Here is a 288,358-nt window from a genome sequence, read left to right on the forward strand (position 1 = left end):
TTTTTTTAACATTTAATCCCAAATCACCAATCAAATTCTCCATCACGAATGGAAATGCTTGTTTTGATATCAACATTCGGGTGATATGATAATCGAGCCACGGTTTCCATCTCTAACACTACACACATCTTCCAATATGACCAACTCATTCTTTGCAATGGATTTGCATACCAGCATCTCCCTTTGTCAACTTATCTGAACAGGATCCGATGACCCCAAATTGGTCTGAGCCCAATCGCTCTTCAAACAGGTGACTGTTTCCCCAAATTACAAATTGGCATTACATCTTTTTACCTTCGATGTCTCATTGACCGCTCCAGTATCTTTATCTCAAGGTCATGTCACTAAGCCATGCTTGCAGTTATAGAGCCTAAACCCACACATAATCGATTTGGGTGATATTTGAATCTTGGCATTTTGATAATGCCAAGAAGGGATACTTCAGGTGAGGTTCTCAATTTTCTGGATGCATCAACCCCTTTAGGAATGAAAAATGGTGAATGATTAACACTGATCTGAAGCTAGAGAGCTTCAGGTTCGGTGTTTAGTCAATCAACCATAGCGAGCGGTATGGATCAGAATGCACAATTAACCATATTTCTAATTCATCGTCTATATTCAAAATTCCAGATGATGCAAAGCAAATGGGAATGATACAATCACACGATTAAAAGGAATGTCGGGCGAACAAATAACATTAGTGGAGGAATTAACGGGGGCACCAAATGCTAACACTAATCAACTATGTATAATGCAAAGCATGAGACAAAACAGAGAATCAAAACATCAATCGATAGTCAGAATGAGCATGTGATTTCAGAAATAGAAACAGGAAATTGTAGATAACAATCAGTTAAAGTAAAGACTGAAAATCAAATGTAAGCAGATGCTCAAGAACTTGCAAAAGTTAAAGGGATTTAGCAAAAGGGGAGAAGAAAAAGATGTTGGAATCGTTGCATTCCATTACTGTAGCAGCAGGTGGATCGATCCTGCTACATGCAGGTCGACTCCACCGTGGGTGCCTTAAGAGAAAAAAAAAATACAGATAAACGAGAAGGATGTGATCAAAATGAAGGGATTAAGCAAAGCAGGAGAGGAAAACTTCACAGGGGATTAAAAGAAGAAGGAGAGGGTTACTTACCTGCTCGCAGGGGTTTTGGATGAAAGGGGAATCCGATTGAGGAATTCTTCTCAGAACCAGTAGAGAATGGGAAGGTTGGTGGGGAGGTAGGAGACGAGCGTGAAGGAGAAGAGGGGTGCTGGGGTGATAACGGATCCGTGAATGAGAAGAAGGTGGAGGGGTCATCCAACGGGAGAGAGGCGATGGAGGGTGCGAACGGGAGTGGTCGTTTGTAAACCTACAGGGGTCTCCTTTTCAGGTTTTTCTAAAAAAATGGTTTTTATTTTCAAAAAGAGGTTTAAAGAGAGGTTTTTGGCAAAAATTCAATTTTTCAAGTTTTTAAAACCTTTTGCTTTTCCCAATTTTTTCGATTTTTGCATCATTTTCCATTTTTTGTAGTTTTGTAGTAGAAAACTGAGATTTTAAAAGAAAACTAAGTTTTAAACACTAATTTTTTTGTATTTTTCTGAGAAATTATTTACAAAAGTATTTTTCGGAGAATTTCCGACCATTTCGGGGAAATTTCTTCAGAAAGTGGGTTTGGATCCAAGTTTTTGAGAAAATGTTCGAGTTTTGGAACTCGAATCTAGAAATACAACATGATGGATCCAAACAGATGTCGGAGGGACTGTCTGAGTTATTTAAAAACTATTTTTGGTATTTTCTATAATTTTAATTTAAAATTTGGACAATGAGACTCAGATTTGGATCTGGACAATGGGTCCGGATCCGAAATCAAGTCAGACATATAAAATGAATTTAATTTCAGTAAGACTTGAGAAATGAACTCGAATTTAGATTTAAAAGTGACTCAATTGCTTATGAAATGATATCAGGGGCAAAAAGGGAATTTTTTGAAAGATTTTGAAAAATTTGGGGTGTTCACAGTATGAAAGGTGTATTGAACAAGAAAATACAACCAAACAATAATTTCATGAATAATAATCCGAGATACTTAAGGTTCCATGCCATTTGCCTACTTTATTTTTGTTTCGATCTTGAATCTGTCATGGCTAACACCCACACCAAAAATATATGCATTTTCCTACATAGATTCGAACTGTAGGTTTTGATATGAGTACTACATATCACCAGGCATACACATAGGAACAAAATGCCCTTACAAAGAACACCACAGTGCCCCAACGTTGGCCAAGGGTGTGAACCATTGGCTGAACCACTACATATTAACCTATTGGCGAGTAGGTGTTTCAGCTCATACCACCTAGGTCTCGAGGCCCTAAACATACCTACATATAGGTGGTGCTTGTCGCGTAAACTCCATGATATTGCAACATAGATGTGCAACAAGGCATCAACCACTTACATACAAATAGCATTGCTCCTTACCTCTTTGGAGTCTCACGACGGCAAGGCTGCAACCCCTTCTCTTTGTTAGAGCGGCACCCCACGTCGATAATGGATGTTCATGCGTTCAGCAAGGGAGGTCCACACCGTCCAACAATGGAGGTCGACCACCACCGTGAGAGAGAGAGAGAGGGAGAGAGAAAGATATGTCTAATGTAACTCCTTACCAAAAATCTCTCATTTAACTCCTCTATTTAGGGGGAAGTTACCAAATTTTCAAAGCATTAAATCTTCACCCAAATCTCACATTTTTTGTGGGTGATGTCTATTTCCAACAATGCCCCCTCCTCTCTTTGGCATGATTTCCTCTAACTTCCCTCACTATTTGCTTTATGGGTATCCCTCATCCATGTCACATGGGATTCTCCTCAATCCTTGGTAGAGCTAGATGAAAAAGCCAAAAATTTAGGCTTAACTTAATCTCACGTTTTTACCCTTTTCACCAAGGTAGAAATCATCACTTTCTTGTAAAAAAATTTAATTTGTGCATAGGGGGTTTTGAACTGAGGTTGCAACTCTACAACACTGTGTGTCCTACCATAACTCCACTTCACCACTTGTTGTTTACTTTTGCGAAAATATTCTTTTTATGTCATATTGGGACGTTTTTCCTTGTTGATGGATTTCTCCCATTTTCAAGTGGATTTTTCACCCGTTGGTTTTAAACTTGCACTCGCTTACTTTAAATGTGCTTCGGATCTAACGCTATCATCCCGAAACCATCAGGTTTCCTTACTTGGACTTGTGAACCGAGTCGGATCATCGGATCTCGCCAAGATCCAGATCCAAAACCACTTGTGAGAGTTTGTTATCGGTTTCGTTCTAGAAACCACAAGTCATAAAAATTGTACTGCCTAACTTAAAATCTTACTATTTCACATAACGGATCCCTTTTATTCATTTAGAATTTCATAAATTTCACGGGTTTTACAGTCAAAGTACAAATTCCTGCTAAGATGAAGCGTGTGATCAGATAGTAACAATATTCAGACAAAGGAAACTCTACATCATGCTTCAATGCAAAAAAAAAAAAAAAATTAAGGGCTGCAAGGTAGAGCCTCTTCTGTGTCTCAAAAGAACCTTCACGAAGGTTTTTCATGGCCAGACTACATGCTATACTTGAAGGTTGTACTCTACATGGCTTGAAATGTGATAGTATCCATGACTCACCTTCCCAGCGATTCCTCTGAGCGTGTAGACATACCTCACGATATCTCCTTCTTCAGCTTTAGGGCTTTTAAGACGAGCTGGAAGCACCCTTTTCATCTAATTGGTAAACCCGATTCAGTGTTCTCTGATAAACTTGCTCAAATCTATTCCATTCTTCTTCTGTGGCATAGGTTGGCACACGATGCTGCCGGGAGCTATCGATGACTAAGTTGTTGTGGATAACCCCAATGAAAATTTTAGGTGTCGCAGGTCTCCCAGAATCAATACATACCATGTTTTTGTCATCATCCCCAGATTCCATTATCAGAATTATAATCGAACATTTATTAGGTTCATTACCTTTAGAAATTCCTTGGCTTCTATATGTAAATGTGCGTTATGTAGCAATGAAACCAGGGATATCATGAATCAAGAAATGCCAAAGCAGTACTGTGGTTAAGGTGAATAAACAATTACAGATGATGGTATGATACAGTAAAGAAAAAAAAAAAGCATGAACAAGACATGAATATCTAATTGAAATAGAAAATGTCATGAACATAGGAAATCAAATGTTATATTGGAGACCAAAAATACGATTAACAACTAGAAAAGAAGTTATACTAACAACAGGGAAATCGAAAATCAAAAGGGAACTTGCCAAAAAAAAAAAGGAACAATGTAGGAATTCAAGGAATTCCATCACTATTGCACAGGGATGTGTTGGGATTGCTATGGGCAACCTAACACATCCATAGTGCGTGACAGGGCAAAAAGAAAAAAAAAAGAAATCAAAGCAACGATAGAGAGGAGAAAAAGGGGCTTACTGCATTTTGCAGAGGGCTTGAAAGCTGGGGAGATCGACCTTCTGATTCCCCTTTTACTGCTAGGAGTGTTGGTCTTCTTCGCCCGATCAGAGGGGAGAGATTGAAATGAAAAACCGATATGAGAGGCAAAGAGTGGATGTTGCTTGATGATGATCGATCCTCCAGAAGCAAAGCAAGTGGAGTTAAAATGGATGGCGATAGTGGATTTGCAGAGAAGCTCCGATAAGGATGGGTTTAATGGATGCTTCAGAGAAATTTGATGATGGAGGGTGGTAATGGATATTGACAATCCTTGATAAGAAGTAGTAGAGGAAGCTTGAAGGAGGAATCACTGCGTGAAGATGGATGATCGGCACCAGAGAAAAAAAAATTGATGATCCTCCACAGAGGATCGATGTCTCTTCTTAAAGAGATCATCGAGGCTTCGAGAGAGGAAAATGGTTGAAGATTAAGGGTGGAGAGCGAAGAAGGTCGTTGCAGATTGGACGATGGAAAGAGGACAGGGAATGCGCGGGAGGAGTTCGTTAGGAATTCTCCCTTTTTCCAAAAAGAGGTTTCCTTTTTTAGGGAATTTTTGAAAAATGGTCAAGAGTGAGGTTTTTTTGGAAAAAGGGTTTCAAAAAGCTTAAAGAAATCCTTCATTTTTCTTGCAATTTTTCCCATTTTTTTTGGTTTTTTATGTTATTTTTCAATTTTTTTGTATTTTTGAAATAAAATCCTAAATTTTGTGAGAAAACAAGGATTGAAACTAAATTTTTTTTGGTGTTTTTTGTAAAATATTTACAAAAGGGAGTTTTTTTGAGAATAAAAAGCTATTTTTGAGGAAATTTCTTCAGAAAGTGGATTTATGTCTGAATTTTTGAGAAATATTCGAGGTTTACAACCTCGAATTGAGAAATATAGGGCCGAGGATCCAACAGAGTGTCGAATGAGCCGCCCGAGCCTTTCAAAATCATTTTTTGGTATTTTTGTGATTTTATTTTGAAAATCGGACAACGGGGCTCAGATTTGGATTTAAAATACTGAGTTCAGACCCGGAGTTGAATTTGAATATATAAATGTGGAATTTAATCCAGAAATCTGAAGAAAGACTATAATTTAGCTTTGAAATCACTTTGATTTTCTCAAAAAATAGAGTCAGGGGCAAAAGGGTCATTTTTACAAAACTTTGAAAAAATTGGGGTGTTCACAGATGCCCCTCTTTGCTAATAAGTTGGTTGAAAGCCGAGCTTAGTGGCAAAGATAACACTCCAAATTTTGAAAAATGCCCCAGTCAGCAGATCTGAACTGGGTGTGGAAGAATTATTTTGGAAATATGGCTCTTCAGGCTTAAGAGCTTATCCTGAATGGTTTTGGAGAAACGAAATCCTCGAGAATGATATGATTGAGTAGAGAATGAGGAAATCGTGATGGGACTTTGGATAAAAATCCCAAAAATGATGGAAAATCAGAATTTTGATCCGGTCTCATGGGTGAGACGAGATACTCTTTTGGAATGATTCAGGTTTAGCCCTTAACCTGGATGGGACGAAGATATATCAACAAATGAATTGAATGAGGAAAGGAATACATGAGATCCTTGATGGGATATTTTTGAAAAATGCCTCGTGAAATGATGCTCAAGTGGAATCCTTTCTTGGATGGATATACAAGCATGGATTCCTCAATGAGAAGAGCCATGACGGGACTGAAAGAAATTATCTTGTTAAAACGAGGAATTTTGTAGGAACAAGACTCAGGTTTAACCCAAACCTGCAAGGAAGATACCTCGCCAAGCGAGGTTCCGGGTTAACTTTTAACCTGGATAGGAAATCTACCATACGGATTTCTCAAATGGAGAAACCATAATGGGACCTTCAGAACTTGGATGAACAAAATCCGAAAGGGATTTTACGAGAGGAAGAAAATATAGGATTCCCTAAAGCTTTGAAAAAGGGAAAGAAATCGGGTGCCTCATTGTTGAGACTGAAAATAGCTTTTAAAGTAAATGACCTCTCGCAGATGGTTCAGGTTTGACCCTTATCCTGAGTGGGGGAAATCTACCATACATGTTTTCTCAAAAATGGAGAAAGCATGATGGGACCTTCGGAATTTGGACGAATAAATTCGAAAGGGGTTTTTGCGAAAGGAGAAAATATAGGGTTCCTTAAAGCTTTGAAAAGGGGAAGAAATGGGGCGTCTCATTGCTGAGACTGAAATAGCATTTGAAATTAAATGATCTTTCACAGAGGGTTCAGGTTTGACCCTTATCCTGAGTGGGTTACACCATACGGAATTCTTGACCGAAGAAACCGCGATGGGACAGGAAGAGATACTTCAACTAAATGAGGCAACTCTTCTGGAAGATATAAACAACGCTAGGTTGCATCAAGATGGATATTGAATGTTTATTTCATTTTTGGAATAGCTAGAAATTTCTGCCAATAAGATAAAATTATAGTTGATTCAAATGCTTGAAAGTGTGCACGTGTGTGCAAAAGATATTCCCTCTTTTACCTAGAGTATTTCCTTCAATGAGGTTAACTCCTCAGATCTAAGAGTCAGATTCAAATTTTTAGCGCTGATGATTTTCTTCGAGGAAGCTATCCATTTCCTTGATATGAGAAGAGAATAAATATTCTTAATTTCATAAAAGCAAGTAATGAAAAGATATTGATGAAAGAATTTTACATGAGAAAAGATGACTTCTGACAACTTTGGCAGTTTGATATCTGGGTGTTTTCCCACGATGATCTTTTTGCACTCTTTTTTTGAGTCATTGGGCTTTCTGGGGTTTTTCACATCATCCTTCATTTGGATGTCCTGACTTATCTCTCTTTTTCAGAAAAGGGTACGTCGCAAACTCCTTCATCTCGGAGATGCTCCGATCCCTTTTTTTATCTCAGGGATTCTATTGATCTTACTAGCTCGAAAGGTCTTTAGATGATAGATGGAATCAAATATCTTTTAGGGTTTGTCGGTAGGTTCATCGCACTCGCCTTCATCTCGACAGTGATCTGAACTTTCCCTAGAAGGATTCTTTACAAACTCCTTCATCTCGGAGATGATCCAAATCTTCTTTGGCCCCGGGGTTCTGCTCGCCTATTCATCTTCATCTTGACGACAATTGAGAGATCCCTTTTGCGGATATTTGATTGCAACTTTTTAAACGAAAATGGGAAGATATGGGTTGAGTGGATTCTTTTTATAGCTCAAGATATTTCCACTGCCTGATTGCCAGAAAGTTATTTAAAACATGCGCCATAGCCAAGATCAATATCAATTTGCTTCTGGCTTTTCAACATCATTGAAAATTTCTTTTATTGATCATATCGAGGGCGTTTCTTACATCCTTTTGGTTGATCAATCAGGAAAAGATTTGAATTTTACCTCTTTTCACAGAAAGTTTTACTTTTTTGAAAAGAAATACTAGAGGTAATATGAGAAAATTCTTTTTGTGTAATCAGACTTTTAGAATCAACTAATGCATTTAGCAAATTGGCAAATTTTTCACGAATTTCTTGTGAAATAATCACTCAATATATATTTTGATGAGACATTTAGCTGTAATTTAAAGAAATGGTGTAAGAATCAGACTTTAGAAAACTGGACTGAAAATACATTAGGTTTTGGAAATCCCGACCAGTTTATGAGAAACTGGATTTTTGATAATCCCGACCAGTAAAAAAAATACTGGATTTTGAATCCCGACCAGTTATGAAAACTGGATTTTGAATCCCGACCAGTTACAAAAACTGGATTTGAAAATCCCGATTAGTTATAAAAACTGGATTTGAAAATCCTGACCAGTTATAGAAACTGGATTTGAAAATCCTGATCAGTTACAAAAACTGGATTTGAAAATCCCGACCAGTTATAAAAACTGGATTTGAAAATCCCGACTAGTTATAAAAACTGGATTTGAAAATCCCGACCAGTTATAAAAACTGGATTTGAAAATCCCGACCAGTTATAAAAACTGGACTTGAAAATCCCGACCAGTTATAAAAACTAGATTTGAAAATCCCGACCAGTTATAAAAACTAGATTTGAAAATCCCGACCAGTTATAAAAACTGGATTTGAAAATCCCGACCAGTTATAAAAACTGGATTTGAAAATCCCGACCAGTTATAAAAACTGGATTTGAAAATCCCGACCAGTTATAAAAACTGGTTTTGAAAATCCCGACCAGTTATAAAAACTGGATTTGTAAAATGAAGGATTTAATTTGATGGTTTGAAAGTGATTGAATTTGGGAGGTTATAACCCAAGGTTTGAGAAAATGATGAGATTTTGAAGATATTGCAACTAAAGGTTGAGAGACTGATAGAATTTGAAAGATTGAAGATCTTGGAAATGATAGAATTAAGGAGTCGCACCCTAAGGGTTTGATCTTTTGGAATAGACGACCAGTGGGAGCTGGATCTTTTAGAATATAGGAACAATAAGATGCTGGATTCTTTGGAAATACATGACCAGCGAGATGCTGGATCTTTTGGAAATACATGGCCAGCGAGATGCTGGGTCCTTTGGAAATACATGACCAACGAGTGTTGGATCCTTTTGGAAATACATGACCAGCGAGATGCTGATCCTTTGGAAATACATGACTGGCAAAAGCTGGATCTTTTGAAAATACATGAAGTTTTGGGAGATTTAAGTCAGAACTTGAATTTAGAAGGAGAAAGGTCTTTGGTCAGAAGACTGATTTTAGAAGGTTACCAGTGTGAGAACCGGATTTTCCAAATGAGCTCAATTTTGAGAAATAACCAGTGCGAGAACTGGGTTTTGAAGATGAGCTAGATTTTCAAAATGAGTTTTTAGAAGATAATTCAGGATTTATCCCCTTATCCTGAACGGGGGAAAATAATAAAAAGAATACCACATTGAAAGGAGGCATCAGGTTTATCCCTTAACCTGAAGGGGTACATTTTAAAGATAAAGGTAGATGAAATTTGAAAAATTTGTTAAAACTTGACAGAGATGAGCAGTAGCTTGAAGAAAATTTGCTCCAACCAAAAAGTGAATTAGCTGAAATGAAAGTAAAGATCACAAGATCAATTGAGAATTAACAAAATTTGAGGAAAAGAGCTTTCGTCTAATCCTGCCTGCATATGATGAAGAAGATGATTATGGATTAAAATAAAAATGCCCCAGTATCATGGAGAAGAATGTAAGAATTGATAGAAGATTATTGTTTTTATTGAAATGGCTCTTTGAATATTACAAAAGGCTTTAGAATGAAAATTCTATGTATAAAATTTCTTTAAATGCAGAGCATTGATGGGATCTGGCATCTCCATTCCATCTGCGCTGATTAAACGATATGAATTGCAAGGAAGCACTTCCTTAACCACATAATGGCCTTCCCAATTGGGTGACCATTTGCCTCGTGGTCAATGCTTAAGATGAGCTGTCGATCTGAGTACCAAATCGTTAACTCAAAATTTTCTCTCAATGACGGACTTGGCATAGTGTCGAGCTATCCTCTATCGATAAGCTTGAGCATGCTCTGCTGCCTTGAGCCTTTTCTCATCTAGCAAGTCCAGCTGTACCAATCTCTGTGGCTGATACTGATCGAGTGACAATTCTATAAGGGAAGCAAATTTGAGAGCGGGCTTCTGGACATGGAGAGGCAACACCACTTCAGTTCCGTAAATAAGTTCTGAAGGAATGACATTAGTCGGAGTCCGAATGGTGGTCCGGTATGCCCAAAGTGCATCATGAATCTTCTCATGCCAATCTCGGTCTGTTTTCATAGTCCATTCTAAAATACGAATCAAAATCTTATTGGTGGCTTCTGCTTGGCCATTCCCTTGAGGATAATAAGGAGCTGAGAAATGATGGGAAATTCTGAATTTAGAACAGAAGGTTTTCATCCTCTTATTTTTAAAGTGGGTTCCATTGTCTGAGACAATATCATGTGGTATGCCGAAGCGGCAAAGGATGCTCTTATAAATGAAAGAAACCACATGGCGGCCTTCTACTGTGCGTAGAGTAACAACTTCAACCCATTTCGTGAAATACTCTGTCGTAGCCAGAAAGTATTTGTGGTCATTGGAAGCACAAAGAGTGATTGGGCCCACGACGTCAAAAGCCCACATAGAAAACGACCAAGGAGAAACAACTGATTGTAAATATGTGGCCGGAGCATGAATGTAAGGCGGGTGTAATTGGCACTTGACGCACTTCTTTACAAATCTATGACAGTCCTGCTGCATGGTATTCCAATAGTACCCTGCTCGAACGATCTGCTTGACGAGAGTCTGATAGCCGACATGGCCACCACAAATCCCTTCATGTGCCTCTTGGATAACTTCCATAGCCTCTTCTTTGTCTAAGCACCTTGAATACTCAGAACTGAACCCACGGCGGTAAAGGACATTGGCAAGAATGAAATATCTGGTAGACATGCGTTGAATCGCACGTTGTTCCCTTTTTGGCATTTCTGGCGGAAATTCACCAGTCTCAATGAAATTTTTGATGTTTTGGTACCAAGGCTTCTCCTTCTGATCGACCTGATTTACTTGCATAACTGAAGCAAAAGCAGGTTGCTCAAGTCTGCCAACTTCAAAAGAACGACATGATTCACTGCTTTTGAAAGATAAAATGGAGCCCAGGCTGGCCAAACCATCGGCTATCTGATTATTCTCCTGTGAACACCCCAAATTTTTCAAAGTTTTGTAAAAATGACGCTTTTGCCCCTAACCCCGTTTTCTGAGAAAATCAAGTCATTTCTTCAGATTCTCTGAATTAAAATCCATATCGATATATTCAAAATCAACTCCGGATCCGAATCCAGCACTTTAAATCCATAATTCCTCAAAATCCGGATCAAAACCCATTTCTAAAGAAATTTTCTCAAAATAGCTCGTAAATTCTCAGAAAAATTCCCTTTTGTAAATATTTTTGCAAAAACACCAAAAAAAAATTAGTTTTAACCTTTGTCTTCTCACAAACTTTAGGATTTTATTCTAAAAATACAAAAAATTGAAAAATAACACCAAAAACCAAAAAAATGAAAAAATTATTTTTTAAAAAAATGAATTAGTTTAAACTTTAAAAGTCAAATTTTTGCTAAAAAGCCCTGAGAGCCTGTTTTTGTAAAAACTCAAAAATTAGAGGGGGTCTTATGCGAAATACTCTTTTAGGGTTTTTGAAAACCCTTCGTGAATAAGAAAAGGAGCCGCCTCCCTCACTCGAGGATCTCCCCTCTCTCTCCACCGAAACCCTAAAAGCCCTCTTCATCACCCTTCTCTTTCTCTCTCCTCCATGGTCGGTCGCCCGGACCCCGCTCTCCATCACCATCCATCTCTAACAACCTTCTTCCCGAACCTCCTCTTCCCCTATAAAGAAATCGCATAGGAGAACCCTAAAGGTATCCGCCCTCACCCCCGCATTTCCCTTTCTTCTGCTTCTTTCAACCCTCTTCCTCTCTACATCCATTATCAGCATCTTATCCCATCGAGCTTCCATCCTTCCTCCGTTTTTTTTACTCTTCACGTTTCATCGGATTTCTCCCAACCAGTTGAAAGAAGCTGGACCTTCCTGCAGCAATAGAAGAAGCAACGCCATCTGAGGTTCCCCCTTCCCTGCAAGAACAAGGAGAAGAACCTCTCCACAAGGCATCTTCCCTGCAGTCGCCTGTAAGAAGGTTAATCCTCAGCATCTCTGGTAAGGCCGATACCCTCCTTCTTCCTAATTTCTTCTTAGTTAACCTCCCTCTCTTCCATTTTCTTTTTGTATAAATCCCATTTAAGTTCTACTTTTGACTCGCTTTGCCCCATTTGATGCACCGTGGGTGTTGTCTGAGTTGCCTTTAGCAACCCCGACATATCTCTGTGCAACAAAGATGGGATATAAGTATCCCAACATCAACTTAGATTTCCTTTTCATTCTTTTTTTTTTTTTTAGTTTTGATTATAATACATATTGCTTCCCTGTCTACTGATCTATCGATGACCAGTCACACATCATTCCACCATTAAATGGAGGATCAACTCAGGCCAAGTAATATGTTGGAAAGAATCAGATCCAGATTTTATGAATTGCATCGAATTCTTACTGAATGTTTAAAGGTTTATCTGTCAAATTAATAGAATGATCAAGAATCTTAAAGATGAAATCCAAGTTTTAGAGCACCTGCAAGCCTGTTTGCTCTTAATTTTTGAATGTTGGAAAATCTGATAAGGGGAAGTTTAAACGTACAAGACATGAATAAAATTCATGGCCAGTCATGAAAATCCTGAGAAATCACTAAGAGTTATGGCCAATCTCGACCATTATTGAATATCGCTGACATCAAAAATCAATCCACAGGATCGATATTAACGATGTCTTTCATTGGTTTCTTTCTGTGATTTTTTGTTTACAGGTGATTTCTGTTTGCATTGCATATTTTATTGCCAACTTTGCATTCATGTCCTTCCCCCCTGTCTCTAGTTTCTCCATCTTCATTATGCTGTGGCGTGCCCGTGTGATGTTCAGAGAATTTCTATAATCGGCTAATGTTCATCAGATTTTATATTCTCATATATGTCATTTGGTGCCTCTTGCTTTTTACCCCTTCAACGTTTCCAGATATTGCTCTTATATTTTCTTGCATGTACAGATCGTAGCTAGCAAGTAGTATGATTGTGTCAATCATAGTTAAACCATAGCTTTCAATTGCTCATTCTGGAGGTTCAACTTAATCCATGTTCACTGAGAGTGTTCATTTCACCATAGATCTCATATGTTACCATCTTTTGTTCAATTGCCTATCCTCATCAGGCCCAAGTTATCTCTGACAATCTCGCTATAATCTCCTGAAAATTGTGTACCACGTCAATGATAAGATTTTGATTGTAAAGACCAATTTGCAGCAGCCTCCTAAACAAGCATGGATTATCAGAAGTTCTTTGATTTGTTTACTTGTATAATAGACAATTCCCAATCCTTCAAGGTTGGAAAGTGTAATCAGGCCCTGAGGAAATGAATGTGATGTAACTTGGGTTTGGGATTTTTGCAAAATCATGCTCGGAGTCTACGATCTCTTTTGTTCCAGTTCATTGTTTAAAACATATCATCGGTAAGTACATTCGTACTTTTGTCAAATTCATTTACGTGCTGAAACTTCATCTCCTGAATATTTTAAGTTTCCAGGTAATATCTTCAGCACTGATCCAGATTAATACCCTGTCATATCACGGTAATGGTATGTATTCTATGAGATTTGTTTAAGAGGTAGGCCTGGAATATATTGCTTCGTATTGTTATTTCGTCGGATTTTATTTCCTTTCAAGCAGTTGAGTTTTGTTACTTTCAGTTCGGAATTGCTGCTTTTCTTTCAAGAATATCTTCTCACACATCCTGGCAATTATGGGTAATAAACCCTTAATGCAGGTACACTTAACTCCAGTCAAAATATTGGGTGATTCATGTGGCAATTCTATGTATGATGCAGATAAATATTATCTGCAAAATAAGGGAAAACTTTTGTGGAGAAAATAATTATGGGAAACCTTTGCCAACTGCAAATGGAGACAATTGGGTAGAACTCACTAACATTGCTAAAAACAAAAATTTAAATCCTTAGGGTGTTGATATAACAGCAGTTGTAACTATCATTCCCACTTTGGAGAATCCCCCTCAATCATTTGCAAAATTTAGCAGAGGACAATACTATTAACATCAGTTCTGGAGAGTTTCATACGGATGTAGGAAAACAAAACTCTGCTTACAGAAATTTCAATATTTTACAGGAGAATACAGTTATAAGACGGTCCCCTTACTTGAAGGATTTATCCTTTTATTCCAATAAATATGTATCTTATGACTTTTTTTTTCTTTTTTTTTTCTATGTTCGTGGATCCCTTCCAAAAATCTGAAGGTGTTGAAGAACCATCATGTTATGTCATGCATCAACCACTTGAGTAGTCCTTCTGCAGGAAATAAACTGCTAATCGGGCACAAGTTGTTTTCCCTCTCTCTGTTTACTATATGTCGTGTAAAAAAATCTGTATTCACCACCAGTTTTTCCTCTGTGCATCAGTCGGCTGTGCAATTTTGACAATCACCATATTCGATCCTCTTCAGGTTCATTGTTCTAGTACACTTCTATTCTTAATTATAGGAATCAGGGAATTATGCAGTGACATGAGGGACAACAATTTGACTCGGGGTCGATACCAATAATTTTGGATTTTCTGCTGGGCTGCTCCTTTTAGTGGCAATGATGGAGTTAAGATTACTCCTCACAATGATATAAAGTATGCTGGAGAAGTTTTTTTTTTTTTTTCTTTCTACCTACAAAATTTTGTAAGGAATGCTACAATTCCAGATTTAGGGAGTTTTAAGTGCTTTAGCTGCAAGGTCTTTCACATGTAAGTATATATATATATATATATATATATATATATATATATATATATATATATATATATATATATATATATATATATATATATATATATATATATATATATATATATATATAGGCATATTAGCATCCTTCTTCTTTTCATCATAAACATCTTTGTATATTGAGCCTTCCTACCATTGATATTCATATGTATAACTTTTATTTTTACGCTAACCAAGTTGTTTTGCAGGAAATATGTAGATAAAGTCACTATTTGAAGTTGTAAATTTGATTGTAATAACTAGATTTGAATGAGAATTTATATTTCCTGTCATAGATAGAATGAATGAGCATTATGAATATCATGAAATTGTTTGTTTTCATGCATTTTTACCTTTATTTCTCAAAATTCTAACAATGGTGATACATGAATGGCACGTGCACCATTTTGTAAGAGGTAATTAATACTAAGTTGATGATCCACATCAATGGCCATAGTCAGGGTGTGGACAAAATTTAGCATTTTTATCTTTTACAAAATAACATTGGATCCACACTGGATCCATTTTCAAAATTCATCATATTTTCCTTAAATATTTTCTCCTTTTATTAGAATTTAACTTAAAATTAACTCAAAATATATACCAATGGCCATAGTCAAGGTATATTGAGGGTTAATTTCATTTTAAATTCTATAAAAGCACTAAAAATGTATTTTATTGTTCTTTTGAATTTAAATATAGATTATCATATAATACATTCAATGACCATAGTCAAGGATGTATTATATTTTTAATCTTATTTTAATTCATTTAAAGAATGAAATAGCTTTTCAAATTCCAAATTTCAAACTTATTCAAATTCATTCATCATATAGGGCAGAATTGCATCATATTTTCAAAACTTCTTTTCAAAATCCCAAGTGTTTCTTCTTCTTCATCAGATCTTATTCAAATCCAATTCTATCTCACTTCAAGATTCAAGAATTCAATTTCAAAGACCAACTTGACTTTGAAATTTCAAAATCATTTCATATTCAAACTCCAAAATTCCAACCCAAATTCAAAATTCAATTTCAAAATTCAATTTCAAAATTCAAATTAAACTTTGAAGCTTCTGATTCATCTTCTGGTTCAAAATCAAGTTTTCTTCAAGTTTTAAATCAAAATTGAGATTGACTCTGAATCTCAAAATCCAAACCTTCCTAAGTTCAATCTGGGTTTTCAAAACCCAGACCCATCTTTAAAAGTCCTATTTGGACTTTTCATAACCCAAATCCAAAGTTAAATCCTAGTTTCAACTTGGATCCTGATTTCCAAGTATCAACTCAATTCCCCTTTTAGGATCTCAGATTACAGATCCAAATTCCAATTCTTAGGATCCAGAATCCAACCCTACATTGGATCTCAGATTCATATCCAAATTCCAATTCTTAGGATCTAGAAACCAATTCTACATTGGATCTCAGACTTTAGATCCAAATCCATTCTAGGATCCAGAACCCAAGTCCATCTTGGATTCCAAATCTCGGATCCCATTCTGTATAGTATCCGGAATCCAATTCCAATTCTAGATTTCAATTCCATTTTCGGATCTAATCTGAATCTCTTAAATCCATTTCTATTCTTAAATACCATTTGATTATCTCAGATCCATTCCAAACTTAAAAATCCAAATTCAATTTCATCTCAAGTATTCATTTCCTTTCTTAAATTCAAAATCAAATTCAAGGTCGATTTTGACTTTGAAACTTTATTTCCTTTCATTTCGAAGCTTTAAATCATTCTTTCTCCAAAATCGAGATTTATTCTTCCAACTCTGATTTACTTCAAAAACTTAGAACTTCTCTGATCTATCTCAAGTTCTAAAGTTAAGATTCAAACATTTCTTCATTCCAATTATCAAACTCATCTCAGAATACTTGGAAATCTCCAAAAACATCTTTTCAAAAGAAGCATACATCTTTGCATCGCACAAGCATGATTCTTTGTGCACTTAGAGTTAGAATAAATTCTTAGATAAATTCTTTGCAAAGCAAAAGGCATAAAATTCGACCCTTGGTTCGATTACCCCTGGTAAAGGCGCCAGGAACGGTCGAACCTCGTACCGACGAGCGGATCCCGTCTCCCAGTTTTTCCCGCAAATATTTCAAAAACGGAGGCGAGTTATTTCAAATATTTTTAAAATTAAGGTTAAGTGAGACCCGCAAAAGAGTTCCTCTTCTCTTCTCTTCTTTCTTTTCTCTTCTCTCTTTCTTTCCGTTCTTTTATCTTTTCTCCCTTCAAAAAGGAGGAAAATAAGAGGTTGGAAAGGAAAAGAGAAGGAAGAGAGAGAACATTACGAGAGGAAAAATTTTGCGATGATCACAGGTTTGGCGACCGTGATGGGATTCGTCTCCGTCCGGTCGAATTATGCCTTTTCTTTTGCCTTGATATTATCTAAAGTCTTTATTCTACATATGTCAGCTTCATTTCCATGCAAACCTTAGGGGCCTAGATTTTGTCCTAAGCTGACATCATTGCATATAGGATCTAAGTATGGTTTGGTAGGACCATATTGAGGAGATTATTCCATACTCACATTAGACTTAGGTCTTAAATACAACTCTCCTCAATTCTAGGGATTGAATGCCAAAACAATATATGCAAGTGTATGCTTCTCTTCATTTTTATCTATCTCTTTAGGACTTGCATTAGGGCCATCTGATTTCTTGCATGTTGAGCATATTTTGAAAACCTCCTTACCTATTTTGTCCCGGTCTTCACGTTGCTGGGCTGTCTCATTGAACCATAGTTCGGGAGAGAGCCTCACAACTGGACCACTTATTTGGGTTCGCGCCCCCCTACCACGTACCTAAGGGCCATAGTCCGAGGTATATCGGTAGGTGCTCAAGGATGTTGGGAAGTCATTACCTTAGAACCGAAGGAATATTTTTATGCCACGTACTTCGAGCTTCGGCTTAGGTATATCGGCGTATCTTGATTGGAATCAGATGATGTGAACCCTAGAGTTAGGATTAAGGTCCTACAAGCCATTTCAAAATATTGCATTTAGAGTCTGCCTCTAAGGAGTGTTGTTTGTGTATCCTTGTTTGTATATCTATGATTGTATGATATTTGATATTCCCTATATTTTTCAAAACCCTAGGTATATATTATTCAAAATTTCCTCTTTATTTTAAGAACCCAGGCGTATTTTCCTTTTCTTCTCTTAAATTTCTTCTAAAATCCTGCCTGCAATTCATCAAAAATTTTGAAATCCTTTTATATATTCTATTTCTTATCCTCATCTACAATAAAACATCTTTTGTGAGGAGATGTCCTTTTCGAAATTAATCTTTTTGTTCATATTTTACTTTTTTCAGAAAAACAATGCGATTGTCGCAAAATTTGGGTGACAACCCGATCCCTCGTAATGGGATGTTTTCATTTTGTGATTTCTTCCTTTATTAAAATTTCTTCCTAGATCTTTTCTAAAAAATCTTCCATTTATTCATCAGTGAAAACGTCAACGGTTCATCATGGTTCAAACGAGAGCGAGAAGAAGGGCAGCTCAGCAGCACAATGACAGCGAAGTGGAAGAAATAAACTCTTCCAGATTGTCTCGAAAGCATAATTCAGAGAAAGATGATGTTGACCCGGCAATGTATAAGATCTTTCAAAAAATGATGGCAAAAATGATGTCCGAGCAAGCTGGGGCAAGTTCAAAGAAGACATCCTCTAAGAGCAAGACCAAGAGAAAGCCAGGGAAGAAGCATGTCAGGATCAACAAGAAGAGGGTCCAGCAGAACAGCACCTCAGAGGGTTCAGAGTCAGGAGAAGAGGATTCCGAAGAAGAACAGTTTGTATTTGTCCCGAAACATCTGCGACAAGTCGAGAAGGTGGCAGAGGAACCTGAATCAATCAACAAGCCTAAAGATGGAGTCCCGGCAGAAGACTCAGTTCAAATATTGACGAAGATGGTCAAAGACCTATATACTCGAGATAAGGGAAAGAGAGTATATACCAGACAGGACTTCTACCTTGGTTTAGATGGGGACAACAGCTTGGAAGATCTCCCCCAGAAGTTTATCAAATTCGATGGGTCCGGCAACCCAAAGGCCCATCTCGCAATGTTCTTTGCCGAATGTGCCAGGTTCAGTGAAGACAATCGAGCCCTCTTCTTGTGTTTTCCTTGCATTTTGGAGGGTGTAGCAGCTAAGTGGTATGCAGAACACATCAACCCCATCGAGCTGCGTGATTTTGATAAAGTTGTTAATCTGTTTGTAGAAAGATTCATGTTCAATACTGAGGCACCGCCAACCCTCAATCACTTATGCAATTTGAGGCAGGATGACAACGAAAAGGCCATAGATTTTATCCGTAGGTGGAGAGATACTTGCAACAAGATGAGAACCCCCGTCTCAGAAGAACATGCCCTTCAACTCATCCTCAATAAACTTCTCTCAACCCGTGAAAAGCCTCATTTTTCCATACCCTTCCAAGTCATTTATTGAGTTGACTGAGCGAGCTGAATGGCTCGAGATGGGAAAAGATAATGGATTCTATGACGGTACCACCTTGGCAAGGGGCAATCAAGATCCAAAGAAGAAAACCCATTTTACTCTTTCCCCTGGTCCCTCATCCGACAACAAGGGTAACAAGGAGGATCATGTTAGCAATTCAGAAGGATTCAGGGGTCAAAAAGGAAGGTCTTCCAACAATAATAAGCCTTCCCAACCTAATTCTCAGCAGCGGGAAAAGAATCAGGAAAAACCAAAGCGTAAGGACTGGGGTCCTGATCGCGAATTCACCCCTTTGGAGCAGACACTCGATGAGGTTCTGGAATATATGCTCACAAAGATTATGATTCGTCTGCCAAAAGCTGACGATCCTTCAGTAGTCTTGGGCAGCTTCAAGGAACAGTTCTGCAAGTATTATCGAGCAATGGGACACGACACAGAGCACTGCTTCGTTCTGAAAAATATCGTCCAGGACTGCATCGATAAACACCTTCTGATAGAGGAGAAAACTGAAGAGCAGCCCGCCGCCCTGACTTAACCTTTTTCAGAAGGCCGATGACACTAGAGTCTTTTCTGTTATCCTCCATTTTCTTTCCTGTAAGGGCAAGTCAGCCCGAGTCTTTTTACGACCTTTCGTTCAAAGAATGCTTGTAAATATTTCAGTCTTTACTATCAATTTTGCTTATAAGTACAATGACAATTTCCTTCCTATCTTTGAAGTTCAATTCTTATTTCTTTTTGCTATATTGGGGCATTAAAATTTCTTTTTCAAAAATTCGGGACAATCCTGACATCATTCATGGGAGAAATGATATTACCTATGAGGGTCTTTCAAAAATCATGAAAATTTTAGTTCAAATATTTTATTACAACCTTTTTCAAAGATCAACCCTTGCGTTGATCATATTTTTCCACAAATTGATTTTGAATCATTGCATTTCATAGATCAACCCTTGTGTTGATCATATTAAAATTCAAATTACTGCATTTCAAAGATCGACCTTTGAGATGATCATATCTTCCAAAAATGGTCTTTCAAGCCATTACATTTCATAGATCAACCCTTGCGTTGATCATATTTTCTAAAAAAAATGGTTTTCAAATCATTACATTCAAAGATCAACCCTTGTGTTGATCATATTTTCAAAAAATTGACTTTGAATCATTACATTCAAAGATCAACCTTTGTGTTGATCATATTTTCTAAAAAATTAGTTTTTGAACCATTACATTCAACACATAAACCCTTGTGTTGATGTCATTTTCCAAAAAAATTGATTTCATTGCATTCAAAACATCAACCCTTGTGTTGATGTCATTTTCCAAAAAATTGATTTCATCTGCATTCAAACATCAACTCTTGTGTTGATCATATTTTCTAAAAGATTGATTTCGAATCATTGCATTCAAAGGTCAATCATGGTGTTGATTATGTTTTCTAAAAATTGATTTCAAATCATTGAATTCAAAGATAAACCCTTGCGTTGATCATATTTTCTAAAAAATTGATTTTGAATAATTGCATTCAAATATCAACCCTCGTGTTGATCATATTTTCTACAAAATGATTTTCAAATCATTGCTTCAAAAATTAACCCTCATGATGATCCCTCATGAATGATCCCCTTTCAAAAGATCAGCTCTCGCAGAAAATCTTTCTTTCCAAAAATGATTTTCTCGTATTCTTCTCTCATTTTGAAGATCCCACATGCAGGCAGGATCAAATCTTTTTTCAAACTTTTATCAAAATTTTCATTTATCAAATTTTCTTTTCAGTCTTATCAGTTTTATTCATCTTTATCAAATTTTATTTTATTCATTCATTTTATTAATTCTTTTGTCAAATTCTTATTTCAAAAATTGCCCTTTCAGGTTAAGGGATAAACCTGATGCCTCTTTCACATGAGGTATTTCTTTTTCCTTCTTTTCTTTTTCCCCCTTTCAGGTTAAGGGATAAACCTGAAACCTCATCCTACGAGGTCTTCATTTCTTCAAAACAAGGGATAGTCTTGAATGTCTTTCCTCTTCTTTTAGAGCTTCATTAATCTCTGCCAAATCTTTTTCTTTATCAAATTTTCAAGCTTCGTTGATTCCTTTATCATACCTTTTATCAATTCTTGCTAAAATTTTATTTCTGCCCCGTTCAGGATAAGGGGTTAATCCTGAAAACCAGACCACATACAGCTTAACTATGATGGTCTATTTCAATCCACAAGTTGAATCCTTTCTTCTTAAATTGAGATATTTAGTTTGAAATCCCATAAAATCAAAAGCCCGTAGGTTGAACCCCTGTCAAACCAATATGACTCGTAAGGTTACATCCTTTCGCAAACCAAAATTCTTTATTAACCCGTCGATCTTTAGGCTGAACCCCTACTGATCAGCGAGCTTTAGGTTGAACACCTACTGCTTCGCAGTCCTTAGGTTGAAATCCTTTAGGACCATTTCTTCCGATCTTTAGGCTGAACTCCTACTGATCAGCAAACTTTAGGTTGAAGACCTACTGATTCGCAGTCCTTAGGTTGAAATCGTTTAGGACCATTTCCTTCGATCTTTAGGCTGAACCCCTACTGATCAGTGAACTTTAGGTTGAAGACCTACTGATTCGCAGTCCTTAGGTTGAAATCCTTTAGGACCATTTCCTTCGATCTTTAGGCTGAACCCCTACTGATCAGCGAACTTTAGGTTGAAGACCTACTGATTCGCAGTCCTTAGGTTGAAATCCTTTAGGACCATTTCTTCCGATCTTTAGGCTGAACTCCTACTGATCAGCGAACTTTAGGTTGAAGACCTAATGATTCGCAGTCCTTAGGTTGAAATCCTTTAGGACCATTTCCTTCGATCTTTAGGCTGAACTCCTACTGATCAGCGAACTTTAGGTTGAAGACCTACTGATTCGCAGTCCTTAGGTTGAAATCCTTTAGGACCATTTCTTCCGATCTTTAGGCTGAACTCCTACTGATCAGCAAACTTTAGGTTGAAGACCTACTGATTCGCAGTCCTTAGGTTGAAATCCTTTAGGACCATTTCTTTCGATCTTTAGGCTGAACCCCTATTGATCAGTGAACTTTAGGTTGAAGACCTACTGATTCGCAGTCCTTAGGTTGAAATCCTTTAGGACCATTTCTTCCGATCTTTAGGCTGAACTCCTACTGATCAACGAACTTTAGGTTGAAGACCTATTGATTCGCAGTCCTTAGGTTGAAATCCTTTAGGACCATTTCCTTCGATCTTTAGGCTGAACCCCTACTGATCAGCGAGCTTTAGGTTGAAGTCCTACTACTTCGCAGTCCTTAGGTTGAAATCCTTTAGGACCATTCCTTCCCTCGATCTTTAGGCTGAACCCCTACTGATCAGCAAGCTTTAGGTTGAGCACCTACTGCTTCGCAGTCCTTAGGTTGAAATCCTTTAGGACCATTCCTTCCCTCGATCTTTAGGCTGAACTCCTACTGATCCGCGATCTTTAGGTTGAACACCTACTGCTTCGCAGTCCTTAGGTCGAAATCCTTTAGGACCATTCCATCCCTCGATCTTTAGGCTGAACTCCTACTGATTTGTGATCTTTAGGTTGAACACCTACTGCTTTGCAGTCCTTAGGTTGAAATCCTTTAGGACCATTCCATCCCTCGATCTTTAGGCTGAACTCTTACTGATCCGCAATCTTTAGGTTGAACACCTACTGCTTCGCAGTCCTTAGGTTGAAATCCTTTAGGACCATTCCATCCCTCAATCTTTAGGCTAAACCCCTATTGATCAGTGAGCTTCAGGTCAAACACCTACTGCTTCGCAGTCCTTAGGTTGAAATCCTTCAGGACCTTTTCTTTCTGTCTTTAGGCTAAACTCCTACTGATCCGCGATCTTTGAGTCGAACTCCTAACTAATTCGCAGTTCTCATTCTAATCCCCTTCAGATCATTCATAGGCCAACCTGTAGGTTGAATTCCTACTAATCTCTATTCTTCCGCAGTTCTTGGGTCGAATTCCTATTGAGCCAAATTCATCCTTTAAAAAGTAAATCTGTAGGTTGAAATCCTACTGATCCATATTTTTGGCAGGATCTTAGGTCAAATCCCTACTGAACCAAAATTCATTTCTATCCAAAATTTCAATCTGTAGGATGAATTCCTACCAATCCATATTCTTTTGCAGTTCTTAGGTTGAATTCCTATTGAACAAAATTCATTTTTTATAGGTTGAATCTCTACTGATCTATATCCTTTTGTTGAAATCCTATTAAACCAAGATTCATTTTTTTCAAAAATCTAATCTGTAGTTTGAATTCCTACTGATCCATATTTCTTTGTTGTTCCTAGGTTAAAACCCTATTGAACCATATTCATTCTTTCGAAAATGCAGTCTATAGATAAATTCTTATTAGTCACAAATTCTTTTACAAAATTCTTGTGTTGAAATTCCTATTAAATTAAAAATTCATTTTTTTTCAAAATTTCAATCTGTAGGATGAATCCCTACGGATCCAATATTCTTTGCGACTCTTAGGTTGAGTCCCTGTTGAGCCAATGTTGTGTGATAAAACCAGTATTTTCATGTTATTTCCTCCAAAATTTCAGCTAAAGGATGCATCAAAATCTATATTGAGTGATTATTTTACAAAAGGAATTCTGGAACATTATGCCAATTTGCTAAAAACAGTTGTTGACTCCAATATTCTTGCTACACAAAAAGAATTTCCTTAGATTACCTCCTGTATTTTCTTCCAAGAAGGTGAAACTTTTTGCGAAAAAGAGGTAAAATTCAAATATTTTCCTATTGATCAACCAAAAGGATGTAAGAAATATCCTCGATATGATCAATAAAAGAAATCTTCAATGATGTTGAAAAGCCAGAAGCGAATTGATATTGATCTTGGCTATGACGCATGTTTTAAAATGACTTTCTGGCAATCAGGCAATGGAAATATCTTGAGATATAAAAGAATCCACTCAACCCATCCCTTCTCATTTTCATTTAAAAGTTGCAATCAAATATCCGCAAAATGGATCTCTTAATTGTCGTCAAGATGAAGACGAATTAAGCGAGTAGACCCCCGGGGCCAAAGAAGATTTGAAACATCTCTAAGATGACAGAGTTTGCGACGGATCCTTCCATGGAAAGTTCAGATCACCGTCAAGATGAAGGCGAGTGTGATGAACCTACTGACAAACCCTAAAAGATATGTGATTCCAGCTATCATCTAAGAGACCTTTTGAGCCAATATCATATACAATCCCTGAGAGAAAGAAGGATCAGAGCATCTCCAAGATGAAGGAGTTTGTGACGTACCCTTCCCTGAAAGAGAGAAGAAAAGTCAGGACATCCCAATGAAGGATGATGTGAAAAATCGAGAAAACCGAGAAAGTCCAATGACTCGAAAAGAGTGCAAAAAGATCATCGTGGGAAAACACCCAGATATCAAACTGCCAAGGTTGCCAAAGGTCATCTTTTCTCATGCAAAATTCTTTTATCAATATCTCTTCATCTCCTGCTTTTATGAAATTAAGAATATTTCTTCTTTTTTTCTCATATCAAGGAAATGGATAACTTCCTTGAAGAAAATCACCAGCGTTAAAATTTTGAATTTGACTCTTAGAACCGAGAAGTTAATCTCATTTGGAGGAAATACTCTAGGTAAAAGAGGGAATCTCTTTGCACAGACGTGCACATTTTCAAGCATTTGAATCAACTATAATTTTTATCTTATTGGCAAAAATTTCTAGTTATTCCAAGAATGAAATGAACATTCAATATTCATTCTGATGCAACCTAGCGTTGTTTATATCTCCCAGAAGAGTTGCCTCACTCGGTTGAAGTATCTCTTCCAGTCCCATCACGATTTCCTTATTTCTATTATTTGATCACATCATCTTCGAGGATTTCGTCTCCTCAAAACCATTCAGGACAAGATTCTAAGCCTGAGAAGCCATATTTTCAAAATAATTCTTCCACACCCAGTTCAGATCTACTGACTGGGGCATTTTCAAAATTTGGAGTGTTGTCTTTGCCACTAAGCTCGGCTCTCAACCGGCTTAGTAGCAAAGAGGGGCATCTGTGAACACCCCAAATTTTTCAAAGTTTTGTAAAAATGACCCTTTTGCCCCTAACCCCGTTTTCTGAGAAAATCAAGTCATTTTTTCAGATTCTCTGAATTAAAATTCATATCAATATATTCAAAATCAACTCCGGATCCGAATCCAGCACTTTAAATCCATAATTCCTCAAAATCCGGATCAAAACCCATTTCTGAAGAAATTTTCTCAAAATAGCTCTTAAATTCTCAGAAAAATTCCCTTTTGTAAATATTTTTGCAAAAACAACAAAAAAACATAGTTTTAACCTTTGTCTTCTCACAAACTTTAGGATTTTATTCTAAAAATACAAAAAATTGAAAAATAACACCAAAAACCAAAAAAATGGAAAAATTATGAGAAAAAAAATGAATTAGTTTAAACTTTAAAAGTCAATTTTTTGCTAAAAAGCCCTGAGAGCCTGTTTTTGTAAAAAATCAAAAATTAGAGGGGGTCTTATGCGAAATACTCTTTTAGGGTTTTTGAAAACCCTTCGTGAATAAGAAAAGGAGCCGCCTCCCTCACTCGGGGATCTCCCCTCTCTCTCCACCGAAACCCTAAAAGCCCTCTTCATCACCATTCTCTTTCTCTCTCCTCCATGGTCGGTCGCTCGGACGCCGCTCTCCATCACCATCCATCTCTAACAACCTTCTTCCCGAACCTCCTCTTCCCCTATAAAGAAATCGCATAGGAGAACCCTAAAGGTATCCGCCCTCACCCCCGCATTTCCCTTTCTTCTGCTTCTTTCGACCCTCTTCCTCTCTACATCCATTATCAACATCTTATCCCATCGAGCTTCCATCCTTCCTCCGTTTTTTTTACTCTTCACGTTTCATCAGATTTCTCCCAACCAGTTGAAAGAAGCTGGACCTTCCTGCAGCAATAGAAGAAGCAACGCCATCGATCATCTCTCGATCTTCGGAGAACCGCCATATTTCTTCCATCTGAGGTTCCCCCTCCCCTGCAAGAACAAGGAGAAGAACCTCTCCACAAGGCATCTTCCCTGCAGTCGCCTGTAAGAAGGTTAATCCTCAGCATCTCTGGTAAGGCCGATACCCTCCTTCTTCCTAATTTCTTCTTAGTTAACCTCCCTCTCTTCCATTTTCTTTTTGTATAAATCCCATTTAAGTTCTACTTTTCACTCGCTTTGCCCCATTTGATGCACCGTGGGTGTTGTCTGAGTTGCCTTTAGCAACCCCGACATATCTCTGTGCAACAAAGATGGGATATAAGTATCCCAACATCAACTTAGATTTCCTTTTCATTCTTTTTTTTTTAGTTTTGATTATAATACATATTGCTTCCCTGTCTACTGATCTATCGATGACCAGTCACACATCATTCCACCATTAAATGGAGGATCAACTCAGGCCAAGTAATATGTTGGAAAGAATCAGATCCAGATTTTATGAATTGCATCGAATTCTTACTGAATGTTTAAAGGTTTATCTGTCAAATTAATAGAATGATCAAGAATCTTAAAGATGAAATCCAAGTTTTAGAGCAACTGCAAGCCTGTTTGCTCTTAATTTTTGAATGTTGGAAAATCTGATAAGGGGAAGTTTAAACGTACAAGACATGAATAAAATTCATGGTCAGTCATGAAAATCCTGAGAAATCACTAAGAGTAATGGCCAATCTCGACCATTATTGAATATCGCTGACATCAAAAATCAATCCACAGGATCGATATTAACGATGTCTTTCATTGGTTTCTTTCTGTGATTTTTTGTTTACAGGTGATTTCTGTTTGCATTGCATATTTTATTTCCAACTTTGCATTCATGTCCTTCCCCCTTGTCTCTAGTTTCTCCATCTTCATTATGCTGTGGCGTGCCCGTGTGATGTTCAGAGAATTTCTATAATCGGCTAATGTTCATCAGATTTTATATTCTCATATATGTCATTTGGTGCCTCTTGCTTTTTACCCCTTCAACGTTTCTAGATATTGCTCTTATATTTTCTTGCATGTACTAGCTAGCAAGTAGTATGATTGTGTCAATCATAGTTAAACCATAGCTTTCAATTGCTCATTCTGGAGGTTCAACTTAATCCATGTTCACTGAGAGTGTTCATTTCACCATAGATCTCATATGTTACCATCTTTTGTTCAATTGCCTATCCTCATCAGGCCCAAGTTATCTCTGACAATCTCGCTATAATCTCCTGAAAATTGTGTACCACGTCAATGATAAGATTTTGATTGTAAAGACCAATTTGCAGCAGCCTCCTAAACAAGCATGGATTATCAGAAGTTCTTTGATTTGTTTACTTGTATAATAGACAATTCCCAATCCTTCAAGGTTGGAAAGTGTAATCAGGCCCTGAGGAAATGAATGTGATGTAACTTGGGTTTGGGATTTTTGCAAAATCATGCTCGGAGTCTACGATCTCTTTTGTTCCAGTTCATTGTTTAAAACATATCATCGGTAAGTACATTCGTACTTTTGTCAAATTCATTTACGTGCTGAAACTTCATCTCCTGAATATTTTAAGTTTCCAGGTAATATCTTCAGCACTGATCCAGATTAATACCCTGTCATATCACGGTAATGGTATGTATTCTATGAGATTTGTTTAAGAGGTAGGCCTGGAATATATTGCTTCGTATTGTTATTTCGTTGGATTTTATTTCCTTTCAAGCAGTTGGGTTTTGTTACTTTCAGTTCGGAATTGCTGCTTTTCTTTCAAGAATATCTTCTCACACATCCTGGCAATTATGGGTAATAAACCCTTAATGCAGGTACACTTAACTCCAGTCAAAATATTGGGTGATTCATGTGGAAATTCTATGTATGATGCAGATAAATATTATCTGCAAAATAAGGGATAACTTTTGTGGAGAAAATAATTATGGGAAACCTTTGCCAACTGCAAATGGAGACAATTGGGTAGAACTCACTAACATTGCTAAAAACAAAAATTTAAATCCTTAGGGTGTTGATATAACAGCAGTTGTAACTATCATTCCCACTTTGGAGAATCCCCCTCAATCATTTGCAAAATTTAGCAGAGGACAATACTATTAACATCAGTTCTGGAGAGTTTCATACGGATGTAGGAAAACAAAACTCTGCTTACAGAAATTTCAATATTTTACAGGAGAATACAGTTATAAGACGGTCCCCTTACTTGAAGGATTTATCCTTTTATTCCAATAAATATGTATCTTATGACTTTTTTTTTCTTTTTTTTTTCTATGTTCGTGGATCCCTTCCAAAAATCTGAAGGTGTTGAAGAACCATCATGTTATGTCATGCATCAGCCACTTGAGTAGTCCTTTTGCAGGAAATAAACTGCTAATTGGACACAAGTTGTTTTCCCTCTCTCTGTTTACTATATGTCGTATAAAAAAATCTGTATTCACCACCAGTTTTTCCTCTGTGCATCAGTCGGCTGTGCAATTTTGACAATCACCATATTCGATCCTCTTCAGGTTCATTGTTCTAGTACACTTCTATTCTTAATTATAGGAATCAGGGAATTATGCAGTGACATGAGGGACAACAATTTGACTGGGGGTCGATACCAATAATTTTGGATTTTCTGCTGGGCTGCTCCTTTTAGTGGCAATGATGGAGTTAAGATTACTCCACACAATGATGTAAAGTATGCTGGAGAAGTTTTTTTTTTTTTTTTCTTTCTACCTACAAAATTTTGTAAGGAATGCTACAATTCCAGATTTAGGGAGTTTTAAGTGCTTTAGCTGCAAGGTCTTTCACATGTAAGTATATATATATATATTGGCATATTAGCATCCTTCTTCTTTTCATCATAAACATCTTTGTATATTGAGCCTTCCTACCATTGATATTCATATGTATAACTTTTATTTTTACGCTAACCATGTTGTTTTGCAGGAAATATGTAGATAAAGTCACTATTTGAAGTTGTAAATTTGATTGTAATAACTAGATTTGAATGAGAATTTATATTTCCTGTCATAGATAGAATGAATGAGCATTGTGAATATCATGAAATTGTTTGTTTTCATGCATTTTTACCTTTATTTCTCAAAATTCTAACAATGGTGAAACATGAATGGCACGTGCACCATTTTGTAAGAGGCAATTAATACTAAGTTGATGATCCACATCAATGGCCATAGTCAGGGTGTGGACAAAATTTAGCATTTTTATCTTTTACAAAATAACATTGGATCCACACTGGATCCATTTTCAAAATTCATCATATTTTTCTTAAATATTTTCTCCTTTTATTAGAATTTAACTTAAAATTAACTCAAAATATATACCAATGGCCATAGTCAAGGTATATTGAGGGTTAATTTCATTTTAAATTCTATAAAAGCACTAAAAATGTATTTTATTGTTCTTTTGAATTTAAATATAGATTATCATATAATACATTCAATGACCATAGTCAAGGATGTATTATATTTTTAATCTTATTTTAATTCATTTAAAGAATGAAATAGCTTTTCAAATTCCAAATTTCAAACTTATTCAAATTCATTCATCATATAGGGCAGAATTGCATCATATTTTCAAAACTTCTTTTCAAAATCCCAAGTGTTTCTTCTTCTTCATCAGATCTTATTCAAATCCAATTCTATCTCACTTCAAGATTCAAGAATTCAATTTCAAAGACCAACTTGACTTTGAAATTTCAAAATCATTTAATATTCAAACTCCAAAATTCCAACCCAAATTCAAAATTCAATTTCAAAATTCAAATTAAACTTTGAAGCTTCTGATTCATCTTCTGGTTCAAAATCAAGTTTTCTTCAAGTTTTAAATCAAAATTGAGATTGACTCTGAATCTCAAAATCCAAACCTTCCTAAGTTCAATCTGGGTTTTCAAAACCCAGACCCATCTTTAAAAGTCCTATTTGGACTTTTCATAACCCAAATCCAAAGTTAAATCCTAGTTTCAACTTGGATCCTGATTTCCAAGTATCAACTCAATTCCCCTTTTAGGATCTCAGATTACAGATCCAAATTCCAATTCTTAGGATCCAGAATCCAACCCTACATTGGATCTCAGATTCATATCCAAATTCCAATTCTTAGGATCTAGAAACCAATTCTACATTGGATCTCAGACTTTAGATCCAAATCCATTCTAGGATCCAGAACCCAAGTCCATCTTGGATTCCAAATCTCGGATCCCATTCTGTATAGTATCCAGAATCCAATTCCAATTCTAGATTTCAATTCCATTTTCGGATCTAATCTGAATCTCTTAAATCCATTTCTATTCTTAAATACCATTTGATTATCTCAGATCCATTCCAAACTTAAAAATCCAAATTCAATTTCATCTCAAATATTCATTTCCTTTCTTAAATTCAAAATCAAATTCAAGGTCGATTTTGACTTTGAAACTTTATTTCCTTTCATTTCGAAGCTTTAAATCATTCTTTCTCCAAAATCGAGATTTATTCTTCCAACTCTGATTTACTTCAAAAACTTAGAACTTCTCTGATCTATCTCAAGTTCTAAAGTTAAGATTCAAACATTTCTTCATTCCAATTATCAAACTCATCTCAGAATACTTGGAAATCTCCAAAAACATCTTTTCAAAAGAAGCATACATATTTGCATCGCACAAGCATGATTCTTTGTGCACTTAGAGTTAGAATAAATTCTTAGATAAATTCTTTGCAAAGCAAAAGGCATAAAATTCGACCCTTGGTTCGATTACCCCTGGTAAAGGCGCCAGGAACGGTCAAACCTCGTACCGATGAGCGGATCCCGTCTCTCAGTTTTTCCCGCAAATATTTCAAAAACGGAGGCGAGTTATTTCAAATATTTTTAAAATTAAGGTCAAGTGAGACCCGCAAAAGAGTTCCTCTTCTCTTCTCTTCTTTCTTTTCTCTTCTCTCTTTCTTTTCGTTCTTTTATCTTTTCTCCCTTCAAAAAGGAGGAAAATAAGAGGTTGGAAAGGAAAAGAGAAGGAAGAGAGAGAACATTACGAGAGGAAAAATTTTGCGATGATCACAGCTCCCTTCTGATATGATTGAGTTGAAATTCTTCAAAGTTGTCCACAAGAGCTAGGACGATCTTCTGATACGGGATCAATTTGGAATCTTTCACTTGCCATTTAGTGTTAACTTGACTGACAACAAGTAGTGAATCACCAAAGGCATGCACCCTTTTAACATTGAAACTTTGCAGAATTTTGAGGCCTTGTATTAAAGCTTCATACTCGGCCATATTATGAGTGCATTGGAAACCAAGTTTGAGAGAATAAGGGATCATTTCCTTTTCTGGAGTGATCAGCAAGACTCCAATTCCTATGCCAGACATGTTTTTAGAGCCATCGAAGAAAAGGTTCCAAATTGGAGGCTGTTGGATATTGTAGATGTGCTCATCGGGAAAATCATCCTCTGCTTTAATCTCTTTTGTTAAAGGAAAATCCGCCAACTGATCTGCGATCGCTTGGCCTTTGATCGACTTCTGAGAAACATACTCTAAGTCATATTGCATCAGAAGGACTTGCCACTTCGCAATCCGTCCAGTGAGAAATGGTTGTTCCAAAATATATCTGAGAGGATTAAGCTTCGATAGAAATTTGATTTCAGAAGCCAACAAGTAATGTCTTAACTTCTGGCACATCCAAACCAGAGCTAGACAAGTTTTCTCCATCTGAGAGTACTTCTTCTCATAATCAATGAAAGTTTTGCTCACATAGTAGATGGCGTGCTCTATGAGACTACCCTCTTCATACTGCGCGAGGAATCCACCACAGGCATTCTGATTGACAGAAATGTATAGTAGGAGAGGCTTTCCCAGCTTAGGCGGCTTCAAAACTGGTGGGTTAAGGAGATACTGCTTGATACACTCAAATGAGAGCTGGCATTCTGATCCCCATTCGAATTTAACTCCCTTTCTTAGCAAATGGTTGAAAGGCCCGCATCTCATGGCCAAATTAGAGATGAATCTGCGAATAGACTGAATACGTCCTTGAAGACTTCGCAGTTCTCTAAGATTAGTTGGAGGCGGCATATCAATAATGGCTTTTGCCTTGGCCGGATCCACCTCGATTCCTTTCTTGCTGATAATGAAGCTGAGTAATTTGCCAGACTCAACTCCAAAAACACATTTTTGAGGGTTAAGTCTCAATTTATAGAGAATAAGTCTTTCAAAAACTTGACCAAGAGCATCAAGGTGATCCTCTTCTTCTTTAGACTTAACCAGAATGTCATCCACATATGCATCCATATTCTTGTGCATTTGATCGTGGAAAATGACGATCATCGCCCTTTGATAGGTTGCCCCGACATTTTTTAGCCCAAATGGCATCACAGTATGGCAAAAGGTTCCCCATGGGGTAGTAAATGAAGTCTTCGACTGATCACAAACAACCAGCTTGATCCGATTAGAACCTGAATATCCATCCATGAAAGAAAACATGGCATGACCTGCTGTGCTATCGATCAACAGGTCAATACTAGGAAGCAGATAATCATCTTTTGGGGTGGCCTTGTTGAGATCCCTGAAATCAATGCAAATCCGAACTTTTCTGTTCTTTTTAGGGACTGCCACGATATTTGCTAACCAATCTAGATAATCAATGGCCCGGATGAAGCCTGCTTTTAATAAATCTTCAAGTCCTTCCTTGACTTGCTGCTCAATTCGAGGGTCTAATTTTCTCAATTTCTGCTAGATTGGTCTGGCTTCTGGTTTCAACTTGAGTCGATGCTCAACCAGCTTGATATCCAATCCTGGCATATCTTCATAAGTCCAAGCAAATACTTCCTGATGCTTTTCGAGGAATTGGATGAGTCTAGCTTTTTCAACTTCGCTTAGACTTGACCCGATTTTGAGAATTTTTGGATCATCTTCTGACCCAATATTGATATCCTCAGTTGAATCTTGAACTAAAGATGATGGTTTATCCTGCTTCTGAATGTGAGCAAATTCTGGCAATTCTTGAATGGTGGAATCAAATTCAGCTGGCTCTTCAGTCTGCTCCGCTGTCTGACTGACCTCTGCTCTGTCTTTCATCTCAGGAAACCTTGCCAATTTTAGGTATTTGGGATTGATAACGAATTTCTTCATCGATTCAGGAGTTAATGGTCCTGAAAATGTAAGAAAGGTTTTATTTAAGAGAAAGTACGAGCCAAATCAAATTTTTGTATAAAGTAAAGAACAATGACATAGACAAAATATAAGAAGGAATGATAGATGCCCGAATATGAGGAAAAAGATTGATCTTTCATTGATTGAAACAAAGTATTTACAAGATTCTGACAAAAGATGGGACCGTGTTGTCCCTACAATTTTTAAACAAAGAAATGAGAATAGAAAAGCAGGAAAACTGAGGCATCATCTTTTTATTGGCTTCCTCTGACAAAAATGGTCTCTTTGTTGGAATCCTGGCCGGTGAACTCCAACCCTGAGCTGTCTGCATGCTGAACTGGAATGATGGGCTCTATCATGCCGTCTTTATTTTTCCCTATGCCTTGGAATGGTTGATATCCATGTTTTATCAGCAGATCAAATCCCTTTCTTGCTTTGGAAAACTGAGGAAACAAGGGATGGTCTTTGAGGGAGGCGTAATTGATGCGTCCTCCTAGTTTGAAGAAACAAGGTCCCTGCCATTGGACCGTGGCTGCAACGTTTTCCTCTTCCATGACATTTTTTAATTTGAGCATCTCTAGGCTGTCGCTAAGATTGATTTCTTCTGCCTCCCGGATGTTGGGAATATCTGCTGTAAATGTTGGACGGGGAATCATAGGCTGTGACAGCCTTTCTTCAGGGTCTTCGCCCAAGACAGTGGTAATCATTCTGCCCTTGGACCACTTGATGCACTGGTGGAGAGTTGATGGAATGACATTGGCATTGTGGATCCAGGTTCGTCCCAACAGAAGATTGTAAGTTGGCGGCACATTGACAATATGGAATAATACCGTGTGTACTGAGTAGTTGATGAAAATCTCTAAAAAGACTTTGCCTTTTGCAGTCTGCCCGTGATTATCAAAGCCGTAAATGGTAATGGGGTTAGGCACATATTCTTCTTCTTTCAGTCCTAGTGCTTTCGCCGTCATTTCTGGGCAAATGTTCAAACTGCTGCCTCCATCAACCAATACGTGCGGGACAGTCATGCCCTGAGTCCTTACCACAATATATAATGCGTTATTGTGGAATGAATGAGGCTTTGGCAGGTCCTTATCTGAAAAGGTGATAGGCGCATTTGTCATTGCCTGATTTACTATTTGTGCCAAATCTTCGGGTGTGGTGCCTGGTTTCACCTTGATCTTCCTCAGTAAGTCATCTAACTTTTCTTAATGCTTAGGAGAATCATGAGTTAATTAAAAAATGGAGATGTTGGAGAGCATTGTAATAGGCTTTTGAAGGCTTTTGGCCCGCTCTACTGCTGCCTCGGAGGTTTCTGCTTCCTCTGTGCAGGCTTCCTTTTTCAGAAATCTTTTTGAAAAAACTTGGGTTTTTCCGCTTTCGACTGACATATTTCTTATATTTAAAAATGAGAGGATATCCCCTCTCTGAAATGCAGGTTGATCCTGATATAGAACCATCACCTGATGCTGCAAACTTATCTCTTCGCTGGAACATGGATGTATGTGACTTTGTGGCAGGAAGGAATGTTCAGAAATGGTTGATGCTGAATGCTTTGGAAATGGGGCGGACAGGATGTCCATTTTGCCTTCTTTTTCATCCTCGATGAGGATGCTTTTATCAATGTAGTCCTGGATCAGATGCTTTAGAACGAAGCAGTATTCAGTGTCATGGCCCATTGCCCTGTGGAACTTGCAATACTGTTCCTTGAATCTTCCCATGATTACTGGCGGATCTGCAATTTTAGGAAGTTTTACCATTCCGTGAGACCACAAGTATTCCAGAATTTTTTCTAGAGGCTGGTCAAGGAGAGTGAATTTCTGATCCCTGCTCCAGTTTATATGCTTAGGTTTGTCTTGAAGGTCCCCTTTTGTTGAGGACCGGTCGGGAGAGGCTTGTCACTGTTATTGAAGAACTTCCCTTTTCTTCCTCTGTTCTGATCATGCTTCGTGCACCGCCGCTGCCCTGCTTGCTGCTACTGCCCTGATTATCCCCTGGAACCTCGGCGGAGTAAGTGAAGTGTGCCTTCTTCTTTGGGTCTTGTACATTTTTGGCCAGAGCGACACCTTCATACATTCCGTTCTCTACCCCCATCTCGAGCCATTCTGCTCGCTCTGTCAGTTCAATAAATGACTTGGAAGGATATGGGAAAAAGAGGCTTTTTAGGGGCTGGGAGAAGTTATTGAGGATGACTTGGAGGGCATGTTCCTCAGAAATAGGGTTTCTCATTTTGTTGCAAAGGTTTCTCCACTTGTGGATGAAATCTCTGGCCTTTTCATTGGGCTCTTGTTTCAGGTTGCATAAATGGTTCAGAGTAGGTAGGGCTTCCATGTTGAACAGGAAGCATTCAATAAACATGTTGACAACTTTGTCAAAATCCCTCAATTCGATGGGATTGACATGCTCAGCATACCATTTGACAGCTATCCCCTCCAGACTGCGGGGAAAACAGAGAAATAGGGCACGGTTGTCTTCGCTGAACCGGGCACATTCTGCAAAGAACATGGCAAGATGGGCCTTAGGATCCCCGGATCCATCAAACTTAATGAACTTTCTGGAGAGGTTCTCCAAATTGATGTCTCCTTCCAAGTCAAGGTAGAAGTCTTGTCTGGTGTATGACCTTTTCCCTTTATCCCGAACTTGCAGGTCTTTAACAATTTTGGTCAGTGCTTGGATTGAATCCTCTGCGGGGGCCCCATACTTGTGCTTGTTTACTGACATTGGTTCTTCTACTGGCCTCTTGGATTGCCGCAGATGTTTCGGGATGTAGATCAGCTGTTCTTCTTCCTCAGAGACTTCTTCTGTTGACCCGGAATCCTCAGAGGTGCTATCACGCTGTACTTTCTGCTTGCTAATTTTGACTGGCTTCTTTATGGGCTTCTTCTTAGCTTTGGTCTTGGAAGCTGCCTTCTTGGGAACCGCCTTAGCTTGCTCGGCCATCATTTTAGTCATCATCTTTTGAAAAACCCGGTACATGGCCGGATCAACATCGCTCTCATCCCCTGAGTCATGCTTTTTGGATAATCGGGGAGAGTTCATTTTCTCTGGTTCGCTGTCACTGTGCTGTTGAGCAGCCTGCTTACTAGCCCTTGTCTGAACCATTTTCAAATGCCAAAGCTTTCCTGCAGAATATGGGAATGGTTAGAGTATGGAGAAGCTTTTTGAAAATTATAGCTTTTTTTTTTAGAAAGAATGAAGGATTTCGGCAGACAATTTCAAGAGATTATCCCATTACCCGGGATTGGGTCATCACACGATTTATGATAATTGTGTTACCATTTGATGATAATAGAGAAATGTGCCTTGTTACCTAGGCGAGGTCGTCAACCATGATAATATATTGAAGATCAATATGAGAGGAATGTCCCCTTTTACCCGGAATGAGGTCGTCACCAAGATTGTGACTATTTGTGCCATAAACAAAATACAAGAAATAAAATTTTGGCCAAAAGTAATTTTTATTGATATTAACATTCAAAGACAAAGAGAGGGTGGGCAGACAGTTTGCCACCACTCTCGATATTTAGATGATACATTTGGTCCAGGAAATACAGACAGAGAAATAAAGGAGTTCCAGGTATATTTAGCGACATGATATGCCCCAGACCACTGATCCGACTGCAGGTTGAATTCTGGCATGTTGCCTGTTGGGAAGCGGGTGTTGGCACAAACCTGCCGCTGCGAAAACTGCCTCAGACATCGTTCCGGATGATAATCAACACAAAAGAAAGGGCCCATCAACTTGTAGCGCTTGTCGCGGGCATAGGTGTATCGAGGAACGATCTCCCTTCTGTCAAAGAAGTCCCAAGTAATCTCCTTCTGATGCAATTTCTCGATTAGAGCTCGACACTGAATGGCTGTCTTCGGCTGCTTGTTGTTGAACCTAAAAGAACTGGCCTTCGAGGGAACGTGTCGCAGGAACCACGACTGCAGGGTGTAAGTGCACCCTTCTACCAGAATGGTCCTCCGAGGGCAAATCGAGCTAAGCCTCTGTAAAGAAAGGCTAATGCGGCCATGGAGACTGAGAGCTGACGGGTCTGCTTACTTCCCCATCTTGGAAAGAGCTGGGCGACTCTGATATCTATGAAATTCTGACCATCTTGGAAGAAAGCTAACCCCACTGTGCACAGGATCATGGCATGCTGAATTCTGTCCTTTGCTGCTCGAGACAAAGTGTCAACCTCCTCGTAGGCCCCATATTTGCGATAGAGTTCAAACAAGTCCATGAACTGATTCCCACCAATCTCAATAAGAGGCCAGGATCTGCTTCCTGTTGCTTTGGCCAAGGCTTCTCGAACATCCACCCCTTTGATGTTGATAAAAAACTGCTGCTCGACAGGATCATCTGGCTGACCAGCTGGTTCGGGCAATCCCATGATATCATTGAACTCATCCATAAGTAGAGTCATCTCTCCCCATGGAAACCAGAATGTGCAGGTACATGGATTCCACCGTTCTGCCATGGCCTGAATTAAAGCTCCATTGATGGTTCACTTGCCTACTGCTGATGCCATCTCCATCCCACAGTCATCCAGGTGGTCTGGGAACATACGTGAGAAGGTGGCGAACCAAGAATAATACCACCGAGGGAAGAAAGGACAAGACTGGATGACCCGTTGATCTGAGGATCCATCCTGAATCTGATAGAAGACATGATCTCAGGAAAAGACCGCATTGAGAGAATCAGACGCCATTGGAATGATACTGGGAAAAAAGAAGAGTGAGGGAATTTAGATAGAATGCAGGACTTACGGATAGACTCTTTAAAGAATCAAACCTGGAATTTTTGAAAAGGTTGATGAAATTTTTAAAGGAATTTCCCAGGGTTTTGAAGAAAATTTGATCTAAAAGAGAAAAGAAATGTAGGTAGAGAGAAATATACACCTGAGGTTTTTGAAAATAAGGGTAAGTTTTGATTAATACACCCAGGGTTTTGAAAAAGGGTTTGATACATATATATGAGAGAATAAGAGAATTATCATACAACTAAAGCTGCACAAACAAGGATGCACATACAGCACTCCCTAAAGGCTGACTCTAAATGCAATATTTGAAATGGCTTGTAGGACCTTAATCCTAACTCTAGGATTTAGATCATCTGATTCCAATCAAGATACGCTGATATACCCGAGCCGAAGCTTGAAGTACGTGGCATAGAAATATGTGAACACCCCAAATTTTTCAAAGTCTTGTAAAAATGACCTTTTTTGCCCCTGACTCTATTTTTCTGAGAAGATCAAAGTGATTTAAAAGCTAAATTTCAGTCTTTCTTCAGATTTCTGGATTAAATTCCACATTAATATATTCAAATTCAGCTCCAGATCTGAACTCAGTATTTTAAATCCAAACCTGAGCCCCGTTGTCAGGTTTCCAAAATAAAAATCGCAAAAATATCAAAAAAATGATTGGATCCTCGGTCCTATATTTTTCAGTTCGAGGTTGTGAACCTCGAATATTTTTCAAAAGTTCAGACACAAATCCATTTTCTTTTGAAGAAATTCTCTCAAAATAGCTCAGAAAATTCCTTTTTGTAAATATTTTACAAAAACACAAAAAATTAGTTTTAAATCTTCGATTTCTCGTAAAGCTTTAAGATTTTATTCTAAAAATACAAAAAAAAAATAAAAAATTAACATAAAAATCAAAAAAATCAAGAAAAACTATAAAGAAAACGGATGATTTTTAAGTTTTCGAAGCCATCTTTACCAAAAACCTCATTCCTTAACCATTTTTTAGAAAACTCTTAAAAGGGGAACCACCTTTTTGAAATAGGGAAAATTTCCAACGAACCCCTTTCCACGCCTCTTTCCTTCTCTTTCCATCGTTCGATCTGCAACCGCACACCCTCATCTCCACCTTCAATCCCCAACGGGCTTTCCTCTCTCGAAGTTTCCATTTCCTCTTTAAAAAGGGGCCAGCTCCTATCTTCTGGCCATCGGTTTTTTTTACATCCATCTTGCAACCCATCTCCTTCACTTCATCTCTCTCCAGCAACTCTCAAGGAGGAAAAGAAAGGCGAGAATCAATACCTACCATTGTTGATCACCCAGTTTCTTTTAGTATCCATTATCTTCCTTGAAATCGTCTCATCCTTCCTTCATATCCATCTTTTGACCATCCACCAACTTCATCTACGATTCACGCATCCATCGCTTCTGGGTCTCTTCTCCGATTCCCCTCATCCCAGGATTCTGCTAGCAAAAGGAACGATTCTCCTCAAAGCCATTGAAGAAGTCTCCTCCTCCCTCCTTCAGAATTCTCGTAAAGAGAGGAAGCCAGCCCCTACAACAGGACTACAGAGCCATACTTTTCTTCTCTCAATCTAAGCTTGACCGTGGTAAGAAGACCCCTTTCCTCCTCTCTTTTTTTTTCGTTTGATTTCTCTTCCCTAGTTTCTTTTGTTCTTGTTTCAGTAAAGCGCCAACTGATAGTATCGATTTGCGCATGGCAATACCGATCTATCGATGTGCAAGATAAAGAGGACAATCATGTTCCAACAGCCCTTATCGGTTTTTCTTTTCTTTTTTTTTTCTTTCTCTTTTTTTTTCTCTCTTTCTTTTTCATTTATATTTTTCACTCTGTAAAGACATAAAAAAAATATATATGCTATGCATCTTGACGATTGGCACCTTTGAATGACGCTTCTGCGAGTTGTGAATTAAAGGGGTTATTCAACTGAGTGACTGGCAATTGTGGAGAAAACATCTCCACGATCAATTGTTAATACATATCCTTCATCCAGTTTTCGCCTCATCCAGGTTAGGTCTTCCCTCACCCCCTATATTGCCAGTAACCTATTTCATTCTTTTTTTTCTTTTTTTTTGACTTCTGGGTTATATTTACTCTACGATCCCTTCATCACTGGAGGGAGTGTTTCTCTCGAGTGTAAGGGGTACCTTCGACTAATATGGATATGGCCTTGATATAGCAGCTTCCATCCCCTTTCACCTTTTTAGTTTCTTTTGTATCTCTTTATTATTAGTTATTTTTCATGCTTTCCTTCCAAATATGATTCACGGTGTCAACATTGCACCTGTATGTCATGATGTTAGCTTGTTCCTTTTCCCTCATTGTTTATATTCAGCACGCCATATGCATCTGTAGCATAACGTTACCTCATTTCAGTGTGTTTCTTCCACATTGTTCTAACTTTCTTTTTCGCCTTCTCTTGATTATGGAAGACATAAGAGGTGGCACCGGTCTACCTATAGGCAGTACCGACCCACACACAGTAACAGGGTACAGACTTCATTTTTTTTTTGTTTGTCTGCAATTGTTATCGAATTGTGTATGCTTCAGGATGTTGGTCTTTTGCAATTCATTATTCCATTATCACCATAAAAAACAATTTGATTATTTTTGTTTTCCATTAACACTTACCATGCTAAATCCACTTTATATATATATATATATATATTTTTTTAAGATCTGTATTCTACTTATGTTCGCACCAAGGTTGAAATTATAGCATCAATTGTTGGTGGATTTACATCATTTCCCTTGTTGTGTTATTTCCTCGTCTGTTTACTTTTTTTTTTCTCTTTCTTTTTCTCTTTTCATATTTAATCATATATATACCTCATCACCCATTCATCTCATATGTTTATCTTTCTCACCTCGCATTTCGTCACCATGTCTTTCACTCCATCCCAATTGTTTTGGATATGCTGCGCTCAAAGATTGCCCTGTGTCTCTGCTTCATCCCTTGTATCACTGATCCACTCCCAGACTATTTTCCAAACCTGCTAAACAGCCTGGCAAGTAAGGTTACACATTCTTTCAGTATCAAATATGACCTACGAGGGATATCACCAAGGCCCCTGGGCTCGCTTCTCTAAATAAAACTCCTTCAACAGTTCGGTATACAGAGGTGTCAGAAATAATAGATTATTTTATCAAATTTGGAATCCTGGAAGTTATTCATTGCTAGTTTGGGAAGTAACAACCATTAAAATACTTCCCCTACAATCGATTGTCTGTCCTTATTCAGATCATTGCCCGTAACTCAGTGTAAGCTCTAGAATTAGAGAAATACCAAGCATTGTTAAGCAAGGTCTGTCAACATCCTCTTCAGATGGAAGTAGAAACATCTGTGTATGCCAATCTATGTCTGGAAATAATTTCGATCCTTTCTGTCTTAAAATCTAGTCATAGAGTCCATCATTTGTTGGTTTAATGATTTAAACTCATTGTCATGCATAACAACCCAAGCTCGTGGGCTATAATTAGCTCAACTCCCACCAGATTTTTTATACAACTCTATATGGATGCATTTTGTGTGATCTAAAGGGGTTAGTAGCTCACGCAGGCAAAAAAAAAAAGAGTCATCCAGAGAGTCAGACTCTGCTGCTGGATGCATGTTAAGAGCTAACCCAGTCTAATCAAGAGAATATTTAAGCAGTCACTGTTGTCCCTTGGAGTGGATATCAATTGGTAGAGATGATGTTGCCAACAGGTTGTTTGCGGCATATTCACCCTTTCCGGGATCTCAAAATTTCAGTTATTTGTCTTTTGGAATCCCTGTGTAAATTTCCTGATGTTACTTGCTGATATATTTTCAGTTCATCTGTACTACATCAGTCTTCCATATACATCACCATCTCATTTTTTTTTTCTTTCATATCACATTTTCGTGTTCTTGTATCCTGTCATTGCCTATCTCATAAATTAAATGGGTGTTCATATAGTGTCACATTTGATTTTACACTGCATCATGTCATTGAGAGGTCATGAAATTTCTCGACAGTATTTCGGTCCTTAGAGTATGTCACTAGATTTCTCTTTATCAGCATCCTACGGTAGACCACCAGATTTTCCCCCCAATATGTCATTAGCATATCACCAAACACCTGCTTATCACAGCCGTTTACCCGCCACCACTTGCTGCAGTCCCCTGCTACACCTGTTGTAGCCCCTGTTGTCACTACTTAGCACACCTATCACTCACATTTTCCATCTGCACTCATGTCGCTAGCATCATAACAACACTACTGCATCTTACCACATATAGTATGCCCATTTTCTGTGTTTTCCCTGCGAATTCACACTACATTTACTGTCATCAGCTACCCACCATTACACAACAGCTATTCGTTGCATGACCACATCCTGCTGCACCTACTGTGGCAGATCAACACTACAATCTCTCAACCACCATTACCTACACCCTGCCGCTAGCTCCGCACCTCCGCCAACATCAGCTGCATGACATCTTCTTTAGCCATTCGTGTTGTCTATTGCACATCACCTCCATTACCTACACAATATTTGTGCCTACTTCCAACCCCAATTCTCATATGGATTATGTTGTATATGTACAATATACGTGTACATATATATATAGATATGCATATGCATATATCATTTCCCATATATCTTGACATTTTTAATATCCATGTGATATATGTTATTCTCCTCCTTTTTTTCAATACTAACTTGGTTGTTTTGCAGGAAGGTGTATGAAAAGTGTCATTTTTTTTAGAAATTGTAATTTCAATTCAAACTCCAAGTTGTAATAGCTAGATTTGAATGAAAATTTACATTTCCCGCTTTAGGTAGAATGAATGAGCATTGTAGAATATCATGAATTGTTTGTTTTCATACGTTTTTCTTTATTTTCTCAAAAATTCTCACAATGGTGAAACACGAATGGCACATGCACCTTTTCATAAGAGGTAAGTTAATTTTAAGTTGATGATTTACACCAACGGCCATAGTCGGGGTGTAAACAAGACTTAGTATTTTTATCTCTTATGAAATAACACTGGATCCACACTGGATCCACTTTCAAAATCCATCATATTTTCTCAAAATATTTTTTTCTTTTATCAGAATTTAACTTAGGATTAACTCAAAATATATACCAATGGCCATAGTCAGGGTATATTGAGGGTTGATTCCATTTTAAATTCTATAAAAGCACTAAAAAAATGTATTTTATTCTTCTTTTGAATTTAAATATAGATTATCATATAATACATTCAATGACCATAGTCAAGGATGTATTATATTTTCAATCTTATTTTAATTCATTTAAAGAATGAAATAGCTTTTCAAAGTCCAAATTCAAACTTATTCAAATTCATTCATCATATAGGGTAGAATTGCATCATATTTTTCAAAATTCTTCCAAAAACCCAAGTGATTTTGAACATCTTTTCTATTCCAAACCCATCTCAATTTCAAAGTCCAATTTGACTTTGAAATTTCAAAATCATTTCATATTCAAACTTCAAATTTCCAAACTCAATTTCAAAGTTCAATTTAACTTTGAAATTTCTAAATTCATCTTCTGATTCTAAATCCAGTTTTTCTTCAAAGTTTTAAATCAAAGTTGAGATTGACTTTGAATCTCAAACCTTCTCAAGTTCAAATCTGGATCTTCAAAAACCCAGATCATCTTTAAAAGTCCTATTTTGGACTTCTCAAAAACCCACATCCAAAATCAAATCCTAGTCTCAACTTGGATCCAGATTTCCAAGTATAAACTCCATTCCACTTTGGATCTCAGATTACAGATCCAAATTCCATTTAGGATCCAGATCATCATTCCACTTTTGGATCTCAGATTACAGATCCAAATTCCATTTAGGATCCAGATCATCATTCCACTTTTGGATCTCAGATTACAGATCCAAATTCCATTTCTAGGATCCAGAATCCAATCTACTATTGGATCTCAGATTCAGATCCAAAATCCAGAATCCAATCTACTATTGGATCTCAGATTCAGATCCAGATTCCATTTTAGGATCCATAATACAATTCTACTTTGGATCTCTGACTTCAGATCCAAATCCTTCTTAGGATCCAGAACCCAATTCTACTTTGGATCTCAGACTTCAGATCCAAATCCATTCTAGGATCCAGAATCCAATTCTACTTTGGATCTGAGACTTCAGATCCAATTCCCTCTTAGGATCCAGGGCCCAACCCTATCTTGGATCTCCAACTTCATGTCCCAATTCCATTCCAAATCTTGAATCTGATCCCATTCAAAATCCCAAAATCCAAATTCCACTTTAAATTCCAATTCTTAAAGCCAATTCCATTTCATTCAAACCAAGTTCCTATTTCGGACCCTAAATCCAAAAAAATCAACTCAAAACTCTATTCAGAATCCAGAACTTGGATTCAGATTTCATCTTGAAATTTAAATGTTACAAATCCCATTTCCTTTAGATTTCTCACATTTCCTTCTAAAATCGAAACTTCAAAAGTGGAATTCAATTCCATTCCAAATATTCATCCAAGTTCAAACTTCTAAATTCAAAGTCCATTTATGACTTTGAAAATTTCCTTCATTCTCTTTTTATTTCAAGACTTCAAGATCAACTTCCAAATTCCAGATTTATTTTCACAAGCTCCTGATTATTCTAAAAAATTTAGAACTTTAATCTTAAGTTCTAAAGTTAAAAAACATTTCTTCACTTTATCGGATGCACTTGGGATTTCTTCAAAACATTTTTCAAAAAGAGCATACATCTTTGTATTTGCACAAGCATGATTCATTGTGCATTTTAGACTTAGGATAAATACTTAGATAAATTCTTTGCAAAGCAAAAGGCATAAAATTCGACCCTTGGTTTGATTACCCCTGGTAAAGGCGCCAGGAACGGTCGAACCTCGTACCGACGAGCGGATCCCGTCTCCCAGTTTTCCCGCAAATATTTTAAAAACGGAGGCGAGTTATTTCAAATATTTTAAAATTAAGGTCAAGTGAGACCCGCAAAAGAGTTCATTTTCCCTTCTCTTCTTTCTTTTCTCTTCTCTCTTTCTTTCTGTTCTTTTATCTTTTCTTCCTTCAAAAAGGAGGAAAATAAGAGGTTGGAAAGGAAAAGAGAAGGAAGAGAGAGAACATTACGAGAGGAAAATTTTTGCGATGATCACAGTTTTTGCGACCGTGATGGGACTCGTCTTCGTTCGGTCGAATTTAATGTCTTTTCTTTTTCTTTGACATTATCTAAGTCTTTATTCTTCAAAATGTCAGCTACATTTTCATGCAAACCTTAGGAGCCTAGATTTTGTCCTAAGCTGACATCATTGCATATAGGATTTAAGTATGGTTTGGTAGGACCATATTGAGGAGATTATTCATGTTCACATTAGACTTAGGTCTTAAATATAACTCTCCTCAATTCTAGGGATTGAATGCAAAACAATGTATGCAAGTGTGTGCTTCTCTTCATTTTAAATTTATCTCTTTAGGACTTGCATTAGAGCCATCTGATTTTTGCATGTTGAACATGTTTTCAAAAACATCCCTTACCTATATTGTCCCGGTCTTCACGTTGCTGGGTTGTCTTTCTGAACCATAGTTTGGGAGAGAGCCTCACAACTGGGCCACTTATTTGGATTCGCGCCCCCCTACCACGTACCTAAGGGCCATAGTCCGAGGTATATCGGTAGGTGCTCAAGGATGTTGGGAAGCCATTACCTTAGAACCGGAGAAATATTTCTATGCCACGTGCTTCAAGCTTCGGCTTGGGTATATCGGCGTATCTTGATTGGAATCAGATGATCTGAACCCTAGAGTTAGGATTAAGGTCCTACAAGCCATTTCAAATATTGCATTTAGAGTCAGCCTTTAGGGAGTGTTGTATGCGCATCCTTGTTTGTGCAGCTTTGGTTGTGTGATATTTCTCTTATTCTCTCATATATATGTATCAGACCCTTTTCAAAAACTCTGGGTGTATTATTCAAAACTTACCCTTATTTTCAAAAACCCCAGGTGTATATTTTTATCTACCTACATTTCTTTTTCTCTTTTAGATCAAATTTTCTTCAAAACCCTGGAAAATTCTTTTAAAATCTCCTCAATCTTTCAAAATTTCCAGGTTTGATTCTTTAAAAAGGTCTATCCGTAAGTCCTGCCTTCTATCTAATCCTCCTTATTTTCTTCTTTTCCTCAGTATCATCTCAATGGCGTCAAATTCCCTCGATGCTGTCTTTCCCCGAGATCATGTCTTCTATCAGATTCAGGATGGACCTCCGGATCTGCGGGTCATCCAGTCTCGCCCTTTCTTCCCTCGGTGGTATTTTTCTTGGTTCGCCACCTTCTCACGTATGTTCCCAGACCACTTGGATGACTGTGGGTTGGAAATGGCATCAGCGGTAGGCAAGCGAACCATCAATGGAGCTTTGATTCAAGCCATGGCAGAACGGTGGAATCCACGTACCTGCACATTCTGGTTTCCCTGGGGAGAAATGACTCTACTGATGGATGAGTTCAATGACATTATGGGGTTGCCCGAACCAGCTGGTCAGCCAGATGATCCTGTCGAGCAACAGTTTTTTATCAACATCAAAGGGGTAGATGTTCGAGAAGCCTTAGCAAGAGCAACAGGGAGCAGATCTTGGCCTCTCACTGAGATCGGTGGAAATCAGTTCATCGACCTATTTAAACTATATCAAAAGTATGGAGCCTACAAAGAGGTTGACACTCTGTCTCGAGCAGTGAAGGACAGGATTCAGCATGCCATGATCTTGTGTACAGTGGGGTTAGCTTTCTTCCAAGATGGTCAGAATTTCATAGATATCAGAGTCGCTCAGCTCTTTCGAAGATGGGGAAGCAAGCAGACCCGCCAACTTTCAGTCTCCATGGCCGCATTAGCCTTTCTTTACAGAGGCTTGGCTCGATTTGCCCTTGGGGAGACCATTCTGGTAGAAGGATGCACTTACGCCTTACAGTCGTGGTTCTTGCGACACATTCCTTCGAAGGCCAGTTCTTTCAGATTCAACAGTAAGCAGCCGAAGACAGTCATCCAATGCCGAGCTCTGATCGAGAAGCTGCATCAGGAGGAGATCACCTGGGATTTCTTTGATAGAAGAGAGACTGTTCCTCGATACACTTATGCTCGTGACAAGCGCTACAAATTGATGGGACCCTTCTTTTGTGTTGATTATCAGTCGGAGCGATGTCTGAGGCAGTTTTCGCAGCGGCAGGTCCGTGCCAACACCCGTTTCCCGACAGGCAACGTGTCAGAATTCAACCTGCAGTAGGATCAGTGGTCTGGGGCATATCATGTCGTTAAATATACCTGGAACTCCTTTATTTCCCTGTCTATATTTCCTGGGCCAAATGTATCATCTGAGTATCAAGAGTGGTGGCAAACTGTCTGCCCACCCTCTCTTTGTCCTTGAAAGTTAAAAATATCAATAAAATTTTACTTTTTGCCCAAAAATGTTGTTGTCTGTATTTTGTTTATAGCACAAAAAGTCACAAATTTTGGATGACGACCTAATCCCGGGTAAAAGGGATATTCCTTCCGCATTTCTTCAATATATCTTATCATGGTTGACGACCTTGCCTAGGTAACAAGGCACATTTCTCTGTTATCATCAAATGGTAACACAATTATCACAAATCGTGTGATGACCCAATCCCAGGTAATGGGATAATCTCTTGAAATTGTCTACCAAATCCCCTCATTTCTTGCCTTTTTTTCAAAGAAATTGTGATTTTTAAAAGGGCTTCTCCATACTCTAACCATTCCCATATTCTGCAGGAAAGCTTTGGCATCTGAAAAATGGTTCAGACAAGGGCTGACAAGAGGGCTGCTCAACAGCACAGTGACAACGAGTCAGAGGAGATGAATTCTCATAGATTGTCCAAGAAGCATGACTTCGGAGATGAAAGCGATGTTGATCCGACCATGTACCGGGTTTTTCAGAAAATGATGACTAAAATGATGGCCGAGCAGGCTAAGGCGGCTCCAAAGAAGGCAGCTTCTAAGACCAAGGCTAAGAAGAAGCCCATAAAAAAGCCTGTCAAGATCAGCAAGCAAAAAGTACAGCGTGACAGTACTTCTGAAATCTCTGAATCAGCAGAAGAGAATTCTGAAGAAGAGCAGTTGATCTACATCCCAAAGCATCTGCGATCATCAAAGAAGCCAGTAGAAGAACCAGTGTCAGTGAATAAGCACAAGTATGGGGCCCCTGCAGAGGACTCAATCCAGGCACTGACCAAAATTGTTAAAGATCTGCAAGTCTGGGATAAAGGGAAAAGGTCATACACTAGGCAGGATTTCTACCTTGGTTTGGAAGGAGATATCAATTTGGAGAATCTCCCCCGAAAATTCATTAAATTCGATGGATCCGGAGATCCCAAGGCCCATCTTGCCATGTTCTTCGCAGAATGCGCCCGGTTCAGCGAAGACAACCGTGCCCTCTTCCTCTGTTTTCCCCGCAGTTTGGAGGGAATAGCCGCCAAATGGTATGCCGAGCATGTCAATCCCATCGAGTTAAGGGATTTTGACAAAGTCGTTAATATGTTTGTGGAACGCTTCCTATTCAACACGGAAGCTCTGCCCACCCTGAACCACCTGTGCAACCTGAAACAGGAGCCCAATGAAAAGGCCAGGGACTTCATTCATAAGTGGAGAAGCCTTTGCAACAAAATGAGGAACCCTATCTTTGAGGAACATGCCCTCCAAGTCATCCTCAATAATTTCTCTCAGCCCCTAAAAAGCCTCCTCTTCCCATACCCCTCCAAATCTTTTATCGAACTGACGGAGCGAGCAGAATGGCTCGAGATGGGGGTAGAGAACGGGATGTATGAAGGTGTCGCCTTAGCCAAGAATATCCCAGACCCAAAGAAGAAGGCACACTTCACCTACTCCGCCGAGGTTCCAGGGGATGATCAGGGCAGTAGCAGTAAACAAGGCAGTGGCAGTGGCACAAAGCCCGAGCAGAGCAGGGGAAGAAAGGGCAAATTCTTCAAGAACAATGACAAGCCTCTCCCGACCGGTCCTCAACAAAAGGGGGACCTTCAAGAAAAGCCCAAACATATAAACTGGAGCAGGGATCAAAAATTCACTCCCCTCGATCAGCCTTTGGAGAAAATTTTGGAATACTTGCTGTCTCATGGGATGGTGAAACTTCTCAAGGTTGCAGATCCGCCAGTGCTCATGGGAAGATTTAAGGAACAATACTGCAAGTTCCACAGAGCGATGGGCCACGACACTGAGTATTGCTTCGTCTTGAAGCATCTGATTCAGGATTGTATTGATAAAAGCATCCTCATGGAGGATGAAGAAGAGGGAAAAATGGACATCTTGTCCGCCCCATTTCCGAAGCACTCGGCATCAACCATTTCAGAAGATTCTTTTCTCCCACAGAGTCACATACATCCTTGCTCCAGCGAAGAAATAAGTTTGCAGCATCAGGTGATGGTTCTACATCAGAATCAACCTGCATTTCAGAGAGGGGATATCCTCTCATTTTTAAATATTAGAAACATGTCAGTTGAGAGTGAAAAAATCCAAGTTTTTCCAAAAAGATTTGTGAAAAGGGAAGCCTGCACAGAGGAAGCAGAAACCTCAGAAGCAGCAGAAGAACGGGCCAAAAGCCTTTAGAAGCCTATCACAGCACTCTCCAACATCTCCATCTTTGAGTTGACTCACGACTCTCCCCAGCATAAAGAAAAACTAGATGATCTATTGAGGAAGATCAAGGTAAAACTGGTCACCACACCCGAAGATATGGCACAGATTGTAAATCAAGCAATGACAAATGCGTCCATTACGTTCTCTGATGAGGATTTGCCTAAGCCTCATTCATTTCATAACAATGCGTTGTACATTGTGGTCAGAACCAGGGGCATGACTGTCCCACATGGTCTTGTTGATGGGGGCAGCAGTTTGAACATTTGCCCAGAAATGACAGCAAAGGCCCTGGGATTAAAAGAAGAAGAGTACGTGCCTGACCCCATCACTATTTACGGTTTTGACAATCACGGGCAGACGACCAAGGGCAAGATTTTCTAAGAGATTTTTATCAACTACTCAGTGCATACGGTGCTATTCCATGTTGTCAACGTGCCGCCAACTTACAATTTGTTGTTGGGACGAACATGGATCCACAATGCAAATGCAGTTCCGTCGACCCTCCACCAGTGCATAAAATGGTCCAAGGGCGGAATGATTACTACCGTTTTGGGCGAAGACCCCGAAGAAAGGCTGCCACAGCCTATGATTCCCCGTCCAACATTTACAGCTGATATTCCAAGCATCCGAGAAGCGGATGAGATCAATCTCAGTGACAGTCTAGAAATGCTGAAACTGAAAGATGTTATGGAAGAGGAAAACATAGCAGCCACGGTCCAATGGCAGAGACCTTGTTTCTTCAAGTTAGGAGGGTGCATCAACTACGCCTCCTTCAAAGACCATCCTTTATTTCCTCAATTTTCTAAAGCAAGAAAGGGATTTGATCTGCTGATAAAACATGGATACCAGCCATTCCGAGGCATGGGGAAAGATGAAGATGGCATGATAGAGCCCATCATTCCAGTTCGGCATGCGGACAGTTCAGGGTTGGGATTTACCGGCCAGGATTCCAGCGAGAAAACAATATTTGTCAGAGGAAACAAATGAAGATGATGCCTTAGTTTTCCTGCTTTCTTTTCTTATCTTTTATTAAATCTTGTAGGGACAACACGATCCCATCTTTTGTCAATGTCTTGTAAATACTTCATTTCCAATCAATGAAAGATCAACTTTCTCTTCACATTTTTTTTTTAGCATCTATCATTTCTTCTTATATTTTGTCTACATCATTGTTCTTTACTTATACAAAAATTTGATTTGGCTCATACTTTTTCTTAAACAACCTCTCTCACATTTTCAGGACTATTAACTCCTGAATCAATGACAAGATTTGTTATCAATCCCAAGTATCTGAAATTGGCAAGATTTCCTGAGATGAAAGAAAAAGCAGAGGTCAGTCAGGCAGTAGAACAGACTGAAGAGCCAGCTGAATTTGATTCCACTATCCAGGATTTGCCAGAATTTGCTCACATTCAGAAGCAGGATGAACCCTCATCTTTGGTTCAAGATCCAACTGAGGATATCAACATTGGGTCGGAAGATGATCCGAAGATTCTCAAAATCGGGTCGAGTCTAAGCGAAGTTGAAAAAGCTAGACTCATCCAATTCCTCAAAAAGCATCAAGAAGTATTTGCCTGGACTTACGAAGATATGCCAGGATTGGATATCAAGCTGGTTGAGCATCGACTCAAGTTGAAACCAGAAACCAGACCAATCAAGCAGAAACTGAGGAAATTAGACCCTCGAATTGAGCAGCAAGTCAAGGAAGGACTTGCAGATTTGCTAAAAGCAGGCTTTATCCGAGCCATTTATTACCCAGATTGGTTGGCAAATATCGTGGCAGTCCCTAAAAAGAGCGGAAAAGTTTGGATTTGCATTGATTTTAGGGATCTCAATAAATCCACCCCGAAAGATGATTATCCACTTCCTAATATTGACCTGTTGATCGATAGCACAGCGGGTCATGCCATGTTTTCTTTCATGGACGGATATTCAGGTTATAATCAAATTAAGTTGGCCGTTCGTGATCAGTCAAAGACTTCATTTACTACCCCATGGGGAACCTTCTGCTATACAGTGATGCCATTTGGGCTCAAGAATGCCGGGGCCACCTATCAAAGGGCGATGGCCGTCATTTTCCACGATCAAATGCACAAGAATATGGATGCATATGTGGATGACATTTTGGTTAAGTCTAAAGAAGAAGAGGATCACCTTGATGCTCTTAGTCAAGTTTTTGAAAGACTTATTCTTTACAAATTAAGACTTAACCCTCAGAAATGTGTTTTTGGAGTGGAGTCCGGCAAACTGCTCGGCTTCATCATCAGCAAGAAAGGGATCGAAGTAGATCCGGCCAAGGCAAAAGCCATTATTGACATGCCGCCTCCAACTAATCTGAGAGAACTGCGAAGCCTTCAAGGGCGTATTCAGTCTATTCGCAGGTTCATCTCCAATTTGGCTATGAGATGTGAGCCTTTTAACCATTTGCTAAGAAAAGGAGTTAAATTTGAATGGGGATCAGAATGCCAGCTCTCGTTTGAGCGTATCAAGCAGTATCTCCTTAATCCGCCAATTTTGAAGCCACCAAAGCTGGGAAAGCCTCTCCTACTATATATTTCAGTCAATCAGAATGCCTGTGGTGGATTCCTCGCTCAGTATGAAGAAGGCAGCCTGATAGAGCACGCCATCTACTACGTGAGCAAAACCTTCATTGATTATGAAAAGAAGTATTCTCAAATGAAGAAAACTTGTCTAACCCTGGTTTGGATGTGCCAGAAATTGAGACATTACCTACTGGCTTCTGAAATCAAATTTCTGTCAAAACTTAATCCGCTCAGATATATTCTTGAACAACCTTTTCTCACTGGACGGATTGCAAAGTGGCAAGTCCTTCTAATGCAATATGACTTAGAGTATGTCTCTCAAAAGTCGATTAAGGGCCAAGCAATCGCAGATCAGTTGGCAGATTTCCCTTTGACGGAAGAAATTAAAGCAGAAGATGATTTTCCTGATGAACACATCTGTAATATCCAACAGCCCCCAGTTTGGAACCTTTTCTTCGATGGCTCTAAAAACATGTCTGGCATAGGGATTGGAGTCTTGTTAATCACTCCAGAAAAAGAAATGATCCCTTATTCTCTTAAGCTTGGTTTCCAATGTACTCATAATATGGTCGAGTATGAAGCTTTAATACAAGGCCTCAAAATCTTGTAAAATTTTGATGTCAAGAGAGTGCATGCCTTTGGTGATTCCCTACTTGTTGTCAGTCAAGTTAACATTGAATGGCAAGTGAAAGATTCTAAATTGATTCCGTATCAGAAGATCGTCCTCGCTCTTGTGGACAGCTTCGAAGAATTTCAGCTCAGTCATATCAGAAGAGAGCATAATCAAATAGCTGATGGTTTAGCCAGTTTGGGCTCCATTCTGTCCTTCAAGAGTGGTGAATCATGTCGTTCTTTTGAAGTTGGCAGACTTGAACACCCCGCGTTTGATTCAAATATGCAAGTAAACCAGGTCAATCAGAAGGAGAAGTCTTGGTACCAAAACATCAAAAATTTTATTGAGACTGGTGAATTTCTGCCAGAAATGCCAAAAAGAGAGCAACGCGCGATTCAGCGTATGTCTACCCGTTATTTCATTCTTGCCAATGTCCTTTACCGCCGTGGGTTCAGTTCTGAGTATTCAAGGTGCTTAGACAAAGAAGTGGCTATGAAAGTTATCCAAGAGGCGCATGAAGGGATTTGTGGTGGCCATGTCGGCTATCAGACCCTCGTCAAGCAGATCGTTCGGGCAGGGTACTATTGGAATACCATGCAACAGGACTGTCATAGATTTGTGAAGAAATGCGTCAAGTGCCAATTGCACGCACCTTATATTCATGCTCCAGCCGCATACCTACAATCAGTTGTTTCCCCTTGGCCATTTTCCATGTGGGCTTTTGACGTCGTCGGCCCAATTACCCCTTCTGCTTCTAACGGCCACAAATACTTTCTGGCTGCGACAGAGTACTTCAAGAAATGGGTTGAAGTTGTTACTCTACACACTGTAGAAGGCCGCCATGTGGTTTCTTTTATTCACAAGAACATTCTTTGTCGCTTCGGCATACCACATGATATTGTCTCAGACAATGGAACCCATTTCAAAAATGAGAGGATGAAAACCTTCTGTTCTAAATTCATAATTTCCCATCATTTCTCAGCTCCCTATTATCCTCAAGGGAATGGCCAAGCAGAGGCCACCAATAAAATTTTGATCCGTATTTTGGAAAGGACTGTGAAGACAGGTCGAGATTGGCATGAGAAAATTCATGACGCGCTTTGGGCATATCGGACCACCATTCGGACCCCGACTAACGCCACTCCTTCAGAACTTGTTTACGGAACTGAAGTGGTGTTACCTCTCCATATCCAAAAGCCCGCTCTCAAATTCGCTTCTCTCATAGAATTGCCACTTGATCAGTATCAGCAGCAGAGATTGGTGCAGCTAGATTTACTGGATGAAAAGAGGCTCAAGGCAGCAGAGCATGCTCAAGCTTATCGACAGAGGATAGCTCGACACTATGCCAAGTCCGTCATTGAGAGAAAATTTCGAGTTAACGATTTGGTGCTCAGATCGACAGCTCATCTCAAGCACCGACCGAGGGGCAAGTGGTCACCCAATTGGGAAGGCCCTTATGTGGTTAAGGAAGCACTTCCTCGCAATTCGTATCGTCTAATCAACGCAGATGGAGTGGAAATGCCAGATCTCATCAATGCTCTGCATTTGAAGAAATTTTATACTTAAAATTTTCATTCAAAAATCTTTTGTACTATTCAAAGAGCCATTTCAATAAAAACAATGATCTTCTATCAATTCTTACATTCTTCTCCATGATACTGGGGCATTTTTAATTCATAAAAATCTTTCTCATCATATGCAGGCAGGATTAGACGAAAAGCTCTTCTCCTCAAATTTTGTTAGTTCTTAATTTGCCTTGTGATCTTTATTTTTCATTTCATTTGATTCATTTCGCTTTGATCAGATTTACATCAAGCTAATGCTCGTTTATGTCAAGTTTTAACAAATTTTCCAATCTTATTAAAATTTCCTCTACTTTTATCTTCAAAATACCCTTTCAGGATAAGGGATAAACCTGATGCCTCCTTTTCAATGAGGTATTCTTTTTATTATTTTCCCCCGTTCAGGATAAGGGGATAAATTCTGAATTATCTTCTAAAAACTCATTTTGAAAATCTAAGCTCATCTTCAAAACCCAGTTCTCGCACTGGTTATGTTTCAAACTTTTCAATCATATATAGAGCGCATTTGAAAAACCCGGTTCTCACCGGTAACCTTTTAAAATCAGTCTTCTGACCAAAGACCTTTCTCCTTCTAAAATTCAAGTTCTGACTTAAATCTCTCAAAATTTCATGTATTTCCAAAAGATCCAACACTCGTTGGTCATATATTTCCAAAGGATCCAGCATCTTGCTGGTCATGTATTTCCAAAAGGATCCAACATTCGTTGGTCATATCTTCCAAAGGATCCAGCATCTCGTTGGTCCTGTATTCCAAAAGATCCAGCTCCCACTGGTCGTGTGATCAAACCCTTAGGGTGCGATTCCTCAATTCTATCATTTCCAAAACCTTCAAGATCTTCAATCTTTTAAAATTCTATCAGTTTCCCAACCTTTGGTTACAATATCTTCAAAATCTCATCATTCTCTCAACCCTCGGGTTATAACCTCCCAAATTCAGTCACTTTGCAAATCATCAGATTAAATCCTTCATTTTTGAAATCCAGTTTTCATAACTGGTCGGGATTTAAAAATCCAGTATTTTTCACTGGTCGGGATTTGAAATCCAGTATTTTTCACTGGTCGGGATTTAAAATCCAGTATTTTTCACTGGTCGGGATTTGAAATCCAGTTTTCATAACTGGTCGGGATTTGAAATCCAGTTTTCATAACTGGTCGGGATTTAAAATCCAGTATTTTTCACTGGTCGGGATTTAAAATCCAGTATTTTTCACTGGTCGAAATTTGAAATCCAGTTTTCATAACTGGTCGGGATTTAAATCCAGTATTTTTCACTGGTCGGGATTTAAAATCCAGTATTTTTCACTGGTCGGGATTTGAAATCCAGTTTTCATAACTGGTCGGGATTTGAAATCCAATTTTCATAACTGGTCGGGATTTGAAATCCAGTATTTTTCACTGGTCAAGATTTGAAATCCAGTGTTTTCACTGGTCGGGATTATCAAAAATCTAGTTTCTCATAAACTGGTTGGGATTTCCAAAAACCTAATATATTTCATCAGTCCAGTTTTCTAAAGTCTGATTTCTCACACCATTTCTTTAAATTACAGCTAAGTGTCTCATCAAAATCTATATTGAGTGATTATTTCACAAGAAATTCATGAAAACTTTGCCAATTTGCTAAAAAGCATTTGCTGATTCTAAACATTCTTATTACACAAAAAGAATTTTCTCATATTACCTCCTGTATTTCCTTCCAAAAGGTGAAACTTTTTGCGAAAAGAGGTAAAATTCAAACCTTTTCCTGTTGATCAACCAAAAGGATGTAAGAAATGTCCTCGATATGATCAATAAAAGAAATCTTCAATGATGTTGAAAATCCAGAAGCGAATTGATATTGATCTTAGCTATGGCGCATGTTTTAAATGACTTTCTGGCAATCAGGCAGTGGAAATATCTTGAGCCATAAAAAAAATCCACTCAAACCCATATCTTCTCATTTTCGTTTAAAAAGTTGCAATCAAATATCCGCAAAAGGGACCTCTCAATTGTCGTCAAGATGAAGGCGAATTAAGCGAGTAGATCCCCGGGGCCAAAGAAGATTTGAAACATCTCCAAGATGACGGAGTTTGTGACGGATCCTTCCAGGGAAAGTTCGGATCACTGTCGAGATGAAGGCAGATGCGATGAACCTACCGACAAACCCTAAAAGATATTTGATTTCAGACCTTTTTGAGCTAATATCATATAGAATCCCTGAGAGAAAAGAAGGATCGGAACATCTCCAAGATGAAGGAGTTTGTGACGTACCCTTCCCTGAAAAAGAGAGAAAAGTCAGGACCCATCCAAATGAAGGATGATGTGAAAAACCGAGAAAGCCCAGTGACTCAAAAAGAGTGCAAAAAGATCATCGTGGGAAAACACCCAGATATCAAACTGCCGAAGTTGCCAGAAGTCATCTTTTCTCATGCAAAATTCTTTTATCAATATCTCTTCATTTTCTGCTTTTATGAAATTAAGAATATTTCTTTTATTCTCATATCAGGGAAATGGATAGCTTCCTTGAAGAAAATCATCAGTGCTAAAATTTTGAATTTGACTCTTATAACTGAGGAGTTAACCTCATTTGGGGAAAATACTCTAGGTAAAAGAGAGAATATCTTTCGCACATACGTGCATATTTCCAAGCGTTTGAATCTACTATGATTTTATCTTATTGGCAAAATTTTTTATCTATTCCAAGAATAAAATAAACATTCAATATCCATTTTGATGCAACCTAGCGTTGTTTATATTTCCAAGAAAAGTTACCTCTGAAGAAAGTATCTCTTCCTGTCCCATCACGGTTTTCTCATTGAAGAATTCTGTATGGACGACCCACTCAGGATAAGGGTTAAACCTGAACCATTTGCGAAAGATTCTTTGATTTCAAAAGCTATTTCAGTCTCAGCAATGAGACGCCCAATTTCTTCCCCTTTTCAAAGCTTTAGGGACTCTATATTTCCTCCTTTCGCAAAAACCCCTCTCGGATTTGTTCATCCAAATTCCGAAGGTCCCATCGTGCTTTCTCCATTTTGAGAAACCCATATGGTAGATTTCCTATCCAGATTAAGAGTTAACCTGAAACCTCGCTTCGCGAGGTATCTTCCTTGCAGGTTTGGGTTAAACCTGAGTCACATTCCAATGAGATTCCTCGTTTTTGACGAGATTTTTTTCTTCTAGTCCCATCATGGCTCCTCCCATCATGGAACCCATACTTCATACATTTATTCAAAGAAAGGATCATACTCGGGCTTCATTTCACAAGGCATTTTCCAAAATGTCCCATCAAGGTCCCCGTGTATCCCTTCCCTCAGTTCAAATTCATCTTGATGTATTTTTGTCCCATCCAGGTTAAGGGCTAAACCTGAACCATTCCAAAAAGAGTATCTTGTCTCACCCATGAGACCTGATCAAAATTTCCATTTCCCACCATTTCAGAACTTCCATCTAAAAGTTCCATCACGATTTCCTCATTTTCCACTCAATCATATCATCTTCGAGGATTTCGTCTCCCCAAAACCATTCAGGGTAAGGTTTCAAGCCGGAAAAATCATATTTTCAAAATAATTCTTCCACACCCAGTTCAGACCTGCTGACTGGGGTATTTTCAAAATTTGGAGTGTTGTCTTTGCCACTAAGCTTGGCTCTCAACCGGCTTAGTAGCAAAGAGGGGCATCTGTGAACACCCCAAATTTTTCAAAGTCTTGTAAAAATGACCTTTTTTGCCCCTGACTCTATTTTTCTGAGAAGATCAAAGTGATTTAAAAGCTAAATTTCAGTCTTTCTTCAGATTTCTGGATTAAATTCCACATTAATATATTCAAATTCAGCTCCAGATCTGAACTCAGTATTTTAAATCCAAACCTGAGCCTCGTTGTCAGGTTTCCAAAATAAAAATTGCAAAAATATCAAAAAAATGATTGGATCCTCGGTCCTATATTTTTCAGTTCGAGGTTGTGAACCTCGAATATTTTTCAAAAGTTCAGACACAAATCCATTTTCTTTTGAAGAAATTCTCTCAAAATAGCTCAGAAAATTCCTTTTTGTAAATATTTTACAAAAACACAAAAAATTAGTTTTAAATCTTCGATTTCTCGTAAAGCTTTAAGATTTTATTCTAAAAATACAAAAAAAAATAAAAAATTAACATAAAAATAAAAAAAAATCGAGAAAAACTATAAAGAAAACGGATGATTTTTAAGTTTTCGAAGCCATCTTTACCAAAAACCTCATTCCTTAACCATTTTTTAGAAAACTCTTAAAAGGGGAACCACCTTTTTGAAATAGGGAAAATTTCCAACGAACCCCTTTCCACGCCTCTTTCCTTCTCTTTCCATCGTTCGATCTGCAACCGCACACCCTCATCTCCACCTTCAATCCCCAACGGGCATTCCTCTCTCGAAGTTTCCATTTCCTCTTTAAAAAGGGGCCAGCTCCTATCTTCTGGCCATCGGTTTTTTTTACATCCATCTTGCAACCCATCTCCTTCACTTCATCGCTCTCCAGCAACTCTCAAGGAGGAAAAGAAAGGCGAGAATCAATACCTACCATTGTTGATCACCCAGTTTCTTTTAGTATCCATTATCTTCCTTGAAATCGTCTCATCCTTCCTTCATATCCATCTTTTGACCATCCACCAACTTCATCTACGATTCACGCATCCATCGCTTCTGGGTCTCTTCTCCGATTCCCCTCATCCCAGGATTCTGCTAGCAAAAGGAACGATTCTCCTTAAAGCCATTGAAGAAGTCTCCTCCTTCCTCCTTCAGAATTCCCGTAAAGAGAGGAAGCCAGCCCCTACAACAAGACTACAGAGCCATACTTTTCTTCTCTCAATCTAAGCTTGACCGTGGTAAGAAGACCCCTTTCCTCCTCTTTTTTTTTTCGTTTGATTTCTCTTCCCTAGTTTCTTTTGTTCTTGTTTCAGTAAAGCGCCAACTGATAGTATCGATTTGCGCATGGCAATACCGATCTATCGATGTGCAAGATAAAGAGGACAATCATGTTCCAACAGCCCTTGTCGGTTTTTCTTTTCTTTTTTTTTTCTTTCTCTTTTTTTTTTCTCTCTTTCTTTTTCATTTATATTTTTCACTCTGTAAAGACATAAAAAAAATATATATGCTATGCATCTTGACGATTGGCACCTTTGAATGACGCTTCTGCGAGTTGTGAATTAAAGGGGTTATTCAACTGAGTGACTGGCAATTGTGGAGAAAACATCTCCACGATCAATTGTTAATACATATCCTTCATCCAGTTTTCGCCTCATCCAGGTTAGGTCTTCCCTCACCCCCTATATTGCCAGTAACCTATTTCATTCTTTTTTTTCTTTTTTTTTGACTTCTGGGTTATATTTACTCTACGATCCCTTCATCACTGGAGGGAGTGTTTCTCTCGAGTGTAAGGGGTACCTTCGACTAATATGGATATGGCCTTGATACAGCAGCTTCCATCCCCTTTCACCTTTTTAGTTTCTTTTGTATCTCTTTATTATTAGTTATTTTTCATGCTTTCCTTCCAAATATGATTCACGGTGTCAACATTGCACCTGTATGTCATGATGTTAGCTTGTTCCTTTTCCCTCATTGTTTATATTCAGCACGCCATATGCATCTGTAGCATAACGTTACCTCATTTCAGTGCGTTTCTTCCACATTGTTCTAACTTTCTTTTTCGCCTTCTCTTGATTATGGAAGACATAAGAGGTGGCACCGGTCTACCTATAGGCAGTACCGACCCACACACAGTAACAGGGTACAGACTTCATTTTTTTTTTTTTGTTTGTCTGCAATTGTTATCGAATTGTGTATGCTTCAGGATGTTGGTCTTTTGCAATTCATTATTCCATTATCACCATAAAAAACAATTTGATTATTTTTGTTTTCCATTAACACTTACCATGCTAAATCCACTTTATATATATATATATATATATATATATATTTTTTTTAAGATCTGTATTCTACTTATGTTCGCACCAAGGTTGAAATTATAGCATCAATTGTTGGTGGATTTACATCATTTCCCTTGTTGTGTTATTTCCTCGTCTGTTTACTTTTTTTTTTCTCTTTCTTTTTCTCTTATCATATTTAATCATATATATACCTCATCACCCATGCATCTCATATGTTTATCTTTCTCACCTCGCATTTCGTCACCATGTCTTTCACTCCATCCCAATTGTTTTGGATATGCTGCGCTCAAAGATTGCCCTGTGTCTCTGCTTCATCCCTTGTATCACTGATCCACTCCCAAACTATTTTCCAAACCTGCTAAACAGCCTGGCAAGTAAGGTTACACATTCTTTCAGTATCAAATATGACCTACGAGGGATATCACCAAGGCCCCTGGGCTCGCTTCTCTAAATAAAACTCCTTCAACAATTCGGTATACAGAGGTGTTAGAAATAATAGATTATTTTATCAAATTTGGAATCCTGGAAGTTATTCATAGCTAGTTTGGGAAGTAACAACCATTAAAATACTTCCCCTACAATCGATTGTCTGTCCTTATTCAGATCATTGCCCGTAACTCAGTGTAAGCTCTGGAATTAGAGAAATACCAAGCATTGTTAAGCAAGGTCTGTCAACATCCTCTTCAGATGGAAGTAGAAACATCTGTGTATGCCAATCTATGTCTGGAAATAATTTCCATCCTTTCTGTCTTAAAATCTAGTCATAGAGTCCATCATTTGTTGGTTTAATGATTTAAACTCATTGTCATGCATAACAACCCAAGCTCGTGGGCTATAATTAGCTCAACTCTCACCAGATTTTTTATACAACTCTATATGGATGCATTTTGTGTGATCTAAAGGGGTTAGTAGCTCACGCAGGCAAAAAAAAAAGAGTCATCCAGAGAGTCAGACTCTGCTGCTGGATGCATGTTAAGAGCTAACCCAGTCTAATCAAGAGAATATTTAAACAGTCACTGTTGTCCCTTGGAGTGGATATCAATTGGTAGAGATGATGTTTCCAACAGGTTGTTTGCGGCATATTCACCCTTTCCGGCATCTCAAAATTTCAGTTATTTGTCTTTTGGAATCCCTGTGTAAATTTCCTGATGTTACTTGCTGATATATTTTCAGTTCATCTGTACTACATCAGTCTTCCATATACATCACCATCTCATTTTTTTTTCTTTCATATCACATTTTCGTGTTCTTGTATCCTGTCATTGCCTATCTCATAAATTAAATGGGTGTTCATATAGTGTCACATTTGATTTTACACTGCATCATGTCATTGAGAGGTCATGAAATTTCTCGACAGTATTTCGGTCCTTAGAGTATGTCACTAGATTTCTCTTTATCAGCATCCTACGGTATACCACCAGATTTTCCCCCCAATATGTCATTAGCATATCACCAAACACCTGCTTATCACAGCCGTTTACCCGCCACCACTTGCTGCAGTCCCCTGCTACACCTGTTGTAGCCCCTGTTGTCACTACTTAGCACACCTATCACTCACATTTTCCATCTGCACTCATGTCGCTAGCATCATAACAACACTACTGCATCTTACCACATATAGTATGCCCATTTTCTGTGTTTTCCCTGCGAATTCACACTACATTTACTGTCATCAGCTACCCACCATTACACAACAGCTATTCGTTGCATGACCACATCCTGCTGCACCTACTGTGGCAGATCAACACTACAATCTCTCAACCACCATTACCTACACCCTGCCGCTAGCTCCGCACCTCCGCCAACATCAGCTGCATGACATCTTCTTTAGCCATTCGTGTTGTCTATTGCACATCACCTCCATTACCTACACAATATTTGTGCCTACTTCCAACCCCAATTCTCATATGGATTATGTTGTATATGTACAATATACGTGTACATATATATATAGATATGCATATGCATATATCATTTCCCATATATCTTGACATTTTTAATATCCATGTGATATATGTTATTCTCCTCCTTTTTTTCAATACTAACTTGGTTGTTTTGCAGGAAGGTGTATGAAAAGTGTCATTTTTTTTAGAAATTGTAATTTCAATTCAAACTCCAAGTTGTAATAGCTAGATTTGAATGAAAATTTACATTTCCCGCTTTAGGTAGAATGAATGAGCATTGTAGAATATCATGAATTGTTTGTTTTCATACGCTTTTCTTTATTTTCTAAAAAATTCTCACAATGGTGAAACACGAATGGCACATGCACCTTTTCATAAGAGGTAAGTTAATTTTAAGTTGATGATTTACACCAACGGCCATAGTCGGGGTGTAAACAAGACTTAGTATTTTTATCTCTTATGAAATAACACTGGATCCACTTTCAAAATCCATCATATTTTCTCAAAATATTTTTTTCTTTTATCAGAATTTAACTTAGGATTAACTCAAAATATATACCAATGGCCATAGTCAGGGTATATTGAGGGTTGATTCCATTTTAAATTCTATAAAAGCACTAAAAAAATGTATTTTATTCTTCTTTTGAATTTAAATATAGATTATCATATAATACATTCAATGACCATAGTCAAGGATGTATTATATTTTCAATCTTATTTTAATTCATTTAAAGAATGAAATAGCTTTTCAAAGTCCAAATTCAAACTTATTCAAATTCATTCATCATATAGGGTAGAATTGCATCATATTTTTCAAAATTCTTCCAAAAACCCAAGTGATTTTGAACATCTTTTCTATTCCAAACCCATCTCAATTTCAAAGTCCAATTTGACTTTGAAATTTCAAAATCATTTCATATTCAAACTTCAAATTTCCAAACTCAATTCAAAACTCAATTTCAAAGTTCAATTTAACTTTGAAATTTCTAAATTCATCTTCTGATTCTAAATCCAGTTTTTCTTCAAAGTTTTAAATCAAAGTTGAGATTGACTTTGAATCTCAAACCTTCTCAAGTTCAAATCTGGATCTTCAAAAACCCAGATCATCTTTAAAAGTCCTATTTTGGACTTCTCAAAAACCCACATCCAAAATCAAATCCTAGTCTCAACTTGGATCCAGATTTCCAAGTATAAACTCCATTCCACTTTGGATCTAAGATTACAGATCCAAATTTCATTTAGGATCCAGATCATCATTCCACTTTTGGATCTCAGATTACAGATCCAAATTCCATTTAGGATCCAGATCATCATTCCACTTTTGGATCTCAGATTACAGATCCAAATTCCATTCTAGGATCCAGAATCCAATCTACTATTGGATCTCAGATTCAGATCCAAAATCCAGAATCCAATCTACTATTGGATCTCAGATTCAGATCCAGATTCCATTTTAGGATCCATAATACAATTCTACTTTGGATCTCTGACTTCAGATCCAAAACCTTCTTAGGATCCAGAACCCAATTCTACTTTGGATCTCAGACTTCAGATCCAAATCCATTCTAGGATCCAGAATCCAATTCTACTTTGGATCTGAGACTTCAGATCCAATTCCCTCTTAGGATCCAGGGCCCAACCCTATCTTGAATCTCCAACTTCATGTCCCAATTCCATTCCAAATCTTGAATCTGATCCCATTCAAAATCCCAAAATCCAAATTCCACTTTAAATTCCAATTCTTAAAGCCAATTCCATTTCATTCAAACCAAGTTCCTATTTCGGACCCTAAATCCAAAAAAATCAACTCAAAACTCTATTCAGAATCCAGAACTTGGATTCGGATTTCATCTTGAAATTCAAATGTTACAAATCCCATTTCCTTTAGATTTCCCACATTTCCTTCTAAAATCGAAACTTCAAAAGTGGAATTCAATTCCATTCCAAATATTCATCCAAGTTCAAACTTCTAAATTCAAAGTCCATTTATGACTTTGAAAATTTCCTTCATTCTCTTTTTATTTCAAGACTTCAAGATCAACTTCCAAATTCCAGATTTATTTTCCCAAGCTCCTGATTATTCTAAAAAATTTAGAACTTTAATCTTAAGTTCTAAAGTTAAAAAACATTTCTTCACTTTATCGGATGCACTTGGGATTTCTTCAAAACATTTTTCAAAAAGAGCATACATCTTTGCATTTGCACAAGCATGATTCATTGTGCATTTTAGACTTAGGATAAATACTTAGATAAATTCTTTGCAAAGCAAAAGGCATAAAATTCGACCTTTGGTTTGATTACCCCTGGTAAAGGCGCCAGGAACGGTCGAACCTCATACCGACGAGCGGATCCCGTCTCCCAGTTTTCCCGCAAATATTTTAAAAACGGAGGCGAGTTATTTCAAATATTTTAAAATTAAGGTCAAGTGAGACCCGCAAAAGAGTTCCTTTTCCCTTCTCTTCTTTCTTTTCTCTTCTCTCTTTCTTTCCGTTCTTTTATCTTTTCTCCCTTCAAAAAGGAGGAAAATAAGAGGTTGGAAAGGAAAAGAGAAGGAAGAGAGAGAACATTACAAGAGGAAAAATTTTGCGATGATCACAAAATATTTCTCTGGTTCTAAGGTAATGGCTTCCCAACATCCTTGAGCACCTACCAATATACCTCGGACTATGGCCCTTAGGTACGTGGTAGGGGGGCGCGAACCCAAATAAGTGGTCCAGTTGTGAGGCTCTCTCCCGAACTATGGTTCAGTGAGACAGCCCAGCAACGTGAAGACCGGGACAATATAGGTAAGGAGGTTTTCAAAATATGCTCAACATGCAAGAAATCAGATGGCTCTAATGCAAATCCTAAAGAGATAGATTAAAATGAAGAGAAGCATACACTTGCATACATTGTTTTGCATTCAATCCCTAAAATTGAGGAGAGTTGTATTTCAGACCTAAGTCTAATGTGAGCATGGAATAATCTCCTCAATATGGTCCTACCAAACCATACTTAAATCCTATATGCAATGATGTCAGCTTAGGACAAAATCTAAGCCCCTAAGGTTTGCATGGAAATATAGCTGACATTTCGAAGAATAAAGACTTAAATAATATCAAAGCAAAGTAAAAGACATTAAATTCGATCGGACGGAGACGAGTCCCATCTCGGTCGCCAAAACTGTGATCATCACAAATTTTTCCTCTCGTAACATTCTCTCTTTTCCTTCTCTTTTCCTTTTCAACCTCTATTTTCCTCCTTTTTGAAGGGAGAAAAATAAAAGAAAGAAAAGAAAGAGAGAAGAGAAAAGAAAAGAATAGAGAGAAGAGGAACTCTTTTGCGGGGTCTCACTTGACCTTAATTTTTGAAAATATTTGAAATAACTCGCCTCCATTTTGAAATATTTGCGGGAAAATCGGGAGACGGGATCCGCTCGTCGGTACGAGGTTCGACCGTTCCTGGCGCCTTTACCAGGGGTAATCGAACCAAGGGTCAAATTAATGCCTTTGGCTTTGCTAAGAAATTATCTAAGTCTAGATGCACAAAGAATCATGCTTGTGTAGTGCAAAGATGTATGCTCTTTTTGAAAATGATTTTGAAAAATTTCCAAGTATTTCTGAGATGAATCTGATGATAGAATGAAGAAATGTTTGAATCTGACTTAGAACTTTGAGATAGATCAGAGGAATTCTAAGTCTTTGAAGTAAATCAGAGTTGGAAGGATAGATCTTGATTTTGAGAAAGAATGATTTGAAGCTTTGAAAATTGAAGTTTCAAAGTCGGAAATGGACTTTGAATTTGAGCTTGAATTTGGGAAAGGAAATGAATACTTGAGATGGAATTGAATTTAGATTTTGAAGTTTGAAATTTAGAATGGATCTGAGAAATCAGATGGTATTTAAGAATAGAAATGAATTTAAGAGATTCAAATTAGATCCGAAAATGGAATTTAAATCTAGAATTGGAATTGGATTCCGGATCCTAGACAGAATGGGATCCAAGATTTAGAAATCAAGATGGACTTGGGTTCTGAATCCTCAAATGGAGTGGATCTGAAGTCTGAGATCCAAATGTAGAATTGGGTTCTGGATCCTAAGATGGATTTGGATCTAAAGTCTGAGATCCAATATAGAATTGGGTTCTGGATCCTAAGATGGATTTGGATCTAAAGTCTGAGATCCAATATAGAGCTAGACTTTGGACCCTAAGATGGAATTGGATCTGAAGTCTAAGATCCGATGTAGAGCTGAACTCTAGACCCTAAGATGGAATTGGATCTGAAGTCTAAGATCCAATGTAGAATTGGATTCTAGATCCTAAAGTGGAATTGGATCTGAAGTCTGAGATCCAAAGTGGTATTGAGTTCTGGACCCTAGATGGAATTTAGATCTATAATTTGAGATCCGAAGTGAAATTGGATTCATACTTGGAAATCTGGATCCAAGTTGAGATTTTAACTTTGGTTCTTGGAATTTCAACATTGGTTTGAGGATTAATTTCAAAGTCAAATTGGACTTTGAACTCAATTTTAGAATTTACAAAAATGAATCAAGTTGAATTTTAAACTTTGAATTTTTTTGGAAAATGAGATAGAATTTGAAATAGGAATTTGAAGAAGAGATATTCACAATTACTTGAATTTTGAAAGAAAAGAATTTTTTGAAAATATGATGCAATTCTATCCTAAATGATTAAATGAATTTAAAGAATTTGAATCTGGAATTTGAAAAGCTATTCCATTCTTTAAATGAATTAAAAATGAGATTGAAGACATAATACATCCCTGACTATGGTCATTGAATGTATTATGTAATAACTACATTTAAATTCAAGTGAAGAATAAAATACATTTTTGGTGCTTTTATAGAATTTAAAATGAAATTAACTCTCAATATACCCTGACTATGGCCATTGGTATATATTTTGAGTTAATTTTAAGTTGAATTCTGATAAAAGAAGAAAATATTTAAGGAAAATATGATGAATTTTGAAAATGGATCCAGTGTGGATCCAGTGTTATTTTGTAAAAGATAAAAATGCTAAGTTTTGTTTACACCCCGACTATGGCCGTTAATGTAAATCGTCAACTTAGAATTAATTTACCTCTTACGAAATAGTGCACGTGCCATTTGTGTTTTACCATTGTGAGAATTTGAGAAATAAAGGAAAAAATGCATGAAAACAAGCAATTCATGATATTTATAATGCTCATCCATTCTACCTAAAGCAGGAAATATAAATTCTCATTCAAATCTAGCTATTACAACATGTAAAATCAAATTTACAACCCCAAGTAATGATATCTTTCACATATTTCCTGCAAAACAAACGGGTTAGTAATGAAAAGAGAAGGAAAATCACACATATCATATGGAAATCAATAGTGAAAAGGCCCATATGTTAAGATAAAAAGGATAGAAAGAGACATATATACCTATATATATGTATAGACATGAGAGTTTATACACATACATACATATGTCCGAGTATAACATACATTCAAGGTAGATGGGTGAAGCCAATGAAAAGTGTTGGAAATGAAATGGGTCTTTAATAGTCAACACTTTTGGAGATGACTATGAAGGATAAATACTAATATGATAAAACACAGGCATATAATAACATATATTGAATGACTTCTTAAGTATATTAGGTGGGTGTCAAGATGAATATGTGAATATCAACATGATCCATAGATGATATGCAGGTTTTGCTGGAAACATACATGATGAAATGAAATACTAAATGCTGCTGTGAAGAACTGGTATATAGGGGTCTATAGGTATCTATAAGGTAAGCTATGAAGATTGAAAGGATGATGGGTATATGCACAGTAGTATGCAACCGGGTGAATGATCACACCTAGGCCACTCCAATGGGGTGATAGGTAGCGGTGTATGACGGAGTGAAAGGGAGTGAAGAGGTGTGGTTGTAACTGTGCTGGAATGTGGGTGGTTGTGTCAGTGGTGCTGTTTGCAGGAAAACACAGCAAAGGGGAGGTGATACGGGCATGAACAAATAAGGATGCACAGTAATGTTTATGCACTTTACAACAGGAAATGTGATGATATGAAGGTGGTTTGTATACGGGGTGGTATATATATAATGGTGGCTGGAGATTCTGTGTAATACACAAGGGTGATAGCAGGTGGATTGGGTATTATTGCAGCAGGGAAGGGGGCTGAAGATGGAACTGGTAAATGACAATAAGAAATTGAATGAAGACGCAACAACTTGGATGGCTTGTGGAGAGAGTGCAGGGTGTGTGCTAAAAATGGTGGAGTGTGCACATAGTGAGAGGTACTGTAACATATGAGATGCAGTGCTTAAGTGGATGCCGAAGTATTTGTAGGAGATAGTGGACAAGGTGACTATAGGTGTGGATGGATAACTAAGAGGGCAGGAGCAGGTGATTAAATAAAAAAAACACTTGCTGCCATGGCTTAACGTTCTGCCACTGGATGCCCAGGAGCCCTTATATGGTTCTTTGCCACCTACAGGAACCATATCATCTACAAAATTTTGACAGGAAATTGGTTCTCAGTGAAAGGGGTTTTAGCCATATGCCTCTTGATAATAAACATGCATTTCAATGCCTACCATTCCTAGTTTCAGAGGTCACCATGGACACCCTTGCTTGACTCTTTGCTAATTGGGATAGAGGTCCTGTGGCATTACCTTCATGCTGTTGCAAAAACGACAGGAATTGCTAGTGTGGATGCTGCTAGTCAGATGAGTGGTAAAGAGATGTATGATGATTGCTGGAAAATAATGACAGCAGAGAACAAATGGTGGAATTAAGCATGATGAGCTAGGGTGCTGCATAGTGATAACGCAGCATGTCCCAGCGTGACTATGAATCTCCTTTCTTATAATGGATTAGAGGGAATCTATAACCAATAAGAGACTGAAATAATAATATTCCTGCAAAATCATCAGGACCAGATGATCAAAACTTTTTCTGGTGTGGGTCGATGTGTTGTCACTGGAGGTCCCGGATCACACATGTCATTCTTTGTCACCTGCAAAAGCTTTATTCTGTTTGGAAACACAGAATTCTGATGAACTTTTTGAAGCTTGATTCCTCATGCTGGAAGGCATGACCGTGGGTATATGTTTCTTGAGAGTGAATGCATGCTCCAACAAATGTCATTTGTCAACTTCAACTATCATCATAAGGCCCCATGACATTATCTCCTCAAGTATCCACTAAAAAAAAAAAAAACGCTCCAACTGTTGCAAGACAACAAAAGTTTCTAGCATGGGACTGTAGGAATATCCCTCAGAAGTAACATGATCACTCTAAGGTACAGAACGATCAACATTAGTCATCCGATACAAGTCTTCAGTTTTCCTTCCTCAAAAGATAGGGATGAAGGCTTTGAATTTAGAATGGGATATACTACAAATTTATGATGAACTATAACATGACATCATTAGGCTTACCCAAAAGCCAATGACACTGAATATTTGACCACAAGCTACTGTATGAAAAATGCATAAATTGATATGACTATGAACAAGATATTAACAACAAAATTTATATACAAACAACATACTTGGATGATAGAAAAGAAAATCTTGAATATGGATTATCACAGAATGGATCAACTGAGAGGCGTGATTAGATGCACGAGCGTCGACAGACCACCTAATCCTTATCCTGCTATAACAGATTGCAATTTACACTGTCAGCTATACAGAGGAATTAAGTGGTTTATCTTATGTTTTGCAAATTAACATAGCTGGATGATAGGTCATGATGCAGATGCTAATGAGGAGACAAGTGATTGCACTATAATCAAATCTGTATTCAGGGCCATGTCTAGACCCAGGAGGATAAATTACAAAACTTATAGAGAGTCAAAGTATAAATTCCTGCTAAGATGAAGCGTGTGATCAGATAGTAACAATATTCAGACAAAGGAAACTCTACATCATGCTTCAATGCAAAAAAAAAAAAATTTAAGGGCTGCAAGGTGGAGCCTCTTCTGTGTCTCAAAAGAACCTTCACGAAGGTTTTTCATGGCCACTCTACATGGCTTGAAATGTGATAGTATCCATGACTCACCTTCCCAGCGATTCCTCTGAGCGTGTAGACATACCTCACGATATCTCCTTCTTCAGCTTTAGGGGCTTTTAAGACGAGCTGGAAGCACCCTTTTCATCTAATTGGTAAACCCGATTCAGTGTTCTCTGATAAACTTGCTCAAATCTATTCCATTCTTCTTCTGTGGCATAGGTTGGCACACGATGCTGCCGGGAGCTATCGATGCCTAAGTTGTTGTGGATAACCCCAATGAAAATTTTAGGTGTCGCAGGTCTCCCAGAATCAATACATACCATGTTTTTGTCATCATCCTCAGATTCCATTATCAGAGTTATAATCGAACATTTATTAGGTTCATTACCTTTAGAAATTCCTTGGCTTCTATATGTAAATGTGCATTATGTAGCAATGAAACCAGGGATATCATGAATCAAGAAATGCCAAAGCAGTACTGTGGTTAAGGTGAATAAACAATTACAGATGATGGTATGATACAGTAAAGAAAAAAAAAAAAGCATGAACAAGACATGAATATCTAATTGAAATAGAAAATGTCATGAACATAGGAAATCAAATGTTATATTAGAGACCAAAAATACGATTAACAACTAGAAAGGAAGTTATACTAACAACAGGGAAATCGAAAATCAAAAGGGAACTTGCCAAAAAAAAAAGGAACAATGTAGGAATTCAAGGAATTCCATCACTATTGCACAGGGATGTGTTGGGATTGCTATGGGCAACCTAACATATCCATAGTGCGTGAGAGGGCAAAAAGAAAAAAAAAAAAGAAATCAAAGAAACGATAGAGAGGAGAAAAAGGGGCTTACTGCGTTTTGCAGAGGTCTTGAAAGATGGGGAGATCGACCTTCTGATTCCCCTTTTACTGCTAGGAGTGTTGGTCTTCTTCGCCCGATCAGAGGGGAGAGGTTGAAATGAAAAACCGATACGAGAGGCAAAGAGTGGATGTTGCTTGATGATGATCGATCCTCCAGAAGCAAAGCAAGTGGAGTTAAAATGGATGGCGATAGTGGATTTGCAGAGAAGCTCCGATGAGGATGGGTTTAATGGATGCTTCAGAGAAATTTAATGATGGAGGGTGGTAATGGATATTGACAATCCTTGATAAGAAGTAGTAGAGAAAGCTTGAAGGAGGAATCACTGCGTGAAGATGGATGATCGGCACCAGAGAAAAAAAAATGGATGATCCTCCACAGAGGATCGATGTCTCTTCTTAAAGAGATCATCAAGACTTCGAGAGAGGAAAATGGTTGAAGATTAAGGGTGGAGAGCGAAGAAGGTCGTTGCAGATCGGACGATGGAAAGAGGAGAGGGAATGCGTGGGAGGAGTTCGTTAGGAATTCTCCCTTTTTCCAAAAAGAGGTTTCCTTTTTTAGGGAATTTTTGAAAAATGGTTGAGAGAGGTTTTTTTGGAAAAAGGGTTTAAAAAAGCTTAAAGAAATCCTTCATTTTTCTTGCAGCTTTTCCCAATTTTTTTGGTTTTTTATGTTATTTTTCATTTTTTTGTATTTTTGAAATAAAATCCTAAATTTTGTGAGAAAACAAGGATTGAAACTATTTTTTTTTTTGGTGTTTTTTGTAAAATATTTACAAAAGGGAGTTTTTCTGAGAATAAAAAGCTATTTTTGAGGAAATTTCTTTAGAAAGTGGATTTATGTCCGAATTTTTGAGAAATATTAGAGGTTTACAACCTCGAACTGAGAAATATAGGGCCGAGGATCCAACAGAGTGTCGGATGAGCCACCCGAGCCTTTCAAAATCATTTTTTGGTATTTTTGTGATTTTATTTTGAAAATCGGACAACGGAGCTCAGATTTGGATTTAAAATACTGAGTTCAGACCCGAAGTTGAATTTGAATATATAAATGTGGAATTTAATCCAGAAATCTGAAGAAAAATTGAAATTTAGCTTTGAAATCACTTTGATTTTCTCAAAAAATAGAGTCAAGGGCAAAAGGGTCATTTTTACAAAACTTTGAAAATTTTGGGGTGTTCACACTCCCCTTTTTTTTTTATGCAGATGGTGAAGAGGGATCAGATGGATCCAGAGGGGATGTTCGATTTCTTCTGTAGCTTGGATGGCAAAAGAAGGGATAAGCAAAACCTGTTTGGCGAACTCCTCTCCTTCTTGGCTTACTAGAGACAAGCCAGAGGAGAGCTGGAGTTTTGTTGCGGGACTCCCAAACTTAAAGAAGGAGAAGGCTGGCAAGGAGAGGAATACTATACTAATGGATGCCCTGTGAATAGTTGATCGTGAAGAAGATGGGGAGGCCGAAGATGGATGGATTTCAACCCCCTGAAGGCTGGTTTATATAGAAGAGAACCGTTAGAGAAATCACAAAACGGGTCCATAATTTTCTGAAAAAATTCCATAATAGTGGTTCTTTTCTAAAAGGTTTTTTCAAAAGAGTGGTTTACAAAACCCGACTTTCAAAAGGTGTTTTTAAAAGCTATATTTTTTCCTATTTTCATTTTTTTGGTTCTTTTTCTTTATATTTTTTTTTTGTATTTTTGAAAGGAACTCTAAAACTACGGGATTTCTAAACTATTTATAAAATGTTACAAATATTTACAAAAGAAGGCTTTTCTGAGAATTCGAGTTTATCTTTTGGAATTTTCTTCAGAAAACGAGTTTATATCCGGATTTAAGAAAAATATTCAAGTTTTTAACCTCGAATCAAAAAATACAGAGTCGTGAATCCAACTGGATGCCGGATAGACTGTTCGAGCCATTCAAAACTTATTTTTTGTATTTTTGTAATTTTGGTTCAAAATTAGGTAACGAGGCTCAGATTTGGATTTTGAACTGAATCCAGATCCAAAATTGAGTCAGATATAGAGAATTGATTCGATTCCAGTAAATTCGAGCGATAAACCAGAATTTTGAGTAAAAATGACTCAATTTACTCAGAAAATGGAGGTCCAGGGGCAAAAAGGAGATATTTACATGATTTTGAAAAATTTGGGGTGTTCACACATCATGCTGCAACTATCAAGCTCCATATGAATGCATCATGTTGTATTTCAGCCTCCACATGTTGACATCATGTTATAAACTTTATACTATCAAACTCCATATATGTACATTATGTTGTGATTTAAGCTCCACATAAGTACAACATGTCTCAATCTTACTATCATGCTCTACATGAGTGAATCATGCCGTAATTCAAGCTCCACATGATGACATCATGTTGTAACTACCAGACTCCACATGAGTGCATCATGTCACATTTTAGGCTCTATATGATGACATCATGTTACAGACTTTATACTATCAGACTCCATATATATACATTATGCTATGATTTAGGCTACATATAAATACAACATATCATAATTCATAGGTTATTTAGAGGTTCAATATTCTTCCCCAAACTGGTTTGAAACATTCATAATTATTAACGAGTGGTTACAATTAAATTACATAAAACAAAACAGTGTGAACAATGACCAACATAGTAGATTATATCAAGTTGTCCCTATCAGGATTGCTCATTATTACGCCGGTCGTTGCTGCGACTCTGTTTGATACAGTGACCTATCTTTTCGTAGTAGATACACGCACCCGTGTCACAAGGGTACATCTGTCCACTATGGAAACGATGCAATTTTTGGCACCTTTGATTCAGCCTTAGCTATGGCCTGGTTTCTTCTACTTTTTAGTAGGAGGTGTGAAACTCTTTCCATTAAAGTTTTTTTGTAACTCCACCTAGTCGCCATCCAGTAGTGCAGCTGCTTCAATAGCCTCATCAAGCGACTTAGTTTCATGAGTGTAGACCTTTGTTCTTAATGCTGGTTTCAATCATTTGGTAAATTTCATTACTCACTCTTCTTCTATTGTGTAAAAGTTATGGCAATACCCTTCCAAGATTATGAACCTACTGTAAGTCCAATAATTTCTACATCTTTCAACTCTTTTCATGCTTTGAAAAATAAACCACATAGAAAACTTTGATAAACTGTTCTCAAGTAACAAGTCTGCTCTGAAAGTTGACTTTATAAACAGTCGCCCACCAATGTTCAGCATGGTCTTTCAACTGGTATGTCCTGAAGTCAACTTTTTGGTTATTGGAAACTTTCAACACTCAATTTTTTTTTTCAATCTCTTGGACCCAATTTTTGATGACTTTTGGATCTAATTTCTCAATGAATGTAGGAGGGTTCATGTCTATAAACAGCTTGTAGGGGATCCCATTTCCTAGATTCAGTTGATCCTAGGCAACCTGTTGTAGGTTGCCTCACACGGCTAGCATAGTTTCTTCTTGCTGACCCACGACACTCGCTAAGTTGTTTAGGGTGTCCATGAGGTCATCACATCCACCATGCCAAGCCATCTATATGAATAAAAATTTGAATAAGTGTGTGATATCATAAAACATATTCGTACAAGTAAAACTGGGGAGAATTTGTAATGACAAAAAGATAGATTATATATATATATATGTGTGTGTGTGTGTGTGTGATAACAAAAGTTCAAAAACCCAACATCATTGGTTGATATCAACAGAAGGACTTCTATCTATTAAAAGTTCATAACCTTGACTAAAAAACAAAACTTCTATGTTCCTCCTATGAGTGTTTTGAGAACTGTCTTAGATGTTTCCTCTTATTTTTTATGCACCTTGGGTTGCATAAAGTGTGGGAGGATGGAGACAGAGTGTACACAGGTGATGTGATACAGAGCATCTAGATCCTCATCATATTAAAGAGGAGTTGGATGTGAATCCAACTCTACATACTAGATCTAGAAAGAGATACTTAAGAAGATCCAATCTAAATCTGGACCATTTGGGTCCAAATGAATCTTATGGGTAAAATCCTCATTATAAATATTTTATTCTTTGAGAATTTTGGTTCTTGTCATCTCAAAAAATATATTTTGCTTTGTGGTTGCATTTTTGTGATTTTGAGAATCACCCTTGTATTTTTTTGTTTTATTTATTTATTTATTTTTAGGTACTGGATTCTATGGATCCGAATAGTTCTAGTGTTCGTTAGAATTTATTTTGGGTACTAGAGGGTGTATTGGGTATTTGGGTAGTTTTTTATTTTTTTATATCAGCTTTGGATTTGGATCTTGGTCCATTCTATTGAATGTGGTCCAACTTGCAAGTATTGGATCTTGCAAGAGATCCAATATTTCAAGTATTGGATCCACATTGGCGCCTTTGGGTGTTGAACCAATGTGGACCTAATCTTAAGACTTTATATCAACTACAAAAATCGTGTAAAGAGGTTATGAGGCCTCTTAAAAAGTCATGAAAGCCTCTTTATTCTTTTGATTGTTTGAGAGAGAGAGAGTTAAGTCCAAGTTTAAAAATAAATTCAAATAGAGTTCTTTCATTGGCCACATTGGGAGGTGTATTGGAATCAACCTCAATAATTAACTTAGCCTTGCTGAGTTCTATAAGGGTTTTGAGAAAGTTGTGCAGAGCCGTTTTGCTTTCTTTTTGAGAAAAAATATCAAGTGTGAAAATGGAGAAGGAAGGCTAGTCATCCCCTACCTCTAGTTGAATCCCTTTGGTGGAGGGCCTACTGGTAGTGAAACATTTCTTGCTGACTTTTGTTTCTATCGTGAGAAGCCTGCTACTATGTGAATCTGCTGGTCTTTGAATGTGTGAACCTCTTTGAGGCTATAAAAGACTTGTTGTTTTTTGGTGAAACCGTTAACATCATCTTGCTACCATTGACACTTTGAGACTCGTGACTAGTGCTTATTCGAGTTGCTGTTTTTTTGCTATTGAAGAGGCTATCTGGTGAACCTAAAAGCCATGAGATGTTTCTGTGAACCACCAGCATGCCATGACGTCCTGACGTTCCTTTGTTAATGTTGTCCGCATCCATTTGCCCATTTGAGCAAAAATCATGTCATTGTTGAACATTGTTCTTGTTATCATTGTTGAATCTCTGAGCTATTGCTAGAACCATCTTACTCTTGTCTTCATCATTGGTTTGACATGAACTTGCTTAACTTGATTAATGATTGATGTTTTTTGCTTGAAAGAAATAGATTTCTGAAGTTTTTTTTAGAGATAACTTGTTTGGACAAATTATCTATTTGTGATACTTGTTTTGACTAACCAAAATCCGGTTAAGGAGGATGAGATTTTCACATTGTAGAAGATACCTTTAGAAGTGTCTTTCTGTGTAGGTTGAACTATAAACACTAAAAACTAAAATCAGATTAATCTAATTTTGGTGTTTGATATATTGTATGACTGTTTGGTGCATTTTGGAATTCTGCCTAAAAAGAGCCTTCGTCAATGTTTTGATTATAACTCTCTCGTTTGAAGTAAAAAATATTGCATGGTTTAGCTTATTGGAAAGCTATTGAATACCCTAACTAGCTGGAGATATCGCTGTAAAAAATGTTCTGGAACAAAAAGGACAACCACTCGAGTGACTATCCCGGCCTGTGTCATTCAGGTTTATTGTTTAGGCCATATCTAGGCCATTTGAACTCAAAAATTCATGATTTTCATTTTATTGGAACAACATGTAGAACTTTTGTGTTCTATCTATAAACAAAAATTATAGTATTCGTCCTCGTTCTGGTCTGCCACCAACTGGGCTGTTTCAAGTATGACAATCTCCAAATCCAGCAACATGTCCCATTTTCAGAACCATATCTCGACAACCAGTTGTCAAAAAATTGCACATTTAGGCTCTATAGAAAGTAGAAATAATTATCTACACTTTTTGTGTTGCTTCTATTTGCAAAATAGGCAAGATGCTCAGTCAAAACACCTCTAGACTAAACCCTATCAAAACTTTGGATATTCTTTTAGTGCTTCTGCATGTTAAATCCATTTAGATCTTGGATCATGGATCGGCTCACAGTCAGAATTGCATCATTGTTGATATCAAATCCCATTGGAAGACTTTGTTCCTATAGTTTCCAAAAACTAACCCGAACAGAGGACTCTGTCATTCACGTGATTGTCCTGGTGTGTCAAACAGTCTCAGTGTTTTGGGCAATATCCCTTCAACCCAATATCCATTTTCGATGTTCTTAGATTCATTGAAGAGGTATATAAAATACCTCTAACTTTTGTGTTCTGACAGTTCACAGAATTTGCTCATACAGTCTCTAAAAATTAATGTGAACAGAGTTAATGTCTCGAGTGTGACTGTGTCCCAAGTGTGTCAGTCTGTCTTGTTCATCAGATCATATCTTTGTGCTCTGATATCAGAAATGTCTGATTTTTTTTGCATTGAAAAGATAATTTTATTGGCTACATTTTTGCAGTTTATTATTTTTATCAATTTTGTGATTTACTGGAACAAATTCTAGTATTATCAATTTTTTTTCTATTTCTGCATTTTCATTTACTCGCTTTCGCAATAGAACTAAAAAGATCGGAGTCTTGGCTGCGAACCAACCCACAGTCAGTGTTGCACCATGAAGCCAACATGTAGATTGGTGAAGTTGGAGGGTAAAATGATGGTGAAGTTGGATCATAGATTGGCAAGGCCAGATTGTAGGTTGGTGAAGCCGAAATATAGATAGGTGATGTCAGAGCATTTGTGGGCTCTCTATGGTTTGTCATGCCTACTGATGAGTCTGAAGAAATTATTTCTATCAACTCGGGTGCTTCGAGAGGTTCATTAGTGTATGATGCCTAATCCACAAAGTTTTGAGTTGCTTGTCTTCGGTCATATCCTTGTTTAAGATGACACTCATAGATGACATGTTTCATCTCTCTGCAGAAGACACAATCCTCCAGCTCTAGAGGATAAATCTATCCAGTATGCATCTAGTGACATTTGTGTCACCTTGTCCAGTTACCCAACCCTCCTTGGTTGGCGTTTATGTGATGTAACTACTGGAAGTGAAACTCCATCCTCTAATGGATTGTTGTGTGCAACTCTATGACTTTTGTCAAAGATTTGAGTGCCGTGATATATATTCAAAGGAATGCTTAGTATTCTTAAGTTATTCTAAGTTTGGTAATATAAGATATTATCTTAGATAAGTGAATAAACATAATTTAAAACATACTTATAGAGTGATGTTGGTTGTTGAACGTGTTGTGAGCTAATATTTTTATCTCGCTATGATACCAACTATAATGCTCTGACATTTTTAACCTGTAAAATACGCGAAAATTTAAAACTTTTTGTTTTCTTATTAAAGATGTCATCGAAAACCATTTGAAACTTGGGTTCAAAATACTGGAAAGAAAAATGATTGGCTCTCGATGGTTACATTTCACACAATAATGATTATACTGAATTTAATACGGATAACCTTTTTGTATTCAAAATGCTGCAACCCAATAAATGATAACATTTTTAATAAAATGTATCCACAATTCAGTGCCCTCAAAAGGAAAATGATTGGCTCTCAATATCGCAGCAGCATCCTGCATCCGCTTCACAGCTATACTTCACACTTTACCTAAAATCACATAAAAAAGGTTAGACTCATGAAAGTCTAGCATGTATATACACCAAAATAAAAGAAACTATATATCGCTAAAACATATATCTCATCACTTTATTCTAATACATATAACCATGACAATTACCAATCTAACTAATATGGAATGGAAACATGCCACAGGTGTACTTAACTAAACTAATAATTTCAGGCATGATTTTATATAAGATGGGATTAAGAAGAACTTTGTTTCACTTAGTTACAGTTCCCTTGGGTACATCAGGGACACACAATACAATAGAAGAGAACACTTTGAGTGTTTAATATGCTATGTGTTTTAGATTTCTCAAAGGTCTAACTGCCTCGGGGTCCTAAGCGGGCTTCCCATGGCTGAAAGATAGCTCTCGTAGAAGAATAACAAGAATTAGGATGCATCATATACTAACTGTAATTGATGGAGACCTATCACTTAGGACACATTGATAACCCTAACCTCCTAACCTCTGAGTGACTGGCTAGGATGCCTTGCTCCCATAAAATATCAAGACGATAGATGAACCTATCACGTGTCACTTGAGACATGTACCACCTACCCTCTTCAAGATAGCAAATGTTCATAATGGACTATGAGGGTTGTTTATATCATAACCCATCTGATTGCTCTAGTGACTTGGACCATTCTAGCATCTCGCCAATGATGGTGGAACAGCATTTGTTTAGGGGTGCATGTTTATCAATTATAGTGTATATCCTTTGTACTCATAAGGTTCTTCATAACTCCAAGCTCGTTACAGAGCTAACACATGTACATGCATGCCTTACACGCCTTATAGTACAAATGTCACACCCCATAGTTATTAGTCAGGTTTCTTGAACCTCAAGCTCCATCATGATCCATAAAAGTTTACACATATTCCCAAAGATACATCTCATTTCATTATGCATACGTATATTGGCATTTCACCAATCAATACATTCGTATTTGGAAGCCAATAATTGATTTTTGAAGATTAATCATACTCATATCTAGTCAAACAATCCTTTTCTTGGGTTCAAACCATCATAGACCCGCAACTACAGTAAAAGGAGGTGTTATTTCAATTAAGGAGTCAACTCTCTCAATTTAGGAGTTGACCCACACAATCTCGATGTTGATTCTTATTTAGAAGAGTTGATCTGCAAAGTCCTGGGGTTGATTCTTTCTTCAGAAGGGTCGACTCTTTTTATAACATGGGTCGACTCTTGATACATATGGTCAACTCATAATGGTCAAGTTCACACAGCAGGGAGGGTCAACTCTTTCTCTAGAAAAGTCAACTCATAAAAACACAAAGTACTTAGTAGGGGTCAATTCTTCAAAGATGAGAGTCAACCCTTACTGGTTCACATTTAATATGGCCATCCTAAGAGTCAACTCTTCGAATACAAGAGTCGACCCTCGGGTTGTCTAACCAGTTTGTGAAGCAAGGAGAGGTCAACCCTAGCCTCAGGACCCTTACTAGTTCTGTTTCTGACTGAGACATAATTGAACCCAATTGAAATACTTTGGGTCCAAACCAGTTACATAAACTAGATATGGATCTACACATGTTAGTAAGCGAACCCTAGAAGAATATGGATCAATATATATTTCTTCTTTCCTTCTTTCTTTTTTCTAATTCTACTTCATTCTTTCTAAATATTCCATCCCCATCCTAGAAGAATCAAGGATGGGACGTCCCCCCGCTCCCTTGGGACGCCTTCCCACTTGTTTTAGCAAGTTTGACTTGTCTTCTTAAAGTTGGTTTTTGGTAACTTTTAAAACCTTGTAAACTTAAAGTTTTAAATTCATTTTAACTTCTTAAAATTGACAAGGGGGTGAAACATAGGATGAGACGACCTATGAACTCTTACAACTTTATTTAATTTAATTGAATCATATTTTTTTATTTTAATTATTTATTTTCTAATTAATTAAATTTATTATTTTGGATTTTAATTCTTTCAAAGCTAGAATTTAAATTTAAATGGAATGACTCTAAATGTTCCCTTGTGACTTACATTGCAAAGTTGCATCTAGAGTCTGTTTTACTTTCATTGAGTCTGATATAAGCTGCCCAATTTAGGTTAATCAATACCCCAAATAGGCAACCTGTATACTTGAACTGTAAGAGGCCTACCGGCTAAATTATGAATGAATTAAATGCATTGAGCTTTCTTTTATTCACCATCATTGTGATTGCTTCTTGTGATTGAAATTCTTCTCCCTCCATTCTCTCTTACTCTCTTGCACTCTGATTACAAGCTTTCGCCACTGGCAAGTTAGCGATAAGTAGGCTTACGGTAGTAAGGAAGGACCATCGCGCTGCACTGACCTATTGAAGGAAATAGGCCTGTAACAAGTGGTACCAGAGTCTGTTCTTGTGCTGGGAAAGGGACTTCAGAGTCAGTGTCGACAAATGCGCTGACAGACTACAATTTGTGAGCAAGACATTATGGCGCCCTATCAAAACTTGTGTAACACCAAAGGCGAGACAGTTGTCGAAGTTGAGGAGATGAGTTCACCTCGAGGCCAAGAGCAGATGGCTGCAACTATCAACAAGCTAGTGGAAGATGTGTCTTCGCATGAAGAAGCAATTTCATGCGTAGCTGAATCATTCAATGGACTGAATGATGTGGTGGGAAGCCTGCAAGAGCAGGTGATCTTACTGATGGAACAGGTCACTTCGTTGATGACAACAATGACTGACTTGCAGACTTAAGTAGGGGAGCTTCAGTTGAAGAACTACACATTGTAGAGGACAGTGACCCTAAATAGAGGAAATGGTGAGAGGCCATCAAGGATTGATGTGCCAAGACTGGCAAAGTTCAATCGTTCTCACGATAGTAAGGCCATTGAAAACTTCTTGTTCCAAGTAGAAGACTACTTGAATATTCAGAACGTGACGCTTGAAATTCTCAGGATTAAGGTTGCAGCAACTCTATTAGATTGAGATTCCATCGCTTGGTGGAGGCAGAAGCGTAGTGACATAGAGAGGGGTCAATGCGTGATAGACACCTTTGATGACTTCAAAATAAAACTGCATAACTAGTTCATGCTGAGGAATATGCAAAGACAGGCCTACAGGATGGTGTCAGATCTTAAACATACTGGTTCGTTGCAAGACTATGTCAGAACGTTCCATAAGCTTATGTTTAAGGTGCCTAATATGCAAGATAAGGACAAGCTCAACTAGTTCATTGTAAGACTTCAGCCATGGGCACAATCCAAGGTGAAAAGGAGCAACCCCAATATTTTGAAATATATATATGTGACGACCGAGCGCTTAGTTGACACTCAGTGCAAGCCCTTTATTCCATCAACCAAGTTCGGGAAGAAGCCTGACCATGAAGACAAGAAGGATGAGCGACATGACAACAAAGGTGAGAAGTCGACATCCCACCAATTTGATAAGAAACAGAACTTCAAGAAGTATAACAACAATAATAGAGTAGTTGTTACTTGTTGGTTCTGTGACGATAGGCATATCGCTAGGAAGTGTCTGAAGCATCTTGTAAAAGACGATAGACTGTTGAGAAACTATATTTTGATGATACATAATATGATATATTGTCATACATGCTTTAATATAATATGATGATATGCTGTCATATATGCTTTAATATGATATGATGATATGCCTTCATGAAAATGTTATATTATGACTGGATATGATTTGTCATGCATTTAACAAGTATTTGATGCAAGGTTATTTACACTAAGAAGAATAGAGACAACCTGATCAAGTACAACTAGTTGATGAAATCATACTCTCTGAAGAAAAAGCTTGATGGGTCATACATTCATAAAGTCTATCCTAGAAGATCGGTTACTTCAAGATGAAGATTTTTTTTTTCTTTAGAGTCATATGTAACAGAACCTTCAGAAGCATGCATATTGCATATTTCATATTACATGCTTTAAAAGCCATCTATTTACAAAAAGCAAAATTTTCATAAAAAGAATACGATATTTCAAAAACATCTTTTCAAAACAAATCATTCTACTTTCTTACAAGCATTTATGAAAAAGACAAACTTGAAAAGATATAAAAGTTAATGATTTCAAGTATGAAAGAAAAAGACAAAATGAGTTAACTCATAATATACAATCATCTATCTTGAATTGACTAATTGAGAAAACAAATACTATTTTATATACAAAACTACTTATTGTTTAAACAAGATAATTAAGTTTTGAAAAGACCTTTTTTTATTTAATGTATACTCAAGAATGTCGACTTACTTAAAGCCATCATTCTTTTTGTAAACATTAAATGCCATCTCAAAAAGCATTTGAGAAATGACCATTTATGTAATAATAAAATTCACACTCAAGAATGTCGACTTACTTAAAGCCATCATTTTTTCTGTAAACATTAAATGACATCTCAAAAAGCATTTAAGAAATGACCACTTATAAATAAAATACTTAACAAAGCATTTATTGTACTTACATGTATTTAACTAAAGAAGTGACGATTTGTAAGAAAAATATTAATATACTACAAATCATTAAATTGAGTAAAGACAAAATTACATGATAGATTACACTCCAACGTTCAATGTACTACAAATCATTTATTATGAGAATAGACCCATTACAAATTATATCTTATTTAAAAAGCAACAACGAATAGTGTACCCCAAATGCTACACTTGTGAAAAGAAGACTTTTTGAAAAAGCAATATAGTACACTTATCATTTCACACAAAGTTGTTTTTGAAATGACCTGACACCTCATATCCCAAAAGGAAAATCATTTCAAAAAGGCAACGACTATTTTCTCAAGACTATATATATACAAACAAAATAGTCTTTCAAAAACAGAGATACAGACGTGAGCTTACAAAGAAAAAAACTCCTATTCAATATTCAAAGAGAGCTTAGAAAAAGAAAGAGAAAATAAAGAGAAAAGAAAGAGAAAAAGTCAAGAAAAGCTCTTTGACAAAAGAATCTACTGTGTGTGAAAAGAAAAGAACATTATGAGAATCTTCATTTGTGCATTCATATCATTTTGAAGGTTCTATAGGAAGGTATTGTAACTTTCTTTTTTCTGCTGTATCTTTTCTCTGTTGAGAGAAGTATACCTCTAGGAAAGAGGGTGTTTCCCTTCTCTGTTGAGAGAAGTAGACCTCTGGGAAAGAGGGTGTTTCCCTTTTCTGTTGAGAGAAGTAGACCTCTGAGGAAGAGGGTGTTGTACTATTTATCCGGTAACTCAGATTTTATAGTGAAAGGCTCAAGTGTTTTACTTGGGGACTGGACGTAGGTCAGTAACTCGACCGAACCAATATAAATCCTGTGTTCATTGTGTTGTACCTTATTGTCTTTATTTTTATTTTATCGTTCTATCTCATATTTCACTATTCACCCCCTCTAGTTGAATTTATTTGGTATCAAAGCAGGTTTTGCTGGTTTGGACATAACAAGTCTTCCAGCACAAATGGCATCAACCTCTTATGCTCGTGACATCGAGTGACAACACGCATCTTGCCCTCCTTTCTTCAACGGCTCCAACTACAGATATTGGAAATGCAGGATGACCATATTCCTAAAATCTATAGACTTTGCTGTATGGAAAATTGTTGAATATCCATACACATCTCCATCCTTAGACTATAGCTTATCGTCTGATGAAGAAAAGAAGACGGCCAATCTAAATGCAAAAGCTATGAATGCTTTGTATTGTGCCATTGACCAAAATGAATTCAACAGAATATCAGTCTGCGAATCTGCATATGATATTTAGCACTCTCTGAAGGTTATCCATGAAGGAACCAACAAAGTAAAGGAAGCTAAGATCTCATCTCTGGTTCGAAAATATGAGCTATTCAAAATGAATAAAGATGAACCCATCACAGAGATGTTTACAAGATTCACCAACGATCTTAAATCTCTGGGAGAAACCTATTCTCAGACCGATAAGATGAAAAAAATCTTGAGATCTCTCACAACTGATTGGGAGAAAAGGACAACAACAATTGAAGAAGCTCAAGATTTATCCAAGCTTACTCTGGATGATTTAATAGGCAATCTTATGGCCTATGAAGTTCATATAAAGGAAAGAAGAGAGGAGGAACAACCTACAAAGAAAAATCTAGCCTTCCCAGCCCTTTCTGAGAATGAGGACTTAGAAAAGGAATCTGAAATTGCGCTGCTTACTCAAAAATTTCAGCGCTTCATGAGAAAGAACAGGCTATCAAATAAGCACAAGGAAAAGAAAGATTCTAAGGAAGATATCATGTGCTATCAATATAATAAGCCTGGTCACATGAGACGTGACTGTCCTCTTCTAAAAAGAAAATCTAAAACCGAGGAACCAAAGAAAAGGTTCTTCAAGAAGAAGGCTCTACATGCTCAATGGGATGACTCAGAACCATCCACCAGTGAGGAGTCAAGTGACGATGAAGCTGAAACGGCTAACATATGCTTCATGGTAAGAGAAAGCCTTGTAAGTGAATCTTTTGATTTTTCTTTTGAAGAACTTCAAAATGCATTTCAAGAACTGTTTGAAGAATCTAGGAAAATGATTCTTAAAACCAAAATTTTAAAATCCGAAAATTTAGAGCTTTCTCAGAAAAATGAAAAGCTCAGTATTGAAAATTCTGAGTTAAAAAAGAAAAACCTTATTCTTACTTCTGAAATCAGTTCTACTAGTTCAAAGACTAAAAATCTTCAAGTAGAAATTTCAGAATTAAAAAGCAAAACTGAAAACCTTATGAAAACGGTTTTCAAGTTTACCAAAGGGAAAGAGAACCTGGACAAACTCCTATCCTCTCAAAAATTCTCTTTTTACAGGAATGATATTGGTTACTCTCATCTAATAACCCTTCTTGTATGAATCAAAGGACCACTTTTATCAAAGGTTCTGTTGAGCCTAAACAGGAGTATTACAACTTAAGTTTTAATACCATGTACTCCTCTAAATTTGTAGACAAATCCAAATCTAAATGAATATGGGTTCCAAAGTCTAACAAAAAGGGACCCAATCGGGTACCAAAAAGAAGTTTTACTTGATTTTTTGCAGGCTCTAAAGAAGAAGAACAGATGGATACTAGACAGTGGATGTTCAAAACATATGATAGGACATCCAGATCTTTTTGTTGTTCTTCATCATAAAGAAGGAGAAACCGTCACCTTTGGAGATAACAACAAAGGTTTGATAATTGGTATTGGCAATATTGGTAATATCGATAAACCTCTTATCAAAGATGTTCTCCTTGTTAAAGGTTTAAAACATAACCTCTTAAGTATAAGTCAAATGTGTGACACAGGTTATAATGTTAGCTTTAAACATGATGCATGCCTCATAGCAGACTCCAACGAAAGTATTATTTTAAAAGGTATAAGAAAAAATAATATATATGAATTATACCTAGAGAATATTACTGAACACTACCTTATAGCTAATAATGACTCTCAAAATTTATGGCATATGAGAATGGGACATGTTAACTCTAAATATATGTCTAAATTAGCTAAAAACAATTTGGTACGTGGATTGCCTAAAATAGCATTTAAAAAGGACTATTTTTGTGATGCTTGTCAATTAGGAAAATTGTCAAAATCATCTTTCAAATCAAAAAATATTGTGTCAAGTAAAAGACCTTTAGCGCTTCTCCACCTGGATCTTTTTGGTCCTTCCAGGGTAGCTAGTCTTAATCATAATAAATATGCTTTTGTCATTGTCGATGAGTACTCAAGATTTACTTGGGTAATATTTTTAAAACAAAAGTGATGCGTTTTATGAATTTGAAAATTTATGTAAAAAGTTATAAAATGAAAAATCCTCTACAATTATTAAAATCCGTAGAGACCATGGAAGAGAATTTGATAATGACCTTTTTGAAAATTTTTGTAACTTGCATGGTATCTCTCATAACTTTGTCTTTCCTAGAGCTGCACCTCAAAATGGTATAGTAGAAAGAAAGAATAGAACCCTTCAAGAATCTGCTAGAACTATGCTCCACCATAATAATCTTGCTAAATATTTTTGGGCAGAAGCTGTGAATACTGCTTGCTATATATCAAATAGAGTTCTTATTAGGCCCTTATTAAATAAAACTCCCTATGAACTATTCTATGACAGAACTCCAAGAATAGACTACTTCAAAGTCTTTGGGTGTAAATGCTTTATCCTTAACACAAAAGATAGCCTTGATAAATTTGATGCTAAATATGTTGAAGGCATATTCTTAGGATATTCAAGTCATAGTAAAGCATACAGAGTTTTTAATAAGAGTTCAAATACTATTAAAGAATCTATGCATGTCAGTTTTTGTGAATCTATTGATCAATTTGTTCATAAGCAGACTAACGATGATGATCTTGAAAGTACATATTTTTTCTTAGATAACACAGCTAAACCGAATGAAGATGATCTTCAAAGAACATTTGTTGAAATCACAGAGCATCCTCAAAGCAGATTTTGGGAGACCTGTCCAAGGGGGTTCAAACTAGAGCTCAACTGGAACGTATTGCAAACATGGCATTCATTTCTCAACTTGAACCAAAGAAGATTGATGAGTTCTGGATGCTAGCCATGACTGAAGAACTGAATCAGTTCTAAAGAAATGATGTATGGGATCTTGTACCAAGACCAAAAGATCATCAAATCATTGGGACAAGATGGATCTTTAGAAATAAGCTGGATAAAACAGGTAATGTTATAAAAAACAAGGCAAGGCTAGTGGCTCAAGGATACAATCAGGAGGAAGGTATTGATTTTGATAAAACATTTGCTCTTGTTGCTAGACTTGAATCTATAAGAATGTTTTTAGCATATGCAAGCCATATGGATTTCAAACTATACCAAATGGATGTTAAAAGTGCTTTTCTAAATGGTTTTATAAATGAAGAAGTTTATGTAAAATAACCTCCAGGTTTTGAAAATAAACAATTTTCGGATCATGTCTTTAAACTAAAATATGCTTTATATGGTTTAAAATAACCTCCTCGTGATTGGTATGACAGACTTAAAACTTTTTTTTTAAAAACCAGATTTTCTGTGGGCAAAGCAGATTCAACTTTATTTGTAAAAATAGTGAATGATCATGCCTTAATCGTTCAAATATATGTGGACGATATCATCTTTGGATCTACTAACAACAGTCTTTGTGAAGATTTTTCTAAGTCCATGCAGAAAGAATTCAAAATGAGTATGATGGGAGAACTCACTTACTTTCTTGGACTGCATATTAAGCAAACCAAGGATGGAGTCTTCATCAATCAGTCTAAATATGCTCATAAACTTCTGAAGAGGTTCAACATGAACTCAACTACTTCAAAGAATACTCCTATGAGTACAACTACTGTATTGGACAGAGATGAAGATGGTAAGACTGTGGATACAAAGTTATTCAGAGGTATGATAGGATCACTACTTTATTTAACTGCTACCCGTCCCGATATCATGTTCAGTGTTTGCTTGTGTGCTAGATTTCAATCAAATCCAAAGGAATCACATCTTAAAGTTGTAAAAAAAATAATGAGATATCTAAAAGGAACAGTTGATTTTGGGTTATTTTATTCAAAATCATTTACATTTGATTTAATCTCATACAGTGATGCTGACTTCGCTGGAAGTAAATCTGAGAGAAAAAGCACAAGTGGAACATGTCATATGCTAGGGAACTCATTAGTTTTATGGTTCAGTAAGAAACAAAACTGTGTATCATTGTCAACTACTGAAGCTGAATACATAGCTGCAAGCCTAGCATGTACACAAGTTATCTGGATGAAACAAACTTTAAAAGATTTTGGTTTAAAATTTAAAAATACAACTATTTTATGTGATAATACAAGTGCTATAAATTTGTCTAAAAATTCTATTTTACACTCACGAACTAAACACATTCAAATTAGACACCACTTTTTAAGAGAACAAGTCTTAAACAACATAATCAAACTAGAATTTATACCTACTAATAAACAATTAGTAGATATTTTCACTAAACCTTTAAAAAATGAAGACTTTATAAGAATTAGAAGAGAATTAGGAATCTGTAAATTAAATGATTCATAAATTTATTTCATATGACAAATTGGGATATAGTAAAATTATTTTACACGAGTTCACATTTTCAAATAAACTATAATGTAACTACAAACTTCACTTGACAAAATACAACTTAACATGTAAGAATGTTAAAAACTCTTTATGTCAAATCATCTTTTGTCTTCACACACTCATTTACGAATTGCATTTTAGACTATCATCATAATTTAGACTCGAGTGTTTATATTTTTATTCTTTTCATGTTTTGTTTTCATTCCCTTTTACCACCTTTTTCAAAGTCAAAAAGAGTAATTCACATATTCACGTACACCACAAGCTTTTTAACACAAAAAGAAATGCTTTATGTCACTCTTCTTTTTTAATATGTCATATCTTTCAAAGTACACTCAACTTTATGTCTTATCACCTCTTTTACACATCTCTATAAGAATCCATACAAAAACTCATTCTCGACAATCATGTCTCTCCTCTTATTTTTTATCAATTAAGCATTAATTGTCATTTTCATTGGTCCCATCTTTCTCTCTTTTACGAATTTTGAATCCACCTCTTGCCATCTCAAAACCATGGATTTGACCTCATGACAAGATTTGACAACCTCATTTAATTCAAGACAATCATGACATTTCTTTGTCTTTCATCTCATATCAATCATCAATTAATTTTTGTCCTCTTCTCCATACACGTCTCATTCGAAAATCCATGTATGTCATCACTTCTTTCTTTGACTACTCTTGCTCTCTTCTCTCATAAGTCTCTTTTGTCTATTTCTAAATGCATCTCTCAACTAGTTCTTTGTCTTATTAGGCCATTATTCATCTTCCATTTCACTTGATATTGCTTTATAACACTCTTACATACTCTCTTGTCACGATTTTTTTATCCCAAGGTTCTTCACATCTCATCACCTCTTTAATGAAAATCTTTAAAATCTATGGATCATTATTTACATCGTGGAACTCACCTCTTTGGCTCTATTCATTTCTCCTATATCAAAATTTTCTTATATAGAAAAATAATTTTTGGAAACTATGTTCTTCTTGTCATCTATCATAATATAATATACTCTCATCAACACACTCTTTCAAAGAGTGATTTGATCTATCATTCACAAGTGCCTTAAGTTACAATTCACGAGTTCTCAATTCAACTAACATCCAAACTTCCTTCACTTCAATAGTCATTCACTTGTTATTATAATAAAATTCATTCCTCTATTTAATGAAATGATTCACTCTTCACGAATTCATTCGAAAATTTCTATCAACCCACAAGCTCTCATTCTCTCCAAGCTTTTATTCTCTCAAGTTACTTGCAATGGCATCTTCTGATGTCAACATGATTGAGGCAGCTGATTTGAGATATCTTGATCTCATTCACCACTTCCACTCTATTAACTCTCTGCCGATCCAAACTGGTAAGCTAGTCCACCTTGAAGCATTCACCTCCTTCGACCTAGAAACCTCCCTTCAAGACTTTCTTTATATCTTAGGATCGTCCAACTCTATGTCCTATTATCCTCATCTAATCAAAATTTTCTACACCAACCTCTTTGTCAACCATGACCAATCGATAATCACATCCATGGTCCATGGTAAAATAATTTCTTTCGGCATTCCCCTGTTAGGTTGTATTCTTAACATTTCTTCCTATGTCATCGAACTACCAAACATAGTACCTCTAGATCGTACTGTGTTTCAAAAGGTCCTCCACTCTACTCGATCAACCCACTTCCCGTGGCATACGAGCAATCTAAAACCTCATGCTCTACTGTTGTCACAAATCCCCTCCTCCAATGTCTTCCCCAAACCACCATCCAAGGGATTTGTGGCAAACGAAATATCTCTTCTCATCTATGCGATTTTTTGTTCCTTCCCCATAAACTGGTCCAACATCATTTTCAATAACATGATTAATTTTTGTACCTTTCGCTCTCTCCCATTCGGTTATTTTATCACCCATATTCCTAAGTATTTCGATGTGCCACTTCAAAATGATGTCGTCTCTTATTCTATTCATGCTTTTGATGACTCCTACTTCCCCGAAGAAGGGTCACCTCCTTAACTCTCTGACGACGAAGGCCATGGTGAGGCAGATCCGGCAACAACTTCTGAACTAGACATATTCTCAGCTCTTGTCATCATCCAGAACTCTCAGGATCTCCTACTGAGGAACCAAGCTTCTCTGCACCAAACCTTTCAATCATTGAAGATCAGCCAAGATGCTCTACTCCAAAAATTTCATCACTCCTCCGATTCTGAGTGAACTTTTTGTTGGTCTGTAATAATACTTTTTATACTCTAATCCCCTCCTTTTTGTCTATGACAAAGGGGGAGAAAAACTTGTCTCTCCTATGTTGGAGAAATTCTCGTTTTCTTAAACTCAAACTTTTACTCTACTTTTACTTTTTATGCATTTTTTATGCTACCATTATTATTATGCATATGGATTGTTGACAAGGGGAGCATATATTGTCATCATAAAAAAGGGGGAGAATGTTGAGAAACTATGTTTTGATGATACATAATATGATATACTGTCATACATGCTTTAATATGATATGATGATATGCTGTCATATATGCTTTAATATGATATGATGATATGCCATCATGAAAATGTTATATTATGACTGAATATGATTTGTCATCCATTTAACGAGTATTTGATGCAAGGTTATTTCCCATAAGAAGAATGGAGACAACCTAGTTGATGAAGTCATACTCTCTGAAGAAAAAGCTTGATGGGCCATACATTCATAAAGTCTATCCTAGAAGATCGGCTACTTCAAGATGAAGATTTTCTTTCTTCTTTAGAGTCATATGTAACAAAACCTTCAGAAGCATGCATATTGCATATTTCATATTACATGCTTTAAAAGCCATCTATTTACAAAAAGCAAAGTTTTCATAAAAAGAATACGATATTTCAAAAACATCTTTTCAAAACAAATCATTGTATTTTCTTACAAGCATTTATGAAAAAGACAAACTTGAAAAGATATAAAAGCTAATGATTTCAAGTATGAAAGAAAAAGATGAAATGAATTAACTCATAATATACAATCGTCTATCTTGAATTGACTAATTGAGAAAACAAATACTATTTTATATACAAAACTACTTATTGTTTAAACAAGACAATTAAGTTTTGAAAAGACCTTTTTTTATTTAATGTATACTCAAGAATGTCGACTTACTTAAAGCCATCATTCTTTCTGTAAACATTAAATGCCATCTCAAAAAGCATTTGAGAAATGACCATTTATGTAATAATAAAATTCACACTCAAGAATGTCGACTTACTTAAAGTCATCATTCTTTCTATAAACATTAAATGTCATCTCAAAAAGCATTTGAGAAATGACCACTTATAAATAAAATACTTAATAAAGCATTTATTGTACTTACATGTATTTAACTAAAGAAGTGACAATTTGTAAGAAAAATATTAATATACTACAAATCATTAAATTGAATAAAGATAAAATTACATGATAGATTACACTCCAATGTTTAATGTACTACAAATCATTTATTATGAGAATAAACCCATTACAAATTATATCTTATTTAAAAAGCAACAACGAATAGTGTACCCCAAATGCTACACTTGTGGAAAGAAGACTTTTTGAAAAAGCAAAATAGTACACTTATCATTTCACACAAAATTGTTTTTGAAATGACCTCACACCTCATATCTCAAAAGGACAATCATTTCAAAAAGGCAACGACTATTTTCTCAAGACTATATATATACAAACAAAACAGTCTTTCAAAAACAGAGATACAGACGTGAGTTTACAAAGAGAAAAACTCCTATTCAATATTCAAAGATAGCTTAGAAAAAGAAAGAGAAAAGAAAGAGAAAAATTCAAGAAAAGCTCTTTTACAAAAGAATCTATTGTGTGTGAAAAGAAAAGAACATTCTGAGAATCTTCATTCGTGCATTCATATCATTCTGAAGGTTCTATAGGAAAGTATTGTAACTTTTTGTTTTCTGATGTATCCCTTCTCTGAGAAGTAGACCTCTGGGAAAGAGGGTGTTTCCCTTCTCTATTGAAAGAAGTAGACCTCTAGGAAAGAGGGTGTTTCCCTTCTCTGTTGAGAGAAGTAGACCTCTGAGGAAGAGGGTGTTGTACTATTTATCCGGTAACTCGGATTTTATAGTGAAAGGCTCAAATGTTTTACTTGGGGAGTGGACGTAGGTCAGTAACTCGACCAAACCAGTATAAATCATGTGTTCATTATGTTGTGCCTTATTGTCTTTATTTTTATTTTATCGATCTATATCTTATTTCACTATTCACCCCCCCCCCCCTCTAGTGGAATTTCATAGACAAGCCAATGCACAATAGGCAGAATGCAGTGATACTGAGACCATGCAACCAAGGATGGTGGCTATGCGATCGATTAACGGAGCTAGAAGTTACACAACTGAAAACATGCAGGTCAATAAGGAACTCATGTACCTAGAAATCATTACGAATGGAAAGTCTACTTCAGCAATGGTAGACTTCGAGGCCACACACAATTTTGTCTTACGGGAAGAGGCAAAATGGTTGGGCTTGAAGCCCGGGCCAAAGAAGAGGACCATCAAAATAAGGAACTCTGAGGCCAAGCCCATCCTTGGTGAAGGGATGTGGCTATCTAAATTAAGAGTTGGGCAGGCAAGGCCAACTTCTCTGTGGTGTCCCTGAACGATTTTAAGATGATTTTGACTATGGAGTTTTTGTGCAACTAGAATATTATAATGCTACCAAAGTTTAACTCGTTGATGATTATGGGGTCAAACTTGTCACACATAGTACAATGCCTTACTCAGAAAGGCAAGACTTTAGTGTTATCAACAATGCAATTGAAGAAAGGTGTCAAGCATGAGGAGCAGACATTCTTAGTTATCGTGCACGCAGAAGAAGGGAAGGTGTAAGCAACAGTGTCGTTGACCCTTGCCCCATTGTTGGCAGAGTTTTGTGGGGTGATGCCTCTGGAATTGCCGAAGCATCTACCACCAAGATGCAAAGTTGACCATAAGATTAAGTTAACCCCGGGAGCGAAGCCTCCCGCAATGGTTCCATACCGCATGGGGTCAGTTGAGCTGAAAGAGATGCACTGACAGCTAGACAAGATGTTAGATGCAGGCATCATTGATCCATCGAAAGCACCATTTGGTGCCCAAGTCCTATTTCAGATAAAAAATGATGAGTCTAAGCGATTGTGTGTGGACTATCGTGCGCTAAACAAGGTCACGGTAAAGAACAAGTACTCGTTGCCACTTATAGCAGACTTGTTCGATCAGTTGGGTAGTGCTTGAGTCTTTTCAAAGCTAGACTTAAGATCAGTGATGATACATGAAATATACATCAATTTTATTAATAATTCATGCATTTATATATATTTTTAAGGATTAAAAACTCATGTTTATGTTGCTTTAGGTGTGAAGGAGCTACAATTTAAATTTCACTGGAATCAAAGTTTAAACAAAAAAAATAGAGCACTTTTAAGGTTTTAGAGAGGTTTTTGATGCCATTCAGATCCAGATCCATCCCAAGAGCTCAAGTTTGGATCATGGATCAGTTATCAAGCCAAATTTATCCAGTATTCATGTGATCCAAGGTTTGAAATATGAAAAAAAATTCAAAAGACCCTCCTAAAAGGTGGCACCTAGGCTAACTTTGTAATTTAGTTTAATTGTAGTAGTGTTTTAAAAGTTCATTTTTGTTTTAGGTAGTATTAGGAATTAGTAATAACTTGTTAGAGTTTAAAAGTTGGAAACCCTAAAAAATCAGATGTCTTTGGACTGAGTGACGTCTCTCTCTCTCTCTCTCTCTCTCTCTCTCTCTCTTCCACTTTGTAAACCCCCTTTCTTTCCCAACACTCACTGTGTGCTTCTTATCTTCTTTTTATTTCATTTTATCACTTGTGTTGTGTCACCTTGGTATTGTGACTATATTTTGTAGGTTGCAGCAGCCCCAAGTGGAGGACTTGCTTCGGGTTTGGTTCGCTGTCTACCACCACCGAGGATCAGCCGTGTTCGCTCTTCAACCGATTCTCTGTCTTTTCTTTACCATGTATTTTCCTCTTCATAGCTCGGTTTTCTCTTGAAAGCAGCAACCTACGAAGTGCAGCAACCCTATCAAGGTCGTGTGGGGGTCGTTCTTCACCCAGGACCGCTCTTTCTCCCTCCAAATCGTCTAGCCGCCCTTGAGGTAGGTCTTCTCATCCATCTCTTTTAGGTAGCGTGTATCTAGGGCTAGTCGTGTGTGTGTGTGTGCATGGGTCTGATTCTTCTCATTGTTTGGGTAGTCTAGGGTCTTTGGGTTTGACTTCCAAGTTAGGATATGTGTGGTTTTTGGTTGGGGAAGGTGCATCTAGGGTAAGGTTGGTGCCCAAATTTAGCCGGTTACCTAAGTGAGTTCGGCTAGACCTAGGTGAGCCCTATCGGTTGGGACGAGTTTAGCTAAGATTTTAGTTTGGGTTGTCAATATTTTAGGTAGATTAAGGTCTGAATTTAGTAGATTAGCCATAGAGTACGTTGAGTTTTAGAGTAACTTTAGTGGATTTTAACATAACTATGTAATATAATTCAAAACCAAAAATATCAGTTTAGTGTATAGGGAGTCACGTTAGAATAAATTTAGAACTGCATGTTAGATTTTTGTTTGCTAAAATATTAGGTGAGTTTGACAATAGGTCAGAGGGTAATCTAGCTAATTTAGTCATTTAATTAATTACCAGCATTAGGATTTAAGTCAAAGTAAAATTAGTTTTTAGGTTTCTACATTAGGCGTGGGTCAATAGGTAGACGTTCATAATTAATTTGTAATAGTTTTACTTCTGTTTTGTTAATAAGTTAATGTTAGTTAAATTCTTTAGATAGAGTAATTACAGGGAATTCATTAACGCAAATCTCTAAGAGTAGGCAACTTAGGTAAATTAGTAATTAATTTAATTTAGTATATAGGTTAGTTAGGAGCTGACGTTAGGGGTTTCATAAAAAATGTCAACTTGTGTTAAGTTAGGCAAGTAATTGTCAAATTTGTTAGGGATAGGTTAGTTTCCTATTTGACATTTTGTTTTTGGATAGTTGCTATAATCTAGGTTGATTGATTTAATTAGAGTAAAGTTTTTATGGTAAGTATTTTTTTTTTATAAGTTGCCTAAGTGGGTCTGGACGGTTTAATTCTCTCTTATTAGGACTTTCCTTTCTTACTTAATTGAGTCAATTTTAGTAATTAATCTTTACTGTATAGACTAAGTAATCTTATTATTTTTAGTAATTAGGAACTAATCAATAGTGGGGTCCATCTAGGAGGCATGCTGCATTGATGTTCTATCCATTTAGGCGTCTAACAATAACCAACCTCAACGTGCTTTCTAAAGTTAGCTGTAAGACTATTTTATAGTTACCTTTAAATTAAAGTTAAAATTAAGTTAAATTAGTTGTATTTTGTTCTGTCAAGTCCAGTAGGTATTTAGCTTAAATTCAATTGCTTTAAGTCAAATTAGTTAAGTACTTAGCATAGATATTATTTAGTTTATATTCCTAGAATAGATAGACGTTGATTGTGTATTGCTTTTATAATTTGACTTCTTTAAGCTCACGTGTGATTACTTGTTAGTTAGGTTAAGTTTAGTTGAGTCTTTTAATTTTATGCTTTGTAATTAGATGAGTCTCATTTCCTTCATTGCTTTGTTTCAGTGGGTGTTTAATTGCTTTAGTAGCTTAGTTTATTTAGTTTTAGTTCAATTAAATTTTGTTGATAATTAGAATAGCTATTGTAGCCAGTGTTTAGCATAGAGAGTTAATTTTTAATTGTCATTGTTTACTTCCATAAATTTGTTTTAAATTAATTTTGATTTTAGAATAGAGTTTAGACAATTGATTTTCTGCTTTTTTTATCAGTTATTTAGTTGTGATTAGGTGCAATTTAATTTTTCATTAGGAGATAATTAGAAATAGTGGAAACAAAAATTCCTGCAAAAGACCTGTTTTAAGCGAACTTGAGGTCATCATTTTATGTGCTTTTCGAATGAATTTTGACCTGGGGTTCTTTCTACTATTTTCATCAGGATTTCTACTATTTTCATACCGAAAGTCATCACATTTGAAGATGGTTTGATAGGGTTTTCATCCTGATTTCGAAAACTGGTTTCTGTAGTCTCTTTGTTTCATTTTGCATTTGACAAGGGGCAGTTTTGTACTTTCCAGCAACATTTTTTGTAGATTTCAGTAGAATTTTTGAGTTTTGTAACTTGGGTCTGGTTTCTGAGGGTTTCAAAAATATCTCAGCAAAATTTCAGACCAATCAGACCCCAATTACCTTCTCAAATCCGTTGTTTCCTAAAAGTTGTCCCTGTTTGTTCTGTTTTGTTTAGTAGTTAGGGTAATTTATTCATTTTCCTTAGAAATAATTTTTATTTATTACTTTAGCTAATTTTATAAGTATTATTAGCATAGTGTAGTTAATTTGTTCACTAGTTTAGTCCTTACTTTTGTATTTGACTGCTTAATTAATAGTTTGCATTAGATTATGTTGTTTTACAGGTTTTGCATACAGACGGAGGAAGGCATTCATTTGAGGATCGACATTTGGTTTCTTTGAATCAGAGCGAAATCCTGGAGCTTAGCCTTAGGATTTTATTATTTCCATTTGTTTCAGTGATAGGGTACTTGTGAATACTGTAATTTCTTTTATTTTTATTGAGATATTAATAAAGTGGGCAATTTAAGTGAATTATGCATTGGCCTTATTCCTGTTCCCTAAGTTTCATCCGGTCTTGCCACTAGTGTGATCCGGTCTCTTATTATTTGATGTACGGTTTACACATATTTTATTAAAAATATTGTTTTAAAAATCATTTTTATAAAGGTTACACCAATCAAATTACTGGCAGGTAAGGATTGCGAATGGCGACGAGCCGAAGACAACTTGTGTCACCTGCTATGGTGCTTACAAATTCTTAGTAATGTCATTCGGGTTGACGAATGCTCCAACCACATTCACGACCCTAATGAATCAGATTTTTTACCCTTACTTAGAAAAGTTTGTGGTAGTCTACTTGGATGACATCGTGAGCTACAACAACAAAATAGAGGAACATGTCGAGCACTTGTGAATAGTGTTTTAGGTGCTAAAGGTGAATGACCTTTGTGTTAAATGAGAGAAGTGTCTCTTCAGTCAGAAGGAGATCAGCTTCCTTGGCCACATTGTGGGGCGTGATTGTGATCATGCAAAATTTTTCCTCTCGTTTATCTTTTCCTTCTCTTTGCCTTTCTAGCCTCTATTCCCTTTTTGAAGGAGAAATAAAAGATAGAAAAGAAAAGAGAGAAAAGAAAAGAAAGAAGAGAGAGGAACTCTTTTGCAAGGTCTCATTTGACCAAAATTTTGAAAATATTTAAAAATTACTCACCTCCGTTTTGAAAATTTATGGAAAAATGGAGATACGAGATTCGCTGGTCGGTACGAGGTTCGACCGTTCCTAGTGCCTTTACCAGAGGTAATCGAACCAAGGATCGAATTTATGCCTTTTTCTTTGCCTAAATATCATCTAAGAATTTATTCTAAGTCTAAATGCACAAAGAATCATGCTTGTGCAATGCAAATGCAGAAATATATGCTTTTGAGAAAATAGTTTGAAAATATGGGATTTTTCAAATGATTCTAAAATAAATTTGATAATGGAGTGAAGAAATGATTTAAAGGGTTGAAATTGATTTGAAAAAGTTAGACTTCGAATCTAACTCAGAATTTGAAATAGATCTGGCGGGAGAGACTTGAAATTTCAAGTCTTGGAATAATTAGAGTTTGGAAAATGGATTTTGAATTTGAAGAAATAAGGAGAAAATGAGATTTTGGAACTTGAGATAGAATCTTGAAAAAAATAGAGTTTCAAAGTCAAAATGGACTTTGAATTTGAATGGATCGATTCTGAAAAAGGAATTCTTAATTTCAGAACCTGAAAAGGAACTGAATTTGGATTTAAGAAATAGATTTGAAAATAGTTTTGGAAATAGGAATTGGAAATAGAACTAGATTTGAAATCTGGAATCCTAGATGGAGTTGAATCCGAAATCTCGAATCCAAGATGGGGTTGGATCCGAAGCCTGGAGTCCAAGATGGATTTGAATTCAAAATCTGGAATCCTAAATGGAATTGATATATGAAATCTGGAATCTTAGTTGGATTTGAAGCCAAAATATAAATCCTAAATGGAACTGGATCCAAAATCTGGAATTCAAGATGGAACTGAATCCAAAATCTGGAACCCCAAATGGAATTGGACTCGAAGTCTGGAATCCAAGATGGAGTTGGACCCGAAATCTAGAATCCTAAACGAACTTGGATTCAAAAATGGAGTTGAATCCGAAATATGAAACCCAAAATGGTGATTGGATTTGGAAATCTGCATCCTAAATGGAATCGGATCCGAAGTCTGGAATCCAAGATAGAGTTGGATCCAAAATCTGGAATCTTAAATGGAATTGGATTCGGAAATCTGAATCCAAGGTTGAACTGGGTTGTAAATCCAGAATCCAAGATGGAATTGGATTTTGAAAATCCAAACGGGACTTTTGAGGATGGATATGGATTTTGGAAATCCAGATTTGAATTCAAAAGTGGGTTTTTAAACTAAGAGAAAATCGAATTTTGAGATTCAGAATCAATCTCAAAACCCTTATTTTGAATCAAGACTTAATCTTTTAAAAAATAAAGGATAAACTTGATTTAAAGCTTGAGTTTTAAAATTAGAAGATGAAATCGGGAATTTTAAAGTTAAATTGAACTTTGAAATTTGATTTGGGATATTGAGATTGAATTTAAAATCAAATCTTGAGAATGAAAATGCATTTGAATTTTCAAAGTTGAATTGAACTTTGAACTTGGATTTTGAATTGGAAATTGAATTTAGAATATAGAAGTGAATTCTGATTTTCAAAGTCAAATGGGATGTTGAAATTGGATTTTGAATTTCAAAATGAGATAAAAAGATGAATTGAAATAGAATTTGAATATTGATTTGAGAAATGAAGAAGATATTTGAAGAATTATCTCAAAATCACTTTGATTTTGAAATAATATGAAAAAGGATTTTGAAAAATATGATGTAATTCTATCTTAAATGATGAATGAATTAAAAGAATTTGAAAATTGGATTTTTAAAAGCATATTTCATTCTTTAAATGAATTGAAATAAGATTGAAAATATAATACATTCTGACTATGGTCATAAAATGTATTATATAATAATTATATTTAAATTCAAATGAAGAATAAAACATATTTTGGTGCCTTTATAGAGTTTAAAATGAAATTAACTCTCGATATATCCAGACTATGGCCATTGATATATGTTTTGAGCTAATTTTAGGTTAAACTCTGATAAAGGAAGAAAATATTTAGAAAATATGATGATTTTCGAAAAGCGACCCAGTGTGGATCCAATGTTATTCCATAAAAGATAAAAAATTTAAGTTTTGTTCACATTCTGACTATGGCCATTGATGTAAATCGTCAACTTAGGATTTAATCATCTTTTATTAGAATAGTGCATGTGCCATTCGTGAATCTTTGAAATAAAGAACAAAATGATATAAAACAGTCAATTGTGAGGTATACATGCACATACATCCTAATCTAGTGCAAGGAAGGTAAACTTCTCATTATATTCTATCTATTACAATTCGAGAATTGAAATTATAATTTCTCAGTTGAGGAAGATGACACTTTTCACATATTTCCCTACAAGAAGATAAAGTTAGTGTATAAAAACACCAAATATGAAAAAGTAAGTGGAAGATGCATAATCATACTCATGCTGATGGTGAGGTGCCTATAGATTAGTCTAAATGAAATGTGTGTAGAAAGAGGATCACAAAATATTACATTGGATCTAATATGCAAATAGCAAAGATTTTATGGATATGTCATGTTCTGACATATCAAAAATTTGAAAGGATGAAGTAAAAGGGAGTGAACTAATGACAATGGAGAAGTGTTAGAGCATAGGTGGGGTTAGTGTAGCAGCTAAGGTGTTTACAACACCAAATGTTGGCATGCAAAAAGTGGAGTGAATGCTTAATATGTGTTTTGCAGAATGAACCCAAACACCAAATATGTTGTGTGATGGTGGTCTGATGAACAACACTATTTGTGGCGAAAAAGAAAGAGAGAAAAAAAAGTGTGGGTTAGGAATGCCAGGTATGGTGACCCCATCGGACAAGGACATTTCTGATAAGTTTTCTCGATTGATACTCGTTGATGCTTGGAGAGCTTTCATTGTTGCAATGATTTGAGCAGGAGGATTTGAAGTTGAATGAGCAATTTTTGTTAAAGAATTAGTATTTACAGAAGCACCACATGAAGTGCGCACTCAATTCCTTCCCTTTGATGTCCCTTTAAGATTATCATGGAGACTGAAACTTAAAAACATATTCAAGAAGAATGTGTACATTCCTGTGAGTACTCCAGACAATGTAATGTCTTGGATCATTCAAATTATCAACACCATTGTCAAAAAGACATTTTTTTATCACTTGGGTGAAATTGATGAGACCCAGGCTGAACTTACTCTATATTTCCCAAAATGACGTGACAAAGAAGCACATGCTGCTCACAGTTGTCATCAGGCTCTGCGTAAGACAGAAGCAGATGAGATTGCCCTTGTGGAGATAGATATATGCCAATGCCAAAAAAATTCGGGGCCACGGCTGGCTGTGGCCAATCCAAACCCATGCAGAACAATGTTTTCCTACACCCTGAGCAGATGTCCTATGGGCAAATAGTGATCCTTTTAAGGATCTGAGCCGACTCACAGTAAAATCTGATGTCATTACATGATTGGCATCCTTCCTGACCGTATACCCCAACTCCAATATCAGCTATCTGGGTCATTTGCCACATCAGCTATAGCCAATTGTTAAGATTAGATCACCAATTCCCGCTGTTACGATAATGAAGCCGTACATGATACTTCAAGTATAAGGTTTTGATGATGAACAAGTGAATCAACTGCATTTCAGCTAAGGCAATGAAGAAAGATGAAAAGAATTGAAGAATTCGATGAAGAATCTTTGAAGACTAGTGTGCAAATGTAAAATTCATTAAAAGTCTTAGATTCTTGTAAGAGCCTTACTTAAAGTACATATTTCGGTTCCATTTCACCTAAAAAGTCATTAGAAAAACTTTTCTAAAAGAACCCTTCATGAAAATCTTTTTTGAAAACTGTTAATTTAATTTTTCATGTTTATTAGTCGACCAATAGACTCACCAACCGACTAATCCTTTCGCGCCAAATTTTCTAAGTAAAATATCATTTTTGTCAAATTAGTCGACCGAAGGTTTTATCAGTCGACCAGACAGAATGTCTGTTTTCTGGAAAATTTAGCAGCAGTCGACTAATGATTTTATCAGTCGACTGGATAGAACATGTATTTTCAGAAAAAATTTAGCAGCAGTCGACTTAAAAAAATTTCAGTCTACTGATGATATTATCAGTCGACTAAGTTTCAAAACTTAAGATTTTCAAACGGCTTGATAAACACATTAGTCGACCGACGATAACTGTCAGTCTACTAATAGTGAATTATCAGTCGACTAACTACTGTTCCAGTCGACTAATTTTGTCATTTTTTATGAAACTTTTAAAAGGCGTGTCTTTTCATTTTTCAAACATTTTGATCGTTCAAAATTGACTGTTTGACACCGTTTCATACCCTCAACAGATGGAATCTTTCAACTATAAATATGAGTGCATTCCATACTCAAAAGCAATGCAATCCAATCGAATTACATTGAATTACTCTTTGCTTTTCATTCATATTCATTTTCTTACTCACTTGATATTTTTCACTTCAGTTTTTCACTCAAATTTCTTTGAGAGACAGTGAATTCATGAGTTGAGTATTTCAACAACCTCAAAAGCCAATTGCATCTCATTTGCATTTATAAGAAGGGCTCGTAGGTTGTTTGTAAGTTGTTACTTATTTCATTTTTCTGTAAAAGGAAATGACTCCTTGGTTTAAAGGAGTTGTTTGCTTTCAGTAGATTTGTTACTGAAAGTGAGACCGAATTTGGTCTGTGTATGATCTTGTAGTTACATAAGGTTGATAGTTGAAATCTTAAGCTGGTTTTGCTTGGGGACTGAATGTAGGTCGGGAAAGATTGAACCAGGATAAATTATTGTGTTCTTTGTGTGATTGCTTTGTGTATCTCAAAATCCATCAAAATTCCAAAGATGCTATTTAGAAGCACTCTTCACCCCTTTATTAGTTTTCGTTGCCTTGATCCAATAACACTTTCATTTGGTATCAGAGCAAGTTAGCTATATTTTGATCTTACCATCATCTAGCATGGCAACAACATCAACTCAGCACAAAGAAGGATGCTCTTTTGTTCGTCCTCCTCTCTTCGATGGAACAAACTATGGATACTGGAAAGTGAGAATGACAATATTCTTACAATTCATGGATCTCGAAATTTGGAGAGTTGTTTCAGAAAAGTACCAAATGCTATCATCTGATTTCAGTCAATGGACCGATGAAGAAAAGAAGACTGCTTCACTTAATGCCAAAGCTATGAATGCATTGTATTGTGCCATTGACAAGGTAAAGTTCAATCGCATCTCTCAATGCTCTACATCAAATGAAATCTGGCATACTCTTCTCATGACTCACGAGGGTACGTCAAAGGTAAAGGAATCTAAAATTGCTTCTTTAGTTCATAAATTTGAATTGTTTAAAATGAAACAAAATGAATCTATATCAGACATGATAACTAGAATGACCGATATTACTAACACTATAAAATCCCTTGGAAAAGAATATTCACAAGTGGATTTAGTCAAAAAAATTCTAAGGTGTTTAACTCTTAAATGAGAGAGAAAAACCACAGCTATAGAGGAAGCAAATGATTTAAACACTCTTACTCTTGAAGATTTGGTTGGTAACTTAATGACATATGAAGTCCAACTTCAAGATAGACAAGAAGAAGAACCCAAGAAGAAAAAGGCATTTCATGCATGTTGGGATGATAGTGACTCCTCTTCCGATAAAGAATCAAATGAAGAAGTCGCCAACATGTGCTTTGTAGCACAAGAAGACTCGATAAGTCAATTTGAGTATGATGATTTATTAGAAGCATTTAATGATTTATATGCTAAATTTAAGAGTCTAAGTTCTAAAAACAAAGAGTTAAAAACTATAAATTCAACTCTTGACTTTCACAACAAAGTGTTACTTCAAGAGATAGAAGATCTCAAGAAAGAAAACTCTTATCAAGCATTTGGGATAAAAGAAATTGGAATTAGAACCAATCTCTTACAAAAAGAAATAGCTAGTCTAAAAGAAAAATAAAATGATTTTCTTTTTATAGTGACCAAATTCACAAATGGACAAGAGAATCTAGAAAGACTTCTTGATTCTCAAAGATGCTCGGTTAATAAAATTGGATTGGGATATAGCTTCTTTGATACTCAAAATAGACTAAACTATGTGGTGAAGAATCAAAGACAATATTCTCAACCATTTGTTCAAAGAACTAAATTTTCTTGTTATAATAGAAATGCATCTAATCATGGAACTTATAATGCTTATAAGCCTAGACATGATTACTCTAGAAATGCTAAATCTTTTTATAGAAAGAATATTTATTATCAAAGGAAACCAAAATCTAAATGGATATGGGTTCCTAAGACTAACTCTCATAGACCCAAAAATAGAAAGGGGTCAAATGCGTTGTCTTCTAATTTTGTTGTAGGTACACAAAATAAGGAGCAAATGGATATTGGACAACGGTTGTTCCAAACATATGACTGGAAGGCCGGAGTTATTTTTCACCCTTCAAAGTAAGGATGGAGGAACCGTCACCTTTGGTGACAATAACAAGGAAAAAGTAATCGGTATAGGTAACATTGGTAATCCAAAATTTTCCTTGATAGAAAATGTTCTTTTAGTAGATGGTTTAATGCATATCCATTAGTCAATTATGTGATAAAGGTTTTTTTGTTTCTTTTGAACATGATTTATGCTTAATTTCTAATTTTCAATCTAAAAAGATTATTTTTAAAGGTAAAAGAAGGAACAATGTGTATGAACTTTATCTAGATGAGTTACCCACTTTTAATGAAAAATGTCTTATTGTTTCAAATGAAATTCAATGGTTATGGCACAAGAGACTTGGACATGTTAACTTTAAAATTATTTCCAAGTTATCCAAGAATGATCCTGTTAGAGGCCTACCTAGAATACCATATAAGAAGGATCACTTATGTGATGCTTGCCAAATGGGTAAACAAATCAAGAGTTCTTTTAAAGCAAAAGATATAGTTTCAACAAAACATCCTCTTGAACTTTTACATTTAGATCTATTTGGACCATCTAGAATTCAAAGTTTGAATGGTAGCAAGTATGCTTTTGTTATAGTAGATGATTATTCTCGATTTACATGGGTGATTTTTCTAAAAAGCAAAAATGATGCTTTTTCTGAATTTTCCAAACTTTGTAGAAGAATTACAAATAAAAATTCTGCATCTATTATTAAAATTCATAGTGATCATGGTGGTGAATTTGAAATTGAATCTTTTATAAAGTATTGTGATTTACATGGTATATCTCACAACTTTGCTTTTCCTAGAGCGGATCCACAAAATGAGGTTGTTGAAAGAAAGAATAGAACTTTTCAAGAATGTGCTAGAACTATGCTTTAAGATAAAAATTTACCAAAATACTTTTGGGCTGAAGCAATAAATGCAGCATGTTATGTTTTAAACTGTGTTTCTTATTCAACCAATCTTACATAAAACATGTTTTGAATTTTATTATGATCGTATACCAAAGATCTCATATTTCAAAAATTTTGGTAGTAAATGCTTCTTGTTAAATACCAAAGATAATCTTGATAAGTTTGATTCAGGTTCCGACTCGGGTCTTCCTTTTATCTTTTCTTTTGAAGTTTCGAGTTTCGACTCGGGCTTCCCTTTGGTTCTGATGCTCGCTTTGGACCAATCGTTTTCTTTTATCTTTTATCTTTTCCTTTTAAAGATTCAGGTTCCGACTCGGGTCTTTCTTTTATCTTTTCTTTTAAAGTTTCGAGTTCCGACTCGGGCTTCTCTTTGGTTCTGATTGGACCAATCATTTTCTTTTATCTTTTCCTTTTAAAGATTCGGGTTTCGACTCGGGTCTTCCTTTTATCTTTTCTTTTGAAGTTTCGAGTTCCGACTCGTGCTTCCCTTTGGTTCTAATGCTCGCATTGGACCAATCGTTTCCTTTAAAAATTCGAGTTCCAAAAACTCGGGTTTTCTTTTATCTTTTCTTTCTAAAGATTCGGATTCCGACACAGATCTTCCTTTTATCTTTTCCTTTGAAGTTTCGAGTTCCAACTCGAGCTTCCCTTTGGTTCTAATGCTCGCATTGGACCAATCGTTTTCTTTTATCTTTTTATTTTAAGATTCGGGTTCCGACTTGGGTCTTCTTTTTTATCTTTTCTTTTGAAGTTTCGAGTTCTGACTCGAGCTTCCCTTTGGTTCTAATGCTCGCATTGGACCAATTGCTTTCTTTTATCTTTTATTTTTTTCTTTTAAAGATTCGGGTTCCGACTAGGGTCTTCCTTTTTATCTTTTCTTTTAAAGTTTCAAGTTCTGACTCGAGCTTCCCTTTTGTTCTAATGCTCGCATTGGACCAATCACTTTCTTTTATCTATTATCTTTTCCTTTTAAGATTCGGGTTCCAACTCGGGTCTTCCTTTTTATCTTTTCTTTTAAAGTTTCGAGTTCCGACTCGAGCTTCCCTTTTGTTCTAATGCTCGCATTGGACCAATCGCTTTCTTTTATCTTTTATCTTTTATCTTTTCATTTTAATATTCGGGTTCCGACTAAGGTCTTCCTTTTTATCTTTTCTTTTGAAGTTTTGAGTTCCGACTCGAGCTTCCCTTTGGTTCTAATGCTTGCATTGGACCAATCGCTTTCTTTTATCTTTTATCTTTTCCTTTTAAGATTTGGGTTCCGACTCGGGTCTTCCTTTTATCTTTTCTTTTGAAGTTTTGAGTTCCGACTCGAGCTTCCCTTTGGTTCTAATGCTCGCATTGAACCAATCGCTTTCTTTTATCTTTTCCTTTTAAGATTCGGGTTCTGACTCAGGTCTTCCTTTTTATATTTTCTTTGAAAGTTTCGAGTTCCGACTTGAGCTTCCCTTTGGTGCTAATGCTCGCATTGGATGAATCGTTTTCTTTAAAAAATTTGAGTTCCAAAAACTCGGGCTTTTCTTCTATCTTTTCCTTTTAAGATTCGGGTTTCGACTCGGGTCTTCCCCTTTTATCTTTCATTTGAAGTTCCGGGTTTCGACTCAGACTTCCTTTTGGATCCAATACTCGTGTTGGAACCAATCGTTGCGTCGAAAATTCAAGTTTTCAAACTCAATTTTCTCTTTTATCTTTTATCTTGAAGATCCGGGTTCCAACTCGAGTTTCGCCCTTTATATGTTCAATCTTCTTGAATATCTGAATTCAGGTTTATTCTCTTTAAAATTCATTCTTTCCCCTTCAAGTTAATGGATAAACCTAAGTTTCCGTTCAGGATAAGGGATAATCCTGAAACCATTCATAGAAGCAACACAACCTTCTATAATGGTCCTTCGAAATCCAATTCCCACATTGGTCCTTCAAAATCCAGTCTAACACTGGTCCTCCATCAAAATCCTTCATCAAATCCAATTCTCACATTGATATTTCATCTAAACCAATTCTCACATCGGTCCTTCCAAACCCAGTCCAACACTGGTCCTTCATCAAAATCCTTTAAAATTCCAATTTCATAAATTGGTCCTTCAAAATTCCAGTCTTACAGTGGTCCTTCAAAATTCCAATGTTTAGATTGGTCCTTCCAAAATTCCAATTTCATAAATTGGTCCTTCAAAATTCCAGTTTACACTGGTCCTTTAAAATTCCAATGTTTACATTGGTCCGTCCAAAATTCCAATTTCATAAATTGGTCCTTCAAAATTCCAGTTTTACACTGGTCCTTCAAAATTCCAATGTTTACATTGGTCATTCCAAATTCCAACTTCTTAAATTGGTCCTTCAAAATTCCAATGTTTGCATTGGTCCTTCAAAAATTCCAATTCTCACAAATTGGTCCTTCAAATTCAGTTTCTACACTGGTCCTTCAAAATTCCAATGTTTTCATTGGTCCTTCCAAATTCCAATTTCTCAAATTGGTCCTTCAAAATCCTAGTTTTACATTGCTCCTTCAAATTTCCAATTTCCTCAAAATTGACCCTTCAAGTTTCCAATTTTTTTAAATTCGTCCTTCAAATTCCTGTTTAACACTGATCCTTTACCAAAATCTTTTTTTTTTACCAAAAATTCTTTTATCAAAATCCTTCTCAAATTTCAGTTTAACATTTGGTCCTTTAGCAAATTCTTTTACCAAATTCTTCTACCTAGGTCCTTCACCCAAATTCTTTACTTAACCTCATTTTTTAAGTTGGTCTTGTGAAATCCAGTTTTACTGATCAAAATTGCCAAAAAATTAAAAATTTCAGCCCTAGGTCTTATCAAAATCCATATTGAGTGGCTATTTCACCAAGGATTCTCAAAAATCTTGCCAATCTGCTAAAAATGTGTTGATTCCAATATTTTAGTGCACAAAAGAATCACCTCAGGTTACCTCTAGTATTCTTTTCAAAAGGGTGAAGCTTTTTGCGAAAAGAGTAAAATTCAAATCTTTTCTCTGTTGATCAACCAAGAGGATGTAAGAAATATCCTTGGTATGATTAGCAAAAGAAATATTCAATGATGTTGAAAAGTTGGAAGCGAATCAATATTGATCATAGCTATGACGCATGTTTAAAGTTGATTTTCTGGCAATCAGGCAGTGGAAATATCCTGAGCGATAAAAAGAATCTACTCAATCCATATCTCCTCATTCATTCATTTAAGCTTCAATCAAATATCCACAAAGGGGATCTCTTAATTCCTGTCAAGTTGAAGACGAATATGCGAGTTCGACCTCCGGGGCCAAAGAAGATTCAGATCATCTCCAAGATGAAGGAGTTTGTGATGGATCCTTCCAGGGAACGTTCAGATCACCGTCAAGATAAAGACGACTGCGCTGAACCTCCCAGCAAACCCTAAAAGATATTTGATTTCTGCTATCATCTAGAGATTTTTAACCACTGAGCCAATATAATTCCTAAGAAAAGGGAGGATCGGAGCATCTCCAAGATGAAGGAGTTTGTGACGTACCCTTCCTCAAAAAAGAAAGAAAAGCCACGACATCTCCAAAATGAAGGATAATGTAATGAACTCCCCCGAAAAACCCAAGAAAGCTTAATGTCTCAAAAAGAGTGCCAAAAAGATCATTATGGAAAAGTCCCAGGATATCAAACTGCCAAAATTGCCAGGAATCATCTTTTCTTATGCAAAATCCTTTCATCAATGTATTTTCGCTGCTTGCTTTTATGAAATTAAGAGTATTTCTTCCCTATTCATGTCAAGAAAATAGATAGCTTCCTTGAAGAAACTCAACAACTTTAAATTTTGAATCTTACTCTGAAATCCAAGGAGTTAACCTCATTAAAGGAAATACTCTAGGTAAAAAGAGGAAGCATCGTTCGCACATACGTGGACACTTTCAAGCAGTTGAATCGACTACAATTCCATCTTATTGGCAAATTTTTTTGGTTATCCAAAAATAAAATAAATGCTCCGTATATATTTTGATACAACCTAGCATTATATATACCTTTTAAAGAGAATTGCTTCATTCTGGTGAGGTATTTATCCTAGTCCCATCATGGTTCTTCCCATCGAGGAATTCATGCTTTGTGCATCCATTTCAAATAAAGATTATACCTAAACCTCGTTTCACGAGGTATTTTTCAAAAATGTCCCATCCAGGTTAAGGGCTAAACCTGTCTTCTAAAAAATTCTTATCTTTGTCTCAGCCATGAGACTTCTTCAAAAAAATCTCTCATTCTACCATTTCGGGATAATAATCCCAAAGTCCCATCACAATCTCCACATTTTCTTCTGTCCAAATTACTTTCATTCTTGAGGATTTCGTTCCTGCCAAAACCTTTCAAGACAAGGTATAAAACCTAAAAAATAAAGCTTTTCAAAACAAATTCTTCCACACCCAGTTCAGACATTCTGACTGGGGCATTTTAAAAGAAAATTTGGCATGTCTTCTTTGCCACTAAGCTCGGCTTACAACCGGCTTAGCAGCAAAGAGGGGCATCTGTGAACACCCCAAATTTTCTAAAGAAATCAAAAAATTCCTTCTTTGCCCCTAGGTCCATCTTTTGAATAATCAGGTCAATTTTTGATAAAATTTTCATTCATTTCTCGGTTTTGTTGAAAACGAGACCCAATTTTCATTTCTAACCCATTTTCTAAAGGATTTTCCAAAAGAGCAACGTTAAAATTCTCAGAAAACCCCTCTCTTGTAAATATTTCTCAAAAAATCCCGAAAATAGTTTAATCTCTCATTTTCCCTAGTTCTAGAATTTTTATTCTTAAAAATACAAAAAATGTAGAAAATTTCAAAGAAAAAGAGCAAAAAATCAAAATCTCAAGAAAAGAACAAAAAAGATAGGAAAATCAAAAAGGAAAAAAATAAAACTCTTAAAAACCACCTTTTTGAAAAAATCATCCTTTTGAAAAAACCTTATTTTAGAAAATTTGATAAAATCAAAGGGGGTATTCGAAAAAGAAAACAAAGAGAGAGAGAAACCCTAAAATGGGCAGCCCTCTCTCTCTCTCTCTCCCGATTTCTCTCGTATTCTCTCCATCGGAAACCCTCACCGAAACCCTCTTCCTCAAACCCTCTGATCCTCCTCTTCTCTATTAGCCACTCATCTCCAACCGATTTCTCCCTCTCGAACCTTCCTTCTCCCCCTTTAAAAGAATCACGCAGGGCTCTCTCTTCCTCACCCGTTATCACCCCTCCATCCTTCTGTCATCGGATTTTTTTTCCTTCCCCTTTTTTTTTCCTTTCTCTCCTCCCCTGCTTCTCTTCCCCATCGACCAAAGGAGGTCGATCCTGTTGCAAAAGCTCCATCGAGCAATTCTGATTAACCCTGCAACAAATGAACAAAAGCTCGATCCGCCATTGAACCTCAAACAACTGGAAGTCGATCCTCCACCATTGCAACTTTACGTCGACTCCACCACAGAATCGCCCCTTCCTCCTAACCGGAGCATAGACCGTGATCGCAGAAGACATTGAAGGATCAAATCTATCCATCTGCAATCAGAGTTTTCACCAAATCACGATAGGTAGCCCCTTTTCTTTCCTGCTCTTTACGTTGTTCATTGCTGTTCCAGTTTTACATTATTCTTTCTTGAAGTTCTCCTTCTGAGTTTCTTTCTGTTTTGTTTTAATCTTCTATAGAAATTTCACTTTTATCATTTTAATCCTCCTATTTCATTTTATCAAAATGCATAAAAGGTGGGGTTGACTTGCATATAGCAGGATCGCCCCCCTGTTGCTATATTAATGGAACATCTATGATCCAACATTTCTTTTTCTTCTCCTTTTCATTCGTTTTTCTATGTATTTCCATTTGGATTTCATCACAGATATCATTTTCCCCATTTCGGTGGAAATTAATGGTCCCCTGTATTCATATATATCTACCATTGTTGTATTATATTACCCATTATTCGGGATTCCCCTTTTCTGCTTCATATTATATTATGGTTCGACACTGCGTGATGTTAATTACAGGACTGTGTTGTTACATGAGGGCTGTAGTGATTATCTGCATCTTCCCTTTCATGTTAATTTAACTATGCATAGCATTACAGTGCATCCTATTTTTTTGCAAATTTATGTTATATACCAACTCTCCTGTATTGCATTCAGCATACCTCATATACAAATTTCTAAAAGTCATTAAGGGGTTCGTTTGAATCATTCGGTGTTGAGGATAATTTATGGGTTATCCGATTGAAGAAATTCATACCTCAGCCCTGAAAGTGAAGGAAATGGACTTTATGAACCTGTTTAAATACCCATAAAGGGGAATGGTCCTGATGACCAGGGGAAATAAGAGACACCCCAAAGTTGAGAATCATATCCTCTGAAGTTGAAATCGTGGATCTCCATAAGGCAGTTATATTACAAAAAGCCATCTACAAATGATTGAATCGGCAAAGTACAGTGGCATTTTGCACAACAGCAAATTCTGACCAGAGACACAGTTCCATCCCCTTGTGAACGACGAATACAACCTCATCTCAGCATTAACGGGTTCCAGATTTATCTTTCTGTGGCCTGAATCTTGTATTTTATTCCATTGTTATGTATATTGCTTGTATTTTCCTTTTATTTCTTTGTTTAGTTACTGTAATATATCAAGTCTGTCATGGTATTTATGTTACAATTGTTTGAGGATCAAATGATTAATTGGAGTTTTCATTACAGGGTTTTTTTTTACATTCACACGGTTAATTGTATCTACAGACTATGGTAATGGATGTTAATTTCTTTCGTAGGGGATTAAACAGTAAGTTGAGTTAAATTTACTTTTGTTGTTCACATCGGCTACTTATGTGAGGTGTAAGTACACTAGTCTAACTACATTAATGTGCACTTTAGATATCTACTTTGGATTTAGCATTAGCTTGAGTATTTACTTGGGTTAATCAATCTTTCCTTTGATTCAAATGTTCATTTCTTTCAGCATGTTTTTTTTTATTTTCTCCAAATAGACCATTTGACTGCTTATTTCGTGGATTGATTTATATTGTTTGTAATAATTCAATCAATAGAAGGTAATAGTTTCTGTGGCTTGATGATCATGTGTTGGACTCTCTAGCATGAACAAATTGGTTCATAGGTTATCATTATTGCTTTTAAGCCTGTCCAAGTAACAGATATCCCCAAAATCTCCCTTGTGACACCTTGTGACATATTCTCTAAGTTTTCCACAGCGCTGGTTGTCCTCTTTCCAACCTTGAGCAACAAAATCTCCTCATCTTATACACAAGGATCGATGTCATCAATATATATAATGCTCAATCAATAGCTTTAAACAGATAGATGACCAAAGGCCTCCACCACATCCATCATTTGGTTTGAATACAATGGGTTTTGGGTTATAAATCAGACACCATCACTGTAGGCTCATCAATCATCATCTAGTCAATGAACTACATTTAGTGTTTGCAACAGCATCAATAGCAAATGCTATTACCTCAGCATCTTCAGGCGCAAACTCAAATTCATACTACCTATCACCCCCCTGCTACACAGCAGCATTTTTCTGCGTTTTGCCTTCACCAGCACCACATTGACTCCAGCCCTCCTTCCACTTCATGCCACCTACTGTAGGTGTCTCAACAGCCCCTGTTGTTACCACCAACAACATTGCATTTCCAGCCCTCCCCTCAGAGTAGCATCATAAAGTTAAAATTTCTTTTCCTTAGCAATTCACAAATGGGCACTACAGGACATTCATTGTATATAGACTTGCCACAAACTATGAGTTCTCACAAGTAGTTCACAAAAAGCCACTAGGATCTTCCATTTTCATAATAGCTCACCACAAACAGCTATGGCTGTTACATTTCAGGACGGTTCACCTTGGACCATCCTGGCTCTTGCCTTCATCCATTGCATATGCCCTCTCATATAGGTTTTCATTTACCTATGGTGTTATATATATGTATATACACACACACACACATATATATATATACATATATATGTACATGTATATATGCACATTCTCTCATATATACAGAATATGCCATTGTGTCTCATATATATGTTCTTTTCTATTTAGGCATGTCTATCTAATTATCGGTATCCTTAGATGCAGTGTAAATATTTTGCCATTTCCATTTTCCTCTCACTTTATAATAACTAAGTGTTTTGCAGGAAATATTTAGAAATTGTATAGATTTAGGAGGTTATTATTCCTTTGCATTCCCAAATTTGTAATAAGCTAGATATTAATGAAAACTCTATATTTCCCGTCCTAGATTAGAATGAATGAGCTTTATAAATGTCATGAATCGCTTGTTTTCACATCATTCTCTTCTTTTATTTCAAAATTTCACAAATGGGCACACAAATGACACGTGCACCATTTTATAAAAGGTGATTAAATCCTAAGTCGATGATTCACATCAATGACCATAGTCAGGATGTGAACAAGACTTAGGATTTTCACCTTCTATGGAATAACATTGGATCCACACTGGATCCCTTTCAAAAACTATCATATTTTTCTAAATATTTTCCTCTTTTATCAGAGTTTAGTTTAAAATTAGCTCAATATATATCAATGGCCATAGTCAGGATATATTGAGAGCTAATTTCATTTTAAACTCTATAAAAGCACCAAAATATGTTTTATTCTTCACCTGAATTCTAATATGATTGTTATATAATACATTCAATGACCATAGTCAAGGATGTATTATATCTTCAATCTTATTTTAATTCATTTAAAGAATGAGATATGATTTTCAAATCTAATTTCAAATCCTTTTAATTCATTCATCATTTAGGATAGAATAGCATTATATTTTCAAAATTCTCTTTTAAAACTCCAAGTGATTTTTGAGATAATTCTTCAAATACCTTCTTCATTTCTTAAATCAATTCCTATTTATAGATTCAAATTCAATTCTATCTTATTTCAAGGATCAATTTCAAAGTCCAATTTGACTTTGAAATTCTAAAATCATTTTGTATTCTAACTGCAATTTCCAATTCAAAACAATATCTCAAAACCAATTTCAAAGTTAATTTAACTTTGAAATCCCTGATTCATCTTTTGATTCACAATCAAGTTTATTTTCTTATCTTGAAATTCAAAATCAAAGTTTGAGATTGATTCTGAATCTCAAAATTTGACTTTTCTTAAATTTTAAATTCAATCTGGGTTTTCAAAACCCAGACCCATCTTCAAAAGTCCCATTTTGGACTTTCAAAATCCAAATCCAAAATTAGAACCCAATTCCATCTTGGATCTCAGACTTCAGATCCAAAATCCATTTTAGTGTCCAGAGTCCAACTCCATCTTGGATCTCAGACTTCAGATCTAAAATCCATTTTAGGATCCAGAATTCAACTTCATCTTGGATCTCAGACTTCAGATCCAAAATCCATTTTAGGATCCAGAATCCAACTCCATCTTGGATCTCAGACTTCAAATCCAAAACCCATTTTTAGGATCCAAAGTCCAACTCCATCTTGGATCTCAGACTTCATACCAAAATCCATTTTAGGATCCAGAATTCAACTTCATCTTGGATCTCAGACTTTAGATCCAAAATCCATTTTAGGATCCAGAATCCAACTCCATCTTAGATCTCAGACTTCAGATCCAAAACCCATTTTTAGGATCTAGAATCCAGCTCCATCTTGGATCTCAGACTTCAGGTCCAAAACCCATTTTTAGGATCCAGAATCCAATTCCATCTTGGATCTCAGACTTCAGATCCAAATTCCATTCCAAAAATTGGATCCAATTACATCTTGGATCTCAGACTTCAGATCCGAATTCCGTCATTGGATTCTAAATTCAGAATTCATTTTCATCTTGGATCTCAATTCTATTTAGGATCCAGACTTTGGATTCAAATTCCATCTTGAATTCTAGATTTCAAATCAAATTCTATTCTCAATTCCAACTTTCAAATCCAATTCTATTTTCATTCCAGATTTCAAAATCCAAGTTTATCTTGATTCTCAAAATTCCCAAAACCAATTCCGTTTCTCAATTCTATTTGGATTTCTCAAATCTCATTTTGATCTCAAATTTCAAATATAGAATTTAATTCCATTTTAAATGTTCATTCCCTCTCCTAAATCCCAGTTCAAAATTCAAAACTCCAAATTCATTTCTAACTCAGAAACTTCATTTCTTTTCATTTCTTTCAAATTCCAGATTTATCTCCCAAACTCTGATTATTTCAAAGACTTAGAGCTTCAAACATCTTTCTTGATCTATCTCAAGTTCTAAGTTAAAATATTTCGAATCACATTTACTTCATAAATCACTTGGAAAAATCTCAGATTTCCAAATCATTCTTTTTAAAAGAGCATACATCATTGCATCACACAAGCATGATTCTGTGTGCATTTAGACTTAGAATAAATTCTTAGTTAATATTAAGGCAAAGCAAAAGACATAAATTCGATCCTTGGTTTGATTACCCCTGGTAAAGGCGCTAGGAACGATCGAACCTCGTACCGATGAGCGATCCCCGTCTCCTATTTTTTTCTCGCAATATTTCAAAACGGAGGTGAGTAATCAATCTTTTAAAATCTTTTCAAAATTAAGGTCAAGTGAGACCTTCGCAAAAGAGTTACTCTCTCTCTTCTCTTTTCTTTCTTTTCTCTTCTCTCTTTCTTTCTGTCTTTTTATTTTCTCCTTTCAAAAAAGGGAAAAAATAAAGGTTAGAAAGGAAAAAGAGAAGGAAGAGAGAGAAATACCAAGAGAGGAAAAATTTTGCGATGATCACACAAGGGAGAAAAGGGAATATTTATAAAATTTTGAAAAATTTGAGGTGTTCACAAATGCCCCTCTTTGCTAGTAAGCCGGTTGAAAGCCGAGCTTAGTGGCAAAGAAAACACTCCAAATTTTGAAAAATGTCCCAGTCAGCAGACCTGAACTAGGTGTGGAAGAATTTCATTTGAAAGACATGGTTCCTCAGGCTTAATACCTTATTCTAAATGGCTTTGGGAAGACGAAATCCTCAAAAAAAAAATGATATGACTGGATAACAGAAATGAGGAAATTGTGTTGGGACTTTGGATAGAGGTCCTGGAGTGGTGAAGATAAGAATTTTGATCAAGTCTCATGGGTGAGACAAGATCAACTTTTTGGAATGACTCAGGTTTAACCTTTAACCTAGATGGGACGAAGATATATCAAGATGAATTGAATGAGGAAAGAAATACATGAGGACCTTGATAGGACATTTTTGAAAAGATGCCTCGTGAGATGAAGCTCAAGTATGATCCTTTCTTAGATGGCTATGAAGAACATGGATTCCACGATGAGAAACCATGATGGGAGTAAAATAACTACCTCGTCTAAACGAGGCTCAGGTTTAACCCAAACCTGAATGGAAGATACCCCATGGAGCGAGGTTCAGGCTTAACCCTTAACCTAAAAGGGACGATGCCTCGAGGAGCGAGTTTCAGGCTTAGCCCTTAACCTGAAGGGGTCGACCATACGGAATCCTCAAAATGAATAAACCTTGATGGGGCCTTCGGAGTTTGGACGAAAAAATCCAAAAGGGGTTTGCGAAAGAAGGAAAATGGGGTTCCCTAAAGCTTGGAAAAGGGATGATCTTGGGCACCTCATTGCTAAGACTAAATCAGTTTTTGAAATCGATGATCTCTCGTAGAAAGTATAGGTTTGACCCTTAACCTGAGCGGGTGATACCCCATGGAGCGAGGTAACAGGTTTAATCCTTAGTCTGAATGGAATCCTCGAGGAGCGAGGAAACTGTGATGGGACCTCTAGACTTTGCACAACAAGTCTAAGAGGGGTTTAAAAAAGGAGGAAAATGGGGTTCCCTAAAGCTTGAAAAAGGGATGTTCTTGGGAGCCTTATTGCTGAGACTAAATCAACTTTTAAAAACAAAAAGACCTCTTGCAGAAAGTTCAGGTTTAACCCTTATCCTGAGCGGAAAGTGTTTATGGTGGGATAGTGGGGAACACAGGGAAGTGTGCAGATCCGAGAGACTCAGATCAAACAAAAGGGAAGAACTTTTTTATCCTAATTAGGGATGACGTCGGGATACGTTAAAACAAACATCAAGTTCTTACTTTATGTTGGGATAACTAAAATATTGCCAATAAGATGCCAAAAAATTGTAGTTGATTCAGAATGATTAAACTATGTCCATATGTGCGAAAATATCACCTCTTTCTACCTAGAGTATTAGCTCCAATTGGGCTAACTCCATAGAATCAGGAATCAAATTCAACTTTGCTGTTGTTGAGTTTCTTCAAGGAAGATATCAATTTCCTTGATATGAAAAGAGAAGAAATATTCTTAGCTTCATAAAAGTAATTGAATGAAAAGATATTGATAGAAGAATTTCACATAGATAAAAGATAATTCATGGCAGTTTTGGCAGTTTGATATCTTGGGGCTTTTTCTATAATGATCTTTTGCATTCTTTTGAGTCACGGAGCTTTCTTGGGTTTTTGGGAGAAGCTTATTACATCATTCTTCATTTTGGAGATGTCCTGACTTTTCTTTTTTTTAGGGAAGGGTATGTCACAAACTTCTTCATCTTGGAGATGCTTCGATCCTTCTTTCTCTCAGGAATTATACTGATGATATGGGCTCATTGGTCCAAAAATCTCTAAATGATAGCAGAAATCAAATATCTTTTAGGGTTTGTTGGGAGGTTCATCGCAGTCGCATTCATCTTGACGGTGTACGTTCCCTGGAAAGATCCATCACAAACTCCTTCATCTCGGAGTTGATCCAAATCTTCTTTGGCCCCGAGGGTCTAGCTCGCATATTCGTCTTCATCTTGATGACAATTGAGAGATCCCTTTTACAGATATTTGATGGCAGCTCAAATGTCTGAGGAGATATGGGTTGGGTAGGTTCTTTTATTGCCCAGGATATTTCCAGTCTTATTGCCAAAATAATGATCTTTAAGAATGTGCCATAGCTATGATCAATATCAATTCACTTATGGCTTTTCAACATCATTGAATTTTCCTTTGCCGATCATATGGAAGATTTTTCTTCATCCTCTTGGTTGACCAACAAAAAAAGCTTGAATTCAGTTCTTTCTTTGCAAAAGTCTTGTCCTTTTGAAGATAATACTGAAGATAGTTTGAGGAAATTCTTTGTGCAATGAAAGCTTTGAGACCAACAACTGGTTTCTGATAGCAGATTGGCAAAATATTCTTGAAATCCTTGATGAAAGTAATTGCTTGACGTCGAATTAACACATCCATGACAAAATTCTCCTCTTTTTTTCCCAAAAGAGAGACTCAGGCTTATCCCTTACCTGAATGGAAAAGTAGAAAATACTCCTCTCTTCCCTAAAGAGGAGAAGTTTGCAAAACGAAACTTTCGAAGAGAAATTAAGTTTTCGTCAAAACTCCTAATCTCTAGGCTTCTCTTATGGAAAGGCGACTGAAAATAAGGTTGAAAAAGTATCACAGAGGAACGAGTCCATCACACTCTCCCTAGAAGAGGGTCCTCTGTGAAGGGGTTGGCCAAAGATGAGAAAATCGGGGGCCACAAAAGGAAACGGGCTTTCGTCGAAGCTTTCCCTAGAAAAAGGATTCCTTTGTGTAAAAAATTGGATTGTTGTTTTGCAAACAGTTTGCAAAGAAACGAGTTCATTCAAACTCTTCCTGGAAAAAGGGTTCTTGCAAACGAAAAGATGGTTGCATGCGAAAGAAACGAGCTCCCTCGATCTCTCCCTGAAGAGGGTCCTTTGCAACAGAACAAGATTGAATTTTTGATAGAATGATAGATTGAAGGTTGTAATTGAGAATTTAGAGCTTGAATTGTTTATAAATGGTTAGTGCAAAGACTGAACCTGGAGAGCTAACTGATCAGTCAACCAGACACTAGCACGAGCGCTAGATGTACCCGTATGAGCACTGGATTTTGAAAATGCACCAGTACGAGCACTGGATTTTTGAAATTGTACTAGTATAAGCGCTGGATTTTAAAAAACACACCAGTATGAGCACTGGATTTCGAAAATATACAAGTACGACCACTGAATTTTGAAAACGCACTAGTACGAGCATCGGGTTTTGAAGACGCACCAGTACGAGCACTGAATTTTGAAAATGTACCAGTACGAGCACTAGATTTTTGAAAATGTACCAGTACGAGCACTGGATTTTGAAAAACACACTAGTACGAGCATTGGATTTCGAAAATGTACCAGTACGAGCACTGAATTTTGAAAAGCACACCAGTACGAGCATTGGATTTTGAAAATGCACCAGTACAAGCACTGGATTTTTGGAAACTACACCAGTACGAGTACCGGATTTTGAAAAAGAAACCGACACTCCTAAGATATTTGGAAATCGATGCGGGAATGATTGCCGGTGTTTTAGGATTATCCCTTATCCTGAAGGGGAGAGAAAATCTGAGTCCAGAACTCGATTTTTCAAAGGAACACTTTGGTCCAATACGAGCATTGTATCAAAGTGGAAATCTGAGTCGAAACTCGAAATCGCAAAAATGGAAGATAAGGGGAAAACCTGAGTCGGAACCCGAATCTTCAAACAAAAATATAAAAGGAAAAACCCAAGTCGGAACCCGGATCTTTAAAACTAAAGATAAAATGGAAAACCTAAGTTTGAAAACTTGAATCTTCAAAGCAACAGTTGGTTCCAACACGAGTGTTGGATCCAACAGGAAGTCTGAGTCGGAACTCAAAACTCTGAAAATGAAATATAAAAATGAGACCCGAGTCGGAACCCATATCTTTAAAAGTAAAAATAAGGCAGAAACGAGTTTGAAAACTCGAATTTTCAAGGTAACAATTGGTCCAATGCGAGCATCAGATCCAAAAGGAAGCCCGAGTCGAAACTCGAAACATCGAAACTGAATTATAAAAAAAAATGAGACCCGAGTCGGAACCCAAATCTAAAAATAAAAAAAAGGAATATTGATTTTGAAAACTCAATTTTTTGAGGTAACAATTGGTCCAATGCGAGCATCGGATCCAAAAGGAAGCCCGAGTCGGAACTCGAGACTCCGAAAATGAAATATAAAAATGAGACCCGAGTCGGAACCCAGATCTTAAAATAAAAAAGGGAAAATCGAGTTTGAAAACTCGAATTTTCGAGGTAATAATTGGTTCAATGCGAACATCGGATCCAAAAGGAAGCCCGAGTCAGAACTCGAAACTCTGAAAATGAATTATATATATAAAAAAAATGAGACCCGAGTCGGAACCCAGATATAAAAATAAAAAAAGGAAAATCGAGTTTGAAAACTCAAAATTTTGAGGTAACAATTAGTCAAATGCGAGCATTGGATCCAAAAGGAAGCCCGAGTCGGAACTCGGAACTCCGAAAATGAGATATAAAAATGAGACTCAAGTCGGAACCCGAATCTTAAAATAAACAAGGGAAAATCGAGTTTGAAAACTCAAATTTTTGAGGTAACAATTGGTCCAACGCGAACATCAGATTCAAAAGGAAGCTCGAGTCGAAACTCGAAACTCCGGAAATGAAATATAAAAATGAGACCCAAGTCGGAACCCAGATCTTAAAATAATAAAAAAAGGGAAAATCGAATTTGAAAACGAATTTTTGAGGTAACAATTGGTCTAATGTGAGCATCAGATCCAAAAAGAAGATCGAGTCGGAACTCGAAACTCTGAAAATGAAATATAAAAATGAGATACGAGTCGGAACCTAGATCTTTAAAGAAAAATAAATAAATAAATAAATAAATAAAAATGAAAAACAAAACCTAAGTCGAAACTCAGATGGGAAGGAAATAATTCCAATCCGGGAGCCGAATTCTGGAAGGATTAACAAAGGTACAAATAGATTTTGACGATTATGAAGAGGATGAGGGATTTTATTCAAGATCCTTGACCCAAGGTGGCCTAAGATTTGAATTTATTCATGATGGTTTTCAGGATTATCCCTTATCTTGAAGAGAAAATTGACAAAATTGATAAAGATTGATAAATAATTGACAAAAAGGAAATAATCAATAAAATTGATGAAATTGACAATAAAAATTGAAAAAGAACGGTAGAAATTTGAGAAAAATTGATAATGGAAGGCTTCAAAACTATCCTTTATCCTGAAAGAAACAGGACCTCGCAGGACGAGGTTCAGGTTTATCCCTTAACCTAAAAGAGAATACCTCGGGGGACGAGGTTCAGGTTTGTCCCTTAACCTGAAAGGGGAATGAAGAATAGAATTTTGAGGAAAATTAATAAGGCGAGATTGATAAAAATTTATAAAATAAAGAAAGATTGACGAAAATTGTTTTGCAAAAGAATTCTCATAGGTAGCAATATTGTTCCTATGAGGGGTCTCAGGATTATCCCTTATCACGAATGGCAATAGGACCTCGTGGGACGAGGTTCAGGTGTATCCCTTATCCTGAAAGGGTAAAAGAACAAAGGAGTAGCTCATTGAAAAAGGCATCAGGTTTATCCCTTAACCTAAAAGGGTTACGAGAATAAAGATTGATAAAATTTAATAAAATTGCTGAAAATTTAATAAAATTTGATAAAATTGAAGGAAAGAGTTTGTCTGATCCTGCCTGCATGTATTGAAGAGAAGATAGATGTATAAAAATAAAATGCCCGAGTATTATGGAGAAGAAAGAATCGACAGAAGATCATTGTTATTGAAAATAGCTCTTTGAAGAATACAGAGGTTAGAATGGAAATTTTAAGTATAAAATCTCTTCAAGTGCAGAGCATTGATTGGATCTGGCAGTTCTACACCATCTGCGTTGATCAAGCGATAGGAATTGCGAGGCAACGCTTCCTTGACCACATAAGGGCCTTCCCAAATGGGTGACCACTTGCCCCGTGGTCGATGCTTGAGATGAGTTGTCGATTTGAGCACCAAATCGTTAACTCAGAATTTTCTCTCAATGACTGACTTAGCATAGTGTTGAGCTATCCTTTGGCGATAAGCTTGAGTATACTCTACTGCCTTGAGTCTCTTCTCGTCCAACAGGTCAAGTTGTACCAACCTTTGTTGTTGATACTGATCAAGCGGGAGTTCGATGAGCGATGCAAATTTGAATGCGGGTTTCTGAACATGGAGAGGTAATACTACCTTGGTCCCATAAACAAGTTCTGAAGGAGTAGCATTGGTCGGAGTCTGAATGGTGGTTCGATACGCCCAAAGTGCATCATGCATCTTCTCGTGCCAATCACGGCCCGTTTCCACAGTTCTTTCCAGAATGCGGATCAAGATCTTGTTGGTTGCCTCTGCTTGACCATTCCCTTGAGGATAATACGGAGCCGAGAAATGATGATGAATCATAAACTTTGAACAAAAGTTTTTTATCCGCTCATTCTTAAAGTGGCTGCCATTGTCTGACACAATATCATGTGGTACGCCAAAACAACAAAGAAGGTTCTTATGAATAAAAGAAACCACATACCGGCCTTCTACTGTTCGTAGAGCTACAACCTTGACCCATTTGGTAAAGTATTCTGTGGCTACGAGAAAATATCTGTGACCATTAGAAGTCGAAGGAGTTATCGGGCCCACCACATCGAAGGCCCACATTGAAAAAGGTCAAGGAGAAACCACAGACTGCAAGTATGCGGCTGACGCATAAATAGAAGGTGCGTGCATTTGGCATTTGGCACACTTTCTTACAAATTGATGGCAATCTTGTTGCATGGTCTTTCAGTAATACCCTACCCGAATGATTTGTTTGATGAGCATTTGGTAGTCGACGTGACCACCGCAAATTCCCTCGTGTGCCTCTTGGACAACTTCCATTGCTTCGTCTCTGTCTAAGCATCTGGCATACTCAAAACTGAATCCACGATGGTAGAGAGTATTGGCAAGGATGAAATAGTGGGCTGACATGCGTTGGATCACACGTTGCTCCTTTCTTGGCATCTCTGTTGGAAATTCACCGGTTTTAATAAAATATTTGATGTTCTGGTACCAAGGCTTCTCTTTTTGAGTGGCTTGGTTTACTTGTTCAGCTAGAATGAAGGCAGGTTGATCAAGTCTGTCAATCTCGAAAGAACGACAGGATTCTCGGTCTTTGAAAGACAAAATGGAACTCAGACAGGCTAGAACATCTGCTATGTGATTGTATTCCCTCTTGACATGATTAAGTTGAAATTCTTTGAAGTTGCCTATGAGAGCTAAGGCAATCTTCTAATAGGGGATCAATTTTGAATCTTTGACTTGCCACTCAGCGTTGACTTGACTGACAACAAGCAAGGAATCACCGAAGGAATGTACTCTCCTGACATTGAAGTCTTGCAAAATCTTGAGGCCTTGTATTAGAGCTTCATACTCGGCCATGTTATGAGTGCATTAAAAGCTGAGCTTGAGAGAATAAAGGATCATCTCCTTTTCGGGAGTGATAAACAAGATCCCAATCCCTATACCAAACATATTCCGAGCTCCATCAAAGAATAGGGTGCAAACTGGGGATTCTTGAACATTGCAGATATGATCATCGGGAAAATCATCTTCTGCCTTGATCTATTCTGTCAACAAAAAATCTGCCAACTGATCTGCTATGGAGTGACCTTTAACTGACTTCTCAGAAACATACTCCAAGTTGTATTACATCAAGAGGACTTGCCATTTTGCAATCCATCCAGTAAGAAAAGGTTGCTCAAGGATATACTTGAGGGGATTGAGCCTTGATAAAATTTTGATTTCTGACGCCAGCAGATAATGTCTTGCTTCTGACACATCCATACTAAAGCTAGACATGTCTTTTCCATCTGAGAATATCGCTTCTCATAGTCGATAAAAGTCTTGCTCACGTAGTATATGGCATGCTCTATCCGACTGCCTTAATCATATTGTGCAAGAAATCCGCCACAAGCATTCTGGTTAATAGAAATATACAAGAGAAGTGGTTTTCCCAGTTCTGATGGCTTCAGAATGAGTGGATTGAGAAGATACTGCTTGATGCACTCAAATGAAAGCTGACATTTTGATCTCCATTCAAATTTTACTTCTTTTCTCAATAAGTGATTTAAGGGCTCGCATCTCATGGCCAAATTAGAGATGAAGTGCTGAATCGATTGAATGCGGCCTTGAAGGCTCCTCAGCTCTCTGAGATTGGTAGGAGGTGGCATATTAATGATTGCTTTTGCCTTAGCTGGATCCACCTCTATGCCTTTCTTGCTGATCATAAAGCCAAGCAGTTTGCCTGACTCTACTCTGAAGACACATTTCTGTGGATTGAGTGATGTCTTTTTTTTAATCGTTGTAATAATGAAAAGATTTTTATATGTAAAACATGTGAAAACCAGACATCAAATAATAAAAACCGGTTCTCACTAGTGGATGAGACCGGGTCGAACTCAGGGAACGGGAATATTTCGTATTCAAACATGCAAATCTAAACTAATCTTTATTGCCGTATTATTAAAATGTAAAATGTTCAAGAAAGGTAAAAACAACAAACTATTACAACAAATGAATACCCTTCACAGAGGGCGTAAAGAGCGATATTTACAAACCCAATTAAATGCCTAAATTCTAAAATAAAAGAAAAAACATCTTCTATTCTTTATGTGCTTCGTGTCAGAGATGCGCTTTAGCTCCACTTTTGTGCGATACTGCACAAGTGAAAAGAACACGAGCAGTACAAGATACTAATAGAGAATACTCAAAGCAAAGTATACTAATGTTAAAATACTATGAACTATTTAAACCTAATAACAATTCACTAAGCAATTTTAATAACTAAATTTAAAATCAAAATCTTACTATCAACATTTTCTTTACTAAGTAGCTCTAATGATCAAGTACTAATTAAATGTAATTACTTAACTAACTGAATGAAGTTACAACTAAACTAACAATTATTTATCACTCATCTAATATCCGACAATGCAATTAACTAAACAACTAACAGAGCATTATTCACTAAACTAAAGGTCAATAGCATTGCATCCAATAGTCAATACAGCACTCTTAAAATCCAATTCAATTAGTTTTTAAAATAAATATTCAATTGATCTTAATAACCACAACACTCTCCGGAAATCCAACTAACAACAAATATCAACATAATTCCAACAGTGAAGTTTAAAAGAGAATTGCAATGAATTTCAGCAAAAACAATTTAGTGAAAATCATTAATCAATGTTACTGAAATTTAACACACTATTGCATTGAAATTCAATAGAGAATTGCAGTGCATTTCAGCAAAAACAATTTAGTGAAAATCATTAATCCATTTTACTGAAAATTTAAGACACTATTGCAATGAAATTCAATAGTAAATCGTGTCCGGCCGATTACATTTTAGTAAACAGTATACAGTAAACATTGAATTTCAACAAATACACACGATCATTGACAATAGTGAAGTTCGCCTGAAAAGGAACAGTAAAAATTACAGTCAGATTGCCAGATTTCTGATTTTCATGGTTTACACAGTTTACATAGGATTTTTGGCAGCTTCACGGTTGATCTTAACAAGGATTCCTGATGAATATTGATTCCATACTGAATAGTGAAAGAAACTCACGATTCCACAGTTTATGCAAGGAATTCCGGTAGATGCAGCAAATGTAAAGAACCACCGGAGATGCAATGCTCAACCATAATGTTAAATCGCCGGATAAATTAGGCAATCTATTGCTGGCAAAATGTAGATGCCAGAAATCACTCACTCGCCGGAAACAGTTCCAGCCTTGATCGGAAATGTCAAACAATATACATCCACCATCGGAAAACAACAACAACGTCAGAAATCTTTACGGGAAATGTGAAGTTTCTGGCTTAAAAAGTGGATTCCGGCCAGCAACAGAGCTCAACAAAATTTTAATCGATTGGAATTAATCCAGTTCTCCAATTGATACAGAAGATCAATTTAGTTGTTTGTCACTGGTAATCGAATTCGATTGATTTGGGATACAATAGTCGTTGGATTCTCAAGCACTGTTATCACTCAAATTTGGATAAAAATTCAATCCAGAATTCTGATCAATGCTGGAGCTCAGTAAATCGATGATCAATCAAGCCTAAAAACTTCAGATAATCAATCAAAAGATCAATCAATGCTCACACAGGCAAGATCTTAATCGCCGGAAGTCAGATGATCGTATTCCACCGTGAGACAGATTTCCACGATGAATAAAAAAACATCTGGTGAAGCAGAGTGGATTCTGGCTAGTACTGTAAACTTACTCTTTACGATGATAGATTTCACATGATGCAATGATAGATGCACAAAATGCTTCAGAAAAGAAAAAAATATGATGCACAATACAAGAAAGAAAAGAAAGAAAAAAACAGAAACAGAAATTGCTATTTTTTTTTCATTATGCAAATAAGAAGGAAAACTATGATGCACGATGATGGATCTCACATAATGTGATGATTTTTTTTCTTTTTAATTTTGAATTCAATGATCTAATCTACTCTCTGAAAACTGATGAAAAGAAAACCAGAAATGAAAGAGGAAAAGAGGGAAGAACATGAAGATGAAAAGAACTTACTGTCAAGAGGTGTTAGAAGAGAATTGGAATCCTCCTATATGCCATTACCGTAGCTGGTTGTCTCCACCGGATTGAGGAAGAAGAGACATCAAGGGAGAAGGAGAAGGAAGGGTAAGAAAAGGTGGAGGGGAAGGGTTAGAAGAGAGGGAAAAGGCATAAGAGAGAAGACAAGCTTCTCTTCCCCCCTACGTATCATATTTAAAGATTTGAACTTTTGTCCATAAGTCCATCTTCTTTTTTAAAATTGCATTTCAAAACCTCTCTGCAAAAAGTTATTTACAAAACAACTCAAAAATGACTATGTTTTAGAAAATACAAAACTAAGTCTATTTTAACTCTAATTTTTTTATGATTTTCAAAAACTAAACTACTACAATTATGTGAAACACTAAAATACGCATTAAAATGTAAAATAACACTATTTTTCATGCATTTTTTATTCTTATATTATTTTAGCACATTTACTCGAAACTAACATAAAATTGGGTTTTTAAATCATTTTCTCATGAAATCATGCATTTTTATATGAAATATCCCCAAAATATATGCATGATCTTTGAGCCCCATGCTTATGTTTTGCTAGTTCTCGAGCAAACTAGACAAATGCACGAAATCAAACTATCACTTAACTCACTTTCGTAGGAATCACGGTTGCATTTAGCTCATGCAACAAGCCGTTTCAACCCCTGAGTTACCCCAGTGGACGAGTAAGGTCTCGTGAGGGTTTAAAGTGATGCTACCCACAAACATCTCTGTCATGTATGCATAATATTACACATCCTCATAAGCAGTAGGTAATCAAAGACTTTATTTTCACCAATATTTCCTGTTATTTCAAAATAAAAACATAATTAGAGTCTTTTATATACCACCACAGAAAAGAATTTCTTTCACTTTTCTAAATATCACAATTATTTATGTTTTATTCTTAGAAAAACCAATAAAAATATATTATTATTTACTTATCGTCACTCATATGTTTTCTACACAGGTTTTTTCAATCACACTTCTAAGCACTGAACTTTTCATTCTTTTTAAGCTCTTTTCTCAATTTTTTCATTTTTTCACGCTTTTTCTTTTTGCGCATTCATTCTTCTCTTATAGCTTGCGTGTGGTCTGCTTTTATGCCTTGTGCAATGTCAATATCTTCTATACTTTTTCAATGCATACCAAAAGATATCAACTAAGACATAAAAGTGACTTCCTTCATTCACCTTTATAACGTGAGAGTCAAACATTTCAACTTGTATCTGTTCTCAGCTACTTAGGATCACGAAGTTTTCCACTCTCCTTTTCGAAATGGAATTAAAAGTTTTAACTTACATCTAAGTTCCATCTACTAAAGATTGTGGAATTATCCAAACAACCTAACGCATGCTCTTTTTTCTCTTTTGAGCTCTTTTTTACGCTTTTGTTCTTTTGCTTAGTTTTTCAAAAATAGAACTGTGCATATTCATATTTATGATTTAAAATAAATTCTAACATGTATCTATCATCATTTTTTCGAAATCCGCATAAACAACCATAATTTTTAGATCTATGTCAGAAAAATTTTTCGTGGGGCTTAAAAATCTTCTAAAAACATCAGATTTGAAATAACATTCATATAAGTTCAAACTCTTTCTTTAAAAACCTACTTTTCATGAGAGATGTGTAAACATGTGCAAGAACGTAAACAGAAATATCAAGGTGTGCAAACTACACCCTCCCCCAGGCTTGAATGACACTGTCTCAGTGACACTCCCCTATGCTTATATGAATCTAAGTGAATGCACATGAGAGGAAATAAATGAGGGAAAAGAGTAGAATAACCTGACATGAATTAAAAATGCAGGTTCTATGAATATAATGAATGCAATATATACATGACATGACATGAAAACCATGAATGAAACAAAAAGAACATGAAAAACTCACAAAAAAGTAAAAACAAAATAAAATCAATAAATTCTAAGCAAATATAATAATATACAAGATATGGGTTGCCTCCCATAAAGCTCTAAGTTTCACGTCCCCAGCCAGACGGATCCCTGGAAAAACCTTCATCGTCCATGAGATCAATGGACATGAAGTCAGGCTTAATCGGGCTCTCTATGAAAAATAGTGTCATCTGTGACACTGCGTACTGTGTTCTCATCCTGTCTACCTCTAAATGGCTCGAAGTGCCCGATCCAATTCAAATCACCTATCTGATTCTCAAGTAATTCTAGGCGATCCTCTTCTAGCGATTCTTTATCCTCCTCCTAAGGTGGATCACTCAATAACCAAGCATATTCTGCTTCTACGAGGTCTTGAATGACACTGACCTTGAAAGAAGCCTCCTCAATAGCAGACCCCATAGCAGCATGAAAAATGTTCAGCCGCATCTTCCTATTTTTGAATGACACATCCATCGCACTAGTGTGGCAATTAAGGCACGCGTTGGCGGTAGCTAGGAAGGGGCGACCGAGAAAAATAGGGGTCTGTTGTGGGCTATAAACTCCCTCCACATCTAATATCACGAAGTCGACATGGAAATAACAATCCTCCACCTTGTCTAAAACATCTTCAAGTATCCCTCTTGGGACCTTGATAGATCTATCTGCAAGCTGAAGAGTCATAGATGTAGGTTTCATCTCTTTCAATCCAAATTGGTCATAAAAGACACCCGACAAGATGTTTACACTTGCCCCAAGGTCGAGCAATGCACGCCCAACAGTGATGTTTCCTATGACACATGAGATGATAGGAGTCCCTGGGTCTTTGAGCTTAGGTGGGGATTGATGATGCAATACTGTGCTCACCTGCCCAGTTAAATAAATTTTTTTCTGCACATGAGACCTCGACTTCCTTTTCTGCGTATAAAGCTCTTTGAGGAACTTTGCATATGCAGGGACTTGCTGAATAACATCTAGTAAGAGGAGGTTTATCTGAACGTGCTTGAATATCTCAAAAATCTCTTGCATGTTCACTCCGGACTTACCTAGTGCTCTCGGCCTCTCTAACGCCTCAGGAAAGGAGGCTTTGGGAATGTAGGATGGTGAAGACTCAGATAGAAGAACCTTCTCGCTTTCCTGAGGTAAAATATTAGGGACAGACTACTTTTCACTTATCTTCTCTCTTTTTTTTGCAGCCTCCCTCGCTTGGTACTGCTTCCCACTCTTAAGGGTTACTACTTGAGCTTGCTCTTTATTTGCATCGGTCATATGCAAGCTACGCATCGGTTCCTTTCCCTTAGGGTTGACAATAGGCTGGCTAGGAAGTGTCCCCACACTTCGTCTGCAAACGCCTCGGCGAGCTGCCTCATTTGAGTCTCTAATTTTGCAATAGACTGGGTATGTGAGCTCAAAGCTTGCAAAATCTTATCCTCAAAGGACTGACTATGCAAAGGCTCATGAGACTGGGGGTGAGTATAAACTGGTTGGGCTGGTGGATAACTGGATCTCTGAAATCCAAGCGCATAACCGCCTTGACTGGTTTAACTCTGGGAAGGGTTAGAGGGTTGGATCTGTGAGTTGCGCCATGAGAAATTGGGATGGTTTCGCCAGCCCGGGTTATAAGTGTTGGAAAATGGATTGGGTGAGAGCCTAGCGAAGTTTTGAGCCATCTGAGCTTGCTCTTGGACAAACTCAGGATACTGTGGCGCAACTGGGCACTCAAAGACATTATGTGCAAGACTCGCACACAACGCGCACACCTGCATGGCAGGAGAGGGACCCAACAACAACTAATCTAATTTCTGGGATAATTGGTCTACCTTGTTGCTCAACTCAAGGTTCATCCCTAACTCTAAAATACCTGCCTTCTTAATGCTATCCTGTTCCGGTGTTGCCCTATCGAACCGTGAGGCTGTCGCATGGTGCATCAAATTCTCGCTCAATGTCTCAAAAAGCGACCACGCTTCATCCTCACTTTGGAGCATAAATGTGCCCCCACACGCGGCATCGACCATCTAACGGTTCTTCTCAGTAAGACCGTCATAGAAATATTGCACCAATTGCGAGCGAGGCACCTGGTGGAGGGGACACTTGCGGAGAAGATCTTTCAATCTCACCCAAGACTCATGAAACTGTTCTCCCTCAATTTGGGAAAAACTGGTTATTGCTTTACGAAACTGGTTCATCTTACCAATTGGAAAATATTTCTTTAAAAATTCTCTTTGCATATGTTCCCAAGTGGTAATTTGAACTATATCTAACGATTTTAACCAACTCTTCGCTTTCTCCTTCAGAGAGAAGGGGAACAGGGTCAACCTCATCGCGTCATCTCCAAAGTTGTTGATTCTCATTGTCGAGCAAATCTCTAGAAATTCATTGAGATGACGATATGGGTCTTCATTGCTAAGGCCATAAAATGAAGGTAGCATATGGATCACATTGGCCTTTATCTCAAAATGATTTGCTCCTACATCTGGTCTTGTGATGCAGGAGGCGGGAGTGTAAGTGTTGGGCATGAAATACTCCCTAGGAGGACGAGTAATCTGCTGATTCTCAGCCATGGTTGCAGATCTCTGGGCTCTCCTAATAAGGGACTCGGGGTCCTCAATCGGCTCTACCAGCTCGAGGTCAAGCGAGCGTCGCCCCTGCATACACCTTAAAGTAGACCAGTGTAGCTCACATCATAATTTTGGGTTTTCTACCTAACTAACGCACTAAGCGGCCAAACCACGCAAACCACAAAGTGAGTAAACTAAAAACAACCAAACTAAACAAACACCACGCAGTTGCACACAACAAAGATTATGTAAAAGAAATATGAAATCTAAGTGTACGGTACCAATCGTACACAGTCACCTCTAAAGAGATCCTAGTATGTAGGTTGTGCAGAAAAGTAAGCTCGTCTCTACGATATGCACATACGTGGTTCTAAACCTAAATGCAAACAAACAATAGGCAATAAAGTGAATACTAATATTACACCGTTCCCCGACAACGAAGCCAAAAAATTGATGTCTTTTTTTTAATCGCTATAATTTTGAAAAGATTTTTATATGTAAAACATGTGAAAACCAGACATCAAATAATAAAAACCGATTCTCACTAGTGGATGAGACCGGGTCGAACTCAAGGAACGAGGATATTTCATATTCAAACAGGCAAATCTAAACTAATCTTTATTGCCGTATTATTAAAATGTAAAATGTTCAAGAAAGTTAAAAACAACTAACTATTACAACAAATGAATACCCTTCGCAGAGGGCGTAAAGAGCGATATTTACAAACCCAATTAAATGCCTAAATTCTAAAATAATAGAAAAAACATCTTCTATTCTTTATGTGCTTTGTGTCACAGATGCACTTTAGCTCCACTCCTGTGTGATCCTGCACAAGTGAAAAGAACACGAGCAGTACAAGATACTAATAGAGAATACCCAAAGCAAAGTATACTAATGCTAAAATACTATGAACTATTTAAACCTAATAACAATTCACTAAGCAATTTTAATAACTAAATTTAAAATCAAAATCTTACTAACAACATTTTCTTTACTAAGTAGCTCTAATGATCAAGTACTAATCAAATGTAATTACTTAACTAACTGAATGAAGTTACAACTAAACTAACAATTATTTATCACTCAATGCAATTAACTAAACAACTAATAGAGCATTATTCACTTAACTAAAGGTCAATAGCATTGCATCCAACAGTCAATACAACACTCTTAAAATCCAATTCAATTAGTTTTCAAAATAAATCTTTAATTGATCTTAATAACCACAACACTCTCCAGAAATCCAACTAACAACAAATATCAACATAATTCCAGCAGTGAAGTTTAAAAGAGAATTGCAATGAATTTCAGCAAAAACAATTTAGTGAAAATCATTAATCAATGTTACTGAAATTTAACACACTATTGCATTGAAATTCTATAGAGAATTGCAGTGCATTTCAGCAAAAACAATTTAGTGAAAATCATTGATCCATTTTACTGAAAATTTAAGACACTATTGCAATGAAATTCAATAGTAAATCGTGTTCGGCCGATTACATTTCATTAAACAGTATACAGTAAACATTGAATTTCAATAAATACACACGATCATTGACAAAAGTGAAGTTCGCCTGAAAAGGAACAGTAAAAATTACAGTCAGATTGCCAGATTTCTGATTTTCACGGTTTACACAGGATTTCTGGTTGCTTCATGGTTGATCTTAACAAGGATTCCTAATGAATATTGATTCCATACTGAATAGTGACAGAAACTCACGATTCCACAGTTTATGCAAGGAATTCCGGTAGATGCAGCAAATATAAAGAACCACCGGAGATGCAATGCTCAACCACAATGTTAAATCGCCGGATAAATTAGGCAATCTATTGCTGGCAAAATGTAGATGCCAGAAATCACTCACTCACCGGAAACAGTTCCAGCCTTGATCGGAAATGTCAAACAATATACATCCTCCATCGGAAAACAACAACGTCAGAAATCTTTACGGGAAATGTGAAGTGTCTGGCTTAAAAAGTGGATTCCGTTCAGCAACAAAGCTCAGCAAAATTTTAATCGACTGGAATTAATCCAGTTCTCCGATTGATACAGAAGATCAATTTAGCTGATTGTCACTGGTAATCGAATTCGATTGATTTGGGATACAATAGTCGCTAGATTCTCAGGCACTGCTATCACTCAAATTTGGATGAAAATTCAATCTAGAATTCCGATCAATGCTGGAGCTCAGTAAATCGATGATCAATCAAGCTTAAAAACTTCAGATAATCAATCAAAAGATCGATCAATGCTCACACAGGCAAGATCTCAATCGCCGAAAGTCAGATGATCTTATTCCACCGTGAGACAGATTTCCACGATGAATAAAAAAACATTTGGTGAAGCAGAGTGGATTCCGGCTAGTACTGTAAACTTACTCTTTACCATGATAGATTTCACATGATGCAATGATAGATGCACAAAATGCTTCAGAAAAGAAAAAAATATGATGCACAATACAAGAAAGAAAAGAAAGAAAAAAACAGAAACAGAAATTGCTATTTTCTTTTTATTATGCAAATAAGAAGGAAAACTATGATGCACGATGATGGATCTCACATAATGTGATGATTTTTTTTCTTTTTAATTTTGAATTCAATGATCTAATCTACTCTCTGAAAACTGAAATGAAAAGAAAACCAGAAATGAAAGAGGAAAAGAGGGAAGAACATGAAGATGAAAAGAACTTATTGTCAAGAGGGGTTAGAAGAGAAGTGGAATCCTCCTATATGCCATTACCGTAGCTGGTTTCCTCCTCCGGATTGAGGAAGAAGAGAGATCAAGGGAGAAGGAGAAGGAAGGGTAAGAAAAGGTGGAGGGGACGGGTTAGAAGAGAGGGAAAAGGCATAAGAGAGAAGACAAGCTTCTCTTCCCCCTACGTATCATATTTAAAGATTTGAACTTTTGTCCATAAGTCCATCTTCTTTTTTAAAATTGCATTTCAAAACCTCTCTGCAAAAAGTTATTTACAAAACAACTCAAAAATGACTATGTTTTAGAAAATACAAAACTAAGTCTATTTTAACTCTAATTTTTTTATGATTTTAAAAAACTAAACTACTACAATTATGTCAAACACTAAAATATGCATTAAAATGTAAAATAACACCTATTTTTCATGCATTTTCTATTCTTATATTATTTTAGCACATTTACTCAAAACTAACATAAGATTGGGCTTTTAAATCATTTTCTCTTGAAATCATGCATATTTTTATATGAAATATCCTTAAAATATATGCATGATCATTGAGCCCCATGCTTATGTTTTGCTAGTCCTCGAGCAAACTAAACAAATGCACAAAATCAAACTATCACTTAACTCACTTTCGTAGGAATCACGGTTGCATTTAGCTCATGCAACAAGCCCTTTCAACCACTGAGTTACCCCAATGGACGAGTAAGGTCTCGTGCGGGTTTGCAATGATGTTACCCACAAACATCTCTGTCATGTATGCATAATATTACACATCCTCATAAGCAGTAGGTAATCAAAGACTTTATTTTCACCAATATTTCCTGTTATTTCAAAATCAAAACATAATTAGAGTCTTTTATATACCACCACAGAAAAGAATTTCTTTCACTTTTCTAAATATCACAATTATTTATGTTTTATTCTTAGAAAAACCAAAAAAAATATATTATTATTTACTTATCCTCACTCATATGTTTTCTATACAGTTTTTTTCAATCACACTTCTAAGCACTGAACTTTTCATTCTTTTTAAGCTCTTTTATCGATTTTTTCATTTGTTCATGTTTTTTCTTTTTACGCATTCATTCTTCTCTTATAGCTTGCGTTTGGTCTGCTTTTATGCCTTGTGCAATGTCAATATCTTCCATACTTTTTCAATACATACCAAAAGATATCAACTAAGACATAAAAGTGACTTCCTTCATTCACCTTTATAACGTGAGAGTCAAACATTTCAACTTGTATCTATTCTCAGTTACTCAGGATCACGAAGTTTTCCACTCTCCTTTTTGAAATGGAATTAAAAGTTTTAACTTACATCTAAGTTCCATCTACTAAGGATTGTGAAATTATCCAAACAACCTAACGCATGCTCTTTTTTCTCTTTTGAGCTCTTTTTTACGCTTTTGTTCTTTTGCTTAGTTTTTCAAAAATAGAACTGTGCATATTCATATTTATGATTCAAAATAAATTCTAACATGTATCTATCATCATTTCTTCGAAATCCGGATAAACAACCATAATTTTTAGATCTATGTCAGAAAATTTTTTCGTGGGGCTTAAAAATCTTCTAAAAACATCAGATTTGAAATAACATTCATATAAGTTCAAACTCTTTCTTTAAAAACCTACTTTTCATGAGAGATGTGTAAACATGTGCAAGAACGTAAACAGAAATATCAAGGTGTGCAAACTACACCCTCCCCCAGGCTTGAATGACACTGTCTCAGTGACACTCCCCTATGCTTATATGAAACTAAGTGAATGCACATGAGAGGAAATAAATGAGGGAAAAGAGTAGAATAACCTGACATGAATTAAAAATGCAGGTTCTATGAATATAATGAATACAATGTATACATGACATGACATGACATGAAAACCATGAATGAAACAAAAAGAACATGAAAAACTCACGAAAAAGTAAAAACAAAATAAAATCTATAAATTCTAAGCAAATATAATAATATACAAGATATGGGTTGCCTCCCATAAAGCGCTAAGTTTCACGTCCCCAACCAGATGGATCTCTGTTAAAACCTTCATCGTCCATGAGATCAATGGACATGAAGTCAGGCTCAATCGGGCTCTCTATAAAAAATAGTGTCATATGTGACACTGCGCACTGTGTTCCCATCCTGTCTACCTCTAAATGGCTCGAAGTGCCCGATCCAATTCAAATCACCTATCTGATTCTCAAGTAATTCTTGGCGATCCTCTTCTAGTGATTCCATATCCTCCTCCTGAGGTGGATCACTCAATAAGCAAGCATATTCTGCTTCTACGAGGTCTTGAATGAAATCGACCTCAAAAGAAGCCTCCTCAATAGCAGGCCCCATAGCAGCACGAAAAATGTTCAGCCGCATCTTCCTATTTCCGAATGACACATCCATCACACTAGTGCGACAATTAATGGATGCTTTGGCGGTAGCTAGGAAGGGGCGACCGAGAATAATAGGGGTCTGTTGTGGGCTATCAACTCCCTCCATATCTAATATCACGAAGTCGACAGGGAAATAACAATCCTCCACCTTGACTAAAACAACTTCAAGTATCCCTCTTGGGACCTTGATAGATCTATCTGCAAGCTGAAGAGTCATAGGTGTAGGTTTCATCTCTTTCAATCCAAATTGGTCATAAAAGAAACCCAGCAAGATGTTAACAGTTGCACCAAGGTCCAGCAATGCACGCCCAATAGTGATGTTTCCTATGACACATGAGATGATAGGAGTTCCTGGGTCTTTGATATTAGGTGGGGTTTGATGTTGCAATACTGCGCTCACCTGCCCAGTTAAATAAATCTTTTTCTGCACATGGGACCTCGACTTCCTTTTCTGCGTATAAAGCTCTTTGAGGAACTTTGCATATGTAGGGACTTGCTAAATAACATCTAGTAAGAGGAGGTTTATCTGAACGTGCTTGAATATCTCAAGCATCTCTTGCATGTTCACTTCGGACTTACCTAGTGCTCTCGGCCTCTCTAACGCCTTAGGAAAGGGGGCTTTGGGAATGTAGGATGGTGAAGGTTCAGATGGAAGAACCATCTCGCTTTACTGAGGTAAAATATTAGGGACAGACTGCTTTTGACTTATCTTCTCTCTTTCTTCTGCAGCCTCCCTCGCTTCGTACTGCTTCCTACTCCTAAGGGTTACTACTTGAGCTTGCTCTTTATGTGCATCGGTCATATGCAAGCTACGCATGGGTTCCTTTCCCTTAGGGTTGACAATAGGATGGCTAGGCAGTGTTGATCATGCATATATTTTAGGGATATTTCATATAAAAATATGCATGATTTCATGAGAAAATGATTTAAAAACCCAATTTTATGTTAGTTTCGAGTAAATGTGCTAAAATAATATATGAATAGAAAATCCATGAAAAATAGTGTTATTTTACATTTTAATGCATATTTTAGTGTTTGACATAATTGTAGTAGTTTAGTTTTTTGAAAATCATAAAAAAATTAGAGTCAAAATAGACTTAGCTTTGTATTTTCTAAAACATAGTCATTTTGAGTTGTTTTGTAAATAACTTTTTGAAGAGAGGTTTTTGAAATGCAATTTTAAAAAGAAGAGGGACTTATGGAAAAAAGTTCAAATCTTTAAATATGATACGTAGAGGGAAGAGAGGCTTGTCTTCTCTCTTTTGCCCAAGCCCTCTCTTCTTCCCCTTCTTCTCCACCTCTTCTTCTCTTTCTCCCTATTTTCCCCTCTTTTTCTCATCTTCTTTCCGGTGGAAAATTCTAACAAAGGCTGAAGCAAGAGAGAGGATTCCACCTCTCTTCTAACCCTTCTAGGTTACGTATTAAGTTCTTCTTCTTATCCTATTCTTCTTCTTCTTCTTCTTCTTTTCTCCTCTCTGAATTCTCATTTGAACTCACATTTTAGAATTTATGTTTCATATAGATTTTTTTTCTGCATATTGATTTGTTTTTACTGGATGCTTGATTGTATTTGATTTACTGTATTTGATTCAAGTTTTGTTGTGATTTAGATTTAATGTTCTTTCTGATACTCATTAGAAATTGGAAAATGAACAATCGATCATCTTGTGCTTCAGAGTTCCGATGGCTGTGAAATTTATATCTGAATAAATCTGAGTTAACATCTATTGAACATTTTTCTGTTTCTGCAAGATAAATCAGACAATTGAGCCAGAGTAATTGCATCTTGATCATCGGATTCATTTGTGCATTCATCGGATTGTATTTAAAAAAAAAAAAAGGGTTGATCGATCATCTGGATCAATATTTGCATTTTCCGGCGAAAGATAAGTTCTGGAATTACTGTTCACCGTATCATCCGGTGAATGTTATTGTTCTTTGAATGTGATGAATGTTCTGGCTGAGTTCCATTAAGTGTCTATTAATTGAATCTTCAGTGATTATTTTGAAAAAAAAAATCAATCGAATATCTGAATCCGATGGAAATATTGGAATCAAAATTACTGAATTCTGATCACCGTGCGGTTATTGTTTTCCGGTGAGTAAATCTTTGATAATCAAAATCTAGTAAGTGTCCTAATGATGTTTAAGAAATTCCAGCATGAGTGAGTCTTGTTTGATCGACTGAAGTCAGCCGGACTGAGATATTTTCAATCGATTGAAATGCAAATCGATACGTTTATTTGTAATTTTTGATCATCGTGTTTTTTTTTCCGGCATCTCTGTTTTTTTTTCAGCAATATATCATCTGATCTCTCTGGTGAATTGAAGTTGCTTCTGAACTTTACATGTTCGATGATTTCCTGCAATTGTTGCGTCTGAACAGTAACAGCTGAAGATTGATCAATTGAAATCAATCCATTATTCAAAGTTCAGCAGCTGTTACTGTTCATTTTCCGGCAAGTGTCTGAATTCTTGTTATTTTTCTAAATTCTAATTTTTGAAATATAGTTGAGATGTTTTTGCAAGCACTGTGTTCAAAAGTAACTGATTTTTTTTTGTTCTTCACTCAGCCATTTCTCTATTTTTTTTATTTTTTTGTTCATTTTCCATTTTCTAAAAAATAAAATTCCAGTTTTACTCTTAATTCATGTATCGGTTTTTTTTTTTTTAGCTTGTTTTCATTTTAGACTATTGTTTTCTCTGATTGTCTGCATTCTTTGTTTTTAATTTTTTTCAAATTACTTAGTTCAATCATTTTCTCTGGTTAGTATTTTCTAGTTTGTTGTTGAATTTCACTATTTTGTTCTTGTTTCAATTACTGTTTTGCTTTTCCTTACATAAATCTCTTATTTTGTCCCTTCCTTATTTTTATTAGACATTAGTTAAGTGAATATTAGTTAATTGTTAGATGTTAGTAAGTAATTAGCTAGATTTAATTAGTTGTTGTTAACTACTTTGTTATTAGCTTAAGTAGTTACTTGTTTAGCATTTCTTAGTGAATTGTGATTTCATTAGATCATTTAGAAAGTATATTTCTATATTTGGTACTGCTCGTGTTCGTTTGAATTGTGCAGGATAGCACAGGAATGGAGCGGAAGCGATTACATGACACGAAGTACAAAGAATAAAGCTTCTTTTTACGTTTTAGTTTAGAATTAGGAATTTAATTGGGTTTGTAAATACTGCACTTTACGCCCTCTGCGAAGGGTATTCATTTGTTGTAATAGTTAGTTGTTTTTACCTTTTCTGAACATTTTACATTTCAAATAATTCGGCAATAAAGAACAGTTTAGATTTGTGTACTTGAATACGATATATTCTCGTTCCCTGAGTTTGACCCGGTCTCATCCACTAGTGAGAACCGGTTTTTATTATTTGATGTCTGGTTTTCACATGTTTTTCATATAAAAAATCTTTTCAAAATTACAATGATTTAAAAGAAGACATCAAATTTTTGGCGTCGTTGCCGGGGAACGGCGTAATATTAGTATTCACTTTATTGTCTAGTGTTTGTGTTGCATCTAGGTTTAGAACCACGTATGTGCATATCTTAGAGACGAGCTTACTTTTCTGCACAGCCCACCTATTAGGATCCCCTTAGAGATGACTGTGTACGATTGGTACCGTACACATAGATTTCATATTTCTTATGCATAATCTCTGTTATGTGTAACTGCGTGGTGTTTGTTTAGTTTTTGCTATTTTTAGTTTACTCGCTTTGTGGTTTGCGTGGTTTGGCCGCTTAGTGCGTTAGTTAGGTAGAAAACCCAAAGTTAGGACGTGTGCTACACCGGTCTACTCTAAGGTGTACGCAATGGCTGACGATCATCAATTGATCTATCCTTTGAGGGAGTACTTCATACCAAATACGTATACTCCCACCTCCTGCATCACGAGACCTGATGTAGGAGCGAGCCATTTTGAGATTAAGGTCAGTGTGATTCAAATGTTACCTTCGTTTTATGGCCTTAGCAATGAGGACCCATATCGTCATCTCGACGAATTCCTTGAGATTTGCTCGACTGTGCGAATCAATAACTTTGGAGATGATGCTATGCGGTTGACTTTGTTTTCGTTCTCTCTCAAAGATAAAGCCAAACACTTGCTAAAATCTCTTGAGACGGTTCGTATTACTACTTGGGAAGGAATGCAAAAAGAATTTTTAAAAAAATATTTCCCAATTGGTAAGACAAACCAGTTTCGTAAAGCTATAACCAGTTTTTCTCAAATTGAGGGAGAACAATTTCACGAGTCTTGGGAGAGATTGAAAGATCTTCTCCGCAAGTGTCCCCATCACCAGGTGCCTCGTTGGCAGTTGGTGCAGTATTTTTATGACGGGCTTACTGAAAAGCATCGTCAAATGGTTGATTCATCTTGTCGGGGCACTTTTATGCTCAAGAGTGAGGACGAGGCATGGTCTTTATTTGAGACCTTGAGTGAAAACACGATGCATCATACCTTGTCTTCACGGCTCGATAGGACTACATCTCTGTCTAGTGGTCCTAGGAAAGTTGGGATTTCCGAAGTTGGGTCCGAGTTTGAATTACGTACCAAGGTTGACCAGTTGACTAGGAAGTTAGATCAATTCCTAGCCAATTCTTCGAGAAATCCAGTAGAAAGAGTGTGTGAGCTATGTGCTAGCCCTGCACATTGTGTTTCAGATTGTCTGGCAGCGCCATTATATCCTGAATTCGTTCAGGAGCAGGTGAATGTTGCCCACGGTTTCGTTAAACCCATGCCTGATTCATTTACATCATCATATAACCCAAGTTGGCGAAACCAGTTTATTTCCCCATCCCATCAGCCCTTCCAGACACAGTATAGACCCAGTAACCCTTCACAAGGTTACTCGCATCCTATATTTCCACAGGTTCATCCCCATTATTGTCTACCTTCTCCTCAGGAGCCCATTCCAAGTTCATCATTTCATGAGAAGATGTTAGAAGCTTTTTCTGATATCAAGGCCACTCTTTGTTCCCATACGCAGTCAATAGCCAAGCTAGAGACTCAAATGGGACAGTTGGTTGAGACCTTGAGTAGGCAAAGCCAGGGGAACCTTCATAGTCAGTCTGTTGTCACATCCAAGGGAGAGGATTCCATGTCATTTGACTTGCAACCCACTGCTTCACATCATGAGCAAGTCAAATCTGTTACACCCCTTCAGTATGGGAAGGCATGTCACTCCACTCAGGAATCGACTCATGAACCTCATATCATTTCTGCTGACGAGTCGATCTCCATGATACCTCAACAGAAGGGGCCTTACTCACAGCATACATTTTCATCATATAAAGCCCCATTTTCTCAGCCTGTAGGATCACCGATTGTTTTTAGTAAGCAAGAGGTACAGATGCAGAAGGTGCTTGACCAAGTCAAGCCTGATTATATTCACCACTTGTCTGAAGTTGCATTCATTGATAGTCGGTCGGTCCTAGACTCTCATTTCCTGACCAGTCTCTCAGATGAGACTAATCTCCGTTCTTCATGTCAAGAGAGTCATGATACTACATTTGGAGGTAGAAGGGATGGAAACACAGTGCGTTGTGTCACAGATGACACTCTTTTCTATATAGAGCCCGGTTGAGTCTGACTTCATGTCCATTGATCTCATGGGCGATGAAGGTTTTTCCAGAGATTCGTCTGGCTGGGGACGTGAAACTTAGCGCTTTATGGGAGGCAACCCATATCTTGTATATTATTAGATTTGATTAAAATTTATAGATTTTATTTTGTTTTTAATTTTTCTTGAGTTTTTCATGTTCTTTTTGTTTCATTCTATGAGTTTTATGTTTTGTCATGTATACATTACATTCATTACATTGATAGAACGTGTATTTTTAATTCATGTCAGGTCATTCTACTCTTTTCCCTCATTTATTTCTCTCATGTGCATTCACGTAGTTTCATATAAGCATGGGGGAGTGCCACTGGGACAGTGTCATTCAAGCATGGGGAAGGGTGTAGTTTGCACACCTAGATATTTCTGTTACGTTCTTGCACATGTTTACACATTTCTCATGAAATGTAGATTTTTAAAGAAAGAGTTTGAACTTATATGAATGTTATTTCAAATCTGATGTTTTTAGAGGATTTTTAAGCCCCACGAAATTTTTTTCTGACATAGATCTAAAAATTATGGTTGTTTATGCGGATTTCGAAGAAATGATGATAGATACATGTTAGAATTTATTTTGAATCATAAATATGAATATGCACAGTTCTATTTTTGAAAAACTAAGCAAATGAACAAAAGCGTAAATATGAGCTCAAAAGAGAAAAAAAAGAAGAAGCATGCGTTAGGTTGTTTGGATAATTCCAAAATCATTAGTAGATGGAACTTAGATGTAAGTTGAAACTTTTAATTCCATTTTGAAAAGGAGAGTGGAAAACTTCGTGATCCTAAGTAGCTGAGAACAAATACAAGTTGAAATGTTTGACTCTCATGTTATAAGGGTGAATGAAGGAAGTCACTTTTATGTCTTAGTTGATATCTTTTGGTATGCATTGAAAAAGTATAGAAGATATTGACATTGTACAAGGCATAAAAGCAGACCACACGCAAGCTATAAGAGAAGAATAAGTGCGCAAAAAGAAAAAGCGTGAAAAAATGAAAAAAATCGAGAAAAGAGCTGAAAAAGAGAGAAAAGTTCAGTGCTTAGAAGTGTGATTGAGAAAACCTGTGCAGAAAACATATGAGTGAGGATAAGTAAATAATAACTTGTTCTTATTAGATTTTCTAAGAATAAAACATAAATAATTGTGATATTTAGAAAAGTGAAAGAAATTCTTTTTCTGTGGTGGTAGATAAAAGACTCTAATTATGTCTTGATTTTGAAATAACAGGAAATATTTGTAAAAATAAAGTCTTTGATTACCTACTGATTGTGAGGATGTGTAATATTATGCATACATGACAGAGATGTTTGTGGGTAGCATCACTGCAAACCCTCACGAGACCTTACTCGTCCACTAGGGTAACCCAGGGGTTGAAAGGGCTTGTTGCATGAGCTAAATGCAACCGTGATTCCTACGAAAGTGAGTTAGGTGATAGTTTGATTTCTTGCATTTTTCTAGTTTGCTCGAGGACTAGCAAAACATAAGCATGGGGGTATTTGATCATGCATATATTTTAGGGATATTTCATATAAAAATATGCATGATGTCATGAGAAAATGATTTAAAAACCCAATTTTATGTTAGTTTCGAGTAAATGTGCTACAATAATATAAGAATAGAAAATGCATGAAAAATAGTGTTATTTTACATTTTAATGCATATTTTAATGTTTGACATAATTGTAGTAGTTTAGTTTTTTGAAAATCATAAAAAAATTAGAGTTAAAATAGACTTAGCTTTGTATTTTCTAAAATATAGTCATTTTGAGTTGTTTTGTAAATAACTTTTTGAAGAGAGGTTTTTGAAATGCAATTTTAAAAAGATGAGGGACTTATGGAGAAAAGTTCAAATCTTTAAATATGATACGTAGAGGGAAGAGAGGCTTGTCTTCTCTCTTTTGCCCAAGCCCTCTCTTCTTCCCCTTCTTCTCCACCTCTTCTTACCTCTTCTTCTCCTTCTCCTTATTTTCCCCTCTTTTTCTCATCTTCTTTCCGGTGGAGAATTCCAACAAAGGCTGAAGCAAGAGAGAGGATTCCACCTCTCTTCTAACCCTTCCAGGTTACGTATTAAGTTCTTCTTCTTATCCTCTTCTTCTTCTTCTTCTTCTTCTTCTTCTTTTCTCCTCTCTGAATTCTCATTTGAACTCACATTTTAGAATTTATGTTTCATATAGATTTTTTTTCTGCATATTGATTTGTTTTTACTGGATGCTTGATTGTATTTGATTTACTGTATTTGATTCAAGTTTTGTTGTGATTTAGATTTAATGTTCTTTCTGATACTCATTAGAAATTGGAAAATGAACAATCGATCATCTTGTGCTTCAGAGTTCCGATGGCTGTGAAATTTATATCTGAATAAATCTGAGTTAACATCTATTGAACATTTTTCTGTTTCTGCAAGATAAATCAGACAATTGAGCCAGAGTAATTGCATCTTGATCATCGAATTCATTTGTGTATTCATCGGATTGTATTTAAAAAAAAAAAGAGTTGATCGATCATCTGGATCGATATTTGCATTTTCCGGCGAAAGATAAGTTCTGGAATTACTGTTCACCGTATCATCCGGTGAATGTTATTGTTCTTTGAATGTGATGAATGTTCTGGCTGAGTTCCATGAAGTGTCTATTAATTGAATCTTCAGTGATTAATTTTGAAAAAAAAATCAATCGAATATCTGAATCCGATGGAAATATTGGAATCAAAATTACTGAATTCTGATCACCGTGCGGTTATTGTTTTCCGGTGAGTAAATCTTTGATAATCAAAATCTGGTAAGTGTCATAATGATGTTTAAGAAATTCCAGCATGAGTGAGTCTTGTTTGATCGACTGAAGTCAGCCGGACTGAGATATTTTCAATCGATTGAAATGCAAATCGATACGTTTATTTGTAATTTTTGATCATCGTGTTTTTTTTTTTCCGGCATCTCTGTTTTTTTTTCAGCAATATATCATATGATCTCTCTGGTGAATTGAAGTTGCTTCTGAACTTTACATGTTCGGTGATTTCCTGCAATTGTTGCGTCTGAACAGTAACAGCTGAAGATTGATCAATTGAAATCAATCCATTATTCAAAGTTCAGCAGCTGTTACTGTTCATTTTCCGGCAAGTGTCTGAATTCTTGTTATTTTTCTAAATTCTAATTTTTGAAATATAGCTGAGATGTTTTTGCAAGCACTGGGTTCAAAAGTAACTGATTTCTTGTTGTTCTTCACTCAGCCATTTCTCTAATTTTTTTATTTTTTTGTTCATTTTCCAATTTCTAAAAAATAAAATTCCAGTTTTACTCTTAATTCATGTATCGTTTTTTTTTTTTTAGCTTGTTTTCATTTTAGACTATTGTTTTCTCTGATTGTCTGCATTCTTTGTTTTTAATTTTTTTCAAATTACTTAGTTCAATCATTTTCCCTGGTTAGTATTTTCTAGTTTGTTGTTGAATTTCACTATTTTGTTCTTGTTTCAATTACTGTTTTGCTTTTCCTTACATAAATCTCTTATTTTGTCCCTTCCTTATTTTTATTAGACATTAGTTAAGTGAATATTAGTTAATTGTTAGATGTTAGTAAGTAATTAGCTAGATTTAATTAGTTGTTGTTAATTACTTTGTTATTAGCTTAAGTAGTTACTTGTTTTGCATTTCTTAGTGAATTGTGATTTCATTAGATCATTTAGAAAGTATATTTCTATATTTGGTACTGCTCGTGTTCATTTGAATTGTGCAGGATAGCACAGGAATGGAGCGGAAGCGATTACATGACACGAAGTACGAAGAATAAAGCTTCTTTTTACGTTTTAGTTTAGAATTAGGAATTTAATTGGGTTTGTAAATATTGCACTTTACGCCCTCTGCGAAGGGTATTCATTTGTTGTAATAGTTAGTTGTTTTTACCTTTTCTGAACATTTTACATTTCAAATAATTCGGCAATAAAGAATAGTTTAGATTTGTGTACTTGAATATGATATATTCTTGTTCCCTGAGTTCGACCCGGTCTCATCCACTAGTGAGAACCGGTTTTTATTATTTGATGTCTGGTTTTCACATGTTTTTCATATAAAAAATCTTTTCAAAATTACAACGATTTAATAGAAGACATCAAGTGTCCCCTCACTTCACCTGCTAAGCGCCTCGGCGAGCTGCCCCATTTGAGTCTCTAATTTTGCAATAGACTGGGTATGTGAGCTCAAAGCTTGCAAAATCTTATCCTCAAAGGACTGACTATGCAAAGGCTCATGAGACTGGGGGTGAGTATAAACAGGTTGGGCAGGTGGATAACTGGATGTCTGAAATCCAGGCGCATAACCGCCTTGACTGGTTTGACTCTGAGAAGGGTTGGATCTGTGAGTTGCACCATGAGAAATTGGGATGGTTTCGCCAGCCCGGGTTATAAGTGTTGGAAAATGAATTGGGTGCGAGCCTAGCAAAGTTTTGAGCCATCTGAGCTTGCTCTTGGACAAACTCAGGATACTGTGGCGCAACTGGGCACTCAAAGACATGGTGTGCAGGACTCGCACACAACGCGCACACCTGCATGGCAGGAGAGGGACTCAACAACAACTGATCTAATTTCTGGGATAGTTGGTCTACCTTGTTGCTCAACTCAAGGTTCATCCCTAACTCGAAAATACATGCCTTTTTAATGCTATCCTGTGCAGGTGCAGCCCTATCGAACCGTGAGGCTGTCGCATGGTGCATCGAATTCTCGCTCAATGTCTCAAAAAGCGACCACGCTTCATCCTCACTTTTGAGCATAAATGTGCCCCCACACGCGGCATCGACCATCTGACGGTTCTTCTCAGTAAGACCGTCATAGAAATATTGCACCAGTTGCCAGCGAGGCGCCTGGTGGTGGGGACACTTGCGGAGAAGATCTTTCAATCTCACCCAAGACTCATGAAACTGTTCTCCCTCAATTTGGAAAAAATTGGTTATTGCTTTACGAAACTGGTTCATCTTACTAATTGGGAAATATTTCTTTAAAAATTCTCTTTGCATATGTTCTCAAGTGGTAATTCAAACTGTATCTAATGATTTTAACCAACTCTTCGCTTTCTCCTTCAGAGAGAAGGGGAGCAGGGTCAACCTCATCGCCTCATCTTCAAAGTTGTTGATTCTCACTGTCGAGCAAATCTCTAGAAATTCATCGAGATGACGATATGGGTCTTCATTGCTAAGGCTATAAAATGAAGGTAGCATCTGGATCACACTGGCCTTTATCTTAAAATGATTTGCTCCTACATCCGGTCTTGTGATGCAAGAGGCGGGAGTGTAAGTGTTGGGCATGAAATACTCCATAAGAGGGCGAGTAATCTGCTGATTCTTAGCCACGGTTGCAGATCTCTGGGCTCTCCTAATAAGGGACTCGGGGTCCTCAATCGGCTCTACCAGCTCAGGGTCAAGCGAGCGTCGCCACTGCATACACTTTAAAGTAGACCGGTGTAGCTCACGTCCTAATTTTGGGTTTTCTACCTAACTAATGCACTAAGCGGCCAAATCACGCAAACCACAAAGCAAGTAAACTAAAAGCAACCAAACTAAACAAACACCACGCAGTTGCACACAACAAAGATTATGTAAAATAAATATGAAATCTAAGTGTACAGTACCAATCGTACACAGTCACCTCTAAGGAGATCCTAGTATGTAGGTTGTGTAGAAAAGTAGGCTCGTCTCAACGATATGCACAAACGTGATTCTAAACCTAAATGCAAACAAGCAATAGGCAATAAAGTGAATACTAATATTACACCGTTCCCCGACAACGAAGCCAAAAATTTGATGTCTTTTTTTTAATCGTTATAATTTTGAAAGATTTTTATATGTAAAACATGTGAAAACCAGACATCAAATAATAAAAACCGGTTTTCACTAGTGGATGAGACCGGGTCGAACTCAGGGAACGAGAATATTTTGTATTCAAACAGGCAAATCTAAACTAATCTTTATTGCCGTATTATTAAAATGTAAAATGTTCAAGAAAGTTAAAAACAACTAACTATTACAACAAATGAATACCCTTCAGAGAAGGCGTAAAGAGCGATATTTACAAACCCAATTAAATGCCTAAATTCTAAAATAAAAGAAAAAACATCTTCTATTCTTTATGTGCTTTGTGTCACAAATGCGCTTTAGCTCCACTCCTGTGTGATCATGCACAAGTGAAAAGAGGGAAGAACATGAAGTCAAAAAGAACTTACTGTCAAGAGGGGTTAGAAGAGAAGTGGAATCCTCCTATATGCCATTACCGTAGCTGGTTGCCTCCACCGGATTGAGGAAGAAGAGAGATCAAGGGAGAAGGAGAAGGAAGGGTAAGAAAAGGTGAAGGGGAAGGGTTAGAAGAGAGGGAAAAGGCATAAGAGAGAAGACAAGCTTCTCTTCCCCCCTACGTATCATAGTTAAAGATTTGAACTTTTATCCATAAGTCCATCTTCTTTTTTAAAATTGCATTTCAAAACCTCTCTTCATAAAGTTATTTACAAAACAACTCAAAAATGACTATGTTTTAGAAAATACAAAACTAAGTCTATTTTAACTCAAACCTTTTTATGATTTTAAAAAACTAAACTACTACAATTGTGTCAAACACTAAAATATGCATTAAAATGTAAAATAACACTATTTTTCATGCATTTTCTATTCTTATATTATTTTAGCACATTTACTCGAAACTAACATAAAATTGGGTTTTAAAATCATTTTCTCATGAAATCATACTTATTTTTATATGAAATATCCCTAAAATATATGCATGATCATTGAGCCCTATGCTTATGTTTTGCGAGTCCTCGAGCAAACTAGACAAATGCACGAAATCAAACTATCACTTAACTCACTTTCGTAGGAATCACGGTTGCATTTAACTCATGCAACAAGCCCTTTCAACCCCTGAGTTACCCCAGTGGACGAGTAAGGTCTCGTGAGGGTTTAAAGTGATGCTACCCACAAACATCTCTGTCATGTATGCATAATATTACACATCCTCATAAGCAGTAGGTAATCAAAGACTTTATTTTCACCAATATTTCCTGTTATTTCAAAATCAAAACATAATTAGAGTCTTTTATATACCACCACAGAAAAGAATTTCTTTCACTTTTCTAAATATCACAATTATTTATGTTTTATTCTTAGAAAATCTAATAAGAACAAGTTATTATTTACTTATCCTCACTCATACGTTTTCTACACAGGTTTTTTCAATCACACTTCTAAGCACTGAACTTTTCTTTCTTTTTAAGCTCTTTTCTCGATTTTTTCATTTTTTCATGCTTTTTCTTTTTGCGCATTCATTCTTATCTTATGGCTTGCGTTTGGTCTGCTTTTATGCCTTGTGCAATGTCAATATCTTCTATTCTTTTTCAATACATACCAAAAGCTGTCAACTAAGACATAAAAGTTACTTCCTTCATTCACCTTTATAACGTGACAATCAAACATTTCAACTTGTATCTGTTCTCAGCTACTTAGGATCACGAAGTTTTCCACTCTCCTTTTTGAAATGGAATTAAAAGTTTTAACTTACATCTAAGTTCCATCTACTAAGGATTGTGGAATTACCCAAACAACCTAACGCATGCTTTTTTTTCTCTTTTGAGCTCTTTTTTACGCTTTTGTTCTTTTGCTTAGTTTTTGAAAAATAGAACTGTGCATATTCATATTTATGATTCAAAATAAATTCTAACATGTATCTATCACCATTTCTTTGAAATCCGCATAAACAACCATAATTTTTAGATCTATGTGGGAAAACTTTTTCGTGGGGCTTAAAAATCTTCTAAAAACATCAGATTTGTTATAACATTCATATAAGTTCAAACTCTTTCTTTAAAAACCTACTTTTCATGAGAGATGTGTAAACATGTGCAAGAACATAAACAAAAATATCAGTGTGTGCAAACTACACCCTCCCCCATGCTTGAATGACACTGTCCCAGTGACACTCCCCCATGCTTATATGAAACTAAGTGAATGTACATGAGAGGAAATAAATGAGGGAAAAGAGTAGAATAACCTGACATGAATAAAAAATGCACGTTCTATGAATATAATGAATGCAATGTATACATGACATGACAAGAAAACCATGAATGAAACAAAAAGAACATGAAAAACTCACGAAAAAGTAAAAACAAAATAAAATCTATAAATTCTAAGCAAATATAATAATATACAAGATATGGGTTGCCTCCCATAAAGCGCTAAGTTTCACGTCCCCAGCTAGACGGATCCCTGAAAAAACCTTCATCGTCCATGAGATCAATGGACATGAAGTCAGGCTGAATCGAGCTCTCTATGAAAAATAGTGTCATCTGTGACACTGCACACTGTGTTCCCATCCTGTCTACCTCTAAATGGCTCGAAGTGCCGGATCCAATTCAAATCACCTATCTGTTTCTCAAGTAATTCTAGGAGATCCTCTTCTAGCTATTCCTTATCCTCCTTTTGAGGTGGATCACTCAATAACCAAGCATATTCTGCTTCTACGAGGTCTTGAATGACATTGACCTCAAAAGAAGCCTCCTTAATAGCAGGCCCCATAACAGCACGAAAAATGTTAAGCCGCATCTTCCTATTTCCGAATGACACATCCATCGCGCTAGTGCGGCAATTAATGGACGCGTTGGCGATAGCTAGGAAGGGCCAACCGAGAATAATAGGGGTTTGTTGTGGGCTATCAACTCCCTCCATATCTAATATCACGAAGTCGACAGGGAAATAACAATCCTCCACATTGACTAAAACATCTTCAAGTGTCCCTCTTGAGACCTTGATAGATCTATTTGCAAGCTGAAGAGTCATTGGTGTAGGTTTCATCTCTTTTAATCCAAATTGGTCATAAAAGAAACCCGACAAGATGTTAACAGTTGCACCAAGGTCGAGCAATGCACGCCCAATAGTGATGTTTCCTATGACACATGAGATGATAGGAGTTCTTGGGTCTTTGAGATTAGGTGGGGTTTGATGTTGCAATACTGCGCTCACCTGCCCAGTTAAATAAATCTTTTTCTGCACATGGGACCTCGACTTCCTTTTCTGCGTATAAAGCTCTTTGAAAAACTTTGCATATGTAGGGACTTGCTAAATAACATCTAGTAAGAGGAGGTTTATCTGAACGTGCTTGAATATCTCAAGCATCTCTTGCATGTTCACTTCGGACTAACCTAGTGCTCTCGGCCTCTCTAACGCCTTAGGAAAGGGGGCTTTGGGAATGTAGGATGGTGAAGGCTCAGATGGAAGAACCATCTCGCTTTCCTGAGGTAAAATATTAGGGACAGACTGCTTTTGACTTATCTTCTCTCTTTCTTCTGCAACCTCCCTCACTTGGTACTGCTTCCCACTCCTAAGGGTTACTACTTGAGCTTGCTCTTTATGTGCATCGGTCATATGCAAGCTACGCATGGGTTCCTTTCCCTTAGGGTTGACAATAGGATGGCTTGGCAGTGTCCCCTCACTTCGCCTGCTAAGCGCCTCGGCGAGCTGCCCCATTTGAGTCTCTAATTTTGCAATAGACTGGGTATGTGAGCTCAAAGCTTGCAAAATCTTATCCTCAAAGGACTGACTATGCAAAGGCTCATGAGACTGAGGGTGAGTATAAACAGGTTGGGCTGGTGGATAACTGGATCTCTAAAATCCAGGTGCATAACCGCCTTGACTGGTTTGACTCTAAAAAGGGTTAGAGGGTTGGATCTGTGAGTTGTGCCATGAGAAATTGGGATGGTTTCGCCAGCCCGGGTTATAAGTGTTGGAAAATAGATTGGGTGCGGCCCTAGCAAAGTTTTGAGCCATCTGAGCTTGCTCTTGGACAAACTCAGGATACTGTGGCGCAACTGGGCACTCAAAGACATGGCGTGCAGGACTCGCACACAACGCGCACACCTGCATGGCAGGAGAGGGACCCAACAACAACTGATCTAATTTCTGGGACAGTTGGTCTACCTTCTTGCTCAACTCAAGGTTCATCCCTAACTCGAAAATACCTGCCTTCTTAATGGTATCTTGTGCAGGTGCAGCCCTATCGAACCGTGAGGCTGTCGCATGGTGCATCGAATTCTCGCTCAATGTCTCAAAAAGCAACCATGCTTCATCCTCACTTTTGAGCATAAATGTGCCCCCACACGCGGCATCCACCATCTGACGGTTCTTCTCAGTAAGACCGTCATAGAAATATTGCACCAGTTGCCAGCGAGGCACCTGGTGGTGGGGACACTTGCAGAGAAGATCTTTCAATCTCACCTAAGACTCATGAAACTGTTCTCCCTCAATTTGGGAAAAACTGGTTATTGCTTTACGAAACTGGTTCATCTTACTAATTGAGAAATATTTCTTTAAAAATTCTCTTTGCATATGTTCCCAAGTGGTAATTCAAACTGTATCTAATGATTTTAACCAACTCTTCGCTTTCTCCTTCAGAGAGAAGGGGAACAGGGTCAACCTCATTGCGTCATCTCCAAAGTTGTTGATTCTCACTGTCGAGCAAATCTCTAGAAATTCATTGAGATGACGATATGGGTCTTCATTGCTAAGGCCATAAAATGAAGGTAGCATCTGGATCACACTGACCTTTATCTCAAAATGATTTGCTCCTACATCCAATCTTGTGATGCAGAAGGCGGGAGTGTAAGTGTTGGGCATGAAATACTCCCTAAGAGGATGAGTAATCTGCTGATTCTCAACCATGGTTGCAGATCTCTGGGCTCTCCTAATAAGGGACTCGGGGTCCTCAATCGGCTCTACTAGCTCGGGTTCAAGCGAGTGTCGCCCCTGCATACACCTTAAAGTAGACCGGTGTAGCTCATGTCCTAATTTTGGGTTTTCTACCTAACTAACGCACTAAGCGGCCAAACCACGCAAACCACAAAGCGAGTAAACTAAAAACAACAAAACTAAACAAACACCACGCAGTTGCACACAACAAAGATTATGTAAAAGAAATATGAAATCTAAGTGTACGGTACCAATCGTACACAGTCACCTCTAAGGAGATCCTAGTATGTAGGTTGTGCAGAAAAGTAAGCTCGTCTCTACGATATGCACATACGTGGTTCTAAACCTAAATGCAAACAAACAATAGGCAATAAAGTGAATACTAATATTACGCTGTTCCCCGACAACGAAGCCAAAAATTTGATGTCTTTTTTTTAATCGTTATAATTTTGAAAAGATTTTTATATGTAAAACATGTGAAAACCAGACATCAAATAATAAAAACCGGTTCTCACTAGTGGATGAGACCGGGTCGAACTCAGGGAACGGGAATATTTCATATTCAAAAAAGCAAATCTAAACTAATCTTTATTGCCGTATTATTAAAATATAAAATGTTCAAGAAAGTTAAAAACAACTAACTATTACAACAAATGAATACCCTTTGCAGAGGGCGTAAAGAGCGATATTTACAAACCCAATTAAATGCCTAAATTCTAAAATAAAAGAAAAAACATTTTCTATTCTTTATGTGCTTTGTGTCACAGATGCGCTTTAGCTCCACTCCTGTGTGATCCTGCACAAGTGAAAAGAACACGAGCAGTACAAGATACTAATAGAGAATACTCAAAGCAAAGTGTACTAATGCTAAAATACTATGAACTATTTAAACCTAATAACAATTCACTAAGCAATTTTAATAACTAAATTTAAAATCAAAATCTTACTAACAACATTTTCTTTACTAAGTAGCTCTAATGATCAAGTACTAATCAAATGTAATTACTTAACTAACTGAATGAAGTTACAACTAAACTAACAATTATTTATCACTCATCTAATATCCGACAATGCAATTAACTAAATAACTAACAGAGCATTATTCACTTAACTAAAGGTCAATAGCATTGCATCCAACAGTCAATACAACACTCTTAAAATCCAATTCAATTAGTTTTCAAAATAAATATTCAATTGATCTTAATAACCACAACACTCTCCGGAAATCCAGCTAACAACAAATATAAACATAATTCCAGCAGTGAAGTTTAAAAGAGAATTGCAATGAATTTCATCAGAAACAATTTAGTGAAAATCATTAATCAATGTTACTGAAATTTAACACACTATTGCATTGAAATTCAATAGAGAATTGTAGTGCATTTCAGCAAAAACAATTTAGTGAAAATCATTGATCCATTTTACTGAAAATTTAAGACACTATTGCAATGAAATTCAATAGTAAATCGTGTCCGGCCGATTACATTTTAGTAAACAGTATACAGTAAACATTGAATTTCAACAAATACACACGATCATTGACAATAGTGAAGTTCGCCTGAAAAGGAACAGTAAAAATTACAGTCAGATTGCCAGATTTCTGATTTTCACGCTTTACACAGTTTACACAGGATTTCCGGCAGCTTCACGTTTGATCTTAACAAGGATTTCTGATGAATATTGATTCCATATTGAATAGTGACAGAAACTCACGATTCCACAGTTTATGCAAGGAATTCAGGTAGATGCAGCAAATGTAAAGAACCACCGGAGATGCAATGCTCAACCACAATGTTAAATCGTCGGATAAATTAGGCAATCTATTGCTCGCAAAATGTAGATGCCAGAAATCACTCACTCACCGGAAACAGTTCCAGCGTTGATCGAAAATGTCAAACAATATACATCCTCCATCGGAAAACAACAACATCAGAAATCTTTACGGAAAATGCGAAGTGTCTGGCTTAAAAAGTGGATTCCGGCCAGCAACAGAGCTCAACAAAATTTTAATCGACTGGAATTAATCCAGTTCTTTGATTGATACAGAAGATCAATTTAGTTGATTGTCACTGGTAATCGAGTTCGATTGATTTGGGATACAATAGTCGCTGGATTCTCAGGCACTGTTATCACTCAAATTTGGATGAAAATTCAATCCAGAATTCTGATCAATGCTGAAGCTCAGTAAATCTATGATCAATCAAGCCTAAAAACTTCAGATAATCAATCAAAAGATCAATCAATGATCACACAGGCAAGATCTCAATCACCGGAAGTCAGATGATCTTATTCCACCGTGAGACAGATTTCCACAATGAATAAAAAAACATCTGGTGAAGCAGAGTGGATTCCGGCTAGTACTGTAAACTTACTATTTACGATGATAGATTTCACATGATGCAATGATAGATGCACAAAATGCTTCAGAAAAAAAAAAATATGATGCACAATACAAGAAAGAAAAGAAAGAAAAAAACAAAAACAGAAATTGCTATTTTTTTTTATTATGCAAATAAGAAGGAAAACTATGATGCACGATGATGGATCTCACATAATGTGATGATTTTTTTTCTTTTTAATTTTGAATTCAATGATCTAATCTACTCTCTGAAAACTGAAATGAAAAGAAAACCAGAAATGAAAGAGGAAAAGAGGGAAGAACATGAAGATGAAAAGAACTTACTGTCAAGAGGGGTTAGAAGAGAAGTGGAATCCTCCTATATGCCATTACCGTAGCTGGTTGCCTCCACCGGATTGAGGAAGAAGAGAGATCAAGGGAGAAGGAGAAGGAAGGGTAAGAAAAGGTGGAGGGGAAGGGTTAGAAGAGAGGGAAAAGGCATAAGAGAGAAGACAAGCTTCTCTTCCCCCCTACGTATCATAGTTAAAGATTTGAACTTTTATCCATAAGTCCATCTTCTTTTTTAAAATTGCATTTCAAAACCTCTCTTCATAAAGTTATTTACAAAACAACTCAAAAATGACTATGTTTTAGAAAATACAAAACTAAGTCTATTTTAACTCTAATTTTTTTTTATTTTAAAAAACTAAACTACTACATATATGTCAGACACTAAAATATGCATTAAAATGTAAAATAACACTGTTTTCGTGCATTTTCTATTCTTATATTATTTTAGCACATTTACTTGAAACTAACATAAAATTGGGTTTTAAAATCATTTTCTCAAGAAATCATGCATATTTTTATATGAAATATCCCTAAAATATATGCATGATCATTGAGCCCCATGCTTATGTTTTGCTAGTCCTCGAGCAAACTAGACAAATGCACGAAATCAAACTATCACTTAACTCACTTTCGTAGGAATCACAGTTGCATTTAGCTCATGCAACAAGCCCTTTCAACCCCTGAGTTACCCCAGTGGACGAGTAAGGTCTCGTGAGGGTTTGCAGTGATGCTACCCACAAACATCTCTGTCATGTATGCATAATATTACACATCCTCATAAGCAGTAGGTAATCAAAGACTTCATTTTCACCAATATTTCCTGTTATTTCAAAATCAAAACATAATTAGAGTCTTTTATATACCACCACAGAAAAGAATTTCTTTCACTTTTCTAAATATCCCAATTATTTATGTTTTATTCTTAGAAAAACCAATAAAAATATATTATTATTTACTTATCCTCACTCATATGTTTTCTGCACAGGTTTTTTCAATCACACTTCTAAGCACAGAACTTTTCTTTCTTTTTAAGCTCTTTTCTCGATTTTTTCATTTTTTCATGCTTTTTCTTTTTGCGCATTCATTCTTCTCTTATAGCTTGCGTTTGGTCTGCTTTTATGCCTTGTGCAATATCAATAGCTTCTATACTTCTTCAATGCATACCAAATAATATCAACTAAGACATAAAAGTGACTTCCTTTATTCAGCTTTATAACGTGAGAGTCAAACATTTCAACTTGTATCTGTTCTCAGCTACTTAGGATCACGAAGTTTTCCACTCTCCTTTTCGAAATGGAATAACAAGTTTTAACTTACATCTAAGTTCCATCTACTAAGGATTGTGGAATTATCCAAACAACCTAACGCATGCTCTTTTTTCTCTTTTGAGCTCTTTTTTACGCTTTTGTTCTTTTGCTTAGTTTTTCAATAATAGAACTGTGCATATTCATATTTATGATTCAAAATAAATTCTAACATGTATCTATCATCATTTCTTCGAAATCCGGATAAACAACCATAATTTTTAGATCTATGTCAGAAAAAAAAATCGTGGGGCTTAAAAATCTTCTAAAAACATCAGATTTGAAATAACAATCATATAAGTTCAAACTCTTTCTTTAAAAACCTACTTTTCATGAGACATGTGTAAACATGTGCAAGAACGTAAACAGAAATATCAAGGTGTGCAAACTACACCCTCCCCCATTCTTGAATGACACTGTCCCAGTGACACTCCCTCATTCTTATATGAAACTAAGTGAATGCACATGAGAGGAAATAAATGAGGGAAAAGAGTAGAATAACCTGACATGAATTAAAAATGCACATTCTATGAATATAATGAATGCAATGTATACATGACATGACATGAAAACCATGAATGAAACAAAAAGAACATGAAAAACTCACAAAAAAGTAAAAACAAAATAAAATCTATAAATTCTAAGCAAATATAATAATATACAAGATATGGGTTGCCTCCCATAAAGCTCTAAGTTTTACGTCCCCAGCCAGACGGATCCCTGGAAAAACCTTCATCGTCCATGAGATCAATGGACATGAAGTCAGACTCAATCGGGCTCTCTATGAAAAATAGTGTCATCTGTGACACTGCGCACTGTGTTCCCATCCTGTCTACATCTAAATGGCTTGAAGTGCCCGATCCAATTCAAATCACCTATCTGATTCTCAAGTAATTCTAGGCGATCCTCTTCTAGTGATTCCTTATCCTCCTCCTGAGGTGGATCAGTAAATAACCAAGCATATTCTGCTTCTACGAGGTCTTGAATGACATCGACCTCAAAAGAAGCCTCCTCAATTGCAGGCCCCATAGTAGCACGAAAAATGTTCAGCAGCATCTTCCTATTTCCGAATGACACATTCATCGCACTAGTGCGGCAATTAATGGACGCGTTGGCGGTAGCTATGAAGGGGCGACCGAGAATAATAGGGGTTTGTTGTGGGCTATCAACTCCCTCCATATCTAATATCACGAAATCGACAAGGAAATAACAATCCTCCACCTTGACTAAAACATCTTCAAGTATCCCTCTTGGGACCTTGATAGATCTATCTGCAAGCTGAAGAGTCATTGGTGTAGGTTTCATCTCTTTCAATCCAAATTGGTCATAAAAGAAACCCGGCAAGATTTTAACACTTGCCCCAAGGTCGAGCAATGCACGCCCAATAGTGATGTTTCCTATGACACATGAGATGATAGGAGTCCCTGGGTCTTTGAGCTTAGGTGGGGTTTGATGTTCCAATACTGCGCTCACCTGCCCAGTTAAATAAATCTTTTTCTGCACATGGGACCTCGACTTCCTTTTCTGCGTATAAAGCTTTTTGAGGAACTTTGCATATGCAAGGACTTGCTGAATAGCATCTAGTAAGAGGAGGTTTATTTGAACATGCTTGAATATCTCAAGCATCTCTTGCATGTTCACTTCGGACTTACCTAGTGCTCTCGGCCTCTCTAACGCCTCAGGAAAGGGGGCTTTGGGAATGTAGGATGGTGAAGGCTCAGATGGAAGAACCATCTCGCTTTCTTGAGGTAAAATATTAGGGACAGACTGCTTTTGACTTATCTTCTCTCTTTCTTCTGCAACCTCCCTCACTTGGTACTGCTTCCCACTCCTAAGGGTTACTACTTGAGCTTGCTCTTTATGTGCATCGGTCATATGCAAGCTACGCATGGGTTCCTTTCCCTTAGGGTTGACAATAGGATGGCTTGGCAGTGTCCCCTCACTTCGCCTGCTAAGCGCCTCGGCGAGCTGCCCCATTTGAGTCTCTAATTTTGCAATAGACTGGGTATGTGAGCTCAAAGCTTGCAAAATCTTATCCTCAAAGGACTGACTATGCAAAGGCTCATGAGACTGGAGGTGAGTATAAACAGGTTGGGCTGGTGGATAACTGGATCTCTAAAATCCAGGCGCATAACCGCCTTGACTGGTTTGACTCTGAGAAGGGTTAGAGGGTTGGATCTGTGAGTTGCGCCATGAGAAATTGGGATGGTTTCGCCAGCCTGGGTTATAAGTGTTGGAAAATGGATTGGGTGCGGCCCTAGCAAAGTTTTGAGCCATCTGAGCTTGCTCTTGGACAAACTCAGGATACTGTGGCGCAACTGGACACTCAAAGACATGGTGTGCAGGACTCGCACACAACGCGCACACCTGCATGGCAGGAGAGGGACCCAACAACAACTGATCTAATTTCTGGGACAGTTGGTCTACCTTGTTGCTCAACTCAAGGTTCATCCCTAACTCGAAAATACCTGCCTTCTTAATGTTATCCTGTGCAGGTGCAGCCCTATCGAACCGTGAGGTTGTCGCATGGTGCAGCGAATTCTCGCTCAATGTCTCAAAAAGCGACCACGCTTCATCCTCACTTTTGAGCATAAATGTGCCCCCACACGCGGCATTGACCATCTGACGGTTCTTCTCAGTAAGACCGTCATAGAAATATTGCACCAGTTGCCAGCGAGGCACTAGTGGTGGGGACACTGTAAACACCCCAAATTTTCACTCACCTCCCCGACATCTTCACCAAGCATCATCATTCAACCTCTGAAATCGCCGGAGGGAAAAATGGTCATTTTCTGAGCCCGGACCTTGAAAAAGTCTAAATTTCATCTGCAACTCTCAAAATTTCTCTATTATCAGCTCAGATGTTCAAAATTTTACTCCTGACAGAAGACAGACATCTCCAAGTCTTGGTTCAAGATTCTATTGCATAAGACATGACATTGCATATCATTGCATGAGCATCCCATATCACTGCACTGCACAACATGTCATTTTGAGGTCCAGAACTCTTGATTTCAAAATTTTCAATCCAGATTCGAATTTCAACATTTTTTCAAAATCAATTTCAAAACCCTGGGTCTTCAAAATTATCAATTCTTCCCATTTTACCCCCATGACTTTGAAATTCAAAATATTTTCTCAGGAAAACGATCTGGATAGTTTTCAATATGGATTTCATCCACCTTATCTCAGATTTTGCCCTTTTGACAATTTCAAATATCTTCCTTTTACAAAATTGCCCTACAGGGGCCAACTCTTTTCAAAAATTTATATTTTACCAATTAGTCCAGATTTTATGAAAATTCCAGAAAGAGGTTGTTGTCTTGTCCTTATTTCAATAAAAAAGCAATGTGGGACCCACATTAAGGTGGTGTCACACAGGCTTTTCTTTTGAAAAATTTGAATTTTGAAAAAAACCCAAAAATATAGGAGCCTTGTCCCCTAGATTGGCGCCACTTGTCTTTTCTCTCTCATCCCATTTGTCTGCCAAGTGTTAGTGTGGGGCTACCTTAAGAAGCCGCCACATGTCAGCATCCACCATCTTCACCCTGCGCCATGTGTCATTCCAAAGATCATCCTGAGATGCCAAGTGTCCTGTGTTGTCCTGTCCAGAAAAAGCAAAACTTGTCTCCTCTGAGGTGGCGCCATTTGAAGAGTGTCTCCTGCAGAGGACACGTGTCACTCCTAGCTTCCTCCAGAAAAAGGTAGGCTTGTCTCCTCTGAGGTGGCGCCATTTGAAGTGTGTCTCCTGCAGAGGACACATGTCAATCTCTCATTTCCTCAGAAAAATCAAATGCCATGTGTCATCTTCTACCCTTTTCAGAAAAAGCAGGTGACATGTGTCATTCTCTGCACTTCTCAGAAAAAGTAAATGCCATGTGTCATTTCCTGCCTTCTTCAGAAAAAGCTAGAATTCAAACATTCAAATCCCTCCAGAGGTGGCACAAATCCTGAACTTCACCTTTTTCATTTTGTCTGAGATGGCGCCACATGGCTTGGACCTCCTTCTCTTCCCTCTGCCACGTGTCAATCTCTGCTTCATTTAGAAAAAGCAGGGTGACACATGTCTTCCCCCTACCATGTCTCAGAAAAGTAAATGACACATGTCATGTCTAGCTTCCTTCAGAAAAAGTAGAGGACACATGTCACTCTTGGCTTTCTTCAGAAAAAGCTATCATTCAAAAATTTTCAGACAAGAGCTAGGTGGCGCAAATCCTGGAATTCTACCTTTTTCTACTTTGAATATGAGGGCGCCACATGTTCCTTGCTTTTTCCCTCCTGCCACATGGCATTGTAGGAGCCACTCTGAGGAAATGCCACGTGTCCACTCTCCATTCCTCCAGGGCCAACCTCCACTTGAAATTCAAATTCTCCTCTGAGGTGGCGTCATTTGAGAGAACTCCTCCAGACAGCTGACACTTGTCTACCACATGTTCAGACCTCCCTGCATTAGAAAAAGTAGAAAAAACCCCCTTTGAGGTGGCGCATTCTGCTTCCTCCATTTCTGTTCTCCTGCCACATGGCAGTGTGGAGCAACTTGGAGGGGGCGCCACATGTCAGCCTCTCCTTTCCTGCAGAAAAGTAGAATTTGAATTCCTCTGAGGTGGCACAGTCTGCTTCCTCCACTCCTGTCCTTCTGACACATGGCAAGAGCCTCCAAAGATGGCGCCACATGGCATGCTCTCACTGTTTCCAGCTTTACACCTCAGAACACCTTTTGAGGTGGCGCCAATCCAGAGCCCCCACTTGGCTTCCTTTCTTTTATTTATTTTATTTTTAATAAAAATAGCCCCATGAGGTGGCGCCACCTGAGGACTCCCTACAAAAGGAAAATTTCGAATTTCAAACCCTAGGTAGCACCCTCTGAGGTGGCGCCACCTCATGGGGAGCTTCCTGCAGAGAAAATCAAGCAGACCCAAATTTTGAAAAATTTCAAATACTGCTGAGGTGTCTCACCCACAAAATTCTCATTTTTTATTTTCTCAAAAATCAAAATAGCACCCCTGAGATGGCGCCACATTGAGGGCTCAGATTGAGCCTGTTTGAAATTCAAATTTTTCAGAAAAAATCTATAAAAACAAGGGCTCACGCCCAGCCTAAGGAGACCATTTTTTTGAGCTCTTTTTGGACTTGGAAATTCGACCTAGCCTTAATGAGAATCCGATTTTGAACTGTGGGAATTCATGCCCCCCTTGGGCTTAGTGGAGAAGGTGCAGTGGGTCAATCTTGGTGAATCATCCGAAGCCCGGACCAAAAGACGAACGAAGCTCATGATAGCCGTCCCTTTCAAGAGCTTCAACGCTGCCTAACGAAGCAAGGTGCACCTCTTTCCCTCTTGATTTCATATCATGATTGATTCACGTGTCGTTTGAAGAAAGAGCTCATCCGAGGGATGGATTGAGCTATTCTCATGAAACGACATATATAAAAATATTCAATTATGCTTCCTTGATGATTTTTAGCATTCATGCATTTAGCTAGATTTAATTTGCATTTTATTTCGTTAATTTAGCATATTTCATGAATTAATTAGGATTAATTTAGCATTTATTTCAATTCTGCTCAGTTTCAGTAGTTCTCTGTTTTTGTCAGTCGGTCCACACATCATTTCATGTGTGTAATGTTTGTTAAAAATTTCAAAAAAATCATGGAATGCGCCCTTAGGTGTCCCTAGAAACGTGCCAAAAATTCGGAAGCATTTGAATTTGTTTACTGCGGTAAACATTAAAAATGGCAAGTCGGGTTTTGTTACCCAGGATGCATTTTAAAAACTCTTTTCCGACTTGTAAAATCGAGATCTCCCTCGTGGAAGATCCGATTTTCGATCTGAAAGATGTTCTGAGCTCGCGAGGATATATAGTTTTTAATCTGATTGTATGAAATTTTTCTGATTTTTTTTAATATCTGACAAAAATCCGAGAGTGCGGGACACGTGTCAGTGCCTGATTTGGGCCTCTGAAACTTTGGATCGACTTAGGTCGATGGTTTATCTTTGGTTGTTGCTCCAAATCCTAATCTGTAAAAAGTGAATGTCATGTTCGAGATGTACTCTGTTTGCATCTGAAAGCTTGTGATATTTAGAACAGTTGTGATACCTGTTTCGGATTTTTTCTGTCAGTCTTCTGTTTGGCTACATTTGTTCTGTCAGTCTTCTTTTTGGCTACATTTGTCTGTTCTGTCAATTTAGGATTAAAAAGTTATATTTTTATCCATATTTCTGTCGGTCAAATGCCGAAGTCATGAACATGAAAGTTGTCTATGTAGGTGTCTTAAGTATCTTTGTTAAATATCCGAAATTCCATGGCTGTTTTCTATTTTTTTAGCATTTTATATTAGGTTAGGTTGATTTTACCTTCGTCAGAACCAAATCCCTGTTACCGAACTCACCATGGCTCAAATCCCGAAGCTGTAAAAACCAAAAATGTTTCATTTCGAGTTCTTTAGCAGTCTGCAAAATATCAGAAGTTTTCATGGTGTAAATTTTGCATTATCATATTAAGCATTGCATTTGGTTCGGGTCCGTAGGCGAAATCCACCATTTTTAGGACTTTCTTTAAATTTTAGCATTCAAATCATAGCATTTCGTGAATTTTAGCATTCTAGGCTGTTTATCAGAGTATGTAGATGCTTCATACTGAATTTGGTGTAATTTAGAATCCATTTAAGGCTTGATTTAGCCATATCATCAAAATAGGGCCCCGCGTGACCCGGATCCAAGCGAAAAATAGGCGAAATTCGTTATTTTTGACGAATTGCAAAATGTCGAATTCTGGTTTTACAGTCTTAATGTGTTTAGCAACATGTCATCATGCATTTCACCATCGTTTGTTTCAATTTGAATTTCAAAATCTCAATTTTTACCAAAATTTCCTTCAAAAACCCTGATTTTAAAGGTATAACTTTAATATTAGGGGTATTTTGGTCATTTTGACCCCAATTCCGAATTTCAAACTATTTTCTACCGAATTTCTTGCATTTTCATCATTTCAAATATCAAGAAAGCATGAAAATAGGGTTTATATCTAATTAAATCCAATAATTTCAGAGTATTATTGGAAAATCTTGGAAAAACCCACATATTTGAGCTAACCCTATTTCAAGTTTGGCAGGGACATCCAAAAGAAGGAGCTGAAGTCTGCAATTTCCATTTATTTCATTTATTTAGTGATGTAATAATGCAAATTTCGGAATAAGAGATTTAATCTTCTGCTTAGACTAGGATGCATATCATATAGTTTGAATTTATGCAATATCCTATTTATGTGATTCATGCACATTATTTCAAAAGCACTATGGATGTACACGAGTGGCACGTGCACCCACTCTTAGGGAGTTGATGAACTAGGTGGAATCCATATTTACGGCCCTAGTCGGAATATGGACGAGACCCAGATCCATCATCTTTCTACTAGTCACATTGAGCCTACACTCTTAGGCTATCTTAAAATGCACATCATATTTCTAATATTTTCAAAGTATTGTGCATTAAATCAATTAAACACTGAACATATTCATGGCCACAGTCATGATATGTGAAGGATTTATTTTGACTTAATACACATTTTCCAACAAATTTCTTAGAAAAACTTTCAAAGTGCATTCATTCACTCATATCATTTGCATCATGAAATCATTGGTTTTCTCAGGATTTTCACAATAAAATTTCATTCTCAAGAAATCGATTTCTCAAGAAACTCTGAGGATTTTCCAAAATCGGTTTTCCCAAGTTAAGTTTTCACAGTTTTCCATGGAAACTAGTCTCTCAAGAAACTTCTAAGTTGGATTTCCAGAATCAAAGTTTTCCCTCGATTTTCCCTGGAAAATGTTGTTTTCTTAAGATTTTCAAAAAGAGTTTTCCAACCTTTCTCGAGAATCAAAAATCGATTTTCAAAGGGGTTTAAGGCTAAGATTCTTAGGATTTCAATTTCCCAAGTTCAGTTTTTCTTCTCAAATGAGTTTTCCTATAAATTTTCAATCATTTTCCTAAGAAAGTTCTCAAAGTCCGAGTTTTCCTGAGAAGTGTTTCCCTTTTCAAATGTTCACCTTTTTCTCAAGAATCACTTCTATTTTCCCAGGATTTTCAACTATTCATGATTTTCCCACATCTTTATGAACTTTCCCGTGATTTCAAAAACCCTTTTTCATCTGAGTTTCCTGAGAAATTGACCTTTTCCCTGAGAAATATCTTTCAACTCCAAAGGTTTTCTGAGCATACATCATGTTTTCCAACTTACATTTTCCAAAGTCTCATAGCACATGCTTGAATTCTCTGTGCATTTAGGATAGAACACAATTTCAATAATTTTACTAAGTCAAGCACAATTTTGGTCCTTGGTTCGATTACCCCTGTTAAAGACAGCAAGAACGGTCGAACCTCGTACCGACAGGTCGAGCCCCATCCCATGGATTTTCCCGCAATTTTCAAAACAGAAGCAAGTATTACAAAACAAATTTCCAAAATCCGGTCAAGTTTGAATCGCGAAAGCATTTCCCTCTCTCTTCTGCAAGGAAGGGAAGACAGGGAAAAATTTTGCGACGATAACAGGTTTGGCGACCGTGATGGGACTGTTTGTTGAAATCCCAATACTGACCGGATTGTTGTTAATGCATTTGAATGCAAATGAATATGAATTGATGCATATGAATGCAGCATCGACCATCTGACGGTTCTTCTCAGTAAGACCCTCATAGAAATATTGCACCAGTTGCCAGCGAGGCACCTGGTGGTGGGGACACTTGCGGAGATCTTTCAATCTCACCCAAGACTCATGAAACTGTTCTCCCTCAATTTGGGAAAAACTGGTTATTGCTTTACAAAACTGGTTCATCTTACTAATTGGGAAATATTTCTTTAAAAATTCTCTTTGCATATGTTCCCAAGTGGTAATTCGAACTGTATCTAATGATTTTAACCAACTCTTCGCTTTCTCCTTCAGAGAGAAGGGGAACAGGGTCAACCTCATCGCGTCATCTCCAAAGTTGTTGATTCTCACTGTCGAGCAAATCTCTAGAAATTCATCGAGATGACGATATGGGTCTTCATTGCTAAGGCCATAAAATGAAGGTAGCATCTGGATCACACTGACCTTTATCTCAAAATGATTTGCTCCTACATCCGGTCTTGTGATGCAGGAGGCGGGAGTGTAAGTGTTGGGCATGAAATACTCCCTAAGAGGATGAGTAATTTGCTGATTCTCAGCCATGGTTGCAGATCTCTGGGCTCTCCTAATAAGGGACTCGGGGTCCTCAATCGGTTCTACCAGCTCGGGGTCAAGCGAGCATCGCCCCTGCATACACCTTAAAGTAGACCGGTGTAGCTCACGTCCTAATTTTGGGTTTTCTACCTAACTAATGCACTAAGCGGCCAAACCACACAAACCACAAAGCGAGTAAACTAAAAACAACAAAACTAAACAAATACCACGCAGTTGCATACAACAAAGATTATGTAAAAGAAATATGAAATCTAAGTGTACGGTACCAATCGTACACAGTCACCTCTAAGGAGATCCTAGTATGTAGGTTGTGCAGAAAAGTAAGCTCGTCTCTACGATATGCACATACGTGGTTCTAAACCTAAATGCAAACAAACAATAGGCAATAAAGTGAATACTAATATTACGCTGTTCCCCGACAACGAAGCCAAAAATTTGATGTCTTTTTTTTAATCGTTATAATTTTGAAAAGATTTTTATATGTAAAACATGTGAAAACCAGACATCAAATAATAAAAACCGGTTCTCACTAGTGGATGAGACCGGGTCGAACTCAGGGAACGGGAATATTTCATATTCAAAAAAGCAAATCTAAACTAATCTTTATTGCCGTATTATTAAAATATAAAATGTTCAAGAAAGTTAAAAACAACTAACTATTACAACAAATGAATACCCTTTGCAGAGGGCGTAAAGAGCGATATTTACAAACCCAATTAAATGCCTAAATTCTAAAATAAAAGAAAAAACATTTTCTATTCTTTATGTGCTTTGTGTCACAGATGCGCTTTAGCTCCACTCCTGTGTGATCCTGCACAAGTGAAAAGAACACGAGCAGTACAAGATACTAATAGAGAATATCCAAAGCAAAGTATACTAATGCTAAAATACTATGAACTATTTAAACCTAATAACAATTCACTAAGCAATTTTAATAAATAAATTTAAAATCAAAATCTTACTAACAACATTTTCTTTACTAAGTAGCTCTAATGATCAAGTACTAATCAAATGTAATTACTTAACTAACCGAATGAAGTTACAACTAAACTAACAATTATTTATCACTCATCTAATATCCGACAATGCAATTAACTAAACAACTAACAGAGCATTATTCACTTAACTAAAGGTCAATAGCATTGCATCCAACAGTCAATACAACACTCTTAAAATCCAATTCAATTAGTTTTCAAAATAAATCTTTAATTGATCTTTATAACCACAACACTCTCCGGAAATCCAACTAACAACAAATATCAACATAATTCCAGCTGTGAAGTTTAAAAGAGAATTGCAATGAATTTCAGCAAAAACAATTTAGTGAAAATCATTAATCAATGTTACTAAAATTTAACACACTATTGCATTGAAATTCAATAGACAATTACAGTGCATTTCAGCAAAAACAATTTAGTGAAAATCATTGATCCATTTTACTGAAAATTTAAGACAATATTGCAATGAAATTCAATAGTAAATCATGTCCGGCCGATTACATTTCAGTAAACAGCATACAGTAAACATTAAATTTCAACAAATACACACGATCATCGGCAATAGTGAAGTTCGCCTGAAAAGGAACAGTAAAAATTACAGTCAGATTGCCAGATTTCTGATTTTCACGGTTTACACAGTTTACACAGGATTTTCGGCAGCTTCGCGGTTGATTTTAACAAGGATTCCTGATTAATATTGATTCCATACTGAATAGTGACAGAAACTCACGATTCCATAGTTTATGCAAGGAATTCCGGTAGATGCAGCAAATGTAAAGAACCACCGGAGATGCAATGCTCAACCACAATGTTAAATCGCCGGATAAATTAGGCAATCTATTGCTGGCAAAATGTAGATGCCAGAAATCACTCACTCACCGGAAACAGTTCCAGCCTTGATCGGAAATGTCAAACAATATACATCCTACACCGAAAAACAACAACACTCTCAGAAATCTTGTAAACACCCCAAATTTTCCTCCTCATTCAGTATTCATCCATTTCATGTGTCATTGCTTATCATTGCATGAATTCAGCATATCATTTCATTGCATTGCATAGCATTGCATGTCATTACAACTCATTTTCGAGATCCAGCACTCACGTTTTCAAAATATTTAATCCAGATTTGAGTTTTAAAACTTTTTCTTTTGAAATCAATTTCAAAACCTCAGTTTTTATTCAACATTCTTTCATTTTCCAACCCCCAGGACCTTATATTTCAAAATGTTTTCTCAGAAAACAATCTGGATTCATTTCAATTCTCAGATGAGGCCCATTTAGGTGGTGTCGCTTCTGGATTCCTTCACTTATCAAAAAGATCTCAAAAATTTTAGAGTCCTAGTTGGATCAGGACTCTTTTTTCAGAGTCCTAGTCGGATCAAAACTCTAATTTTCACTACCTTTTTACTTGTTTTTGAAGAGAACCTTTTAAGATCTTCTGTTTTGGCCAAAATTTCAGAATCCTAGTTAGATCAAGACTCTTCTTCAAAGAGTCCACTCGGATCAGGACTCTTCTTCAGAGTTTCAATTGGATTGGGACTCTAAGCTTTTACAGCTATTTTATCCATTTTCAATCAAATCTTTCAAAATCTTTCAGAATGAGTCAGAAACTCAGAGTTTCAGTCAAAGCAGGACTCTGTTCAGAGAATCCTAGTTGGATCAGGACTCTGATCTTGATTTCAATTTTGAGAGAATCTTTTAGAAACCTTTCAATCTACCAAAACTATTACACTTTTATCAAAGAATTTCAAAATTTTGAGGTTTTATCTCAGAGTCCTGATCAAATCAGGACTCTGCCCCAGAGTCTTGATCGAAGTAGGACTCTATCCAAAATTGATTTTCTCACTTCATTTTCACTGGTTTTCAAAAGCTTTGCCCAAATTTCATCATTTGCTTATTAGAAAGCCAAAATTCTTAGAGTTCTGATCGAATCAGGACTCTTTCTCAGGGTCATAATTAGAGCAGGACTCTGAACCAAAACTTCAATTTCATCCTGTTTTCACTTGTTTTTCAAAATCCTCTTATTTGATTTCTCAGAAAAATCCAAAAATTGGAGAGTCCTAGTTCAATTAGGACTCTGTCCCTAGAGTCTCAGTTGAATCAGAACTCTATTTTATTTCAATATTTATTATTGTTTTCGCTGTTTTCACAAGTTCTTTCAACTGTTTTTCAGAAAATACAAAAAAAAATCTAGAGTTTCAGTCTAATCAAGACTCTTTCCCAGAGTCCTAATCCAGTCATAAGTTTGTTCTAGAGTCTGTTTTTACTTCTATTTTCATTTATTTTCATTTGTTTTTCAAAAATTAGGTCATTTTGTAGAGTCCAGTTAATTCAGGACTCTATTTTAGAGTTCTGATTGAGTTAGGAGTCTAACGCTGACTGTATTTTCTGACTTGTTTTACCATTTTCGATTAAATCTTTTCAAAAACTCCTTCATTTGGCTTTTAAAAAAACCAAAATCACAAAGTCCTAAAAATTCAGGACTCTAACCCGGAGTTCCAGTTAGCTTGAGACTCTACTTTCAAAACTTTGAATTTCAACTATTGATTTTAACCTCTTTTCAAAGCCATTTTCAATATTTATTTCAAATTTTGAAAACTCTGATGTGGGGTCCACTCAGTTGGAGCCATATCTAGAGGAGTTCTGACCCAGTTGGAACTCTATGTCATTTCAAAAACTTTTAATTCAAAGTCTACTTTTGAATCTTTTTTGAAAAACCTTTCATTTTCAAGTTTTAAAATAGTTTTTGAAAATTCAAGAGGGGCCCACTCGGGGTGGAGCCACATTTGAAGAAGTCAAGGTTAGACTAGGGTTAGTCATTGTCCTAGTTAGGTTAGGGATTTAGAGCAATCAAAAGCAATTTTAAAAATCAATTTTATTTAAGTTTTAAACCATTGGTTTTTAAAGGTTTTAAATTCAGGTTTTAAAAACCAAATGTGGGTCCATACTAGGTGGTGCCACATTTGGACTTTTTAGGGTTTAATTAAGGTTTAGTTAGAGTTCATTTAGGGTTAGCAAACCACAAAAAATCATCCTCCCTTGGTGGTTTTAGATAGAGTTTGAAAAAGTCAAAGTTAGGTATTAATTAGTCCTAATTACATGGGTTTTGAAAAACTATAAAAAGGGGTCTTTAGAGGGGCAAAAGGAGCTCTTTTTCTCTCAAATTTTCGTGGCTTCTCTCTCCTCTCCAGCACCTCCACCTTCCTCCATTGCAGCTTCAGCCCCAAGGTGATTTATTTAATATTATTTTATTATTTTTTATTAGTTTTTTATGATTTTTCAATAGATTTCACCATGGAAACTCTTGTGTTCATGGATTTAACCATGGATTTCATCCAAGAACCCCAAAATCAATTCAGGAAGATGATCTAACTCTATTCCATGCTGTTTTTCATGATTCTAATCCATTAGAATCGTTTATTGCATTATTTTTTATATTATTAACCAATAAAACATGCGATTTACCCTTTTAATGGGTTAAATCCATGCTTTTAAAGGTAACATCAAATTCCAGCCATTGATTCCCTGTATTTTATTTATTTATTTGTTTATTCATGTTTATTACACGTTTTCCAGCATAGAAATAATTTTTATTTTACTGTTTTAGTGTTTATTTTATTGTTTTCATTAGTTAATGCATGTTTTCTCAAGTTTATTAGATTTTTGTGTGTTTTTAGTTTAGAATAGAAAAGAGCATGCTGTTTCGGATTGAAATATTCACTGTTAATTTCTGATTCTTTTATATGTGATACATTCATATGTAAATGAACTACTGTAAAAAAATCAGAGTTTTTGGTATTCGGGAACTCGGTCAGAAAAATCGGACATCAAATCGGGTTTTTAAAACTTTAAAATCGTTGTTAAAATCAAAACGGTAACTTAATGTGATGATATTTTTCTCATCTTATATCCGATTTGATATCTGTAAAGTGTCATGAATTCATATTGATTAGATATATCTACTGTAAAATTTTGAGATTTTTTGATATCTGTTCAGTATTTGTGCTCTGACAGAAAGTGTGATTTTAAATTTAAAACTCGTTAGGGTTTACCAAAACCCTAATCAGATTTGTGTTATTCATAAATACCAAACCACAGATTCGATTCATGATCTGTAAAAAGTGAGTATTATTATTTTTCTGTCTACTATTGACTTTTAAAATTTCAGGAATTTTTGATTAAGTTTTCTATTTATGTCTGTATTTTCAATCTGAAATAGCTGTTTTAACCCCTTTTAAGTTTGTTAGATTCTAGTTCAGATTGCCGGAAGGGTTTCTCCTTAACCGGAGATGCTTTTTCCAATATGTAAATTGGGAAATCTCTATTTTTTTCCTAGTTTATCTCTGTAAAAATTTAGAAGTTTTCATGGAAGATTCACCCCTGATTTGGGTCTAACTCTGAAACTGGTTGGTGACCTAGATTAAAAATAGCTTATTTTAGGTTGTTAATGCAATTTTCGGATTAAAATAATGTCAAAAATTTATTTTTGCAATTCAAATCTGATTTTAGGGTTATAATAAGTGTCTGTGCCAATTTTTATGAAATTTAGAATTCATTTGATGTCTGAATTAATCAAATTGCAAAACAGGGTCCCTGAAAGATCCAAAAACACTGCCAAAATCACAATTTTTGTGATATTTCTTGATTTTCGTGCATAAGTGTGTGTTTTTAGGGTTTGTTCATGTTTAGAATCATATTAGGATATTTCATGTTTTATTTTTTGTTATTTCAATCATAAATCCGAAGTTTTTACCAAAATCTATTTCAGAAAACCCTGATTTCAACGCCATAGTCTTGCTATCGGGGGCAATTTGGTCATTTGACATCAATTTCGAAATTCTAAACCCTAATTTCTATATTTTTAATCATGTCACATCATATTTAGTTTGATTTATCTTCATTTAAATTTTAAAACTTGCATTTTTACAAAATATCTTTCTAAAAACCCTGATTTCAAGGCCATAGTCTTGCTATCAGGGGTATTTTGGTCATTTTGACCCTAATTTCGAAATTCCATATCTTATATTTCATATTAATTCAATCTTATTTCATATTTTATCAATTTTTATTTAAGGGAATCATGGAAAATGACTTATATCTAGCAAAATCCAGTAATTTCTAGATATTGCTGGATAAATCTAGAAAAACCAACATATCTTCATTAACAAAGTTTTCTAGTTTTGCAGGAACATTGAAGACTTTACTTTCCTTTAATTTCTTGTATTTAAATTCAATAGTGATGTAAATTAAATTAAATTTGGAATAAGAATTTAAATTTCAGCTTAGACTAAGATTGCATTGCATATAGTTTAATTCTGTAAATATTAAATGTCTGATGAATGTATCATTCATGCACATTTTCATAAATTCACTATGGTCTACACGAATGGCACGTGCACTAGCTCTTATGGAGTTAACAAACTTGGTGGAATTTGTATTTATGTCATAGTCAGAATACGAATGATACCCAGATTTGTAATCTTCGTATTAGCCACATTCAGCCTACACTCTTAGGCTAACTTCAAAATGCACTGCATTTCTCAAAAATACAAAAAAAGGATTTTCTCAATTCCTCAAAATCAAGTCTTTCAAATCCATATTCATTCAATTCATGCATTTGCAAATTCCAATTTCAATTCAGAGAAATCAATTTTCTTAAAAATTTCTTAAGTCTTATTCAAAAATCGATTTTCTCAAAATATGGATTTGCCAATGATATTTCAAGTATTTCCCAAGTTCCAAATTCGATTTTTCTAAGTTATATTTTCAATTTCAAAGCTTGAATTCAAAGAAATCAAGTTTTTCCAAAGTTATTTCACATTTTTCAAAATCGATTTTCACAAAATCCTTATATTTCTTCAGAAATCGATTTTCACTTTCTCAAATACAGTATCTCAATCATGATTCACGATTTTCAAAGAGTTTATTTTCCAAATATTTTTCAAATTTCAAATCAAACATCATGTTTTCAAATATGCATTTTCAGAAATCCATAGCATATGCCTGATTCTTTGTGCATTTAGGAAATAGAATATGATTTAGACAAGTTGAGCAAAGTTAAGCATACAATTGATCCATGGTTCAATTACCCCTGGTAAAGGCGCCAGGAACGGTTGAACCTCGTACCGACAGGCGAGTCCCATTCTTCAGAATTATCTCGCATTTTAAAACGGAGGCGAGTTATTTTCAAAATCTTTTTCAAAGGTCAGTTTGACTCGCAAAAAGTACAAAATTTTTGCGATGATAACAGATTTGGCGACCGAGATGGGACCTGTCTTCGCCTGATCAATTGTGTGCTTAACTTAGTTCAAATTGTCAAAATCGTGTTCCATGGAATGTCAGCTTTTATTTCATGATATCATGTGAACCTAGGAGCCTAGACTTGAACCCAGCTGACATGGATTGCATGTAGACTAGGCATGGTTTGGTAGGACCATATTGAGGAGGAAATTATTCATGCTCACATAGACTTAGGTCTGATACAACCCTCCTCAATCTAGGTTTGATTGAAAACAATGTTTGCTCCTTCAAAATTTTCAAAATCTTTGTCTCTTTAGGTTTTAGAGCCTTCTGATATTCTTGCATGTGATCATGTTTTGAAAAACCACCCCACCTATCTTTACCCGGTCTTCACGTTGCTGGGCTTTCTTCCAGAACCATAGTTCGGGACAAAGCCTCACAACTGGGCCACCTATTTGGGTGAAAACCCCCCTACCACGTACCAAGGGCCATAGTCCAACGTATATCGGCAGGTGCGCAAGGATGTTGGAAAACTTGAACCTAGAACCGGAGAATTTGATTTTATGTCACGTACATCGGGCCTTGACTCGAGTATATAGGCATAACTGGATTGGATAGAGTTGATCTGAACCATAGAGTTAGGATTAAGGTCCTACAGCCATTTCAAAATTTGTGCATCTAGAGTTAGCTTTTAGGGAATGTTGTATGTGCATACTTGTTTGTGCATGATGTAATTGAATGTGTTATAATCATGTCCTTTTTATTTTCCATATTTTCCCAATTTTCCAAAATACTGGATGATTTTTTAGAAATCCCCAATCCATTTCCATATATTGTCCATGTTTCAAAACCTGGACGATTTTTCAATTTCTCCTTTATTTTCCTCAAAACTTTAGGTGATTTTTCATCCTTTCGTTCTTCTGGATCTCGAATTTCCTGCTTCATTTTTATCCTGCCTGCATTCTTTTCAAAATTTCTGTATTTTCCCAAGTCTTATTCCAATTCTCCATGTTTTCCAATCTGATGGCATCCAGTCAACTCAATTCATCCTTCTCTGAGGGTCACATCTCCTAAAAGGTGCGACAAGGTCTTCCTGAACATCGAGTCCTCAGCACCGGATCCTTCTTTCCCCGGTGGTATTATTTATGGCTCAAGAACTTTTCTCATATGTTTTCAGACCATTTGGACGATTGTGGATTGGAACTGGCATCCGCAGTGGGAAAACAGACGGTCAACGGCAATTTGATCCACGCATTGGCAGAGCGATGGAATCTGAGCACTAGTACCTTCTGGTTCCCATAGGGGGAAATGACTTTGTTGATGGACGAGTTCTCAAAGATTATGGGATTACCTGAACCAGTTGGTCAGCCTGGAGATCCATTGGAGAAGCAATTTTTGATCAATGTCAAGGGTCTGGATCCCCGATACGCTTTAGCCCGCCTGACAGGACGCAAGTCCTGGCCATTGATCGAGGAGAATGGAAACGAATATGTGGACCTGCTCGAAATCTACAGACAGTATGGGGCATTTGTGGAAGTCGGTTCTTTATCTCGAACAACCCGAGAAAGAATCCAGCATGTGATGGTCTTATGTACTGTGGGATTAGCTCTCTTTCCAGATGGACGAAATTACATGGATATCAGGATAGTTCAACTTTTGCGAAGGTGGGGAAGTGGCCGCCTCTCTATAGCCATGGCCGCACTCACTTTTTTGTACCGAGGGTTGACCCGCTTCACACTTGGAGAATCAATTCTAGTCAAAGGGTGCACCTATGCATTGCAATCTTGGTTCCTCCGTCATGTGCCAGCCCGAGCCAGCTCATTCAGATATAATGGTGAAAAGCTTCTTCCAGTTGCTCGATACCGATTCTTGATCGATAACCTTCAGGAGAAAGAGGTCGTATGGGACTACTTTGATCGTCAGGAATCACCTCCCAGATATACTTATGCATATGGCAAGCGATTCAGGCTACTTGGCCCCTTCTTCTGCGCCTACTACCATCCGGAGCGGTGTGTTAGGCAGTTCTCTCAGAGACAGAAGCGTGTAGAAATTCGTCTACTATCAGGGGTCTTGCCAAAGTTCGATCTCACATCGGATCAGTGGTCTGGAGCATACCATTCTGCCAGACATGGCTGGGATTCCTTTGTCAATCTTACTATTTTTCCTGGTCCCCGAATGTCCTCTGATTATCAGGAGTGGTGGAAAATTGTCTGTCCCCCTCCCCTTTGTCAAGTGTATTATTAAAATCATATTTTCAATAAAATTCCTTTAATCTTCATTTAATCTTTGTTTGACGACCTCGCCTTGGTAACAAGGCATATTTCCAGTTGTTTATTTTGCAAAGAATGACAACACAATTGTCGTAATCCTAGCGACGACTCAATCCCTAGTAATGGGATACTCTCTCAATTGTCTACCAAAATTCTCAACAAATATCTTCCTCCAACCCAATTTCTTTCAAAAGCCTAATCATCAGTTCTGCCTTGTAGAGAGCACCAGTGACATTCAAAAGAATATTTATGATATTCGATGGTTCATACAAGGTCCAGAAAGAAAACCACATCAGTTGAAGGCATCGCGTACTCAGTTGCGTCAAAAGAGGAAATGGACTCACCCCGTAGTCAGGGTCAGCAAGCAGAGGATGACGTGGATCCCCAGATGTACGTCATGTTCAAGAAAATGATGACCAAGATGCTGGCAGAGCAAGCTGAAGTCAGTGCTGAACAGACTCGGATCAAACAGAAGGATAGGGGCCACACGACCAGGAATATGAAAATCAGTAAAAAGCAGAATCGTCATGAGGAAATGTCTGATGAGTCAGAATCAGCAGATGATACTGACAAAGAGTATGAAAACAAGCAAGAATTCAAAAGGTTGACTCAGAGGCAGAGGTCGGCCTACAAATCCAAGAATCAGTCTGTTGACGACCCTACGCAGTCACAACTCAAAGATGTGATGAAGATGGTTAAGGATCTTCAAGATCGTGACAAGGGTAAAAGAGTCTTTACAAGTGAAGACTTCTATGATGGACTGGATGGGGATGATGATCTTGATAATCTCCCCAAGAAATTTATCAAGTTTGACGGTTCAGGTGATCCAAAAGCTCATCTCGCCCTATTTTTCGCAAAATGTTCCAGGTTCAAGAGGAACAATTGTGCCTTATTTCTCTGCTTTCCTCGCAGTTTGGAAGGTATCACAGCAAAGTGGTACTTAGAGCACATTAATCCGATAGAACTGAAAGAGTTCGACAAAGTGGTCAATTTATTTATTGAGCGCTTTCTATTCAATGCTGAAGCACTCCCGACTCTCAGTCATCTCTGCAATCTGAGGCAGAAGGAAAACGAGAAGGCCAGGGATTTCATTCATAGATGGAGATCCGCTTGCAATAAGATGTGTGAGCCAATAGCAGGACACGCACTATGTTTGATCCTGAGCAACTTCTCGCAACCCCTAAGGGGACTGATTTCTACATCTCCATCGAAGAGCTTCATAGAACTTACAGAATGAGCCGAATGGCTTGAGTTGAGTATGGAGAACGGATCTTATGAACGTTTTATGTTTACAAAGAATAACAATCAATAAGAATCAAAGAAGAAAACCCATTTTACCTACTCTGCCAGTAACAGCAAGAATCAGAACAAAGGAAATGGGAAAAATCACAGTTATGCTTCAGGAGGGTCAAATCCCAACAAAAGTGATCAGAAAGGAAAGTTGATTCCTCAATATGACAGACAACCACAGCAAACTCTCAAGCAGAGATCAAGACCACAGGAAAAGTCGAAGCGGGAAGGATGGAGTTATAACCGCAAGTTTACTCCTCTAGACCAGTCCCTCGAGACAGTATTAGAATATATGCTCTTGCAGTGATATGATTAAGCTTCTAAGGGTAGCTGACCCGCCAGTGGTTATGGGAAAAATGAAGGACAGATTCTGCAAGTTCCACCGAACTGTGGGACATGATACCGAGAACTGTTTCGTTCTCAAAAACATTATACAAGATTATATTCACAAAAAATTGTTTGTAGAAGGGGCTGAAGATGAGAAAATGAGAATTCTAAATCAGCCTTTCTTGCAGCACTCAACAACAATGATATCTGATCATCCCTTTCAGCCACAAGATCATATCCAGCCATGCCCTAGCAGCGATATCAAGGTACAGCATCAGGTATTAGTGTTGCATAAGGCCAAGTCCATTTCTCAAAAGATGGACCTCGTTTCAGCATTCAGTAAGCTGAATGTTTCGAGAGAGCCCGCTGGAGTATCTCTAGAGGTAGCCAAAAGAATGCCGTGGTTACCCAAGAGCTTTGTCAAATCTACTTCAGAAAAAGGGAGAACATCAGAAGAAAAGGTCGATACAATGCAAAGACCAATCACTGCCCTCTCTAATATCCCTATCCTTGAGTTGGCACGTGCCTCTCCTAAGCATCAGCAAGTCCTAGACGATTTACTGCGAAAAATCAAGGTCAAGCCAGGCACCACACCTGAAGACATAGCTCAGATCGTTAATCAGGCCATGACCAATGCTCCCATAACCTTCTCAGATGAGGATATGCCAAAACCTCACGTATTTCATAACAATGCCTTGTACATTGTAGTGTGAACCCGGGGAATGACTGTACCCCACGTGCTTGTAGATGGAGGTAGTAGCCTCAACATTTGTCATGAAATGACTCCCAAGGCTCTGGGTATAAAAGAAGAAGAGTATACACCGGATCCGATCACCATTTATGGGTTCGATAATCATGGACAGACAACAAAGGGAAAGATCTTCTTGGAAATATTTATCAACTAATCTGTTCATACAGTGCTTTTCCATGTCGTTAACGTGCCACCAACGTATAATCTTCTACTGGGAAGAACATGGATTCATAATGCCAACGCCATACCATCCACTCTGTATTAATGCATCAAATGGTCTAAAGGTGGCATGATAACTACTGTTTTGGGGGAAGATCCTGAAGAGAGGCTACCTCAGCCTATGATCCCTAGGCCAACTTATATTGTTGATATCCTCAGCATTAGGGAAAGTGAAGAGGTTGTTCTCAGTGAAAGCCTCGAAATGCTAAAGTTAGAAGCAGCATCAGAGACAAACCACACAGCAGCGATGGTCCAATGGCAAGGACCACATTTCTTTAAGATCGGAGGTCGTCTCGATTACAGTACTTTCAAGGACCATCCTCTTTTCCCGCAGTTTGTTAGAACCAAGAAAGGGTTTGACCTGTTACTGAAGCATGGTTATCAGTCTTTCAAAGGATTGGGCAAGAATGGAGATGGCCGACTAGAGCCAGTGGTCCCTAATCATCATCCGCGCAGGGCAGGATTGGGATTCATGGGCAAAAGATCTCACAAAAATACTGTCTTCATTAAAGGGATCCATTACAAATTTTCTATCATCTGTCTTTTCTATTTCATTCATTTGACTTCGGCAGTTTGTAGGGACAATGTTCCATTTCAGTTCATTTTATGTCTTTATTTCAAGTCTTCAATAAAGTTACCAATTTTCTCGTCTATCTGGATGTCATCTTTCTCTTATTCCTCTGCAATTTGTCTTCAAAATTCATTGTTCTTATCTTTTTTATTCTCATGCAATTTATGTCATAGTGAATGAACTTTTTCTAAAAGCTATTCCTTTTCAAAATTTCAGAATGTCTTCTCAACCAATAAAAAGATTAGTCATCAATCCTTCAATCCTATCGAAACCGGCAAAGATACATTGGGTCCGAGCAAGAGCAGAGGACAGTAAGGTCACAAAGCAGTCAGAAGAAATGGCAGAATTTGATTCATCGCTTTCAGAGTTGCCAGAATTTGCAGCGATTCAGAAACAAGATGAACCATCGACCCTAGTCGAGGATCCGACTGAGGACATCAATATTGGTTCAGAAGATAGTCCGAAAATTCTCAAGATCGGCACCAGCCTAAGTATAGATGAGAAGGAAAGGCTCATCGACTTTCTCAAGCAGTACCAAGAAGTATTCGCATGGACTTATGAAGATATGCTAGGTTTAGATCCTAAATTGGTGAAACATCGACTCATTCTGAAGCCTGATGCGAAACCTGTTAAGCAGAAGTTAAGAAAAATGAATCCTCGAATAGAGCAACAGGTCAAGTAAGGACTTGAGGACTTGCTTAAAGCAGGATTCATTCGAGCAATAGATTATCCGGACTGGTTGGCGAATATCGTTGCAGTTCCCAAGAAAAATGGCAAAATGTGAATTTGTATTGACTTTCGCGATCTCAATAAAGCTACTCCGAAGGATGACTATCCACTCCCAAATATTGACCTCCTAGTTGATAGCACGGCTGGGCATGCCATGTTCTCCTTCATGGACGGATACTCCGGATATAATCAGATCAAGTTGGTCGCTCGTGACCAATCCAAAACATCCTTCACTACGCCATGGGGCACTTTCTGTTACACAGTCATGCCGTTTGGGCTCAAGAATGCTGGGGCAACCTATCAGCGTGCAATGGCTGCCATTTTCCATGATCAGATGCACAAGACTATGGATGCATACGTTGATGACATCCTGGTCAAATCCAAAGAAGAAGAAGATCATATTGATGCTTTAAGTCAAGTCTTCAAGCGACTCATTCTTTACAAAATGAGACTCAATCCTCAGAAATGTGTCTTCGAGGTTGAATCAGGCAAATTGCTAGGTTTCTTGGTTAGCAAAAAGGAGATAGAAATGGATCCCGCTAAAGCAAAGGCCATCATTGACATGCCACCTCCAACTACTCTTAAGGAATTGCGTAGTCTTCAGGGACATATGCAATCAATTCGAGGATTCATATCCAACCTTTCCATGAGATATGAACCTTTCAATCATCTACTCAGAAAAGGAGTGAAATTTGAATGGGGACCAGAGTGTCAGCAATCATTTGAACGTATCAAGAAATATCTTCTTAATTCGCCCGTTCTGAAGCCACCAGAATTGGGAAAACCTCTTTTGCAATATGTTTCAGTTAACCAAGCCGCTTGTGGCGGATTCTTGGCACAATATGAGGAAGGCAGTTTGATTGAACATGTCATCTATTATGTAAGCAAGACTTTCATTGATTACGAGAAGAAATATTCTCAGATAGAGAAGACATGCCTAGCACTGATATGGATGTGTCAGAAGTTGAGACATTACCTGTTAGCATCAAAAGTCAAGATTCTCTCAAAACTTAATCCTCTCAAGTATATTCTCGAACAACCATTTCTCAGTGGACGGATTGCTAAGTGGCAAGTCCTGTTAATGCAGTATGATCTGGGGTATATTTCTCAGTAATCTATCAAAGGCCAAGCAATTGCAGACCAATTGTCAGATTTTCCTTTGGCATAAGATGTGAAAATCGAGGATAGTTTTCCTGATAAACGGATCTATAATGTCCAACAATCCCCAGTTTGGAATCTATTTTTCGATGGATCCAAGAACATGGCCGGCATAGGGATCGTAATCTTACTGATCACACCAGAGAAAAAGATGATCCCCTTTTCTCTGAAACTGGATTTTCAATGTACCCATAATATGGCTGAGTATGAAGCTTTAATACAAGGTATGAGAATTTTGCAAGACTTCAATGTTAAGAGGGTACATGCTTTCGGCGATTCATTGCTCATAGTCAGCCAAGTCAAAGTTGAATGGTAGGTAAAAGATCAGAAGTTGCTCCCTTACCAAAAGATCGTTTTAGCTCTTATCAACAATTTCGATGAATTTCAGCTTTTTCATATCAAAAGAGAGTTTAATCAAATAGCTGATGGTTTGGCCAGCTTGGGCTCCATTATGTCTTTCAGAAATGGAGAGTCCTGTCGCTCTTTTGAAATCGGTAGACTTGACCAACATGCCTTCGTTCCGGTAATGCAAGTCAACCAGGCGGAACAGAAAAAGAAGCCTTGGTACCAAGATATTAAAAACTTTATTGAAACTGGTAAGCTTCCACCAGAACTATCAAAGAAGGAGCAAAAAGCAATTCAGCATATGTCCACCCGCTATTTTATCCTTGTCAATGTTCTTTATCGTCGTGGGTTCCGTTCTGAGTATTCCAGGTTCTTAGACGAAGAAGAAGCCAAAGAAATTGTGCGAGAAGCGCATGAAGGTATTTGCGGTGGTCATGTCGGCTACCAAACCCTTGTTAAACAAATCATTCAGGCAGGATACTATTGAAGAACCATGCAACAAGACTGCTATCATTTTGTGAAGAAGTGCGTTCAGTGTCAGATGCACGCACCTTCCATTCATGCGCCAGCCACGTACTTGCAATCACTCGTGTCTCCGTGGCCATTTTCTATGTGGGCCTTCGACGTCGTAGAACCCATCACTCCTTCAGCTTCCAATGGTCATAAATATTTCCTTGCCGCAACAGAGTATTTCACCAAATGGGTTGAAGTCTTCACTCTGCGTACAGTGGAAGGTCGACATGTAGTCTCGTTCATTCATAAGAACATTCTTTGTCGTTTCGGTATATCGCACGACATCGTGTCAGATAATGGTACTCATTTCAAGAATGAGAGAATGAAGATCTTTTGTTCAAAATTCAGAATTCATCATCATTTTTTAGCTCCTTATTATCCACAAAGAAATGGTCAGACAGAAGCAACCAACAAGAGTTTGATTCGCATCTTGAAAAGAACCGTTGAGACGGGTCGTGATTGGCACGAGAAAATCCATGATGCACTTTAGGCATATCGAACTACCATTCGAACACCAACCAATGCGACTCCTTCAGAACTTGTTTATGGGACTGAGGTGGTGTTACCTCTTCATGTTCAGAAGCTCGCCCTTAAGTTCGCATCTCTTTTAGAGCTACCACTCGATCAGTATCAGCAACAGAGATTGGTACAGTTGGATTTACTCGATGAGAAAAGACTCAAAGCAGCAGAGCACGCTCAGTCTTATCGTCAGAGGATAGCAAGGCAATATGCCAAGTCAGTAATCGAAAGGAGATTCCAAGTTAATGACTTGGTCCTTAGATCAATGGCTCATCTCAAGCATCGTCCACGTGGCAAATGGTCACCAAACTGGGAAGGTCCCTACGTGGTGAAAGAAGCGTTGCCCCGTAATTCATATCGTCTAATTAATGCAGACGGGGTAGAACTATCCGACCCCATTAATGCTCGACATTTGAAGAAATTTTATACCTAGAAAATCTCTATTCTATCTTTTGTATTCTTCAAAAATTCCCTTCAATAAATGATCAATTATTCTTTTATCGAAATATCTCTCTTCTCCAGAATATACTGAGGCATTCTTGTTATAAAGTTGCCTTTTATTCAAAACAACCTGTGTGCAGGCAGGATCTAATAAATCTCTCATTTTGCACGCATGTGCACTCAGTTGCATCCTTTGCATTTGCATTCATTTGCATCCATTTTACATTAAGCCTTATCACCCATTCAGGATAAGGGATAAAATCCTGAGACCCCGGCAAGTCGTCCGAGCTATCCTCAATTGATAACCTTCTAAAAATCCAGTGCTCGTACTAGCAATCTTTTTAAAATCCAGTGCTCGTACTGGTAATCTTCCAAAATCCACTGCTCGTGCTGGTAATCTTCCAAAGCCCAATGCTCGTACTGGCAAACATTTTAAAATCCAGTGCTCGTACTGGTATTCTTCCCAAATCCGGTGATCGTGCTAATACTTTTCTAAATCCTATTGAAACTCTTTTGGTTTTCTTCCTTGTCAACGTTTCCAAACACAAAACATATTGGTCTAGTTTTCTTTCCTTCAAATGTCTTGAACTGGTCTAGAAGATCCGAGTTCCGACTCGAATTTTCTTCCAAATCTAATAAAGAATTGGTCTAGAAAATCCGAGTTCCGACTCGAATTTTCTTCCAAATCCAATTCATCTAGTTTTCTTTCCTTCAAATGTCTTGAATTGGTCTAGAAGATCCGAGTTCTGACTCGAATTTTCTTCCAAATCCAATTCAGAATTGGTCTAGAAAACCCGAGTTCCGACTCAAATTTTCTTCCAAATCCAATTCATCTAGTTTTCTTTCCTTCAAATGTCTTGAATTGGTCTAGAAGATCCGAGTTCCAACTCGATATTTCTTCCAAATCCAATTCAGAATTGGTCTAGAAAATCAGAGTTTCGACTCGAATTTTCTTTCAAATCCAATTCGCTTAGCTTTCCTTTAAAAGTTCAAACTTCTACTCAAACTTTCCTGCAAATTTGGCAATTGGTCTAGAAGATCCGAGTTCCGACTCGAATTTTCTTCGAAATCCAATTCGCTTAGCTTTCCTTTAAAAGTTTGAACTTCTACTCAAACTTTATTGCAAATTTGGTAATTGGTCTAGAAGATCCGAGTTCCGACTCGAATTCTCTTTCAAAATCCAATTCATCTAGTCTTTTCTTGAAGATTTGAATTCTGATTCAAAGCTTCCGACCGAACCCAGTTTTCCACTGGTCCGGTTAAATCCAAATTTCAAATTGGTTCTTTTATGAAATCCAACATCGTCTTGATTGCTTTACCAAATCTTGTATTTGTATTGATGATCTTTCAAAATCCAGTGCTCGTACTGGTAACCTTTTAAAATCCAGTGCTCATACTGGTAGTCTTTTAAAATTCAGTGCTCGTACTGGTAATCTTTCAAAATCCAGTACTCGTACTGGTATCCTTCAAAAATCCAGTGCTTATACTGGTATCCTTCAAAAATCCAGGGTTCGTACTAGTAATCCTTTAAAATTCAGTGCTCATACTGATATTTCTACCAAAGTTCGGTCTTCATACTGGTCGCAACATAAATCTCATATCGGGGTTCAGACTCAATGCTAATCTTCAAACCTGCAAACCAAATAATTTGTATCAGACCCTTGGGTCGTTCCATTCTGTTAATCTGACATTCGGGTTGCTGATTTTGTCAGACCTCTAGTCATTCGTGTTATCAAGCAGTTCTTTGAGTTATCAAAATCTATCAAAATCAATCGTTAAGTACTTCTCTTGCGAGGGACCCTTTTTTCAGGGAGAGTTTGAGGGAGCTCGTTTCTTTTCGCATGTCTTTATTGTTCGTTCGTTGAACCCCTTTTTCTAGGGAGAGTTTGAAGGGACTCGTGCTTCACGAATAGTTTGCAAAATAATCTTTATTGTCACGCAAGGAACCCTTTTTCCAGGGAGAGTTTCGATGGAAGCTCGTCCTCCTTATAATCTTAAATGTCTTTTGTTAGGCCACCCTCGTCATCGAGGACCCTTTTTCCAGGGAGAGTGTGATGAACTCGCTCCTTTATGATATCCTTCCAATCTTTGTTAGCGGCCCCCTTTCTATAAGAGAAGCCTAGAAATAGGGAGTTTTGACGAAAGCTTAATTTCTCTTCGAAAGTTCATTTTGCAAACGCCTCCTCTTCAGGGAAAGGAGAAGTATCTTTTTATTACCCGTTCAGGTAAGGGTCAAGCCTGAGTCTCTCCTTTGGGGAAAGGAGAGGAGAATCTAGCCACGGATGTGTCATTTAGATCTCAAGTGATTTCTTTCACCAAGGATTCCAAGAATATTTTGCCAATTTGTCATGAAAATTAGTTGTTGATCTCAAAATCTTTATTGCATAAAATTGTACCTTGAAATACTTTCAGTATTACTTCCGAAAGGACAAAGCTTTCGCGAAAAAGGATTCAAAGTTCAAAATCTTTCTATTGGCCAACCAAGAGGATGAAGAATAAATCCGCGATATGGCCAACAAAGAAAATTCAATGTTGTTGCAAAGCCAGAAGTGATTGATATTGATCGCAGTCAATGGCATATTTTTAAAGATCATTCTTGGAAAATAAGCAGTCAAAATATCCTGGGTGATACAGAAAAATCCACTCAACCTTCATATCTCCTCAATCACCTAAGCTGCAATTAACTATCTGCAAAAGGGATCTCTCAATTGTCGTCAAGATGAAGACGAATTATGCGAGTCGACCCCCGGGGCCAAAAAAGATTTGAATCATCTCCAAGATGACAGAGTTTGTGACGGATCCTTACAGGAAAAGTCCAGATCACCGTCGAGATGAAGGCGAGTGTGATGGACCTACCGACGAACCCTAAAAGATATTTAATTTCTGCTATCATCAAGAGATTCCCAACCAATGAGCCAATAATCGTCAAGATAATCCCTGAGAGAAAAGAAGAATCTGAACATCTCTGAGATGAAGGAGTTTGTGACGTACCCTTCCCCAAAAGAGAGAAAAGTCAGGACATCTCCAAAATGAAGGATGATGTAATTCCCAAAAAATACAAGAAAGCTCCAATTCTGTCAAAAAGAGAGTGCAGAAAGATCATCATGAGAAAAGAATCCCAGGATATCAGACTGTCGAATCTATCAAGAATCTTCTTTAATTTTGTGAAATTCTTTTATCAATATCTTTTCACCAATAGCTCTCGCAATATCAAGAATATATTCTTTTCCGCCCATATCAAGGAAATTGATAGCTTCCTTGAGAGAAAGTCAATGACAATGATATTTGAATTCGAATCTTGATTCTACAGAGTTAAGCCCAGTCGGAGGTAATACTTCAGGTAGACAAGAGAGAATATTTTTCATATATATGCTTATCATTCTTGAATTAACCACAATTTTTATCTTATTGGTAATCTTTTCAAGTTATCCCGACATGAAGTGAGAGCTTGATGTCTATTTTGATGTATCCAGGCTTTGTTGTTATCCCTTTTAGGATCGGATGATGGGAGTCATCCAAGATCCTTCCCTTCTTGTTTTAATTTGAGCGCCTGGGCTCTCAGATTAGCACACTTCCCTGTGTTCCCACTGTCCCACCATAGACAGTCCCCATTCAGGGTAAGGGTTAAACCTGAATTTTTCTGCAAAACGTCATTTGTCTTAAAAGCCATACAGTCTCAGCAATGAGACGCCCAAGATCAATCCCTTTTCAAGCTTTAGGAAACCCCCCTTTCTTCCTTTTACAAACCCCTCTCGGATTTGTTGTGCAAAATTCGGTCTCATCATGGTTTCTTCATTTGAGGATTCCGTTTATCGTCCCCTTTGAGGTTAAGGGTTAAGCCTAAGCCTCGTTTTTCCATGAGGTATCGTCCCCTTTCAGGTTAAGGGTTAAGCCTGAGCCTCGTTTTTCCATGAGGTATCGTCCCCTTTCAGGTTAAGGGTTAAGCCTGAACCTCGTTTTTCCACGAGGTATCGTCCCCTTTCAGGTTAAGGGTCAAGCCCGAACCTCGTTTTTCCACGAGGTATCGTCCCCTTTCAAGTTAAGGGTTAAGCATGAACCTCATTTATCCACGAGGTATCATCCCCTTTCAGGTCAAGGGGTTAAACCTGAGCCTTATTCTGATGAGGTATTTCATTTGTCGTCCCATCCAAGTTAAGGGCTAAGCCTGAGCCTCATTTCGATGAGGTGAATCTTCTTCTTTATTCTTTATGCTATATCTACCACCATCATTTGAGCTAATTCTTTCATACCCAGTCAAATTTATCTAACTGGGGCATTTTTATAGTCTGAATTTGGTGTGTTTTTCTTTGCCACTAAGCTCGGCCTCTAACCGGCTTAGCAGCAAAGAGCGGCATCTGTAAACACCCCAAATTTTCCTCCTCATTCAATATTCATCCATTTCATGTGTCATTGCTTTTCATTGCATGAATTCAGCATATCATTTCATTGCATTGCATAGCATTACATGTCATTACATCTCATTTTTGAGATCCAGCACTCACGTTTTCAAAATATTTAATCCAAATTTGAGTTTTAAAACTTTTTCTTTCGAAATCAATTTCAAAACCTAGGTTTTTATTCAACATTCTATCATTTTCCCACCCCCGGGACCTTATATTTCGAAATGTTTTCTCAGAAAACAATTTGGATTCATTTCAAACTCAATTTCAATTGATTTCAATTCTAAGATGAGGCCCATTTAGGTGGTGTCTTTTCTGGATTCCTTCACTTATCAAAAAGATCTCAAAAATTTTAGAGTCCTAGTTGGATCAGGACTCTTTTTCCAGAGTCCTAGTCGGATCAAAACTCTAATTTTCACTACCTTTTTACTTGTTTTTGAAAAGGATCTTTTAAGATCTTCTGTTTTGGCCAAAATTTCAGAATCCTAGTTAGATCAGGACTCTTCTTCAAAGAGTCCAGTCAGATCAGGACTCTTCTTCAGAGTTTCAATTGGATTGGGACTCTAATCTTTTATAGCTATTTTATCCATTTTCAATCAAATCTTTCAAAATCTTTCAAAATGAGTCAGAAACTCAGAGTTTCAGTCAAAGCAGGACTCTGTTCAGAGAATCCTAGTTGGATCAGGACTCTGATCTTGATTTCAATTTTGAGAGAATTTTTCAGAACTCTTTCAATCTACCAAAACTATTACACTTTTATCAAAGAATTTCAAAATTCTAAGGTTTTATCTCAGAGTCCTGATCAAATCAGGACTCTGCCCCAGAGTCTTGATCGAAGTAGGACTCTATCCAAAATTGATTTTCTAACTTCATTTTCACTGGTTTTCAAAAGCTTTGCCCAAATTTCATCATTTGCTTATCAGAAAGCCAAAATTCTTAGAGTTCTGATCGAATCAGGACTCTTTCTCAGGGTCCTAATTAGATCAAGGCTCTGAACCAAAACTTCAATTTCATCCTGTTTTCACTTGTTTTTCAAAATCCTCTCATTTGATTTCTCAGAAAATCCAAAAACTGGAGAGTCCTAGTTCAATTAGGACTCTGTCCTCAGAGTCTCAATTGAATCAGAACTCTGTTTTATTTCAATATTTATTATTGTTTTCGCTGTTTTCACAAGTTCTTTCAACTGTTTTCAGAAAATACCAAAAAAATCTAGAGTTTCAGTCTGATCTGGACTCTGTCCCAGAGTCCTAATCCAGTCATGAGTTTGTTCTAGAGTCTATTTTTACTTCTATTTTCATTTATTTTCATTTGTTTTTCAAAAATTAGGTCATTTTGTAGAGTCCAGTTAATTCAGGATTCTATTTCAGAGTTCTGATTGAGTTAGGAGTCTAACCCTGACTGTATTTTCTGACTTGTTTTACCATTTTCGATTAAATATTTTCAAAAACTCCTTCATTTGGCTTTTAAAAAAACCAAAATCACAGAGTCCTAAAAATCCAGGACTCTAACCCGGAGTTCCAGTTCGCTTGAGACTCTACTTTCAAAACTTTGAATTTCAACTATTGATTTTAACCCTTTTCAAAGCCATTTTCAATATTTATTTCAAATTTTCAAAACTCTGATGTGGGGTCCACTCAGTTGGAGCCATATCTAGAGGAGTTCTGACCCAGTTGGAACTCTATGCCATTTCAAAAACTTTTAATTCAAAGTCTACTTTTGAATCTCTTTTGAAAAACCTCTCATTTTCAAGTTTTAAAATAGTTTTTAAAAATTCAAGAGGGGCCCACTCGGGGTGGCGCCACAATTGAAGAAGTCAACGTTAGACTAGGGTTAGTCATTGTCTTAGTTAGGTTAGGGGTTTAGAGGAGTCAAAAGCAATTTTAAAAATCAATTTTATTTAAGTTTTAAACCATTGGTTTTTAAAGGTTTTAAATTCAGGTTTTAAAAACCAAATGTGGGTCCATACTAGGTGGTGCCACATTTGAACTTTTTAGGGTTTAATTAGGTATTAATTAAGGTTTAGTTAGAGTTCATTTAGGGTTAGGAAACCACAAAAAATCGTCCTCCCTTGGTGGTTTTAGATAGAGTTTGAAAAAGTCAAACTTAGGTATTAATTAGTCCTAATTACATGGGTTTTGAAAAACTATAAAAGGGGTCTTTAGAGGGGCAAAAGAAGCTCTTTTTCTCTCAAATTTTCGTGGCTTCTCTCTCCTCTCCAGCACCTCCACCTTCCTCCATTGCAGCTGCATCCCCAAGGTGAGTTATTTAATATTATGTTATTATTTTTTATTAGTTTTTTATGATTTTTCAATAGATTTCACCATGGAAACTCTTGTGTTCATGGATTTAACAATGGATTTCATCCAAGAACCCCAAAATCAATTCAAGAAGATGATCTAACTCTATTTCATGCTGTTTTTCATGATTCTAATCCATTAGAATTGTTTATTGCATTATTTTTTATATTATTAACCAATAAAACATGTGATTTACCCTTTTAATGGGTTAAATCCATGCTTTTAATGGTAACATCAAATTTCAGCCATTGATTCCCTGTATTTTATTTATTTATTTATTTATTCATGTTTATTACATGTTTTTCATCATAGAATCAATTTTTATTTTACTGTTTTAGTGTTTATTTTATTGTTTTCATTAGTTAATGCATGTTTTCTCAAGTTTATTAGATTTCTGTGTGTTTTTAGTTTAGAACAGAAAAGAGCATGCTGTTTTCGATTGAAATATTCACTGTTAATTGCTGATTTTTTTATATGTGATACATGCATATGTAAACGAACTACTGTAAAAAAATAAGAGTTTTTGGGATTCGGGAATCCTGTCAGAAAAATCGAACATCAAATCGGGTTTTTAAATCTTTAAAATCATTGTTAAAATCAAAAGGGAAACTTGATGTAATGATATTTTTCTCATCCTATATCCGATTTGAGATCTGTAAAGTGTCATGGATTTATATTGATTAGATCTATCTACTGTAAAATTTTGAGATTTTTTGATATCTGTTAAATATTTTGTTTCTGACAGAAAGTGTTATTTTAAATTTAAAACTCGTTAGGGTTTACCAAAACCCTAATCAGACTTGTGTTATTCATAAATCCCAAACCACAGATCCGATTCATTATCTGTAAAAAATGAGTATTATTATTTTTCTGTCTAATGTTTACTGTTAAAATTTCAGAAATTGAAGATTAATTTTTCTATTTATTTCTGTATTTTCAATCTGAAGTAGCTGTTTTAACCCCTGTTAGGTTTGTTAGATTCTAGTTCAGATTGTCGGAAGGCTTTCTCCCTAACCAAAGATGATTTTTCCGATCTGTAAATTGTGAAATCTCTGTTCTTTTTCCTAGTTTATCTTTGTAAAAATTCATAAGTTTTCATGGAAGATTGACCCCTGATTCGGGTCTAACTCTGAAACTGGTTGGTGACCTAGGTTAAAAATAGCTTATTTTAGGTTGTTAATGCAATTTTTGGATTAAAATAATGTCAAAAAATTATTTTTGCAATTCCAATCTGATTTTAGGGTTATAATAAGTGTCTGTGCCAATTTGTATAAAATTTGGAATTCATTTGATGTCTGAATTAATCAAATTGCAAAACAGGGTCCCTGAAAGATCCAAAAACACTGCCAAAATCACAATTTTTGTTATATTTCTTGATTTTCATGCATAAGTGTGTGTTTGTAGGGTTTGTTCATGTTTAGAATCATATTAGTATGTTTCATGTTTTATTTTGTGTTATTTGAATCATAAATCCCAAGTTTTTACCAAAATCTATTTCAGAACACCCTGATTTCAAAGCCATAGTCTTGCTGTCGGGGGAAATTTGGTCATTTGACCTCAATTTTGAAATTCTAAACCCTAATTTCCATATTTTTAATCATGTCACATCATATTTAGTTTGATTTATCTTCATTTGAATTTTAAAACTTGCATTTTTACAAAATATCTTTCTAAAAACCCTGATTTCAAGGATATAATCTTGCTATCAGGGGTATTTTGGTCATTTTGACCCCAATTTCGAAATTCCATATCTTATCTTTCATATTTATTCAATCTTATTTCATATTTTATCAATTTTTATTTAAGGGAATCATGAAAAATGGCTTATATCTATCAAAATCCAGTAATTTCTAGATATTGCTGGATACATCTAGAAAAGCCAACATATATTCATTAACAAAGTTTTCTAGTTTTGAAGGAACATTGAAGACTTTACTTTCCTTTAATTTCTTGTATTTAAATTCAATAGTGATGTAAATTAAATTAAATTTGGAATAAGAATTTAAATTTCAGCTTAGACTAGGATTGCATTGCATATAGTTTAATTCTGCAAATATTAAATGTCTGATGAATGTATCATTCATGCACATTTTCATAAATTCACTATGGTCTACACAAATGGCACGTGCACTGGCTCTTATGGAGTTGACAAACTTGGTGAAATTTGTATTTATGGCCATAGTCAGAATATGAATGATACCCAGATTTGTAATCTTCGTATTAGCCACATTCAACCTACACTCTTAGGCTAACTTCAAAATGCACTGCATTTCTCAAAAATACAAAAAAAGGATTTCCTCAATTCCTCAAAATCAAGTCTTTCAAATCCATATTCATTCAATTCATGCATTTGCAAATTCCAATTTCAATTCAGAGAAATCAATTTTCTCAAAAAATTCCTAAGTCTTATTCAAAAATCGATTTTCTCAAAATATGGATTTGCCAATTATATTTCAAGTATTTTCCAAGTTCCAAATTCGATTTTTCTAAGTTATATTTTCAATTTCAAAGTTTGAATTCAAAGAAATCAAGTTTTTCCAAAGTTATTTCACATTTTTCAAAATCGATTTTCACAAAATCCTTATATTTCTTCAGAAATCGATTTTCACTTTCTCAAATACAGTATCTCAATCATGATTCACGATTTTCAAAGAGTTTATTTTCCAAATATTTTTCAAATTTTAAATCAAACATCATGTTTTCAAATATGCATTTTCAGAAATCCATAGCACATGTCTGATTCTTTGTGCATTTAGGAAATAGAATATGATTTAGACAAGTTGAGCAAAGTTAAGCATATAATTGATCCTTGGTTCAATTACCTCTGGTAAAGGCGCCAGGAACGGTTGAACCTCGTACCGACAAGCGAGTCTCATTCTTCGAAATTATCCCGCATTTTAAAACGGAGGTGAGTTATTTTCAAAATCTTTTTCAAAGGTCAGTTTGACTCGCAAAAAGTACAAAATTTTTGCGATGATAACAAATCTTTACGGGAAATGTGAAGTGTCTGGCTTAAAAAGTGGATTTCGGCCAGCAACAGAGCTCAACAAAATTTTAATCGACTGGAATTAATCCAATTCTCCGATTGATACAGAAGATCAATTTAGTTGATTGTCACTGGTAATCGAGTTCGATTGATTTGGGATACAATAGTCGCTGGATTCTCAGGCACTGTTATCACTCAAATTTGGATGAAAATTCAATCCAGAATTCCGATCAATGCTGGAGCTCAGTAAATCGATGATCAATCAAGCCTAAAAACTTCAGATAATCAATCAAAAGATCGATCAATGCTCACATAGGCAAGATCTCAATCGCCGGAAGTCAGATGATCTTATTCCACCGTGAGACAGATTTCCACGATGAATAAAAAAACATCTGGTGAAGCAGAGTGGATTCCGGCTAGTACTGTAAACTTACTCTTTATGATGATAGATTTCACATGATGCAATGATAGATGCACAAAATGCTTCAGAAAAGAAAAAAATATGATGCATAATACAAGAAAGAAAAGAAAGAAAAAAACAGAAATTGCTATTTTTTTTTTATTATGCAAATAAGAAGGAAAACTATGATGCACGATGATGGATCTCACATAATGTGATGATTTTTTTTCTTTTTAATTTTGAATTCAATGATCTAATCTACTCTCTGAAAACTGAAATGAAAAGAAAACCAGAAATGAAAGAGGAAAAGAGGGAAGAACATGAAGATGAAAAGAACTTACTGTCAAGAGGGGTTAGAAGAGAAGTGTAATCCTCCTATATGCCATTACCGTAGCTGGTTGCCTCCACCGGATTGAGGAAGAAGAGAGATCAAGGGAGAAGGAGAAGGAAGGGTAAGAAAAGGTGGAGGGGAAGGGTTAGAAGAGAGGGAAAAGGCATAAGAGAGAAGACAAGCTTCTCTTCCTCCCTACGTATCGTATTTAAAGATTTGAACTTTTGTCCATAAGTCCATCTTCTTTTTTAAAATTGCCCTCTCTTCAAAAAGTTATTTACAAAACAACTCAAAAATAACTATGTTTTAGAAAATACAAAACTAAGTCTATTTTAACTCTAATTTTTTTATGATTTTAAAAAACTAAACTACTACAATTATGTCAAACACTAAAATATGCATTAAAATGTAAAATAACACTATTTTTCATGCATTTTCTATTCTTATATTATTTTAGCACATTTACTCGAAACTAACATAAAATTGGGTTTTTAAATCATTTTCTCATGAAATCATGCATATTTTTATATGAAATATCCCTAAAATATATGCATGATCATTGAGCTTCAACTTGTACAGAATGATTCTTTCCAAGATTTGGACGAGAGCATCGAGATGATCATCTCCTTCTTTGGACTTGACCAGGATGTCATCCACATAGGCATCCATGTTCTTGTGCATCTGGTCATGAAAAAAAATTGTCATTGCTCTCTGATAGGTTGCCTCAGCATTCTTGAGTCCAAACGGCATGACTGTGTAGCAAAATATACCCCAAGGTGTGGTAAAAGAAGTTTTGGATTGGTCACGAGGGCCAATTTGATTTGGTTATAGCCTAAGTACCCATCCATAAAGGAAAACATGGCATGGCCCACCATGCTGTCGATCAAAATATCGATATTGGAGAGTGGGTAATCATCCTTTGGGGTAGCCTTGTTGAGATCCCTGAAATCAATACAAATTCGAACTTTGCCATTCTTTTGGGAATTGCTACGATGTACGCCAACCAGTCTGGATGAATCCTGCCTTTAACAACTCCTCAAGTCCTTCTTTAACTTGCGGTGCCACTCGGGGATCCATTTTCCTTAGCTTCTGCTTGATTGGCTTGCAGTCTGGCTTCAGCACAAGACGATGCTCGACCAGTTTGGGATCTAAGCCTGGCATGTCCTCATAAGTCCAAGCAAAGACTTCTTGATGTTGCTTGAGAAAATGGACGAGCCTTTCCTTTTCATCTGAACTTAAGCTGGAGCCAATCTTGAGGATTTTCGGATCATCTTTTGAACCAATATTGACATCCTCTATCGGATCCTGAACCAACGGTGATGGCTCATCCTGCTTCTGAATACTGGCATATTCTGGCAACTCTTGAATCGTTGAGTCAAACTCTGCCAACTCTTCAGTCTGTTCTGCCATCTTGCTGACCCCTGCCTCTGTCTTTGCCTTGTAGATCCTGGCTGGTTTGGAATTATTTTGAGAAAAATTGGGATTGATAACGAGCCTTTTGAGCAATTTAGGAGCCATGATTTTGGCAATCCTGAAAAGGGCAAAGAAGGTTTTTGAGAAAAAGTAAGAAATTCAAAAATGGCTTTTCGTATAGAAACAAAGAATGATGATATAGACAAAAATATATAAAGAGAGAACGACATACGCCAATATGTGAAGAGAAAAGATCAAAATTTCATTGATAGAGCAACTTTGATATTTACAGATGTTTGAAAGAAAGGAAAACTGGGACTGAATTGTCCCTACAAGATGACAGAAGAAAGAAAAAGAAAAAGAAAACAGAAAACAGAAAAGGCATTGTCTTCATTCTGCTCCTTTGATAAAGGTAGTCCTTCTGCCTGATGACTGACCTGTGAAATCTAAACCTGCACCGATAATGTGTTGGGCGGGAACGATTGGCTTTAGAATGTCATCCTCATTCTTACCAAGGCCCTTAAAGGGTTGATAGCCATGCTTCATCAGAAGATCGAATCCCTTCTTGGCTTTTGAAAACTGATGGAACAGAGGATGATCTTTGAGAGAAGTGCAATTGAGGCACCCTCTGATCTTGTAGAAATGAGGTCCTTGCCACTGAACCACTGGTGTCATATTCTCTGATGGCTGGACTTCTTTCAGCTTCAGCATGTCTAGACTTTCACTAAGATTGATTTCATCAACTTCCCGGATGCTTGGGATGTCAGCAGTGAAAGTAGGGCGAGGAATCATGGGCTGTGGGAGCCTCTCTTTCGAATCTTCCCCTAAAACGGTAGTAATCATGCTCCCTTTTGACCACTTGATGCACTGGTGAAGGGTAGAAGGAACAACATTGGCGTTATGAATCTAAGTACGCCCCAAAAGAAGATTGTACGTGGGCAACACGTTTACCACATGAAATAGCACAATATGCACCGAATAATTGATGAAGATTTCGAGGAAGACCTTCCCCTTGGTTGTCTACCCATGGTTATCAAAACCATAGATCGTTATCGGATCTGGGGTATATTCTTCTTCTTTCAGGCCCAAGGTCTTGGCTGTCATCTACAGACAGATGTTGAGGTTGCTGCCTCCGTCAACGAGCACATGGGGGACAATCATGCCCTTGGTTCGTAGCACCATATACAAAGCATTATTGTGGAATGTATGAGGCTTTGGCAAGTCCTCATCTGAGAAAGTTATTGGTGCATTAGTCATGGCTTGGTTAACGATCTGCGCCATATCCTGCGGGGTTGTGTTTGGCTTGACCTTGATCTTTCTCAACAGGTCATCGAGAACTTGCTGATGTTTTAGAGAAGCATGGGTCAAATCTAGGATGGAGATGTTCGACAATGTCATGATAGGCTTCTGAACTGATTCTAACATTTCACCTTTTTTTGAAGCTGACTTGATGAAGCGCTTCGGAATCCTGGAAATCTGCTTGGTGGCTTTTGCCATCACCTTTGCTGACTCATCGACTGGTTTCTTGTTGCTAAGAATTAAAGTGATATCCACCCTCTTGGTGGAAGACTGTGCCTGATGTAGAACTAGGACCTGATGTTGATCCTGAATGCCTTGGCTGGAGCACGGCTGAATATTGTCTTGAAGAAGAATCACTTGCTCTGAAATAATTGAAGTTGAATGCTTGGAGAAAGGCTTGGGCAAAATCTCAGGCTACTTTTTGTCCTCATCCTCGATCAACAGATTCTTGTCGATACAATCCTGGATGATATTTTTAACAACAAAACAATGCTCTGTGTCATGTCCTTCAATTCGGTGGAATTTGTAGAATTTTCCGTCCATTTGCCCATAACATTTGGCGGATCAGCCACCTTAGGGAGTTTGACAATCCCCTTTGACAGCATGTATTCCAAGACATCTTCCCGAGATTGTACTAGAGTCATGAATTCTCTGTCATAACTCCAGCCATCGTGCTTTGGTTTTAATTGCTGCTTTGCTTCAGGCTGTGGTACAGGTTGAACAGGTTGCAGCTTGACAAACTTTCGCTTCTAGGTTGCAGAGTTCGTTCTTTCAGCCTTGGAACTTCCTGAGCCCTTGCTACAATTTTTGTTATTCTTCATGCAGCTGGAACCGCTGCTACTGCCCGAAAAATCTGTGGAATAAGCAATATGTGCCTTCTTTCTCTGCTCAGGGTTACCTCGGACGAATGGCTAACCTTCATAGAGGCCATTGTCCAATCCTGTTTCGAGCCATTCGACTCTCTTGATCAACTTGATGAACGACTTCGCAGGAGATGTGGAGATGAGTTTCCTCAGAGGTTGAGAGAAATTGTTGAGGATGATTTGGAACACATGCTCTTCTGGGATAGGAACCTTCATTCTGTTACAGGTGCTCCTCCACCTGTGGATGAATTCTCCTGCTCTTTCATTCTCATTCTGCTTTAAATTGTACAAATGGGTGAGAGTGGGCGAGGCTTCAACATTGAACATGAAGCACTCAGTGAATAAGTTCACAACTTTATCAAACTCTCGTAGTTCAATAGGATTGATGTGATCTGCATACCACTGGGCTGCTACTCCTTCCAGATAGCGGGGGAAGAAAATGAACAAAACCCAATTGTCCTTTCTGAAGCGGCCACATTCTGCATAGAACGTGGTCAAATGAGCTTTTTGATTGCTCGTTCCATCAAATTTGAGGAATTTTCGAGGAAGATTCTCCAGATTATCATCCCCGTCCAGGCCATTATAGAAATCTTTGCCTAAATAGGTTTGCTTGCCTTTGCTCTTGGCCTGGATATCTTTGATTGCTCGAGTCATCTCCTTCAATTGCTTGTGCATCGGATCCTCAGTTGGATTTTCAAACTTAGGCTTGTTCACAGATTCAGGCTCTTCAGTGATCTTTACGAACTGCCGCAGAGGATTCTGACTGAACACAAACTGCTCTTCCTCTTCTGACTCTTCTTCTGCTGATTCTGTATCTTCAAAAGTAGTGTCTGAATGAACTTTCTTTCTGATGATCTTGACTTGCTTTTTCACAGCCTTCTTCTTCAGTTTGCTTTTAAGAACGGCCTTTTTCAGACTGCCCTCAGCTTGTTCGAACATCATCTTGGCCATCATCTTCTGGAACATACCGTACATAACGGGATTAATATCATCTCCCTTGTACTAACCTTGTCCTCTAACTGACTTGGGAGAATCCATTCCTTTGATTTTACTGTCACTGTGTGTTATCGTCGAAAAAAATTTCCCTTCCCTGCGGGAGAAAGAGGAAACGACCTTGCGAGTCAAACTTGACCAGAGTTTGAAAATTGTTTTGAAATACTCACCTCCGTTTTGAAAATAGCAGGAAATATTCTGTGGAATGGGACTTGACCTGTCGGTATGAGGTTCGACCATTTCTAGCGCCTTTACCAAGGGTAATCAAACCAAGGACCAAAAGTGTGCTTGACTTAGCCAATTTAACAAAATCGTGTTCTATCCTAAATGCACAGAGAGTTCAGGCACGTGCTATGAAACTTTGTAAAATGTAGATTGGAAAACATGATGTATGCTTAGAAAATATTTTGGAATTGGAAATTGTTTCTAAGGCAAAGGATGGAAATCGATTTCTCAAGGAAACCCTCATAAAAGGATTTGAAAATCTTAAGAAAGTTTCTAGAGATTTTGAGAAAATCATGAATGGATGGAAATCCTCGGAAAGTAGAAAGAGTTCTTGAGAAAAGACAAATACTTGAAGGGAAGATATTTGTAAAGAAAACTCCAACTTTGAAAATCATCTTTGAAGAACGATTGAAGATTTATAGGAAAATGATTTTGAGATAGGAAATCAAATCCTAGGAAATTGAAATTCTGGGAATCTTGATCTTGAGGAATTGGAAATCGATTTTGATTCTAGAAAATGATGGAGAGTTTCATTTAAAAAATTGAAAATGAATTCCAAGACAAGAAACATTTTCTGGGGAAATCAGGGAAAATCAATCTTTGAAAATATTTCCAGAGCATCTTGAGAAATCGATTGCCTTGAAATAGAGTTTTTACAGAAATGCACATGATTTCATGATGTGAACTATCCTGAATGAATGAATGTCTTTTTATGAAAAACATCTTTCAGGAAAATATGCAATCTTAAAATTAAACCAAGGTAGAATTACCACATATTCTGACTATGGCCATAAATATGCTTGTAATTTACTTAGATAATTCTAAAATACTTTGTAAAAATTGAAGATATGCAGTGAATTTTGGAAGATAGCCTAAGAGTGTAGGCTCGGTGTGACTAGTAGGAAGATGTTGAATCTGGGTCTCGTCCATATTCCGACTAGGGCCATAAATATGGACTCCACTGAGTTCATCAACTCCTTAAGATTTGGTGCACGTGCCATTTCATGTTCATCCATAGTGATTTTCTAAATAAAATGCATGAATCACATAATCAGGATATTGCAGAAATTCAAACTATATGATATGCATCCTAATCTAAGCGGAAAAGTAAATCTCTTATTCTAAAATTATATTTAATTATTACATCACTAAATAAAATGAAACAAAGAAAATTGCAGATTTCAGCTCCTTCCTTCGAATGTCCTTGCCAAGCTTAAAATGGGGTTAGCTCAAATATGTGGGTTTTACCAAGATTTTCCAATAATATTCGGGAATCATTGGACTTAGCTGGATATAAACCTAATTTTCATACTTCCTTGATATTTGAACGATTTAAAATGATGCAAATGCAGAGAAACCCGGTAATAAATAGTTGGAAATTTGAAATTATGGGCAAAATGACCAAAATACCCCTAATATTGAGGTTATACCTTTAAAATCAGGATTTTTAAAGGAATTTTGACAAAATTTAGGGATTTTAAAAAGCAAATAGAATCAAATGATAATAAAATGCATGATAGGACGTAATGGCATGCTACTAAATACAATGGAACTGTAAAATTAAAATTGACATATGAAATTTGGCCAAAATAATGAATTTTGCTTGTTTTTCGCCCAGATTAGGGTCCCGTTGGAACCCTGATTTGATGATACTGTTAAATTTGATCATCGAACGATTCTCAAATCATGCCAAATTCAGTAGAGAGCATCCCTCTACTCTTAGAAACATCATAGAATGATAAAATGCATAGAATGACATGGCCTAAATGCAAAATCTCAAAGAAAATTCTAAAATATGCGAATTTCGCCTATGGGTATGATCCAAACATAGTATTTTACGCAATAATGCAGAAGTTCATCATAGAAATGTCTGATATTTTGCAAGCTACTAAAGAACATAAAAATGAACATATTTGGCTTTTAAAGCCCCAGGATTTGACCTACGGTAAGTTCGGTAGCAGAGATTTACTTCTATCGAGACTAAAATCAATGGGATCTGCTGTGAAAATGAATAAAAAATGATAATTGACAACCAAAACTTCCCAAACTTAAAAGAGGGACTACTGACATGTATATAAACAACTTTAATGTGTATGGATTTGGCATTTGACTAAATGGCTGAGAAATAAAAATATGATATTACATGCATAAATCAAAAGAGTAGGTATAAACACCAAAACAGAAGACCGAAATAAAAAATATGAAAAGGGCATGAAGGCTATTGTAAAAATTGCAAAATTTCAGAATCAAATAGGGAACATTTACAACATAAGTTTCCTTTTTACAGATCCAGATTTGGAGCTATATTCAGAGAGGACCAATCAACTCAAGCCGACCTAGAGTCTCAGAGGCTCAAATTAGTCTTTGACACGTGTCCCAAGCTTTCAAATTTTTGATAGGTAGCAAAAAAAATCATAAAAAACTGATAAAATCAGATTAAAGACTAAACTGTATTATGAGTCCAGGAAATTTTTGGCTCATGAATCGGATCAACCAAGAGAGAGATATCAATTTTACAAATCGGGATGCAATGTCCTGAGCGTTTCTCGGGTCATAAAACCCGACTTGGCATTTTGAATTTTGGACAATGCAAATGAACTCAAACGATTCCTATTTTCTTGCAGATTATCCAGGACAGCTATTTACACATAATATGATTTTTTTTGACATTTTTGAATAAAAATAAAAACACAAAATAATGTGTGGACTGACTGCTAAAAACAGAGAGCTACTGAAATGAAACATAATTAAAATAAACACTAAATACTACCTAATTAACTTCTAAAATATGTTAAATTAATGAAATAAAATATGAATTAAATCTAATTAATGCATGAATGCTGGAAATCATCAAGGAAGTATGATTATATTTAATATATGTCGTTTTATGAGAATGGTTTGATCCATCATTCGGACGAACACTTTTTTTAAAATGAAAAGTCCATGGGATTCAATATGCAAATTGAAACAAGAGCATTATTTCCATAGAATCAACTCAAATGGGAGCTCACCTTGTGTTCTTTTGCTGTTTTGGAACTTCAGAAATGGGTGGCTACGGATGGCTTCTCTCGCTTTTCGAACCGAGCTTCAGAATGCACATGAGAATTGACCTCTGCTTCTAGGTTGAGTTTGGAGTAACGTGAGCTAGGTAGGTACTTTGATGCAATCTCTTAGATGAGCCCAAGGGGCGTGAACTTAGAGGAGGAAAAGTAAAACTGAAAGTGGAATTTTGATTGAAGTTCAGATCCAAAAAGAGAGCTCCCTCTTTGACTGGGCGTGGGCTAGGGGATTTATAGATTTTCTAGAGAGTTTTGAAATTCAAACAGAATGAATTTGGACCCTCCATGTGGCATCATCTCAGAGAATGGAACCTTGGATTTTTGAAATAAATAAAATGCAAATTTTGTGAATAAGACACCTCAGCAAAATTCAAATTTTTTTTAAAAGGGGTTGGCTTGATTTTCTCTGCAGGAGGCTTTAGTGTGGCGCCACCTATGTGTGGGTCTACTTTGTTATTTTGCAAAGCAAATAAAATGAAAATTAAAGAGGAAAATTCCAAATTTGCACCACCTCAGTGGGGTGCCCCTTCTGGATGTGCTTTTGTTTGAAATTCAAAATCTGGTTTTCCTGGAAGAATAAGAGATTGACAAGTGGCACCACCTCAGGGTGGCTTCACACTGACATGTGTCAGAGGGAAGGAGCAGAGGAAGCATATGACGCCACCTTAGGAGCATTTGAAAATTTTTTAACTTGCTTTTCCTAAAATCAAGTTGCAGAGCTATTTGTGAGGAGAGCCTTTTTCAGAGATGGTGCCACCTCAAGGGGGGCGATTTTGCCTTTTTTGGATGGTTGCCTTTTTGCTTTTTCTGGAGGAAGGAGAGCTGGACATGTGGCGCCACCTCAAAGTGGCTCCATACTAACAAGTGTCAGCTGCAGGAGGAGGCATCTTAGATGGCGCCACCTCAGGGCTCATTTGAAATTCAAACTTGTTTGATTCTGGAGGAATGAGGGATGGCCATGTGGCACCACCTCAGAGTGGCCCCACAGTGCCATGTGGCAAGTGAGAGAGAAACAAAGGGAGTGGACATGTGACACGTGGCATGAAATAAAGAAGATGACTGAAGACACGTGGTGTCTCCTTAAAGAGGTCCCACACTAACACATGTCAAAAAGTAAAAAGGAGGAAGATGTAGGGAGGACAAGTGGCAGCTAATGGAGGTGCAAGGAGGAAGACATGGGGCGTCACCTCAGGGTGACCCCACACTAACACATGGCAGAGAAATAAAATAGAAGGTGAGAGAAAGTGACATGTGGCACCACCTCTGGGTGAACCCCACACTGACACATGGCAGAGGATGGAAGGAGAGAGAGAAAGGGCCAAGTGGCGCCAATTCAGAGACAAGGCTCCTACATTTGAGGCTTTTTGAATTTATGCTTTTTTTGAAGGAGGACACATGTGGCGCCCCCTCAGAGTGGCCCCACATTGACAAATGGCACCATGAAAGGATGAGAGAGAATGAGACATGTGGTGTGACCGCAGGGTGATCCCACATCCAGCTCTTTATTGATTAAAAATCAGAATTGAAGGCAAAAGGTAAAACTAAAAATCTCTTTTTTGGATTTTTTATAAAAACCTAGACTAACTAGCATATAAAAACTTGGCTTAATCATGAAAATCTTGAAATGAGGTGGCCTCTGTGGGGCGATTTTGTGAAAGAATGATATTTGAAATTGCTGAGAAAAGGGCAAAATCTTTGATAAAATTGCTAAATTCAAAGCTTCGTCCCCTTTTTCAGACAGAGCTAATCCAATTGATAAAATTTGAAAATCCATATTAAAAGCTATCCAGATAATTTTCCTGAGAAAATCTTTTGAGATTCAGAGTTCTGGGGGTTAAATGGGAAGAGTTGGCAATTTTGAAGACCCAGGGGGTTTTAAAATCAATTTTGAAAAGTTAAAAACTCGAATATGCATGGACCTCGAAATGACATGCTGTGATGTGCAGTGATATGAAATGCTCATGCGATGATATGCAATGACATGTCTCAAGGGATTTCATACTACATGAAGAACTGGAGATTTTAATCTCTTGATGTGAATAAGACTTTGAGATTTTGTGACTGGAGATGATTCTGAGCAAAACAATAGAAAATGTTTGAGAATCAGGGTTGAAATCTAGACTTCTGCGGGGTCCAAGCTCAGAAAATGACTATTTTTCCCTTCAGTGATCTCGGAGAACCAGTTGTAATGACTGGTGGAAGTGTGTTATCATCGCAAAATTTTACTTTTGCAAATCAAACTGACCTTTGAAAAAGATTTTGAAAATAACTCGCCTCCGTTTTTAAAATGCGGGAAAATTCCGTAGAATGGGACTCGCCTGTCGGTACGAGGTTCAACCGTTCCTGCCACCTTTAACAGGGGTAATTGAACCAAGGATCAATCTTATGCTCTACTCTATTCAACTTGTCTAAATCATATTCTAATTTCTAAATGCACAAAGAATCAGGCATGTGCTATGAATTTTCAGAAAATCACATTTTGAAAACATGATGTTTGCTTTGAAATATTTAGAAAATGTAAATCTTGGAAAATCGTGAATTGGGATTTGAAATATACTTCTGAGAGAAATAAAAATCGATTTTGAGGAATCCTTGACATTTGGTGAAAATCGATTCTAAGAAACTTGGTTTCTCTGAATTCAAACTTTGAACTTGAAAATATAACTTGAAATTTCAAATTTTGAACTTGAGAAATACTTGAAACATACTTTGAGATTTTCATATTCTGAGAAAATCGATTTCTCCATATGACTTAGAAAATTTTGAGAAAATGAAATTCTTTGAATTCAAACTTTGAAATTGAAATTCTAACTTAGGGAATTTGAATTCGGAATTTGGGAAATACTTGAAATATCGTTGGCAAACCGATTTTTGAATAAGACTTAGGGGATTTTGAAAAAATGAACTTCTTTGAATTGAGATTGGCAAATGCATGAAATGAATGAATATGGATTTGAGGAATTGAGAAATACTTTTTGTATTTTTGAGAAATGTAGTGCATTTTGAAGTTAGCCTAAGAGTGTAGGCTGAATGTGGCTAATGTGAAGATTATAAATCTGAGTATCATTCGTATTCTGACTATGGCCATAAATACAAATTCCACCAAGTTTATAAACTTCATATAAGCTGGTGCATGTGCCATTCGTGTAGACCATGGTGAATTTGTAAAAATATGCATGAATCATCATCCATCACACATTAACATTATAAAAATAAACTATATGCAATGTAACCTAATCTATGCAGGAAATGTAAATTCTTATTCCAAAGCTTAATTACAAATTACATCACTATTGAAATTTAAATACATGAAAAATAAAGTCTTCAATGTACCTGCAAAACTAGAAAACTTGGTTAATGAATATATGTTGGCTTTTCTAGATTTATCCAACAATATCAGGAAATTGTTGGATTTTGCTAGATATAAGCCTTTTTGCCATGATTCCCTTAAATCAAAATGATAAAATATGAAATAAAATTGAATAAATAAGGAATATAAGATATGAAATTTCGAAATTGGGGTCAAAATGACCAAAATACCCCTAATAACAAGACTATGGCCTTGAAATTAGGGTTTTTAGAAAGATGTTTTGATAAAATGCAAATTTTGAAGTTTAGATGAAATAAACTAAAACCAAATATGCTATGACATGATTAAAAATATGAAAATTAGGGTTAGGGATTTCGAAATTTAGGTCAAATGACCAAATTGCCCCTGATAGCAAGACTATGGCCTTGAAATCAGGGTTTTCTGAAATAGATTTTGGTAAAAACTTAGGTTTTATGCACTAAATGAAATCAAATGAGCATCAAATTAAACCTAAAGCATCCTAATATGATTATGAACATGATTAAACCCTAAAAATATATGCTTATGCACGAAAATCCAATAATATCACAAAAACTGTGATTTTAGCAGTGTTTTTGGATCTTTCAGGAACCCGGTTTTGCAATTTGCTTAATTCAGCCATCAAATGGATTCCAAAATCCATAAAAATTGGTACCTGCACTTGTTATAACCCTAATGTCGAATTGGAATTATAAAAATAATTTTTTGACATTAAATTAATCCGAAAATTGCATTAAACCCTAAAAATATGCTATTTTTGACCTAATTCACCAACCAGTCTGAGTCTAAGACCTGAACCAGGGGTCAAATCTCCATGGAAATTTATAAACTTTTACAGAGACTAACTAAAAAGAAAAACAGAGATTTCCCAATTTACAGATCGTAAAAATCATCTCCGGTTAGGGAGAAACTCTTCCGGCAATCTGAGCTAAAATATATCACTTTTAACAGGGATTAAAACAGCTATTTCAGATTGAAAATACAGACATAATAAGCAATACTAAACAAAAATCTCTGAAATTTTAGTGAAAAACAGTAGACAGAAAAATAACAATACTCATTTTTCATAGATCATGAATTGGATCTGTGGTTTGGGATTTATGACTAACACAAGTCTGATTAGGGTTTTGGTAAACCCTAACTAGTGTTAAATTTAAAAACAGATTCTCTGAAAGGGGAAAAATAATAAACAGTAATAAAAAAATCTGAAAATTTCACAGTAGACAGATCTACTCAATGTGAATCCATAGCACTTTACAGATCTAAAATCGGATATAATATGAGAGAAATATCATCACAGCAAGTTACCTTCTTGATTTTAACCACGATTTTAAAGCTTTAAAAACCCGATTTGATGTCTGATTTTTTTGACAGGTTTCCCGAGATCCAAAACCTCTGATTTTTCTACAGTAACTCAATAACTCATGCATGCATCACATATAAAAAAATAAGAAATAAACAATGAGTACTTCAATCCGAAATAACATCATCTTTACTGTTCTAAACCTAAAACACACAGAAATTTAAGAAACTTGAAAAACTATGCATTAACTAATGTAAATCAATAAAATAAACCATAAAACAGTGAATAAAAATTATTTTTATTCTGTATAACGTAAAACAAACATGAATAAACCATGAAAATAAATTAAAAACAAGGAATCAATGGCTGGAATTTGATATCACCTTTAAAACATAGATTTAACCCATTAAAAAGGGTAAATCATATATTTTATTGGTTAATAATGCAAAGAATCATGTTAAAATCAATTCTAATGGATTAAAATCTCTGTAAATTATCCAAAACAGGGTTAGATCACCTTCTTGGATCGTTCTTGCTGGTTCTTGATAGTTCTTGAGGTGAAACCATGGTTGATCTTCCATAAGGAGGGGTGTCCAAGCCTAAATCTAGGTTTAAAGCATTAAAAAGCATTAAATAAAATAAGAAAAGTGAAGAAGTTCATACCTTGGAGTTGCAGCAATGGAGGAAGGGCTGGAGAGGAGAGAGAAGCTCCAAGATTTGCTCCCAAGGTGGCTGGAAAAATCGTCCCCCCTATGGGGGCCTTTTATAACAATTTTTTAGGTTTTAAAAATTAGCAATTTTGAAATTTTTTGACTTCTAAGGGGGGGAGATTTTGGGGTGGAGTTACCTAACTACCCCTAGTCTAAATTATCCTAAATAATGCCTAATTAACCCCTAGCTAATCCTAAAAAATCCCCAAATGTGGTGCCACTTGGCATTTTCTCACATTGGGTTTTTAAAACTCCTTTAAAAACCTTTAAAAACACTAGTTTTAAAAACTAACTTTCAAAAATGAGTTTTTCAAAATGGTTTTGACTCTTCTAAACCTCTAACACTAACCAAGACATCAACTAACCCTAGTCTAGCCCTGACTGACTCGAATATGGCACCACCCCCGAGTGGGCCCTACTTGAGTTTTTCAAAAAAAAAAAAAACGATTTTAAAACTTGAAATTGAAGGAGTTTTCAAAAGATTTTCAAAAGTAAACTTTGAAATTAAAATTTTTGAAATGGAATAGGGTTCTAACTGGGTCAGAATTCCTCTAGATATGGTTCCAACTGAGTGGGCCCATATCAATTTTTGAAAGTTTTGAAATAACTACTGAAAACAACTTTGAAAAAGGGTTAAAATTGACATTTGAAATTCAAGATCTTTGAAAATAGGGTCTCAAGCGAACTAGAACTCCGGGTTAGAGTCCTGAACTCTTAGGACTCTGAGATTTTAGATTTTAAAAGCCAAATGAAAAAATTTTCAAAAGATTTTATCAAGAAATGATGAAATAAGTTAGAAAACACAGTCAGGGTTAGACTCCTAACTCGACCGAACTCTAAAATAGAGTCCTGAACTAAATGGACTCTGTAAAATGACCTAAATTTTGAAAATAATCGAAAAAAGATTGAGAATGGAAGTAAAACAGACTTAAAAACCAAACTTCTGACCGGATTACGACTCTGAGACAGAGTCCTGATCGGACTGAAACTTTCAAAAATTTGAGAAATTTGATGAATAGAGGCATTCAGAAGAGACACCATCTAAATGGATTTCATCTGTGAAGTGAAAACGATTAAAGTTTGAATTTGAAAGGAATCCAGATTGTTTTCTGAGAAAATATTTCGAAATATAAAGTCCTGGGGTTGGAAAATGACAGAGTATTGAATAAAAACCCAGGTTTTGAAATTGATTTTGAAATAAAGCTGTAAAATTCAAATCTGGATTGAATGTTTTGAAAACTGGAGTGCTGGATCTCGAAAATGAGATGTAATGACATGTAATACCATGCAATGTTATGCAATGCAATGAAATGGTATGCCGAATGCATGCAATGATATGCAATGACACATGAAATGGACAAACACTGGATGAAGGTAAAAATTTGGGGTGTTTACAGATGCCCCTCTTTGCTGCTAAGCCGGTTGAAAGCCGAGCTTAGTGGCAAAGAAAACACACCAAATTTGGACTATAAAAATGCCCGAGTTAGATGAATCTGACTAGGTATGAAAGAATTAGTTCAAAGGATGATGATAGATATGAAATGAAGAATAAGGAGAAAATTTTACTTCGAAAAGAAGTGAGATTCAAGTTTTGCCCTTAACCTAGATGGGACAGGAAATACCTCGTATGGAACGAAGCTCAGGCTTAACCCTTAACCTGAAAGGGGACGATAAATGAAATACCTCATCAGAATGAGGCTCAGGTTTAACCCCTTGACCTGAAAGGGGACGATACCTCGTGGAAAAACGAGGCTCAGGCTTAACCCTTAACCTGAAAGGGGACGATATACAGAATCCTCAAATGAAGAAACCATGATGGGACCTTCGAATTCTGCACAATAAATCCGAGAGGGGTTTGCAAAAGGAAGAAAGGGGATTCCCTAAAGCTTGAAAAGGGATTGATCTTGGACGTCTCATTGCTAAGACTGAATGACTTTTAAGACAGATGACCTTTTGCGGAAAATTCAGGTTTAACCCTTAACCTGAACGGGAATTGTCTATGGTGGGACAGTGGGGAGCACAGGGAAGTGTGTGAATCTGAGAGCCCAGGCACTCAGATCAAAACAAGAAGGGAAGGATCTTGGACAACTCCCATCATCCGATCCTAAAAGGGATAACAACAACGCCTGGATACATCAAAATAAACATCAAGTTCTCACTTCATGTCAGGATAACTTAAAAAGATTGCCAATAAGATAAAAAAAAATTGTAGTTGATTTGAGAATGATAAGCACATATATATATGAATAATATTCCCTCTTGTCTACCTGAAGTATTACCTCTGACTGGACTTAACTCCGTAGAATCAAGATTCGAATTCGACTATCATTGCCATTGACTTTCTCTCAAGGAAGCTATCAATTTCCTTGATATGGGCGGAAAAGAATATATTCTTGATATTACGAGAGCTATTGGTGAAAGAATATTAATAAAAGAATTTCACAAAATTAAAGAAGATTCTTGATAGATTCAACAGTCTGATATCCTGGGATTCTCTTCTCATGATGATCTTTTTGCACTCTCTTTTTGACAAAATTGGAGCTCTCTTGGATTTTTCGGGAATTACATCATCCTTCATTTTGGAGATGTCCTGACTTTTCTCTCTTTATTTTTTTTTTGGAAGGGTACGTCACAAACTCCTTCATCTCAGAGATGTTCCGATCCTTCTTCTCTCTCAGGGATTATATTGACGGTTATTAGCTCTTTGGTTGGAAGTCTCTTGATGATAGCGGAAATTAAATATCTTTTAGCGTTTGTCGGTAGATCCATCACACTCACCTTCATCTCGACGGTGATCTGGACTTTCCCTGGAAGGATCCGTCACAAACTCCGTCATCTTGGAGATGATCCAATTCTTCTTTGGCCCCAGGGGTCGACTCGTCTAATTCGCCTTCATCTTGACGACAGTTGAGAGATCCCTTTTGCAGATATTTAATTGCAGCTTAGGTGATGGAGGAGATGTAGAGATGGTATGGATTTTTTTGTTTGTGTCACCCAGGATATTTCAACTGCTTTTATTTTCTAAGAATAGTCTTTAAAAATGCGCCATTGACTGCGATCAATATCAATCATTCATGGCTTTGCAACAACATTGAATTTTTTTTGCTGGCCATATCGCGGATTTATTCTTCATCCTTTTGGTTGGCCAATAGAAAGATTTTGAATTTTGAATCCTTTTTCGCAAAAGCTTTGTCACTTCGGAAGTAATATTGAAGGTATTCTGAGGTACAATTTTATGCGATAAAGATTTTGGAATCAACAACTATTTTTTTTATGGCAAATTGGCAAAATATTCTTGGAATCCTTGGTGAAGGAAATCATTTGAGATCTATATGACACATTCGTGGCTAGATTCTCCTCTCCTTTCCCCAGAGGAGAGACTCAGGCTTGACCCTTACCTGAACGGGTAACAAAAGACACTCCTCTCTTCCCTGAAGAGGAGGTGTTTGCAAAACAAACTTTCGAAGAGAAATAGAGTTTTCGTCAAAACTCCCTATTTCTAGGCTTCTCTTATGGAAAGGGGCCCGCTAACAGAGATTGAAAGGATATCATAGAGGAACGAGTCCATCACACTCTCCCTGGAAAAAGGGTCCTCGACGACGGGGGTGGCTTAATAAAAGACATTTAAGGTTATAAGGAGGACGAGCTTCCGTCGAAACTCTCCCTAGAAAAAGGGTTCCTTGTGTGACAAAAAAGATTATTTTGTAAACTGTTCGTGAATCACGAGTCCCTTCAAACTCTCCCTAGAAAAAGGGGTTCAACGAACGAACAATAAAGACATGCGAAAAGAAACGAGCTCCCTCGAACTCTCCCTGGAAAAAGGGTCCCTCGCAAGAGAGATACTTGGCGATTGATTTTGATAACTTTTGATAACTCAAAGAACTGCTTGATAACACGAATGACTAGAGGTCTTGACAAAATCGGCAACCCGAATGTCAGATTAACAGAATGGAACGACCCAAGAGTCTGATACAGATTGTTTGGTTCGCAGGTCTAAAGATTGAGCCTGAACCTCAATGTGAGAGTTATGTTGCGACCAGTATGAAGATCGAACTTTTGCAAAGTACCAATACGAGCATTGTATTTTAAAAGATTACCAGTACGAGCACTGGATTTTTAAAGGATACCAGTACGAGCACTGGACTTTAAAAGGCTACCAGTACGAGCACTGGATTTTAAAAAGTTATCAGTACGAGCACTGAATTTTAAAAGACTACCATTATGAGCACTGTATTTTAAAAGATTACCAGTACGAGCACTGGTTTTTCAAAAGATTACCAGTACGAGCACTGGTTTTTCAAAAGATTACCAGTACGAGCACTGGTTTTTAAAAGATTACCATTATGAGCACTGGGTTTTCAAAAGATTACCAGTACAAGCACTGGTTTTTAAAAGATTACCAGTACGAGCACTGGGTTTTGAAGGGTCATCAATTGGCGATGACTTGGACGACTTGCCGGGGTCTCAGGATTTATCCCTTATCCTGAATGGGAAATTCAATGCAAATTGATGCAGATGAATGCGTGCAAATGCAAATGGATGCAACTGAGTGCACATGCGTGCAAAATGAAGATTTATTAGATCCTGCCTGCACACAAATTGTTTTGGATAAAAGGCAACTTTAACAAGAATGCCCCAGTATATTCTGAAGAAGAGGGGTATTTTGACCAAAGAATAATTGATCATTTATTGAGGAGAATTTTTGAAGAATACAAAAGATAGAATAGAGATTTTCTAGGTATAGAATTTCTTCAGATGTCGAGCATTAATGGGGTCGGATAGTTCTACCCCGTCTGCATTAATCAGACGATATGAATTACGGGGCAACGCTTCTTTCACCACGTAGGGGCCTTCCCAGTTTGGTGACCATTTGCCACGTGGACGATACTTGAGATAAGCCGTTGATCTAAGGACCAAGTCATTAACTTGGAATCTCCTTTCGACGACTGACTTGGCATATTGCCTTGCTATCCTCTGACGATAAGACTGAGTGTGTTCTGCTGCTTTGAGTCTTTTTTCATCGAGTAAATCTAACTGTACCAATCTCTGTTGCTGATACTAATCGAGTGGTAGCTCTAAAAGAGATGCAAACTTAAGGGCGGGTTTCTGAACATGAAGAGGTAACACCACCTCAGTCCCATAAACAAGTTCTGAAGGAGTCGCATTGGTTGGGGTTCGAATGGTAGTTCGATATGCCCAAAGTGCATCATGAATTTTCTCGTGCCAATCACGACCCGTCTCAACGGTTCTTTCCAAGATGCGAATCAAACTTTTGTTGGTTGCTTCTGCCTGACCATTTCCTTGTGGATAATAAGGAGCTGAAAAATGATGATGAATTCTGAAGTTTGAACAAAAGATCTTCATTCTCTCATTCTTAAAATGAGTACCATTATCTGACACGATGTCGTGTGGTATACCGAAACGACAAAGAATGTTCTTATGAATGAACGAGACTACATGTCGACCCTCCACTGTACGCAGAGTGACGGCTTCAACCCATTTGGTGAAATACTCTGTTGCGGCAAGGAAATATTTATGACCATTAGAAGCTGAAGGAGAGATGGGTCCTACGACGTCGAAGGCCCACATAGAAAATGGCCATGGAGACACGACTGATTGCAAGTACGTGGCTGGCGCATGAATGGAAGGTGCGTGCATCTGACACTGAACGCACTTCTTCACAAAACGATAGCAGTCTTGTTGCATGGTTCTCCAATAGTATCCTGCCCGAATGATTTGTTTAACAAGGGTTTGGTAGCCGACATGACCACCGCAAATACCTTCATGCGCTTCTCGTATGATTTCTTTAGCTTCTTCTTCGTCTAAGCACCTGGAATACTCAGAACTGAACCCACGACGATAAAGAACATTGGCAAGGATAAAATAGCGGGCGGACATATGCTGAATTGCTTTTTGCTCCTTCTTTGATAGCTCTGGTGGAAGCTCCCCAGTTTCAATAAAGTTTTTGATATCTTGATACCAAAGCTTCTTTTTCTGTTCCGCCTGGTTGACTTGCATTACCGGAATGAAGGCAGGTTGGTCAAGTCTACCGATTTCAAAGGAGCGACAGGATTCTCCATTTCTGAAAGACATAATGGAGCCCAGGCTGGCCAAACCATCAGCTATTTGATTAAACTCTCTTTTGATATGGAAAAGTTGAAATTCATCGAAATTGTTGATAAGGGATAAAACGATCTTTTGGTAAGGGAGCAACTTCTGATCTTTTACCTGCCATTCAGCTTTGACTTGGCTGACGACGAGCAATGAATCGCCGAAAGCGTGTACCCTCTGAACATTGAAGTCTTGCAAAATTCTCATACCTTGTATTAAAGCTTCATACTCAGCCATATTATGGGTACACTGAAAATCCAGTTTCAGAGAAAAGGGGATCATCTCTTTCTCTGGTGTGATCAGCAAGATTCTGACTCCTATGCCGGCCATGTTCTTGGATCCGTCGAAAAACAGATTCCAAACTGGGGATTGTTGAACATTACAGATTCGCTCATCGGGAAAGCTATCCTCGATTCTAACATCTTCTGCTAAAGGAAAATCTGCCAATTGGTCTGCAATTGCTTGACCTTTGATAGATTGCTGAGAAACATACCCCAGATCATACTGCATTAACAGGATTTACCACTTAGCAATCCGTCCACTAAGAAATGGTTGTTCGAGAATATACTTGAGAGGATTAAGTTTTGAGAGAATCTTGACTTCTGATGCTAACAAGTAATGTCTCAGCTTCTGACACATCCATACCAGTGCTAGGCATGTCTTCTCTATTTGAGAATATTTCTTCTCGTAGTTAATGAAAGTCTTGCTTACATAGTAAATGGCATGTTCAACCAACCTGCCTTCTTCATATTGTGCCAAGAATCCGCCACAAGCGGCTTGGTTAACTGAAACGTATAGCAAGAGAAGCTTTCCCAATTCTGGTGGCTTTAGAACGGGCGGATTAAGAAGATATATCTTGATACGCTCAAACGATTGCTGACACTCTGGTCCCCATTCAAATTTCACTCCTTTTATGAGTAGATGATTGAAAGGTTCACATCTCATGGCAAGGTTGGATATGAATCTCCGAATTGATTGCATACGTCCCTGAAGACTACGCAATTCCTTAAGAGTAGTTGGAGGTGGCATGTCAATGATGGCCTTTGCTTTAGCGGGATCCATTTCTATCCCCTTTTTGCTGACCAAGAAGCCTAGCAATTTGCCTGATTCAACTTCGAAGACACACTTCTGAGGGTTGAGTCTTAGCTTATAAAGAATAAGCCGCTTGAAGACTTGACTTAAGGCATCAATATGGTCTTCTTCCTCCTTGGATTCGACCAAGATGTCATCAACGTATGCATCCATGGTCTTGTGCATCTGATCATGGAAAATGGCAGCCATTGCACGCTGATAGGTTGCCCCAGCATTTTTGAGCCCAAACAGCATGACTGTATAACAGAAAGTGCCCCATGGCGTAGTGAAGGATGTTTTGGATTGGTCACGAGCGGCTAACTTGATCTGATTATATTCGGAGTATCCGTCCATGAAGGAAAACATGGCATGCCCAGCCGTGCTATCAACTAGGAGGTCAATATTTGGGAAGGGATAGTCATCCTTCGGAGTAGCTTTATTGAGATCGCGAAAGTCGATACAAATTCGCACTTTGCCATTTTTCTTGGGAACCGCAACAATATTCGCCAACCAGTCTGGATAATCTATTGCTCGAATGAATCCCGCTTTAAGCAAGTCCTCAAGTCCTTTCTTGAGCTGTTGCTCGATTCGAGGATCCATTTTCCTTAACTTCTGTTTAACAGGTTTCGCATCAGGCTTCAGAACGAGTCGATGTTTCACCAATTTAGGATCTAAACCGGGCATATCTTCATAAGTCCATGCGAATACTTCTTGGTGCTGCTTGAGAAAGTCAATGAGCCTTTCCTTCTCATCTATACTTAGGCTGGTGCTGATCTTGAGAATTTTCGGACTATCTTCTGAACCAATATTGATGTCCTCAGTCGGATCCTGGACTAGGGTCGATGGTTCACCTTGTTTCTGAATCGCTGCAAATTCTGGCAACTCTGGAAGCGACGAATCAAATTCTGCCATTTCTTCTGACTGCTTTGTGACCTTACTGTCCCCTGCTCTTGCTCGAACCCAATATATCTTTGCCGGTTTCGATAGGATTGAAGGATTAATGACTAACCTTTTTATCGGTTGAGAAGACATTCTGAAATTTTGAAAAGGAATAGCTTTTAGAGAAAGCTCCTTTACTATGACATAAATTGCATGGGAATAAAAAAGATAAGAACAAATGAATTTTGAAGACAAATTGCAGAGGAATAAGAGAAAGATGACATCCAGATAGACGAGAAACTTGATAACTTTATTGAAGACTTGAAATGAAATAAGGACATTTAAAATGAACTGAAATGGGACATTGTCCCTACAAACTGCAAGAATCAAATGAATGAAATAGAAAAGACAGATGGTAGAAAATTTTTAATGGATCCCTTTAATGAAGACAATATTTTTGTGGGATATTTTGCCCATGAATCCTAGTCCTGCCCTGCGCGGATGATGGTCAGGGATCACTGGCTCTAGCCGGCCATCTCCGTTCTTGCCCAATCCTTTGAAAGGCTGATAACCATGCTTCAGTAACAGGTCAAATCCTTTATTGGTCCTAACAAACTGCGGGAAAAGAAGATGGTCCTTGAAAGTACTGTAATCGAGACGACCCCCAATCTTAAAGAAATATGGTCCTTGCCATTGGACCATCGTTGCTGTGTGATTTGTCTCTGATGTTGCTCCTAACTTTAGCATTTCAAGGCTTTCACTGAGAACAATTTCTTCACTTTTCCTAATGCTAGGGATATCAGCAGTATAAGTTGGCTTAGGGATCATAGGCTGAGGTAGCCTCTCTTCAAGATCTTCCCCCAAAACAGTAGTTATCATGCCACCTTTAGACCACTTGATGCACTGATGCAGAGTGGATGGCACGGCGTTGGCATTATGAATCCATGTTCTTCCCAGTAGAAGATTATACGTTGGCGGCACGTTAACGACATGAAAAAGCACTATATGAACAGAGTAGTTGATAAATATTTCCAAGAAGATCTTTCCCTTTGATGTCTGTCCATGATTATCGAACCCATAAATGGTGATCGGATCCGGTGTATACTCTTCTTCTTTTATACCCAGAGCCTTGGCAGTCATTTCAGGACAAATGTTGAGGCTACTGCCTCCATCTACAAGCACGTGGGGTACAGTCATTCCCCGGGTTCGCACCACAATGTACAAGGCATTGTTATGAAATGCGTGAGGTTTTGGCAGATCCTCATCTGAGAAGGTTATGGGAGCATTGGTCATGGCCTGATTAACGATCTGAGCCATGTCTTCAGGTGTGGTGTCTGGATTGACCTTGATCTTTCGCAGTAAATCGTCCAGGACTTGCTGATGCTTAGGAGAGGCACGTGCCAGCTCAAGGATAGGGATATTAGAGAGGGCAGTGATTGGTCTTTGCACCGTGTTGACCTTTTCTTCTGGTTTTCTCCCTTTTTCCGAAGTAGATTTGACAAGGCTCTTGGGTAACCATGGCATTCTTTTGGCTACCTCTGGAGATACTCCAGCGGGTTCTCTCGAAACTTTCAACTTACTGAATGCTGAAACGAGGTCCATCTTTTGAGAACCGGACTGGGCCTTATACAACACTAATACCTGATGCTGCACCTTGATATCACTGCTAGGGCATGGTCGGATATGATCTTGTGGCTGAAAGGGATGATCAGATATCATTGTTGTGGAGTGCTGCAAGAAAGGCTGTTTTAGAATCTCCATTTTCTCATCTTCAGCCCCTTCTACTAACAGATTTTTGTCAATATAATCTTGTATGATGTTTTTAAGAACGAAACAGTTCTCGGTATCATGTCCCACAGTTCGGTGGAACTTGCAGAATCTGTCCTTCATTTTTCCCATAACCACTGGCGGGTCAGCTACCCTTGGAAGCTTAATCATATCACTGCCGAGCATATATTCTAATACTGTCTCGAGGGACTGGTCTAGAGGAGTAAACTTGCGGTTATAATTCCATCCTTCCCGCTTCGGCTTTTCTTGTGGTCTTGATCTTTGTTCGAGGGTTTGCTGTGGCTGCTTATCATATTGAATAATCGACTTGCCTTTCTGATCACTTTTGTTGGGATTTGACCCTCCTGAAGCATAACTATGATTTTTTCCATTTCCTTTGTTTTGATTCTTGCTGTTACTGGCAGAGTAGGTAAAATGGGCTTTCTTCTTTGATTCTTGTTGACTGTTATTCTTTGTAAACATAAAGCCTTCATAAGAGCCGTTCTCCATACTCAACTCGAGCCATTCGGCTCGTTCTGTTAGTTCTATGAAGCTCTTCGATGGAGATGTAGAAATTAGTCCCCTCAGGGGTTGCGAGAAGTTGCTCAGGATCAAAGATAGTGCATGTCTTTCTGCTATTGGCTCGCACATCTTATTGCAAGCGGATCTCCATCTATGAATGAAATCCCTGGCCTTCTCGTTTTCCTTCTGCCTCAGACTACAGAGATGACTGAGAGTCGGGAGTGCTTCAGCATTGAATAGAAAGCGCTCAATAAATAAATTGACCACTTTGTCGAATTCTTTCAGTTCTATCGGATTAATGTGCTCTGAGTACCACTTTGCTGCGACATTTTCCAAACTGCGAGGGAAGCAGAGAAATAAGGCACGATTGTTCCTCTTGAACCTGGAACATTCTGCGAAGAATAGGGCGAGATGTGCTTTTGGGTCACCCGAACCATCAAACTTAATGAATGTCTTGGGGAGGTTATCGAGATCATCATCCCCATCCAGTGCATCATAGAAGTCTTCACTTGTAAATACTCTTTTGCCCTTGTCACGAGCTTGAAGATCCTTAACCATCTTCATCACATCTTTCAGTTGTGACTGCGTAGGGTCGTCAACAGACTGATTCTTGGATTTATAGGCCGACCCCTGACCCTGAGTTGACCTTTTGAATTCATATTTATTTTCACATTCCTTGTCAGCATCGTCAGCTGATTCTGATTCATCAGACATTTCCTCGTGACGACTCTGCTTTTTGCTGATATTCTTGACGGTATGACCCCTATCTTTCTGTTTGGTCTGAATTTGCTCAGTACTGGCCTCAGCTTGCTCTGCCAGCATCTTGGTCATCATTTTTTTGAACATGACGTACATTTGGGGATCGATGCCATCATCCGCCTGCTGACCCTGACTCTGGATTGATCGAGGTGATTCCATCTCTTCTTCTGAAGCTACTGAGTACGCGACGCCTTCAACTGATGCGGCTTTCTTTCTGGATCTTGTATCAACCATCGGGTATCGTAAATGTTCTCTTGGATATTACTGATGCTCTCTACAGGGCAGAACTGATGGTTAGGCTTCTGAAGGAAATTTGGTTTGGAGGAAAATATTTGTTGAGAATTTTGGTAGACAATTGAAATAATATCCCATTACTAGGGATTGAGTCGTCGCTGAGATTGCGACAATTGCGTTGCTATTCTTTGCAAGATAAACAACTGAAAATATGCCTTGTTACCTAGGCGAGGTCGTCAAACCAATGTAAAATAAAGGAATTTTTATTGAGAGGAAAAACATGATTTTATCAATAATACACTTGACAGAGGGGAGGGGGATGGACAATTTTCCACCACTCCTGATAATCAGAAGACACACGAGGACCAGGAAAAATAGTAAGATTGACAAAGGAATCCCAGCCATGTCTGGCAGAATGGTATGCTCTGGACCACTGATCTGATGCGAGGTCGAATTCTGGCAGAACCCCTGCTAGTGGGCGAATCTCTACGCGCTTCTGCCTTTGAGAGAACTGTCTGACATACCGCTCCGGATGATAGTATGCGTAGAAGAATGGGCCAAGTAGTCTGAATCGCTTGCCGTAAGCATAAGTATATCTGGGAGGTGATTCCTGGCGATCAAAGTAGTCCCATACGACCTCTTCCTCCTGAAGGTTGTTGATCAAGAACCGGTATTGCGCAACTGGAAGAAGCTTTTTACCATTGTATCTGAAGGAACTGGCTCGGACTGGCACGTGCCGGAGGAACCAAGACTACAAGGCATAGGTGCACCCTTCGACTAGGATCGACTCTCCGAGTGCGAAACGAGTCAACCCTCGGTATAGAAAAGCGAGTGCGGCCATGGCTATTGAGAGGTGGCGGGTCTGTCGACTTCCGCATCTCCTCATAAGCTGAACTATTCTGATATCCATGTAATTTCGTCCATCGGGAAAGAAAGCTAATCCCACCGTGCACAGAACCATCGCGTGCTGACTTCTCTCTCGAGCTGTCCTGGACAACGAGCTGACTTCTGCAAATGTCCCATACTGTCTGTAGACTTCGAGCAGGTCCACATATTTGTTTCCATCTTCTTCAATCAGAGGCCAAGACTTGCGTCCTGTCATGCGAGCTAAAGCGTCTCGGGGATCCAGACCCTTGACATTGATCAAAAATTGTTTCTCCAATGGATCTCCAGGCTGACCGGCTGGCTCGGGCAATCCCACAATCTCTGAAAATTCATCTATCAGTACTGTCATCTCACCCCACGGGAACCAGAAGGTAGAAGTGGTCGGATTCCACCGCTCTGCTAGTGCATGGATCAAGTTGTCGTTGACTGTCTGCTTTCCCACTACGGATGCCAGTTCCAATCCACACTCGTCCAGATGGTCCAGAAACATACGAGAGAAGTTCTTGAACCATGAATAGTATCACCGGGGAAAGAAGGATCCGGTGTTGAGGACTCGATGTTCGGGAAGACTTTGTCGCACCTCGTAGGAGATGTGACCCTCGGGGAAGACTGAATCAAGCTGACTGGATGCCATCGGACTGGAAGACATGGAAATTGGAATAAGAGTTGGAAAAATATAGGAAATTTGGGAAAAATGCAGGCAGGGTAAAAAAATAAAGCAGGAAATTCGAGATCCAGAAGAAAGGAAAGATGGGAAATCACCTGGAGTTTTGAAGAAAATGGAGGAATTTTATGAAAATCGTCCAGGGTTTAATGAAATATAAGGAAGTACTTTATAAAATGAAGTGTTTTGAAAATCGTCAAGGATTTAAAACATGGACAATACATGGACATGGATTGGGGAATTCTGAGAAAATCGTCCAGTATTTTAGAAAATTGGGGAAAATATGGAAAATAAAAAGGAAATAACATATTCAATCAAATTCTGCAAAAACAAGTATGTACATACAGCATTCCCTAAAAGCTGACTCTAGATGCACAAATTTTGAAATGGCTGTAGGACCTTAATCCTAACTCTAAGGTTCAGATCAACTGTATCCAATCCAGTTATGCCTATATATACTCAAGCCAAGGCTCGATGTACGTGACATAAAATCAATTTCTCCGGTTCTAGGTTCAAGTTTTCCAACATCCTTGAGCACCTGCCGATATACGTTGGACTATGGCCCTTGGTACGTGGCAGGGGGGGTTTCACCCAAATAGGTGGCCCAGTTGTGAGGCTCTGTCCCGAACTATGGTTCTGGAAGAGAGCCCAGCAACGTGAAGACCGGGACAATATAGGTGGGGTGGTTTTTTGAAAAACATGAGCACATGCAATCAAACAGAAGGCTCTAAGTCCTAAAGAGATAGAATTTTGAAATATTTGAAGAAGCAAACATTGTTTTCATACAATTCCTAAATTGAGAAGTGTTGTATTAGACCTAAGTCTATGTGAGCATGAATAATTCTCCTCAATATGGTCCTACCAAACCATACCTAGTCTATATGCATTCCATGTCAGCTGGGTTCAAGTCTAGGCTCCTAGGTTCACATGATATCATAAAGCAAAGCTGACATTCCATGGAAATCGATTTTGACAATTTGAACTAAGTAGAGCATTAGATTGATCAGGCAAAGACAGGTCCCATCTCGGTCGCCAAACCTGTTATCATCGCAAAATTTTACTTTTGCAAATCAAACTGACCTTTGAAAAAGATTTTGAAAATAACTCGCCTCCATTTTTAAAATGCGGGAAAATTCCGTAGAATGGGACTCGCCTGTCGGTACGAGGTTCAACCGTTCCTGCCACCTTTAACAGGGGTAATTGAACCAAGGATCAATCTTATGCTCTAATCTATTCAACTTGTCTAAATCATATTCTAATTTCTAAATGCACAAAGAATCAGGCATGTGCTATGAATTTTCAGAAAATGCACATTTTGAAAACATGATGTTTGCTTTGAAATATTTAGAAAATGTAAATCTTGGAAAATCGTGAATTGGGATTTGAAATATACTTCTGAGAGAAATAAAAATCGATTTTGAGGAATCCTTGACATTTGGTGAAAATCGATTCTGAGAAACTTGGTTTCTCTGAATTCAAACTTTGAACTTGAAAATATAACTTGAAATTTCGAATTTTAAACTTGAGAAATACTTGAAACATACTTTGAGATTTTCATATTCTGAGAAAATCGATTTCTCCATATGACTTAGAAAATTTTGAGAAAATGAAATTCTTTGAATTCAAACTTTGAAATTGAAATTCTAACTTAGGGAATTTGAATTCGGAATTTGGGAAATACTTGAAATATCATTGGCAAACCGATTTTTGAATAAGACTTAGGGGATTTTGAAAAAATGAACTTCTTTGAATTGAGATTGGCAAATGCATGAAATGAATGAATATGGATTTGAGGAATTGAGAAATACTTTTTGTATTTTTGAGAAATGCAGTATATTTTGAAGTTAGCCTAAGAGTGTAGGCTGAATGTGGCTAATGTGAAGATTATAAATCTGAGTATCATTCGTATTCTGACTATGGCCATAAATACAAATTCCACCAAGTTTATAAACTTCATATAAGCTAGTGCATGTGCCATTCGTGTAGACCATGGTGAATTTGTAAAAATATGCATGAATCATCATCCATCACACATTAACATTATAAAAATAAACTATATGCAATGCAACCTAATCTATGCAGGAAATGTAAATTCTTATTCCAAAGTTTAATTACAAATTACATCACTATTGAAATTTAAATACATGAAAAATAAAGTCTTCAATGTACCTGCAAAACTAGAAAACTTGGTTAATGAATATATGTTGGCTTTTCTAGATTTATCCAACAATATCAGGAAATTGTTGGATTTTGCTAGATATAAGCCTTTTTGCCATGATTCCCTTAAATCAAAATGATAAAATATGAAATAAAATTGAATAAATAAGGAATATAAGATATGAAATTTCGAAATTGGGGTCAAAATGACCAAAATACCCCTAATAACAAGACTATGGCCTTGAAATTAGGGTTTTTAGAAAGATGTTTTGATAAAATGCAAATTTTGAAGTTTAGATGAAATAAACTAAAACCAAATATGCTATGACATGATTAAAAATATGAAAATTAGGGTTAGGGATTTCGAAATTTAGGTCAAATGACCAAATTGCCCCTGATAGCAAGACTATGGCCTTGAAATCAGGGTTTTCTGAAATAGATTTTGGTAAAAACTTAGGTTTTATGCACTAAATGAAATCAAATGAGCATCAAATTAAACCTAAAGCATCCTAATATGATTATGAACATAATTAAACCCTAAAAATATATGCTTATGCACGAAAATCCAATAATATCACAAAAACTGTGATTTTAGCAGTGTTTTTGGATCTTTCAGGAACCCGGTTTTGTAATTTGCTTAATTCAGCCATCAAATGGATTCCAAAATCCATAAAAATTGGTACCTGCACTTGTTATAACCCTAATGTCGAATTGGAATTATAAAAATAATTTTTTGACATTAAATTAATCCGAAAATTGCATTAAACCCTAAAAATATGCTATTTTTGACCTAATTCACCAACCAGTCTGAGTCTAAGACCTGAACCAGGGGTCAAATCTCCATGGAAATTTATAAAATTTTACAGAGACTAACTAAAAAGAAAAACAAAGATTTCCCAATTTACAGATCGTAAAAATCATCTCCGGTTAGGGAGAAACTCTTCCGGCAATCTGAGCTAAAATATATCACTTTTAACAGGGATTAAAACAGCTATTTCAGATTGAAAATACAGACATAAATAGCAATACTAAACAAAAATCTATGAAATCTTAGTGGTAAACAGTAGACAGAAAAATAACAATACTCACTTTTTATAGATCATGAATTGGATCTGTGGTTTGTGATTTAAGACTAACACAAGTCTGATTAGAGTTTTGGTAAACCCTAACGAGTGTTAAATTTAAAAACCGATTCTCTGAAAGGGGAAAAATACTAAACAGTAATAAAAAAATCCGAAAATTTCACAGTAGACAGATCTACTCAATGTGAATCCATATCACTTTACAGATCTAAAATCGGATATAATATAAGAGAAATATCATCACAGCAAGTTACCTTCTTGATTTTAACCACGATTTTAAAGCTTTAAAAACCCGATTTGATGTCTGATTTTTTTGACAGGGTTCCCGTGATCCAAAACCTCTGATTTTTCTACAGTAACTCAATAACTTATGCATTCATCACATATAAAAAAATCAGAAATAAACAATGAGTACTTCAATCCGAAATAACATCATCTTTACTGTTCTAAACCTAAAACACACAGAAATTTAAGAAACTTGAAAAACCATGCATTAACTAATGTAAATCAATAAAATAAACCATAAAACAGTAAATAAAAATTATTTTTATGCTGTAGAACGTAAAACAAACATGAATAAACCATGAAAATAAATTAAAAACAGGGAATCAATGGTTGGAATTTGATATCACCTTTAAAACATAGATTTAACCCATTAAAAAGGGTAAATCATATATTTTATTGGTTAATAATGCAAAGAATCATGTTAAAATCAATTCTAATGGATTAAAATCTCTGTAAATTATCCAAAACAGGGTTAGATCACCTTCTTGGATCGTTCTTGCTGGTTCTTGATAGTTCTTGAGGTGAAACCATGGTTGATCTTCCATAAGGAGGGGTGTCCAAGCCTAAATCTAGGTTTAAAGCATTAAAAAGCATTAAATAAAATAAGAAAAGTGAAGAAGTTCATACCTTGGAGTTGCAGCAATGGAGGAAGGGCTGGAGAGGAGAGAGAAGCTCCAAGATTTTCTCCCAAGGTGGCTGGAAAAATCGTCCCCCCTATGGGGGCCTTTTATAACAATTTTTTAGGTTTTAAAAATTAGCAATTTTGAAATTTTTGGACTTCTAAGGGGGGGCGATTTTGGGGTGGAGTTACCTAACTACCCCTAGTCTAAATTATCCTAAATAATGCCTAATTAACCCCTAGCTAATCCTAAAAAATCCCCAAATGTGGTGCCACTTGGCATTTTCTCACATTGGGTTTTTAAAACTCCTTTAAAAACCTTTAAAAACACTAGTTTTAAAAACTAACTTTCAAAAATGAGTTTTTCAAAATGGTTTTGACTCTTCTAAACCTCTAACACTAACCAAGACATCAACTAACCCTAGTCTAGCCCTGACTGACTCGAATATGGCACAACCCTCGAGTGGGCCCTACTTGAGTTGTTAAAAAAAAAAAAAAACGATTTTAAAACTTGAAATTGAAGGAGTTTTCAAAAGATTTTCAAAAGTAAACTTTGAAATTAAAATTTTTGAAATGGAATAGGGTTCTAACTGGGTCAGAATTCCTCTAGATATGGTTCCAACTGAGTGGGCCCATATCAATATTTGAAAGTTTTGAAATAACTACTGAAAACAGCTTTGAAAAAGGGTTAAAATTGACATTTGAAATTCAAGATCTTTGAAAATAGGGTCTCAAGCGAACTGGAACTCCGGGTTAGAGTCTTGAACTCTTAGGGCTCTGAGATTTTAGATTTTAAAAGCCAAATGAAAAAATTTTCAAAAGATTTTATCAAGAAATGATGAAATAACTTAGAAAACACAGTCAGGGTTAGACTCCTAACTCGACCGAATTCTAAAATAGAGTCCTGAACTAACTGGACTCTGTAAAATGACCTAAATTTTGAAAATAATCGAAAAAAGATTAAGAATGGAAGTAAAACAGACTTAAAAACCAAACTTCTGACCGGATTAGGACTCTGAGACAGAGTCCTGATCGGACTGAAACTTTCAAAAATTTGAGAAATTTGATAAATAGAGGCATTCAGAAGCGACACCATCTAAATGGATTTCATCTGTGAATTGAAATCGATTAAAGTTTGAATTTGAAAGGAATCTAGATTGTTTTCTGAGAAAATATTTCGAAATATAAAGTCCTGGGGTTGGAAAATGACAGAGTATTGAATAAAAACCCAGGTTTTGAAATTGATTTTGAAATAAAGCTGTAAAATTCAAATCTGGATTGAATGTTTTGAAAACTGGAGTGCTGGATCTCGAAAATGAGATGTAATGACATGTAATACCATGCAATGTTATGCAATGCAATGAAATGGTATGCCGAATGCATGCAATGATATGCAATGACACATGAAATGGACAAACACTGGATGAAGGTAAAAATTTGGGGTGTTTACAGATGCCCCTCTTTGCTACTAAGCCGGTTGAAAGCCGAGCTTAGTGGCAAAGAAAACACACCAAATTTGGACTATAAAAATGCCCCAGTTAGATGAATCTGACTGGGTATGAAAGAATTAGTTCAAAGGATGATGATAGATATGAAATGAAGAATAAGGATAAAATTTTACTTCGAAAAGAAGTGAGATTCAGGTTTTGCCCTTAACCTGGATGGGACAGGAAATACCTCGTATGGAACGAAGCTCAGGCTTAACCCTTAACCTGAAAGGGGACGATAAATGAAATACCTCATCAGAATGAGGCTCAGGTTTAACCCCTTGACCTGAAAGGGGACGATACCTCGTGGAAAAACGAGGCTCAGGCTTAACCCTTAACCTAAAAGGGGACGATATACGAAATCCTCAAATGAAGAAACCATGATGGGACCTTCGAATTCTGCACAATAAATCCGAGAGGGGTTTGCAAAAGGAAGAAAGGGGATTCCCTAAAGCTTGAAAAGGGATTGATCTTGGACGTCTCATTGCTAAGACTGAATGGCTTTTAAGACAGATGACCTTTTGCGGAAAATTCAGGTTTAACCCTTAACCTGAACGGGAATTGTCTATGGTGGGACAGTGGGGAGCACAGGGAAGTGTGCGAATCTGAGAGTCCAGGCACTCAGATCAAAACAAGAAGGGAAGGATCTTGGACAACTCCCATCATCCGATCCTAAAAGGGATAACAACAACGCCTGGATACATCAAAATAAACATCAAGTTCTCACTTCATGTCAGGATAACTTAAAAAGATTGCCAATAAGATAAAAAAAAATTATAGTTGATTCGAGAATGATAAGCACATATATATATGAATAATATTCCCTCTTGTCTACCTGAAGTATTACCTCTGACTGGACTTAACTCCGTAGAATCAAGATTCGAATTCGACTATCATTGCCAATGACTTTCTCTCAAGGAAGCTATCAATTTCCTTGATATGGGCGGAAAAGAATATATTCTTGATATTACGATAGCTATTGGTGAAAGAATATTGATAAAAGAATTTCACAAAATTAAAGAAGATTCTTGATAGATTCAGCAGTCTGATATCCTGGGATTCTCTTCTCATGATGATCATTTTGCACTCTCTTTTTGACAGAATTGGAGCTCTCTTGGATTTTTCGGGAATTACATCATCCTTCATTTTGGAGATGTCCTGACTTTTCTCTCTTTATTTTTTTTTTGGAAGGGTACGTCACAAACTCCTTCATCTCAGAGATGTTCCGATACTTCTTCTCTCTCAGGGATTATATTGACGGTTATTAGCTCTTTGGTTGAAAGTCTCTTGATAATAGCAGAAATTAAATATCTTTTAGGGTTTGTCGGTAGATCCATCACACTCGCCTTCATCTCGACGGTGATCTGGACTTTCCCTGGAAGGATCCGTCACAAACTCCGTCATCTTGGAGATGATCCAAATCTTCTTTGGCCCCGGGGGTCGACTCGTCTAATTCGCCTTCATCTTGACGACAGTTGAGAGATCCCTTTTGCAGATATTTAATTGCAGCTTAGGTGATGGAGGAGATGTAGAGATGGTATGGATTTTTTTGTTTGTGTCACCCAGGATATTTCAACTGCTTTTATTTTCTAAGAATGGTCTTTAAAAATACGCCATTGACTGCGATCAATATCAATCATTCATGGCTTTGCAACAACATTGAATTTTCTTTGCTGGCCATATCGCGGATTTATTCTTCATCCTTTTGGTTGGCCAATAGAAAGATTTTGAATTTTGAATCCTTTTTCGCAAAAGCTTTGTCACTTCGGAAGTAATACTGAAGGTATTCTGAGGTACAATTTTATGCGATAAAGATTTTGGAATCAACAACTATTTTTTTTATGGCAAATTGGCAAAATATTCTTGGAATCCTTGGTGAAGGAAATCATTTGAGATCTACATGACACATCTGTGGCTAAATTCTCCTCTCCTTTCCCCAAAGGAGAGACTCAGGCTTGACCCTTACCTGAACGGGTAACAAAAGATACTCCTCTCTTCCCTGAAGAGGAGGTGTTTGCAAAACGAACTTTCGAAGAGAAATAGAGTTTTCGTCAAAACTCCCTATTTCTAGGCTTCTCTTATGGAAAGGGGCCGCTAACAGAGATTGAAAGGATATCATAGAGGAACGAGTCCATCACACTCTCCCTGGAAAAAGGGTCCTCGACGACGGGGGTGGCCTAATAAAAGACATTTAAGGTTACAAGGAGGACAAGCTTCCGTCGAAACTCTCCCTAGAAAAAGGGTTCCTTGTGTGACAAAAAAGATTATTTTGCAAACTGTTCGTGAATCACGAGTCCCTTCAAACTCTCCCTAGAAAAATGGGTTCAACGAACGAACAATAAAGACATGCGAAAAGAAACGAGCTCCCTCGAACTCTCCCTAGAAAAAGGGTCCCTCGCAAGAGAGATACTTGGCAATTGATTTTGATAACTTTTGATAACTCAAAGAACTGCTTGATAACACGAATGACTAGAGGTCTTGACAAAATCGGCAACCCGAATGTCAGATTAACAGAATGGAACGACCCAAGAGTCTGATACAGATTGTTTGGTTCGCAGGTCTAAAGATTGAGCCTGAACCTCAATGTGAGAGTTATGTTGTGACCAGTATGAAGACCGAACTTTTGCAAAGTACCAATACGAGCACTGTATTTTAAAAGATTACCAGTACGAGCACTGGATTTTTAAAGGATACCAGTACAAGCACTGGACTTTAAAAGGCTACCAGTACGAGCACTGGATTTTAAAAAGTTATCAGTACGAGCACTGAATTTTAAAAGACTACCATTATGAGCACTGTATTTTAAAAGATTACCAGTACGAGCACTGGTTTTTCAAAAGATTACCATTACGAGCACTGGTTTTTAAAAGATTACCAGTATGAGCACTGGGTTTTCAAAAGATTACCAGTACAAGCACTGGTTTTTAAAAGATTACCAGTACGAGCACTGGGTTTTGAAGGGTCATCAATTGGCGATGACTTGGACAACTTGCCGGGGTCTCAGGATTTATCCCTTATCCTGAATGGGAAATTCAATGCAAATTGATGCAGATGAATGCGTGCAAATGCAAATGGATGCAACTGAGTGCACATGCATGCAAAATGAGAGATTTATTAGATCCTGCCTGCACACAAATTGTTTTGGATAAAAGGCAACTTTAACAAGAATGCCCCAGTATATTCTGGGGAAGAGGGGTATTTTGACAAAAGAATAATTGATCATTTATTGAGGAGAATTTTTGAAGAATACAAAAGATAGAATAGAGATTTTCTAGGTATAGAATTTCTTCAGATGTCGAGCATTAATGGGGTCGGATAGTTCTACCCCGTCTGCATTAATCAGACGATATGAATTACGAGGCAACGCTTCTTTTACCACGTAGGGACCTTCCCAGTTTGGTGACCATTTGGCACGTGGACGATACTTGAGATAAGTCGTTGATCTAAGGACCAAGTCATTAACTTGGAATCTCCTTTCGACGACTGACTTGGCATATTGCCTTGCTATCCTCTGACGATAAGACTGAGCGTGTTCTGCTGCTTTGAGTCTTTTTTCATCGAGTAAATCTAACTGTACCAATCTCTGTTGCTGATACTGATCGAGTGGTAGCTCTAAAAGAGATGTGAACTTAAGGGCGGGTTTTTGAACATGAAGAGGTAACACCACCTCAGTCCCATAAACAAGTTCTGAAGGAGTCGCATTGGTTGGGGTTCGAATGGTAGTTCGATATGCCCAAAGTGCATCATGAATTTTCTCGTGCCAATCACGACCCGTCTCAACGGTTCTTTCCAAGATGCGAATCAAACTTTTGTTGGTTGCTTCTGCCTGACTATTTCCTTGTGGATAATAAGGAGCTGAAAAATGATGATGAATTATGAAGTTTGAACAAAAGATCTTCATTCTCTCATTCTTGAAATGAGTACCATTATCTGACACGATGTCGTGTGGTATACCGAAACGACAAAGAATGTTCTTATGAATGAATGAGACTACGTGTCGACCCTTCACTGTACGCAGAGTGACGGCTTCAACCCATTTGGTGAAATACTGTGTTGCGGCAAGGAAATATTTATGACCATTAGAAGCTGAAGGAGAGATGGGTCCTACGACGTCGAAGGCCCACATAGAAAATGGCCATGGAGACACGACTGATTGCAAGTACGTCGCTGGCGCATGAATGGAAGGTGCGTGCATCTGACACTGAACGCACTTCTTCACAAAACGATAGCAGTCTTGCTGCATGGTTCTCCAATAGTATCCTGCCCGAATGATTTGTTTAACAAGGGTTTGGTAGCCGACATGACCACCGCAAATACCTTCATGCGCTTCTCGTATGATTTCTTTAGCTTCTTCTTCGTCTACGCACCTGGAATACTCAGAACTGAACCCACGACGATAAAGAACATTGGCAAGGATAAAATAGCGGGCGGACATATGCTGAATTGCTTTTTGCTCCTTCTTTGATAGCTCTAATGGAAGCTCCCCAGTTTCAATAAAGTTTTTGATATCTTGATACCAAGGCTTCTTTTTCTGTTCCGCCTAGTTGACTTGCATTACCGGAACGAAGGCAGGTTGGTCAAGTCTACCGATTTCAAATGAGCGACAGGATTCTCCATTTTGAAAAGCTATTCCATTCTTTAAATGAATTAAAAATGAGGTTGAAGATATAATATATCACTGACTATGGTGATTGAATATATTATATAATAACCACATTTAAATTCAAGTGAAGAATAGAATATATTTTTGGTGCTTTTATAGAATTTAAAATGAAATTAACTCTCAATATACCCTGGCTATGGCCATTGGTATATATTTTGAGCCAATTTTAAGTTAAACTCTAATAAAAGAAATAAATATTTGAAAATATGATGATTTTGAAGAAGGTCCAGTGTGGATCCAGTGTTATTTTATAAAAGATAAAAAATACTAAGTCTTGTTTACATCCCGACTATGGCCGTTGATGTAAATCATCAACTTAGGATTAATTTACCTCTTACGAAATGGTGCACGTGCCATTCGTGTTGCCATTTGTGAGAATTTGAGAAATAAAGGCAAAATGCATGAAAAATAAGTAATTCATGATGTCTACAATACTCATTCACTCTATCTAGTGCAGAAAATGTAAATTCTCATTAAGATCTAACTATTTCATCATGGATATGATTTCTGAGGGGATGGAAAATATTTAACTTGAAAAGAAAAGAGAAATCTATAATCCTGCAAAACAGGGTTAACAATTTATGACATTTACAAGGCATAAAAATATAGAAGAAAATCATGCTGAAAATGATATACACATGATCACAATTAATGAAAAGATGCCTATGCTATATATATTACATGGTGAAGATGTGATGTAGGTGATGGATATTAAAATATGCATGTGATATGCTAAGCTGGTGTATATTATGATATGCATGGTAATGCTAAAGCATATTAGGCAAATACAAATGACTAAATGTATACAAAGGACTAAATGTATGCTAAGGCTGATGCTAACATATGTTACAACATGCTGAAACTGTTAATGTGTATGCTTGATGGGAAAACATTAAGAAAAATGTTTAAAGACTGACAAAATATCTACTATGATGGTCAGCAATCAAAAAGGGATTGAAAATTACTTCTTTGCAGTAAGCAAAGCACAACAATATTCGGAGGTACCCAGCAGCCAACTCAATATGCCCATATGATCTGAAGTGATAGAAGCCACCAAGCTACAACAAACTCAATCAGCTTCACAAAGATATGCAAAAATGCTTGATGAACAAAGTAAAGCCCTGAACCAAACTGAGTCTATGAGAGTTACTACAAATGAACCACCACACATGGAAATAAACAATCCATTCACCATTTCTGGTACATTTCCATGGAGAGTAGGTAAGAACCAACCAAAACAAAAACATGAAATCATACCCATAACTGACCCAGCAATACAACTACCAACGTTGTCTTTGAAAATCTAGCATGCAATGTATCTGCTCACAAATCCTTGATCTGGACTGATCATCTATGGACTTTATGCACAACAAAGAATAGTCTTCAATTCAAGCACCACTGCTGAACATTTTCATGGCATGGAGTAAGCAATCTTCAGGAACCAGTAATTTATGAATGTGGGCCAGTGAGCTGAATGCTGAAGTGATATTGAAAATATGGTATTATATTATAGGGAAAACAACAACCGGTGGCAGGCAATAGATGTGCTACAGAACTTTCACAAAATAGAATAGGACACTCTTTTCATCAATGCCCTTGCGCACCAGGCCAAAGCATACTTCACCTGTGTGTTTGCGTATGTATACTGTGAAAAACAATGAACAGGGTGAAATCATGGCAATTCTTCAAGCATGTTCAGGAAATAAATTCTGAAGATACAAATCCATTTAAAAGCAATGTCATTAAACTCCATAGTAAGAAATTCAGAGATCCACTTCTGAACAAGAAAAAAAAAACTGTATAACCAGACTTATACCATGACAAGTAATGATAATGGGGTCTTCTACATGACAACTATCAAACTAACTCAATTAAAACATAAAACATGAGATATTTCTTCAACCAATACTTGATTTATTCATAGGATCTCATCTGAACATTGATAACACCACAACATCACATTAACAGAAAGATGAAAACAGATGTTCTTTGGTAATTTTTTTTGTTCCTTAGATATACGTTCTAAAGAGGATGAGAAGATCAAGCTCATAACGGCAGAATGCATCAGACTTTTATACAATGCTCTGGATGCCATCATTCTAAGGAAATTTTTATCCACAATGGTTAGGTAACAGGAGGATGGCTAACATGAAAGTAGAGGTCATGCAAATGCAGAGGATTTGTTGTCATGAGTTAAACTACATACCAATCAAATAAACTTATAAACAAAACTGGTGATGAGTAATGAAAGCATACAACACTAATCAAGGATGCAACCAATATGTGTAGGTATGGTTCTATATGCAAATACGATCTGGAATATGCAGGGTGTAGATAGTGTCCAGTGTTAAAGTGAGGTTGGATAGGGTATAACAACAGAGATCATGTTATGAGAAATCCCTCTGTCGTTCATTCCCCATTCTTATACATATCCACCAAGATCAAATCAAAGAAAAATTATATAGCAAACCTGAATCCGAAATGTCTGTTGGGCGGCTTAAAGCCCCTCTTTCCCTTTTTTTTTTATTCAAATGAAAGTCCACCATGCATACGTGATATGGGATCATCAATGAAGAGGGCCCAAATTTTTCTTGTGGTGAAGGTGATGGCAACAAAGGTATCTGATAAATGCTAAAATGGGCATAGAGGTTGTGCCAAACCTGAAACAGAACGAAGGCTATCTATGATGGTTTGGATCAATTTACATAGAAACTGGTATTGGTGGGGATGCAGAGCCATTTAGTGATCTCAAAACAGATGTTGAATCGCACAGTGATTCTGATTTGGATTTTCAGATCACTAGCCGCTGCTATGGAGTGCCGGTATTGAATTTCACCATGAACATGGGGAGATCTTCACAGATGTTGAACTCACGGTGAAGTCAAATGTGGGTCAGTTAGATTTTACTGTAAATTAGATCCAAACGAAAGTTGAACAATGCTAACAGCCAAGGGAGATGATGATTCGAATCGACAATAACTTGCAAAAATAAAATATCATGGAATGCAAATGATTTTAAGCAAAACCAAAGTAATGATAATACTGATCTGATTGAAGAAATATGATGGTATAGATATGCAGTAGAAAAACCCAAAAATAATAAAAAATAAAAATAAAAATAAAAACTAAACTAAAGAGAGAAGAAAATGACATCAGACCCTGTAAGAAGAAATGCCATGAAGGGCAAGGATAGTAAAATAGGGAAAATATCATAAACTATAAAGTGTCATTAGAGGGGATAGCGAGAGAGAAGGTAAGCATAAATGGGGAATTGAAAACCAACCATTGGAAAGTAAAAACGAAATAGTAAAAAAAAAAAAGAAAAGAAAACAAAGTATTGGAACACATCCGTTCCTTTTGATTTTGCGTGTCTATAACTCGATTTGTTTTACACAAACCGGCATTACAGAGGGTGCCTCGAGGGATTTAAAATGAGGAAATCAAAGAAAGAAAGAAAAAATTGGGAAGAACAAAGGGGAATTCAATAAAGCCGCCAAAGAGATGAACGATACCAAAAAAAGGATGAGGGATGTACCGCGGCTAGCGTTGGAGGTCGGATTGCCTTTGTTCGACCAGAGAAGGTCTGAGAGAAGGGAAACCAGAAGTGAAGGTGACGAAGACTCAGAAGGGTGGAAACGGATGAAAACAAGAGGAAGGAGAAGAAACAAAGGGGTGCGGGGGTGAAGGCGATGATCGAAAAGAGGCCTTCTGTGCCCCTTTTGAAGATAGAGAAGATGATTCGAGAGTGTGAAATCGGTTGGAGATGAGCGGAGGAGGAGGGTTTCGGTAGATTTGTTGGAGATGGGCGGCGACGGAGAGAGGGTGCGCCATGGTGAGAAAGGTGAGAGTGAAGAGAGAATGGAGGGGGGGGGGGCGGCTATCTTTCCCCTTCTTCCTTACGAAGGAAAACCCTAAAAGAGGGTTTTTGCAGAGGAGCCCCTCTGATTTTCGATATTTTGCAAAGAGGGGGCTTCTGAGGCTTTTAGCAAAATTGTTTTTAAGAGGCTCAAAATCATTTGTTTTCCCCGTAGTTTTTCCATTTTTTTTTTGGGTTTTTGTGTTATTTTTCAATTTTTTTTGCATTTTTAGAATAAAATCCTAAAGCTTTATGAGAAACCAAAGATCAAAACTATTTTTTTTGTGTTTTTGTAAAAATATTTACAAAAGAGAATTTTTCTAAGAATTTAAAAGCTATTTTGAGAAAATTTCTTCAGAAATGGGTTTGGATCCGGATTTTGAGGAAATATGGTTTTTAAGTACTAGATTTGGATCCGGAATTAATTTTGAATGTACCAATATGGAATTTAATTCAGAAAATCTGAAGAATGACTGAAATTTAGCTTTGAAATCGCTTTGATTTTCTCAGAAGATGGATTCAGGGGCAAAAGGGTAATTTTTGCAAATCTTTAAAAAATTTGGGGTGTTCACAGATGCCCCTCTTTGCTACTAAGTCGGTTGAAAGCCGAGCTTAGTGGCAAAGACGACACTCCAAATTTTGAAAATGCCCAGTCAGCAGATCTGAACTGGGTGTGGAAGAATTATTTTGAAAAATATGGCTTCTCAGGCTTAAAACCTTATCCTGAATGGTTTCGGGGAGACTAAATCCTTGAAAATGATATGATTGAGTAAAAAATGAGGAAATCGTGATGGGACTTTGGGTGAAAATCTCAAAATGGTGGAAATAAAAATTTTGATCAAGTCTCATGGGTGAGACAAGGTACTCTTTTTGGAATGATTCAGGTTTAGCCCTTAACCTGGATGGGACGAAGATATATCAAGATGAATTAGATGAGGAAAGGAATACATGAGGACCTTTATGGGACATTTTTGGAAAATGTCTCGTGAGATGAAGCTCAAGTAGGATCATATCCTGGATGGATATACAAAGCATGGGTTCCTTGATGGGAAGTACCATGATGGGACTGGAAGAAAGCATCTCGTTAGAACGAAGAATCTCGTTGGAACAAGTCTCATGTTTAACCCAAACCTGAAAGGAAGATACCTCACGAAGCGAGGTTCCGAGTTAACTCTTAGTCTGAATAGGAAATCTACCATACTGATTTCTCAAATGGAGAAACCATAATGGGACCTTTGGAACTTGGATGAACAAATCCGAAAGGGGTTTTACGAGAGGATAAAAATATAGGGTTCCCTAAAGCTTTAAAAAGGGGAAGAAATTGGGCGTCTCATCGCTGAGACTGAAATAGCTTTTGAAGTCAAATGGCCTCTCGCAGAAGTTTCAGGTTTGACCCTTATCCTGAGTGGGGGAAATCTACCATACAGATTTCTCAAATAGAGAAAGCATGATGTGACCTTCAGAACTTGGACGAACAAATCCGAAAGGGGTTTTACTAGAGGAGGAAAATATAGGCTTCCCTAAAGCTTTGAAAAGGGGAAGAAATTGGGCGTCTCATTGCTGAGACTGAAATAGTCTTTGAAATCTATGACCTCTCGCAGGGGGGTTCAGGTTTGACCCTTATTTTGAGTGGGGGAAATCTACCATACGGATTTCTCAAAATGGAGAAAAGCACGATGGGACCTTCAGAATTTGGACGAACAAATCCGAAAGGGGTTTTTGCGAAAGGAGAAATATAGGGTTCCCTAAAGCTTTGAAAAGGGGAAGAAATTGGGCGTCTCATTGCTGAGGCTGAAATAGCTTTTGAAATCAGATGATCTTTCGCAAGAAATTTCAGGTTTGATTCTAACCTGATTGGAAAATCTACCATACGGATTTCTTAAACGGAGAAAGCACGATGGAACCTTCGGAACTTGGACGAACAAATCCGAAAGGGTTTTTTTTGCGAAAGGAGAAATATAGGGTTCCCTAAAGCTTTGAAAAGGGGAAGAAATTGGGCGTCTCATTGCTGAGACTGAAATAGCTTTTGAAATCAAATGATCTTTCGCAAGAAATTTCAGGTTTTTGACCCTTATCCTGAGTGGGTCGTCCATACGGAATTCTTTAATGAGAAAACCGTGATGGGACAGGAAGAGATACTTCCTTCAGAGGAAACTCTTTTTGGGAAATATAAACAAAGCTAGGTTGCATCAAAAATGGATATTGAATGTTTATTTCATTCTTGGAATAGCTAGAAAATTTTGCCAATAAAATAAAATTATAGCTGATTCAAACGCTTGGAAATATGCACGTATGTGCAAAAGATATTCCCTCTTTTACCTAGAGTATTTTCCCCAAATGAGTTTAACTCCTCAGTTCTAAGAGTCAGATTCAAATTTTTAGCGCTGATGATTTTCTTTAAGGAAGCTATCCATTTCCCTGATATGAGAAGAGAAGAAATATTCTTAATTTCATAAAAGCAAGTAGTGAAAAGATATTGATAAAAGAATTTTGCATGAGAAAAGATGACTTCTGGCAACTTTGGCAGTTTGATATCTAGGTGTTTTCCCACGATGATCTTTTTGCACTGTTTTTGAGTCATTGGGCTTTCTCGGGCTTTTACATCATCCTTCATTTGGAGATGTCCTGACTTTTCTCTCTTTCTCAGGGAAGGGTACGTCACAAACTCCTTCATCTTGGAGATGTTTCGATCCTTCTTTTATCTCAGGGATTCTATTGATGACATTGACTCAAAAGGTCTTTAGATGATAGCAGAAATCAAATATCTTTTAGGGTTTGTCGGTAGGCTCATCACACTCGCCTTCATCTTGATGTTGATCTGAACTTTCCTTGGAAGGATCCTTCACAAACTCCTTCATCTCGGAGATGATCCAAATCTTCTTTGGCCCCGGGGGTCTACTCGCATATTCATCTTCATCTTGACGATAATTGAGAGATTTCTTTTGCGGATATTTGATTGCAACTTTAAACGAATAAGAAGATATGGGTCGAGTGGATTCTTTCTATAGCTCGAGATATTTCCACTGCCTGATTGCCAGAAAGTCATTTTAAAACATGCGCCATAGCCATGATCAATATCAAATCACTTCTGGCCTTTCAACATCATTGAAGATTTCTTTCATTGATCATATCGAGGATATCTCTTACATCCTTTTGGTTGATCAACAGGAAAAGATTTGAATTTTACCTCTATTTCGCAAAAGTTTCGCCTTTTTGGAAATAATACTAGAGGTAATCTGAGGAAATTCTTTTGTGTAATCAGATTTTTAGAATCAGCAAATGCTTTTAGCAAATTGGCAAAGTTTTCATGAATTTTTTGTGGAATAATCACTCAATATGGATTTTGATGAGACCTTGAGTTGCAATCTTTTGATTTTAGAAATACATGACCAACAAAAGCTGGAACCTTTGAAATACATGACCAGCAGAAGCTGGAACGTTTGAAATACATGACTAACGAGTGTTGATCTTTTGGAAATACCTAACCAGCGGAAGCTGAAACGTTTGAAATACTTGACCAGCAAAAGCTGGAACGTTTGAAATACATGACCAACGAGTGTTGGATCTTTTGAAAATACATGGCCAACGAGCTGCTGAATCTTTTGGAAATACATCAGATTTAAGTCAGATCTTGAATTTTGTAAAAGGAAAGAATTTGATCAGAACACTGAATTTAGAAGATTACCGGCACGAGAACCGAATTTTCCAAATGAGCTTAATATATGATTGAGAATTTTGAGAAATAAGATGAGCTAGGAAAGTAAAATTTGATAAGAGATTCTGAATTCAATGGACCATCACATCCTAACTGCACGTGGTCTATTTTCAGGATTTATCTCCTTATTTTGAACTGTGAAGGAAGGAAAGAAATACCTCGTTAGCAGGAGACATCAGGTTTATCCCTTAACCTGAATGGGAAGAAGGAAAGAAATACCTCGTCAGCAGGAGGCATTAGGTTTATCCCTTAACCTGAAGGGGAAAGGAAAAACCCGAGCTGGAATGCGGATTTCTAAAGAAATGATTGATTTCCAATGCGAGGATTGGATTCAAAAGGAAGTCCTGGTCGGAACTCAGAACTTCAAACGGAAAATAATAGAGGAAAAACCCGAGTTGGAACTCGGATTTCTAAAGAAATGATTGATTTCCAATGCGAGGATTGGATTCAAAAGGAAGTCCTGGTCGAAACTCAAAACTTCGAACGAAAAATAATAGAGGAAAAACCCGAGCTGGAACTCGGATTTCTAAAGAAATGATTGATTTCCAATGCGAGTATTGGATTCAAAAGGAAGTCCTGGTCGGAACTCAGAACTTCGAACGAAAAATAATAGAGGAAAAACCCGAGCTGGAACTCGGATTTCTAAAGAACTGATTGATTTCCAATGCGAGGATTGGATTCAAAAGGAAGTCCTGGTCGGAACTCAAAACTTCGAACGAAAAATAATAGAGGAAAAACCCGAGTTGGAACTCAGATTTCTAAAGAAATGATTGATTTCCAATGCGAGGATTGGATTCAAAAGGAAGTCCTGGTCGGAACTTAGAATTTCGAACGAAAAATAATAGAGAAAAAACCCAAGCTGGAACTCGGATTTCTAAAGAAATGATTGATTTCCAATGCGAGGATTGGATTCAAAAGGAAGTCCTGGTCGGAACTCAGAACTTTGAACGAAAAATAATAGAGGAAAAACCCGAGCTGAAACTCGGATTTCTAAAGAAATGATTGATTTCCAATGCGATGATTGGATTCAAAAGGAAGTCCTGGTCGGAACTCAGAACTTCGAACGAAAAATAATGGAGGGAAAACCCGAGCTGGAACTCGGATTTCTAAAGAAATGATTGATTTTCAATGTGAGGATTGGATTCAAAAGGAAGTTCTGGTCGGAACTCAGAACTTCGAACGAAAAATAATAGAGGGAAAACTCGAGCTGGAACTCGGATTTCTAAAGAAATGATTGATTTCCAATGCGATGATTGGATTCAAAAGGAAGTCCTGGTCGGAACTCAAAACTTCAAACGAAAAATAATGGAGGGAAAACCCGAGCTGGAACTCGGATTTCTAAAGAAATGATTGATTTTCAATGCGAGGATTGGATTCAAAAGGAAGTCTTGGTCGGAACTCAGAACTTCGAACGAAAAATAATAGAGGGAAAACCCGAGCTGGAACTCGGATTTCTAAAGAAATGATTGATTTCCAATGCGAGGATTGGATTCAAAAGGAAGTCCTGGTCGGAAATCAGAACTTCAAATGAAAGAATAAAGGGAAGAAGCCCAAGTCAGAATTCGGGTTTTTGACAGAAAGTTTTTAATCAAAAGATTGAGTTTTGAAAATCTGCCAGTGCGAGGACCGGACCTGGGATTGAGAATGACCATTTAGAGGACTGAATTTATTTCCATGGCGATCTGATTGCCCCCTTATCTTGACTGGGGAGAAAATAAAATTTGAGAAGAATTGACGACAAGAGATAGAAATTGATGGGAAATTTGATGAAAGAGAAGAATCAAGGAAATTTTATGAAATTTTTCTTTGTAAAAAGAATTCTCACAGGTAGCATTGTTGCTCCTGTGAGAGGTTTCAGGATTATCCCTTATCCTGAATGGGAAAGGAATAAAATTTAGGCAAAAGTTGATGAAAAGCTTTGATAAAGAATTGGAGGAATTAAAATTTAATTTAAGAAATAAAATTGATAAAATTGAATGAAGAAAAAGATTTAGCAGAAATTAATGGAGCTTTAAAAGACCTTCAGGACTATCCCTTATCCTTTAGAAAGAAGGACCTCGTAGGATGAGGTCTCAGGTTTATCCCTTAACCTGAAGGGGGGAAAAGAGAAGAAGGAAAAAGAAATACCTCATGGGAAAGAGGCATCAGGTTTATCCCTTAACCTGAAAGGGAATGATTTTGAAATAAGAATTGACAAGAAGAAATAAAAATGGATGAATAAAATTTAATAAAATTTGATAAAGGTAAATAAAACTGATAAAGACTGAAAGAAGATTTGAAATTTTTTGAAAAAGAGTTTGATCCTGCCTGCATGTGGGATCTTTAAAATGAGAAAGGAAGATGAGAAAATCATTTTTGGAAAGAAAGATTAACTGCGAGAGCTAATCTTTGAAATGGGATCATTCATGAGAGATCATCATGAGGGTTAATTTTTTGAAGCAATGATTTGAAAACCAATTTGTAGAAAATATGATCAACACGAGGGTTGATATTTGAATGCAATGATTCAAAATCAATTTTTAGAAAATATCATCAACACAAGGGTTGATCTTTGAATGCAATGATTTGAAATCAATTTTTAGAAAACATAATCAACACTAGGGTTGATCTTTGAATGCAATCATTTAAAATCAACTTTTTAGAAAATATGATCAACACAAGGGTTGATGTTTGAATGTAATGAAATCAAATTTTGGAAAATGAGATCAACACAAGGGTTGATCTTTGAATGTAATGGTTCGAAACCAATTTTTAGAAAATATGATCAACATAAGGGTTGATCTTTGAATGTAATGATTCAAAGTCAATTTTTTGGAAAATATGATCAACACAAGGGTTGACCTTTGAAATGCAATAATTCGAAATCAATTTTCAGAAAATATGATCAACGCAAGGGTTGATCTTTGAAATGCAATGATTCGAAATCAATTTGTAGGAAAATGTGATCAACACAAGGGTTGATCTTTGAAAAAGGTTGAACTAATTTTTTTTTTTTTATGATTTTTGAAAGACCCTCATAGGTAATATCATTTCTCTCATGAATGATGTCAGGATTGTCCTGAATTTTGAAAAAGAAATTTAATGCCCCAATATAGCAAAAAAGAAGAAGAAAGTATTGAATATCAAAGATATAAAGAAAATTGACATTTCATTGATAAGCAAAAGTTGATAACAAAACTGAATATTTACTAGTATTTTAACTAAAAAGAAGTCACAAAGACTGGGCTGACTTGCCCGTATAAAGTGACTGTCAAAAGAAAGTGAAAGCAAGAAACTTTTGATATTCTCAACTCTCCGAGTGGTTTGGAAAAGGTTCGGGCGGAACTGCAGTCTGCTCTTCTCCTTCCTCTGGTACAAGAAGCTCTTTGTCAATGTAGTCCTGCACAATGTTTTTGAGGATGAAACAACGCTCCGTGTCATGTCCCCTCACTCGATGAAACTTGCAAAAACGATTCTTCCATTTCCCTTTGGTGACAGAGGGATCATCCTGCTTTGGGAGTTTGATCATTTCTTTCTCGAGCAGGTATTGGAGAACTTCTTCGATCGGCTGACCTAGAGGGGTAAGCTGACGATCATAACCCCAACCTTCATGCTTTGCTTTTTTGGCTTGCTTGACTTCTGTCGAGTGCTGACCCCTGGCTGGTAGCTGGACTGAGCTTACATGTTTAGGAAATCTGGATGCCTTTCTTCTTCGTTTTTGACGAAGAGAATCTTATCAAGGCAATCCTAAACAATATTCTTGAAGATGAAGCAATGCTCAGTGTCATGCCCTGTTACTCGATGGTATCCGCAAAACTGGTCTATATATTTTCCCATGACTGTGGAAGGGCTGGCGGCTTTTGGGAGCCTGAGTAATCCGCTAGACATCATATATTCGAGGATTTTGTCGAGCGGTTCATCTAAAGGAGTGAAATCTCTATCCTTGCTCCAATCCTTACGCTTTGGTCCTTCTTGCTTCTTGCCCTTTTGTTGAGGATTGTATTGAAGAAGTCTATCATGGTTTTCACAATATTTCCCAATCTGGCCTTTGCACTATCCCAAGTTATTGCCCTGGTTGCCTTGGTTGCTACCTCTGCTGGCTTTGGAATTTCCTACACTGATATTGCCGTGTTCATTCATGGGGAAAGTGACAGGTGCCTTTTCTTTTGTGGGAGCTTTTCCGCAACTGGCTTTAGCTTGTTCAGACAATATCTCAACCATCATCCTTTTGAATAATTGGTATATCGCGGGATCGATCTCACTTTTGTTGTCCTGAACTCCCTTTCTGACAGATTTTTGAGAATCCATTCCTCACTTTCTCTATTTATAACTGGGATGTTAGAACAATGTAATCTCTGAGCTTTGCCTGACTCAACTGGTAGCGTCGATGCTCTCTATAGAGGATAAATGGGTCTTTTAGAAAAGATCTAGGAAGAAATTTTAATAAAGGAGGAAATCATAATCTGAAAATGAAAACATCCCATTACGAGGGATCGGGTTGTCACCAAAAATTTGCAACAACCGCACTGTTTTTCTGAAAAAGGATAGATAAGTAAAACGCGAATAAAGATAAATTTTGAAAAGGACATATCCTGACAACAAATGTTTTATTGTAAATGAGGGTATGGAATAAAATATAGAAAAGAAAATTTTTGAAGAATTGTAGGCAAGATTAAAAAGAATTTAGAAGAAATTAAGAGAAGAAAAGGAAAATACACCTGGGTTTTAAAATAAAGAGGAAATTTTGAATAATGTATACCCAGGGTTTTGAAAAATATAGGGAATATAAAATATCATACAATCATAGATATACAAACAAGGATGCACAAACAGCACTCCCTAGAGGCTGACTCTAAATGCAATATTTTGAAATGGCTTGTAGGACCTTAATCCTAACTCTAGGGTTCAGATCATCTGATTCCAATCAAGATACGCCGATATACTCAAGCCGAAGCTCAAAGTACGTGGCATAGAAATATTTCTCCAGTTCTAAAGTAATGGCTTCCCAACATCCTTGAGCACCTACCGATATACCTCGGACTATGGCTCTTAGGTACGTGGTAGGGGGGCGCGAACCCAATTAAGTGGTCCAGTTGTGAGGCTCTCTCCTGAACTATGGTTCAGTGAGACATCCCAGCAACGTGAAGACCGGGACAATATAGGTAAGGAAGTTTTCAAAATATGCTCAACATGCAAGAAATCAGATGACTCTAATGCAAGTCCTAAAGAGATAGATTAAAATGAAGAGAAGCATACACTTGCATACATTGTTTTGCATTCAATCCCTAGAATTGAGGAGAGTTGTATTTCAGACCTAAGTCTAATGTGAACATGGTATAATCTCCTCAATATGGTCCTACCAAACCATACTTAAATCCTATATGCAAATGATGTCAGCTTAGGACAGAGTTTAGGCTCCTAAGGTTTGCATGGAAATGCAACTGACATATGTTAGAATAAAGACTTAGATTATGTAAAAGCAAAGCAAAGGCATAATTCGACTAGACGGGGACGAGTCCCATCACAGTCGCCAAAACTGTGATCATCACAAAATTTTTCCTCTCTTGTGGTTTCTCTCTCTTCTCTTTTCCTTTCCAACCTCTATTTCCTCCTTTTTGAAGGGAGAAAATAAAAGAAAAGAAAGGAAGAGGAACTCTTTTGCGGGGTCTCACTTGACCTTAATTTTGAAAATATTTGAAAAAAATGATTCGCCTCCGTTTTTGAAATATTTGCGGGAAAACTGGGAGACGGGATCCGCTCGTCGGTACGAGGTTCGACTATTCCTGGCGCCTTTACCAAGGGTAATCGAACCAAGGGTCGAATTCATGCCTTTTGCTTTGCTAAGAAATTATCTAAGAATCTATTCTAAGTCTAAATGCACAAAAAATCATGCTTGTGTAATGCAAGAATGTATGCTCTTTTTAAAAAAATGTTTTGAAAATATTCCAAGTGTCTTTGAGATGAATCTAATGATAGAGTGAAGAAATGGTTTTTAACCTAGAACTTAAGATTAAAGTTCTAAGTTTCTGGAATAATCAGATTTTGAAAATAAATCTTGACTTTGAAAGGATTGATTCTGAAGTTGAGATAAAAGGAGAAGAAAGGAAATTTCAAAGTCATAAATGGACTTTGAATCAGAATAGAGATAAAATGGAATTGAATTCTAGCTTTTGAAGTTTGAAATCAGAATGAAAATGTGGGAAATCTAAATAGAATTTTAAGAAATAGAATTGATTTGAAAGTTGGAATTCAAGATAGAATTTGAATCCAAAGTCTGAATTCTAAACAGAGTCCGAAGTTGAATTTTGGACTTTAGAACCCGAAAATAGGAATCGGATTTGAAATCTGAGATGAAAATGGAATTGGATTTAAGATTTGGAATTGAGAATAGAAGTTGATTTGACATATGGAACTTTAAAATGGAATTTGAATCCAAAGTATGGATTCTAAATAGAGTTGAGATTTTGAGTTTGAATTCTGGATTTAGAATCTGAAAATGGGAATTGGATTTGAACTCTAGGATCCAAGATGAAATCAGATTCTGAATTTTAAATGGAATTGGATTTAAGATTTGGAATCCAAGATGAAATTTGGATCTGAAGTCTGAGATCCAAGGTAGAATTGGGTTCTGAATCCTAAGATAGAATTGGATTTGAAGTCTGAGATCCAAAGTAGAATAGGGATTTGGATCCTAGAATGGATTTTGGATCTGAAATATGAGATCCAAAGTAGAATTGGGTTTTGGAACCTAAATGGAATTTGGATCTGTAATCTGAGATCCAATGTAGAATTGGGATCTAGATCCTAAATGAAATTTGGATCTTAAGCCTGAGATCCAATGTAGAATTGGGATCTAGATCCTAAATGGAATTTGGATCTTAAGCCTGAGATCCAATGTAGAATTGGGATCTAGATCCTAAATGAATTTGGATCTTAAGCCTGAGATCCGAAGTGTAATAGGGATTTGGATCCTAGAATGGATTTTGGATTTGAAGTCTGAGATCCAAAGTGAAGTTGGATTCATACTTGGAAATCTGGATCCAAGTTGAGATTAGGATCTATCTTTGGTTTTTTGGAATTTCAAAATTGATTTGAGGATGAATTTCAAAGTCAAATTGGACTTTGAATTTGAAACTTGAATTTGGAATTTAGAAAATGAATCAAGTTGGATTTAAACTTTGAATTTGATTTCAAAGTTTGGATTTAAGAAATGAGATAGAATTGATAAATCGAAATAGAAATTTGAAGAATTCAAAATCACTTGGGTTTTTGAAAAAAAAGAATGTTAAAATATGATGCAATTCTATCCTAAAATGATGAATGAATTTACAAGATCTGAAATTGGATTTTGAAAAGCTATTCCATTCTTTAAATGAATTAAAAATGAGGTTGAAGATATAATATATCCTTGACTATGGTCATTGAATATATTATACAATAACCACATTTAAATTCAGGTGAAGAATAAAATATATTTTTGGTGCTTTTATAGAATTTAAAATGAAATTAACTCTCAATATACCCTGACTATGGCCATTGGCATATATTTTGAGCCAATTTTAAGTTAAACTATAATAAAAAAAATAAATATTTGAAAATATGATGATTTTGAAGAGGGTCCAGTGTGGATCCAGTGTTATTTTATAAAAGATAAAAATACTAAGTCTTGTTTACATCCCGACTATGGCCGTTGATGTAAATCATCAACTTAGGATTAATTTACCTCTTACGAAATGGTGCACGTGCCATTCGTGTTGCCATTTGTGAGAATTTGAGAAATAAAGGCAAAATGCATGAAAAATAAGTAATTCATGATGTCTACAATACTCATTCACTCTATCTAGTGCAGAAAATGTAAATTCTCATTAAGATCTAACTATTTCATCATGGATATGATTTCTGAGGGGATGGAAAATATTTAACTTGAAAAGAAAAGAGAAATCTATAATCCTGCAAAACAGGGTTAACAATTTATGACATTTACAAGGCATAGAAATATAGAAGAAAATCATGCTGAAAATGATATACACATGATCACTATTAATGAAAAGATGCCTATCTATATATATTACATGGTGAAGATGTGATGTAGGTGATGGATATTAAAATATGCATGTGATATGCTTAGCTGGTGTATATTATGATATGCATGGTAATGCTAAAGCATATTAGGCAAATACAAAGGACTAAATATATACAAAGGAGTAAATGTATGCTAAGGCTGATGCTAACATATGTTACAACATGCTGAAACTGTTAATGTGTATGCTTGATGTGAAAACATTAAGAAAAATGTTTAAAGACTGACAAAATATCTACTATGATGGTCAGCAGTCAAAAGGGGATTGAAAATTACTTTTCCGCAGTAAGCAAAGCACAACAATATTCGGAAACTCAATATGCCCATATGATCTGAAGTGATAGAAGCCACCAAGCTACAACAAACTCAATCAGCTTCACAAAGATATGCAAAAATGCTTGATGAACAAAGTAAAGCCCTGAACCAAACTGAGTCTATGAGAGTTATTACAAATGAACCACCACACATGGAAATAAACAATCCATTTACCATTTCTGGTACATTTCCATGGAGAGTAGGTAAGAACCAACCAAAACAAAAACATGAAATCATACCCATAACTGACCCAGCAATACAACTACCAACGTTGTCTTTGAAAATCTAGCATGCAATGTATCTGCTCACAAATCCCTGATCTGGACTGATCATCTATGGACTTTCTGCACAACAAAGAATAGTCTTCAATTCAAGCACCACTGCTGAACATTTTCATGGCATGGAGTAAGCAATCTTCAGGAACCAGTAATTTATGAATGTGGGCCAATGAGCTGAATGCTGAAGTGATATTGAAAATATGGTGTTATATTATTGGGAAAACAACAACCGGTGGCAGGCGATAGATGTGCTACAGAACTTTCACAAAATAGAATAGGACACTCTTTTCATCAATGCCCTTGCGCACCAGGCCAAAGCATACTTCACCTGTGTGTTTGCGTATGTATACTGTGAAAAACAATGAACAGGGTGAAATCATGGCAATTCTTCAAGCATGTTCAGGAAATAAATTCTGAAGATACAAGTCCATTTAAAAGCAATGTCATTAAACTCCATAGTAAGAAATTCAGAGATCCACTTCTGAACAAGAAAAAAAAAAACTGTATAACCAGACTTGTACCATGACACGTAATGATAATGGGGTCTTCTACATGACAACTATCAAACTAACTCAATTAAAACATAAAACGTGAGATATTTCTTCAACCAATACCTGATTTATTCATAGGATCTCACCTGAACATTGATAACACCACAGTATCACATTAACAGAAAGATGAAAACAGATGTTCTTTGGTAATTTTTTTGTTCCTTAGATATATGTTTTAAAGAGGATGAGAAGATCAAGCTCATAACAACAGAATCCATCAGAATTTTATACAATGCTCTGAATGCCATCATTCTAAGGAAATTTTTATCCACAATGGTTAGGTAACAGGAGGATGGCTAACATGAAAGTAGAGGTCATGCAAATGCAGAGGATTTGTTGTCGTGAGTTAAACAACATGCCAATCAAATAAACTTATAAACAAAACTGGTGATGAGTAATGAAAGCATACAACACTAACCATGGATGCAACCAATATGTGTAGGTATGGTTCTATATGCAAATACGATCTGGAATATGCAGGGTGTAGATAGTGTCCAATGTTAAAGTGAGGTTGGATAGGGTATAACAACAGAGATCATGTTATGAGAAATCCCTCTGTCGTTCATTCCCCATTTTTATACATATCCACCAAGATCAAATCAAAGCAAAATTATATAGCAAACCTGAATCCGGAATGTCTGTTGGGCGGCTTAAAGCCCCTCTTTCCCTTTTTTTTTTTTTATTCAAATGAAAGTCCACCATGCATACATGATATGGGATCATCAATGAAGAGGGCCCAAATTTTTCTTGTGGTGAAGGTGACGGCAACAAAGGAATCTGATAAATGCTAAAATGGGCATAGAGGTTGTGCCAAACCTGAAACAGAACGAAGGCTATCTACGATGGTTTGGATCAACGAACATAGAAACTGGTACTGGTGGGGATGCAGAGCCATTCAGTGATCTCAGAACAGATGTTGAATCTCACAGTGATTCTGATCTGGATTTTCAGATCACTAACAGCTGCTATGGAGTGCCAGTATTGAATTTCACCATGAACATGGGGCGATCTTCACAGATGTTGAACTCACGGTGAAGTCAAATGTGGGTCAGTTAGATTTTATTGTAAATTAGATCCAAACGAAAGTTGAACAATGCTAACAACCAAGGGAGATGATGATTCAGATCGACAATAACTTGCAGAAATAAAATATCATGGAATGCAGATGATTTTAAGCAAAACCAAAGTAATGATTATACCGATCTGATTGAAGAAATATGATGGTATAGATCTGCAGTAGAAAAACCCAAAAATAATAAAAAAATAAATAAAAAAAACACTAAACTAAATAGACAAGAAAATGACATCAGACCCCGTAAGAAGAAATGCCATGAAGGGAAAGGATAGTAAAATAGGGAAAATATCATAAACTATAAAGTGCCATTAGAGGGGATAGCCAGAGAGAAGGTAAGCATAAATGGGGAATTGAAAACCAACCATTGGAAAGTAAAAACGAAACAGTAAAAATAGCAAAAAAAAAACAAAGTATTGGAACACATCCGTTCCTTTTGATTTTGTGTGTCTGTAACCCAATTTGTTTTACACAAACCGGAATTACAGAGGGTGCCTCGAGGGATTTAAAATGAGGAAATGAAAGAAAGAAAAAAAATTGGGAAGAACAAAGGGGAATGCAATAAAGTCGCCAAAGAGATGAACGATACCAAAAAAAGGATGAGGGATGTATCGCAGCTAGAGTTGGAGGTCGGATTGCCTTTGTTCGACTAGATAAGGTTTGAGAGAAGGGAAACCATAAGTGGAGGTGACGAAGACTCATAAGGGTGGAAACAGATGAAAACAAGAGGAAGGAGAAGAAACAAAGGGGTGCGGGGGTGAAGGCGATGATCGAAAAGAGGCCTTTCGTGCCCCTTTTGAAGATGGAGAAGATGATTCGAGAGTGTGAAATTGGTTGGAGATGAGCGTAGGAGGAGGGTTTCGGTGGATTTGTTGGAGATGGGCGGCGACGGAGAGAGGGTGCGCCATGGTGAGAGAGGTGAGAGTGAAGAGAGAATAGAGGGGGGGCGGCTATCTTTCCCCTTCTTCCTTACGAAGGAAAACCCTAAAAGAGGGTTTTTACGGAGGAGCCCCTCTGATTTTTGATATTTTGCAAAGAGGGGGCTCCTGAGGCTTTTAGTAAAATTGATTTTAAGAGGCTCAAAATCATTTGTTTTCCCCGTAGTTTTTCCATTTTTTTTTGGGTTTTTGTGTTATTTTTCATTTTTTTTTGCATTTTTAGAATAAAATCCTAAAGTTTTACGAGAAACCAAAGATCAAAACTATTTTTTTGTGTTTTTGTAAAAATATTTACAAAAGTGAATTTTTCTGAGAATTAAAAAGCTATTTTGAGAAAATTTCTTCAGAAATGGGTTTGGATCCGGATTTTGAGAAAATATGGATTTTAAGTACTAGATTCGGATCCGAAATTATTTTTGAATGTACCAATATGGAATTTAATTCAGAAAATATGAAGAATGACTGTTATTTAGCTTTGAAATCGCTTTGATTTTCTCAGAAGATGGAGTCAGGGGCAAAAGGGTCATTTTTGCAAATCTTTGAAAAATTTGGGGTGTTCACAGCTGACCAAAAAACTCAATAGTTTGCCTGACTCAACTTCAAAAACACACTTTTGAGGGTTAAGTCTTAACTTATAAAGAATGAGTCACTTAAAAACTTGATTAAGAGCTTCGAGGTTATCTTCTTCCTCTTTGGATTTTACGAGGATATCATCAACATATGCATCCATGATTTTGTGCATCTGATCGTAAAAAATGACGGCCATTACTCGTTGATATGTTGCTCCAGCATTTTTCAGCCCGAAAGACATAACTGTATAACAAAAAGTGCCCCAAGGCGTAGTGAAGCATGTTTTTGATTGGTCGCGGGCAGCCAACTTAATGTGATTGTAGCCGAAATATCCATCCATAAAAGAGAACATGGCATGTCTTGTCGTGCTGTCGATTAAAAGATTAATATTTTGAAGTGGATAATCATCCTTCGGAGTTGCTTTTTTGAGGTCCCTGAAGTCTATGCAAATTCTCAATTTGCCATTTTTCTTTGGAACAACGACAATATTGGCTAACCAATCTGGGTAGTCAATAGCTCGAATGAACCCTACTTTGAGTAAATCCTCGAGTCCTTCTATGACTTGTTATTCTATTCTGGGATCCATTTTTCTCAGTTTCTACTTGACTGGCTTAGCACCTGGTTTCAAAATGAGGCGATGTTCGACTAATTCGGGATCTAAGCTCGGCATATCTTCATATGTCCATGCAAATACTTCCTCATGTTGTCTAAGAAAATTGGTGAGCCTTTCCTTCTCTTCCAAACTCAAACTGGTGCCAATCTTGAGAATCTGGGGTTTGTCTTCTGACCCAATATTGACATCCTCAGTCGGATCTTGTACTAGAGTAGATGGTTCGTCTTGCTTCTGAACTGAGGAGAACTCTGGCAATTCTTGAAGAGACTGATCAAATTTCGCATACTCATCTGACTGCTTTGCAACTTTGTCATCTTTTGTGCTGGCTTTGACTCGGTGAATCACTACCGACTTCTGAAAAGCCTTTGGATTGAGAATGAGCTTCTTGATTGCTCGGGAATGCATTCTGAAATTTTGAGAAGAAATTTGATTCAGAGAAAATCGCCCATCATGAATAGCATTTGAAAAGAATCATGATTAAAATGACAATGAAATTGTAAAATGAGGAGATAGATGACATCCAGATAGACAAAGAAACTTAAAAATTTTATTGATTTTGAATTGATCAAAGACATTGATAGAATGAGACATTTTATTTTGAAAAGAATAGAAAGGAAATACAAAAATAGTTCTGAATGTGCCCCCTTAACAAAAACAGTCTTTCTTTGTGAGCTTTTGCCAGAAAAGCCTAGTCCTGCTCTGTGATGATGATGCTCTGAAATCATTGGTTCAATGCGACCATCTTCATTTTTCTCCAATCCTTTGAAGGGCTGGTAGCCATGCTTCAGAAGCAGATCAAATCCTTTTTTTTGCTTTCATGAACTGAGGAAACAACGGGTGATCTCTGAGAGTGCTATAGTCGAGTCGACCTTCAGAAAAACTGAGAACCTCTCCATCGGGTCTTGGTGACAGGATGGTTTAGATGTCTAGAGTATTTCTAAACTTTCTTCGAGACTGACTTCTTCTTTTTTCTTGATACTAGGGATATCTACGGTGAATGTGGGCCTAGGAATCATTGAAATTCCACTAGAGGGGGGGTGAATAGTGAAATATGATTATGATCGATAAAATAAAATAACTAAGCAATAAGGCACAACACATAAACACAGAAGTTATACTGGTTCGGTCAATATCCAGACCTACATCTAGTCCCCAAGCAAACCACTTGAGATTTCCACTATAACATCCGAGTCACCGGATAAATAGTACAACACCCTCTTCCCAAGAGGTCTTCTTCTCTCAATAGAGAAGGGGCACACCCTCTTCCCAAGAGGTCTTCTTCTCTAAACAGAGAAGGGCAACACCCTCTTTCACAGAGGTCTACTTCTTTAAACAAAGAAGGAATACAGTGGATAAAGAGAGTTACAATACTTCCTATAGAACCTTTAGAATGATATGAATGCACGAATGAAGGATTCTAAGAATGTTCTGTTTGTCACTCAGAGGATACTCTTTGTCAAAGAGCTGGACTTGACTTTTTCTCTTTTCTTTCTTTTTCTTTTTCTCTTTCTTTTTCAAGGCTCTCTTTTTAAATCACGAATAGAAAATTTTTCTCTTTGTAAGCTCACACGTCTATTTCATTCCTCTTGTCTGAATAGTTTATGTGTGTGTGTTTATATAGCTTATAAAAAGTAGTCGTTACATTTTGGAATTGTAACTTTTTGAAATGTGAAATGTTAGGTCATTTCAAAAATATCTTTTAGAGAAGTTCGAGAATGCCTTTTTCCATAAAGGTGAAATAGAGGGTACACTAGTCGTTGTAATATTTTCAGGTAATACATATTTTATGTAAAAAGTCTATTTCTTACAATAGTACATTTGAACGTTGGGTTGTAGTTTTGTCTTTATTCTAATTAATGATTTGAGGTACATTAGTACTTCTTTACTTTAAATGAGTGTAAGTACTATGAGTGCTTTGAGATATTTATTTGTACATAGTCATGTCAAGTGTATTCTTTATGTAGTGTATTTCAAAGTCTCCAGAGAGAATGAGGACCAAAAAGAAGGTCGACATTCTTTGGGAAGGATATTTAGAAAGGATTTGTTACAGAAGGCATTTAATGCTTTGTAGAGAGAATGATGACTTCAAGTAAGTCGACATTCTATGGTTATGAAAAAAAAAAGGTAACTAGAGTCCTTTTTAAAACCATATTTTATTTGTTTTTCTTATGTGTAGCCGATTTATGTTTTTGTCTTCTTCTTGTATTTAAGAAACATTTCATTAGAGAAGATAACTAAAGTCTTTTCAAAAACATATTTTATTTGTTTTTCTTATGTGTAGCCGATTTATGTTTTTGTCTTCTTCTTGTATTTAAGAAACATTTCATTAGAGAAGATAACTAAAGTCTTTTCAAAAACATATTTTATTTGTTTTTCTTATGTAGTCGATTTTATGTTTTTGTCTTTTTCCTACATTCCTTTTTTCATGTTGTCTTGTATATAGTGTAAGGTACAATGATAAAATGTCTTTTTCATAAAAGGTTGTAAGAAGGTACAATTATTATATGACAAAATGTTTTTTTCATAAAAGGTTGTAAGAAGGTACACTTATTGGTTTTAAAAAAAGAAGCTTTTTGAAACTATCGTATACTTTTATGATATAGTATGTATGAATGAGTATGTAATATGCAAAATGCAAGTTCCTGAAGGTTCTGTTACATATGACTCTAAAGAAGAAAAAATCTTCATCTTGAGGTAGCCGATTTCTTCATTTGAGCTTTAGGAAAGCATGGCTCATCAAGCTTTTTCTTCAAGGAGTATGATTGCACCATAGTTGTACTTGAACAGGAAGTCTCCATCCTTATTGGGTGAGATATCCTTGCATCAAATACTCGTTAGATTTAAGGCAAAACATATTCAGTCATAATATAACATTATTTCAAGAGAACATATTATCCTATCATATAAAATCAAATAAGACAGTGTATCATATTATGTGACATCAAAACCGAATTTCTCAACATTCTCCCCCTTTTTGATGATGACAAAATATGCTCCCCCTGTCAAAAAGACATTATGCATAGAAATAATAATATGATAAAAAAGTGAAATAATGTTTAAAGAGAGAATATTTCTCCAATAATGGAGACAGGTTTTCTCCCCCTTTGTCATGGACAAAAAGGAGGGATTAGAGTAAAAAAAATACAGACCGAAAGGATTAAAAGTTATTACAGACCAAATATATATAGATAAAAAAAATGAGTCTATCTCGAAGGTGGAGAAGGTGAAGGTGTCCGGTTGGCACGATTCCGCTTGCGAGTCTGCTGCAACAGGGCTTGATTACGAAGGATTCGATCCTGAGTTTGCTCGATGTCCATCATAGCAGAAAAGTAATTGAAGGAGGACATTGGATCTGCTTCATCAGAGCCGGGCATGTGCAGGGACCTTAGATTGAAGGTGGTACCATCGAGGACGTGAGAGGGACGGAGGATGACTTCGTTGTGACGTGGTACTTGGAAGTATTTGAGAATGGGAGTTATAAAACACCCAAAAAGAAGAGGCTCAAATTTCTGATAACGAATAAAGAGGTCGAAAATAATGGATGACTAATTTATCGGAAGAGAAGAAAGGATTGCGTAGATAAGAAGAGAGATTTTTCGAGGAACTAATCCCTGGCGGGGATGCTTGGGATAGATGTTGTGGAGAAGAATCTGGGCAAGTAGCTGAGCATGAGGTTGGAGATTTCTCATGTGCCACGGAAGTTGGTAGCAGTTGGTGCAGAGAAGTATTTTTCGAAGTACCGATCGGTTGATTGGTACTATGGTGTTAAGGTCAGTACCGGTGGAAGGTAAGTTTGGAATTCTACCTAGGTCGGAAGCATCGAAAATCATCAGCTGTCCTCAGACTTTGCTGGTGATTGAGGTTTGTTCATGATCAGAAGAGAAGTTGGTGTAAAACAGTCGGACTAGTTCGGGATAGTAGGCAGCTGGAGATGAAGATCCTATGAGAGGTTTGAGTTCAGGGAGATAGGTGTCTAAGTCGAAGAACTTGAAGTCGTCAAAGTTGATCAATTTTTCTTCTTGAATGGGGCGAGAGCAGAGTGAGTTGTAGGTGTGAAACAAATCAGGATACCTTAGATCGGCGGAGGTGATCAGATTGGTAGAGGAGGAAGCCATTATCGAATGCCTTGAAAATAAATCACTAGGAGAGAAAGGAGCTAGAACCGAGAGAAAGTTGTATAAGGATAGAAAAGTTCGAATGGAATGGTAAGAGATGAACCAATTGATTAAATAGAAGGAAGAAAATAATTGTTGATATGAAATGAATGACATTGGAAGTGAGTAATTTTTAGATTTTAGTCAAATAAGGAAATCCGTGAGGAGTAAGTTAAGAGACTTGTGAATGACAAATCAAATCAATGTTTGAGGATAGTGTATTATATTAGATTGAGAAGGACATAGTATTGAGATATATAGATTTTACTATGGGTGAGTTTATCGACTAGTGAGGGAAACCATTAATAGAGTATGGGTGTCATGTTGAATAAAAAATGATTGATCTTGAAAATAATGGCCTAATAAAAACAAACAACTTGTTACTCTATGTGGAGGGATTCTAAATTCGTGAATGGAGATAAAAAGATGATGTGGATATCTAGAGATGAGAGAAAGATGATAAAGGACAATATTTACTTGATTTAGATATGACATAAAGTAGAGTTAGAATAAAGGTTTGCTTGGAGACAAGACTTTAAAGGTTCTCGATTTTAGAGGGATTTTAGGTCACGGATGGAAAGAAAGGTCATAGGGTGATCATGTGATGTGTACTTTGAAAGATATGACATTTTAAAGAAAAGAGTGCCTTTTTTTTAAAAAAAAATGTTTCATGATTAATATTTGTAATTTTTTTTTTTTTTTAAGAGTATACGTGGATATGAGAAGGACATATTTTGACTTAGACTAGTGGTGAGAGAGATGATGAGACAAAAAGGAGAAAGAGTTAAAAAATATATAAGAATTGAAATAAGAATAGACATGGAGGAGTCGGATTCAAAAATGTATATAAAAAATGTATTCGAGAGATGAAATGAGGGGACAAAAATATTTATGAATGAAGAGTGAGAGACGTGAGATGACATATATGAATTTTTGTGAAAAAAAATTGATGAAAGACATAAAGTTGTGATTGATATGATTTATTTAAAGAAACTCGATAAGGTTAAGTTTTAAACAAGAGTAGACAAAAACGGAGGCTAAATTTGTATACAAAAGAGATGATAATAGATAGTTTGTTGGGCTATGATATAATAGATGATATAGTAAAAAAAAATTTACGTGTGAATATAGCAACTAGATCTTTTAAAGAGATCAACTAGCCATTCGATTTTAACTAATGAAGAGTATGAGTTCTCATAAACTAAGTAGAGAGGTGAAACAATTTTATCGTAAGACAAGTTTTCATAAAGGACAAAAAATATTAAAGGAGTTGAGTGATGTGAACATTGTTATGATGGCTTTTAATATAATTATTTTTATGGATATGAGAGAAAGGAGATAGGACAAGGAGTTTTAATGGATGTGTACTTGAAAGATGACAAGTTGAATGACATAAAGAATGTGTCTTTATAAGAATACGTGAATATGGAAACTTAGTTTGACTAACTAAAATCGATAAGAAGGAAAGCAATTTAAAATAAGATTTAAACAAGACTTATAACAAGTATTATATTAAGTGTAATTAATTTATAAGTCACTTAGTTTGCATATTCCTAGTTCTCTTCTAATTCGTGTGAAGTCTTCATGTTTTAATGGTTTAGTGAATATGTCTGCTAACTGTTGATTAGTGGGTATGAATTCTAGTTTAATTATGTTGTTTAAGACTTATTCTCTTAAGAAGTGGTGTCTTATTTGAATGTGCTTAGTTCGTGAGTGTAAAATAGGATTCTTAGATAGGTTTATAGCACTCGTATTATCACAGAAAATAGTTGTATTTTCAAAATTTAAACCAAAATCTCTTAAAGTTTGTTTCATCCAGATAACTTGAGTACAAGCTAGGCTAGCAACAATGTATTCGGCTTCAGTAGTTGATAATGATACACAATTCTGTTTCTTACTGAACCATGATACTAGTGAGTGCCCTAGCATGTGACATGTTCCACTTGTGCTTTTTCTGTCAGATTTACTTCCAGCAAAGTCAGCATCACTGTATGAGACTAGATCAAATGTAGAGGATTTTGAATAGAATAATCCAAAATCAACTGTGTCTTTTAAATATCTCATTATTCTTTTTACAGCTTTAAGATGTGATTCTTTTGGATTTGACTGAAATCTAGCACACAAGCAAACACTAAACATTATATCTGGATGGCTAGCAGTTAAATAAAGAAGTGATCCTATCATACCTCGGTATACTTTTGTATCAACAGTCTTACCATCTTCATCTTTGTCCAACACAGTAGTAGTGCTCATAGGAGTGGATTTTGAAGCAGTTGAGTTCATGTTGAACCTCTTCAGAAGTTCATGAGCATACTTAGATTGATTGATGAAAACTCCATCCTTGGTTTGCTTAATATGCAGTCCAAGAAAGTAGGTGAGTTCTCCCATCATACTCATTTCGAATTCCTTCTGCATGGACTTAGAAAAATCTTCACAGAGAGTGCTGTTAGAAGATCCAAAGATGATGTCGTCGACATAAATTTGAATAATTAGGGTATGATTATTCACTACTTTGACAAATAGTGTAGAATCTGCTTTGCCAACAAAAAAACCAGTTTTTAATAAAAAGGTTTTAAGTCTTTCGTACCAAGCACGAGGTGCTTGTTTTAAACCATATAAAGCACGTTTGAGTTTAAAAACATGATCTGGGTATTGTTCATTTTCAAATCCTGGAGGTTGTTTTACATAGACTTCTTCATTTATAAAACCATTTAAGAAAGTACTTTTAACATCCATTTGAAATAATTTGAAATCCATATAGCTTGCATATGCTAAGAGCATTCTAATAGATTCAAGTCTAGCAACAGGAGCAAATGTTTCATCAAAGTCAATACCTTCCTCCTGGTTGTATCCTTGAGCTACTAGTCTGGCCTTGTTTCTTATAACATTACCTGTTTCGTCTAGCTTGTTTCTGAAGATCCATCTTGTCCCAATGATTGGATGATCCTTTGGTCTAGGTATAAGATCCCAAACGTCATTTCTTTGGAATTGATTTAGTTCTTCAGTCATGGCTAGCATCCAGAACTCATCAATGATGGCTTCATCAATCTTCTTTGGTTCAAGTTGAGAAATGAATGCCATGTTTGCAATCCGTTCTAGCTGAGCTCTAGTTTGAACCCCCTTTGTTAGTTCTCCCAAAATCTACTTTTGAGGATGATCTTTGATATCGACAAAGGTTCTTTGGTGATCATCTTCATTAGACTTAGCTGTAATATCTAAAAATAAATTTGTACTTTCAACATCATCATCATTAGTTTGTATATGAACAGATTGATCAATAGATTCACAAAAACTAACATGCATAGATTCTTCAATAGTATTATGACTCTTATTGAAAACTCTGTATGCTTTACTATGACTTGAATATCCTAAGAATATGCCTTCAACAGATTTAGCATCAAACTTATCCAGGCTATCTTTTGTGTTTAGGATAAAGCATTTACATCCAAAGACTTTGAAATAGTCTATTCTTGGAGTTCTGTCATAGAATAGTTCATAGGGAGTTTTATTTAATAAGGGTCTAATGAGAATTCTATTTGATATGTAGCATGCAGTATTAACAGCTTCTGCCCAAAAAGATTTTGCAAGATTATTGTGTTGGAGCATAGTCCTGGCAGATTCCTGAAGGGTTCTATTCTTTCTTTCTACTACACCATTTTGAGGTGCAGCTCTAGGAAAGGCAAAGTTATGAGAAATACCATGCAAGTTACAAAAATTTTCAAAGAGTTCATTTTCAAATTCTCCTCCATGGTCACTACGGATTTTAACAATAGAACATGATTTTTCGTTTTGTAATTTTTTACATAAGATTTCAAACTGACAAAACGTGTCACTTTTGTTTTTCAAAAATATTACCCAAGTAAATCTTGAGTAATCATCTACAATGACAAAAGCATATCTTTTATGATTAAGGCTAGCTACCGTAGAAGGACCAAAAAGGTCCAGGTGGAGAAGCTCTAAGGGTCTTTTACTTGAAATGACATTCTTTGATTTGAAAGAAGATTTTGACAATTTTTCTAATTGACATGCATCACAAAAATAATCCTTTTTAAAAGATATGTTGGGTAACCCACGTACTAACTTATCTTTAGCTAGTTTAGACATGTATTTAGAATTGACATGGCCCATTCTCATGTGCCATAGATGTTGAGTGTCATTATTAGCTATGAGGCAATGTTCTGTGATGTTTTCTAGGTATAGTTCATATATATTATTCTTTCTTATACCTTTTAAGATGATGTTTTCATTTGTGTCAGCTATGAGGCATGCATCATGATTAAAGCCAACATTATAACCTGTGTCACACATTTGACTGATACTTAGTAGGTTATGTTTTAAGCCTTTAACAAGGAGAACGTCTTTGATAAGAGGTTTGTCTATGTTACCAATATTTCCAATACCAATTATCAAACCTTTGTTGTTATCTCCAAAGGTGACGGTTTCTCCTTCTTTATGATGAAGAACAGCAAAAAGGTCTGGATGTCCTGTCATGTGCTTTGAACATCCACTATCTAAAATCCATCCGTTCTTCTTCTTTGGAGCCGAACTTTCATTTGCCATGAAGCACATATTTGCAGTTTCGGCTTCATCATCACTTGACTCTTCACTAGTGGATGGTTCTGAATCATCCCATTGAGCATGCAGAGCCTTTTTCTTGAAGAACCTCTTCTTTGGTTCCTCAGTTTTGGACTTTCTTTTGAGAAGTGGATAGTCACGTTTTAAGTGGCCTGGCTTATTACACTGAAAGCACATGGGATCTTCTTTAAGATCTTTTCTTTCCTTGTGCCTGTTTGGAAGCCGGTTCCTTCTCATGAAGCGCTGGAATTTTCTGGTAAGTAGTGCAATTTCTGATTCTTTATCTGAGTCTTCATTCTCAGATAGGGCTGGGAAAGCTAGAGTTTTCTTTACTGGTTGCTCTTCTTCCCTTCTTTCTTTCATGTGGACTTCATAGGCTATAAGATTGCCTATTAAGTCGTCCAATGTAAGTTTAGATAGATCTTGAGCTTCTTCAATAGCAGTAGTCTTTTTCTCCCAATCAGTTATGAGAGATCTCAAGATTTTCTTCACCTTTTCAGTCTGGGAATATGTTACACCCAGAGATTTCAGATCATTGGTGATGTTGGTGAATCTGGTAAACATCTCTGTGATGGGTTCATCTTTGTTCATTTTGAACAACTCATATTTTCTAACAAGAGATGATATTTTGGCTTCTTTTACTTTATTGGTTCCTTCATGAATAACCTCCAAAGAATGCCAAATGTCATATGCAGATTCACATATAGATATTCTGTTGAATTCATTCTGATCAATGGCACAATATAAGGCATTCATAGCCTTTGCATTTAGGTTTGCCATTTTCTTTTCTTCATCAGACCATAAGTTAAAGTCCGCGGATGGAGATGTGTATGGATGCTCAACAATTTTCCATACAGCAAAGTCTATGGATTTGAGAAAGATAGCCATTCTGCACTTCCAATATCCATAGTTGGAGCCATTGAAGAAGGGAGGACGAGATGCGTGTTGACCTTCAATATCACGAGCATAAGAGGTAGATGTCATTTGTGCTGGAAGACTTGTTATGTCGAAACCAGCAAACCTGCTCTGATACCAAATGAAATTCCACTAGAGGGGGGGTGAATAGTGAAATATGATTATGATCGATAAAATAAAATAACTAAGCAATAAGGCACAACACATAAACACAGAAGTTATACTGGTTCGGTCAATATCCAGACCTACATCTAGTCCCCAAGCAAACCACTTGAGATTTCCACTATAACATCCGAGTCACCGGATAAATAGTACAACACCCTCTTCCCAAGAGGTCTTCTTCTCTCAATAGAGAAGGGGCACACCCTCTTCCCAAGAGGTCTTCTTCTCTAAACAGAGAAGGGCAACACCCTCTTTCACAGAGGTCTACTTCTTTAAACAAAGAAGGAATACAGTGGATAAAGAGAGTTACAATACTTCCTATAGAACCTTTAGAATGATATGAATGCACAAATGAAGGATTCTAAGAATGTTCTGTTTGTCACTCAGAGGATACTCTTTGTCAAAGAGCTGGACTTGACTTTTTCTCTTTTCTTTCTTTTTCTTTTTCTCTTTCTTTTTCAAGGCTCTCTTTTTAAATCACGAATAGAAAATTTTTCTCTTTGTAAGCTCACACGTCTATTTCATTCCTCTTGTCTGAATAGTTTATGTGTGTGTGTTTATATAGCTTATAAAAAGTAGTCGTTACATTTTGGAATTGTAACTTTTTGAAATGTGAAATGTTAGGTCATTTCAAAAATATCTTTTAGAGAAGTTCGAGAATGCCTTTTTCCATAAAGGTGAAATAGAGGGTACACTAGTCGTTGTAATATTTTCAGGTAATACATATTTTATGTAAAAAGTCTATTTCTTACAATAGTACATTTGAACGTTGGGTTGTAGTTTTGTCTTTATTCTAATTAATGATTTGAGGTACATTAGTACTTCTTTACTTTAAATGAGTGTAAGTACTATGAGTGCTTTGAGATATTTATTTGTACATAGTCATGTCAAGTGTATTCTTTATGTAGTGTATTTCAAAGTCTCCAGAGAGAATGAGGACCAAAAAGAAGGTCGACATTCTTTGGGAAGGATATTTAGAAAGGATTTGTTACAGAAGGCATTTAATGCTTTGTAGAGAGAATGATGACTTCAAGTAAGTCGACATTCTATGGTTATGAAAAAAAAAAGGTAACTAGAGTCCTTTTTAAAACCATATTTTATTTGTTTTTCTTATGTGTAGCCGATTTATGTTTTTGTCTTCTTCTTGTATTTAAGAAACATTTCATTAGAGAAGATAACTAAAGTCTTTTCAAAAACATATTTTATTTGTTTTTCTTATGTGTAGCCGATTTATGTTTTTGTCTTCTTCTTGTATTTAAGAAACATTTCATTAGAGAAGATAACTAAAGTCTTTTCAAAAACATATTTTATTTGTTTTTCTTATGTAGTCGATTTTATGTTTTTGTCTTTTTCCTACATTCCTTTTTTCATGTTGTCTTGTATATAGTGTAAGGTACAATGATAAAATGTCTTTTTCATAAAAGGTTGTAAGAAGGTACAATTATTATATGACAAAATGTCTTTTTCATAAAAGGTTGTAAGAAGGTACACTTATTGGTTTTAAAAAAAGAAGCTTTTTGAAACTATCGTATACTTTTATGATATAGTATGTATGAATGAGTATGTAATATGCAAAATGCAAGTTCCTGAAGGTTCTGTTACATATGACTCTAAAGAAGAAAAAATCTTCATCTTGAGGTAGCCGATTTCTTCATTTGAGCTTTAGGAAAGCATGACTCATCAAGCTTTTTCTTCAAGGAGTATGATTGCACCATAGTTGTACTTGAACAGGAAGTCTCCATCCTTATTGGGTGAGATATCCTTGCATCAAATACTCGTTAGATTTAAGGCAAAACATATTCAGTCATAATATAACATTATTTCAAGAGAACATATTATCCTATCATATAAAATCAAATAAGACAGTGTATCATATTATGTGACATCAAAACCGAATTTCTCAACAATCATGGGGCGTGGGAGCCTTTCTTTTGGGTCCTCTCCCAATATAGTTGTGATCATCCCACCTTTGGACTAGTTTATACACTGATAAAGAGTGGAAGGCACCACATTTGTATTGTGGATCCAGGGTCTTCTGAGAAGTAGATTATAGGTGGGTGGCACATTGACCACATAAACGAGTATCGAATGCACTGAATAGTTGATGAAGACTTTCAAGAAGATCTTTCCTTTTACTGTTTGGCCATGGTTATCAAATCTATAAATTGTTATGGGATCCGGAATATACTCTTCTTCTTTGATGCCTAGCGCCTTCACTGTCATCTCGAGACATATATTGAGGTTGCTGCCTCCATCAACTAGTACATGAGGTACTGTCATTCCCCTTACTCGAATGACGATATACAAGGCATTGTTATGGAAGGTGTGAGGCTTTGGAAAGTCTTCATCCGAGAAGGTGATTGACACATTTGTCATGGCTGAATTTACAATTTTAGCCATGTCTTCAGGCGTGGTACTGGGCTTAACTTTAATCTTTCTAAGCAAATCATCCAGTACTTGTTGATGCTTGCAAGAAGTTTTAGCCAAGTCCAAAATTAAAACATTGGACAAAGCAGTTAGTGGCTTCAGAGTGGCTGATTTTCCTTTTTCTGGGATGGATTGGATAAAGTGCTTTGGGAACCAAGGAATTTGACTGGCTGCTGTAGGAAATGCTCTGACTGGCTCTACTGACACCTTCAGCTTACCAAAAGCTGAGATTATGTCCATTTTTTTAGTGGTTGGGGGTGCTTGCCGTAGCACCAAAACTTGATGTTGAATTTGCAAATCTTGAATAGAACATGGCCAGATGTGTTCTTGAGGCTGAAATGGTCAGTTCAAGATCATAACGGTAGCATGCCGAGGAAATGGCTGCTTCAATATATCCATCTTTTCTTCTTCTTCTTCTTCTACTAGGAGATTCTTGTCGATGTAGTTCTGGACAATGTTTTTCAACACAAAACAATTTTTTGTGCTGTGTTCCACCGTTCGGTGGAATTTGCAGAACTGATCTTTCATTCTCCCCATAGGCACAGGGGGATCTGCCAACCTAGGCAATTTGATCATTTTCTTCGACAACATATACTCGAGCACATCTTCGAGTGATTGGTCCAAAGGAGTGAATTTTCTATTGTAGCTCCAACCTTCATGCTTAGCTTTCTGTTTTAGCTATGGCTCCAGCTGAGACTTGTTGTATTGGGGAGCAGGCTTTCATTTCTGATCACCTTTGTTGTTGGAATTGTTTGTGCCATAACAGTAGTCTTTCTTCTGCCCCTTGTATTGATTTCGACCATTTTTGCTGTTGTTGCTAGCAGAGTAAGTGAAATGAGTTTTCTTCTTGGGATCATTCTGATGGATGTTTTTAGCGAGGATGATGCCCTCATAGACTCCATTTTTTATGCTGAGCTTGAGCCATTCTGCTCTCTCGGTGAGCTCTATGAATGATCGGGATGGAGATGTAGAAATCAAACTTCTCAAAGGTTGTGAGAAGTTGTTCAAAATGATCTGGAGCGCATGCTCCTCAAAAATGGGATTTCGCATCTTATTGCACGTACTCTTCCATCTACAAATGAAGTCTCTTGCTTTCTTATTCTCATGCCGCTTCAAACTGCAGAGATGGTTCAATATGGGAAGCGCCTTAGTGTTGAACAAGAAGCGTTCAACAAATAAATTCATAACTTTATCAAACTCTTTGAGCTCAATGGGGTTGATATGCTCAGCATACCATTTGGCTGCAACTCCTTCCAAGCTGCGGGGAAAGCATAAAAATATTGCTCTGTTGTCCCTCTTGAATCTTGAGCACTCTGTGAAGAACATTGCGAGATGGGCTTTCGGTTCGCTAGAACCGTCGAATTTGATAAATTTACGGGGAAGATTTTTCAGATTTTCATCCCCTTCTAGGCCATCATAGAAATCTTCATTGGTGAAAATTTTCTTGCCCTTGTCGCGGGCTTGCAGGTCTTTTACTACTTGGGCCATCTCTTTTAGCTGCGTCTGAAGTGGATCTTCTGTTGGTCGAGCATTTGGTTTGTGAATCACTTCGGGGATGATCTCACACTCATCATTTGCATCCTCCGTTGATTCTTCTTCATCAGATGTATCCTCTAGCTGAATATGTCTCTTGGAAGACTTGTTCAGCCTCTTGGTTATATGGCTCTTAAGCTTCTGGCTAAAGGGGTTCTTGTCAGTACTGGTACTGGCTTGCTCACTCATCATCTTCTGAAACATTGCGTACATCTGAGGGTCGATGTCGTCATCTTCTAGCTCCTCTTGGTCTCTGACTGACCTTGGCGAATTCATCTCTCCTTTTGATGCTGATGAGTAGTTGATACACTGCGATGATGTTTTCCTTCTGAACCTTGTTTGAACCATCAAATGCTGTGAATGCTCTCTTGTTCTTTGTCTTTCTCTACAGGGCAAAAACCTGATTAGATTTTGAGGGGGATGAAATGTTTGCTGGAAATATGGTAGACAATTGAAAAAGTATCCCATTACTAGGGATTGAGTCATCACAGGAATCATGACAATGGTGTTGTCATTCTTTGCAAGAGAATAAACAACAAAAAATGTGCCTTGTTACCTAGGCGAGGTCGTCAAACCACGATAGAAAGAGAGAAAATTTTATTGAAGAGAAAAAAAATGATTTTATTGATCTTGACAAAGAGGTGGAGGATAAACAATTTGCCACCATTCATGGTAGTCGGTAGACATTTTAGGACCAGGAAAGAATTTGCGAGTAACAAAGGAGTCCCAACCGTAGCGGGCAGAATGATATGCCCTGGACCATTGTGCAGAGGTGAGGTCGAATTCTGCCATAGCTCCTGATAGTAGTCGAGCTTCGATGTACTGCTGCCTCTGAGAGAACTGTCGAACACATCACTCTGGCTGATAGTAAGTGCAAAAGAATGGTCCCAGCAGCTTGAATCGCTTGTCATAAGCATATGTGTATCTAGGAGGGGATAATTGTAAATCAAAGTAGTCCCAGACGATGTCATCTTCCTGAATGTTGTCGATCATGGACAGATACTGTGGCACTGGAAGGAGCTCTTGACCATTGTATCTGAAAGAATTTGCTCGGGCTGAAATGTGTTGGAAGAACCATGATTGAAGTGCGTAGATGCATCCTTCGACGAGAATAGACTCTTCAAGTGAGAAGCGGGTCAACCCTCGGTACAGGAAGGTGAGCGCTGCCATGGCTGTGGAGAGACGGTTGGTCTATCGACTTCCCCATCTTATCATGAGCTGGATTATTCTGACATCCATGTAGTTTTGTCCATTTGGGAAGAGGGTCAATCCTACGGTACATAGAACCATTGCATTTTGAATTCTTTCTCTGGTTGTTCTTGATAGTGAGCTGACTTCGACGAATGTCCCGTACTGATGGTACAACTCAAGCAGATTGACATATTTATTTCCATCCATCTAGATCAGGGGCCAAGATCGGCGGCCTGTCATACGGGCTAGGGCATCTTGAGGATCCAAATCCTTGACATTAATAAAAAATTGATGCTCCAACGGATCTCCTAGTTGATCAACTGGTTCTGGGAATCCCATAATCTCTGAAAATTCATCTATTAAAAGGGTTATCTCTCCCCACGGGAACCAAAAGGTGCATGTACGCGGATTCCATCGCTCCGCCATTGCATGGATCAGGTTGCCATTGATGGTCTGCTTTTCGACTGCTGATGCCAGTTCCAATCCGTACTTGCTCAAATGGTCCAAAAACATGCAAGAAAAACTCTTGAGCCATGAATAATACCACCGGGGAATGAAAGTTCTGGTGCTGAGGTCTCGATGTTCAGGACGACCTTGTCGCACCTCGTAAAAGATGTGACCTTCAGAAAAAATAGGATCGATTTGACTGGATGCCATCAGACTAAAAATAGATGAAAGCTTTGAATCAGACTTAGGGAAAATATGAAAATTTTGGAAAAATGCAGGCAGGATAAAAATGAAGTGGAAAATTTGAGATCTAGTAGAACAGAAAAATGGAAAATCACCTGGAGTTTCGAGAATAAAAAGGGATAATTTTAAAAATTGTCTAGGGTTTGTAGAAAATAAGAGAGATGTTTCATGAAAATGGAAAAATAAGGATATTTGGAAAATTGTCTAATAGTTTGGGGAAATTGGAAAATATAAGAAAATGAGGAAATAAGGTATATACAATCACATTCTGCACAAACACTTATGCACATACAACACTCCCTAAAAGGCTAACTCTAGATGCATCATTTTGAAAAGCAGTTGTAGGACCCTAATCCTAACTCTAGGTTCAGATCATTTTTGTTCAATCCAGTTATGCTGATATACTCGAGTTGAGACTCGAAGTACGTGGCATAGAATTTCAACTCCGGTTCTAAGGTAAGGTTTTTCCAACATCTTTGAGCGCCTACCGATATACTTTGTATTGTGGCCCTTAGTATGTGGTAAGGGGGCGTCAACCCAAATAAGTGACCCAGTTGTGAGGCTCTATCCTGAACTAGGGTTCTGGAAAAGAGCCCAGCAATGTGAAGACCGAGAAAAGATAAGTAAAGGGGTTTGGAAAAAATGATCACATGCAAGAAATAGAAGGCTCTAAGTCCTAGAGAGATAGATTTTTGAAAACCTTTGAAGAAGCATACATTATTTGCATTCCGATCCTAAATTGAGGAGAGTTGTGTTTAGACCTAAGTCTATGTGAGCATGAAAATATCTCCTCAATATAGTCCTACAAAACCATGCCTAAGCTATATGCAATCAATGTCAGCTAGGTCAGAGTATAGGCCCCTAGGTTCGCATGATATCAGAAAGCAAAAGAGCTGACATTTTGAGAACACAGTTTCGATAATTGAACTAAGTTAAACACACTTTTAATCAGACAAGGACAGGTCCCATCTCGGTCGCCAAACCTGTCATCATCGTAAAATTTTTCCCCTTCCCTGCGGGAGAGAGGGGAAACGACCTTGCGAGTCAAACTTGACGAGAGTTTGAAAATTGTTTTGAAATACTCGCCTTCATTTTGAAAATAGCAAGAAATATTCCGTAGAATGGGACTCGACCTGTCGATACGAGGTTCGACTGTTCCTGACGCCTTTATCAGAGGTAATCAAACCAAGGGCCAAAAGTGTGCTTGACTTAGCCAAATTAACAAAATCATGTTTTATCTTAAATGCACAGAGAGTTCAGGCACGTGCTATGAAACTTTGTAAAATGTAGATTAGAAAACATGATGTATGCTTAGAAAATATTTTGAAATTAGAAAATGTTTCTAAGGCAAAGGATGGAAATCGATTTCTCGAGGAAACCCTGATAAAAGGATTTGAAAATCTTAAGAAAGTTTTTGGAGATTTTGAGAAAATCATGAATGGATGAAAATCCTCGGAAAGTAGAAATAGTTCTTGAGAAAAGACAAATACTTGAAGGGAAGATATTTGTCAAACAAAACTCCAACTTTGAAAATCATCTTTGAAGAATGATTAAAGATTTATAGGAAAACAATTTTGAGAAAGAAAATCAAATCCTAAGAAATTGAAATTTTGGAAATCCTGGTCTTCAGAATTTGGAAATCGATTTTGATTCTGGAAAATGATGGAGAGTTTCATTTGAAAAATTGAAAATGAATTCTAAGACAAGAAACATTTTCTAGGGAAATCAGGGAAAACTTAGCTTGGGAAAATCAATCTTTGAAAACATTTTTAGAGCATCTTGAGAAATTGATTGCCTTGAAATGGAGTTTTTACAGAAATGCACATGATTTCATTATGTGAACTATCCTGAATGAATGAATGTCTTTTTATGAAAAACATCTTTCACGAAAATATGCAATCTTAAAATTAAACTAAGGTAGAATTACCACATATTCGGACTATGGCCGTAAATATGCTTGTAATTTACTTAGTTAATTCTAAAATACTTTGTAAAAATTGAAGATATGCAGTGAATTTTGGAAGATAGCCTAAGAGTGTAGGCTCGATGTGACTAGTAGGAAGATGATGAATCTGGGTCTCATCCATATTCCGACTAGGGCCGTAAATATGGACTCCATCGAGTTCAACAACTCCCTAAGAGTTGGTGCACGTACCATTCGTGTTCATCCACAGTGATTTTCTAAATAAAATGCATGAATCACATAATCAGGATATTGCAGAAATTCAAATTATATGATATGCATCCTAATCTAAGCGGAAAAGTAAATCTTTTATTCTAAAATTATATTTAATTATTACATCACTAAATAAAATGAAAGAAAGAAAATTGCAGATTCTAGCTCCTTCCTTCGAATGTCCCTGCCAAGCTTAAAATGGGGTTAGCTCAAATATGTGGGTTTTACCAAGATTTTCCAATAATATTTGGGAATCATTGGACTTAGCTGGATATAAACCCGATTTTCATACTTTCTTGATATTTGAATGATTTAAAATGATGCAAATGCAGGGAAACCCGATAATAAATAGTTGGAAATTTTAAATTGTGGGAAAAATGACCAAAATACCCCTAATATTGAGGTTATACCTTTAAGACTGTAAAAATTAGAGTTGACATTTAAAATTTGATGAAAATACCGATTTTTGTTTGTTTTTCACCGGGATCAAGGTCTCGCTGGAACCTAGATTTGACGATACGGTTAAAGTTGATCATCAAACGATTCTCAAATCTTGCCAAATTCGGTAGAGAGCATCCCTCTACCCTTAGGAACAGCATAGAATGATAAAGTGCATGGAATGACATGACCTAAATGCAAAATCTCAAAGAAAATTCTAAAATATGCATATTTCGCCTGCGGGTACGAACCAAACAGAGTATTTAACACAATAATGCATAAGTTCACCATAGAAATGTATGATATTTTGCAGACTGATAAAGGACTTGAAAATGAACATATTTGGCTTTTACAACCCAAGAATTTGACCTACGGTAAGTTTGGTAGCAGAGATTTAATTCTGACGGGACTAAAATCAATGGGATTTGCTGTGAAAATGGATAAAAAATGTGTATGGATTCAGCATTTGACTAACTGACTGAGAAATAAAAATAGTATATTACACGCATAAATCAAAAGAGCAGGTATAAACACCAAAACAGGAGACCGAAATAAAAAATACGAAAAGGGCATGCAGACTATCTTAAAAATTTTAATTTTTTAGAATCAAACAGAGGACATTTAGAGCATAAAGTTCCCTTTTTCTAGATTCGGATTTGGAGCTATATTTAGAGAGGACCAATCGACTCAAGCAGATCCAGAGTCATACCGGCTCAAATTAGGCTCTGACACGTGTCCCGAGCTTTCAGATTTTTGACAGGCAGCAAAAAAATTTAGAAAAAACTGATAAAATCAGATTAAAAACTAGACTGCAATCTGAGTCCAGAGCATTTTTCAGATCTCAAATCGGATCACCCATGAGAGAGATCTCGATTTAAAAAATCGGGATCCAATGTCTTGAGCATTTCCCGGGTCATAAAACCCGACTTGGCATTTTGAATTTTGAACAAAGCAAATGAACTCAAACGATTCCAATTTTTTTTGCAGATAATCAGAGGCAAATATTCACACATAATATTTTTTTTGGCATTTTTAGAGAAAAATAAAAACATAAAATAACATGTGGACTGACTGCTAAAAACAATGAACTACTGAAATGAAACAAAATTGAAATAAACACTAAATACTGCCTAATTAACTTCTAAAATATGCTAAATTAATGAAATAAAATATGAATTAAATTTAATTAATGCATGAATGCTGGAAAATCATCAAGGAAGCATGATTATATTTAATATATGTCATTTTATGGGAACGGTTTGATCCATCGTTCAGACGAACCCTTTCTTTAAAACGAAAAGTCCATGGGATTCAGTACGCAAATTGAAACAAGAGCATTATTTCCATAGAATCAACTCGAATGGGAGCTCACCTTGTGTTCTTTTGCTGTTTTGGAACTTCAGAAATGGGCGGCTATGGATGGCTTCTCTCGCTTTTCTAACCGAGCTTCGGAATGCACATGAAAATCAACCTCTGCTTCAAGGTTGAGTCTGGAGTGACATGAGCCAGGTAGGTACTTTGATGCAATCTCTCAGATGGGCCCAAGGGGTGTGAACTCAGAGGAGAAAAAGTAAAACTAAAAGTGGAATTTTGATTGAAGTTCAGTTCCAAAAAGAGAACTCCCCCTTTGACTGGGCATGGGCTAGGGGATTTATAGATTTTCTGGAGAGTTTTGAAATTCAAACAGAATGAATCTGGAGCCTCCATGTGGCGCCATCTTAGAGAATGCCACCTTGGATTTTTGAAATAAATAAAATACAAATTTTGTAAATAAAACACCTCAGCAGAATTTGAAAATTTTTGAAAGGGGGTTGGCTTGATTTTCTCTGCAGAAGGCTCTAGTGTGGCGCCACCTATGTGTGGGTCCACTTTGTTATTTTGCAAAGCAAATAAAATGAAAATTAAAGAGGAAAATTCCAGATTTGCGCCACCTCAGTGAGGTGCCCCTTCTGGATTTGCTTTTATTTGAAATTCAAAATCTGGTTTTCCTGGAAGAATGATAGATTGACAAGTGGCACCACCTCAGGGTGGCTTCACACTGACATGTGTCAGAGGGAAGGAGTAGACTAAGCATACGGCGCCACCTCAGAAGCATTTGAAAATTTTTGAACATGCTTTTCATAAAATCAAGTTGTAGAGCTATTTGTGAGGAGAGCCTTTTTCAGAGATGGCGCCACCTCAAGGTAGGTGATTTTGCCTTTTTTGGATGGTTGTCTTTTTGCTTTTTCTGGAGGAAGGAGAGCTCGACATGTGGCACCACCTCAGGGTGGCTCCATATTGACAAGTGTGAGCTGCAGGAGGAGGCATCTTAGATGCCGCCACCTCAACGCTCATTTGAAATTCAAACTTGTTTGATTCTGGAGGAATGGGGGATGGCCATGTGGCACCACCTCAGAGTGGCCCCACATTGCCATGTGGCAAGTAAGAGAGAAACAAAGGGAGTGGACATGTGGCATGAAATAAAGAAGATGACTGAAGACACATGGCGTCTCCTTAAAGAGGTCCCACACTGAAACATGTCAAAAAGTAAAAAGGAGGAAGATGTAGGGAGGACAAGTGGCAGCTAATGGAGGTGCAAGAAGGAAGACATGTAGCGTCACCTCAGGGTGACCCCACACTGACACATGGCAGAGAAATAAAATGGAAGATGAGAGAAAGTTACATGTGGCACCACCTTAGGGTGAACCCCACACTGACACATAGCAGAGGATGGAAGGAGAGAGAGAAAGGGCCAAGTGGCGCGAATTCAGAGATAAGGCTCCTACATTTGAGGCTTTTTGAATTTCTGCTTTTTTTGAAAAAGGACACATGTGGCACCACCTCAGAGTGGCCCCACATTGACAAATGGCACCATGAAAGGATGAGAGAGAATGAGACATGTGGCGTCACCTCAGGGTGATCCCACATCCAGCTTTTTATTGATTAAAAATCGGAATTGAAGGCAAAAGGTAAAATTAAAAATCTCTTTTTGGAATTTTTATAAAAGCTGGACTAACTAGCAGATAAAAACATGGCCTAATCATGAAAATCTTGAAAAGTGGTGGCCCCTGTGGGGCGATTTTGTGAAAGAATGATATTTGAACCTGCTGACAAAAGGGCAAAATCTTAGATAAAATTGCTAAATTCAAAGATTCATCCCCTTTTTTAGACAGAGTTGATCCAGTTGATAAAATTTGAAAATCCATATTGAAAACTATCCAGATCGTTTTCCTGAGAAAATCTTTTGAGATTCAGAGTCATGGGGGTAATATGGGAAGAGTTGGCAATTTTGAAGACCCAAGGGGTTTTATAATCAATTTTGAAAAGTTAAAAACTTGAATCTGGATTGAGAGTTTTGAAAATTAGGAGTTCTGGACCTCGAAATGACATGTTGTGCTATGCAGTGATATGAAATGCTCATGCGATGATATGCAATGACATGTCTCATGGGATTTCATACTGCATGAAGAACTGGAGATTTCAATCTCTTGATGTGAATAAGACTTTGAGGTTTTGTGATTGGAGATGATTCTGAGCAAAATAATAGAAAATTTTTGAGAATCAGGGGTGAAATCTAGACTTCTGCGGGCTCCAAGCTCAGAAAATGACCATTTTGTCCTCCAGTGATCTTGGAGAACCAATTGTAATGACTGGTGGAAGTGTCAGGGAGGTGAGTGAAAATTTGAGGTGTTTACATTGTTTTGAGTGACCGTTTCTTTCCCAATCCTTGTCTGAACCATTCTGACAATGTCAATGCTTTTTGTAGAATAAGGGAATGGTTATAGCGAGGAAGAAACTTTTTAAAACAAAATTTTGAGAAAAGAATGGAGGGCGTGGTAGACAATTAAAAGGATTATCCAATTACCAGAGATCGGGTCGTCACAAAATTTGTGACAATTGTGTCATCATTCTCATGACAACAAAAAATGTGCCTTGTTACCTAGGCGAGGTCATCAACTATGATAAAAGATATTGAAGAAGAACGAGGAGAATATTAAAAAGAATATCCCCATTGCCAGAAATAAGGTCGCCACAAACATCGCGGCTATCTATGCTTAAAACAATATTTGGCCCAAAATGTTTTTTAGCATAACAAAAAGTAAATTTTATTGATAATGGATTCAAAGACAAAGAGGGGGTGGGCAGACAGTTTGCCACCACTCTTGATATTCAGTAGATACATTGGGTCCAGAAAATACAGACAGAGAAATGAAGGAATCCCAAGTGTATTTGGTTACATGGTATGCCCCAGACCAGTGATCTGACTGCAGATTGAATTCTGGCATGTTACCTGTCGAGAAGCAAATGTTGTCACGAACTTGTCGCTACGAGAACTGTCTGAGGCACCTCTCTAGCTGATAATCGACACAGAAAAAGGGGCCAAGCAATCTGTAGCATTTTCTACAAGCATAAGTATAACGAGGAACTGATTCTCGCCTGTTGAAGTAATCCCAAATGATCTCCTTCTGATGCAGACTCTTAATCAAAGCTCGGCACTGAATGACAGACTTTGGCTTCTTACTGTTGAACCTGAAGGAACTTGCCTTTGATGACACATGTCACAGGAACCAAGACTGCAAGGCATAAGTGCATCCTTCCACCAGAATGGTCTGTCCAAGGGCAAAGCGAGCTAAGCCTCGATAGAGAAAGACTACAGCGGCCATAGAAACTGAGAGTTGACGGGTTTGCTTGCTTCCCCATCTTTGAAAAAGCTGGACAATTTTGACATCGACAAATTTCTGACCATCCTAGAAGAACGCTAATCCCACTGTGCATAAGACCATGGCATGCTAAATTCTGTCTTTCGCTGATCGAGATAAGACGTCAACCTCCTTGTAAGCTCCGTACTTGCGATAGAGTCCAAACAGGTCAATGAACTGATTTCCATTGATCTCAATGAGAGGCCAAGATTTTCTTCCTGTTGCTCTGGCTAGTGCTTCTCAGACATCTACCCCCTTGATGTTGATCAGGAACTGCTGCTCGACAAGATCATCTGGCTGACTAGCTGGATCTGGCAATCCCATAATATCATTGAATGCATCCATCAGTAGAGTCATCTCTCCCCATGAAAACCACAATGTGCAGGTACGTGGATTCCACCGCTCTGCCATATCCTGAATCACACTTCTATTGATGGTCCGCTTGCCCACTGCTGATGCCATCTCCAATCCACAATCATCTAAGTGTTCTAGGAACATACGCGAGAAGGTGGTGAACCAAGAATAATACCACCGAGGGAAGAAGGGATGAGTCTGGATAACCCGATGATCCAGGGATCCATCCCTTATTTGCTAGAAGACATGATCTCTGGGAAAGACAACATCGAGGGAATCAGACATCGTTGGAATAATACTGGGGCAAAGGAGAATGAAAAAGATCAGATAGAATGCAGGACTTATGGATAAACTTTTGAAGAAAAAGAGAAGACACAAATCCTGGAAATTTTTTAAAGATCGAGGGAATTTAGAAAAGGGATTTCCAAGGTTTTGAAGAAATATTGATATAAAAGAGAAAAAAATATAGATAGAGGAAAAGTATACACCTGGGTTTCTGAAAATAAAGAGAAAATTTGAATAATATACCTAGGGTTTGGAAAAGATTTGATATATATAGAGGAACACAAGAAAATATCGCATAATCACAGCTGCACAAACAAGGATGCGCACACAACACTCCCTAAAGGCTGACTCTAAATACAATATTTGAAATGGCTAGTAGGACCTTAATCCTAACTCTATGGTTCAGATCATATGATTTCAATCAAGATATGTCAATATACTCAAGCCGAAGCTGGAAGTACGTGACATATAAAATTTCTTTGGTTCTAAGGTAATGGCTTCCCAACATCCTTGAGCACCTACTGATATACCTGGGACTATGGCCCTTAGGTATGTGGTAGGGGGGCGCTAACCCAAATAAGTGGTCCAGTTGTGAGGCTCTCTCCTGAACTATAGTTCAGTGAGACAGCCCGACAACGTGAAGACCGAGATAATATTGGTAGGGATGTTTTTTGAAAACATGTTCAACATGCAAGAAAACCAGAAAGCTCTAATGCAAGTCCTAAAGAGATAGGATTTAAATGAAGAGAAGCATACACTTGCATACATTGTTTGCATTCAATCCCTAGAATTGAGGAGAGTTGTATTTCAGACCTAAGTCTAAGTGAGCATGGAATAATCTCCTCAATATGGTCCTACCAAACCATACTTAAATCCTATATGCATTATGTTAGCTAGGACAAAGTCTAGGCTCCTAAGGTTTGCATGAAAATGAAGCTAACATTTGTAGAATAAAGACATAGACAATATCAAAGCAAAGCAGAAGGCAAAAAATTCGACCGGACGAAGACGATTCCCATCATGGTCGCCAAATCTGTGATCATGCAAAAATTTTCCTCTCGTTCCCTTTTTCCTTCTCTTTGCCTTTCTAGCCTCTATTCCCTTTTTGAAGGGGAAATAAAAGATAAAAAAGAAGAGAGAGAAAAGAAAAGAAAGAAGAGAGAGAAACTCTTTTGCAAGGTCTCATTTGACCAAAATTTTGAAAATATTTAAAAAAAACTCACCTCCTTTTTGAAAATTTGCAGAAAAATGGAGAGACGGGATTCGCTCATCGGTACAAGGTTTGACCATTCCTGACGCCTTTGCCAGGGGTAATCGAACCAAGGATCGAATTTATGCCTTTTGCTTTGCTTAAATATCATCTAAGAATTTATTCTAAGTCTAAATGCACAAAGAATCATGCTTGTGCAATGCAAATGCAGAAATATATGCTTTTGAGAAAATTGTTTGAAAAATTGGGATTTTCCAAGTGATTTTGAAATAAATTTGATAATGGAGTGAAGAAATGATTTAAAGGGTTGAAATTGATTTAAAAAAGTTAGATTTTGAATCTAACTCAGAATTTGAAATAGATCTGGCAGGAGAGACTTGAAATTCCAAGTCTTGGAATAGTCAGAGTTTGGAAAATGGATTTTGAATTTGAAGAAATAAGGAGAAAATGAGATTTTGGAACTTGAGATAGAATCTTGAAAAAAATGGAGTTTCAAAGTCAAAATGGACTTTGAATTTGAATGGATCAATTCTGAAAAAGGAATTCTTAATTTCAGAACCTGAAAAGGAATTGAATTTGGATTTAAGAAATAGATTTGAAAATAGTTTTGGAAATAGGAATTGGAAATGGAACTAGATTTGAAATCTGGAATCCTAGATGGAGTTGAATCCGAAATCTGGAATCCAAGATGGGGTTGGATCTGAAGTCTGGAGTCCAAGATGGATTTGAATCCAAAATCTGGAATCCTAAATGGAATTGAAATCTGGAATCTGGAATCTTAGTTGGATTTGAATCCAAAATATGAATCCTAAATGGAACTCGATCCGAAATTTGGAATCCAAGATGCAACTGAATCTGAAATCTGGAACCCTAAATGGAATTGGACCTAAAGTCTGGAATTCAAGATGGAGTTGGACCCAAAATCTAGAATCCTAAACGGACTTGGATCAGAAGTCTAGAATCCAAAAATGGAATTGGATCTTAAATATGAAACCCAAAATGGAGATTGCATTTGGAAATCTACATTCTAAATGGAATTGGATTCAAGGTCTAGAATCCAAGATGGAGTTGGATCCGAAATCTGGAATCGTAAATGGAATTGGATTCGGAAATGTGAATCCAAGGTTGAACTGGGTTCTAAATCCAGAATCTAAGATGGAATTGGATTTTGAAAATCCAAACCGGACTTTTAAGGATGGATATGGATTTTGGAAATCCATATTTGAATTTAATAGTAGGTTTTTAAACTTAGAGAAAATCAAATTTTGAGATTCAGAATCAATCTCAAAACCCTTATTTTGAATCAAGACTCAATCTTTTAAAAAATAAAGGATAAACTTAATTTAAAGCTTGAGTTTTGAAATCAAAAGATGAAATCGGGAATTTCAAAGTTAAATTGAACATTAAAATTTGATTTGGGATATTGAGTTTGAATTTAAAATCAAGTCTTGAGAATGGAATGCATTTGAATTTTCAAAGTTGAATTGAACTTTGAACTTGGATTTTGAATTGGAAATTGAATTTAGAATATAGAAGTGAATTCTGATTTTCAAAGTCAAATGGGACTTTGAAATTGGATTTTGAATTTCAAAATGATATAAAAAGATGAATTGAAATAGAATTTGAAGATTGATTTGAGAAATAAAGAAGATATTTAAAGAATTATCTCAAAATCACTTGGATTTTGAAATAATATGAAAAAGGATTTTGAAAAATATGATGTAATTCTATCCTAAATGATGAATGAATTAAAAGAATTTGAAAATTGGATTTTTAAAAGCATATTTCATTCTTTAAATGAATTGAAATAAGATTGAAAATATAATACATCTCTGACTATGGTCATAAAATGTATTATATAATAATTATATTTAAATTCAAATAAAGAATAAAACATATTTTGGTGCCTTTATAGAGTTTAAAATGAAATTAACTCTCGATATATCCTAACTATGGTCATTGATATATGCTTTGAGATAATTTTAAGTTAAACTCTGATAAAAGAAGAAAATATTTAGAAAATATGATGATTTTCGAAAAGAGACTCAGTGTGGAACCAATGTTATTCCATAAAAGATAAAAACCATAAGTTTTGTTCACATCCTGACTATGGCTATTGATGTAAATCATCAACTTAGGATTTAATCACCTTTTATTAGAATAGTGCATGTGCCATTCGTGTTTCCATCCGTGAATCTTTGAAATAAAGAACAAAATGATATGAAACAGTCAATTATGAGGTATATATGCACATACATCCTAATCTAGTGCAAGGAAGGTAAACTTCTCATTATATTCTATCTATTACAATTCGAGAATTGAAATTATAATTTCTAAGTCGAGGAAGATGACACTTTTCACATATTTCCCTGCAAGAAGATAAAGTTAGTGTATAAAAACACCAAATATGAAAAAGTAAGTGGAAGATGCATAATCCTACTCATGCTGATGGCGAGGTGCCTATAGATTAGTCTAAATGAAATGTGTGTAGAAAGAGGATCACAAAATATTACACTGGATCTAATATGCAAATAGCAAAGATTTTATGGATATGTCATGTTCTGACATATCAAAAATTTGAAAGGATGAAGTAAAAGGGAGTGAACTAATGACAATGGAGAAGTGTTAGAGCATAGGTGGGGTTAGTGTAGCAGCTAAGGTGTTTACAGCACCAAATGTTGGCATGCGGAAAGTCGAGTGAATGCTTAATATGTGTTTTGCAGAATGAACCCAAACACCAAATATGTTGTGTGATGGTGGTCTGATGAACAACACTATTTGTGGCGAAAAAGAAAGAGAAAGAGAAAGAGAAAAAAAAAGTGTGGGTTGGGAATGCCAGGTATGGTGACCTCATCGGACAAGGACCTTTCTGATAAGTTTTCTCCATTGATACTCGTTGATGCTTGGAGAGCTTTCACTGTTGCAATGATTTGAGCAGGAGGCTTTGAAGCTGAATGAACAATTTCTGTTAAAGAATTAGTACTTACAGGAGCACCACATGAAGTGCGCACTAAATTCCTTCCCTTCAATGTCCCTTTACGATTATCATGGAGACTGACTTAAAAACATATTAAGGAAGAATGTGTACATTCCTATGAGTACTCCAGACAATGTAATGTCTTGGATCATTCAAATTATCAACACCATTGTCAATTTTTTTTTTTTATCACTTGGGTGAAATTGATGAGACTCAGGCTGGACTTATTCCATATTTCCCAAAATGACGTGGCAAAGAAGCACATGCTGCTGACAGTTGTCATCAGGCTCTGCGTAAGACACACTCAGATGAGATTGCCCTTGTGGAGATAGATATATGCCAATGCCAAAAAATTTGGGGCCACGGCTGGCTGTGGCCAGTCCAAACCCATGTAGAACAACGTTTTCCTACACCCTGAGCAGATGTCCTATCGGCAAATAGTGATCCTTTTAAGGATCTGAGCCGACTCACAGTAAAATCTGATGCCATGACATGCTTGGCATCCTTCCTGACCGTATACCCCAACTCCAATATCAGCTATCTGGGTCATTTTCCCCATCAGCTATAGCCAATTGTTAAGATTAGATCACCAATTCCCGCCACTTTGCAGAGGAGCAAAAGGGCATCAGATTGCTATTTCACAGGGAACTGCTAAGAAATGTCAGTCTTTTGGCGACTAAGATAAGAACATTTAGTGGATTGGGTAATTAGGGCCATCACGGTCAACTTTTTCTAGTTGCAGATGGAATTGATGGGTCATTACACAGTCGATCACTGGTCCCTCTACAGTGCAGCCCTCTTAAGTGACCCATGTCAAACTTAGGTTTCAGATGGTGTTTTCATAGAATCCCTTCTACAGTCAAATAGTAATCTGACCTTAAATTGATGTGCACTAGTAATACTTTGGGTCAACACGCCTATATACATCACTGATCCAGAATGCTAGTGGCTACTATCTTTGAGCTATCTGAGTTTATTGACAACTTGAATATGGTTTAGGTCAATTTCGGGTCACTAACCAACCAAGAAAGAAATCTTGACAACTAGTATTCCTGTGCGGAGCATCAACTTTCAAATGTCATTTATAGTAGACCAAAATAATTATGATACCTAACATATACCAAGAGTAGACATAATTTCATGGATGACTGAGATGGAAAAATACAGGTAGAGAGCTATTTGTAAAAAAAAAGAAGAAGTGGGACCACAGAAATTCAGCATCACACGATAAATAAAAAAAAAGTTTTGCAACATGAGTAATTTGCCGATAAATGTTCAATATCCGAGAGCAACTAAACACTTTTAAACATACGGAGTCCTATAGAGAAATGAGCAACCAAGTTAGCTTTACTGTATTTCCAAGCTCTTAAAACTTAACAGTCTCCAAAGGCATTGAGTCATATACCCACCAAGAAGGCTTGAAGGGGAAAGGAGTTTGCTATCGCAAATGGCAGATACAACAATGACGATTCAGGGTAAAAGATGTTAGCAGCATAAATATGCCAACAAAATTTGTAGAATGCCAACGTCATCCCCTTGTTTTCAAGCCCTTTTAATGAAAATGAGGTGGAGAGAGAGAATTGAAACCATTAATTATGCTAAGTTAAAAGTTCATTTTCTGGATCCTGGGCCAATATGTGAATAGGGATGGTACCATCAATGATGGCTTCCTCATGCATGCTTCTTTCCCCAAAGATTGCTCATAATGACTTTCAATCAGGTATTTGCAATCTAGAAGCCTGTAAACTACTTTCGGGACCTCTGACGCTGGAAGCCAAAATTTAGCTAGAAACCTCCCCAGAACCACCATCAACACTCCTGCTTTTGTTGAACTTGTTACCTCGATCTATCCTCTTGACTTTGTATTTGTATCTCATATCTGCAAAAAGCCTTTTACATTCTTCTTTTGGGTTGCCATAGTAATCTACTAAAATGTCATGTGTTAAAAGCTTGCATGGAAAACCAGGAGAAAGGGGAAATAACAAGAAAGGGAAGTCCGGACAGATCTACTCTGCTTATGAATTCTTGGTGAATTCAAAGGGATTTCCTGATGAACTTGAATTGGGTGAGTGGTAATCGATCCGCTTAATGGATGTATGGTGGTAAGCTTAACACAACAGACGACTCTTATTACTCACACAGTGACTGAACCTCAAATTACATTACAATAAGAAAAGGGAAAGAAAATGGATGCCATCAAAACATATCACTATATTCAATTGAGAGCAAACACTAATCCGGCAAGTGCATCCTGACTATCTTTAACATAAATGGCAGGGATGAAGCATCAACAGGTATCGATGCTTATGACAAAATAATGGAATAACAAGCAAATTACAGAATACATTATATCAAGAAAAAAAAACACAGAGATAGCTAATAGAGTAGACAACAGATAAAATGTAGGATGAATAAGAGATTATGGCAGAATAAAACCCGATCTGATACTGGATCAGATCGAATCTTTATTTTGAAAGCCATTGAGTTTAAAAGAGACCATTACGGGGAAAAGAAAAGGATAGAATGCATAGAGGATTTACAGGAACATGTTGAGAAACTCTGTTTTGATGTCACATAATATGATACACTGTCTTATTTGATTTCATATGATATGATAATATGTCTTCTTGAAAAATGTTATAAAATGACTGGATATGTTTTGCCATATATCTAACGAGTATTTAATGCAAGGATATCTCACTCAAAAAGGATGGAGACCTCTTGTTCAAGTACAACTATGGTGCAATCATACTCCTTGAAGAAAAAGCTTGTTGAGCCATGCACTCCTAAAGACCATCTAAAGAGATCAGCTTCCTCAAGTTGAAGATTTTTTCTTCTTTAGAGTCTTTTGTAACAGAACCTTCAGAAGCATGCACATTGCATATTACATACTCACTCATAAAAGCTATTTCATAAAAGTATACGATAGTTTCAAAAAGCTCCTTTTTGAAAACAAATAATTGTACCTTCTTACAACCCTTTATGAAAAAGGTATTTTGACATGATTTCAAAATGTAATAATTGTACCTTAAATCATATACAAGACAACTTGAAAAGTAATGATTTTAAAAGTAGGAAAAAGACAAAACATGAAATCGGCTACACAAAGAAAACAAATAGAATATGTTTTGAAAAGACTCTAGTTACCTTCTTTAAAGAAATAATTTCAAATATAGGAAAAAGACAAAACATGAAATCGGCTACACAAAGAAAACAAATATAATATGTTTTGAAAAGACTAGTTACCTTCTTTAAAGAAATGATTTCAAATATAGGAAAAAGACAAAACATGAAATCGGCTACACAAAGAAAACAAATATAATATTGGTTTTGAAAAGACTCTAGTTACCTTTTTACAAACTCATAGAATGTCGACTTACTTGAAGTCATCATTCTCTTTGTATAACATTAAATACCTTCTATAAAGAATCCTTGTTAAATATCCTTCTCAAGAATGTCGACTTACTTGTAGTCTTCATTATCTCTGTAGACTTTGAAAAACACAACATAAAGAAAACACTTGACATGACTATGTACAAATAAATATCTCAAAGCATTCATTGTATTTACACTCATTTAAAGTAAAGAAGTACTTATGTACCTCAAATCATTAATTAGAATAAAGACAAAACTACATAATAGCCTACTATCCAACGTTCAATGTACTATTGTAAGAAATAGACTTTTTACATAAAATATCTATTACCTAAAATACTACAACGACTAGTGTACCCTATATTTTACTTTTATGGAAAGAAGACTTTCTCGAATTTCTCTAAAGTGACATTTCACTTCTCAAAAAGGCTACGATTTCAAAAAGGCAACGACTATTTTTTTAAGCTATAAAAACACACTCAAATGATCTATTCAAGACAGAAGGGAATGGAATAGACAAGTGAGCTTACAACGAGAAAAATACCTATTCGATATTTGAAAGAGAGCCTAGAAAAAGAAAGAGAAAAAGTCAAAAATAACTCTTTGACAAAGAGTATCTTCTGAGTGACAAACAGAACATTTTGAGAATCCTTCATTCGTGCATTCATATCATCCTGAAGGTTCTATAGGGAATATTGTAACTTTCTGTTATTCACTGTATTCATTCTTTATTGAAAGAAGTAGACCTCTGAGAAAGAGGGTGTTGCCTTTCTCTGTTGAGAGAAGAAGACCTCTGTGTAAGAGGGTGTTGTCCTTCTCTGTTGAGAAAAGAAGACCTCTGTGGAAGAGGGTGTGCCCCTTCTCTATTGAGAGAAGAAGACCTCTAAGGAAGAGGGTGTTGTACTATTTATCGGGTGACTCGAATGTTATAGTGGAAAGCTCAAGTGGTTTGCTTGGGGACTGGATGTAGGTTAGGGTTTTGACTGAACCAGTATAAATCATGTGTTTATTATGTTGTGCCTTATTGCTTTATTTTTTATTATATCAACTTGCATCGTATTTCACTATTCACCCCCCCCCCCTCTAGTGGAATTTCATTTGGTATCATAGCAGACTTGCTGGTTTCGACATAACAAGTCTTCCAGCACATATGGCATCTACCTCTTATGCTCGTGATATTGAAGGTCAACACGCATCTCGTCCTCCTTTCTTCAATGGCTCCAACTATGGATACTGGAAGTGCAAAATGACTATATTTCTCAAATCCATAGATTTTGCTGTATGGAAAATTGTTGAGCATCCATACACATCTCCTTCCGCAGACTATAACTTATGGTCTGATGAAAAAAAGAAAATGGCAAACCTAAATGCAAAGGCTATGAATGCCTTATATTGTGCCATCGATCAGAATGAATTCAATAGAATATCTATATGTAAATCTGCATATGATATTTGGCATTCTTTGGAGGTTATTCATGAAGGTACCAACAAAGTGAAAGAAGCCAAAATCTCATCTCTTGTCAGAAAATATGAGTTGTTCAAAATGAACAAAGATGAACCCATCACAGAGATGTTCACCAGATTCACCAACATCACCAACGATCTGAAATCTCTGGGTGTAACCCACTCCCAGACATAAAATGTGAAGAAAATCTTGAGATCTCTCACAACTGATTGGGAGAAAAAGACTACTGCTATTGAAGAAGCTCAAGATTTGTCCAAACTTACCCTGGACGATTTAATAGGCAATCTTATGGCCTATGAAGTCCATATGAAGGAAAGAAGGGAAGAAGAACAACCTTTGAAGAAAACTCTAGCCTTCCCAGCCCTTTCTGAGGATGAGGACTCAGAAAAAGAAACTGAGATGGCGCTACTCACCAGAAAATTTCAGCACTTTATGAGAAGGAACCAACTTCCAAATAAGCACAAAGAAAGAAAAGACCCAAAAAAAGATTCTATGTGCTACCAGTGTAATAAGCCAGGTCACCTGAGACGTGACTGTCCTCTTCTCAAAAGAAAATCCAAGATTGAGGAACCAAAGAAAAGGTTCTTCAAGAAAAAGGCTCTGCATGCTCAATGGGATGATTCAGAACCATCCACCAGTAAAGAGTCAAATGATGATGAAGCAGAAACCGCCAACATGTGCTTCATGGCAGAAAGCTCTGTAAGTGAATCTTTTGATTTCTCCTTTAAAGAACTTCAAAATGCCTTTCAGGAACTTTTTGAAGAATCAAGGAAAACGATTCTAAAAAATAAATAGTTGAAATCTGAGAATCTAGAGCACATTTTGAAAAATGAAAAACTCAGTATTGAAAATTTTGAGTTACAAAAGAAAAATCTTCTTATTACTTCTCAAATCTCTTCTACCAGCTCCAAGACTAAAAATCTGCAAGTAGAAATTTCAGAATTAAAAAGTAAAACTGAGAACTTTATGAAAACGGTTTTCAAGTTTACTAAAGGAAAAGAGAACTTGGATAAACTCCTATCCTCTCAAAAAGTGTCTTTTTACAAGAATGGTATTGGCTACTCTCATTTTAACAAACCTTCTTGTATGAATCAAAAGACCACGTTTGTGAAAAGTTCTTCTGATCCTAAAAAGGAGTATTATAATTTTAACTTCTTGAACTCCTCTAAGGCTGTATACAAACCCAAATCTAAATGGATATGGGTTCCAAAGTCTAACAAAAAGGGACCCGACTAGGTACCAAAAAGAAATTTTACTTAATGATTTGCAGGCTCCAAACAAGAAGAACAAATGGATACTAGACAGTGGATGTTCAAAACACATGACTGGACATTGAGACCTCTTTGTTGTTCTTCATAAAAAAGAAGGAGGAACCATCACCTTTGGAGATAACAACAAAGGTTTGATAATAGGTATTGGTAATATTGGAAATATAGATAAACCTCTTATCAAAGACGTTCTCCAGGTTAAAGGCTTAAAACATAACCTTCTAAGTATTAGTCAAATGTGTGATACAGGGTATAATGTTAGCTTTAATCATAATGCTTGTCTTATAGCAGACACCAACGACAATATTATCTTAAAAGGTATAAGAAAAAATAATATATATGAACTATACCTAGAAAACATCACAGAACATTGCCTCATAGCTAATAATGACTCTCAACATTTATGGCACATGAGAATGGGTCATGTAAATTCTAAGTACATGTCTAAATTAGCTAAAGATAAGTTAGTACGTGGGTTACCCAAAATATCTTTTAAAAAGGATTATTTTTGTGATGCATGTCAATTAGGAAAACTGTCTAAATCATCTTTTAAATCAAAAAATGTCATTTCAAGCAAAAGACCTCTAGAGCTTCTCCACCTGGATCTCTTTGGTCCTTCTAGAGTAGCTAGTCATAATCACAATAAATACGTTTTTGTCATTCTAGATGACTACTCAAGATTTACTTGGGTAATATTTTTGAAAAACAAAAGTGATACGTTTTGTCAATTTGAAATTTTATGTAAAAAATTATAAAATGAAAAATCTTGTTCTATTGTTAAAATCCGTAGTGACCATGGAGGAGAATTTGAAAATGAACTTTTTGTAAATTTTTGTAACTTGCATGGTATTTCTCATAACTTTGCCTTTCCTAGAGCTGCACCTCAAAATGGTGTAGTAGAAAGAAAGAATAGAACCCTTCAGGAATCTGCTAGAACTATGCTCCAACACAATAATCTTGCTAAATCTTTTTGGGCAGAAGCTGTTAATACTGCATGCTACATAACAAATAGAGTTCTCATTAGACCCTTATTAAATAAAACTTCCTATGAATTATTCTATGACAGAACTCCAAGAATAGACTATTTCAAAGTCTTTGGTTGTAAATGCTTTATCCTAAACACAAAAGATAGCCTAGATAAATTTGATGTTAAATCTATTGAAGGCATATTTTTAGGATATTCAAGTCATAGTAAAGCATACAGGGTTTTCAATAAGAGTTCCAAGTCTATTGAAGAATCTATGCATGTTAGTTTCTGTGAATCTATTGATCAATCTGTTCATAAGCAAACTAACGATGATGATGTTGAAAGTACAGATTTATTTTTAGATAACACAACTAAGTCTAATGAAGATGATCATCAAAGAACATTTGTCGATATCAAAGATCATCCTCAAAAGCAGATTTTGAGAGACCTGACAAAGGGGGTTCAGACTAGAGCTCAGCTAGAACGGATTGCAAATATGGCATTCATTTCTCAACTTGAACCAAAGAAGATTGATGAAGCTATCATCGATGAGTTATGGATGCTAGCCATGACTGAAGAACTGAATCAATTCCAAAGGAATGAAGTTTAGGATCTTGTACCAAGACCAAAGGATCATTCGATCATTGGGACAAGATGGATCTTCAGAAACAAGCTAGATGAAACAGGTAATGTTATAAGAAACAAGGCCAGACTAGTAGCTCAAGGATACAACCAGGAGGAAGGTATTGATTTTGATGAAACTTTTGCTCCTATTGCTAGACTTGAATCTATTAGAATGTTTTTAGCATATGCAAGCTATATGGATTTCAAATTATATCAAATGGATGTTAAAAGTGCCTTTTTAAATGGTTTTATAAGTAAAGAAGTTTATGTAAAACAACCTCCAGGATTTGAGAATGAACAATATCCAGATCATGTTTTCAAACTAAAACGTGCTTTATATGGCTTAAAACAAGCACCTCGTGCTTGGTATGACAGACTCAAAACCTTTCTATTAAAAACTGGTTTTTCAGTAGGCAAAGCAGACTTGACATTTTTTGTGAAAATAGTGAATAATCATACCCTAATTGTTCAAATATATGTAGACGATATAATCTTTGGATCTACTAACAACACTCTCTGTGAAGAATTTTCTAAGTCCATGCAGAAGGAATTTGAAATGAGTATGATGGGAGAACTCAACTACTTTCTTGGACTGCATATTAAGCAAACCAAGGATGGAGTTTTCATCAATCAATCTAAGTATGCTCGTGAACTTCTGAAGAGGTTCAACATGAACTCAACTGCTTCAAAAACCACTCCTATGAGTACTACTACTGTTTTGGACAAAGATGAAGATGGTAAGTCTGTGGATACAAAGGTATACCGAGGTATGATAGGATCACTACTATATTTAACTGCTAGCCGTCCAAATATTATGTTCAGTGTTTGCTTGTGTGCTAGATTTCAGTCAAATCCAAAAGAATCACATCTTAAAGCTGTAAAAAGAATAATGAGATATTTAAAAGACACAGTTGATTTTGGATTATTCTATTCAAAATCCTCTACATTTGATTTAATCTCATACAGCGATGCTGACTTTGCTGGAAGTAAATCTGACAGAAAAAGCACAAGTGGAACATGTCATATGCTAGGGCACTCACTAGTATCATGGTTCAGTAAGAAACAATACTGTGTATCCTTATCAACTACTGAAGCTGAATACATTGCTGCTAGCCTAGCTTGTACACAAGTTATCTGGATGAAACAAACCTTAAAAGATTTTGGTTTAAATTTTAAAAATACAACTATTTTCTGTGATAATACTAGTGCTATAAACTTATCTAAGAATCCTATTTTACACTCACGAACTAAGCACATTCAAATAAGACACCACTTCTTAAGAGAACAAGTCTTAAACAACATAATTAAACTCGAATTCATCCTCACTAATCAACAGTTAGCAGACATATTCACTAAACCATTGAAACATGAAGACTTTACACGAATTAGAAGAGAACTAGGAATATGCAAACTAAGTGACTTATAAATTAATCACACTTATTAAAATTAATACTTCTTATAAGTTATGTTAAAATCTTATTTTAAAAGGTTTTTTTTCTTATCGATTTTTTGTTAGTCAAACTAGGTTTCCATATTCACGTATACTCTAAACTCTTATAAGACACATTCTTTATGTCTTTCAACTTGTCATCTTTCAAGTACACATCCATAATGACTCCTTGTCTTATTTCCTTTCACTCATATCCATAAGAACTAATTATATTAAAGTAAAAGCTATCATGACATTGTTCACATCACTCAACTCATAACTCCTTTATTATTTTTTTCTTTTGTGAAAACTTCTCTTACGATAAGTTGCTTCACCTTCAACATGATAACATATTATTTTATGAGAAATCTGGCTGTTCAAATTTTAGTCAAAATCGAATGATTATCTTTTTAGTTCAGTTTACCTTCTTCTAAAGATCTAGTTGTTATGTTTTACGTATAATTTTTACTATATCATTTGTTATATCATATATTACGTACACTCTATTTCTATCATGTCTTCTTTTTCCTTCTATCGAGACACTTCACTAAAATATTAATGTCTTTCATGAAAAATTCAATTGATTATCCTCTCGTACCACCTTTTAAGTTGTTATATTTCACGTAAATTTTTTACTATATCATCTATTATATCATAGCCTAAGAACAATCTATTATCATCTCTTCATGCTTTACATCTTTTACGAAAAAGTGTTGTAAAATTCTCTTTTCAAAAACTTGTACGATTTGTATCACCTTTTTATCTCTCTCTCTCTTTCTACATTATACGAAGTCCCTTTTCATCCGTGACCATGACTCTCTCATATATTTTATATCTCTCTCCAATCGAGATTCATTAAAACCTTGTCCTTAACTCCACTTTATGTCATACATCTCCTATCCAACTTCAAGTGATTGGTGTCCTTTATGACCACTCTCATTTCTTTACATATCCGTATCACCCTCCTTTATATCTATTCACACTCCTTTCACGTATATCAAAATATACACTTCTTAAATAAGAAATTATTGCATTTCCTCATACTCTCATGTTTGTCCTATTCCAAACTCCCTCTTCACGATTTTGGAATGCTTTCACATAAAGTAAATTCTTGAAAAAGTTGTTTGTTCTTATTAGGCCATTATTCACTCTCTATCTATTCTTCATGATCTTCACGAAAATCTTTAAAAAAAAACTCTTGAATCATTCTTTCTCTTACGTTTAATATGACACTTCATACTCAATTCATGACTCTTCTCACTATCCAACAAGATTGCCCATAGTAAATTTGTTACATATATAGAAAAATTATTTCGAAACTATGTCCTTAATATCTATACTAATATAATACACTTTCTTCCAAAATTGATTTGATTTGTCATTCACAAGTCTCTTATTTTACAACTCATGCATTTCCTCTTTCCACTAAAATCTAAAAATCCTTCACCTCCAATGTCATTCATTTCTTATCACCATTATTTTTCTTCTTTTATTTATTAGATTGATTCATATTTCATTACCCACAATTTTCTCTATTCTCTTACAAACTCTTACTCTTTCCAAGTCTTTTTCTCTTGCTCGTTCTTTCTAAGCTCTTGCCATGGCTTCCTCATCAAACACTGCAATCACTGTCGTCGACCTAAGGTATCCCGATCTATTTCACTTCTACAACTCCCTTTGCTCTCGACCAATTCATGAAGGTAAATTGGTTAACTACGACGACTTTGAATTATTTGACCTAGAAAGATCTCTCCCCGAACTTAAACACTTACTAGGATCTTCATCCCAAGTTGCTTACTATCCCAAACTCGTCCGACTCTTCTACACAAATTTTTCCTCTGATCATGAGGAAACTACCATCACCACCAAAGTACGCGGATGCCTGATGTTCTTTCATGCTTCCTTATTAGGCAGTATTCTAAATCTTCCTTCCACCGGCATAGACCTAGACAACATAGTACCACTCGACCGGTTGGTACTTCGAAAAATTCTTCTCTGCACCAACTGCTCACAACTTCCCTGGCACATGAGGAATCTCCAACCTCATGCTTAACTGCTTGCCCAGATTCTTCTCCACAATATCTATCCCAAGCCTCCACGCAAAGGATTAGTACCAAGAAAAATCTCTCTCCTTCTCTACGCAATTTTTTCTTCTACTCCGATAAACTGGTCCTTTTCGACCTTTTTATTCGTTATCAAAAATTCCAGCCTCTTCTTTTTGGGTGTTTTATAACTCCCATGTTAAAAACTTCAAAGTAC

This window comes from Nuphar pumila, chromosome 5 (assembly GCF_984573655.1).
Source record: "Nuphar pumila chromosome 5, dmNupPumi1.hap1.1, whole genome shotgun sequence".
In the NCBI taxonomy this organism is placed as follows: domain Eukaryota; kingdom Viridiplantae; phylum Streptophyta; class Magnoliopsida; order Nymphaeales; family Nymphaeaceae; genus Nuphar; species Nuphar pumila.